The sequence below is a fragment of the Talpa europaea genome, assembly GCF_964194135.1.
Source record: "Talpa europaea genome assembly, chromosome: 7".
Taxonomy (NCBI): Eukaryota; Metazoa; Chordata; class Mammalia; order Eulipotyphla; family Talpidae; genus Talpa; species Talpa europaea.
In genome coordinates, this window is record NC_140074.1 from 117,780,827 (window position 1) to 118,046,775 (window position 265,949).

The following is a 265,949-nucleotide window of genomic DNA, read 5'->3' on the forward strand; positions in this document are numbered from 1 at the left end:
GAGTTAACGACCAAGCAGCAACAGGGTAGGGGTTGGGCAGGGGGGAATGAAGGGACCGTGAAGGGGAGGTAGAGAGGTGGAGGAGAGAGGAAATAAAGCTTCCCCTCCATCTTCCACCTTCGTTTGGTCATCCTAAGCCCTGTCTTCTTCCTTTCTTCTGAAAATGGTGCCCTTGCTCAAGTTTTCTTACCCTTTACATCCTTCCCTCAACTGGGCACAATAAAGGGGAAAAGACACAGAATTTTCAGAGTCAGGGGCAGCCTCCTGGGACCTGTGGGTGTGAATTCTCACATGTAGACATAAAACAGAGCCTCTCCATGCCCTCCTGCCCTCTCCCATCACTTTTTCATCACTGACATGCTATCCACACCCGCCCGGTTATCTGGCCCCACATGAGCGTGGTCCTTGGTTTCTCCCCTCTCACTCTGCACCACCCACATCTTAGAAACCTTCCATGTCCCAGATCATGAGTGTGTAGAAAGGGGTGTGTGGTTCTGCTAAAAACTTCCCTTGCTTTACAGGTGGCCTCTGCAAACAACTCTGCTTTGGAACCCTAAGCGGGACTATAAGGGGGTGGGGGGGGAGATCTCCAGCACAATCCCTGTGCTGTCAGAACCTGAACAGCCTGCAGTCCAGTCCTTCTCCAACAGAGAAGGAAACTAAAACTAAACCATTCAAATGTCAGCAAAATGACTTTTTCAAGGCCACAAAGCCAGCAAATGGTCACTGGGGTCAGACCCGTACGGCTTATCATGGCTCTCTCTGAGGCATCTCTGATTCCGTGTGCTAACAGAGCAAGGATGGAGGGAGTTTGATGAGGCTGTGTAGGGGACGAGGGGGAGCAAGAGACCCATCCCGCATTCTTGGTTTTACTGGTTAATGAAGATTAAGCACACCTGGTGAAGACATACTAGTAAGTTGCTCCCCCCCCCCGCCACCAAAGTTCTTATAATACTAACAGCTGACATCCACATAGTGTTTTAGCATTTACTTACGTATAAAGCACTTTGACACGTCAGTTTTCATTTAATCCCCACAGCAGTCTCCTCAAGGGGATTATTCATGACCCATTTTTACAAATGAAACGCAGGTTCAAAGATATTTAGCTATCTGCTCTTGGTCATACATCCAGGAAATGGCATGACTTGAACTCAAACTAGAAGGCAAGCTCCAGGGGGCAGGGGCTACGCCAGTCTCACGCCTCACTGTGCCCCAGAGCCTATGACGAGCCCATTGCCGTATGACTAAGTGACCTAGGGACTGGTTTACACTGAATTGTTCTTCAAAAACCTTTTAAAATAGGGCCCTATCTCTGCAGGGACCACTTCTACAGCCCTCAGTGAAAGAGGGATGTGTAGACATAAAATCCACTCAACAAACACAAATGCATCATACAAAGGAATGCTTCCTTTGTGTGGAGCTTAATTTTCAATGTTTTTTTTTTTACCCTAAAACCAGGGATACAGGCCTGGACATTTAAGGAAATGGGAAAAGCAGCATTTCTTGCCCTGCCTTAGAAATTGCATGACTGGGTTCCCCTGTGCCTCTGTGTTCTGGGCAGATGGGATAACCCCAGGTGGCAGACACAGTCAGCCTCCCTCCAGAGCAAAGAAAATAACTGAACAGCAGAGGGCGCTGCAGAGCTGCAGAACTTGCATTCTTGGAGTAATGTGTCCTGAGGCCAGAGTTCTCAGAAATAGCCAGGGATCATGTGTGGTCTTCTTAGGCCTTTGCAGGTGGGTGGGGATGGGAATGGGGATGGGAATGGGGGTGGGAGTGGGGTGGTGGTGGTGAGATATGACCTTATAGCAATCTCTCTTTTTTTTCTCCAGTAACCAGAGTGACACCTGAGAGGTAGCTGAGGAAGAGAGGGTAGTCTTTGGAGAATTTCAGTGGACCTTTTTGAATCTGTGTGACCTTAGCAAGTAACTCTGGGCTTCACTATTTTCACAGGACATGAATTCTGTTGTGCATAATTACAGATGAATTTGCATTGGGAAGCTCTTACAAGACCTGAGGTTGAACAACGATGCAATATACCATGAGCCTACTCGGTGGCAGGCACTGGAGAACCCATGAGAGATAAAAATCAAATATTATAGCTTACTAAATTGAATTTGATTAAATAATCCAACAGATAGATGACAAATTACACCTATGCAATAAAGTTCAACAGAGGAGTGGCCTTGGAGCTTGGTGATGAGGAATTACCCAGGTAGGAAGATTTCCCTGAGGTAGTGAGGATTGGGTTCAATCTGAAGGATGAGTAGGAGCTTACTAAGCAAAAAGAGAGAGTGAAAGCTTATGCAACGGCCATATGTGTAGAAGCCTGATGCAAGGGTAGCAGAACTGCAGGGGAACAAAACAAAGGGGAGCATGGTAGGAGATGTGGTCTGAGAGAGGCAGGGGTCAGATCACACAGAGCCCTATAACCTCCTGAAGAAGGTTAAACCTCTTTAAGAAGTTTTGTCTCGGGCCTCCCTGGTGGCGCAAGGGGTTACAGCACGAATTCGATCTCTGGCCGGGCAAGGGGGAAACTCACATGGAGAGGTAGATCTCTCCTGTCTCGCCCGCTGCTCCCCTCAGCAGTGTATTTCAGTCAGTCTGCCTGTTCTGTTCCCCACTCTGTCTCTGGTGGATCCTCTCACCCCCCGCATCTCTGGCCTGTGCACTAGCTCTTGTATGCATAAATAAATAAATCTTTAAAAAAATAAGTTTTGTCTATAACATAAGAATAATGGGAAATCATGAGTGATTCTAATCATAAGCCATGTACAAATTTTCATTTTAAAAAAGTTCTCTGACTACAGTGCTGGTTCTCAGATCCTCTTCCTCCCAATGCACTCTCAGGTAATAAAGTTGTTTAGTTCTGCTGGCAGGTGCTTCCTCCTTCTCCCTTGCATCCCTGGGCATCTCTCATGGATGACTACAATGACTTCCTAACTGGTCCCTGTTCCTGCCCCACCCCCTCAAAACAACAAGCTTGATCTTATTTGATCTTTGCAAGTGACAGCAAGTAAGCAAAGCGGCAATTCTTATTCATATTTTACAGATGAGGAAACAGTTCTTGTGGTGCTGTGGAGCTGGCTCAAACGGGCTTGTGAATGCCAATTGTTAACATTTTCAGTGATTTTTGCAAATCAGTTGTAACACACAGCCACTATTAAAAATTAAATTATTCAAAATTATAATTAAGTATTAAAACATGATAAATCATCATTTTAAAATAATTTTTCTATTATTTACGCTCTTGGGGTTGTTACTGTATGTGCATTATGAAACCACTACATTGTGGAACACTACAGCTCATCTCTTCCTAATTCTGCTGGTGGATCTAAATCAACCACAGGGGGAGTATTTGCCGCAGGGAAATGGGCAAATGCTGCAAATACGGGCCGATTTATTATCTAGATTTATAGAAAGTGATAGAAAATATGTAAATCATTCAAAGTTATGTCAGCAGCTCTTATATCATGAATATCAGCACAAAATGGAGGAAATATCTGTTCAGTTTTTGAAAACTGTTTTCCAATTCAGCAACGTCTCTCTCATCATTGATAGTTAAGACTGTCTTTGTCTTTTCAGTTTCCCCTTGCATTCACATACAGGAAAGTATCAACAAATGCTCATGTCACGGTCATGGGTTGGCTATACATACAAGAGTTTGACAGGGGGCCCTCCCTGGTGGCGCAAGGGGTTAAACACCGCACTATGAAGCAATCTGCAGCCTCTGCAGCTGGCCAGGGAGCTACCCACATGGCGAGGCAGACCTCTCCTGACTCGCCCGCTGCTCCCCTCAGCAGTGTATTTTAGTCAGTCTGCCCATTCTGCTCCCCACTCTGTCTCTGGGGAATCCTCTCAACCCCCCCCCCACCTCTGGCCTGTACCCCAGTTCTTGTATGCATAAATAAATCAATCTTTTAAAAAGGTTTCGCAAACATCAATTAAAGCATTCTGTGAGCATCAATTAGCTTTGTGGGAATTTGCTATTGTATATTGCTATTTGTAAATTGCGTGCTATGCATCCTCAGTAAAATTTACGAGGAACTGTGTAACTATATATAGGTGCATACATTTCCTCCTTGTCCCCACAGCCTGTCCCCTGTCCCCTCGCGGTCCCAGAGCCGAGTCAACATTTATCAGCACCCCACTGGGTCAAAACCACTTTATTCATGTGTCATTCACTCCATAAACATTCACTGGACGCCAGGGAAGCAGCGATGTCGATGAAGAAATGACTGGGCCAAGGCGACACACCAAAAGCGGCACGGAAGGGAAAACAGCCAGCGGAACTCCCGCGGCTCTGGGCCAGGAGCCGCCCAGGCGTCGCAGGGCCGCTGCCCTTTACCGGGAGGGGCGGCCTGGGTCTGCGCGCCCGGGAAGTGAAAAGCAGGGGTCGAGGGCAGGGGCCCACGACCCGCGGAGGAGCCGCTCCCGGCCAATAGCGGTCCCGGCCGCGCGCAACGTCACGCGCCGAGCAGCCGACGCCCGCAGGCCCTGGGGAAAGGGGCGTGGCGTCCGCCTCCCGGAAGTGACGCCATCCGGGGGCGGCCCTCGGCGGCGGCGGCGCGCGACCTGGGCTCGCGCAGGGCTCCGCGCGCCCCCCCGCCCCTCTCTATGAGGCTGAGGCCGCGGCGGCCGTTAGCGCTGTCGCTCCGGGGGCCGCGGCGGGCGGGGCTCCGGCGGGGCCCGGCCTAGTCCCCACCCCAGCCCGGCTCCCAGCCGCCCGCCCTCCCTCCCTCTCTCCGATGCAGGGGGCCGAGCTCCGGGATGGCGAGGCGGCGGCGGCGGCCGCTTCGTACCGCGTCCTGAGCCGCCTGCTCGGCTATGGAGAGGCGGCCCCCGAACCAGGCCCGCCGCCGCCGCCGCCCCCGGGCCATGGCCCCCCGCCGCCACCCTTCCTCGCGCGGCCCGGCCCGCGGGGCTCCCGGCCGCCGCAGCTGATGGTGTTCCGCAACGTGGGCCGGCCGCCCGAGGAGGAGGACGCGGAGGCGGCCCCGGAGCCCGGACCCTCGGAACTGCTGTGTCCCCGGCACCGTTGTGCCCTGGACCCCAAGGCCCTGCCGCCGGGGCTGGCGCTGGAGCGGACCTGGGGCCCGGCGGCTGGACTGGAGGCGCAGTTGGCGGCTTTGGGGCTCAGGCAGCCGGCGGGGCCAGGGATCAAGACGGTCGGTGGGGGTTGCTGCCCGTGCCCGTGCCCGTGCCCCCCTCAGCCACCCCCTCCGCAGCCCCAGCCGCCTGCTGCCGCCCGGCAGGCCGGCGAGGACCCCACGGAAACGAGCGACGCACTGCTGGTTTTGGAGGGCTTGGAGTCGGAGGCCGAGAGCCTGGAGACTAACAGCTGCTCGGAAGAGGAGCTCAGCAGCCCGGGCCGCGGAGGAGGAGTGGGTGGCCGGCTCCTGCTGCAGCCCCCAGGCCCTGAATTACCCCCGGTGCCCTTCCCGCTGCAGGACTTGGTTCCCCCAGGGCGCTTGAGTAGAGCCGAGCAGCAGCAGCAGCAGCAACCGCCCCCGCCCCCGCCTCCTCCCGCGCCCCTCCGGCCTCTGGCGGGCCCTTCTCGGAAGGGCTCCCTCAAAATCCGCCTCAGTCGCCTCTTTCGCACGAAGAGCTGCAACGGTGGCTCCTCCGGCGGTGTGGATGGGGCCGGCAAGAGGCCTTCTGGAGAGCTGGCTGCTTCAGCTGCGAGCCTGACGGATATGGGAGGCTCTGCGGGCCGGGAGCTGGACGCGGGGAGGTGAGACCGGCTAGGGGCCTGACCAAAAAACTTCTTGTACATTTCTCATTTATTCCTCTGCTAACAAGATCCCGACAATTCTTGTGTGGGCTTCATGAAGAGAAAGAGACTTGGGGCTAAAGGTGGTGACATGGCTCATTGGGTCAGAGCTTATTGGGGGAACAGCTTTCTCTAAAGGTTCACTCCCCTTCTTATTTCTCCGCTGGTTAACAGCTTTCTAGTTGGGTAATGGTTTTAAATTAGCCCCTCCTCCACCTTGGCCCAGCTTTTAAAGTTTTTCCAAGGTGTCAGCCTGCCATTATCCTTGGCAGGGAGGTTGTTGGAAATGTTTGGCCTTTGGGGCAAGCAAAAAGTTGGTGTTACATCTTGACCATCATGCTTATAATTTTTTTCTGTATATCAGCACCCCACTTCCTTAACAATTGTGCATATAAGTGATGTGACAGACTTGTGCAGTTGTAGGCCCACAGTCAGTTGAGCATCTCTGTTCTGAGTTTTAATGCTTTCCTGATGATTTGGTGCTTAGATATACTTATCTCAGTTCTGCGTGCTGATCACTGCCTGTGAGAATGGAAACTAGCTTTGCTTTCAGTCAAACCCATGTGAGAATGCTTAGTATGAGCTATAGACTTTGGTGCATGAACTCTAGGCCTACTGATGAAAATTTCCAAACCTAGACATTGACATTTTCCTGCATTTCTAGGGGTGAAGGGGGGGGTGGGGTATGCTCTCTGACATCCAGTGTTAGATCTGTAATACTGGTTTACAAAGCTCTTGATTTTTGTGTCAGTGGTTTTCCTGTGGGAACTGCCATTGTGCTTTGTACCATCGAATGGGTAGAAAATTTGGAATTGATTTTGATGTGGCACAAGTGATGGATCCTTGAGATACTGACAGCCCTAACCCAAGGCTGAAGAGCAGGTGGACAAATAAATTGAAAACTTCAGTGCGTACCAGAATCATGTGGGAGCTTTTGGAAAAAAAAAAAGTGATTCTGAGGGTCCAAGAATTTGAAGTTTTAAAAAGCTCCCCAGTAAATTCTGAAGTATGACCTGGATGGGGAGCCACCCATCCATAGAATTCTGTTTTGGTTACTCCAAGAGGAAAGTGTGGGGTCAGTTTGACTTTGTGGCCTTTCTGAACAGCTGTACCGGGGACTCACCTTGAAGATCAGCCTAAAAACCCAAACTCACTAAGAAACCAGTGGGTTGATGCCTGTTACTTCTGCAGGTAGGCCTGTTTTTGCATTTGCCTCCCAATGAATGAAACTGGGAGTTTAGGTCTTAGAAAGCGTGTGACTGCTGAAACAGCTTTTTTTGTTAGTAGGCTCTGCATTCGATGCTCCACTTACCATTACAGATGAAATTTTCATCAGATGAGGAAGGGCAGGACTGAAACTGTGGGTAATGACATAGGATAGATTGCTAATTTTCTTGTGGTCTGTCTCGCCTTTGTTTGTATTGACCAGGACTTGGTCTCGGATTCCAGAGACGCCAAATATGAGGTGTGGCGTGAAATTAGCTGCTACGTCTAATAGATTAGGAAGAGGAAAAGGCATATAACATTATACGGTTTTTTGCCTTTGGAAGCAGAATTTAATGGTCATTGGCTGCTCTGTCACCAGCCCTCACACTAAGCACAATACAGATTTCTGCTGCAGAGCAAACTGGGCTGTAGCTCTGCAAAGAAGCTTAGTTCAGGGCACTGGAGAATTACATTTTTTGGTCCAAGGGCTTTTTCTGATGAATTAGAGAAGAGCTTGGTATTTGTATATGAACGTTTGGTTGACTGCAGTTAGCAGGGAGCATGTTGTACAGAGAATGTGAAAATCTAGGTTCCATTTAGAACACCAACATCAGCCATGGGACACAGGCCAAATTTGTCATCTTCTTGCCCCCCCTCCTTTTTTTCATCTGTAAAATGGGAGTGGTTCCTGTCATGTTCCTGTCCTTGTGGGAATAGAGTGAAGTCAAGTGAAATTGAAATGGAATATTTTGTGCTTTGGGAGAAGTAATAAGACTGAACTGGTATTTTTGTGCTTAGGATTTGTGCTGTTAGATTTGCTTGTTAGCTTTTCCACAGCTTACTATGTGCCAGTCTTGTTGGCAGCCTTGCAATTGTGAGAAACTTGGTAAGTCTGGCCAGGGTAGTTGTGATTTCTGTAGATCTATACCTTCTAAGTAAGTTAGGAGGAAGGATGAGTTTGGATTTTTAGCTTGTTCTCTTGTTTTGATGGAGTGGACTCAAGGCTTCTAGCCGTGAGAAATGCCAGTCTTTTGCTAGAAGGTATATGTCTTCCTCCTCGTTGTTGGAATTAATTATGGGTCTCTGCAGTATTTGCTGTATAATTGGGGGCTTTTATAGGAACCTCTGGGCATGATTCTCTTACTCTTCTCAACATCTACCTTTCCCACAGCTATGCTAGAAATTACTTCCTACAGTCATTTTATAAGACTTAACAGTTCCCACATTTTAACATTATGCAAAACTTCAAATGCTTTAGAGTCTGCCAAGTGGACCTGACTGGATATATATGGAGTCTCTAGTCTACTTGAATTAGCTTAGAGAACTCTTCAAGTTAAAGAAGAAATGGGCCCACCAACTAGTCAGATTTCTGTTCTGGAGAACTGGGCTAGGCTTTGTAACACATATGTTGGAATTTAAAGAGCTGGGCTTGATGCCTTTGGGCCTCATGTAATGTAGGATTGCTATTTCAGGAAAACTAGTGACATTCCCTTGTCTGTTTCATGTATGTTGAGCTGATTGTCTTCCTTTGTATTTGGTGAGATATAGCATTTGATGTGATTGTTTTGAATTATCAGGAAATTGCATACTTGGTTGGGAGTACTTTGTTCATTATTCAAGGTGTGTTTCTTTCAGGTTAACTGTTTAGGGCCATTACTGGCTGTATTCATAGTGTGAAGTGGAAAAATGGAAAACAGTTCTGTAGTGGTTTCCTATCTATTTGGGAAAAAAGGATATAGTTCTGGAAAGAGGCAGGCTGCTTTGGCGTGGTTTTGGAACCCTGCTGTTGTGGACAGACCTGGCAGATATGAGAAACCCTTTCTTTGTTTCCTTGGGTCTTCAGGTCTAAGGGGGTCTTTTTGAGAAATAGGATAACACACTGAGAACATTTTATGGTATGGTGAGGAAGTTCTGACTTTATGTTTGGGTTTTGGGTCTATACTGTGTTGATCTTTTTAACTATTTTCCACAAAGTGGTTGTGGTTGGCAGCTCTCTTTTGGAATGAGCAACCTGGCTTCAGCAATCTCTGTCTGTCCATTTGGGTCTTGTGTCTTTCCCTTCTTTACATTTCCCCCTAGTAACATCATTCCTAAAGTTTTAGACCTTGGATTATACTTCTTGGCTTTTCCCTGGAAGTTCCCTCTATAGATTCTTTAGTTGGTTTATGATGGAGTTTTGGATCTGACCTTGCTGCACAGATGTCTGTGTATTGGAACTAAAAACGAACACATGGTTTTTGTGCCTGTAGCACATGAACAGACACTGGCTTATGACGTGTTGGAAATGGCACAGGCTGGCTGAATTGGCACTGTGTGCTTTAGTAGGGGCAGAGGTACATTAGGGCTGCAAAACCTGATATTTGGACATCCTAAATTTGAGGTTATTTTAGAAAAGGACACGTGTAAGCCTATAGGACGTCAGTAATGAGATTTATGGACAAGAGATGGATGACATTACTATTTCATTGTTTATATTTTAGGTTTCAAGGAGTTTGAAAAATGGCCAGTGGTTATTCCATGTCTTATTGGCCTGTCTAATCTAATGTTTTTAACTTCTTAATCCCATAGATCTGTTGCCAGATGAGTAATTTGCAGAGTGGCAATGGACAGAGGCATTATGTCTTTTTATTAACCTGCAGCACAAGCAATGCGTAACTGACACAAAGGACTGCTAACTTCAAGGAAGACATTTGCTCAAGGCCTTTTGCTGTCCCTATCCTCTTTTGTGACCTGAGGCATAGCCCACCAAATCCTATACCACCCCTTCTCTCATGTCTCTCTGCTGCTGAGATGCAAGTGGCCCATTGGCAAAGTTATAGTGGCATAACTTTACACCCTATTTACACCCTAATGTAAAGATGGTCTGGGGAGGAATAAAATAACACAGGAATGTAGTATGGAAGTGTTTTCTGCTCTACAAAAAACAATACACCCAGCTTAGAATGGACTTTTGTCATTTTAAATATTCATGTATACAAAAGGAGATATATAATGTGTATATAGTATAATAATGAAATGCATACCTAGGAACCCGTCTCTAAGCTTAACAAATAGACTGCTCTTGGTACCTTTGGAGACCCCTGTGTGTTGCTTCCTGATTATATTGCCTCCCTCTCCCAGTAACCACCATCCTCAATTTTATGTTAGTCATTCCCTTGCTTTTTCTTTTTTATAGTTGTCTAGATTGGTCTTTCCATGAATGACTGCCATTAGAATGCTCTCGGGATCCTTGAGACAGAAACTGCTTTGGATTTTCAGTTAGACAGTATCTCCCTAAAGAGAGAAGGAAGAACTCATATTTATTATTAGCCTTCAGCCTCTTAGACCTTCTACCTCTCCAAGCTCCTAGCTCTTAGGCCTCACTTATTTGCTGGAAGAAATCATCCCAGGTTTCTCAAATGGCTCTGCCTGGGTTTAGAGTCCAATGTATTTCTTTTTCTAGATCCTAGAAACTATGATTTTCTTCTTCAAAATGCCGGGGGCGGGGGAGAAGATGAGCTGGAGCGAGAAGGCCTCCGCAAGATGTGTGCATTTGGGAACTGCCGTTCTTCAGTGCTTGGCACTGAAGAGACTCGTCCCTAGCTTGGGCAGATGGCAGAGTAATGCAGCTTCCTTTGAAAAGAGGCAAACGGCCAAATGGCTGAGGTATAAACCTTTTGAAAGGCCAGTGCTTTAGGTTTCTACTTGCTGAGTTTTAATGTTATATCCACAATTAATCAAATAAAAATCAGCTTGGAAACTTTTCGGTCTTAAAGTTCATGTCCAGTGGAATATACGTTCCATTCCAGCACTTGGAAGTGATAGAACAAAGCTGCAGACTGTCATGAGAAACTTTTATAAATGGGACTTGTGTTTTTGTGTTTTGTTTTGATGCAATCACCTCTCCTGTGTGTGCTGGGGCAGAGCATTCACAGTCATCACCCTCATCAGACTTCCCGACTCTCAGCACAGAGGGGTTGCAGCGGGCATGTGAGAGGCAACCCAGTGACTCAGCCATTTCTGAGTAAGGTCTTCAGGGCATGGTTTTGAAATTTTCTTTGCAGTAAATCCTGAGAATCAAACTTCTATATTAAAACATAAATGCATAAAAATCTTCCTAAGTCAAATATTTTTATATAGGATTTTATTTTGGATTTTCTTGACTCTCCCCCTCTCCATTGGTACAGCTGATAGTTGAAAAGAGTTTCAATTTTATTTAAAGTCTGGTTTATTGAGGTGTAATTTATATACTGTCTATAATTCAGAATCTTTTTGGTGTCTAGTTCTATTTTGACAAATGTATAAAGTCATCACAACCTCTTCCACAATCAAGATACAGCATGTTTTCACCTACACAAATTCTTTTCCTTGCAGTTACTTCCATCTTCATGAGGTGAGTTTTTTGAGCCTAGCACATTTCTATCCAGAAGTCTTTGTCCAAATCTTTTGTATTTCTTGCATTTTTCAATGAAAAGCAAGTTGAAATTGTTACACAGTGAAGTTGCCTTTAGTGTATCTGGTACATGTCTCCACTAGATCCAGGTTTTCAAGATGGTTCCCTAGAGCAGCATCAAGAATATGTCACAGGCTCTATGACTGGCAGCTCAGAGGAGGGAAGGGACAATCTTTTTTGGTTTTTAGGCAGAGCCTCTAAATTGAGGAGAGTCCTCTCTTAGCTCATGTCCTTGACCCAGCTGTGCAGAGGTCTTAGTGGTTGAAGATTGCTGATGCATCCTGTAGGGCCGTTCTCAAGTCCGAATACATCCCCTGGTTCACTGTCAGGTGTCCTGCTCCTCGGGGGCAGGCCCAATGGGAGAGCTGTTGCTCTGAGATGGCACCTGTTCAGGTCAAGAGTCTTTTTCTTGGCTCCCATACAAAAATCAACTCTGCATCTGACTTCCTTCCTCTAGAAATGGACTTGCTAATTACCACCCAAGGTATTTTACTCTTTTAATGTGCTGAATATAGAACGATCCAAAGGGATTTCTCATTACTTTGTAGGCTGGTGAATTCTGTAGCCAAATCTATTTAAGGAATTGCCTAATTATTTCATTCTCCCCCTTTAAATTTTAGGCTTTATTACAAAAGTGTTGCTGACAATAACAAGGGTTTTTTCCCCAGTGTATCTGAAACTGAGTGTTACAGTGATTTAATGCATGTGTTCATCCCCCACCCTTCCCTTAATCTGTGTGTTTTCTCACCCCTTAGGAAACCCAGGTTGACAAGAACTCAAAGTGCCTTTTCTCCGGTCTCCTTCAGCCCCCTGTTCACAGGTAAGGGTGATCTCTTTCTTTTTCTTCTGACATCTGAAAGCTGGAGTGTTCCGAGACCTGTCAGGAAACACTTGCAGATGCACCACAGAGAGAGCTTCAGCATGCCTGCAGTTACTTTCTTCATTCCATGCCTGTTGGATTTGGGGAGAGGCTATTTTTATGGTGTGGAATGTGTTCTTGCCTTTGGATGCTTTATACTTTGAAGTGGAGATGACTTGCTGGTAATTAGGTGGCCCTAACAGTAATGCAGTGCTTTAGTTCAGGGTCATCACATATAAATCAAAAGTAGGAATTACAAATTTATAGGCTCACAGTTCATAAGGAACTCTCTAGATGTCCTACTATTCCTGTCCCTACTTCCAAGGGAGTTCATGGATTATCTAATAAACATTCATGATTATCTGTTCTATTTTTAAAGACATTGGGTTAAGGGGATTACATGAACTCTCGTCTTACCCATTTTAGGGGTTAGCAGTTCTTGCAGCTGTTAGTTTTTCATGGTGTCTAATTTAAGTCTCTTGTAGTGGGGAACACAGTTGCTAAAGCAGGAAAAGCCGTTGACTATCCTTTGGGCAACTGCCTTCTCCTTTAATGGGAAACTTTGTTTCAGAGAATGAGACCTTTTGTTATGTCAGTCATATGTGAGACTCTTGCCTGTAGATGTAGAAAAGAAGGTCTTTACAACGCTAGCTCCAGTGTCAGAAACTGAATACACATTGGTTGTGCTGAAAAGCCTTAAAAAAATTACTGATTTCAAACTAGGATATTATGTCCCCTTTAAAAAAAAAAAAATGATTGGAGGAGGGGCCTCCCTGGTGGCCAAAAAAATGATTGGAAGAATCGTGATTTGGGAATGGACATTTCTAGGAAGATGTTGAGCATGCCGTTGTAACCCCCTCTCTCCCCATTACTACGTACACTGCCATGAGCTGTTAGAACCAGTATAATAGGCATAAGTAGAGAAGGGAGAGGGGTGTTTCTGTTCTTTTTTTTTTAGATTTATTTTATTTGTTTATGCACACAAGAGCAGGCTTATAGGCCAGGGGGTGTGAGATAATTCACCAGAGACAGAGTGGGGGAACAGAACAGGTAGATCTACTGAAATACACTGCTGAGGGGAGCAGCGGGTGAGACAGCGGGTGCACCATGTGGGTCAGCTCCTGGCCTGGGATCAAACTCATGCTGCAGTGGCTGCTGATAGCTTAACAGTGCTGAGACTTAACCCCTTGTGCCACCAGGGAGGCCATGTGTCTCTATTCTTAACCCCAAGCCCAGAATTAAGGAATCTTACCAGGTAGCAGCATGTCTTTCTAGTTAGTACTTGTTTCCTTTTTAAAAATAAGTAACATCCACTTTGTAGTTTCAGGTTCAGTATTAGACCTTCAATCGAGACCCTTGTGGCTTTTGAGGAAACACTGGCTGGTCTCATTGCATTGCTCTGGGTTTAGTCACCAAGTTGTATGATGTGATGAGTCTGGCACCAGCTTCCTAGAACTTCACTGATGACTTTTAGAAGCTAGTGTTCAAGACCTTTGTACAAAACTGTATTAGAGGGCCTCCCTGGTGCAGGGGGTTAAGATGCAACCTGTGAAGCTGTCCGCAGCCTCTGCAGCATGAGTTTGATTCCCTGCCGGCCAGCGAGCAACCCACATGGCATAGCAGACCTCCCCTGACTTACCTGCTGCTCCCTTCAGCAGTGTACTTTGGTCAGCCTGCCTGTTCTGTTCCCCACTCTGTTCTGTTCCCCTCTCACCTCCCACAATTCTGGCCTGTACTCCAGCTCTCATATGCATAAATAAATAAATCTTTAAAAAAAATGTATTAGATTCTGAAAGCCTAATTCCTAGCATTTTGGAGATATTGGTTACTTTATTTTCTTACCTGAAAATGTGAAAATTCTTAACATGGAAAGTAAGAAAATGGTGTTGGAAGTAACACTGTAGTGGCCCAAATAGAGAAATCCTAAGTCCTGACCTGTAGATCAGGCCTACCCAAACAAACCTATTTTTGGCTGTCAACCTTTATTAATAATACACCCTTCATCTGCTTGAGAGTTAATGGGGTTGGGTGGCAAGGAGTATATATGTGACAGAGAAAAGAGCTGCATGGCATATTGGAAAGTATGCCATCCCCCACTGAGTTGCTACTGAGAAGTTTCTTCTAAGCTTACCTGACTTTTAACTGACTGTGGAAGTACCAATTATTAGACTTGTAAATGTGCTTTTCAACCTTTGTAGCCTCAGCTAATAGGAATTAATTGATATCTAAAATGATTGGGTTTTTTTATGAGTGAATAATTTGGAAAAATCTAGATGTGGAAATCATTTAGGAAGAAGTTGGGACTGACATTGGGACCTTTATCTGCATGCGGCTAAACATGCAGTTCTTACATTTCTCTGACACTTACTTTCCTTGTCCATTTGGGCTTGTAATAGGCTACTTTCCTTGCTCCCTGAGACGGAAATTGGTATATAAGCCTGTAAAATGAAATGGTGTGGGTTCCATTTGGTAAAAGAAGACCCCTTTGATGTAATGTACAGGATGGTGACTAGTTAATAATACTTTATTGCATATTTGAAAGTTGCTAAAGAGAGTTGATCCTAAAAGTTCTCATCACAAAAAAATTTTTTCTCTGGTGGTGAATATTAACTAGACTTACAGAGGTGACTGATCATTTTGCTGTATATACAAGTATCAAATCTTCAATTAAAAAATAACCAAAAAAAGACTGCTTGTTCAAGATTATATTATCAGTGACAGAAGTACAATTAGTTGGCTCTTCCATTGTCAATCCCAGACAATAAATGGGGCAAAGAAATGAAAAAATTTAAAATTGACTTCCCTGGTTTTCAGGGGTGAATCCATTCCTAGGGAGCGTTGGATTTTGAGCTTTTTGAAAACCATGGGCTTCTAGTCTCTTGCTTGCTCTTTGCTCTGGCCTTAGTTTTGGACAAGGTGCTTCTATAATGTGCTTGCTCTGTGAATCCCCCAGGTGAAACAGTGTCGCTTGTGGATGTGGACATCTCTCAGCGGGGCTTGACCTCTCCACACCCTCCAACTCCCCCTCCTCCTCCGAGAAGAAGCCTCAGCCTCCTAGGTACAATCCTCTTCCTTCTCTGCTTTGTTGCCATACTGGGAGGGTGAACTCTAGGGACCTGTTATTCTTTGCCAGGAGCCAGATAAGCTCCAGAGCTTCTAGTGATTGTTTCTAATGTACGATTATTTCCTGTCCCTTTCTCAGCACCCCTGTTACCTCCCTAAGTGGTTACATGGGTCTCTTACCTGCATGCTATAGTATTTACTGTCCATATGTTCATTAGATCTATACTGATCTGACCCTGAATCCGCTGCTAGTCGGCTGTTCCAGGAGTATCCTTACTTTCCTACTTCCAAGCAAAACAAAACAGATTAAGATGATTGTTGCCCACTATGTGAAAAAACAGGGTGAAGGTCAGGCCATCTTGCCCCCGAGGGCAGCCTGATGATCTTTTCCCTCTCTACTGCCTTACCTTGTGCATTCTGTGCTCATATTTCTGAACCTCTTGCCTTTGTTCTCTCTTCTAGATGATATCAGTGGGACGCTGCCTACATCTGTCCTTGTGGCTCCGATGGGGTCTTCCCTGCAGTCTTTCCCCCTACCTCCGCCTCCTCCACCCCATGCCCCAGGTTAGCTTAGCTTAGAGGCAAGACTTGGGAGTACAAGTGGCAAACTTTTGAAGGATGGGAGAAATCTATTTATGTAAATAACAGAATTTATGAGAAACATTAAATCTTATCCCCTTGGCTAAATCAGAACTTCTTGGAAATAAAACCAAGAACTGTTTTTTCTAACCTGTTTTCTTTCTGGAGGTAAATGTGATAAAGAGACATGAATTAAATCTGATGAAGAGCTGTATTTTTCATATATTTTCTATGAAACTGTTTTTGCCACCCTTGAGTAGATGTCACTTAAGGAAATTGCCTCAATTTCAGGATAGTAAGGAGGTTTAATATGTTGCTGGTTTTCAAAGTTCTGTGGTTTTTCTAAGCTTTTAGTATTTACTGCAGCCTTGTAAATAAGTACCAAGAATTTAGTAGCCCATACCTGCTTTGCCAGCCTCCAGTACCCAAGGAATAAAATGAATGAAATCGGCATTCTTTTCTACTTGCCTGGCAAAATCGTTACTCTTCCTGGGCAAGTAAACGAGTCACTATTTCCAAGGCTGCTTTACCGGCACTTCACCTCGAGGTGGGAGAAGTTGGCATCGCTCTAGGCTGGTGAAGCCCCTGAAGTAGTCACCTTAGTCAGGTTAGTGAGCAGCCCCCCTACCCCCTTCCTGGGGTTAAATGCCCCCACCCATCCTTCACAGCTTACACGAGCCCACACAGCTTTTTGTTCTAGCCCATCAAGCTCTTTCCCACTGCTTTGGCTTCCACCCTTTCCAGCTTAGCTTCTAATGCCTTGCCCCTCTTCAGTTAGCATCTCTGTTTTTGGGGAGGGTCTATTTGCAGTTGGGAACAATGAAGGTAAGCAGGTGACCACCACTCTCTTGCCCTACAGATGCATTTCCCCGGATTACTCCTATCCGAGCAGCTGAATCCCTGCACAGCCAGCCCCCACAGCACCTGCAGTGTCCCCTCTACCGGCCCGACTCAAGCAGCTTTGCAGCCAGCCTTCGAGAGTTGGAGAAGGTAGGTCTTCCTGAAGACTGGCACTGGCCTTCTCTTCCACTCTCCTAATTCCATACTGGGCTTTTCTTTTATTTACAGAGGAAGTTCCATGCCTCTGTGTTTACAGAGCCAAAACAGTATGCTACTATTATTAATTCCTCAAGGGATATCTTAAAACTCAAATGTTGGGGGGAAAATCTGAATGTGATGAAGGTTGTAGAGAAATGTTTACATCATCTAAGCTGAAACTGATAAACAACTTGACTCAGTTCCCTCGTCTCTTCTTTGGAGGGTCTTGCTAATGAAATTGTATTATTGGTCTGTTAACTTTGGAGAGCTAGAAAGTGTAATAAACCTGATGTTCACTGATAACAGTTGAGACACTCTTAGCAGCTTTTAACCTATTGAAATGTTTTGGAGAATGGGGAAGGAAGGGTGTTCTTTTGTGGTAAGATAGATTATGTTAAAAACATTGATATTTCTCTATTCTGTTAACTGTTTGAACACTACTTGTCGTTGATAGTGTGGTTGGTATTGGGGGCCAATGAATTGGGAAGATGCAGAGATGAAGTTAAAAGGGAAGCCAGATGGCTCTTTCCTGGTACGGGACAGCTCTGATCCTCGTTACATCCTGAGCCTCAGTTTCCGATCACAGGGTATTACCCACCACACTAGAATGGAACACTACAGAGGTAAGAGGTGCTGTATTGGAAGAAAACCCAACCTCCCACTGCCTTTCTCTAGCTTTGCTGTCTGACTTTGTGAGGAAGGATTGATAGAGATGGAATTTAAAATAGGGGGAAAGATCTCATAGAGTCAGTTGAGTGTTGGGCATTGGTTTCAGTCACTAGAAGAAATATCGAAGAACAGAGCAAAGCCAGTAAAACTCTCTTGGTAGGAAGAAGAATTAACCTAGAACCACTCCCATGCTTTATTCATAATTAGACTTACTATCTAAAGATATTTTCTGTTAAGTGATACACACAAATTGGAGAATCTAGTGTGGTCCTGTGATGCTTCTATTCTGAATTTTTCTTTTTTTTTTTTTTAACGTTTTAATTAATTTCTTTTAAAGATTTATTTTTTATCTATTTATGCATACAAGAACTGTGGTGCAGGCCAGAGGTGCAGGGGGTAAAAGGATTCACCAGAGTGGGGAGCAGAACAGGTGGATCTACTGATGTACACTGCTGAGGGGTGCAGCCAGCGAGGCAGGAGAGGTCTGTTGCACCATGTGGGCTAGCTCTCTGGCCGGGGATGGAATTGATGTCACAGTGGCTGGCTAAAGCTTAGTGGTGCTGAGACTTAATCCCTGCGCTACCAGGGAGGCCCTATTTTTTATTTTTAAAAAGATTTATGTTCGCATAGAAGAGCTGGGGTATAGGCCAGAGGTGCAGGGGTAAGAGGACTCACCAGAGACAGAGTGGATTTACTGAAATCCACTGCTAAGGGGAGCAGCGGGTGAGATAGTAGAGGTCTGCTGCGCCATGTGGAATAGCTCCCTGGCCGGGGATTGAACTCAGGCATTTGCTGTGGGCCATCGCAGTGATAGCATTGAGACTTAACCCCTACGCTACCAGAGGTCCTCTATTCTGAATTTCTTTGCCTGACAGTCACAGCAGCTCTTACTGCCAGACAACATGGTAATATTTTCTTCTTTTAGTCAGCTGGTCTCTTAGGAAATATTCATCAGAACTCTGAGAGATTATGGAATTAACATACTTTAGACTCTCTGCCTGCCTTCCTGGTGGTACCTCCTCTGTTATGGTTAGGTTGTGCTTAATGTTCCACTCCTGTCTAGCAGCTGACTTGTTAAACTCTGCTGTTGGGACTGACTTTGCATTGGGACATTCTGTGTTTGACGTGGGCCAGAAGCTTATGATGGTCATTGGCGGTAGGGCTGGATAATACATCCTTTGTCAAAACATCTGCATATACTGCAAGTAAAAAAGGTGTCGGGAACTTTTTGGAGTTTCAGGGACTTAACCTTCCCACCCCTTACACTCTCCCTACTTGTGTTCAAGTGTAAATGAACTACATTAGACATATCATCTCAAGAGTCTCTTACATGCTTTTCTCAGACACCGCCATTTATTTTCTATTCTTAACCATGGTCTGCTGGATTTATTTGGTTTGCTTTTATTGTGAAGCAGATGGTAGCTGTTCAGGTCAGCAGAGCTTTGTCCATAGTTTCTCTGCGCTTACCGCTGTCTTAGAGATGCATGAAAAGAAAGGAGCTTCAGTTCAAAGACTTGAGAATTTATTAGATAAATCTCAGATAGACTGTTGTCTATTTCCCTCCTATTCCTAAAAGCAAAAATCAAACAAATACAAAACAAATCATTTTAGGGTGAAGTATTTTTATAAACCTATTAAGATGATAAATGACTAGGCCCTGGGAATGATGAATAAATGCTTGACCTCTGAGTTCCTGATAGGTGAGATGCCAGGAATGAAAGAGCTTTTTCAAATGGTTCTCTGATTACTTTTTGTTCAAAGGGACTTTTCTTCCTTGGATAAGTGGAATTTTTAATAGAAGTCTTGCAGCTCTTTCAGTTACCAGTTTGTAATGGAACATTTGTCTTCATCTTTATAAGTGATACTGTAAGAGTAGCTAGAGAGATTCAGATCTGCAGTTCTCTTGACTGATTAGTATCTTTTTTGTGGTTGATTCCTTTGGAGTTTTGAGTTTGTTTGTTTTTTTTTAAGTCATGGAAGTTAAGATTACTTTTTGCCTGTGGTATTCTAGGTTTGGGTTGGGATCTTTGTATTATGTTGGGGCATGGGATTTAGGATTAGATTTTTTTTGTGTGCCTAACATACATGTGACTGATTGAGACCACAGAACTGCATTCTGTTTTCCTCCATTATTCCACAAACACTAGCAGACTTTGATCTTCCTGAGGGGATGTCATTTAAACTTGCTTTTGTTATGATCAGACTTATGGTCTATGATTTAAGGGTCAGTGTTCATACTTGATAAAATCTTTTCATATCTTTTCTGACTTGATTTATTATTAACAAAAGCCTAATAAGACCTAGTTTATGTCTTATTAAAAACAACATCTTTTTTTTTTTTTTCATTAATTGTGGAACAAGCAGGAACAGGTAGCTTCAGAGACCTTTGTCTGACTCAGCTTGTCCACAAACCACCCTCCCCAAAGTAAGAACCATTAAAATGTTCAAACCAGCTTCCCAGATATAAATTTTATATTTTTACCTCTCCTTAATTTTCACGGCAGGAACCTTCAGTCTGTGGTGTCATCCTAAGTTTGAGGATCGTTGTCAGTCAGTGGTGGAATTCATTAAGAGAGCCATCATGCACTCCAAGAATGGGAAGTTTCTCTATTTCTTGAGATCCAGGGTTCCAGGTAAGGCTGTAATTCTGGTTATATTAATTAACTTACTTGGGTATATCCAGTATAGTATCAAAATGCATTCTCCCTATACTCTCCAACCCCAAAAGCCACATTTACTTGAGGCTGTTTCTTCCTGACTCTGTATTCCTAGAATATAATGGTTAGTCCCCTACCCTTGTACATAAATCTCTCACTTTACTGAGAAGTAATCTTTTCTTTGACCACATGAATGAAAAAATTGATCTTGCCTTTGATGTCTAGGCATCATGTGAATATTTAATGTTCAGAGTGGCTTCTTTTTCCTAATCCATGTATCACTTGCTTACATTGAAACAGAGAGGTTAGTGCTCTCAGTAGTAGGGAAGATTACAGTGCTCACTAGGAGGGCAATGGTGAGTGTCAAGGATGTTGAATTCAACAGCAGTCTACATGGATTTTCATTTCATACTAACCTTTTTATAAACAATTAAATACTTTTTGTTATATCTTGTATCCCTGTCAGTGTTGACTACAAAACCTTCTTTCAGTTGGGGAGCAACTCTTTCTTGTGGTTACATAATTTTCCTGCCCACTAACTAGGGATATACCTATACATTGTCTGTTAAGGGGACCAAAAGGGATGGTGTGGAGAAATCAACATTTAGTGTTGGCAAAGGCAAAATGATAAGCACATTAATTGAAGAATTTGTAAGATACAAACAGAACTTAAAATGAGAACTTCATGCTTTCCCATTGAATCAAATGAAGATTCTTAAACAAGATGCTATCCGCCTACTCTAAAAATGAAGTTGCAGGGAAGCCTCAGGCAGAACATCAGTAACAGAGTTGAGCCAGGTTACCGGAATGTGTTTTATAATCTTGGTGATTTAAATAAGGCATGACAGGGTGCAAACTGTATTAATTCTCACTTCATTTAGTATTTGCCTCAGTGCTGTCAACACAGTTGGGTCTCATGCAGTTGACTTGGGTAAAGGGGAAAGTTAAAATCTCACAGGATTGATTCAGCTTAGCAATTTTTAAAGTTCATGACTTTTTTTGACAGCTATTTTTTTTTTTAAAGATTTATTTATACAAGAACTGGGGTACAGACCAGAGGTGTGGGAGGGTGAGAGAATTCACCAGAGACAGAGCGGGGAACAAAACGCAGACGGACCGAAGACACTGCTGAGGGGAGCAGTGGGCGAGGCAGGAGAGGTCTGCCATGCCATGTGGCAATCTCCCTGGCCAGCTGGGAATCGAACCCGCGCTGCAGAAGCTGCAGACAACTTCACAGTGCGGCGCTCAACCCGCTGCACCACCGGGGAGGCCCCAGCTATTTATTTAACAAACAGTTTTCAAAAATAAACCACATCTCTGCCCTCAGTATGCTCATAGCCTCAAAGAGGGGACATGTTGAAAAATAAAGGCAAGAGCTATAGACATGGCAGAGGTCAGCAAGGGCAGGGTAATCAGCTCTGAGAGTGAAACAGGGAAATCTCAGAGGAGTCTGGAGTATTTATTCCAGTATTTATTCTGTAGTAGAGTTTTTATTACAGTATTTATTCTGTAGTAGAGTTTAGAGAGAATCTCGGGCTTTTTAGGTATAGCTGATTCATTCCACAAGTATGCCCTGTCTGCAAAAATGTTAACTAAGGGTCTTAGTATTAAGGCCTAGAACTGGTAGTAATTGCTACTATTTGTTGAGTGCCTGTCATTTGCCAGATTCTTTGTCAGGTTCTTTATTTAAATATCTCTGATTTCTTACTGCAACCCCAAAGTTATACATTAGATAGACCTATTTAAAAAAATAGATAAAAGACTGTTTTCATTTTGCCAGTGAGGAGACTGAAGCTGAGACTCAAAAGTGAAGTTACTTACTCAATAAAGGACACTCAGTTGATGACTACTGAAATGAGGATTCAAACCAAGACCCCTAGTAACTCTAAATCTTGTCCTTTATTTACCACCAATCTGTTATTGGAAATTGAGTTTTCTGGGATTTGTGAATCTATATAAAGAAGAAAAATTGTGTTTATTAGAGGAGGGTATCTTTCTTGTGGATCTACCTAAAGAAGAAAAATTGTGTTTATTAGTGGGGGGTATCTTTCTGAGAACTTTGATGAATGTGACAGGTGTAGATAGGATACGTATTTGCACTTAAAATTTGTAATCAAGTTGAAAAAGCAAAGCAGAGTTAGTATTTGCCCTAGACCATAAGTAAACTCTCTTTGAAGGATTGGGACAAAGATGGCAAAGCCAGTGTTCTTCTTTACCTTTGTTGCCCTCTTTGTTTATCATAACGGCCTAGGTATTATATGAGGTTGACTTTATCAGAGAAGATTGGCATGAGGAAGGAGGTAGTCATTAGCATTTAGATGGCACTTTATCAGCCTACATCACCCAGGTATTCTAACTCAGTAAATTCTCAAAGAACCTGTTTGTTCAGACTTTAGGATGGTGATACTTTAATGCCCATAAGGAGCCAAGTGTTACTTCATTAACACTTACAAAATCCTTTGAAGGGGTATTACAATCTCTCTTTTCTTTTAAACACAGACTAGAAACTGAGGTACAGTGAGCTGCAGAGCCAGGAATGCAGTCAGGTTTTTTCACTCAAATCTAGAGCTTGATGTACTAGCAGACCATTCAGAGTGATGATAAAGGGATTCCAGTGATCATAGGAACCATAAAGCTCTGACTAATGGGAAAGTTCTGAATGGTGGCAAATCAGAAGCAGAAGGAAATTAATTAGAATAAATGGGTTAATTAGCATCTAGAGTAGGGACTCTTGGTAAAAATGATGGCACCTGAGTTTGGTTCTCCCCTTATCTCTTACAGTGTCGGAGCATGGTCATCATAAATCTGAGGTCACTGATTATATCTCACTCTGGTCCATTTCACAGTTATAAATCAAATCCCTAACACCAGCCAGCAGTCATAAAGAGAATATGATTGGCTTAACACAAAACACTGTCAGAGCCAGAATTCAAAGTGAACATGTCCTTCTTAGTCAGGAAAATCCCCATTATCTGTGAAGTGTATGAAGAAAAAATAGCCTTTTTTTTTCCAGTCTTACTTTGGACAACTCTAAGGAAATTGGCCACTTCCTCTGTTATAACTACCGTTAAGCTTGTTACTTTTTCAGTGACATGGCTTTCCCTTACCCCAGGGTTTCTCAATCCAGCAGTATTGACATTTTGAGCTGGTAATTCTGGTCTGCAGGTAATAGTTTGGTGTATCACAAAGAACTGTGTGCTCAGATCCTCAGACTTGGGAGATTTGTCACCTCTAACCTGGTCCATGTTGGGGGAAGAGAAAATAGTTGCTGGAAACTGAATTTTTTTTTAAAGATTTATTTATGCATACAAGAACTGGGGTACAGGCCAGAGGTGTGGGGGGTGAGGATTCACCAGAAACAGAGTTGGGAAACAGAACAGGCAGATCTACTGAAATACACTGCTGAAGGGAGCAGCGGATGCGACAGGAGAGGTCTGCTGTGCCATGTGGGTTAGCTCCCTGGCCGGCCAGGGATCGAATTTCTGCTGCAGTGGCTGGTAATAGCTTGATAGCGCTGTCTTTAACCCCTGCGCCACCAGGGAGGTCCTGGAAACTGAATTTGTGCCCAGGACCCCTGGCACGAGGACCAGAGTAAAGTTAGTGATGATCATTATTCTACCTTGCTCTTTCCCATCTTGGATTTATTTGCATTTCTAACCCTTTTCTGTTAAAATGGTCTGGATGTGAGAACTCCTCACTTGCTGTGTTTGGGGCAAACAGTATATGGTCAGGTTTCAAATAGCTATTTGCAAATCTAAGGGTAAAAGTAACCCACTTAAATAGGCAAGATTCAAGAAGGCAAACAATTGGATAATTGTCTGCTGCCTATTATCCTGATTTCTTTTAAACACAAGTCCTGTAGTACTATGTCTTTAGGAATAAAAAATTATTAGATACATAAATTACTTTTGTCTCTGAAACATCATGTTGAATTTAGCAATATTACAACCAACTTCCAAAAAACTTTGTTTGCCATAGTTTAACTTACTAAAGAAAAATTAAAAACAAATGAAAGGGTAAGTTCAAAGAGTCATTTGAACCTCAAATTTTATATATATATATATATATATATTTTTTTTTTTTTTTTTTTTTTTTTTTTTTTTTGTGGGACCCTCGCCAGTGGTTGAGGATTGAACCGGTGCTGTAGAGGCTGCAGGCAGCCTCGCAACCCAGTGCTCAACCGCTGCGCCACCAGGGGAGGCCCCCTGAACCTCAAATTATTTTAAAAACGACTTAAGTTTAAATAAATTGAAGAGCCGCGAAACTGCCTGCAGCCTCTGCTGCGCCGGTTCGATCCCCGGCTGCTCCCCAGCCACTGGAGGAGGGTCCCACATGGCGCGCAGACCTCTCCTGCCGTCCGCTGCTCCCCTCAGCAGTGTACTTCGGTCCTTCTGCCTGCTCTGCTCCCCGCTCTGGCTCTGGTGAATTCTCTCACCCTCCCGCGCTTCTGACTGTACCCAGTGCTTGTACAAAAAAATAAATAAATAAATAAATAAATAAATTTTTAAATAAATAAATAAATAGATTGAAGAGGGAAATCATGTGTGAATACATTTTCTTTCTTTCTTTTTTTTTTTTAAATGATATTGAGGAAGGAACCAACCATGTGGCTGAGAAGGACTACAGTACTTCAACAAATAAGCCTTAGGCTTGAAGGGGTGGGAGTGAGGAGAGGCTGCGCACAAATCAAGGTGCTGTGATTGCCCGAGACACCCCCTCTGTCACACTGCAGAGGGGTGGTGCTCTGGGGACAACCCTGGAGAATCCCCCGGAGAGAGCTCTGGGGCTAAGCTCTTCTTTAGAGCAGGTGTCCCAGGCAGACCAACTTTGTTGGCTCTGTGCCCAAGTCCCCAAAACCATATAGGCCTCAGCTTTTTCATATGTGTAATAGGGATAATGTATCTAAGAGTGTAGTTTTGAACTGAATGAGTTAATTATTTTTAAGTTTTAGTTTAGTAACAATATAATTTGTATGTTGACTTTTTTCCCCCAGAAACTTAGTTGTCAATAATCCTGAAAAGTCTTTGGGAGGCAATTTGTTGTAAGCTTAAACTTTTCTTCTCATACTTTCAAACACAACTTAGAAACTGAAATTAAACTCCAAAAAATAGTGGAGACTTCATTTTCCAACAAGTTTTGTGTACAGAATTTCTTTCCATATGACATTGAGAAAATAATTCTTTCAAAGATTTTGCAACTTAGGGCCTCCCCTGGTGGCGCAGCGGTTGAGCGCTGGGCTGCGAGGCTGCCCACAGCCTCTGCAGCGCCGGTTCGTTTCCCCGGCTGCCAACAAGGGTCACACCAAAGATTTTGCAACTTGGATTCTTTCTGTGAGCAATTTGCTTGTTTTTCTTTTATAGCCCCTTTGCTTACTGAAGCTTATTGTTCCCTTGAACACTATCCTGGTGTCTCCATTCTGTGGCACCAGTCTTGGGAGTTAGGGGGTGGAATTTCCCAGCACAGAGCCTGCTGATATTGATGAAACCTGAAGGGCTGGGGCTCTCATCGGGCCTGGCTGTTATCAGCTACTAGGTGGTACTAATGCCAGCTTGCCCAAGCAATATATGGCTTTTCTTTTAAGAGCATCATGCTATTTTTTTTTTTTTTTATATTCCTGTACCCAGCCTAAAATTTGAAGGGTAGTGGTAGGAGGAGGGAGATAAGAGGTGACTTATCTAATTTTTCTGATTTGAAGTAAATGACAGAAGAGATAGGCTTGTAAAGTTTGAGCCCAGCTATTGCCTTCTACTTACCAGCCTCTCAGTTGGAATTTGATCAGGATCCCTCTGAATATCCATTCAGATATTCAGAGTATCCTCACCCTCAGGATACTGCCTAGATGTGCTGAGAAAGTCATTCCTGTTCCCCATAGGGATGCTTTTTGTTCTTGCCCTTTGCCAAGTGCCTGAGGCCTAGACTCCAAGCAAAGTCTCCAGTGTGGCATTTTTCCCTGGGTGCTTCTGAAGAGCAAGACTCTCAGCTGTTAAGAGTAATATTAGGAGGGCCCGCTGCAAGGGAGAATAGATTCCCTTCAGTGTGAAATGTGGTAGAGGTGCTTCTGCAAATGGAAATCAGCAGTCCTTTGTAGAAGGGAACTTTTGCAGAACACACCATTTGAGCTAGAAAGGAGCCCTTCTTTATTTCTTTCCCCTCCCTGAATTCTTTTCATAAGAGAAATTGTAGTTAACTGCATTGTTCCCTCTGAATATTTCTCTTGGTTTTCTTGAAGGACTGCCACCAACTCCAGTCCAGCTACTCTATCCAGTGTCCAGATTCAGCAATGTCAAATCTCTCCAGCACCTCTGCAGATTCCGAATCCGACAGCTTGTCCGGATAGATCACATCCCAGATCTCCCACTGCCTAAGTACAATGGAGTCAATAGGGTTGGGGCAGGTGGGAGGTTAGTTACAAATGTTAGTGAGGCCTGTGAGCTGAGTACACAGGCAGAATCTGGCTATATCCACTGGCATCATCCTTTACTTTCTCCTTTGTCTTGGCACCTAATTCTAGAACTGTCACATTGAAGCCAGAAAGGAAGGGGGAGGTGTGTCTGTGTGTTAGCCTCTCTTCTGCAGTTTCTGTGAAGGGTGGAGTGGAGGTGGTGAGAGGGAGGGAGACCGAACTATAGTCAGTGAGAAAATGGGGATTTTATTTTGTTGGTAGATAGTGGTGTAGTCTTAACATATAGAAATGGAAGAGAGAAGGTTGAATAAAGGGGATCTTTCTTTTAAAATTTATATAAATAACACTGTATGTATCCCTCTTGTGCTTTTCACAGACCTCTGATCTCTTATATCCGAAAGTTCTACTACTATGACCCTCAGGAAGAGGTATACCTGTCTCTAAAGGAAGCTCAGCTCATTTCCAAACAGAAGCAAGAGATAGAACCCTCCACGTAGCAAGGGGCCCCCTGCTGGTCACCACCAAGGGTATGAACTCTACCTCACTGTTCAGCCAGTTGTCTTCCTGGTAGTTATCATCCAGTGGGCCTGGTTCCCCTCCCCCAACCCAAATGTATACCCTTGATCTAGTTACCATAGATCCGATCATGGAGTCCCCAAAGGGGGGAAAGGAATGAAGAAATCAAGAAATACAACTTTGGGAGGCTACAGTGTTTTAACTTTGAGGATCCTGGACTGCATGTATAATCTCTTATCATATCTTTAATTTTATGCAAATTGTCTGCCCTGGGAAGTGACTTCTAAAACATGTAAATGCCTAATGTCTAGGAGGATTTCTGTGCTTGGTGGCTTTGCATTTGCTATTAGGGTGGGATGGTTGAAGGAACTGGGGAGGTCCATCTGTGCCACCACACCCTTGAGGAGTAATTGGGACCCTACAGTTAGAGCACGCTGCTGTGGGTGCCTTATCCTATGAGGAACCCATGTTAATAGGAACATGTCCTGACAAAGGCTCAGGATGATGATGGGGGGCTCCAAACTATCGTGTAGAGAACACTTGATTAATATTGAGCAGAGAGGTTTTTGGATGAGAGGGACTTGACAGCCAGAGGAAATATATTTGATTTATTTTCTTAAGAGTGGTTAAACTTAACTGTGTGTGGTTCTAGCGAGTAGCACAGGACCTTGATGGATGAAAGTATGAGAACTTAGAATTCAGTCCACCTTTAGGAGGCCCTTTTTAGCAGAGAGATCCCAAAATGGAATGGTTTCCATTTGTTTATTTGAAGTGCCATGTTTGTTTATTCAACAAACTATACACTTGTTACATACCCAGTGTGAATTGGGAATAGAATTCTGAGCAAACAGTCAAAGGCTCTTTTCACTGAGCTGTATAATTCTTTTTTTTTTTTTCAATTTTATATATTTTTTACATCATTTTTCATTTTTGTGCAATGTGTGCATTTTCATCTTGGTTATAGTCTCCATACAATTCCCACCCCCCTTGTTTTGATCCTGCTCCCTTCTCCCCTTCCACTCCTCTCCTCCCCCACCCCAGTGTGTCTCTGGTTTATAGTTGCTTGTTGATTTTGATTTTTACTTTATTATAATTAGTCTTTTTCCTGGTCCCTTATTTAGGTTTTCTAAATTCCTGCTATGAGTGAGGCCATCCGGTATTTTTCTTTCGAGCTGTAATTCTCATGGGGAGAGACAGTCAACAAACATGTAAATAAATGAGTAGACTAACTTCAGTTGACAGTACACATTATGAGAAAAAGTAGATGAAGTTTAGTGATTAGTGGTGGGATACTAAAGTTTGAATGATCAAGGAAAGATCCTGTGAGGAGGTGAAATTTTAGCTGAGATATGAATATCAAGGAGTCAAGAACAAGAGAACATTCTGGGCAAGAGATCCTATAAGTATAAAGACCTTGAGATGGGAAGGGACCTGATATGCTCAGGCATAGGGTTGGGGTAGCCATTTGTCATGAGTGTGGGGCTGTCATGTATTGGCAGTGAGTTAAACTGAGTTCCCAGGGTCTCTGCTGTGACATGGGATGATTGCCTAAAGCAGAGAATAAACATCATGCTGTACCTACTTCTGATGGAGATGTAGGGCCCCTTGAAAAGGGGGGAACAGTACTTCCAAAGGGAACAATCTTAAAGGTGTGAAATGACTTCTTGGTCAGACTGCCTTTATTTTGGACCGCTTAGTCTGGGCGTGCTGTTACCTGGTGTCTTCATGTAGGGTTACTCTGTACAGAGTAGCAGAACAGAGATATCTCTAATCAGAAGGTAGTGCTGCACTGGCCTTTGTGATTACCTATTAACCTTCTCTAATAGCCAGAAGCTGTAGACACAATTATTTGTGGCCAGGCTCACCAGGGATAACTCCTGAGACTCCGTTCCTTTTTTATTCTTTAGAGCAGGTAGGTCTCAGGAGGGGGAAAAAGTGGGTGGAAAATTAAGGGGTATGAGAAAGGGAAAGAGAAGTTAGAAAATGTGGTGGGATACATTTGTCAATTATTTTAGGACCTTTTTATGACATCCAAATCATAGGCTAGTCAGGCCACTGCTGCATCCCTAGTTGGGCCAGTGTTTGTGGAGGCATTTGATTAGCCCTCCTCTTTCTGAGCTGTACTTCTTGCAGAGACTAGGCTGTTCTCCACTCCATTTTGGTTCTGCTCTGTTGAACTACTCTTTTTTTTCCTTTCTTACCTAGGCATTTGGTTGCCAAGCTCCAGTTTGAAGAACCAAGTAAAGCTACCGTGAAAAGAGGAGTGAGGAAAAACCAGAGGAAATAGGAATGGTTGGGATCCTCTCTGCAAGGACTTTGGTTCCCCTCACAACCCTGGGGCTTGGAAGAAGCACACAACCATACACTCTGAGTGGGGCTCCACCTTTCACATCCAGCCCTGTGCTATCCTGGGACTGGATGAGCTCCTTAGAAAACTGGAAGAAGTCTCAACACTGTTCCTTTTTCAGAAATTTTGTTTTGGAGATTTAGATTTTTTTGGTATGGAAAACTCACCTTAAAGGCAGCTGGGGTTTGGCCCCATCATGTTGAAAGTGGTGCAATGGGTGAGCAGGTCCAAGGGGGAGGAGGGGGGAGGAGAGGCGATTGCCAATGACAGTCGTTTGTCTGGTGCCAAAGGCAGTGTGCTAGTCTTTACCATTGACCTTGAAGAAGGAAAGAGAAGGAATTAGAAGTGCATGTCAGTTGGGTAGCTTCAATAGGAGCAGAAAAGTAAGGAGGGTCTGTGGTCTCAAATAGAAGATTATTGGACAAAAATTGGCAAATGGCCTCTGCTGGGGAAAGTAGTGACTCTTGTCCTTTCCTTCTAGGGTTTTAGGGATCTGATTGCAGAATCACCTCTCATGATTAATTTTACTGAATTCCTAAGCTCTGTGACCTCAAGTTAGCCCCATTCCTCCTCCACCCTCTACCCTTTCCTTGAGATAACTGTACATTTCACTCTAGTCATGGTAACATCATTCCTATTGCTTCCGCCAGCTGTCAGGCAGTAGTTTTTCTCATCACCTGAGCAGCTCCAATCATGGGCTGCTAAAGTTAATGGAGCATGCTTCCAGATTCTTAGTGGCAAACTGTACCCGTGACTTAGGAGTCAGTGTTACTTACCTCCATATGTCTGTCAGCTAGTGAGAGGGAATGTGGAGGAATGTGAGAAACCAAGCGATTATAGTTTGCTCTTCCCAGAGAAGGCCTCCTAGTGTCTCAGCCATCATGGAGTCTCCTGAGATGAGAGGAGGAGGACCGCATCACATCTCATCTCCAGGTCTATTACTGTCGTCCCACTTCTGGGATGGGAGGTAGCAAGGGCTTCTTTCCTTTCTGTGTTCTTTCTAGCAACCCAAACATTTTCCTGAGGCAGACACTGTTTGCCCTCCTTTCATTGCAAAGTCTGTCATAGGCTGATTTGAGAGTTGCCTGTCTTCCACGTGAAAGTAAAGAAGAGAGAAAAATCTGAGTGCTTTTCAACAGTCTAATTTTTTCTGAAGCTAGCCACTGTCAAGTAGTGTAATGCTATCGAGTTTGCCTTTCTATAGAGTTACTCTGGGAAGAGGGTTTACAAATAGGATGTGAAAATTGAACTATTTGGTCTTTATTATTATTTTGCATTAAGTACTCTATGAGGCTGCCTCTTTTGGTTCCCTTATGTTTATGTCTGCCTCATCTCATGAGATAAAATATCAGATTGGTGGTTTCCTGCTGCTTTGGGTGAAGCCCCGGTGTCTCGGTAATTTATAGGAGCACGCCTTCTGGAAACATTGGCCTTCTGCCTATGTCGCACATTGAATGGCCAGTCTTCCTCCTCATAACTGAATAGGGAGGAAACTTGCATTGCTACTTGGCTATAAAGGACTGGCCCACAAAATGAGCTTTGTGTCATAAACGTAAGCCACCACTGATTTGTCGTGAGGTACCTCTTCTCTCCTTGGCTCCTAGTAGTATTGGTAGCTAGTTAAGATTGTGACCCAGGAATTTGACTTAACCTATGAATCTTGCCTTCTGAGGCAGGAAGTTCCACTCCACTGTAGAACCTGCTGTCTGGAATCCACCGGTAGCTTCAGGTGGCTGATGTACAGTTGACTGGGATTTTTTTTTTTTTTGAACCATTTTTAACCATCAGCCACCCATAATTTTAAAATTATTTTTTAGCATGTGATTGCCTGGCTCTGGGCTCCGTATTGTGGAAAATACAAGAGGTGTAAGACATGATATTTGGTGTAAGGGAGCTTCTAGGTGAGTGCCACAGATGAAGCAATTGGAGAATGGCTCTGTGTGCCAGAGAGAATCAAGGGATGTCTTTGAAGATATTCAGAGTGGATATGGTCTCAGGATAGACCACAGCTGGTCTCTATGGTGTGAAGCTTCAGATCATAGGTGGGGGCTGGACTGAGGTGAGAAGCACTCATAAAAGCATGGGAGCCATAATCTGCATGCCATGTTCTGGACAGTGCGCAGTCCCACATTAGAGCAGCAGCATCAAAGAGTCCTTTTCAGTGTAGTGGTTTAGCCCACAACTTCCTGTTATCAGGCAAGTTTGAATGCTGAGGGGTAGTAGTGGTGAAATGGAGCCCAAAGCCAGCCAGGTTACTGCCCATGGCCATGGCCCTCACTGCTCTCCACGTAGCCTGTGTGAGGACAGCAGAACCTCTGTACCCACTATGGCATTCTTCATTTGGAGAAATGTCATCCAAGTACAAAACAAAACTAGCTAAGGAGATGTGACTGGTCTCACCACTGTCCTTCATTCTCCTCTGGGAAGGGTAGTGGTTACCTGTGTCCATAATCTGTGTTTTAGTCACAGCCCACACTGTGACCTAGTCCTTCCTCAGTAGAGTGGGTTGGAAGGCACGAGTTGGGTATGCGGAGCCAGGCTCCATGAGGAGAGGTGGAGGGTGGGACAGTTGCCTGAGAGGCCAGCCTGGCTGGAGTAAACAGGGAGGGAGCAGGAACAGCTAACTGGCCATTGTCTGCACTGCCCTCATCTCTCCTGGTGGCGCCCACCCCCTCTTCTGCAGTCTGTGCAGTGCTAAGTGAAGTGCACTCATTGGAGGGATTCCGTCCTTGTTGTATTTTAACTGTCACAAACTGGAGAATATTCTAACTTCTAGCACCCCATCATCAATTTCTAAGTAGTGGGTGAGTGATGTCAGTACCTGCACACTTGTTGATGATTGATCTACTGAAACCTTCCTCAGGACAGGCGTAACCACTGTGAGCTGGTGATAACTACTGCTACAACTTGCTATAAGTGGAAATGGGTGAGCTGTCACAGGAACACAGGATTAGTGGACAAGTGGGTAACAGCTGGGAGTTCGGGCCACTGGTGGTGGCCTGCCTGTGCCTAGAGAGTGAATATAACACCCTGGGAGGGGAGCTGTGGACTGGAGCACCAGCCTCCTGAAAGCTTGTCAGGGAGCTCACCTCCGTGGTTTCTTCTCTCTCACTTCTCACTTGGGCTGATGGTGTCAGGCCTTTGTTAGGTTGGGAGTGATGTGAGATAGCTGCAAGCACCCCTTCAATGCACATCCAGGAAGAACTAGGGAGTTGGAGGGGGGGGGGCCTAGTTGTCTCAGATCCTTAGATCTGAGACAGGAGTAGAGCCAGATGCCCTGGAGAGCCATCAGAAAGTGGGCATAGGAGGAACTTTTCCCTTAGGTTAGGTCCTTCCCTGCCCGGCTGCCTCTGCCTTGACATTGAGCCCCAAGGCTGGAGGAGTAGGCACTGGGATAGAGCCCTGTGGCTGCTGAAAGGGGGGCTGAAAGTCTGTGTGCGTGTGTGTGTGCGTGTATGCGTCTTCACTTGCAGAAGTCTTGCCACCACTGGGGTGTTGAGAGCATCTCCACTGGGGGGAGACCTGACATTTGTTTTCCACTTTTGAGAGGATGCCATGCCCCCTGTTCCTAAGGGAGGAGCTTTTGCATTAGACATTTTCCCTATGGGAATCCTCTTGGTTTGGTTTGTGGGAAAGGGGGGAGTGGATAAATGACTTTTATCTCTAATTGTCAACACAGCTGTTCTTACACTGAATTTGTGCTATTGCATACATGTAGCCATCTTTCTTTTCACTGCAGCAGTGTTTATCAGTAGTTCAAAATGATTTATTTGCTCCTGGGGAGTAAAACCTTTTTTATTAAAAAAGAAAAAGAAAAAAAAAAGTGTGAACGCCCCCCCCCACACACACCATGATAGCTGTAGGCTTATTGGGCCACAGAGCTGAAGAAGGCAAAGTCAAGTCTGCCAGGCCCCGTGACCCTGTCCTGTGTTGACATGGGAGCCTTTGTGCTCAGCATGGAGTGACAGGAGGCCTTGAGAAGACGGACAATGGAGTCCTGGGAGGCGTGAGGCGGGGGCGCACCACAGAGAGGCACTGGGGACTCAGGGCTGCAGTTAGAAACAGAGTAATGAGCTGTATTTCAAATACTGAGACTGATCTGCCAGGGGAAGGCCTTTCTTTATGTGCAGATTCCATATTGTCTTTGTCCTTTTCATTGCTTCTTGACCTTCCTGGTAGGTGCCTCTCAGTTTCTTCCTGTTCCCCTTCCGGTCCCCTGCGCCCCTTCTCCCCTCCCCATCCATTCCCATCTGCCTCCCAGGAAGCCAGTCCTGCATGCTGAGTCTGTGACATGACTTCACGCCCATCTCATCTCATTTAGGGGGAACTGCTCCCTCACCTCTGCCATCCCTCCCTCCGCCATGCCAAGAGGCATCAAGGGGCAGGCAAAGAGCAACCAGCCACAGCAGGAAGACATGATTCTGGTTGCAGCTGGACTGCGATCATAGTTGCTCCTGGAGCTAGAGTGTAAGGAAAACGTAGGACACTCTGGTCAGAACCCAGGATGATCACAGACTGCACAGCCCCGCTCTGAGCTGCGGCCTAAACTGCCTGAGCCCCAGTTCAGCTGGGAGGGGAAGACTGGTCTGACCACTCCATCCCTGGTGCTCCCTTGAATAGGGACCTGCCCCTCTCTGCTAGGCCCAGAACCTTTTCCAAGGGACAAGCATAACCCAGGCACCGCTCTGTGGGCAGCCGGCTTTTGGGACGCCCAAACTGGTGCTGCCTGTGGCACAGCCACTGCTGTACATTTTTTGGTTGTTTTTTAAGAAACTCAACAAAGAGGGGTGGTGTTCTGGGCTCCGGTGGTGGCTAATTCTTTACCAGAAGGGGAGCCACACACCCCTGCAGCCACTGCTGTCCCCTAGCCACCCTGGCGCTCCTCCAAGCCAAAGCGTGGCCTGGCTTTTGTCTTCCCATTTAGTTTTTCTCCTCAACTCTCCCTTTTTGTGCTTAATTTATTAAAATAGTTGCTGTATAATTTATTTTCATAAACTATAAAAAATTACTAAATGGTTAAAATAGACTTGCAGGCCAATCTTAAATGGGGTGGGAGGGTTTGAGGGTGGGGTGGGAAAAGGAAAAGATGTTTTGATATAAACAAAACAAATGCACTTTGGGTGTGTTTTGGTATTTTTCTGGGGCAAGAGGGCGGGTGTTGGGATGTCCCTGTAGATTAGTTCCAGAATGGGGTGTCTGTATATACTGTATTAATAGGCATGTTTGACTTGTAAAGGGACGTTAGTAGCTGCTGCAGGTCCTGTTGGGAAACCCCATGTACAATTCCCGGTTTTTTGTAAGTGTCAGTGCGGGAGATTTTGACTCTTGTGTTTGTATCTCCTTTTTATGATTGCTGTACTGACCCATGTCTTTTTGGGGAGGGTTGAAGAGATTTGAAATAAAAATGTTTAGAAATTATTTCATGTTACTTGGATTTGTGCTTTTGAATCCCTTTTCCAACTCATGACTGCTCCCCCCCCCCCCGCCCCCCATCAGACCAGATGATCTGTGGGAACCCCTGTAATGTCAGCTAAACAGGGCACATCCAGACTTGATCTTGTCAGATTTGGAGATGTTGAAAAATTCCTGAGATTGATGGTTTGTTCCGAACTGCCTTCTCCTTCCCAGGAAGTGCAGGAGAGCTTTGTGGGGACACTATGAGCCTCTCTGCCTTGGCGAGCAGTGGTGCAGTGCTCTTCCCAGAGAGGCTGGCTGGCAAGGTATGTTTCACCTAATCCCTTCTGTCTTTCTAGTTCATTCCCTTTTTTTTTTTCTCAAATATTTATTTTATATATGTATACAAGAGCTGGGGTGCAGGGCAGAGATGGGGGGCAGGTGAGAGGATTCACCAGAGACAGACACTGCAGCACAATTTCTATCCCCGGCCAGGAGCTGACCCACATGGCACAGCAGACCTCTCCTGTCCCACCCGCTGCTCCCCTCAGCAGTGTATTTCAGTCAGTCTGCCTGTTCTGCTCCCCACCCTGTCTCTAGTTCATTCCCTTTTGAGCTGTGCTCTTCGGAGAGAAAGGCCAGGGATGTTCCTCTATGATGACTATGCACTTGGAGCCCCTCAAATCTCCCTTTTTACTTTCCCACCCAGTCCTCCAAATTCCACACTCAAGATGTGAGTCACTTTGGCACATTGTGGGGTTTTTGTGCGATTTCTTTCCACAAATAGGAAGCAACTGAGGCATGGAACCCTGGTTTTCATGACATTTTCAAGGGCAGAAGTCCCTCAAAGAGGGAGCCTTGGAACCCAGCTTGCCCCTGGCAGCTCTTTCACAAATCACAGGTCCTCTGCAGGTGAAACAGGATAATGCCAATTCTGATAGTCATTTTGTGATAGCACTAACTTCTGGCTGAAGTTTTCTTCGATTTTGGAAGAAAAGGTACACTCACTAAGCTATGAAGAATGAATATTACAAGGGAAAATAGGGCCCTCCCTGGTGACGTTAAGTCTCAGTGCTACCACTGTGATGGTCCACCACGGTGGCCTGAGTTCAGTCCTGGGCCAGGGAGCTGAACAATACGGCGCAGCTGACCGCTCCTGTCTCGCCCGCTGCTCCCTCAGCAGTGTATTTCAGTAGATCTGGCCTGTTCTGCTCCCCACTCTATCTCTGGTGAATCCTCTCACCCCCCCACCCCTGCCTCTGGCCTACACCCCAATTTTTCTATGCCAAAATAAATATTTAAAAAAAAAAAAAGAAAATGTTTAACTCGGCATTAGTTCTTCAAATGCTCTGCTGACCATTGTTTGGACACTGTCAATCAAAAGGAAAACTGCAAACGCCAGTCGAGTGTGGCGTGCACCTCTTAAAAGTAGAGACAGTTTTAATCATTTCAAGTAACATCGTTCATATTATCGAGGGCTAGGAAAGATAGGTGCTGGTTCCCTCTGACTTGGGTGAAAAAGCCCAGAGAAAGAATGGCATTCTTTTTGGGAACAGCCCCCAAATAAAATTACCCCTCCTACCCTCTTCACCCCCAAACCTGAAATGACCTGGCTTCATTCACCCTGTACATTGTATTCCATCACACAGTCTCCTCCAGCCCACTTCTCAGCACCATCTCCTCGTGCACGTAGCTAGCTTGCTTGATTATATGAAGCAACTGCAAGCTCATGGCAAATAACTACAGTGCAGGAAAGTGCCCCCTCCATTCCAGGTGTATCCCCTGGTGGAGAATGAGATGGATTTGCTGTCTGTCTTGGCTCCCCCAGCCTCTCGGAGTGTGGGCATCTGGGTCGTGCCTGTTTCATCTGGCGCTCAGCCAAAGGCACAAGCGCTGCTTCCAACTCTGAGGCGCTGGCTGGGTTATCATGGTCTCTAATGGAGTAACTGCCCTCCACTGATTTTCAAGAGGAATTTTAGCTACAATGTTACCCTAATCTCCCATCCCTATTTAAGCTGTGATTTCACTACACACCTCTCCCCAGTCACCATGTCCTAGTTCAGGTGCCCCCCCGCCTTTTTTCATTCACACAACTGGTAATTTCCCAACTGGTTTTTCTGCTCCTTATTTTCCCCACTCTAGTCCTTCTAAAATTCCTTCCAAAGTCAAAATGTACTCATGTCACTTCCTTAGTTAATTTTGTCGATGACTCTCAACCTGGAGAAGGAAATCTTAGCTCCTCAGGTGGATGTTCAGGGCTTTCTCCTCCCCTGCCACGCAGGCTCTGGTTGTGATGCGTGACTCCAGCCCCCAGATCATGGCATCCCATCTGTCAAGCCACCTTCCCTAGTGCTGTCCCCTTTGCCTGGAGGACACTTGACTGTCACCCATTTTGTCACGCAAGGTTCTGCTCCAGGATCACTTCTGGAATTTTCTCCAGCCGCTCCAGGTCAAACAAATTCTTCTTCTGCTATTTGTTCATATATCTGCTTGTTCAACTGTGACCTCTGCTCTGAGGGTCAGAGCCCGTGTCCTGTTCAGCTTTCTCCCTGCCCCCAGGCCTGGCACAGTTGAGCAGGTATGCCAAGGTGTTGGAGGAGGAAGAGTGAGATCAGCTTCCAGGTGAGAAAGCCATAACTGAAGATCCTGGATGGCCCCTGCTTGGTGCCAAAGGCATCACATGACAGAACTTTCACTGCCCTTTGGGCGGAGGATGCTGCCAATGTAGGGTCAGCAAGCTTTGTCCAGTGACTAGAGGTTGCACCAAACCATCCACTGGCCCTGCTGAATTCTCACTTAGCAGAAACCACGAAATTAAAGAAATCTCAGCTCCCTGCTCTCTTGCTCTCCTATGCCTCTCATCTCATCCTGTGGGGTGGCAGGACCCTTACCCCTTCCTGGGAAACTTGACTGTGTTTTGTTTTTCTGAAGATCCCAGGATGATGGGACAGGTGGGAGAAGAGGCAAGGCTAGCCAGGTTTATACTGGGAGAAAAGGGGAAGTATGGGGAGGTAACAACTGAGCTTGGACCGAGTTTGGAAGGGCCCAGTAGGAAGGCGCAGTCTGGCAGGCACTCTCCTGTATGAGAGAGTGAAAGACCAAGGCCTACTCTGCTGCTGCTGTACCCTAGTGTTGGTGAAGACAACTGCAGTAGAAATAGATGCCCTTTTTCTTCTGGATACGGTACTGTTTCTCTGAATGAGACACAACTTAGAGAAGTGATTGTAGGTCTAATTTTAGACATGCCAAACTCTTATTGCATGCAGAAGGGGGGGGTGTCTTGTCTTGTTCATCTTCTGCTCTGACCCACCCCCACAACTAGTCCTGCTCTGGCATACCAAGGGATGCCCCTGGGTTGCTGAAAATAATGGAGTGGATCAAAGACAGTCAGGCCAAGAGGGGGAGGTGGCCAGCGGGGGATGGAGTCTGGGCTGCGTGGAAATTCACTGGAAGCAAGGCTAGAGAGGGGAGAACCTGGTGTGAGTACAAAGGGGAGGCAGAAGGGCAGAGGCAGTAGATCTCCGCCAGGGCAGGGTTTTTTCTTTTTTTAAAGATTTATTTATTTATTTATACAAGCACTGGGTACAGTCAGAAGTGCGGGAGGGTGAGAGAATTCACCAGAGCCAGAGCGGGGAGCAGAGCAGGCAGAAGGACCGAAGTACACTGCTGAGGGGAGCAGCGGGCGGCAGGAGAGGTCTGCGCGCCATGTGGGACCCTCCTGCGGTGGCCGGGGAGCAGCCAGGGATCGAACCGGCGCTGCAGAGGCTGCGGGCAGCTTTGCAACCCAGCGCTCAACCACTGTGCCACCGGGGAGGCCCCCAGGGCAGGGGTTTTGAATCTCACACTCACCTCAGGGCTAAGACACCTTCCTAGAATATGGTGAGGATGGTGGACAAAACTCAGATGCCTTGATGGGGCCTGTGCCTCCTCCCCACGACTACACCCACTGGCTGACACCCCTGTGAGCACCCCCCAGCATTTGAGACCTGCTAGTCGTGTGATCTTGGCCAATCTGTTTATGCTTTCTCAGTCTGTCTCCTCTTGAAACCTAGGGAGAGTATTTTTACTTAACTTGTGTGCAAATAAATGAGATAATGCACGAGCAAGCCTGGTGCCTTGGTAGCACTCAATAAACAGCCACCGGCAATAATTATTACCATCTTGTGGAGGAGAAGCCTGAAAGTCTTTTGTTGTCCCGAAGGCAGAAGGAAGAATGAAGAGACTTCAGGAGCCTGGTCAACAGAGGCCAGAGGCCGCGGTGTGGAGTGGGGCGGGCAGGCGGGCAGGCAGGCAGGCAGGCAGGTGGAGGGGAAGCTGCTGGAGGGTAGGGCTGCAGCAGTGCTGGAAACAGGTGGAGCTGGGTGAGTTGTGGGCCTTTCCTGCCACCTAGTGGCCTATCTGGGCGAGGCCACCCAGCCGCCTCAGGTCTGGGCTGCAGCAGGGTGAAACTAGGCTTAAATATTCCTGATCGCAGTCTCTCCAGGCCTCTTCTGCTGGCCCCATGTAATGCCCTGTCCCCTGCTGGGACTCTGGCCCTTGACACCTCCTCTAGGCCCAGCTGTGGCACCTTTCTCCAGGTAGGGGACAGCCTTTGTTCTCTTGGCTCCCAGCAGAGTTGGGAGCTGAGGCAGGCAGCCCATAGGCTGGTGGAGGCCATCCTCACGGCCCTTCCCCTCCCCTGCTGGTACATGACCACTAATGGTATTCTGGTCCCAAGGGGATGCCAGGACCTCCTAGTACCGGGGCCCAGACCCATCTCAGTGTTTGTCACACAGATTTATTTCATTCTGTACATATGTACTATTTTAGCAGGCCCTGGTAGGGGGTCTGGCTAAGCCTTCTCTTGCTCCCTTCTCCTGAGGATTTCACTTCTTGTCTCCAGGATGATAGAAAGCAGGACAGACACAGAGGCCTGCTGGTGAAGGGCCCAACGATGAGGGGTGGGGTTGGAATCAGCGGGTGTTTGGGTCTCTCATGTTCTCATCATCTGCCCCCAGCCCCGCCCCATGGGCAGGCGCCCTGCCCTCTGAGGACACCGCCTGGAATGATGTCCTGGTTGCATCATGTCTGACTCCGGCTTCAAAAGCATCTGTGACTGTTTGGGGAGGGGTCTGACCCAGGGTAAGGGGTTTCTGCAGGAGGCCGGGAGTCACAGAGGGACACTCATGGAGTGGAGAATTCAGGGTCAGGCATCCACAAGCCCCCTGCGTCTGCCCTGCTGCCCCCTGCCTGCCCCGCCCCTGTGCCCACTTTCCCTCTCAGGGCCCTGCAGCCTCAGCTGCACCAGGCTGGATTGCATCATTCTTGGCTTTGTTCTCAGAGCAGCAGGTGGAGAAGTGGGGCCCATGGCCGCCACCCCCTCTCCCTCTCATCTTCGGTTCCCTCCTGAGTAATCCTCCTCCTTCCTCCCCTCTCAGGCCCAGGACACCCCTGCCTTACCCCAGGTTCTTGGTTCCCCAGGGAGCCCTGAAGCTGCAGAAGCAGGGGAAGCAGGCTGGAGACAGGGGCAGCACGAGGCTGGAAATAGCCCTTCACCACTTCTCTTCCCCACTCAGCTGACGGGGTGCCAGCCCCAAAGGTATAGCCCAGGTATGGTCCCCCAGAATTTGGAGACAAGGTCAGAAATGACCACCTGCCAAATTACAATAATAGTCAACGTAAGATGAACGAGTTTTATAGATCATTTATATGCCTGCCAGTGGGCTAAGCATTTTATTTATTTTTTAAAGATTTATTTATTTATGCATTCAAGAACTGAGGTACAGGCCAGAGGTGTGGGGGGTGAGAGGATTCACCAGAGACAGAGTGGGGAGCAGAACAGGCAGGTCGACTGAAATACACTGTCTAGGGGAGCAGCGGGCAAGTCAGGAGAGGTCTGCTGCACCATGTGGGTATCTCCCTGGCCGGGGATCGAACTCGTGCTACAGTGGCTGTGGAATCTTCAAAGGTTGCATCTTAACCCCTTGCTCCACCAGGGAGGCCCAGGTTAAGCATTTTATACTCACCTCTCACTTCATCTTTCACTCTCGGAGAGGTGAGAACACCGGCGCATGACCCCCACACCGCTGCTAAATGGCAGGGCCAGGATTTGAAACTTGGTCTCTCTCTAGCGTGAGTTGAAGTCTCTCATACAGATGCCTGGAAAATGTGGCACTGACTGACCTTTTTTTTTTTTTTTTTGCCCCTAAAAAGGAGGTTTTTGTCCAAGATGCATCCAGGGAGAAGAGAGTCTTCAAATGACCTGGGCTGGGGCCTGCCCCCAAGCCCACTGCTCCCATCTGAGGCAATGCTGTTTGAAGGTTCTGGTCCATTTAGGGTGTAGAAATAGCAAACAAAGAGCCGGAGCTTGTTGGGGATCCAGCAGGCTGGGAAGGAGAGAGGGCTGAGGGGCTGCCCACGTGGACCCCACAGGCTTGGCAGAGATAGTGGGCAGTGTCTTGGCTTCCTTCACACATACTCTGCCTGTAAAGCTTCCCATGGTGCTCAGGTATGCTGATAAAACAGCTTTGGGACTCAACAATCTAGACAATGTGACTCTGGCTTGTAGGAGTCTGCTCCTCAGGGCGAAATCAGTGTCTTTGGGTATAAGCAGAATTTGACCTCAGAAAACACAACCCCAGGCCTTAGGCCAGGCCTAGCAAGACACGGGTGGCTGCTGACATGTCCTCCTTCTTGTTTTCACTCCTAAGTGGCTGCTTCAGCACTGAAAGAGAACCAGAGGAAACCAAACCGACTGAGAAGAACAGAGACCTCCACAGGCCAGGGGCTAGCTCCACCACGGCCTGGGAGAGGCTGGGGCAGGGTCTGTGAGACGAGCTTGCTGGCTGGCACTCTCCTCTGCCTCCTGTCTCTTTAGCAGAGGATGGAATCTGTCTGAAGGGACAAAGGGCTCCATTGACCCCACAGCCTTGAAACCCCACCCAAGTCTATCCCTCCCCTACCCAGCAGAGTACTCTGGCAGCAGACTGGGGCCATGAGGCCGCTGAGAGGGCATGGCAGGGGAACCAAGGGAGGCTGCACCCAGCTGGGTGAGGCAGACGGAGTGTGTGGGCCCACCAGATCTCTGCAAGGCGGGGTGGCCAGGGATGAGGGGCTCCCTAGACTCCTGGCTGCAGTCCCAGGAGCAAAGCAGCAAGTGCCCCCCACAGGGCTATAACTATGAGGACAAGGGGAGTCCAACCTCTGCCCCAAACTGGGCAGCCTGGGAGCTCATGGCCATCCTGGCCTGCATTCCTGCCTCCTTCCTGCCCACCCCCCTCATGCCCCCCACTCTCAGTCTATAAAGCCCCCTTTGTCTGGGTCCACTAAGGATCTTAACTCCCCATCTCAGCTTCCCACCCCCTGCTCCTTCACCCTCTGGTGCCTAACAAAGAGACCAGGGCACAATGAGAAGTGGTGAAGCCCTTCATGCCTGCCGGGGCACTGGCTCAGGGAGTTTGGGCAGCCGGCCCCTGCACACCAACACCTCCATCCAGGCAGGTTAATTCCCACGCTGACCATTCCAGGACTCCACATCCTGGCCTGGGCAGCACGCCTGCTTCTCGCATGCCTGCTCATGTGATACCCCTCCACTTGGCGTGCCCTGGCAGGAGCACAACGGAGGGGCAGTAGGCAGTCAGGGGCCACCCCTGATGGGGGCATCAGTGGGGGATGCAGCCTTTTTGCCACCTCCTGGTCTTCACCAGAGTGGGCAGCACCACTGCCCACCAGGTTCCCAGCTGGTATCTGCAGCTTCAGAAGACTCTTCTCTGCCAGTGGACACACAATTCAGTCCTTTTTCTTGCCTGCACACGCCTGGGACATGGTACACGATGGGCGACAGGGATTTTTATCCCTGCTCCCTCCACCCAGACAGGGTCTCAGAAAGTGGGAGCAGAGGCTGGACCCTGGCAACAGGGGTGCCCCTCCCCAGCAGCTCCTGTTCTCATAGGGTCACAGGGTCCCCTGCTCCCCGTGGGTGTACCGGGCTCTGGCCTCCTCTCAGGCAACTCCTGAGAGGGGGTGTGTGGGGGTGGGGTGGGGTGGGGGCGGTGGGGGGGCGCGGGGCGGAGGGGGGTGCATGGAGTGAAAACTGCGGTCTGGGCCTTGGGGTCATCTCTGTCACCAAGGTGCCGGCGGCCTTGGGCAAGACACGGCCTGGCCCTTGTGAAATGAGGGGTGGGGCTCTTGGGACGCCAAACCTGGGGATGAGGAGGGCTTCCCTTGGAAGGGGGTCTTCTCTGGCGGAACGGGGTGGCGACGGGGGAGCTGCATGGATGAGGTATGCGGAGTGTGGGTGCGTGTGCTTTGTGCGTGTGTGAGGCTGGGAGATGTGCGAGTGTGCGCGCGCGTGCGAGCGCCGGCCTCCTCGGCGGGTGGGGAGGGGGCGGGAGGGGGCGGGAGGGGGTGGGAGGGGGCGGGGGGCGGAGGGGTGGGAGGGTGGGGGCGGGGCCTGCGGCGGGGCGGGGCGGGGCGGGGGTCCGGGCGGCTGGCACCCGGCGCTCCCGGCGGCGTTCGGCGGCCGCCCAGGGTGCCGCGGCGGCGACGGGCATGGAGGGGCCGCCGCCCCCTGCGCCCCCCGAGGCGGGCGCGGCGAGGACCGCGTAGCGGGCGGCAGCATGGAGCAGGTCGGCGGGCGCGGGGCGCGGGCGTGTCCGGAGGGGAGGCGGGGGGCGGAAGGGCCGGAGGCGGGTGGGCGCGCCGAGAGGAGGGGGCCGTCGCCGCGGGAGGGGCTGGGGTGCGGAGCGCCGGGCGGGCCCGGGCTCCGGGCGCAGAGGGCTGGTGTGACACGGCGGGGTGCACGCACACGGGCGCTCAGAGGACTCCCCGCCACGGACTCGGCGCGCGGGGGAGCGCCCGCTGTCTCCCCGCGGTCCCCACCGCGGAAGGAGAGCGCCCGCGCTGAGAAGCCCCCTCCTCACTCGGCGAGGGCCCAGCCCCCGCTAGGATTCTAGGCCTCAGGGGCTGCAGGCTCTGCAGAATGGGGTGACAGGAGGCTGGGGTGACTCTGAGTGATCCTATCCCTGACCCCAGACGACCCTGGTAGGAAGGACCTCAAGATACAATCGACCCCACCCCCTCCACATCTAGGGGCTTCTCCCAACCCGGCTCCCCCTCCTCTCCCAGTTACAACAGCTGCAGCAGCTGCTGCCACCATTTCGTGGCAGTGAAAAGATGGGGTGGGCTGGGCAGGCTCTCCATATGCCCCCCAAACAGACCTATGCCCCAGCCTGGCCCCAGGGGGTGTCTTTCTTTTACAAAGACTTGTCAAAAGGGAGCAGGGGCCCCCTCAGGTCAGAGCTCCTCAGCACATCTGAACAAGTGGGCCAGTCCCCTTTAGTGAGCCAGGGAGAGGGGCCTCTATCCTGACTTGCAAGCCCCCTTATAAGAGGGACAGGGAACCCCAAGTGGGGCGGAGTGAGGGAGCTACTCCTGGGGCTGCATTGCCTCCTTTCTGATCCCAACTTGGTTTGAGGGTGCGGGGTGGGGTCTAGAGTGGGTGCTGCTGTTCCTGGGCTTGCCTTAGTGGGCTGATCTTGTCCACACTCCAGGCTGGGGGGAGGGGGTGGGGGGGGCCCTGCTATGCCTAAAGTAATGACTCTAGCAGGGCCCCTGGGGTCTTGGGCCCTGAGACCCCACCCCTGTAGATTGAACTCAGGCCTCCTACCTCCAGGCAGAGGGGTTGAAGGGTTGCCTGTGATGCGAGGAGGAGGGGTGAAGTATGAAGAGTCAGGGTGAGGTAGATGAAGGGGATCAGGTGGTTTGGGGGTTTGGAGAAGGGTTCTGGAGCTGTGGACACCTTCCCTGGGCTGGATGTGATGTTTGGGGTGGCGCTGTGGGCTGGGCTGGTCTCCAGACCTGTTTGGCATCTTGGTTGTTAATTTAAATGGCCAGTGGCAGCTCCCTGGAGCACCAGCCCAGGCAGGGGGTGGGGGCTCAACTAACCATCATTATTTTTTGTCATTACTGACTCTACGGTCAATTTCATTGAGTGAAAAAAAAACATGGAGGTGGGGGACAGTACTAAATGTCATCGAATTTCTCACTTTCAAATAGCTTTTTTTTTTTTTTTAAAGAGGCATGCATTTTTATTTATTTATTTATTTGTTTGTTCGTACATGCACTGGGTATAGTCAGAAGCGCGGGAGGGTGAGAGAATTCACCAGAGCCAGAGCGGGGAGCAGAGCAGGCAGAAGGACCGAAGTACACTGCTGAGGGGAGCAGCGGGCGGCAGGAGAGGTCTGCGCGCCATGTGGGACCCTCCTGCGGTGGCCGGGGAGCAGCCGGGGATCGAACCGGCGCCGCAGAGGCCGCGGGCAGCTTCGCAACCCAGCGCTCAACCGCTGCACCACTGGGGAGGCCCTCAAATAGCTAATTTTATGTTACATAAATTTCATCTCAAAAAAGAAAGAAAAAGGGCATGGCTAGGGGCCATCACGTTCTGCCAGAGGATCCTAAATACATCTCATGGGGCCTGCAGCTCAGCTTGAATTGCTCCTCACAGCAGCTTGGCTGCTCCTGGTCACCTTCACCAGCCTTTCAAACTTCTTCTGGGGGGAGATCAACTGCTCCTCCTTTCCCAGAGGACAGAGCCACTGTGCTGTGGTTTCAGCATTGTGGAAGGGAGGAGCGAGCGTGGAGGAGATTCAGGTCCTTGGGACCCTGCCGTGGCCCATCAGAGACGCTGGGAGGCCTTGGGTGGCTGTCCTTTCCTTGGCACTCTGTGAAGTCCTGGCCAACTGTGGTGGCTTTTCAGGTCCTTTCAAGGTGTCCTAGGATACCTCTGCCAAGGAGCACAGTAGCCAGCCTTCCCCTGGACAGTGAGACTCTGTTCCCCCCACCCCCATGCACACAGGTGTGGTCTCTGATGATCGGGACAACTTTGGAGGTTCCCAAACTGATGCCAATGTCTTAAGGCCGTCCTAGTCCTGCCAGCCCCATGGGTGTCGCCAGCTTTCTGGATGTGCCGGCAGCGTGGTGTGTACGGGGCACTTCTGAAATCAGAGCTTCTTTCATGGTACCAGGGGAAGCTCCTATTTTAAGTTTCCCATGTGCTGAGCCCTCTTGTAAAGCAAAGAATCCTTTTATAGTGCAAGAACCGCCCTGATGTGTCTGTTTGGTATGTGTGGATTTTGGCATGTAGGGTTTCCTTAAAGGGGAGCATGCCTGGAATCTCTCCCAGGGGCTGGAATGGCAGGGTGGGGTGGGTGCTAGGATGGAGGGACTTGTCCCCCTGTGGTCAGTGCTCTGCGACTCTTTTCTCCCTATCTAACTTATCTAAGTGCCCTCGCTCCCACCCAGGCTGGCTCGAAGCCAGGCTGAGGAGAGGGGAGCAGCTGCTGGGGATTTCCAGACCTTCCAGGGGGAGGTGGGAGTCACCCTTCCCCTCTGTTCCTCCCCCTTCTAGTTTTTCTTCCCTTCCTCTGTGTTCCCCCCTTTCCTCTTTTTTCCTCTTCCTCCCTTCCAGATGGGTAAAATGGAGACCAGGAGGATAGCAGAGCAGCCCCTCTGTCATACAGAGTGTGCAGGTGGGGCTAGGCAGGACTGGGGGCCTGTGGCAGAAGCAGGGGTTGCAGGTCAGTAGCAGGAAGAATTAAAGAAACTTAGATTTTAGCATCCTGGAGCTGGAAGGGGCTACCTGGTCAACCCCTCCCAGAAGGATCATGCTTCATAGAAAGTGCAAGGGTTTAGCATCAGACTCTGAGCCTGTGTGTAGAGAAGGGCTAGTCATACCTACCTTATGGCGTTGGCATGAGGAGTAAATGAAATAATGCTTGTAAAGAGCTTGGCACACAGTAGGTTTTCAACACATTGTAATTACTTTGCTCTTCCTCTTGGTGTTTTCAGGACCCTGCTAGGTCCTTATAAGTCATCTGCTAACCTGCACACCCACAGTCCATGCCACTGGGTCTTCAGTGATTCAGAGTCACACAGTTGAGAGCCTGCAGGGCTGGACCACAGCCCAAGGCCTCCTCTCCCAACCACATAATTTCCCTCAAACGTGGCTCCCCTGAGGGGCAGCCAGTTAAGAGTGGCAGGGGTGGGGCATCTTTCATCCTTCCCCTACCCCCAACACCAGGGCTTCTCTGGGTGTGGCTCACCCTGCGGCCAGCCCAGGGAAGCTGCAGCCTCTTGCTCCCACTCCAGGCTGACTGACCAGAGGTTGCTGGGTAGGGGCCCCAGCTGTTTGGCAGGTTACCAATGCCCCTGGGCTCCAGCCAGGCCAGGGACTTGTAGCAACCTGCTCCCAGGGATTCCTCTTACCCAGGATTCCTCTGGGACCCAGCCAGCAGCAGGGATAAGGGTGGGGGTTGGTGTCATCTTGAGTAGACTGTTGCCCCACCCTAGACCATTAAAGATGCACAGCAAGGTCTACCTTTTGGAATGCTTGGAGCTTTTTCCAGAGCCTGAGCCCTCTCTGCAGCTCTCAGCCTTCAGGTCTCTTTCTCTGTCACTTGCTAGCTGAGTACCTCAAGGTCTGGGTCAGACACTGCCTTGCACCCCATTATTGAAGGCTGCCTCTTGTTTCAGTCTGCTCAGCAGCTTCCCAGCCATCCTTTGCTGTGTCACTGAGGGCAGGCATATCACCAGATTCATTGAACTGTGCCCACAGCTGCACACAACAGCTTATATGTAGTGGGCACTCAGTAAGTGTTTCTTGACTTGACTGAACCTGCAAATTTAGATGGTTGGTGTTGCTTTGGGGGACTAGCAGAGGACCTGGGGCTGAAAGCCAGAGAAGGTGGCAGGTCTATTTTACAGATAATGCATGTGCTCAGAACTGAATGCTTGTGTCCCACCTCCTCATAAGTTGGAGCCCTAATCCCAAATTAATGGTATTTGGAGGTGGGGTCTTTTGGAAATAATTAGGTCATGAGGGTGGCATCTTGGGTGGGATTAGTGCCCTTATAATAGAGACACAAGAGAGATGCTCTCTCTCTGCCTTGTGAGAACAGTGAGGAGGCATTTGTAGGCAAACTAAAAAGAGGGCTTTCACCAGGAAATGAATCATGCAGCACCTTGATCTTGGGTTTTCCATCCTCTGTAACTGATGTTAAAACAAAACAAAACAAAACAAAACAAAACAAAACAAAACAGGCCAGTCCTCTGTTTGACCCTCCTGCACTTCTCCACCAGGGGGTGCTCTTTCCCCTCCGGTGGAAGGGCCAGCATAGACCTGAGAAGCCACCCAATGTTTTTCCTCTTCAACTCACAGAATGTTTTGAATTCATGATCAAAAATGAACTCCAAATCCGAGGCACACTGAGGTCTTATAGTTTTCATCTTATGGAGAAACTGAGGTTCAGAGATGTGCCTTTCCTTCCAGGTGGGCAGTATGGGAACCGAAACCCAAGTCTTTGGACTCTTGGTTGAGTGCTCCTTGATGACTCCACACCCCTTTCAGGCTCGTGGGCCAGGGCTGATTCTGACCCTGGATGGCTCTGGACTGGGGACTCCCTCACCAGTCACGTCCTATGCTTTCTTCCTAGCCCCTCATGACCCCAGGGAAATAGGTGTCTTCCTCTTGTACCCAGACTGGTATCTTTTCTCTCCCCTACACAGTCACCTCCATCTGGTGTCCCTCCAGGCTCTCTACCCCTTGGTAGCTGCTCTTCAGCCGAAAAATCTGCTCAAGTTTCCCCCACCCAAATGGAAACGTGCCTTGCCCTTGGTTCACCTGTTCTATCCAACCAGCCTTTCTTGCCAACTCTTTTAAGGGCTTAGTCCTACTCCTCACCCCTGATGCTCTTCCTTGCTGGGCAGTCTGGCCTCTGCCCCTATGTGTCCCCTGGAAATGTCTTGTCTGCCTGACACATTCCTTCCAAACACCTGCTTCCTCTGAATCTTCCTTACCAACTCTTCTCCTTCACCTGCCCCCTACAGGTGGGTGTTGCTGGGGTCTTGTCCCATGTCTGGTCTCCTCTCACTTGGCATTGTCCTTGGAGAACCACACTCCTGGTCCCCTGATGACTTCCAAAGCCATGTCCCTAGCTTAGGCCTCTCTTCCAGGAGATGGACCCAGGACTTAAGTGGCTTCTGATGTTTGTGCTTCTGCCCATCTCCTTGCTGTACCCCTTTCTTTTCCTGCTTCTGGGTCTGGGCACACCTTCGCTTAAATTCCCTGCCCCAAGCCAGGCTAGAATCTAAGAGCCTCAGGCCCACCCCATTTCCTTCCTCATCCCTCCATGCTTCCTGCCCACTGTCCCTCTGCTTGGATTCAGCCACATCATCACTGGAGTCTGCTTTCCAGCCTCCCTACCTTAGCCCACCAGACAGGCCTTCTCCCGGGAGTGCTCTCCCCCTTCCTTCTCCCCTACTTCCCCTCACCCACCCATAAAGCCCCAGACAGCTCAAGGCCACCTCCTTCTGGAAGCCTTCCTCTGCTTCCTCAGTCTTCCATTGCTCCTTTTCTGGAATCTCACTTTAGAGTCCTAAGACTGGGGTCCCTCAAGGGAAGGAGCTGGGCCTTATCTCTGTCTCCCCAGGGTCAAACTACCTGGCTACACCTCATGCTCTCCCATCTTCTCCTGCATGGAGACTCCCAATAAGCGTTTGTGAGTGTCCATAGGCGATAGGGCTGGGGGATGAGTTTAGAAAGAGGGGGTATATAAGGAGATTGAGTCCACCCCATGTTGGCCTCAGAGAAAGGATGCCAGGAATAGAATGGCTTTTGGGGGTGATGGTGGGATGCAGGGAATGAGAATGGGGAGTCAGAGGGAATGGGAATCCAGGACAAAATAGGGAGGATGGGAGGAAGGGGGGCTGGCAAAGATGATGGAGGAGGGCCTGGACAGGATGGGGGTTCAGGTCAAGGTGCAGGAAGAGGTGGGGAGGGCTGGAGGGTGGGGGAAGAGCACACTTTCTGGGAAGTGGGAGAGGTGGGGGAGGGGAGTGCCTGCATTGTGGAGGGAGGAATTCGCCTGCCGGCCAGTGTGAGCTCATTTCCTCTCACCGCCTCCTGCTGTGTCTGAGGGCATCAGGCTCTGGAAAAAGTGAACCGGGGACCCCAGGGGCCACCACCCTCCTCCCCTCCCCTATGGCCTCCGTTTGGTCTGGAACTCAGACGCTGCTGCTTTCCCCTTATACATGTGGCCAGCTGTTCTGATAGGACCCCTGAACTGGGGAGGCAGCCAGCCTGGGGCCCCTGGAGCTACAGGGTTGAAAGGGACCCGGTTGAAGATGAAGCACGAAATCCCAGACAGCATAATGGGCCACAATGAGGTGGCAGGAAGGGCTTCTCAGAAGTGGGTGACAACTCTGGCTGTGCGTGACCTTGATGAAGTGAGGTGGGGAAGGCAGAGGAGTCATGACCAGACCGTCATCATTATAAAGGCATCTCTTTCCGTTGACTTCTACAGGATTTGAAAAATAAATAAAACATAAGATTTCAAAACAAGTCACTATCTCCCTGATTCCTCAGGCTCTCAGGAGGAGGATGGCCTCGCTGGTGTCTGGGCCACCCCATCGCTGCCAGGACCTGAGTCCCTGATACTGAGTAGGGGTAGTGGGGTGGGGGCTTGGGCTGGTCTGTTACAGGGCAGGGAGAGGGACAGCCCAGACCCCACAAACCTGCCTGCTCTAAATAGGTTCTGCCATCCGCCGCATCGACACAAAACATATGAGACTTTAATGGGAAGGAACTTTAATACAATTAGTGAACAATATAGGAAAGGCAAAGAATATAGTTTCTAAATCAAGCACCCAAAGTTACCCGTCCCCTCATGGGTAAAACTCTATCTAAATGGGATTGGCCCAGAGTAAGTCCTGAAAGCCTGCCACAAGTCTAAAGCATCCTCCAGTGGGGATCCACAGAAAAGGATCAGAAACAACCAGACAAGTCTGGAGGGAAAAGAGCAAAATCAAAATCAAGACAAAAACTGCCATTGTCACCTCCCCACAGGTCCCTCACCCACATCTGTGTCACCCAGTCCACGACCAAAAGGCAAGTGCAGTTTCTTCACGTGTCTCTCTGTTCCATGCGCCTCCTCCAGGTCTCCTTCTGGCTCTTCATCCTGCTTCCTTCCTTCCTCAGTCTCCTCTGCAGTTTCTTCTCTCCTGCTCAGCTCCACCTTCCTTTTGGGTGGGGCAGGAAACCTGGAACCTCCCGCTTTCCTGGGGACCACCCTGTTACAGATCCACTTTCGGAAGCCAGGATGGTGGTGGTTGGCCGGGAAGCAAATAGGTCTCGTGAGGTCTCCTTGGCCCAGAGAAGGTGGCTGATTCCAGTAGCCAGAGACCAGAGTCAGCCTTCTGCTTTCCTTGCCTGCTTTATCCAGACCATATTCCTGTCTATCTGTGACCTCTCCCCTCTTTTCCTCATAGTCTGGGCGAGGGAATACAGTCATAAAACTATGAGAGGCCTAGAAAAGAGGTAAACATGGGCCATGGGAAACAGGTGGAAAGGATGTCAGTTACACAGCAGAGAGAACTTCCTAGCAGAAGTGAAGGATCTTCCGGGGGACGGGCTGGAGGGCTCCTACTTGGGGGTATGGAAATAGGGACTGTTTTTAGGATCTTGGTGGCTTTTTGGAACCAGCTGAGTGAAACCCTGGGGAGCTAGTGACGGGAGACCTGGTAGGGGGGATGCTTAGTGGTGTCCATGCACAGAGGCTCTGTGGGCTGGCCCAGAGACTGTGGACACAGGCTGGCTGAGTGGGGGTCTGAAGGACCAGGCAGCTGCCAGTCTCCATTCCCCTGCTTCTGCAGGGTCATGGGCTGGACTGCCTGGGAGGGGGCCCTAGATCAAGAGGTGTGGCGCTCCTGAAGACTCCATGTCTCTCCTCCCTGCATCGGCATCACCACTTTTTTTTTTTTAGATTTATTTATTTATGCACACAAGAATTGGGGTGCAGGCCAGAGGTGTGGAGGGTGAGAGGATTCACCAGAGACAGAGTGGGGAGCAGAACAGATGGACTGACTGAAATATACTGCTGAGGCAAGACAGGAGAGGTCTGCTGCGCCATGTGGCCTGGATCAAACTCCTGCTGCAGCGGCTGCGATAGCTTCATAGTGCTGAGCCTTAGCCCCTTGCATCACCGCTTTTTACCCTCGTCTCACCTCCCATGACTGGAAGAGTAATGCCGCCTTCATCCTTTCCTCTCGCGGTCCTGGGGGTCCCTCTTCGTCTTGGACTTTCTCTGCCTCTCTGCTCCCTCCATGGTCCCAGCCCCTCATCCTTCCCGCGTCTCTGTTTCTGACCATCTCTGTCTGGCTGTGATTCTCTGTCCTTCGTTTCCTCCTTCCTTCCTTTTCCCTGTGCTAGTTCAGGGTTGGCTGCTCCGGTCCTCTTTCCTGGGCTGGCTGATCCCGACTATCTGGGCCGGTCCCCGGAGGCCCGTCCAAACTGTCTCCCCGAGACCCCTTCTTCCCCCGGGCTGTGTTTCGCCCTCTAGCTCCGCGGGCAGCAACACCCCGGCCCCAGCGCCTTTCCCGGCTCGCTACCTAGGGAGAGGCGGCGGGTGTGCCCCGTCGAGGGAGGAGGAGCGAAGGGGCGGCCCGGGGAGGGCGCCCCTGCCGCGCGCCCGGCCCCGCCCCCGCCCCGCCCCGCCCCCCGGGGCCCTGCCCGAGCCCCCAGCCGTGCCCGGGCCGCAGAGCCGCCGCTGCCGCCCGATGAATGGAGTCGCCTTCTGCCTGGTCGGGATCCCGCCCCGCCCGGAGCCCCGGCCCCCCCAGGTGAGGGCGCCGGGCCAGGGGAGGGGGATCCAGGCGCTGCGGGGGAGCTGGCGGCAGGGCTGGGGTCGCGGTGCCCCCGCCGGCCTGGGACAGCTTGGGGCGCGAGGCGCGGGCACCGCGGGCTCGGCTGTGGGGCACTCGGCGGGTGGCAGGCTCGGGAGGGGCCAGGAGTGACGTTGCCCTGGGCAGGGGGGCGGGAAGGGGGCAGGTAGGCCGGGGCCGGGCGCTCCTGGGGCTGCCAGGCCCCCCGCCCGGGCAGCGGGGGCAGGAGGCCCGCGCCTTTTGTCCGGGTTTTTCAGGCGGGGCGCCTGTTGCTGTTTCCTCTGCCCGAGTTTTCGTTTTCCGTTGGCGAGGCCCCGGCACAGCTGGAGGGGGAGCGAGTGGGGGAGGGGGTTCCCCGGGCGGGATGTCCTTGGCCTCGGCAGCGGGACACCCCGATCCCCCCACCCCGTATGCGGCTGGACCTCAAGACGACCCGCCAGGAGCCGATCCTGCCACCTTCCCCACCTCCCTGGGTCCTGGGTGAAAGCAGCCGGCCCGGGACCCCGGGATCTGCAAGCGTGGCCGCCCTCCCCTCTGCCCCCTCAGCTGGCTGTGGGTGGGTCTGGGCGCGTGGTGCCAGGGGCATTACTCAGCGCTGCCTGCTTTGCTTGGGTTCTTTCATCTGCCAGCTGCTGAGGCTGGGGAGGGGCCAGCAGGGGCCTCTGGGCCCCAGCCCCTACCCCTACCTCTGAGCCTGGCTGCCCAGTCTCTCTGGAACACCCAAACTGGGGCTCCCCGCTTCCCAAGATGAAGGGTTGATAGCCATGGTCCAGTGTTTTCTAAGCTTGAGTTCCCTGGGGTCCAGGTTGGGGTCAAGGCAGGGATTGAGGCCTTTTCTTATTAGGGCAGGAGGACTGGAGGACTCTAAGCTGGAGGATTTAGTAACTCTTCTTCCCAGGCTTGCAGCTGGGGACTGATGATTTCAAGCTCTGGGAGAGAAGCTCCTTTCTCAGGAGCTGATGTATGCTTAGTTCTCCCTCAGTCTGCATCTCGCTCCTGGCTCCCCTTCCACCTTTCAGCTAAAGTGTTTCCTAATTACAAACTTGAAATTCAGGATGGACAGGGGCTGGAGGTGGAGGTCATTAAGCATGAGTCCCTTGGGTTCCCCTCACCAACACATCCTTCATCTCCACCCCCTACCATTTCCACTCCTACCCCCACCCTGTGGCCCAACTGGGGGTGGATATTGTTTGATCTCATGTGATTCTTCCCTCTGCCAGCACAACAGTCCATTCCCAAAAGTGGCCAGCTCTCATGGAGATGTGCTCTTTGGCATACAATTCCAACCTCAATTATATAACCAGTCATTTCAGCCCCAAACATAGCCCAAAGGCCCCCAACCCCAGCCTCTTCTTCCACTTGCTCATTAGGTGGTTGGGTCCATCCCTAGGTGGCTGGGAACTGCAGCTATATCCCAGGCCTTACCTCTCCCTTGGGAACCATGAGAGCAGTACATCCCGTACTGCTGGTTAGAGGCCCTCAAAACCCTGGGAGTTGGCAGGGTGTTCTAGGTCTGTGAATTCCCAGCGATGCAGCCAGGGCTAGCCTCCTGTCTTCTGCTGAGGTCAGGGTTCAGGGCGAAGTTTTGAAGAAGGGAGTGTTACTAGGCAGGTGGCTTTGTGACCTCATGGGCATGGGCCAGCCTCAAGCACTATGAGACTGGACACAGGGAATAGGCCTTGTGTTTAGGCAGCCTGGGTGGGGGTCTCTGAGCCCCCCACATCAGGCTAACCCTGAACTCATGGGGAAGTGGAAAAGGTACAGACCTGTGCGGCCTCCCAGGGCCGCATCATTTTGGCAATGATGGGAGTGGAGGTGAGGGAGTGGGCAGAGGTGTTTATTGTCTCATGTGCATTGGAGGGATGCTGAGAAGGGCTCCATGATGTACATGTGAGGTCCCAGAAGGAGAATGGCCTAAGTTACGGGGTGAATGGGTTGTAGTTAGGGGACTTCTAGGAGAAGCTTGTGCGCGAAGCATCCCAGCCCAGCTGGACAAGCACTGTAGTGACTAGGTAGGTGGAGTCCTGTCATGTTGGAGTCTAAGTCTAGAAATCAGGGAGATTCGTAGGGGATGCAAATGAGCATAGATATTAGTACTTGAAAAAAATGTGTTTTTAAGAAGGGGGAGTAGCTTTAATAGTCTAGCTAAGACATAGGTAGCAGTTGCTCTGGGCCAGGATTTATATAAAATGCCTCATTTAATTCTCACAACACCACCATGATGAGGATACTGTTATCCCCCAACTTTGCAGTTGGGGAACAGTGAGCAAATAGCCAAAATCTCGTTGCCAACAGGTGGCAGATCCACAGTAGGGACCTGACAATCCAGCTGCCAGGTTCATGCTCTCGCGCTGCTATCCTGTTTCTCAGGACCTCCTTTGTCTTGCTGTCCCTCATATCCCAAATCTGGGTCCATCCTGGACACAGCCCAAGGTCAATGTCAAGCTCTTGATTGGAACTTGGTTGCACGTCTTTTGGCTGGGATGGGGATGGGAACCAGAGGCCTCAGGATGCCAAAGCCTCGGGTAGTGGTGAGGGGCAATCAACGTATTTCCCCAACCTCCATCTCACCCAGTGCCAGCCCATAGCCCTTGGGCTATGGTTCGCCTCATTGGTTTTTCCTTCCAAAAGGGTGTCAGTCCTGCTCTGTTGGCTGCAGGGGTTCAGAGGTAAGATACTGGCTTGGACAGGGATTTGGACAAAGCTGGATTTTAATTATCTTGCTCTCTTTCCCTCCCTAGAGAGGGCCATGAATAGCGCCTGTGGGAGCTGGCTCTGCCTTTCCCCAGCACCCCACCCCCTTCAACAACCCGCCTTTAGATCCAGGCCCCCCTGTTTCATGTGAAATTGTGCCAGCTCATCAGCAGGGCAGTGTCAGTCAGTACCAGCTGGGCATCTCCCCACTGCCTCAGTGGGGCAGCAGGCTGAGATGGCCTGGGGCTATACTGTGGGGCAAGTTTAAAGCTCTGTGGGGTGGGGTGTATTATTTACCTGTTAGATTGTGTCAGGACCAGAGGGGTCACCTTGTCCACCTCCCTTATGCTACAGTGGGGAAACTGAGGCCAGATAGTGCCAAAGTCAAGCAGCCTGCGAGTGGGAGACATGAACCTAGGTGTTCTGGCTCCTGGGCTCCCAGGCCGTGCCTCTGCCCACACTGTTCTCCCCTCTGGGCCCACTTGCAGCACAGGGTTCTGGACTGGGCCCTGAGGAGGAGAGCAGAGGGAGGAACAGGGATGCATGGACAATGTGTCCCGTTCATCTCTGTGTCCCCAGTGGCCAGCACAGTGCCTGGCACAGAGCAGCTTTCCATAAATGTTTGTGAAATGCAGGCCAGGGAGCAGCTCCCCCTCTGGCATCCCAGGGTGCCTGGTGCCCAGCTCTACCCTTGGCATTGGGAAGGTCAGTCTACACTTAAGACTCCCCGACCCTACCCCGACCCTACTGGCTATTCCCTTCAATTTGAAGGGAAGAAAAAGAATAATGGCAACTACTGCTATCATAGTACTCACCACTAGGTAGGGAGGTACGTTATCATCATCCCCTTTGACAGAGGAAGGAACTGAGATTCCTTGACTTGCTAAGGTCACTTATAGCTATTAAGTGGCAGAGCTGGGGCGTTACCCGTGCTCTTAAACTCATTCCAGCTGCCGCAGAGGTGTTCTGTTTGTCTTGGTATCCTGGGGGCCTGGCACACAGCCAGTTCTCAGAGAATATTTGTTGACTAGCTCTAAATTCATGAGTGATAGATGGCATATGGAAAAACCACAGGATCCTGTACGCTAAGCCTTCGGAAGTAGACCTCTGGGGTTAGGGTCTTGGGAAGGCAAACTGGAGGTACACCCCTTGTTGTCTGTGCCATTTTGCCTGGGCCAAACCTAGAGAGGGAAGAAAACTCCACACCTTATCATGACTGCCCCCCAAGGTTTGATGGGGCCCCTGGGGTACCTGCAATCTCTGGCTTCTCCCCAGAGTTCCAAGGGAACCATGCTGCGCAATGGGCATGTGGGAAAAGACTATACAGCGTGGATTAAAGAGGCCTGTTCCTTTTTAATTTCTCTGAGTCTGAGATATTAAGCTCAATGTGCCTCCTTGGTGGAAAAATCTGGAGGTTTGGGGCAGGGCCTGTCATGTCAATCAACCCTCCATCTCTCAGAGTAGGGGGTATTGATCTCCAACCACCTCCAGTCCTAAACCTTAGGCCCTGGTTCATCTCCTTCAACCTCCTCAAAAGCATGTGCCCTAGACAGGTGACCCTTTCACCTGCTCCCCATTTGCTGGCTTGAATGCACTATCTCGAGGTTACACTTCATCTGCTGCCAAAGGTTGGTGGGGAGAGGGCTGGGGGGAAAAAGAAGATATTGTAGGGACTGTGATTCCTTCCAATCTTGACAGATGACCCTGAGGGAGGAGAGGCCTGGGCCTGAGTGTCTCAGAGGCAGGCTGGGTGTCTGGACCTTCAGCCTGCTAAGGTCCAAGTTTCAGCGCTAGCCCTATTCACTGTGTGATTTGGACCAGTTAATTATTTTTTAACCTCAGTTTTCTTATCCCTGAAATAATCCCTTAAATTGTTGAGAGGATTAGTGAGATAATATAGGTAAAGTGGCTGATGTTTGGTAATCTCAATTATTAATAATAATTGTTATTAAACAAGCAATAATCAGGGATGGAAATGAGGACAGCACACTTTTGACTCAAGAAAGAGAGCCCTTTGTGGTTGGTGTGATCTGAGAGGAAGTGAGCTGCCCCTGGAAATAACGAGGCCCCATCAGTAGAGGTGAGCAAGCACAGGCTGGACTAGAGAGAATTCAGGGACTGACACAGAGACCCTAAGATCCACCCCTGCTTTGTGATCGGAACATGCTTTGTGATGGGAACACGGATCCCCCGTGTAGTAGGAAATTAGAGAAGCAGGTGAGACCTGGTTCCTGCAATGGGGGAATGAGTAGTAGGGGTAGACATCCCAGCCTACTGGGTACCTGAGAAGCTGGCTGCTGTGGCTTGGATTTATTTTTTATAATTTTATTTTTTTAAAGATTTATTTATTATTATTTATGCATACAGGAGCTGGGGTACAGGCCAGAGGTGTGGGGGGTGAGAGGATTCACCAGAGACAGAGTGGGGCACAGAACAGGTGGATTGACTACTGAGGGGAGCAGTGGGAGAGACAGGAGAGGTCTGCTGTGCCATGTGGGTTGCTCCCTGGCCGCCTGGGGGATCGAACTTGTGCTGCAGGGGCTGCGGACAGCTTCATAGGACAGCTTCATAGGTTGCGTCTTAACCCCTTGCGCCACCAGGGAGGCCCGCTGCGGTTTGGATTATGGGCTCAGCGGGAGTCCAGAGAGGCTGTCTGGAGGAAGCCTGGAAGGATGGGAATGGTTCTGACAAGTGAGAGAAGGTGAGAGGCTGTTGCAGGCCTGAGAAGGGCTTGGTGGTTGAGGGGTAGTGAGGCACCTGGATCCCTAGTCCTGAAATTGGGCCTCAGGCTACCTCCCCATCCTGACTGCCCCCTTGGGGTATGGTGGTGATAGTGGTAAGGAACTGGTAGCTCCCTGTTCCCCGCTTTCCAGCCTTTCCCCATGGCAAAAAGCTGGGGCCTGTGAGGAACGGAACTGGGGAAAGAAAGACTTCTTATGCCCAGTGCATTTGGGGGCGTCCGGGGGTCGGGGGAACAGTGGGGCCTTTGTCCCCAGTTGCCGGGAATCTGGCCGAGGAGCCGGCCCTGGTCTGGCTGGGCCCTGGGCAGGCAGGTCCTCTTTGAAGTGACCCTTTCAAAGTTCAGCCTGAATCCTTGGGAGGAGAGACAGCTTGGGGCGGGGTATGGGGATGACTGAGACCCACAAGCCAAGGATGGAAATAGACCCAGTGCCAGCTGGGCGGGCAGGCTGGCAGGAGATGTGTGGGCTGGAGGAATGTGGCCAGGCTGGGGGTACATGTGGTAGCCACGTGGGAGGACCCCAATCCAGGGGTCTTGGCGCCCAAGTGGGATCAATACAGGGAAGGGGAGCGTTCATTTTGGCCCCCTGCCTGGTTTCTATCAGATCCCAGCTTGATTTCTGTCTGACTCTGGGCTCCTAAATCTGCAGCTTTTTCTTTTTAATTTCCTCAAAAAGCTAAGGGCTCCTTGGGGAGAATCAGATGTGGACAAAGGACTCAGAGCCCTTGGTAGGAGGGAGGAGTGAAGATCTGGGTTGGCTGAGCCTTTCCTGCTCCTGAGAGCCCCCAAAAGCCTGGAAGGGGAGGCTGGAATGGAGCCTCCTACCCTCCACTAAGGTTCCTCGCATTCTCCATGTGGAGGAAACTATATTCTCCAAAAGAGCGCGTGAGGGAGGCGAGAAGCCTACCAGAGAGGGGACATCTTGAGACGTTTCAGCTGGAGGGCTACTAGAGGCCCCGCTCCCACTTAACCCATGGGGAAACTGAGGCCTAGAGAAAAACTCCACTAAGATTTTATAACATGGCCTCTGATATTTGCATCGGCAATATCTGCCAGTACGGAACACACCTTTCTACTCCCTGCCAAAAATATCATAAAAATGAAATAGACAGAACAGAGGGGAAGGGACAGGCGAGAGCAGAAGGAAGAGGGAGAATGGAGGTTCAGGCGGGTGGGCATAGCCCAGGGGCAGAGAAGTGCCCATAGTCTCCTCCACTCCCGCCCACTGGGACTCCGTGAAAGGAGGGGAAGAAGGAGTGGACTGAGCAGTGGACAGTGGAGCCTTCGGCAACCCAGGTGAGGCCCCTACCCCACCCTGATGCTGTTTTCTAGTTCATGGCTCCGCACAGCAATCTCTTCTTAGCAATGTCCTTTTCTCTACTTGGGAAGATTCTTCTAAATCTCCCTTTCCTTCCCAGGGTGGCCCCTGGTTCCTTCCTAAGAGAAGGGTGCCAGAGGGAGTTGAGGACCCGACAAGATGATGGGGTGCTGCGGGCAGTCTGGTACTCTCCCATATCTTGTACTGGCATCTGTAGAGATGAGCCCTCATTAGCTCTGATGAAGCCTTGGCACCATGCCCTCCCTCTGCCCTGCAGCACCTGGAGAGGGTGAGGGGAGGAGGGGCAGCTGAGGTTAGGCCAGGTCCAGGAGAGGGGTGGGATGTCTGCAAGGGAAGAGTCAGGAAATGGGACCATCAGTAAGATTAAGGCTGCTATGGGCCAGAGAAGCTGGTCCCCTTGGGAACTTTTCCTTCTTCAGTGGCTCTCTGAAGGTCCCCACAATGCTCAGGACAGTGTTATCTGAGAGACTGGGTGTGGCCCGGGTCACCGAGGACATTCCCAAGACTGGTGTGCATAGTGTCCTCCTGCCCACTCCTTCATTTCAGCCTGGGGCAGGAGAAGGACCTGGCTCCAAAAATGGGAGGCTCAGTGCTTGGGAAAATCAGGCAGTGGCCAGATTTTTTTTTTAAGATTTATTTATACATACAAGAACTGGGGTACAGGCCAGAGGTGCAGGGGGTGAGAGGATTCACCAGAGAAAGTAGGGAGCAGAACAGACAGATCTACTGAAATACACTGCTGAGGGGAGCAGCGGACGAGACAGGAGAGGTCTGCTGCACCATGTGGGTCACCTCCCTAGCCGGGACTCGAACTCATGCTGCAGTGGCTGCCCATAGCTTCATAGTGCTGCAACTTAACCCCCTGGGCCACCGGGGAGGCCCAGTGGCCAGATCTTAATGCAAACTAGCCTTTGTTCTTTTGGTGACCATTTCCTGTGTGCCTCTCATTTCCTGGCTTCCAGGCTTTCTCTGTGGGTCTAGGGACCTGGATGAATGAGACATAGCCTCGTTCTCAAGAGGTTCCCTGTTTGCTTTCCCAACCTCCCAAAAGCTGTGCTAGGATTTTATGACTATGGGTTCTGTGATTTGCATTACACTGTCTGCCAGTCCAGGACAATCCTTGCTGTCCTCTGCCCAAAATTTTAACATAAAAATGACCTGACCTGGCCCTCCCTGGTGGCACAGGAGTTAAAGACAGCCTCTACAGCACAGGTTTGATCCCTAGCCGGCCAGGGAGCAACCCACATGGTGCAGCAGACCTCTCCTGTCTCATCCGCTGCTCCCCTCAGCAGTGTATTTCAGTAGATCTGCCTGTTCTGCTCCCCACTGTCTCTGGTGAATCTTCTCACCCCCCATACCTTTCGCCTATATCCCAGTTCTTGTGTGCATAAATAATTTTTTTTTTTTTTAAAAAAAGAAGAACTGAGATCCAGAGAGGGTAAAGAACACCACAAAAGGTGACCCAGCCCCTGAATTTAAATCTTAGGGCTTTCTGAATCCTAAGCCTGTCCTGTGATTTCCTTGTTCCCTGCCAAGGAAGACTCTGGGAAGGCAGACTGTCCCCTGACCCCTAGCTGGTGGTTGAAAGCCAAGTTGGGGTTGGCATAATAAAGGACATGGGAGGGCAGACAATCCCTCACCACAATCAGGTGGTGGAGGTAGGTAGCTTGGTTATAATCTACTTCAACTTGACTCTGTGCCCACAGTTTTCCCTTTGCCTGCCTGAAGTCTGGGTTTGCTCTTGAATGGTATGGGGGCAGCGCAGGGCTCCATCAATAAACATGGGCCAAGTCTCTGCTTTCTCTAAAGATGCTTTCAGCTTTGGTGGGAGGAGGCTTCCCCAAGGCTTGAAAGATGTCTGCTGGGACAAGAGATGGGTGGTGGAGGAGAGAGAGAAGGGTATTCCTGGCCTTTTGCCAGCCTGGGAACAGCCTGGCCTCTTACAGGATCAGTGAATGAAAGACAGAGTCAAGAGAGATCAGATTGTCAAGGTCAAGCTTGAGCTCGGGATCCTGCCCCTCCCATCTACCATCATGGCTCGCCCTTCACACCATAGTGAGGAACTTGATTTGCTCCCGTAGATACTGTGGAGCCATGGAAGGCAGCGGAGGCTAGAGATGTGGTGAGAGAGGCTGAGGGCAGGAGATGGAGAGGACAGGAGAGAAGGGGGATGTATCTTCTCTTCTCCTTTCCAGAAACTTCTCACACCACCTTTTTCCCTTTGATGTGGCTTTCTCTGCCTTCTCCATTTCTCAAATTCCTATTTATCTTCCAGTGCCCAGTTCAAATGTCCTTTGTAAAGCTCTCCCCCACCTCCAAACTTCCTCAAAGCCCACAAGGGTAGGGGCTTCGTCTTGATTGCTGCCTCCTGCTTCTACACTGTTGACTGAATATTGTTGACTGATGAACTGGACATTTCCACAGCACTTGGCATTGCATTGTGAGACCACGTAATAATAACCATGGGAATGTTGGCTACCACTAATGCTAATTGAACATTTCGATGCCAGGCACTGAATATCTGGGAGACACTTTACATGCCCTCTCTCTTTATTCTGCACAACAACCCTATGAGGAATAGATTACCTCTGTTTTATAAATGCGGAGAGGTGAGTAGCTAATGCAAGGACTCAGAGCTAGGAAGTGGGGCCAAGTTAGGATTCTTGGGTCCTCTGAATCCTGTTAGAAACTTTTGAACGGTATATTCTGAAGCCTCTTTAGTTGTTGCATGCCTGTCTTTTCATAAAGCCAAGCACTGTTTTATTAATTTGAAAAAACATCTATTGTGGACTTCTGAACTAAGATTTGTTGAGCCACTCCCATGCCTCGGGCACTTAACACGATCTTCTTGAGGAACCCCATTTACAGTAGAGACTGAAGCTGGGGACGGAAGACACTTGCCTGGGGTCCTACAGCCAGGACCTGCACTCCGGTGTCTTTCACTCTCCTTTCTCCCGCGTCGCTGGTCCCTGTAGTGCCAGGCCCTAAGAGCCCCCAGTTCATAATTCCAGAATGAAAGCAAGAGGAGTTGACTGACTTGCGTGTGGGCACTCAAAAAGGACTGATAGCAGACGGAACGCCCCTAGCCCCATGTGCTTCCACTGCCATCAATGATCAGGACAGGTGGTCCAGAAACAAGGGCAGGGTTCTTGTAATTTCCCAAGTGTTTTCCACCTGTCAGGCCTGTGAGCTGCAAGGAGATGAGGCTGATGTGGTGCTAGGGTGGACAGGAACCTGAAGATGACAGTCTTATCAGAGTCTTGACAGGAGACAGCGAGAGAACTCTAGGGGCTGCACAACACAGAATTTCAGCCAGGGGGTGACTCGACAAGCTTGGGACCTGCAGCTGCCACGTAGAAGCGGGTGTGGCCACGATCCTGAGCTAGCGGTGTGGAGCGCTGGGCACTGCCTCTGTGGAGTGTCCCCTAGGCTCAATTCCCAGACCCCCAATCAGATATTCTTGTAGGTCTCGGTTTGCATTCGTTTGCATGGCCACACCCTCACCCGCGCGCAGTCTGCGCCCTCCCAGCTTGCCCCCGCGGCTCCGCCGCCTTCCAGCCCCCCAGGGCGGAGGAGGTCGCGTGGTGGGGCCCGAGGTGGGGGCTGAGGGCCGACCTGGGCTGGCAGCGGAGCCGCACTATTCATAGCTCAGGGGATGGCGTAGTTCGCATACTTGGCGTTTCTCACGTCTGGCTGGCGCGAGGCTGTCGCCCCTCCTGTGTGCTCCCCTCCCCCCTCGGCCTCTTCTCCCACCTTCGTCCGCTTTCTTTGCAGAAAGCCAGGCTTTCTGCATCCAGCCCTCAGGAGGAAACTGAGGCCCACAGAGTGGGCGTGTCTTTCTGCCAAGCCCAAAGGAAGAAACTGGCGGTAATGAGGCGTGTAATGAGGTGGCTGCGGGCCTGAGCTGTGCGGGCAGACAGACCTGGGCTTGAATGGAGCTGCCACTCGCTGTGGGACCCTGGCAAGTTCCTTAGCTTGGGACCAGGGAGGTGTTTGAGAAACACTCACGCTGAGAGGAGGAAGGGACCGGCAGGGAAACAGGTGGAAAGGAGTGATAAGTTCTATTCCAGGGCGAGGGAACTGGATGTAGTGAGTGCACAGAAGCTTGACCAGGGCCAGTGACATAACAGAGGACCTTGCAAAGGTGATAAAAGCAGCTACCCTTTTCTCCCCACCCCTTGCTCCTTTATTCCAGGCACCCTCACTTTTGGGATCTGGTTCTCACAGAGAAGGTGGTGGGGGTGCACAAAGATGGACCCTCCCTGTCGCAGCTGGACTGCTCCTGGGCACGGGAGTCTGGCCACTGTGAACTCAGGAGTGTGCATTCATTCCTCAACATTCAGAAGCTGCGCTGAGGCCCAGCCTGGGCAGGTGCAGTGCCAGGAGCTGGGGGTTTGATTGCCAGCAAAGTAGTCATGACCCTGCCTTCCAGAACTCACAGCAGTGCCCTGTGAACTCATCTCACAGGGGTGCGAGGGGGTAGTAAAAATAACCTGAAAAATACAGACACTGTCATGAGAGGGTGCTCAGGGACCTGACCTGATCTGAGGGCCAGAGGAGGTGACTCTGGGAAAGTGACATTTTTGCTGAGAACTGCAGGATAGTAGGAGTTAATTAGGGTATGGATTGGTAAGGCTGGGAGGGAGCTGGGGAAGAGAGAACAGCATTCCAGAAACAGCATGTGCAAAGGACCTGGAGCTAGGAGAGTGTCTGGTCTTTAAGGGAACTGGAAGGAGGCCAGGGTAGCCAGAGTACAGAGGAAGGGGGTGCAATGGGCGTGGAGTCTAGAGGCAGATCCCACAGGACATGGCAGTCATAATAGTAAAACCATGATCTGTTAGGTATCAAGGCATGATGGTGGCTTGGAGCAGAGTGGTGGACGTTGCAAAGTGGGAGGACTCAGGGTACATTTGGAAAGCAGAGTCCACTCTGATGGTTGAGATGAAGTCTGGGGCCACAATGCCTCCTATTTATTGATTCTCAGAATGTTTTCCCAGCCACTTCATCAACTTCATCGCTAGCTTCATTTTGTAGCTAAAGAAATAAGAAAACCTATGTGACCTTGAGGTCATACAACCAGAATAGGTCCAAAGCCAGTACCATGTGGCATGTGTGACCTTCTCTCCATATCAGCTTCCTCTATGTGGGAACAGTGGTTTCTCTCTCAGACTACCCCATGATGCCTCTGCGGGTTAGCTGAGCATTCCTTACCTAGCACGAGATTGGGTGGAGGTGGCCTAGGGGCCAAAGTTGTGGGTGGGTTCACCTGAAGATGATGCTCTGCTGTTAAAAGAAGTAGTGCACATGCAGTGTGCCTGGCATACAGCACTCAACAAATAGTTACTGCTGTGCCTATTATGATGTCCCCAAAGATGGGGACAAGCAAACTGATGATGGGTAGGAAGGTGAGGCCACCTGTCTTCTTTTGACCACAAAGCCCAACCCAGAAACCAATCCAGCTCCTGAGCCAGTGGAGGTTGTTTGTCCCTGAAGAGCCACCATCCCCTCCACCCTTCCATCTGCCTCTGGGGCATCATGGGCTGGACTAGGGAGAGGTTCAGCTCATAGGCTGGGCCACAGGTGAAGGGGAAGGTAGGGGTGACCTGGGAGCAGTTGGGCAGGACCTGGGGTGTGGGGGTGGGTGGTTTCAGGGGTGGGGCTGAGAGCCACTCCTTGCAGAGAGCCCCATGAGCCCTGGGGGAGACTTTCAGAATCTGCTGAGACCTGCCCTGGGAGTGGATGTGGTCTCAGCTTGACTGGGACTGAGCACTCCCCTAAAGAAACCAATGGGTACACCTGTTGTCTCTGCCCAGGTGGGCAGACAACAGAATGAACTTCCAGAGGGAGTTGGGACTAAAAGGAGAGGCTTGCCCAGTGTTCACCCCCAGTCTCCTCTGAAATGAGCTGTTCGGTGTGGCGTTGGAGAATGGATATGATGATTTGCAAGAGGAGTCATTGCAGGCATTCTCCTGCCTCGGGAATGACTGACCCTGAAGTGATGTAGTCTGAAAAAGGACTCTGGCCTCTCTTCAGTACCCCTTCATGGAAGAGAGGCCCTTCCTACAATTCCATAGTTACTCTGTCCTCTGTAGAAGGGGAGGGATAATCCTGGGGGTGCTTAGGGTCCCAAGGGCCTGGAAAATGCAGTTGGGTGGAAGAAATAAGGGTTTGCCTGCCTGCTCTGTGCTGAGTTAGATAGGCGTGACAGACCTGGGCCAGCAGGGGGCTCTGCCGCACACGGTCCTGCCTGCATCTCTGACAAGACTCCACCCTGAGTGTATAAGCATGTTTTTCTTGGAGTGTGTGCAGGGGAGCATGCGCAGCAGGGATTTGCTTCTGTGTGCACACCCTTTGTGTGTGTGTGTATGTTAGGGTGGTGTGTGAGCATGTGGAGCTTGGAATTGACTTTGCTGAATGGGCTCTGGCCTCAGGGGGCAGAAACCCCACACTAAGCCTGGCTTTTTGTTAGGAAAACTCTTCCAAGATCCCATGCCTTGGGATGTGGCAGGACCTTGGGAGAGTTTGTGCATCCATCACTCCAGCCTCCAATGGATGGCAGATCCTCATAAATGCCAAAGACTTACTGTGTGCAAGGGTCAGACCCCTTCTCCCCCTACCACGGCAGACTGACAGTTCTTGTCCCGCGATGACTGGAATTCCAAAGATGATAACAGGGCCTCTTGTGAGGTGCAATGCAGAGGGGTGGGAGGGAAAGGTCCTCCAGTAGGAGATGCCCAGCTATCCTGAGCCACCTCTGTGGGAAAGTTCTGCCCCTTGGTGCTAATAGGAGACCTATCCATTTATTCCATCTTCTTTCAATACTTTTTTAAAATGGAATTCTAATATTGCCTTGTTTTGGTGATGAAACATATACAACATAAAATTGATCATTTTTAATTGTGCAGGTCAGTGACATTAAGTGCATTCACACTGTTATCCATCCACCATCACATAACCGTCCGTCCTTCTCCTGAACTACTTCATCTTCCCAAACTCAAATTCTGTCCCCATCAAACAACAATTTACCATTCCCCACACCCCAGGTCCTGGCAGCCACCATTCCCACTTTCTGTGTCTAAGAGTCTGGGTATCTCGTATAAGTGGAATGTAAGTGGAATCATGCACTATTTATCCGTTGTGACTGCCTTATTTCACTTAGCATAATGTCTTCAATGTTCATGCATGTTATAGCATATGTCAAAATTTCCTTCCTTTTAAAGGCTGTATAATATTCCATTTTAGGTATAGACCATATTCATCTGCTGGTGGACGTTTGAGTTGTTTTCACCTTTTGACTATTGTGACTAGTTGCTGTGAACACAGGTGTACAAGTATCTGTGCACCTTGTACACTTTGGGAGTATATTCCCATAGGTGGAATTGCTGAATCATATGGTAATTCTATGTTTAATTTTTTAAGGAGCTACCATATTGTTTTCCACAGCCATGGCCCATCTTGCATTCATCTGCAATGTGCAAGTGCTCAATTTCTCCATATCCTTGTCATCAACAATAATTTTTGAGAGCTTGTTATATATAAAACACTCTAGAAGCACAAATTCTTTTCCAACAATTCACTAACTGCTGTCCTTAGGAAGTTCCCAGTCTAATGGGGGAGATTCAGAACATGCCCTTGGGCAGTCTCCAGTCTGAGGCGAAAGGCACATGACCTCTGGGGACCCTAGATAGATACGGGGCAAACAAAACCAAACCCAGCTCTCAGGGACCTCCCAGTCTGATGGAGGAGACACAGCCTCTTCCCTTTCGGGAGCCCCCAGACAGGCCCAGACATCAGAATGGATACCTGGAGAGCACGCACTGGGATAGCCAAGGGGCAGCTGGGTAGAATAAACGGGTGGAGAGAATTGCAGTGGGCCCTGGCCCACGCTGCCCCATGGTTGCCCAGGCCGTGGCCCTGGTGTTTACTTTGTGGCTCACTCCAAACTCACCCTTTTCTGTAAGTGCTCATTTCCCACTGCAAGGAAAGATGCTCTTCCTCCCTTCCCTCTGGTGTCCCTGAGGAGGGAACAGGCTCTCCTGTGGGTGGGGGAGGCCCTGCCAACCTGGCACCTTTGCCATGTTCCTTGCTTGTTGGGAGCAGCTTCCCTCCTGGGGGCTCAAGTCGTCCATCCTTTCCCCACTCCCAAAGCACCTCTTAAAGCAAGGCTCTGGGCCTGTCACTGTTCTGCTATGGAACACCCTCCCTGTCTGGGAAGAATTGGGGCACATGGGAGTCCACAGGGGCTGGCGGTGGAGTGGTGCGGTGCTCACCTGGATGACATCTCCGTGCAGACTTCCGCGAGTGTCTGAATGTGTCACTGTGTCTTTGTCCGGAGGGGCAGCGTCTGTGTGTCTGGATGTCAATGTGTGAATATACAAAAGACAATCAAAACAGCCTGCATTTATTGGACCCCAACTATGTGCTTGGGGCCTGGGCTAAGGACTTTCTTTAATTTACTTAATTCTTTCAACAACATATGAGGTTTGAAATTAGTGTCATTCCCATTTTATTGGTGAAGAACAAAGGCTCAAAGAGGTTAAATAACTTGCCCAAGGTCTCACAGTCAGAAAGAGGTATAGATGGGACTCAGATCCAGAAGTCCTGGATTCCAGAGCACCCCGGGGCCTCAGAGGGTGCTGCCTTTGGAAGAACTAGGGGAAGCTGCGCGGCTTGGGATTATCTCTGTCCCTCCTTGAGCTGGTGAGGTGGCGGTGGGGTGTCTGGCACCTTTTCTGTTCTCCTCTCCCTCAGCCTTTCTTGGCTCTGACCCAGTTTGAGGATGGGAGATGTGTGTCACAGCACCCCAACTCCGGAGGGGAAGAGCACGAGGTCTGGAGAGACCCTCAGAGACCCTCAATCACCCTGCTGGCAGGTCAGACCAAGTGCGAAGTCCCCAGGCACCCAATGATTGGGGTTATCTGCACACTGAGTGTGTTGGGGAGACACAGGCTTGCTTGGCCGGCTCTTCAGCTTGGCCTGTTGGGGCATGTCAGGACTGCACAGAAGTGGTGCTGGGAACCAGGCATCTGAATGGGGCAGAAGGGTGGAGGAGGGCTGAGGGGGCGGCCGCCCTTGAGCGAGGAGACTGGGGCAGGGGTCAGAGGCCCCAGCGTGGGCGGGGTGGGCATGCCTTGGGTATCGCATTGCCCGCATGCCTGGGATAGACTGGACTGGCGGTGCTTGTGCTCTGCGTCAGTGTGTGAGGTGGTGGGTGTCTGTGGGTCTAAGTTTGGTGGCGTGTGATGCCTGTATGGGATTAGAAAGAGCTTCTCAAATGCCAGAGGATTCTCTTGGGGCAGGGGCATTGTTTGTCACTCCGTGCTGTGAGGCCTGTACTCTGGCAGAAGGCGTTCAATCTGGAGGAAGGAAAAGCAGGCCAGTGACCCTGAGCCCCTCTCGTCACTTCCTGGACCACACGCCCTTCAGCGGTATCAGTTTCCCTCCCCATAGCCCCTGACCCTTGGGCCCTAGGATGCTCTCCTTCTCTTGCTCAGTTTCTGCTGGCCAGTTTGGTTCCTATCATCTGCCCTTATGTTATAGGACAGGGAGAGGGGCAACCCAAAACCCCGCAAACCTGCCTGTTCTAAATGGGTTCTGCCATCCGCCGCATCAACACAAAACATAGGAGACTTTAATGGGAAGGAACTTTAATACAACTAGGAAACAATACAGGTAAGGCAAAGAGTCTAGTTTCTAAGTGAAGCACCCAAAGTTACCCGTCCCCTCGTGGGTAAAAGTCCATCCAAATGGGATTGGCCCAGAGCAAGGCCCCAAAGCCTGCCACAAGTCTAAAGCATCTTCCAGTGGGGACCCACAGAAAAGGGTCAGAAACTACCAGACAAGGCCGGATGGAAAAGAGCAAAATCAACATCAAAATAAAAGCTGCCATTGTCACCTCCCCACGGGTCTCACCCACATCTGTGTCACCCAGTCCACGACCAAAAGACAAGCGCAGTTTCTTCACGTGTCTCTAGGCTCCATGTGCCTCCTCCAGGTCTCCTGGCTCCATCCTGCTTCTCCTTCCCTCAGTCTCTTCTGCAGCTTCTCCTCTCCCTGCTCAGCTCCACCTTCCCTTGGGTGGGGCAGGGAACCTCCCCCTTACCTCAGGACCACCCTGTTACACTTCCAGTCCAGGCCACCTTCTTGCTCCAGGGCTAACCTGGGGGTTGCCCTGACCCCACTCTCAAACAATCTGTCCTCTCCTGAAGAGAAGGTCCTGATCCCCTGACACAAGTCTCCCCTGGTATGGGGCAGATCTCCCTTAGTAGGGGTGAAGGTAGCTGGCTTGGACCTGAGTCTGGAACTTGGGGACCCCCAAAGGTTTCCAAAGCTGGGATGCCAGTAGAACTTTAAGCACCCTGAGGGCAAGGTCTGCACTTGACTTATCCTCCAAGGTGTCCCAGCCCCTGGCACAGCTCCTGGCTCATTGCAAGCACTGGGATTGGCTTGTTGAATGGATAAACAAGAGGGCAATGGAAAGAGATCTGAGTTGTGGGTTACAACCCTGTGATCTGGCTCTCAGCTTGGTTAAAGTGATACCTTAAGCAGTCGTTTGTTCCTGAACCTCAGTTTCTACATCTGAAAAATGGGTGTAAAATAGTCCCATTATACTAAACACATTGTAGGGAAAGGGTTAAATGAGATCCAGTGAAAGTGTTTTCAAAGGGTAAAGAATGATGGTCTCCTTTGGAGAGAGGAAGACTGGGTGTTCTCCCCTTGGGGGTGCAGGCCCCAGCCCAGCCCCAGGGACCCTCAGGAAGATCTGGTTGAATGGATTTTGCAAGCTGGCCAAACTAGAGGCTGACGGGAGGGACTGTTCAGCGGGGTAATTCCTGATTTGGGGGGAGGAAGCTGGGGAGGGTGTAAGGGAGGAGGACTCACACCAGGCAGGAAGGCTTGGAATAGAATCTCAGCAACGCCTGGTATTTCCCAGCCTTGGCCCCCTCCCCCACCGGCCTCTGGGGCCCACCCCACATTCCTTTCCCAGAGGAAATGGGGGAGGGGATGAGAGTCTCCCCAGGCCTACGGGATCATTTATTCAAACTGTACAGCGTCACAGCCCTACTGTGTGCACCCACTGCTGATGTCTTGACAAGGTAGCTGGGGGGGGGGGGATTTACAGCGGGGCAGGTTCAGGTTGTGTTACTGGAGGGTGTTACACCTTTGCTAGGACTTGCTGGGGTATAGGCAGGAGGTGTGTTGGGGGGGAGGGGGGAGGTGAGAGGATCCACCAGAGACAGAGTGGGGAGCAGAACAGGCAGATCTACTGAAATACACTGCTGAGGGGAGCAGCGGGCAAGACAGGAGAGGTCTTTCCCCGCCATGTGGGTTTCTCCCTGGCCAGCCAGGAATCGAACTCGTGCTGCAGTGGCTGCGGATAGCTTGATAGTGCTGAGACTTAACCCCTTGGACCACCAGGGAGACCCAAAGATTGGAGATTCTTGATCCAGACATAAGCAGCACCTACTGGTGCATGAGAGAGGATAGTGACTCCATTTTCCCAGAACCAGGACCGGACTTGCAGTAAGAGGAAAGGAAGTTAGGCAGCTGGGAGGACTGACTGGCTACTGGCTGAGAGAGAAGGCCAGACTCTGAGCCAGGACATTCCCACGGTCATGGCCCCCTCTTGAGCCCACATGCCTGAGGACGTCTTGGTGGTCCTTCCGGCTGGTCTATGAATGCCTGGCCTTTGGGGAACTTGACAGAGAGGTGCCGAGAAAGCAAGGGCAGGAGTGGCCCTTACCCAGAATGCTTGGCTTCCTAATGGTTGAAGGGGTGGGGAGCACTGCTGATGGAGATGCCTTGCTTCCTGCTCCCCTGACTGGGGTCCTTTCCAGCTCTGCCCCCAAGCCCTCCTGACTCAGCGCTGGTGGCAGCCTCGCTTTTCCCGTCTGGCTTCCGCCAGGGTGGGGGTGGGGGTCCAGCTTCTGCACTGGGGGCCCAGCAAGCGGCAAACAGGAAACTGGAGAACAAAACCACTCCCAGGCCCCACTTGCCTCACCCGCACCCTTCCTCCTCCCTTCCTTCTCCCTCCCTCACTCCTGCCTACCCCCCGCTGTCCTCTTGTTCTCCTCCCTTGGCCCTCGCACCCCCTTTCCTCTCTGCGCCCCTCTTTCCCCTCGCCAGCCATCATCGTGATTCTCCCGCAGGGCTGCGCCTGCTGGGGACCGTGGGTGGTGGGACATGGGAGGGGAGGGACTGGCAGTGACCCTTCTGCTCCCGTCTCCCTCCGGGTGGTCACTCTGCCAGGGCCAGCCCAACACTCTTTCTCCCTGCAGTCCTGGATTTGGTAGCAGGTTGGAATGGAGCTGCTCCCCACCTCTCCAGCCTCCCTTCCCAGGCTGCTTGCTGCCTCAAATTTAAGTATAAGATCCACAGCTGGAGTGAGGGGTTCTGGGCTTGGAGGCCCAGTGCTGCCATAACAAGCTGGGTGCTCCTAGGCCTGTTTCCTTCTCTGAAAATCGGGTGATGGCAGTGGCCCTGGCCACGCCGAGTGACGGGGGTGAGAGGCACACTGTGAACAGTGGGATCGAAGTGGCGGTGGCCGTTCCACACCTAGTGGCCAAGGCCTCTGCTGGCCCCACCCGGGAAGGGGCCTGGGAAGAGAGAGAGCCAGGAAGGGGAGGAGGGCAGGGTCTACCATCAACACGGGCTTCCTGTCTGACTCACATGCTGGGGGTGGGGAGTGGGGGCCAGCTTGGAGCCCATGGTCAGCTTGGTGGTGCCCCCTGTGGTAGCACTCATGGCAGGGGGCGCAGGGGAGAGGGTGGTCATACTTGCCCACGGGCGCAAGTGGGGACTCCACCTGCAGCCTTGGGTATAGCATAACGCGGGGATGGGGTGTCCTCAGAGAGGGTGCTGTTCCCTCTGTCTGGCAGTGTGTGTGTGTGTATGTGCATCCGAGGGGCACGGCATCAACTCATGGAGCTCATGCTCCCAGCAGTGTGTGCATGTCCGTTACATGCTTTGTGGGGTTTGTGGGTGGCTCTGTGGGGTATGGGTGGAGTAGCTGGGTGGGGATGAGGGCCCTGGTGTGCTCTAGGGGCTCAGTATGCAAATACGTTTCTGTGGGATGTGCAGACAGAGGAAGGGTGAGTGTGTGTGGATGGTGAGGTAGTACCATCCCGGGTGTCCGGATGTGACTGTAGTACCCGGTGGGGAGGGTGTGTGTGCAGCTAAGGGTGGGACGTGTGTGCACGTGTGAATGTGTTTCTCTGGAGCACACCAGTCTGGGTGCACGTGTGCCCTGGAGTGCGCTGTGTGTGGGCAGGGTACAGTGAGTTTTTGTGGAAGCGGGAGGCAAGGGTGTGTGTGTGTGCACGCCGGCACATGGTGTGCAGAGTGTGACTGTGTGGGGGCGCTGTGTGGTGCCTCTCAAGCGTGTGTGTGGGAGGGGGTGGTAGTGGGTGTGTGTAGGATCAGGCGGCCTCGGACAGGGGCCGCCCCGGAGGGGGAGGTGTCTGCCCTGCAAGACTCTGGCGTGTCCGGGCTCGGGCGCCCTAACCCGGAGGCGCGGGAGGCGCGGAACGCTCCAGCCGTCCTGCCGTCGTCCGCGCGGGTCGTCCGTCCCTTCGGGGCCCCTGGGCCCCTGGCCCGCGGCTCCGGGGGGCGGGCGGGGACCTCCGGGGTCCGCCTGCCTCCTCGGGGACCCAGGACGCCGCCCGCCGGGCGCCGAGGAGCGGCTGCGGTCCCCCGCGCAGCGCGCCCCGCTCCGGAAGCCGGGCTCCCGGCGCTCTGGGGCCGGGGCGGTGGCCGGGCCCGGGGACCCCGTCCGGCCGCGGCGCTCGTGGGCAGCGCGGTGTGGCGAGTGGAGCGCGCGGGGGCCGGAGGCTGGCGCTGGGAGCGCGCCGTCGGCGTGGACTGCAGCGCCCCGGAGCCGCGCTGCCTCTGGCTGCCCTACCTCGGCCACAGCGACCGCCGCGCACCCGGGCCGCGCCGGGCCAGGGTGAGCGCCTGGGCTGGTGGGGCCGGGGAACAGGGCCCCGGGGCAGCGGTCCGGGCAGGCCTCTGGGGCTGGGGCTGGCTACCAAGGCCGGGATCTTTGAGCTCTGCGCACTCTGCATTCCCACCCCATGCCCAGGATTGCAGAGTGAGCGGGTAGCTGAGAGAGGTGGGAGAGGGTGGCAGGATTGTGGCTGGGAGCCTTTCCAGGGCTGCTGGAAGACAACCCCCAGTCTGGGTGGTAGTTCCAGGGGCGCCAGCCCCAGGTTCAGGGGGTCACAGGCAGGAGAAGGATGGTAGGGAACTGGGTCCTTTGAAGAGATGCTGGAGCATTGGTGTCCTGGAGAGTTGGGGCAGGCAGGGGCCTGAGCCAGAGGCAGGTGGACGCGGCCACCATTTGGAACAATGGGCGTTGGCCTGAGAGGAGGCCCGGGACACAGGGGCACACAAGAAAACACAAGGGTTTTCTAGTGGGCAGGGAAGGCTGAGGTGGCAGAATGGGCCCCAGCAGGTAGTGATCTCAGGGTGAGGACTGGTGACTGGAGAGGGGGTGGGGACCGTTTCTGATGTCCGGGATCGACCCGGTTGGGAGGGCGTGAGTCACAGTGGGCACCATGCCCAGTATGAATGCTGTGCTCCCTGCAATGACCTCTTTATGCTCCTGGGGGTGGGGGGAGGAGCAGGACTCCTGGGTTCCTGGCGATGCCAACCCACTACGTGTCCACTTCTGTTTAATTTGTGGCCCTGGGGCCATCTCCCTCCATCACTTGGTATTTCTGGATGTCTCTTTCTTTCCTGACACGAGGGTATGAGTGAGTGGATACAGAAGAGCTTTAATCAGTCATGCCCCTTTGTCCCCTGAGCCCCTCCCACTCCATCCCCTTGTCTCTGTGCCCGCCTCAGAGGGGCAGAGTTGGGGATGTGTGTGAGCTGTACCCTTTCCTAATCTAATCAACTTTCTAATTCTCATTGCCCATTCTGTGTTTCTGCATCCATCACTACCCCACCCCCAAGATGACAATAAGGCCCAGTGTTGCCCCAGCTCTGGGAGGTGGGGTGCTGAGGGGAGGGGAAACGTGCATGTGTAATAGCATGAAGGACTGAGGTTAAACCTAAGGAAGAACTTCCCACAGGGGAGATGCCAGATCTGGCCCTTGATGGGGGCTTTGATGTCTACTCTCCAGGCTGGGTGTGGTAGCTGTGGGGGGATTACCACCGACATTCTCAGGAGTCTGGTTGGAAGGGATGGGGGAAGGGAGATTGAAAGGAAGGAAAACCAGAAAGGGAGAGGCAGAGATAAGGGAGGGGGCAGTGGTGCCTGGGTGAGGATGGGACCTGAAAGAAGACAAGCCCATTGCCTTGGATTACAGGCAGGCCCCCCCAGGGAGTGGCACCCCCAGGCAGCTGGCAGCTCCAGGCAGGATGTGAGCTGGGGGAGGAATGGGGGGCGTGCGGGGACCTGTCCCAGCTACTTCTCTCACGGGGCAGTTAGTGGCTTAAACCTTAATCCAGGACACCAGCAAAACAATAGGCCCTGCAAACAGCCTCAGCGCTGAGCTGGGGTGGAGGGCAACCGGGAGGCTGTCAACACTGGGGCCAGCGGGGCCTTCGGGAAGGAGGGCACAGCGAAGAGTCCCCTAAGGCCCTCTTCTCTCCCCCATGAGTTAGTTCCTTGCCATGTCAGGGGATTTCAAACCTCAGCAGAATTCCCAGAGAATGTTCTCTGGGCTCCTCAGACTCCCACAGAAGTGGAAGGGGCCACGGGGCTCTCACTGGACCTCCACCTGATGCTGGAATCCCAGTTGGGGGTGACCCAACTTTTGCTAGGACCCCTCTGGGATGTCTAGGATTCACATGGTCTTCCTCGCCCGGAGTCTTCCTCAGTCTCCTTGTGTCTTCTGCCTGGCTGTGTCTTTTGTGTGGGACTGTATGAAGCAAGCTTGTTGCCTCTGTCACATTAAAAAAATAACCTCCTGAGGCTTGCAGGTATTTCCCCTCCACCAAGCCTGTTCCACTAGAGCCCAGCCTCCCCCACCTCCCTGCAGAACCCCCTCGCCCACGGCTGGTTACAGTGCTGGCAGGCTCCCTCCTGATGGGGTGGATGGAGATGAGAACCTACTTCTTAGTACTAGTACGTTTGAGTGGCAAGTTTGAGCTGTCTCCAGCTACTAGGTGGCAAGCAAAGGAGAAGCAGGAGGTCCTCACTCTGAACCAGTGGCCTTCTTGCCTCTGCATCCAGCCTCTTTCTTCCTGCAGCTGAAGGATCCCCAAGGAGTAGTGAGGGGCAAGAGCACCGTCGAGTGGAAATGGAGGGGCTTTGCGCACTTTGAATTAGGGGTAGGTGAGGCTGCCCTTTATTGGGGGCGGAAAGCCGATTGGCTTTCAGTTGACAGCATCCCCGCACAGCTGCCTCCCTGCGCACCCCTCTGGCACCCACTTTCCCTTTGAGCAGGGAAACCCATTTTCTATCCTCTTCTCCCTTTTGCTCCAGAAACAAAACTTCACCCCCCAACTCTTGTCTTCACACACCCTTTGCCATGTCATCCTGGGGAATCCCAGATATTCCAGCAAGTTGGTCAGAGGGCTTGTCTCCCTGCCCACCCAGTTTCCTACTCAGTTCCGGTGAACCAGAGCCAGCCGCTGGGCTGGGCTCCCGGCCTCAGGAAGTTGCTTTAGTTCTGGTGTCCAGTCTGCTCCCTTGTGGCTCTCGGTTCCCCACCTGTCCCTGCTACTGCTCCTGAAGGACGTATGTGCCAGCCTGTGTGCAGGTGCATGTGTGACTCTGATTAGGCACAACTGTGTGTGCACATCTATGTACCTAAGTGAGCAGCATGTACTCATCTGTGTGTGTGCACTTTTGCACATGTGTGCTTGTCTGGGTGTTTGTGGTGTGATCTGTCTGCATGAATGTGTGTGAATGTCTGTGTGCATGTGCAGCTGTGCAGCAGGCGGGAGTGAGCTCAGATCACAGTAGGCACTTCCCAGGCAGCAAGGCTCTGTGTCCAGTGCTTGGCACATAGTAGGTGCTCAGAGAATGCTGAATTGAACTGGACGGACGCTTGGCTCCATGTAGTGAATTATTTCCCTGGCACGAAGGGATTGACAGGGGAAAGGAAGAAGCTACTGCGCCACTGACGGTGGGAGAGGAAGGAAGGGGCAAGGAGGAGTCAGGCCCCTGGACCCTGTCCAGTCCGCCGCAGGTCCTCTGGGCTGCAGGAGGCAGCATGCGCAGTGGGGAGGGCGGCCACATGGCCACTCAGCACTGTCTTCCTGTGGTCCCACAGCTGCCCCTGGGCCCAAGAGATGGGTGCTCTCCCGGGCGCCCCCTCCCCTGGCCGGGGCCGCGCACGCTGCTGCTGCACAAGAGTCAGAAGGATGGTTTTGGCTTCACCCTGCGCCACTTCCTCGTGTACCCACCAGAGTCAGCGGTGCACAGCAGCCGGAAGGTATGCCCGTGGGCCGGGGCTGGGCCGGGGATTCCTTCGCACTGTCCTTCCATGGTCCTCCTGTGGCCTGGGAGGGGCTCACACAGAGCAGCCCTGGCTGGATTCTGTGGGTTCTCTGGCTCGCTCTTTTCAGATGGGGCCAGATGGTTGGTCAGGCAAGAGACCTAAAGGATGCCCCCGGTGCCCCAGACACTTGGCCTCTGGAGGCTGAGCAGTCTGCTTGGAGAGGTGAAATTGCTGGCACCCCTTGCCGCTGGCCATGCCCAGTTGGGTTCATTGCTCTGTCCCCAGTCTGAACTCCTGGGGAGTTTGTCCTAACACCCCTCTGGGCCCCCTGCAGAGAGCTGGTCACAGCTCTGTATGGGCTGGGAGGAAGGAGGCCTGGCTTCTAGCCCCCAAGTCACTGGGGGTCTCGAGGTGGTCTAACCCCTCTCTTGGGGCTCTATTTCTCCTACCGTAACCTGGGCACAGTCAGCTACTTGACCCTGAGGGGTCCTTCCAGCCCTAATATAAATGTCAAACTCTGAGTCCAGGAACCAGGGCTGCTTAGTCCAACCCAAGGGTGTGGACTGTGGGTACCCAAGGGGTGTCTGACAGTGAAGCAGTCATGGGGGAAGACATGAGGGGGTCTCAGGCAGGAACCAGAGCTCCCCCAGGAGTGCCCTGTGCTCTTCCTCCACCTCTCCCAGCAGCAGGGGAGAAGACAGATTTATTTTGGAGTCAATGAACCCCTTTCACCCCTTTCCCCAGGGCTGGAAACAGCCTGCACAGCTGCCACTCTGTGTGTGTACAGCATTTGGGTGTACACATGCATGTGTACACGTCTAGACATGTACGTGTACTGTCTGTAAGTGCATGTCATGACCGCCACTGCAGCCCTCAAGCCATGTCTGAATCTGGAGTCACCTGTATAAACTGTTCTCATTGGCTGCAGCCAGGCTTCAGAGCCAGGCTGGTGGTGTGTGCCCCACCCCTTGATGCCGAAGGACACAGCCCCCAATTCCCTGGAACCCCCAGTCCTTCCTTCCCTCCTCCAAAACCTGTCCTTCCTGACCCCTGCCACCTTCTCTCAGGGTCCCAGGAGCAGGTGACAGGAGCAGAAGCCGCCTGAGTGGCCAGGGTTGGGCGGGGCACCTCTGTCAGAGAGACCTCAGAGATGCGGGGCGCTGTAAGACCCTGGGGCAGGGCAAGCCAGGGGTGGACTCCAGCCCTTTTCCAGAACCTTCATAGGCTGAGAGCCTGCGGGGAGCTCAGCTGTCTAAATGCATCCATCTGCCTTTGCCACCCGCTGGTCATACTGTCAGCTCACATCAGTGGGCACACACCCCACACCGGAGGCCAGGGGCAGAGGACCAGATCTCTGGCAGTGCCCAGTGGCTTTCCTGTGGCCCACCCCTATACTGGCTGGCTGCCAGAGTCCTGGGTTCCATCCCTGGCTCTGCCACTGAATCTCTGGGTGACCCTGAGATGTCTCAGCCTGCATCTGTAAGTTGGTGATGTGTGGAGAGGACTAGGCAAGGTGACAGCAAAGGTCGGGTCTAGCTGCCCAGAGCCAGGCCCTGCCTGCTTGCACTGTCTCTGACCTCTCCTTGCCCTCCTTCCTATCTCCTCCCCAGCAGGGTGCCTTTCCCTGCTCTGTCTACGTGATGACCCCTGGGAGTCACCTGACTCCACTTAGCCCTGCACCTAGATGCCCAGATCCTCTTTCCTAATTGGTATTTTCACATTTACTCTGTCCCACTCAAGAACCTTCATCGGCTCCCTCTTTCTTTGCTTTCAAGCCTGCGTGTGCTAGTCTGACTTCTGTCGCTTACTGGTGCTGACTTTCTCCTCCAGCTCAGCCAATCCAGTCCTGCCACCAAGCACATGCTCACCCACTCCCCTCACCCAAGTGCCTTCTCCCAGCCACCCTCCAACATGGTCTCCCCTCCCCCCAGAGGTACCCTAATCAGGCTTCCCTTCCCGCTCTCTAAGAGCTGATAGCCACTGTTTGCACTGGTCACGCCTGCTTATCTGTGTCTGCCGGGTCTTCTCTGTGTCAGTGTGCTTGGTACTCCTCCATCTGGCTGTGAGCACCCCAAGGGAAGGGGTCCAGGGCTCCCCATGGGGCTGGGGGGCTTTCAGACACTGTCATGGTGGAATCAGCAGGCACGAGAGTGTTCATGTTACTGGGAATTGTCCCCAGGACACCCCTCCCACCCTGTCCCCTGTAGCTGGGCTAGTTGGAAGGAGATAAGAGGGGAGGCCTTTGGGTGGGGGAGCCTGAAGGGGTCCACCCAGTGGAGCTGCTGAGGGCCACACCCACCTCTCTGTCCCCAGCAGGAGGAAGAGAATGGAGGCCGAGGAGGAGGTAAGGAGCCGTGGGTTGGGCTGGGCTGGACTCACCTCCAGCTTGCCTCTCTCCCTCTCCCCCAAGTCAGCCTGTATTTTGCTGTGCCCCCACCCTTGGCGGATCTTCTCTGCGTGTCTGCTCTGGACATCTCACTCACTCTTCTCCTCCCACCTTTACTCACGCTTGTCTCCCTTTGGGTCTGTCCATTCCACATTGTGGGGGGCTTTCGGGGGGCAGATGAATTTCTGAGGCCTGCCCCCTGCCCTGAAGCTACTCCCAGTCTAGAGGAGCACAGGGTGTAGGGAGTGCTGCAGGGCTGGGAAGCTGGTGGTAGGGTGCGGCTGAGCAAGGGCTGTCTCTGGGGATAGAAGACAGTGGGGGTGGTTGGGCATAAGGGGGACCGTGAAGGCTTTCCCTTTCCAGAAAAAGCAGCAACCATGCTATCCCAGCAGGCCCCTTCCTGGCACCCAGGCTCCCTGGACGTTAAATTCAGAACCCTAAAGCAGACAGCCTTCCCGTCGGCCACTGGGGCTCCTCTGGGCAGCACTGGGGGCACTGCCTTCCTGAGTCCCTAAGCCAGAGGCCTAGGACAGCCCCAGTTCTCTGAAGGAGACAGCAGCTCCCAGAGCGATATTTTTGGGGCAAAATGTTATGTCTTGAGTACCCATCCCAGGGTCCTCAGGCCTCTGCTTGGAGCCCCCAAGCCTAGGAAGGGAGTGGGTGGAAGGTATGTGTGGAGGGTGTCTGGGCTTTGGACCTTCCTGCGGCTCTGCCTAGGTCTCTGGGTGTGGATATTCTGGCGGAGGGTGGAGGGGTCTGTCTTTCCCTGCCTTGGTTCCCTTTCCTTTGTCTTATAGACTGTTACAAGAGTCTGTCTGCCGATGAACTCGGAAAGGGCAGGACCACACCTAGGCATCCCTTTTAGGCTGCTTTCTAGCACAGAGCTGAGACACTAGACTTTAAGGAGCGAGTCCGTGTGTTCCTGTAGGTTTTTGTTCATGGAGGTTTTCATTCTCCCAGCATGGTGTCCTTGTGTCTGAGACATTCTGTGCATCCAGGTCCCCATGGATGTGTGGGTCTGTGTCTCTGTGCGTGTGCCTGTGATCATTCTCTGAGTGTGTGTCCCCTGTGTGTGTAGCTGTGCTTGGGTGTGACGTTCAGCAGCCACCCCCAGCTAACCTGGCTGATGCCCACCAGGACCCTCCCCCCGACACCGTCTGGAGCCCATGGATACCATCTTTGTGAAGAATGTGAAGGATGATGGTCCTGCTCACAGGGCGGGGCTGCGCACAGGTGAGCTGGCCCTGTTACCTGGCTTGGCTCCCTGCAACCCCCGCCCCATCTCTTCTCCCCTCCCATGGGTTAGGATGGGACTCTTAGATCCAGGTTTTGGGGAAGCCCCTGTCCCTGCACTGTCATCCACATCTGGTAAAAAGGTTGGTTCTCAGGTGGGACCACTGACACCCCGTGGCTCACTCTCACGTGGACCTGCCTTTCAGGAGACCGGCTGGTGAAGGTGAATGGGGAGAACGTCATTGGGAAGACCTATTCCCAGGTCATAGCTCTGATCCAGAACAGGTGAGTGCCCCCTGCCTCCCTTCTCCCAGAGTAGCTCCCAGCCCACTTGCCAAGTCCCTGCACAACCTGCCCCCAGGCCCTGGGGGTGCCCTGGCCACCAAGTTCTATGTTCTCCCAGGCCCTGTTGCCCAGCCTGGCCTGACCCCCTGCCCTGTCTCCACAGTGATGACACTCTGGAGCTCTCCATCATGCCCAAGGACGAGGACATCCTTCAGCTGGTGAGTCCTGCTGCTGTCAGAGGTGGGGGCCCCCTGGGGCCGGGCACAGGGTCCAGCCCTTCCCCTGGGGCAGTAGGGAGTGAAGGGGCAGCACCAGCCCACATTGCCCAACTAGGGATGCCAGCCCATCCCTGGGTCACAACTGATGGTTGCTTCATTTAGGGCTGCCTTGTGCTGGGCAAGGGGGAGGCGCTGGCCTTGGCAGGCAGGATTCCTGCCAGGGTATCTGGAAGGAGGGTGGCCCAGCGGGCCCTGCCAGACGGGCTCGTTCTTGTCAGCTCCTATGAGACGCCTATTCCCTGCACGCCCTCCCTGCCTAGCGCGGAGGCAGTGTTGCCTTAGACGTGCCCCCCACACAGGGCACACCCCACTGTTCACACACCCCACCACATACCACTCAACACACCAGCTGGACATGCCAGCTACACAAGCACGCGACATAGTCCGCAGTGCCACCCTTGACTCTGCACACGCACAGCCACGTGCCAGGGAGCACACAGGCACCCTCACATACCCCCACAAACCAAAACATCACAGCATATACCCCAGCTTCTTGGGGCCCTACAACACAACACCCGTGTCTCCCAGTAGGAACGGCCCCTGATCCCCCAGGCGCTGGCCGTCCTCACCGCATGCGTGCCGCCCGCTTGGCGCCTGCGCACCAGCATCACGGGACCACAGCCGAGAAGTGCAGTCGGGAGCCCCCCCACCCAGGCATTTGGCACCTAGAGCTCAGCATTCCTCCACTCACACGCGCACCCACTTACTACACACACACTCACATACACACACACACTCTGTCTCCTCCTCTGTGTCCAACCCCCAACTGACCCAGAGCCCAGGGCAGTCCTCCTGCCCAGCGCCCAGTCCTTGCCAGATGCCAACTTCCTTACGCCCAAGGTCACTGCCCCCCATGGGAGGGCTGAAGGCCAAGCCTGGGAGGCCCCGGGAGCCGCCGAGCTGGCTTCTACCCTGGACGTGCTCTCATAATCACTGTAATCACAGTGCCATGCTTGGCACCATGCCCCTCTGGGAACCTCCACCCCCTGACCTCGATTGTCCCCTTGCCCTTCCTGAGGAGGGGGAAATAGGAATGGGCACCTAAAGGTGGGTGGCTCTCCGCAGTCTCAAGGGCTCTGTCCATATAGCTCCCCACAGACTGAGGGGAGGCAAACAGGCTATAGAGGGTGGTGAAGATGGGGGCGGGGTGGGGTCCGACCTTGGGCACACCCGCCCCCCCCCCCAAGCAAGGGGGGCAAGGAGGAGGGTTCCGCTACCCAGGCTTGGTGAGCAAGCAGCCAGATGTCAGCAACTGGGGGCCTCTGCTGGCTCTCCCATCCCTGACCAGCCAGAGGGTGGGGCCCAGGCATTCCTGTGGTTGGGAGCCAAGGCTGGAGGCCAATGGGGCCGCGGCAGCTGCTGACGCCACCGCCGACGCGGCGAGGCCCCTCCACACCCATTCTCCCCTCCCTCCTCCTCCCAGGCAGCTAGAGCGAGAGCCGAGGGGGCTGAGGGCCGCCTTGCTTCGGGGAGGGCACAGAGCGTGGGGTGTGGGGGCCAGAGACCTGGGCCATTGCAGCGGTCAGTGGGGGGGTGTCTGGGGGTGGGAGGGAGGGCGGAGGCTGGCCGGGATGCTGCTGCCGCTGCCACCGCTGTGATGCCGGGAGCTGGGGAGGCCAGCAGGATGGCAGGAGGGAGAGGTATGTGGGTGTCTGGCCCCGGGGTGTGGGTCCGAAGGGGGCTGAGTGTGCTGGGTGTGGTTTAGCTTGTCCTGGTCATATGATGTGTGTGCCTGGAACTGGAGGTGTAGTTGTGTGTGCGTGTCTCATTGTGTTTCACTGTGTGAGTATCTCTGGGTGTGTATTTTCCTGTCTCCTTGTAGTGTGTGTGTGTGTGTGTGTGTGTGTGTGTGTGTGTTTTGTTTCATCCTCCTACCCTTTGATACTTCGTCCTGAGACAGGACCCCGGGCATCTCATCAAGGGCCAGGCTAGGCCAGGGCCACAAGGCCGCTGTCCCTGGGGGCCGCCTCCTTTTTTGGCTGGGCCTGGGCGCCGGCCCTGTCACTCCTCAGCAATGCAGCGTCAGCCTCAGCTCCCAGTGCCAAATTCCAGGCCTGGGGAGGCAGAAGGTGGCCATGGCCCCTCAGCCAGTCTGGCATCTCCCCCAAGCCTTGCCCAGATGGAGTAGGAGGTGGACAAGTTCCTCATCACCCCAGTGGCCCAAGAGCCAGGCTCCCAGCTCCCTGTCCAGGAGGTGGAGGGCTAACTGGACTCTCTCATCCTCTGCCTACTCCTAGCCTCTGCCCGCCCACAGCCCACCCCACCCCGGACACATCCCTTCCCTGTCATCTGCTACTGTGACTGGTCTCTGTGAGGTTTCCCAGCTCTGCCCAGGGGGCTGCGGGCATCTCTGGACATAAAGAAGCAGGGAGGTGGCTGAGGCCAGCATGGGGGGAGGACCCTAGAAAACATGTCAGAGTGTTTGTGGGTGAAGGCTGTCCTTGTCATAAGTCTTCGAGAAATCCTGGCTCTTCCTCGAGTGTAAGCGTGTGTGAGTATGTGTCAAGGCCTCTTATTTTCCCTTTGTCCTCCGTGGGCTGTTTGGAGCACACCCTCCCACCCTTCCCTCTAAGGACTCCCCTGCTCGGTCCTCTCCCTTCAGCCCTCTTCCTTCTCTGAGGTGCTGATCTCCCAGGCTGCCAGGGCCCTGCCCGTGGGACCTGTCCCGCACTGCTCACCTGCCTCCGTGTCCCCGGACAGGCCTATTCCCAGGACGCCTACCTGAAGGGGAACGAGCCGTATTCTGGAGAAGCGCGGAGCATCCCAGAGCCACCCCCAATCTGCTACCCTCGCAAGACCTACGCCCCGCCAGCCCGGGTCTCCGCCTGGGCCACTATGGTGCCTGAGCCCCTCTCAGCACTGCCCAGCGACCCGCGCAGTCCTGCTGCCTGGAGTGACCCGGGGCCCCGGGGCCCGTCCACCGCTCGCTCCCGTCCAGACAACTCTTCCTTGGGGATGAGCCAGCCCCGCCCCAGCCCTGGTGCCTTCCCCCGTCTCCCCTCGGAGCCCAGGACGCCCCGTGCCTTCCCGGAGCCTGGCAGCCGGGTGCCCCCCAGCAGACTGGAGTGTCAGCAGGCCTTGTCACAGTGGCTGTCGAACCAGGTCCCCCGCAGGGCGGGGGAGAGACGGTGCCCTGCTATGCCCCCCCGGGCCCGCAGTGCCTCCCAGGATCGCTTGGAGGATATGACTGCCCACCGCCCGTGGCCCTGCTCCACCTCTCAGGGTGCCTTGAGCCAGCTGGGCCAGGAGGGCTGGCACCGAGCTCGCTCAGATGACTACCTGAGCCGGGCCACCCGCTCAGCTGAGGCCCTGGGACCAGGGGCACTGGTGTCACCCCGCTTCGAACGCTGTGGTTGGGCTTCCCAGCATCCGTCTGCCCGCACTTCTGCTTGCCCACCCAGGGACCTGCCCGGGCCACAGGCCCCACCCCAGCCTGGCCTGCAGGGCCTGGATGACATCGGCTACATTGGGTACAGGAGCTATAGCCCCTCATTCCAGCGCCGGACTGGTCTTCTGCATGCACTCTCCTTCCGGGACTCGCCCTTCGGGGGGCTGCCCACCTTCAGCTTGGCCCAGTCCTCTGCACCGTTTCCACCAGAGGCCTCTGAGCCACCCAGGGTTGTCCGACCAGAACCCAGCACCCGGGCCCTAGAGCCCCCCACTGAGGATCGCCGAGATGAGGTGGTCCTGAGGCAGAAGCCTCCGACGGGCCGCAAGGTCCAGCTGCCCCCTGCAAGACAGATGAACCTTGGGTTTGGTGACGAGTCCCCAGAGCCAGAGGCCAGCGGGCGAGGGGATCGCCCGGGCAAGAAGGTGGCTCCTTTGGCCACAACTGAAGACTCTCTGGCGTCCATCCCTTTTATCGGTGAGTGATGATGTAGGTGGTGTCTTGGGGACTTCGTGCCCTGTTGTACCCACCCACCTCCCTACCATGGGAAAAACTCTGGGGTGTGTGCTGACAGGATTAGCCTGTTTCTCTGTGTGTCCATCTGTCAGTCTATCCATCTGTCCGTTCTTCTGTGGTCTCCTCCATCCTTCCTCCACTCATCCTCCCGTCGTCTTTTCTCCCTCCCTTGTCCCCTCCTTCCACCCATCCATTCTTCCTTCCATTCTTTCTTCTTTTCTCTTTGTTCCTTCCATCCATTCTCGATGCCTCCATCATCCAACAAATACTTGTGCCAGGCACTGTGCTAGACCCATGTTTTCCTGGTATCAGGTCCAACCAGGTCAGGGAGATGATCAGATAAGAACAACCCTGCAGGATGGGTGTGGTGGGAGCAAAGAGAGACTGAAGACGTAGTCTGGATCAGAGCACAGTAGCCAAGAGGAGAATCCTGGAGAAAGGACATTGTAGCTAAGACTTGAAGGATGAAAAGGAGGTAGAAGAAGAATGTTTAGGGTGAAAGAGGCAAGATGCACTTTGGGGTCACTGGAAGGGTCAGAGGGGACCTTGTTGGTCTCCAGGGATTTTAGACTTTATCCTGAAAGCAGAGGGAATACTGAAGACCTGCCACATTTAGGGCAGATGTTGGGCAAGAGGTGGAGAGGGTTGTGGCTGCCAGGTCTCTGGTCTAGGTGGAGCCAGGTGACTAGAGCCTCACCGCCATATTGGGAATGAGAAGGAGTGGGGTAGGAAAAGGTTTAGGGTTTGTTGTATCTGAGGCACCCGTGAGGGAGCAGGATCGCTGGGCTGGGGTCCAGGGGCTTGGAAGAAATACAGCAATGTGAGGTCATAGGACTGGGAATCAGGAGCCAAGAGGTGGTAACTGGAGCTGAGTGGTGAGCTCACCCTAGGCAGCTATGGCGGAGGGGAGAAGAGGGCTGGGCCAGGAGAGGAGACACAGCCCCTGCGCACCCCAACCAGGCTTCAGTCTGAGGGGCAGACACAGCCTCTTGTCTTAGCAAGCTCCCAGTCTGAGGGGGGAAGTAGTCTTTAGTTTCAGAGTATCCCCACTCTGATGGGGAAGACATAGCACCCCCCTTCAAGGAGCAAGCCCTCAACTGAGAGAGATGGTCCTTATCCTCAAGAGGCTGCCAGTCTGGGGGGAAAGACACCTGCCCTCAGGAGCCCATGTCTGAGGGGGAGGGAGACACAGCCCCTGCCCTCAGGAGCCAGGACTAAGGAGGGTGACTCAGTGTGATGGGGGGGGGGGCAGGCGTTGAGCCTCCATGCCCACAGTCTGGTGTGTTGGTCACCCCTGGCAGAGGGCATGTGGTCTGAGCACTTGAGGAACCTTGGAGGTGCCGTCACGGGCTGGAGATGAGGGGCACTGGGGCCGGCAAGTCTGGGCTGGGGGCAGCAGGCTCAACTCTCTGCCACCTTCACCCACCACTCCCTCCGCTTGTGCAGACGAACCCACCAGCCCCAGCATTGACCTCCAAGCCAAGCACGTCCCCGCCTCTGCTGTGGTCTCCAGCGCCATGAACTCGGCCCCCGTCCTGGGCACCAGCCCGTCCTCCCCAACCTTCACCTTTGCGCTTGGCCGCCATTATTCCCAGGACTGCAGTGAGTGCTCCCGGCACCCTAGCCCTCTCTCCTCCCCGCTGCCTGGTTCCTAGGGGTCTCTATGGGTCTGCTGCTTGATGCCTGGTTTCTGCTCTTCCTGGGGACAGTCACCTCCTGGCCCTGCCCAGATTTGAGGGCTTTGGGAAAACCCCTGGCCTGATGCCTCACTGACCCCAGTGCCCATGCTGGGTGGCTTTGCAGGCAGCATCAAGGCCGGCCGCCGCTCCTCCTATCTGCTGGCCATCACCACGGAACGCTCCAAGTCCTGCGATGACGGACTCAACACCTTCCGGGACGAGGGCAGGGCTCTGCGGTGAGGCCTTGTCTGGAGTGGGGGGCGCTCACGGCCACCCTGGCTGATGCTCACTGGGCTCCCTGGTGGGGCTCTGGGCCCTCGGGTCCTCTGCACACCAGGCAGTGTGCTTCCCCCTTAGTAGCCTCTGAGCCTGGGGAAGTGAGGTGGGAGACAGAGGATGAGGGGTGAGGTCCAAGCGCTGTTTCCCACATTCTCACCCTGGCCCTTGAATCCCCAGGCGCCTGCCAAACCGCGTGCCCAGCCTGCGGATGCTTCGCAGCTTCTTCACAGATGGGGTGAGTGGTAATGTTGCAGGCAGGGGTCATGGCGTCGATGTTTTTCCATGCCCCTATCCCCCATGTTTTTCCATGCCCCCGCCACCTGATCCACTTTTTAACTTTCTTTGGGTTTTTTAGACCTTCCCTGAAATTTCAGCCTCGCCCCTGACAGTTCATGTCTCCTTTTGCCATTTTATATTTTCCTTCTCGGCGTTTGCCATGGCAGTGCCAGGCCTCCCCTGCCTGTCTCCCCTGCTAGAATGTAAGCACCAGGAGGGCAGGGCCTTCCTTTGCTTTGTTCATGGTTTGACCTCTGGCCTGCTCTCAGTGTTTTCATGGCGTCTTCAGGAGATAAGAGGCAGGTTGGAAAGGGGGGCACCCAGGGTTGAGGGTGATGGAGAAGAAGGGGTGTCAGGCCTGGGGAGTCACAGAGTCAGTTCTGAGATGGCCTTAACTCTTTCTGATGGGGAGCGAACTGGAAAAGCCGTCTCAATTTCTAACCCTCCAGATCTCTGGCTCATTTAACACCTGGATGACTTTGTCACCTGCCTCATTCCTTATCATTTCCTCTGCTTACTTAACTCTCCCTTGACCTGTCACCACTCCTGCTGGAGTCCTGTTGACACTGTCGCTTCCTCTGTTTAACTCCTTGTGGACATGACTACCTGCTCCACTAACTCAGTCCTGTTGACATTCCCACTTCCCCTGTTTATTTAACTCCATGTTGACACGATCACTTCCTCTGTTTCCTTAATTCCTGCAAGTCTATAAAGTTAAGGGAGGTTCCAGATTGGCTTTTCTAGCGTGGTAAGACATGTGGGGAGTAGGTCACTACCTTTCCTCCTTTCTGGCTTCCCAATCACGGATGTCTCATGACCTCGACACCAGTGGTTCAGAGAGGGCAAGCGGGGCCCATGAGGCCACACAGCACGGTGGAGTGTAGCGCAGGCACACATCAGGCAGCAAGCGGTCCATGGGGCTCCTGAGATGCTGGTGCTTTGGCAGCCACCCTAAATTTCCCGTTGTTGTCTCGCTGCAGTCCTTGGATAGCTGGGGCACTTCTGAAGATGCAGACGCTCCTTCTAAGCGACACTCAACCTCTGACCTGTCAGATGCCACCTTCAGTGATATCAGGAGAGAAGGCTGGTTGTATTATAAGCAGGTCCTCACCAAGAAGGGGAAGGTAAGATGGCCGGAGGAATGAGGTGGAGGTGGATGGAAGCTGGCTCCGGCAGAACTCTCCGGCTTCTCCTACACCCACTCCGTAGCCTCTGGAGCCAGAGAGAGCCCGCTGACGCTTAGGCATGAGGGGTAGAGGTTGGATGCAAGGACGAACTTCCTGGGGGACCTGAAGCATTCATGGGAAAGAGGTTTACTTGGGGGAGGGGTGTTTTACTGTGGGGTGAATCTGATCAAGTTGCACTTGGAATTCTGATAAAACCACAGTGATCCTTGGTTAGCAGATGACCTCCCCAAGTGATCACTGAGACTCATAGAAAATGAGGCAGCATGGCCAGGGCGATGCTCTTAGGGGAGCTAAGGACCACACAGAAAGCAGAAGTCAGCCTTTTCAGGGCCTTGCAGAGTCAGCAAAGCTTCTAGTCTCTATCCTAAGGGCACCTGAAGGTCCCAGGGGCTGGCCTCTTTCATGTGGCTTCCTGGGGAGTGAACTAGAGGGGACTGAATTGGAGGCAAGAAGACCAGGTAAGAGCCAGCTCAGAGATGGTGAGAAATGAAGGCAGCTGGGGTCTGGGGGGAGTAGCCAGAGTGGGGAGACTAGCAGGATCCTGAAGGGGGAAGGTGGGGCCCCCTGGGTCCATGGAGTACAGACTTCCAGTTCCCAACTGGCATCATGGCCCAAGGGAGGGGAGCACCCACTGCCGTCCCTCCAGGCAGCCGGCTGAGCAGAGTAGAGCTGTCTACAGACTGGGCTTGGTTCTTGACTGCGCCACCTTTACTTGCTGGTGGAGCTGGGTGACTCACCTGCCCATGACTCAGTTTCCTCGTCTGTAACTGAAGCTAATAACGATTCTTAGCTCATATGCCTGTTGCCGAAGATTAAATGAGATGATCTAAGTAAAGGGTTTTCCCAGGACCTGACATGGGGGCTGCCATTCTTCTGCTTACTGCTATTATTTGAGTTTCCCCTTCCTTTTAGGGGTCTTGTACCCGGAAAGAATGTAACTTCTCAGTCAGATAGACTTGGAGTTGCTGTCCAGTGACTTTTAAGCTTCAGGCTTTGGGCAACCCCCTTATCTTCAGAGCCTCACTGTTCTGATCTGTGAGATGGGGACATGATCCTCGCCCCACAGCCAGTGCGAGGGTGAGGTGTGATCCAGGCAGGGCCAGCAAATGTCTTGCCTTCGCCCAGTGCAGGGAGAAAGACCCAGGACCTGCCTGCTCTGAGCGCTTCTAGATTCTGGGCTGAAATTCTGGGTAATGCCAGGCCAGCCCTGCCCTGCCCTGTTCCCATGAGCAGAGTAACCACATTGCATAACAGTTACGAGAGCATGACTCTGCCACGGGGGAGTTGAGGGGAGCCACATGTGGTATAGGTGACTCTAACTTAGCAGAGGGGCTGGGAGGTTGGAAGCCAGGACAAGAGGTGGGGGCTGAGGTGGGCGCCTGCCCCTGCATGCGGGGCCTCATCAATTGGGGCAAGCCTTTGCAAGGTCTTAAATAAGATGGGGTCTGTGAGCCCAGGAGGAAGGGTCGCTTCTGTGACAGGAGGAGACAGCACCATTGCTGTTGTCCAGGTGAGTGAGGATGGGGACCCTAACCCAAGTCGTGGCATGGGGCCAAGGAGAGGGGCAATTTAGAGAAATTCAAGGGGAAGGAAGGGCTGGCCTGGGAGGTGAGGGCAGTTGGAAGCGGCGCACTGGTTCCCAGGCTCACAGCTTGGCCTGCAGTGGTGGGGTGGGGGACCTTCCTGTGATCCACAGGGCACTGGAGGAGGAGGTTTGGGGAAAGAAAACCAGGTGTGGACAAACTCTTCCAACCCAACCTTTGAGCCCCTGGGAGGCCCTGGTGAGACCTGCAGACCCCTGACACCCAGGTGGCCTGTCCTCCAGCTCTGGGGACCTCTGCAGCCCAGGCTGAGCAATTCCTATGCAGGAAGATGAGCTGGCCCCTCCTGCTCACTGGCCACTCCTGTGGGGATAAACCTGATCCCACTCGTACCCTCAATGCTGTGGTCTTGGAGTTAGGAGAACGGTCAAGCCAGCTCCAGGCCCTTGGTTTGTCTGTCGTCCTGAGTTCCTGAGTGCCCACCTATCAGCAGGGACGCTGGTGCCCAGGGGTGGCATGGCCTCCTAGCTGGCTTGTCTCAGAGGGGCACCCCTGGCACCACCTCTCTCAGAGGGTAACATTCCCCCAAGGGGCCCTGGTGTCTCCTGCTCAGAACATCCTTCCCAGTCCAGCAGGTCTTGGGGAAGGCGGAGCTCATGGCAGATGTGGGCAGGCCCACCCTGTGCCTGGCTCTCCTCATCTGGCTTGTGCTGAGGGCGAGTCTCACGCTGGGTGTGGCGCAGGGAGCCCTCCTCTGATGGGGCGGCGGACCCCTGGCCTCAAGGTGCCCCGGACTTCCAGTCAGTTATTCAGTAACTAGTGACTAGCGCTTCCCCTGCCTGTGAGGTGCTGAGCTTCAGTGAGCACTTGGGGAAATGAACAGGGTGATGATTGTCCATCAGTAGAAAGGAATTGGGACCTGCCTTTAGAAGAAAAATATAGTCAGAGAGGCCTTGCTGAGGAGGTGATTGATGTGGGTGACCTTTGAAGGAGAAGGAGGTAAGAGACGGGGCTCTGGGCTGAGGGGACGACCAGGGCAAAGGCCCGAGGAAGGTAGGGTTTGCCCCTTCACTGAAAGACCTATGGGTGGCATAGTGAGAAATAAGGAGGGCGCAGAGAGAGGGTTTGGAGAGAGGCAGCAGCCAGGTGACAGAAGACCCTTAATTTGATTCCCAGGGCAGTGGGAGCCCATGAAAGGGTGCCAAGGGAGAGGCCCAGTCTCATTCATGTGTGCAAGGGCTGGCTGCAGTTGCTGGGTACAGGATGCAAAGGAGACTGGAGAGGTTTGTGCAGTTGTCCAGGCGAAAATTGCCGATGGCTTGGACAGGGTGGGAGCAGGAGAGGTGGAGACAGGTGATACTTAGGAAGCAGAGCAGCTGTGACTTCCTGATGGGTTGAATTGTCAAGGGTGGAGGAAAAGGGAGGAGTGAGCCGCAACTCCCAGGTTTCTGAGCAACTCTCAGATTTACTGCTGGAAAAGATGGGGTTGGGGAACGGAGAACAGGTTTGACGGTGAAAATCAAGTGCCCGTGGTGAGCAAGCAGCCTGTGAAGTGCCCGTGTACACGTGAAGGAGAAGCCAAGCAGGCAGTGGGAGGGACAGGCCCGCATTGGGAAGGGGAGGGCCGGGGACACTGCTGGGAATCACCACTAGCAGGTGGACAGGACCAAGGGCCCAGTGTGGATGATGTCATGAGGGAGGGAGGCGGGCGGAGAGGGGAGCCCTGCACAAAGGCCTGGACTCCGGCTCCTTGAGGGCACAGGCCCAACCTCAGCTCTGCCGGCGTATGAGGTCAGATGAATCTGTCGTGGGGACTGTCCTGAGTTCTCGGCCTCTGTCCACCAGATGCCATAGCACTTCCTCCCGTGTGAAAACCGAAAACGCCTCCAGATAAATGTCCCTGGGGGTGATTTGTTCCAGATGAGAACTGGTGTGGAGAATGTCAGGGGAGGGAATCTAGAGGAGGAGGCCGGGAAGGAGCTGGTGGAGTTAGGAGGTAAACCAGGGACCTTGGTGTCCCGGATGCCAAGAGGGTTTGGAGAGGGAAAGTCTCGCTGGTGGAATCAGATGCCTCTGGAGGTCAAGGAAAGGGTCAGGAGCAGCCTCTGGTTTTAGCAACTTCAGGCCTGGGTGACCTTGAGAGCATCTGCCGGTCAAGGGAGATGCTGAGTGGAGAGTTGAGTGGGAGGCAAAGAAGTGGGGGGAGCAGGTGTGACAACTCTTGGCCAGCTTTGCTGCGAAGCGGTACGGTGTGAGGGGCAGCAGGAATGGCTTTACAGGGTCCTTTGTAAGGTGGGTCTTGCTGGGGGGACTTGATTGCCCTCCTAGCCCCCCGCTGGTCTCTGGGGCGTGCCAGCGCCCGATGAGTGTGGGTGCTGGTGTTGACAGAGTGGGAGACGTTGGAGACTTCCTAGGGGAGCGGAGAGTGATGGGCAGGATGTCCAGGCTGCGGGACTGGGCGGCCGGGCAGGGTGCAGCAGGGGCCCGGGGAGCGGCGGGCAGGGCGCCCCGGCGTCCGGTGTCTGCAGCTTCTACAGCCCCTTGGCCTGTGCCCGCGGGGCGGGCAGGCCTGGCCTCTCACATGCCCCCCTTCCGTCTCTTCCTCTCCGTGTCTCCCTGCAGAAAGCGGGCGGCGGCCTGCGCCAGTGGAAGCGGGTGTACGCCGCGCTGCGGGCGCGCTCGCTCTCCCTGAGCAAGGAGCGGCGGGAGCCCGGGCCGGCGGCGGCGGGGGCTGCGGCGGCCGGCGCAGGTGAGGACGAGGCGGCGCCCGTCTGCATCGGCTCCTGCCTGGTGGACATCTCCTACAGCGAGACCAAGAGGAGGCACGTGTTCCGGCTGACCACCGCTGACTTCTGTGAATATCTCTTTCAGGCTGAGGACCGGGATGACATGCTGGGCTGGATCAGAGCGATCCGGGAGAACAGCAGGGCCGAGGGCGAGGTGAGGGCCTGAGGGCCGGGCCGGGCCCAGCCCCGCCGAGCCAGGGAGCCAGAGCTGACCAGGGCCGGCCCCTCACCGCAGTGACCCGCCCGCGCCCTCCGAGCCTCAGCGTCCTCTCCCCACAGGGCCTGACAGCCGTGCTCTTGCCACTGCCTCCCAGGGCCTGTGTGGAGAAAGTGCAGACAGTGGGCACGGAGCACCCGGTGTCCGTGGTGCCCTGTGACTGGCAGTGGCAGTAGTGCCTGTAGGGACAACAGTCGTTCTTACTGTTAGAGCGATGACTGCCTTGGGCAGGTCTGGCACAGATAGGTCGGCTCCAGCTGACCTCAGCTTCTCGCTGGAGGTGTGGGGGGCGGGTCCCCTGTGGACTGTATTACAGAATGAGGTGCCCCTGTGCCAGAACTGCGCCTGACCCTCTGACAGGGCTGGCCTGTCCACAGGGGCACCAACATGTTGACCTTGGGAGGAGGCCAAGAGGCTTGGCCTTTGGCAGCAGGCAGCAGGGGTTGAGCCAAGGCCTTGGCAAGGACTTTGGGAGAATTTTTAAATGGCGTGCCCTCCTGGGCAGCTACTGCCATAGCTCTGCGCTGGAGTTTGCATCTCTGCTGGTGTCGCCTGCGTGAAGTTATATGGGGAGGCCCAGGCTCGGGGACTGGTCTCTGCCAAGAGGACAGTGGGTGGGGCCCTACCAGGCCTGTTCCTGCTCTGGCTGTGGGAAGAGGGGTGCATAGCCTCTGGGCCACTGGGTGTTCTTCCTGAGCACCCAGTCTCTCACTGAACCAGGCACTGGCCTCCCCAGGACATTGTCTTTCCTGGTGATAGGAAGGAAAGTGCCTAGAATCTGGGACTCCTGCTCTGAGAGGCCTGGCTGTCCCCAACACGCAGTGGCCAGGGGCTCCTAAGTCACCTCCATTATTGCAATTGCTGTGCCTTGCCAGGACTGTGCTGAGTGCATTATTCTGCACCCCAACCCTGAGGTTGCCATGTTATCTCCCCACATTACTGCCAAGGAGACTGAGGCTCAGAGAGGCTAAGTGGATTACCCAAGGTCACACAGCTGGTGAGGGGGGCTCAGGAATCCAGCTCTGGTCTTTCTCGCTCCAGGGTCTGTGCCCTCCAGGTGGCAGATGGAGGAGAGGGGGCAGGGCCGAAGCCAGGGATGAGCCCTGGGCAGGCGAGCTGTGGTCACTGACTGGTCTGCTCTCTCTTCCCTTCCTGCTCCAGGACCCCGGCTGTGCCAACCAAGCTCTGATCAGCAAGAAGCTTAATGATTATCGAAAAGTGAGGTGAGGTTGGGTCCTCATGGAGCAGTCCTGGCCATGGTGGGGGCGGGGGCACTCCAGGCAGATGCTCCCACAGAGTCATCCTCTGCCGAGGGAGGCAGGGAAGGCCGGCAGGGGCCCTGAGGCCTCCGGTCACTGGTCACCGGTCACCGGAAGAGCATGGAGGGATTGCCTCAGGGATGGAGGGGTTGAAAGTGGTGGAAGGGTAGGGGCATGCTGGGTCACGTCAGAGGTTGACCTGTCCTCTCCCCCTTATTCTATGCAGCCATAGCTCTGGGCCCAAAGCCGATTCTTCCCCCAAAGGCTCTCGTGGCCTAGGGGGCCTCAAGTCTGAGTTCCTCAAGCAGAGTGCAGCCCGTGGCCTCAGGACTCAGGACCAGCCTGCAGGGAGCAAAGGTAGGAATGTGGCTGCTACGGGGGTGACTCTCGAGCATGTGTGTGCCTGTGTGGTGTGTGTACACACGCGGTCAGCCCTGTGGGTCTTCGCACGTGCAGGGAGGGCATGTGTGTGTGCAACATGCGCACATGTTTGTGTGTGTGTGCCTGTGAGTGAGCCAGTATTATCTCAGTGTGTCTGTCCATATGTGTTTGCCTGTGAGCAGTGGCCGCTCTCAGGGTCTCAAGGTTGGGAGGACCTGGGACATGCCCTCTGGGACGTGCCAGCTGCATAGTCCTCCCATCCCTGGGGAAGGCACATCCTTCCAGGGCAGACTTTTCCACCTTCACACACTTTTGGCTCTTAGAAGTTTCTCCCTTGATTGTACTAGAACCTGTGGCCCCCCACCTCATTATGTTAGCCTGGAGCCCACATAGAAGTTCTTACGTAACGCTGAGGCTCTCGCCTTTGAGATAAACATGCTCATCCCATCAGTCTTCTCTCTTGGGATGTCAGTTCTCATCAGCCGTTGGCACCCCGGTTGCCTCTCTGATGGAGTCCCCATATGTCCAGACACGTGTGAGCGGGCGTGTAGGTGTGTGTGACCAAGGGTGGCTGCTGCTTCCCCTCCTCCCAGGCCCAGCTCATTCTGACTCTTTCGCCTCCCCCACCCCAGATGACAGTGCTTCTGCCTCCAGAACTCCCTGGGGCATCAACATCATCAAGAAGAACAAGAAGGCCACCCCCAGGGCCTTTGGGGTCAGGCTGGAGGAGTGCCAGCCAGCCACAGAGAACCAGGTGTGTCCCTGCCATAGTCCAGAGCAAGCAGGGAAACGGGTGGCCAAGGCACAGAGGGTCAGAGAACCAAGGAGTTTGGGAACCAGCTCCCCACCTTGTCTGACAGCCCAAATGAGGTAGCCCCCCACTCCTAAGTCTGCCGGGATGTACAGAGCTGAGGCAGATCTCACACCGCTGCCCCCCAGCCAGTGTTCCTTTTCAGACCATGTCGAAGCTTTGGTATTATTTCCACCCCCTGAGCTGGGGGCAGCTAAGACCTTTTGTCCCCCTGAGAGGCTCCTGGGGGTAGCTGGGCTTCTCAGCCCCCTCCTCTGGCCCACTAGTGGAGATGCTTCCCTTGCCCTCCCTGACATGCCTGCCCTGTGTGTCCCCAGCGGGTCCCCTTGATTGTGGCTGCCTGCTGCCGCATCGTGGAAGCGCGGGGGTTGGAGTCCACGGGCATTTACCGAGTGCCAGGCAACAACGCAGTAGTGTCCAGTCTGCAGGAGCAGCTCAACCGTGGGCCCGGTGACATCAACCTGCAGGATGAGGTGGGTTCGCCTTGGGGGAGCTGTGGAGGGAAGGCTGAGGTGGCATGGGGGTGCTTTGCTACATGTTGTGTTGTGACAACCCTTCATCGTGCCTGGCAAACTGCCCAGCCCTGGGCCAGGGCCCCAAGATGGGCAAGACGGGACCTGCCTTGCAGGCTAGCTGCGGGCACGGACAGCCACTGAGGCCTTGAAGATAGAGGCATCACAGCCCCGGGCACTGAAGCTGAGGCAAGAAGGCAGCAACTTTGGGGGCCTTGAGGATGAGTAGAAGTCATTAAAGGTCAGGCGAGGGCATTCCAGGCGGAGGGAAATGCTTGGGCAAAGACGCAGACACCCAAGGTTTGCCAGCGACAAGGCGTCTTTTCTGTAAAAGGGCCAGGTAGTAAATATTTAGGCTTTGGTTACATAGAGCTTCTGCTGCCTCTCTGCCCCCTGTCCCTCCCTCCACTTCCTCTTCCTCCTTTTTCTTCACAACCCTTTAAAATGTAAAGACCAATCTCAGCTCAAAAGCCTTGCAAACATAGGCTGCCTCTTGCTTTGCAGACTCCCCTTGCTTTGCAGACTCCAGGCTCAGAAGGGGAATGTTTTCTGGAGCAGTTTGCCTTAGGGGAAAAAGCAGCTGATCTGGGGAGACAAGCCTGGCTGGGGAAGGGATCTGACTGCCTCACTTGGGAGCTCAGAGCACAGCCTGAGGTTCTCCATCCTAGGGGGGACCCCAGAGGTGCTGAAGGAGGGCAGGTCAGGGACCCCAGCCTTGTTTGGATGAGAGCAACCCGTCTAGCTCTCTGTCGTGTTGGGTTTTCATGTATGATTCTGTTTGACAAAAGGGTCTCTGCTGGAGAGATGTCTTGGGAAGGGCAAATGTGGGCAGTGACGTCCCACGGTGACATGCCGTGAGCCCTGTTGTGACACACGAATCAGTCTTCCCTTCCTGGGAAAATGGGGAGACAAGATGACCTAGACTTGAGAAAGGGCGGATCTGCCGTCGCCAGACAGGGTGGAGGGGAGAGGAGAGGGTGCCTCGGGCCGGAGCAGCGGTGGCCTTGAGCGTTGGACTCTTTGAAGAAAGAACAGGAGCGGGTAGGAAGGTTGTCCAGGCAGGTGGTGGTGGCATTTTCCAAAATCCCAGAGGAAGATCTGTGTGTGGGGACAGAGAACGGACCCACCTCCTGGGCTGGGGGCAGGAGGGACGCCCCGGCAGGGCATGGAGCCTGGCATGATCCAGTGGAAGCCTTCAAGGGCTCAGCAGTTGGGGGCCCTAAATAAGAGTGGGGTTTGTGAAGGACCACTACAGGACATAGTGAGGGAGGCCCAGCGCAGCGGGCCTCAGGAGGACTTGGTGTTCCTGAGGAGTGCTGAGGAGGGGGCAGCCTGAGGAGCTGGCTGTGTGGAGGCAGCGAAGAGTCAAAAGTCTGAGCCGGTCTGTCCTTGGCAGAAACTGGGGAGTAGGTCAGTGAGGGAGGATGTGTCAGGTAGTGGCCGCACTGGATTTGGGATGATGTTAAGCCTCCCACATGGGGTGATGGCATAATCAGGCACTGGACCGAGAGTAGACTGGAGAGTGGGTGTGGGGTCAGGCTGGGCCATGGAGGTGAGACAGCTGTGGGGCAGCTGTTTGAGGAGAGAGGGATCACCAGAAGAGCAAGGGCCAGGCCCTGGGGGGCAGGAGAGGAGGTCACAGGAGAGACCAGGGGGCACATATTTGCACACAGGAGGGGTCAAGGCAGCTGGGAGATGAGAAGGGCCCACACCTTGGGGCCTGGGGTAGGGTGAGGAGTGTGCTGGGTAGGGTTGGGGATGCACCAGACCTCAGCCTGGAGTTGGGGCTTGCTTAGGTGTGTGGTTTTGTCTCAGTCCTGCCATTTGTCAGGTGCGCTGGCAGTGTTGTGTGCCAGTGAATCTAACTCCCGATAAGCCTGTGGGGAAGGTATGTTTTGGGGATTCTCTGGCATTAAGCAGTGAGCTGCTTAATGTACTGAGCCTGTATATTGTAGGCTCTGGTGTCTCTGTTGAGGATACTAAGTTGCTCTCTGGGCCTGAGTGATCCTGGGCAGTTCCTAGCATGTGTGTCCTGGACTTTGAGCAGGGCGATGGCGCCCCCTGATGGACAGGATGGATAATGACCCTCTGTATTCGACACCCATTTATTTAGACCAAGTTTCTCACCCTTGACATTTTGGGCAGGATGATTCTTTGTTGTGGGAGGTTGTCTCTGGAGCAACACCCCTGGTCTCTATCTGCCAGATGCAAGTGTCCCCCACCCCACCCCCCACCACCTCACCTGTGAAAACCAAAGTGGCTCCAGACATTGCTAAATGGCCCTGGGGCAGGGGCGGGACCCCAGGTGAGAACTACTGATTTAGATCTTTTAAGTGCCAGGCTTACAGCTAGGCAGGTGAGAAGAGCCTGGGGGAGGAATAAGACAGACAGGATCCCTGCCCCTCAGGGAGATAGGCAGGCACCAGGAAACAAAGCCCTGTGATAATGACAGTGTAGAGGGTGCTATGAAGAAACAGTCAGGCTGTGAGACAGGTGACTGGGCAGTGGCAGCTCCTTTAGCTGTGCAGAGGGGATGTTTAGACTGGAAGAGAGGCCAGTCAGTCACATGAAGGGGTGGAGGGTGGGGGTGCCAAATTGAGGAAACAGGCAAGTGCAAAGGGCCTGAGGCAGGAAGGTACCAGTGAGAAGCTGCTATGTCTTGGATACTTAAGGGGAGGGAGAAGGAGAAGGAGACAGAGAATGACCTCCACTAAATGGGCATCACTGGGAGGCAGGAACTGCACTAGGAGGCTGGGTTCCCTCACCACTGTCCCCCCAGTTCCCTCTGCAGGGATAGCATGCCTGGTGCTTTCTGTGAAGGTGCAAATGTTGGGGCCCAATAGATTAACTGGGGCAGGGAGGGACCAGGTAGTCAGGGGGAAGGGTCTAGCTGGGGACTCTGTTCTGCGGCCATCCCCGAGGCCCCTGGTCTGGGCAGAGAGTGCTGTGAGTGCATCCCAGGGAGGGCACCTGGGCTGGGGTGGCTGCCATGGTCCTGAGAGAAGGGTCTAGGTCCCTGGGTTGGGTCAGCCTATGTCCTGACACGTGTGCTCCCTCCCCAGCGCTGGCAAGACCTCAATGTGATCAGCAGCCTGCTCAAGTCCTTCTTCCGAAAGCTGCCCGAGCCTCTTTTCACCGATGGTGAGTCAGAGGTGGATGTGGGGAATGGGAGGAGGAGGGGCTCCTTCCTATGATGCACCTACTCCTCTTAGAATTTGGTTTGTTGATTTTACTTTTTTTTTTCATGTTAAGACAAAAGGAACCCATGCATTTAATAAACCTAGTACAGAAAAGAAAGCAGTAAACACAAGGGTTTCTCCCACTCCTGTCCCCAGAGGTTATAATGATACTTTCTGAGCATTTACTATGTGCCAAGCACCACACCTTGTAGCAACTCCCCAAGGTAGGTACTATTATCAGTACCTACAGATGAGGAAGCTGAGGTACAGAGAGGTTATATGACTTCCCCAAATGACTTCACACAGGTTATAGGTGTCAGAGCCAAGACTTGGCCCCAGACATTGTAACTATTTGCTGAGCTGCTTATTAACAATCTGCTGTTTTCTTCTAGACCTTCTTACTTGCATAACAAAGTCACCCCAGGCATACGGGATTTGGAGCCTGGAGAGTTCCGTGGTTTTCCAGCAAATGTTTAACATCTGGCTCTCCAGGAAAAAAGCCTTGATCTGTAGCATTTTCCCCGTTTCCATGGTGTAAATATTCCCACCATGGCTTGTTTCAAGCGACAGATGAGCTGTCACCAGTGGCTCGGGAAGAGACGCTCACAATGGCCTCTCAGCCAGTGTGAGCCTCTGGCACAGCCCTGGCTCAGTTGCTCTTAACCAAACCAGGCTTGTCACTCTTTTTTTTTTTTTTTAAGGTTTATTTATTTATGCATACCAGAACTGGGGTACAGGCCAGAGATGCAGAGGAGTGAGAGGATTCACCAGAGACAGAATGGGGAGCAGAACAGGCAGACTGGCTGAAATACACTGCTGAGTCAGGAGAGGTCTGCTGTGCCATGTGGTGGCTCCCTGGCCAGGGATGGAATTTGTGCTGCAGAGGCTGTGGATTGCTTCATAGTTCAGTGCTTAACCCCTTGTGCCACCAGGGAGACCCAGGCTTGTCAGTCTTGAGGTTCATGGCTGTCAGCACTGCCCAGGTGCTAGAGCCCAGTTTCTCTAATGGCTCCCCTAGGGATGGATATTTAGGTGGCTTTCAGATTTTTACTAGTAATAATAAAGAAGTGTGCAGGAACGTTTCTTGGCTCTGCCCTGCACCCCTGGACCCCTGTTCTCCAGGGGAATTGCCACGTCAAGTCCTGGTGAACACTTTTGAAGGCCAATGTCAAGTTGCACTCTGAGATGGAGGCCCTAGCTCACACCCCGCCCACACTGTAGAGTGTTTGTCTGCATCGCCCTAACCCTGGGTGTTATTACTGTTCTAAACTTTTGCTATTCATCGCTTCTCGGCCTTTTGGCTAAGATCAAGTGTAAACTTTTGCTATTCAGGTCAGGGAAATGGTCTCTTGCCGTGGTTTTTGGGTTCATTTCCCACGTCGCTGGGAGACTCACTGTCCCGACACTAGTGTGTGGGCCTCTTCTATTTCCTGCCGCTGCCTGTTCTGACCAGGTGCCATTTCTGACCAGGCGCCATTTCTCGGTTGGGTGGTTTGTTTTTTCTCATATGTGTTTATGAGCAACGAGCTCTTGTATATCATGGGCGTGACCCCTTTGTTAGTGTTTGCAGATATTTGCTCATGGTCTGGCGTTTGCCTTTGAACTTTTCAGCGTAGAAATGGAAAGCAATTACTTAACTTGTGAGAGCTCTTAATGTAGCTTTAGTGGATTCCACATCTCAGGTTTTGTTTTTTGTTTTTTAAAGATTTATTTATTTATACAAGAACCGGGGTGCAGACCAGATGCGCGGGAGGGTAAGAGGATTCACCAGAGACAGAGTGGGGAGCAGAACAGGCAGACTGATGAAGTACACTGCTGAGGGGAGCAGCGGGAGAGACAGGAGAGGTGCTGTGCCATGTGGGAATCTCCCCGGTTGGCCGGGATTGAACCCGCGCTGCAGAGGCCGTAGACAGCTTCACAGCGCAGCGTTCAACCCCCTGCACCACCAGGGACGCCCTCCGCATCTCATGCTTATGATGGTCTCATGATTATAAAAGCACTTTCTCCTTTCCCCCCAAGATTTTTTTTTTAATTTTTTTTTTATAGAGGCATGTTTTATTTATTTGTTTGTTTGTTTGTTTGTTTTGTTTATACATGCACTGGGTACAGTCAGAAGCGCGGGAGGGTGAGAGAATTCACCAGAGCCAGAGCGGGGAGCAGAGCAGGCAGAAGGACCGAAGTACACTGCTGAGGGGAGCAGCGGGCGGCAGGAGAGATCTGCGCGCCATGCGGGACCCTCCTCCGGTGGCCGGGGAGCAGCCTGGGATCGAACAGGCGCCGCAGAGGCCGCGGGCAGCTTCGCAACCCAGCGCTCAACCACTGCGCCACCGGGGAGGCCCTCCCCCCAACATTTTAATAACATTTCTCCTTGACTCTGTCATGCAGTTAAGTACTGCGTGAACTTGGATTTGTGGATTTGTTCCCCCCAAGCTAGAGTTGCCTGGGGGACAGTTAACTTCCCTCCCTCTGGCCTCCTGTTTAAGTGCTGCCTTTCTCAGGTAGCAGAGCTCTGCAGGGCCTGTTTCTCTCCTTCCTTTGGTCAGTGCCCCACCACCTCAGCTGTGTTATCTTTTACTAAAAGATGTTTATGTTTTTTGTTGTTGTTGTTGTTGTTTTTAAGATTTATTTATTTATTTATACAAGCACTGGGTATAGTCAAAAGCGCGGGAGGGTGAGAAAATTCACCAGAGCCAGAGCGGGGAGCAGAGCAGGCAGAAGGACCGAAGTACACTGCTGAGGGCAGCAGTGAGCAGCAGGAGAGGTCTGCGCGCCATGTGGGACCCGCACCCGGTGGCCGGGGAGCAGCCGGGGATTGAACTGGCGATGCAGAGGCTGTGGGCAGCTTCGCAACCCAGTGCTCAATCGCTGCGCCACCAGGGAGGCCCAAAGATGTTTATGTTTTGATGACGGGTAGGTCATGTCCTCCCTCCTCATTCTTCCTTAAAAAAAATTCTTGGCTAAAAATTCTTTACTCATCTAGTGGATTTTAGAATAAACTTATCACATCCGCATGGACTCTAGAAGGAGTCGGGGGATCCTGACACAAATGAGGAGGGGTGTCTACAGGCTCAAAACCCTTCCCTCTTTCTGAGTAACCTTGGATGACCTTGTGGTGTCCTTGTCCTGGAGACTGGGCCAGGTCCCCTTTCTCAAGATCAGCTTGCTGCTCTGGTGTTACTTCTTCCCAAATGAACACACCTACCTCCCCAGATCAGGTGCATCCCAGTGGTGGGTTCCATCACACAAACACAAGCCCCCAGAAACTGGAATGGCATGGACACAAAACACAGACCGCCTGCCCCCCCTACCCCCGTTGGGCCTCTCAGCCCGCAAGCCCCCACCCTCAGAGTGGGAGAAGGGGTTGCCTCCCACCTCTCTAAAGAGCCATCGCTGTGTTCTAGACAAATACAACGACTTCATCGAAGCCAATCGCATCGAAGACTCGAGGGAGCGGATGAAGACGCTGCGGAAGCTGGTAAGGAAGGACAGAGGCAAAAGGAGAGCAGCTGGGAAGGGCACAGGTACCAATGCCCTCTGTGACCTTGTAGAGGTCCACTCTGGGCCTCACTTTCTCCACCTACAAAAGAGGAGACCTTAGGCGGTAGATTCAGGCCCCGGTGGGGGAGTCTCTTGGGGTGTGGTAGGAGGGGGCACTGTCACAGCCCTGTCCCTTCTCTCTCCCACCCAGATCCGGGATCTCCCTGGACACTACTATGAGACGCTCAAGTTCCTCGTGGGCCATCTGAAGACCATTGCCAATCACTCCGAGAAAAACAAAGTAGGTGGCCGCCCATGAGGGTGTGCGGGAGGGAAGCATAGGCTGAAGGCTCCTCGGCATGTTCCAAACCCTTCCAGATAATCTCTATCCCACTCCACCTGACATGCCCGCCAGCACCTCTCCCCTGAGGATCTCCAGACGCAGAGAGCCACAGTCCCCTATGTCTAATGGAAATCTGTCCTCTGATCTAGCTCAAATCCCGTGTATTTAGTTTTCCTAGTAACCCTCTCATATCTTCTGGTTCTGCAGTAGGGAAAATGGGGGGCCGTAGGATTTCTCCTGGTGCTAAAATACCCTTGGAGCCCCCTATGGATCCCCACTGTGGGCTCTCCCTCCGCTGGCACAGTATGGGTATACAATATAGCTGCAAAGGCCTGGGGTAAGCGGGGCTGAAATCTGGCCTGTGCTCCATAGACCAGGCCCTTCTACATCCACACAAGGGGGCCTGACCCCTAAGCCTGGGGGTCCTGGGGTGAGGGAGCAGAACGGGCAGATCTACTGGGGACTGGAGGTCGGTGCTCACAGGGATGTTGACACTGACCTGCTTTCCTCCCTGGCCAGATGGAGCCCCGGAACCTGGCCCTGGTTTTTGGGCCAACACTGGTGAGGACGTCTGAGGACAACATGGCGGACATGGTGACGCACATGCCCGACCGCTACAAGATCGTGGAGACGCTGATCCAGCACGTAAGAGCTGTCCCCGCCATATCACACGCGTCCTCCTGTGCGCCACCTCCCGCTGGCTGGGGGTGTGCTCCAGGAAGGGGTGGTGGCCCTGAAAAATGCCCGGAGGAGGGTGAATGCCTCTCAGAAGCAACAGGAATGGCTCTAAGACTCCCTGTGTTTCTGGGAAGTTGAGTCTCCAGCAGGAGGAGGAGGCCTTAGGGCTCTGTGGGGACAGAGGGAGGAGGGTCAGGGAAGGTGCTGCTGTTGGAGAGCAGAAGGGGTGGAAGCAGGGGTGGGCGCCTTCAGAAGGAGGTCCCCAGGAAAGATGGCCAGAGAAGTGCAGGGTGGGGGCACAGCTCTGCCCTGGCAGGCCCAAGGCTTGGGGAAGAAGTGGTGATGCCCCAGTTAGGAGAGGCTGCCTGGAGGGGTGAAAGTCCAGTGTGTCTGAGGATTCTTGTTATTGTCCTTGAAGGGGTGACAGCCCAGAACCCAGAGCGGGCAGCAGAGGGCGCAGGAGGTCTTGGTCTTCCAGAGCCCAAGCAGGGCAGCACCACCCCCTTCTGGAGTGCTTGGGGAATTTTTATGACTCCTCAGATTTTCATTTCCAAATTTTTTTTTTTAAGTTACTTATTTATTTGTGCATACAAGAACTGGGGTGTAGGCCAGATGTGTGGGACGGTGAGAGGATTCACTAGAGACAGAGTGGGGAACAGAACAGGCGGATCTACTGAAATACACTGCTGAGGAGAGCAGTGGGCACGACTGGAGAGGTCTGCACCATGTGGGTCAACTCCCTGAACGGGGATCGAACTCATGCCACAGTGGCTGGCGATAGCTTGATAGCACTGAAACTTTAACTTCTGTGCCACTGGGGAGTCCCCCATTTTTAAATCTATAGTGGTTCAGCCCACAAAGGACAGAACCAGACCTTCCTCTGCCAGGAGAAATATATTGGCAGCTGGTCAGCCTCCCCCACCTCATAGACGCTTTAGACATGAAAGCCAGGTCATGTTGCCCCTATTTTACAGCTGAGGAAATTGGGGATCAGGCAAAGTGATTTGCTCAGCATCACACACCTAATAAATGGCAGCCCCAGGAATTTAAGCCAGGTCTTTCTGATCAAAATCTGTGTTTTACTGCTTACCTAGTGGGAGGCCGACTCCTCGGTATGCCCTAGTGCTGACTCAGAGTCCAGGAGGCTGACCAGGGCCAATGAGGCGATGCAGTGGGGTAGACCTGTCATCTGACTGGCCTTGCCTGCCTGTTCCCTCCCTGCGGTGCGCAGTCGGGGCTCTGAGCCGAGGAGGGGGCACTGTGCCCCCTTCTCTTCCTAACATTGGGACTGCCAGCCCCCATACCTTGAGCGGTCAGCTAGGCCAGTGCCGCTGGGCAGTGTAAGGGATCCTGAGGAGGCTTTCCTCCCTTGGAGACGTTCAGCTCCCAAACCCACCAGGAGCCCCTGGCGCCCCCATGAATGTGCTTTGGCCGAGGAGCGGGGGAGGGCAGTAGGGAAGACAGGGAAGCTGGCCCTGTGGCTCTTGGAGTAGTCTCTGGAAGCTGGAGGCCTGTGGTCAGCTGTGGTGTCAGGAATAGCAGCCTTCAGGGAAAAGGGAGGCCAGACTGTCTACTTACTCTCCCCCAGAGCCCCGGTGGGGAGCCCCCAGCCAAGAACAGTAGCCCCTCCTCTGGGCGGGGGAGAGGAGCACACCTGTCTCCTTCATGGTATGTTCCCAGCATCAAACCTTGTGCCCGTGCGAGGGAACGCTCAATGTTTGCGAGCGAATGAATGAATGAATTGCTGTTGAGGTCTGGGCTTTCCCACTCAGGCATTCATCCTAGGAACCAGCTGAGCTGGCACCTCTCCTTTCTTTACCTCCTTAGAAAAAGCAGGGTGACTTGAGCCAGCATGAATTCTTCCAGAAAACTATGGGGGGACACTGGAAGTTGCCTGTAGACTTCTGGAGCACTTTTGTGTACTCTCAAATCTGAATTGAACACTGGTTTCCGAGGGCCCATCCTCAGGCTACCTCTGATCAGGCTGTCTCTGAGTTGGCACCTTCGAATAATGATAGCTGACACATTATGCACCAGCAGTGTGTTGTGCTAAAGGTCTTACACGTAGTACTTCACTTTAATCCTCTCCACAATTCCAGTAGACACGTGTATTACACCCATTTTACAGATCAGTAAATAGAACCTGAGACAACTACCTCCAGATCTTGCATTTCTAGCATCTCTCTTGATCTCCTTTCTGTTTCTCTTATGTGTTTGCTTCTCTTCCTGTGCCCCTTATTTGAATGAATCATAATGGCTGATTATGATGGATAATAATTGAGGTTCAAGGCACAAGGTCGTAATCAGCTCTGCAAATCTCATTTCCCTCCTTCCCTCCACCCCTCCTTGCCCATCCCCTCCATGCATACCCGCCCTAATAGGCTAGTGTGGCCTTCAGTCCAATGCTATATCCTTATTGTAAATAGATAGAGATCTGTAAATGCATGTCCTAGTCTCTGTGTGTCTTAAAGCTGCGTAAGTGGGCTTGTGAGTTGCCAGTTCCCATTCTTTTAAAAGAGGTGGAGGGGGATGAGCTTAATTTTAAAACTATTTTTTAGAGTTCCTTTTATACAGACTACTACTTAATAGCCTTTATTTAAAATATTTTTCTCCTGTCTGTTATTTTTGTCTAGAGTATTGTTCCCCATGATTTCATGAGAGATCCTTGGGCCACTGCTGAGGGGAGCAGCGGGCGAGACAGCGGTCTGCTGCGCCATGTGGGTCAACTCCCTGGCTGGGATTGAACTCATGCCTCAGTGGCTGGCGTTAGCTTGATAGCACTGAGACTTAACCCCTAAGCCACCAGGGAGGCCCTTTTTTTTTCTTTTAATCATTTTTTATGTCTTTTTACTTTCTACTTTCTTGGATTTTTGTCTTATTTACATTTTTTTCTTCTGTTTCTTTGGGTTTCTCTGTTGTTTCCCACCCCCATTCCCTTAACTTCATAAGCTGAATGTTTAATTTGGTTGGTTTCTGTTCTAGTTTTCTGATATATTTATTTAAAGGTCTCTTTGTGTTCACTTTACTTATATCCTGCAGATTTTTACATGTAGTGCTTTTATTCTCATTTAGCTGTAGGTATTTTATAATTATTTTATGATTTATAGTTTCCAAACTTGTGAAAATAGGGGCCGGAGAGCAGAGGATTAGATCTTTGTTATTGTGATTTCTAGTTTTATCCATCGTGAACAGAGAACATAATCTGTCTGATGTCGATTCCTAAGGCTCTAATGAGCATTTCACTGTGGCCTAGGAAATATATTTGGTTTTGGAATGATTTATGTGTATTCTAAAAGAATAAATTTCTCTACTGTTGACTGTAGTGTTCTAGGTATTTCCATTAAATCAAACTTGTCAATTGTGTTGTTCAGATGGTCTATATATTTTCTTAATTTTACCTGTTTGATCAGCTATAGATTTATTTTTTCCAGTCTCCCTGTAGTTCTATCAGTTATTGCTTAATATATCTTAAGACATGTTAGGTACATATATTGTATACTGTGATTTATCACATCGTGTTCTGTTGCTCCTTTTAGCAATATATATCCCTTTTCATGACTTTTTATACTTTCTATGTTCTTTTTTTAAATATCTCTTGCAGACCACTTATTTTTTTAAGGATTTATTTATTTATGCATATAAGAACTGGGGTACAGGCCATAGGTGTGGGGGGTGAGAAGATCCACCGGAGACAGAGTGGGGAACAGAACAGGCAGACTGATTGAAATATACTGCTAGGGGCAGCGGGCGAGTCAGGAGAGGTCTGCTGCGCCATGTGGGTAACTCCCTGGGCGGGGATCGAACTCGTGCTGCAGTGGCTGTGGATAGCTTCATAGGTTGCATCTTAACCCCTTGCGCCACCATAATTTTTAATTAAAAAATATAATCTGAGTCTCTTGATCAGTGAGTTTAGCTCACTTTATTGTAATTGATGTACAATTAGAACTTATTCTGCCATTCTACATATAATTTTCTATTCACCACATTTTCATTTTCTTTTTTCTTTTTCTTTTTTTGGTTTATTTGTCCCACCTTGCTTTAGGTGGATCAATTTTTATTTTCCTGATATGGAAATTGTACATTCTATTTTTGTTCTCCTAGAAGTTACCACCTACTAGTAAGACCCATATTTATGCTAAATTTTCTTTTTTTTTTAAAGATTTATTTTATTTATACAAGAACTGGGATACAGGCCAGAGCATGGGAGGGTGAGAGAATTCACCAGAGACAGAGTGGGGAACAGAACAGGCGGACTGACTGAAATACAACTGCTGAGGGGAGCAGCAGGCGAGACAAGAGAGGTCTGCTGCGCCATGTGGGTTTCTCCCTGGCTGGCCGGGGATTGAACTCGTGCTGCAGAGGCTATGGACAGCTTCACACCGCTGCGCTCAACCCGCTGCGCCACTGGGGATGCCCTAAATTTTCACTATCAATTTCTAAAGCTTATCAGTTTCCTTGTCTTCCCACCACATCTAAAAACCAAGTATCTTAGTGTGTTTTGACTTGTCACTGGTTTCTGCCTCTGAATTTGAGTTCTAGATTTCCATGGATATACCATGTGTGCGTGCGCATATGTGTATCATTGCTTAATTTGCTAACCCTGTTACAGTACTTCCACACTATTACCCACCCTTACTTCTGAGAGCCTGTTGCTCCTTTCTGGATTCATTTCTTTACTTGCTTTTATTCTCAATTAGAGATTCTTTGTGTAGTAAACTTTTTTGGGGGAGGTGGAGAATCGGGGTATAGACCAAAGGGTGAAAGAATTCACCAAATACAGAGTAGAGGACAGAAAAGGCAGATTTATTGAAATCCACTGCTCAGGGAAGCAGCAGGTGAGACAGGAGAGGTCGGTGTGCCTTTGGGTAGTAAACTTTCTGATGTCTTAAAGTAGCTTAATTTCACACTTAAAATTAAATGAGAATGTGGCAGGGTATAAAATTCTAGGTTCAAAATTCTATTCCTTCATCACATTGAAACTATTACTTCCTGATCTTCTTGTATGTATTGCTGTTGAACGTTCTAATTATACCAGGTATTTATTCTTTTGTAAGTAATATGTTTTTGTTTTTTGGAAAACTCTTAAGAGTTTTATTTTCAAGATTCTCAAATTCACAAAACATGCTTGAGTAGGATTTTTATTTTTTATCCTGTCGGGCATTTATGAGAAAGTTCCTGCATGCCTGCCCTTCAGGGAACCTTCTAACACCTCTGTCTGAACTTTACATTTTTTCTGGGTGGGGGTGTGCCCTCCCAGCTGTCACAGTGAGGCAGGGGGCTGGTGGGGTGTACAGCCCTCTGCAGTAAGCCTGGCCTGCACTAGATGGCGCTGCCATCTGGTGGGCTTGGTTTCCTTAGGGCAGGGCCTCCTCAGCAGGGAGAGGGGTGTAGTGATATGTATGGGAGAAATGTATTAGTGAGAATCCGGAAAGAGCAGCTCTGAGCTGACCATCCTTATGCACTCAGGCTTGTGTTTCCCTGCCACGCTGGGGTCCTGTGGGTTCTCAAAATCTGTGGAGTCGGATTCCAGGATCTTTCCACCTCCCTCTGAGATCTCTCTTGTTGAGAAGAGGGGCCCTCTCACCTCTTGCAGCCCTGCCTGACCTGCTCCATCCACGCCTGGGCGGGGCCTCTAGACTGTGTCTCCCTGTCTTCCCTCAGCCCCTTCCCACGCTAATTTCATTATTTCCCTTTGTCTCCTCTGCAGTCGGACTGGTTCTTCAGTGACGAGGAAGACAAGGGGGAGAGAGTAAGTGATGAAGGGGTCTGGTGGGTGGGTCTGGTCTGAGTGGGCCTCATGCTGGTATGTGTTAGCAGGAGCAGCAGCAAGACTCAGCAGGGGAATGTTCTTGTCCATGGGCATCTCCAGCGTGACAGAGGAAATACTGTCCTTGTCCTCAGGAGTCTCCACTCTGAGGGAGATACAAGCCTGAGTCTGAGGGGGCAAATATAGGCCCTCCCCTAAGGAAACCAAGCCCAGTAGCAAATGTAGTCCCCGCCTTTCTGCATTATGTGGAGGGTCTGGGGCTCAGGAAGGTTGGGTCTGATGGTGGAGACATGGCTGAAGGAATGGCCTTGGGTTAATCAAGGTGTTGGTGGGAAAGCATAGTCTAAGGGGAGGGGGGCATATGGGACAGGTGAGTGCGCCTGACAGACAGTCCCTGCCCTGGTGAGCCCGTCTGCTGTCTGCCGCGGCTCCACAGTCCAGTGGTTTGGGGCATGCTGGCTGACCCTGTTCCTGTTTGTAGACCCCTGTGGATGACAAGGAGCCTCAGTCAGTACCCAACATCGAGTACCTCCTGCCCAACATTGGCAGGACAGTGCCCCCTGCTGACCCAGGTTCAGGTGAGTGCAGGGCCAGGGAGGGGGTGGGGGTGTGGAGGTCTGCATTCCTGAGGGTCCCAGAGGCCTGGCCTGATGCCCAGCTTCCCTGCCCCACACTGAGATTGGGCTGTGGCAGGGCCCGCCCCCCTCTCTAAGGAGGGCCTGCTTGCCTCTGCGCCCCTCCCCAGGGCTGGGCAGAAACTTTGTTCTCCCTCCTCACTGGTTTCTTTCCTGAGCTTTTTATTTCTCACAGGCTCCGTTCTTCCGGGCATATTCTTCTTTTTAATTTTTCTTCCTTTTCTTCTTGCACCCCTCTGCCCCTCCTCCCTCTCCCCCTGTGCATTCCTCCGCCCCTGGTCCCTGGATCCTGCCCCTTCCCCTCTCCTCCCTTCCCTCCTCCAGCGGACCTCTTGGAGATTTAAAGGGTACAGTGCGGTGTCGCGGCCTTGGTCACTAACAGTGGCGGGTGATTATAAGAAGGCTGGGCAGGCACCAGGGGCTGTGAGGACCTCACCTGACACGCCAGCTACCCACGCTGGTCAGGCACTTACCCGGCAGCTTGCCCCTCCATTTGACCACAGCCCCAATTAGGAGGAAGGAGGCACTGGCTGGAGCCAGATCCTCTGTCCATTGCCAGGAAGTCTGGGTGCTGCATGGCTGCCCCCCGAGTCCCACAAATGCAGCACCCTTTTCTGTTCTTGACTCGGTCACTGCTTCTCCAGGCTGTGGGGGGCTTGGCTGGTAGCAGGACCCAGACTCTCCAGACACCAGTGATGTCACCCCCAGATGCCTCTCTATCTATAACTCCTTCCTCAGTTGCCTCAAGGGGCTGGGTCTTCCTGCTTCTAAAACCAGAGCCCCTGGTTGCTCAGTCCCTAAGTCCTGTCTCCCAGGCTCTGACCCTGGCATAGCCAAGCACCCAACCACAAGGAAAGACTGATCCCTGTTGCCTTAGACCACTAGCTCCTCCCACCCCTCAGGTGAGCACCCTTTAGTATTTTGACCTTTCTGCCTCTGACAGAGGCATACCACAGCACCCCTAGTTGCAGGAGGAAGTCTGGGGTAGGGGCCAGGAGATGTGGGGTTGACAGAGAAGAGCCCCCTGTCTCTTCTAATCACCTGCTGCCGCTTCCCTGACCTGTGTGTGTCCTGTGTGGTCGGCCCATCTGCTCTTCTCACCTTGTGGGGGTGGGGGGTAGTTGGGAGGAGGCATCTAACTTGCTTGCCAGAGAGTGTGGATTAACCGCACCTGCCTGATGCCCCAATGGATCCCAGGAGGTCTTTGGATCAGCCTGTTCCCTCCCCAGTCCTATACAGGATACTGCCAGGACTTGTTTCTGGTTCCTTCTCCTCCCTCAATAATACTAAAGGAGCGGGACCCAAGGCCCATAGATGTCATGACTTTAACCATAATTCTGGTGATAAACAGGGACCTGGCCCCATAAGGGCAGACTGACCTTAGGTCTGGAGGGGACACCTATCCAATCATTAGGGCACCCCCCTCCTGTGTGCACCCACTCACGTCTACCCCAATGCTCCGCGGTCCCTCCTCCTCATGACCTGGAAGTTGGGGGGTGGGGGTGTAGGGCACCCACCTCTGTGCACTGTGTGGTCTCCATTTCTCCAGAGCATCTGTGATTTGCTGTGTTTCACTGTTGTGGTTTTCGTGGGCTGCATCTGATCTTTGGCATTTTCTCTCCAGTGCTTCAGAGTAACAGGGACAATAAAGGAGGGGATGGACTAGGCCCAAAGGAAAAACAAACCAAAAAAACCCTTGCCCATACCTGGGCAAAGGAGGGTCTAGTGGCTGATAGTCTGATGTCACTTCCTGCCTCAAAAGGTAGTGATAATTGACATCATTCTCTGCTCCATCCTAAGAATGATGGAAATGACATTAGAGGCCCATCACACTCCCAGGGCCTGCAGAAAGCTCGGGTTTCTCAACTCCCTGTGTCTGAAGCCTTTGAGGAGAGGGAATTGTGTTCACAAGACACAGCCTTCTCTTGCCCTGATCTTTTTTCTTTTCTTTTCTTTTTTTTTTTTCTGTTTCTCACCAACAGATTCTACTACCTGTAGTTCAGCCAAGTCCAAGGTAAGTGCCAAGGCAATTCTGTAGACTTTATCTCTATACAAGGCAACCAGCTTTTTGGTCAGGAGAATTGGGAGTATTACAGTTGGGCCATGATGAAAGTTGATGGTCACCAGGAAGGGTCGTGGGAAATATAGAGTGTCTGAGGTGAGCTGAGAAGTCGAGGGCCTTGGCAGTGCTTGGTGAGGCATTTGGTGTAGAGGTATCTGGCCTGGGGTCAGGGTCATCCTGTGGTTAGAAGTGCAGATGGTCTGGGTTTGAGTTCCGGCTCTACCACTTAGTACCTTTGGGACATTGGGCAAGTTACTTAACCTCTTTCTATCCTCAGCTTCCTTGTCTATAAGTGATAGATAAATGATAGATTTCTTCCCATAAAGAGGTCTAACAACACATAATTACTCTTTAAGATATAATGATTACTCTCTAAGATCTTGGGGACCCCAAAGCAAACAGAAGGAAAGAAATGATAAAAAGCAGAAATCAATGAAATTGGGAAACTCAGTGAAACAAAAACTGGTTTTTTGAAAAGAATCAGTAAACTTGATAAACTTTTAGCCAGACTGAGAGAAGTAGAAAGGGAGATGGCAACAAGGACCAGTGTCAGGGAGAGAGAGGGCCATCCCTACAGATGCCACAGGCATTCAGAGGCTCATCCAAGATTCTAGTTAGCAACTCCGTGCCCATAAATCCAACAACTTAGACAATGTTCTTTGAAAGAGTCAGACTACCAAAACTCAGTCAAGACATCGAGCACCTGAATAATCCAATACCAACTAAAGAAATTGAATTAAAAGCCTTCCAACAAAGAAAACTCCAGGTCCAGGCGCTTTCACTGGTGAATGCCGCCACCCATTTCAGGAAGAAGTAAAGCCAGTTCCAAAATCTCTCCCAGAAAATTGAAGGGACAGTTTCCAAACCATTTTCCAAGACCAGTATTACCTAATACCAAAATCCGACAAGGTCTCTGTGTAGGAGCTTTAAGCCACTCTTGGCAGCTAAGTTGGTTGGACTGATCTAGGCCTGGGGATTGTCAGGGGGGTGAGGCGCTGGCAGGGAGCTGAACTGCTTTGGTGGGGGTGGGTGGGAGAGGGAGGTGAATCGGGCTGGGTGTCCTGGAGAGGCCAGAACACCGTTGAGAGGCAGGATTGCTGGTGAGGGGAGCAGCGGGCGCGTAGAGGCTTGTGGTCAAAAAAAGGTCCCTGTCTTGGTGACTAAGCCCCGTGGTGTGTCACCCGTGCTTCCCCGCTGGGGCCTGTTATCCCCAGAGCTGTGTCTTGGGTGGATATGGGGAATGGAGAGAAAGTTGTCGTTGGCGGGGTTTGTGGAGACCAGCCGCCCCCCCACCCCCCACTGGCTCCAAGCCTCCCTCCCCGGGCTCACAGGAAAGAGCTGAGTGTGGATTCAGCCCGGAGGGGGTGCCAAGGAGGCTTCAGATTCTGGGGAGAGGGCGCAGAAGTAGTCTCCGGAGTGGGTGGTGACGCTGCCGGGCGCGGGTCCAGGAGGAACGTCCTGCGGCGGCGGGAGTGCCGGCCTGGCTGGGCCCTGTGGCGCCTGGGGGCGCTGGGGGGAGCTGGGGGCCGCTGGGGGGCGCTGCGGGCGGGGGTGTGAGCGGTGGGGACGCCCCTCTGACGGGGCTGGGAGGGGCGGCACGGGCGCGCTAGCCGGGTCCGGAGCCTCACGCCCTGGCCCTGTCCCCCCGCAGGGCTCGTGGGCGCCCCGGAAGGAGCCCTACGGCCGGGAGATGCTGGCGATCTCCTTCATCTCGGCGGTCAACCGCAAGCGCAAGAAGCGGCGGGAGGCGCGGGGCCTGGGCAGCAGCACCGACGACGACTCGGAGCAGGAGGCGCACAAGCCGGGGGCGGGGGCGCCGGCGCTGGGGGCGCAGGACCCTCCCGCCGGGCCGCCGCCGGGCGCCGCCGTCCCCGAGGCTCCCGGGCGCCTGAGCCCCCTGGCGGCGCGGGAGGAGCGGCCGGCCGCGGACACGCGCTCCATCGTCTCGGGCTACTCCACGCTCTCCACCATGGACCGCAGCGAGTGCTCGGGCGCCGGGGGCCGGCGGGCGGGCGCGGGGGACGAGGCGGACGACGAGCGCAGCGAGCTGAGCCACGTGGAGACGGACACGGAGGGCGGCGCGGGGCCCGGGGGGCGCCTGGCGCGCCGCCCCTCCTTCAGCTCGCACCACCTGATGCCCTGCGACACCCTGGCGCGGCGCCGCCTGTCCCGGAGCCGCGCGGACGCCGAGGGCGCGGGCGCGGGCGCGGGCGCGGGCCGGGGCGGGCCCCGCGCGGCGGAGGCGCCCGGCTCGGCCTCGTCCAGCAGCCAGGAGTCGCTGCGGCCGCCGGTGGCCGCGGCCGTGGCGGCGCTGGGCGCGCGGCCCTCGCGGATCGAGGCGCTGCGGCTGCGGCTCCGCGGCACCGCCGACGACATGCTGGCCGTGCGGCTGCGGCGCCCGCTGTCGCCCGAGACGCGGCGGCGCCGGAGCAGCTGGCGGCGCCACACGGTGGTGGTGCAGAGCCCGCTCACCGACCTCAACTTCAACGAGTGGAAGGAGCTGGGCGGAGGGGGCGCCCCGGAGCCCGCGGGCGCCCGGGCGCACAGCGACAACAAGGACTCGGGCCTCAGCAGCCTGGAGTCCACCAAGGCGCGGGCCCCGTCGTCGGCCGCCTCGCTGCCGCCCGCGCCGGGGGACCCCGGGGCCCCGCAGAGCCAGCCCCCGCGCCGCCCGGCCGCCGCCCGCCTCCACCAGTGTCTGTGACAGCCCCCCCGCCCCCCAGCGCCGCAGGGCCCTGCCCCGAGCCCCTCGGGAGACACGTCTCCGCCGGCCTGCACCCCCCTGCTGTCGCCCCCCACCCCCACCGCGGGCGTAGCGCGGCCGCGTCTCTGGGCTGCGAGCCCCGGGGAGGGAGAGTCTGATGGGAAGGAGGCGGCTGGGGGGGAATGTGGGGGGACGGATGGAAGGGGCTGCTGGGGGTCTCAGTCCCCCAGATAAACGACGGGGTGGCCTTCCGGGCCCGCTGTGTCTGCACTTAGGGACCCTTGTTGGTCGTGCGCTGTGGAAAGGGACCCCCCAGTCTCAGACCAAGAGACGCTGGCTTTTTGTTTCTTTCCTCTCCTCCCGCCCCACCAGAGCTCCCAGCTAAGGGCGGGCGCGTGTGTCCACAGAGCGCGGGGTTGTGTGTGTGTGTCTGTGTGTGTGTGTGTGCGGTCCCAGTGTGTGTGTGGTTCCTGAGCACCTCCTGCCACCACCGCCCACCTCACCCCCTTCCCTCTTCCCTTTTGGTGCCCTCTGCCAGCCTGCTGCTTTGCAGAGCCAGAGAAGGGGGTCAGGCAGCTCCCCAGAGGTAGGACTGAGACTCATACCAGGGTCTCCCCCTCCACCCTTTGCCAGTCTCTAAACCCCCACCCCAAATGCTTTGACCACGGGGAGCTGCCGGTTTCCCAATTTTGGGAGTGTCTAGGGTCCCCCCTGCAAGGCTTCCCCTGCCCGTCTCTTTGTTCTTCCAGCTGTGCCTGCTCTTTCCACAACTCAGGCACACAGACCCACCTCCCTCTCCTTAGGATGGGGCCTAGGAAACATCCGTGTGCGCGCTCTCGCCCCCCACCCCACGCACACGCAGGCACGCACCCTGACTTAAGGGGTCTGAGCTGGGCTGTTCCTTTAGCATGGGCGGGACCCAGCCCCCTATTCTCCCCACTTGTAAATAGACCCCAGAGCACCAGGCCTCCCCACACATGCGCTCACTCATTCCAGGGAAGCCCAGGTGGGGTTGGGAACCCCACTGCCACGTCTATCAGTCGTTTTATGCAAAGATTTGCTGTAAAGTAGATTTCCCCCCCTTCCCTCCCCCATCCTCTTACTGTAAATATTGTCTCTAAATGTGTAACATATTATAAAGAATTTATAAGGATTTTTAAAGATGTTTTGCTCATTTAAAAAAAGTGTTGTAACAGTGTTGGATAAGCCTCCCGGCCCCACGTCCGCATGTCTCCTTTCACTGTGTCCTTGACACACCTTTCTAGGCAACGACTAAGATTTCCTGCTTCTGAAAAGCCCTGTCTGAAAAGTATGGTCTATATCTTGGAAATAAACGGCCTTCCTTGAGGCGCTGGTCAGCTGTGTCACTTGGTGGGGAGGGCGGAGAGGGCCAGAGCCGGGCTGGGAGGGGCACGAGTAAAGTACCTGATCACCGAGGGCAGTGGGAGCCTGCCCAGCACCGGCAGCCCAGGGGCGAACCTCTGGCTCCTGGCAGTTCTGTAGGAGCTGGGAGACCCACCCACGCCAGACACCAGCGCGGGATACAAGACGGGAGGGCAGGTAGCCCTCAGTGCCGCAGGAATTTCCATGAACCCCATCTCTGCATGCCTTCTCAGGCTTGCCTGGACCTCCAGAATGTAGTGGGTGGTGCTGCCCAGCCATGGCAGGCGTGGGCGAGGCCCAGGCCACTGATGGGGCCTGTTCCTGCCAGCCATCATCAGTGCTCAGAGGGAAATTTATAGCTATAAATGCCTGTATTGGAAAAGAAGATTTCAAATGAATAACCTAACCTTTCACATTAAGAAACTAAGAAAAAGAAGAGAAACTAAACCTAAAATGTGCTAAAGGAAGGAAAAATGGAGTGAAAATAAATTGAAAATAAAGAAAATTAAAAGTTGGTTTTCAAAAACATCAACAAAATTGACAGATATTTAGCTAGACTGTCCAAAAAAAGGTAAGTATTTGTTCATTTTGTTGATCTTTTTAAGAACTGACTTTTAGTTCTACTAATTTTATTTTTAAATGAATTTTCTCTATTTTCATTGTCATTAAGAAATGCAAATCATAACCATAACAAGTCAGCACTCCATACATTCTAGGATGGTTCAAATCAAGAAAATAGAAAGTAACAGTTGTGAGGAGATGGGGAAGTAGGTGCATTGCGGGCGAGAATGTAAAGTGGGGCAGTCATGGTGAAAAGCAATCTGGTGGTCCCTTAAAAACTTAAACACAATTACCATATGCCCCCACGATTCTACTCCTAGGTACATAGCCAAGAAACAAATGTCCATAAAGAAACTTGTACGAGAATGTTCATAGCAGCATTATTCATAATAGCCAAAAGGTGGGACCAGCAGATGACCACAGATGGATCAGCCATCGTTGTATATATATAATAAAATATTATTGGGGTCTCCCTGGTAGCTTGGGGGTTGAGTCTCAGCACTGCCAGCACCGAGACGGCCCACCTCAATGGCCTGGGTTTGATCCCTGGCCAGGGAACTGACCCACATGGCGCAGCGGACCTCTCCTGTCACACCCCCTGCTTTCCTCAGCAGTATATTTCAGTGGGTCTGCCTGTTCTGCTCCCCACTCTGTCTCTGGTGAATCTTCTCACCCCCCCACACCTCTGGCCTACATCCCAGTTCTTCTACATAAAATAAATAAAAATTTTACAACAAAGGGAAAAGTATTATTTTGCCATAATAAGAAACAAAATACTGATACATATTACAATTTGGGGGGCTTCTCTGGTGGCACAAGGGGTTAATTTGGATGAAACTTGAAAAATTGTGCTAAGTGAGAGACTCCAGATGCAAACATCACATATTGTGTGATTCCTTTTGTATGATTTATATCCAGCGTGGGCAGTCTACAGGTTACCAGAGAGTGGGGTGGGTAGGGCTAGGAGAAGATTGCTTAAGATATGGGGTGTTTTTAGGGGGTGATGAAAAAGTTTGAAACTAGAAGAAAGCTAGTGATTCCACAGCATTGTGAATACACTATCACTGAATTGCATGCTTTCAAATGGTCAATTTACTAAAAGTATGTAAATTTAATGTCAATAAAAATTGACATCTCAATAAATGTAGGTTACATTAGAAACTGAGATAAATTTGAAATAATTTTAGATGATTTTTAAAAAAGAAAATCTTGACAGGGATGTAAATTGGTGCAGTCACTATGGAAAACAGTATGGAGGTTCCTCAGAAAATTAGAGTTACTGCATGATCCAGCAATTCCACCTCTGCACTTCCCTGAAGAAAACAAAAACTCCTAACTAGGGCCTCCCCGGTGGCACAGCGGTTGAGCGCTGGGTTGCGAAGCTGCCCGCAGCCTCTGCAGCGCCGGTTCGATCCCCAGCTGCTCCGGAGGAGGGTCCCACATGGTCTCCTGCCGCCCGCTGCTCCCCCCAGCAGTGTACTTCGGTCCCTCTGTCTGCTCTGCTCCCCGCTCTGGCTCTGGTGGGTTCTCTCACCCTCCCGCGCTTCTCAATGTACCCAGTGCTTGTATAAATAAATCTTAAAAAAAAAAAAAAAATAGTACTTAAAAAAAAAAAAAAAAAAAAAACCTCCTAACTAGACGCACAGCTAAGTTCACGGCAGCGTTGTTTATAATAGCCCAGGTCTGAAAACAACCTAAGGGTCCTTCAACAAATGAATCAAGAAATGTTGCCTATAAAAGCATATGTTTAATATAGACAAACACAAAATGGATATTATTCGGCTATAAACATAATGAAAGTTTTGGTCATTGGTGATAACAAAGATGGCATGTTAGTTCTGAGAGCATTATATGAAGGTCTTATATTATAGGTCACACAGAAAAATATGGTGTGATCATGCTAAATATGTAGAGTCTAAAAAATAACAAAAATCCAACCTCAAAGATAGAAAGAACAGACTGTATTACACACACACACACACACACAGATACATACATGCATATATTTCACAGGAAACATTTCTTGGGAGAAATGCCAAAGCTATTTGGAATAAGGTTTTTTTGCTGCTACTCTGGCTTGGGCATTGTAGGGTAAAAGGAATTAATCAGGTGTTTTACACCCTTAGCCTCTATGGCTATCACCTGTGGCTTTGATTGTGTTGCTGCAGAAGGTGCTTGGGAGTGTGTGTTGGGGCACGCATGCCTGATTGTGGACACCTGGGGTGTGGTGTGGGCATGCCTAAGTGGGCACACCTGAGCCTAGAGGCCAGGGCTAAAAGGGTGGGGTTACTCGGAGATGGAAGATGGCAGAGAGGATGAGTGACTACAGAGGAGAGACCACAAGAGAATGCCAGAGACAGCCCTGAGGAAAAGTGTAAAGATTCATGGAACCCTGGGAGGCTCAGTTGCCTGCCTGCCTTCCAGCCCCCCCTGCCGGGCCCGTGCCTGCCTTCTTACATGCCAGCCTCCCTCCCTGGTGTGCCTGTGAGCCTGGTTCCCAAGAGAGCATTAAAGCCTGAAAAACCCAGTGAGGGCTCCAGGACTCTCCTTTTTTCTGTCTGCCCAAATCCACGGTGCCCCTGCCCTCTGCTGGCTAGCACTCGAGGCATGTAGGAGTGCCTGCGCCGTGGCCTGAGCCAAAGCAGAGTCTGGGGTTTTGACTGATGTTTCAGGGTCAGTAATAAGGGGTGTGGGGTGGAGCTTCCTCGTAGCTTCCAGACTTCATTATTCCAGGATGACAACTGGCCAGCACCGCGCATCAAGGGAACCTGTTACCAGGGTATGGGCATGGTAGCTGTGGGTTGAGGGCTCCAGCTCTGGATTGCCCTCAGTGGCCTATGAGCTATGGCGTCCCTTAGGCTGCTCAGAGAACAAAATGGAAGAAAATTCCCAAGGGACTCAGTGGATACTGAGGGGAGAAGAGGAGGGCCTCCCAGGTTTCTATCTCTGAGGCTGTCCCTCATCTCCTATCAGGATCTGACTCCAGCCTAATGTCCTCAGATCGTTGCTTTGTTCCTCAGTCAACCCCATTAGAAAAATGGAGGTAATAATACCGACAGAACAAAATGGTGAGGATTAAGTGAACACTTAATAACTGGTAACAGGAGCCTCCCTGGTGGCACAGGGGTTAAAGCCTCAGGGCTATCAAGCTATTGCCAACCATTGTGGCAGGAGTTCAATCCCTGGCCAGTGGCCAGCTAGGTGACCCACATGGCCCAGCAGACCTCTCCTGTCTCCCTGCTGCTCCCCTCAACAGTGTATTTCAGTAGATCTACCTGTTCTGCTCCCTGCTTTGTCTCTGGTGAATCCTCTTACCTCCCCCCTCATCTATGGCCTACATGCCACCTCTTATATGTATAAATATAAATCTTTAAAAAAATAAAAAATAAAAATAAATCTTGAGCCTCCCCGGTGGCACAGCAAGTTGAGCGCAGCGCTGCGAAGCTCTCTGCAGCCTCTGCAGCGCCGGTTCAATTCCCGGCCAGCCAGGGAGAAACCCACATGCAGGACAGACCACTCCTGTCTCGCCCGCTGCTCCCCTCAGCAGTGTACTTCAGTCAGTCAGTCTGTTCTGTTCCCCACTCTGTCTCTGGTGAATTCTCTCACCCTCCTGCTTTCTCTGGCCTGTACCCCAGTTCCTGTATAAAAATAAATAAATCTTTAAAAAAATAATAAAAAATAAATCTTAAAAAAATAACTGGCAGCAGTGACTAGCATTAAAAAGGAAAATGCCACGCTCCTGCCTGCCTGTGACTACGCAGGTGTTTCTTCTCACAAACCTTTCCCCTTTGCAAAGCAGTAGCAGCAGCAGCTCTCCCGCCCACCGTGGATATGCAGGTGTCCCTCATTTTTTCTTTCTCCTTTCCTTAACAAACCTGTCCTTTCAAAATGTTAAAAAAAAAAAAAAATGTGTGGCTATTGGGAGGGCTCTATTCTGGCGGCCCCATCACTTCATGGCTACAAAGTCCTGAGACTCAGTTTCCCTTCCCGCAGCCCTGCGTGTGTCAGCTGGAGAGCCTGACCCGAGGCTCTGCACTAGATCCCGCCCCTGCCCCACCTCTACCCCCAGCAGAGGTGACTTCTGAGCTGGTGTCACACCTTGTCACTTTCTTCCTTTGAACCCCCCACTTGGCCTCCACGGCTCAGACGCCTTCCCTGTGACATCCCTCCTGTGCCGGCCTCTGTCCCATGTCCCGAGGGCCGCCCCCTCCCCGCTGTGGGGTAAATGGAAACGCCACTAGCACCCGTGATGGACACCTGCGGCCCGACGCGCGTGCCTGGTGGCGGCCCCTGGAGGGTGGCGCGGGCGCGCGTGGGTGGGTGCAAGGGAGCCCAGGGACTGGGCCTATAAGGGAGGGGGCGCAGAGGACCACGGGGCGGGGTGCGGGGGGAGCTGCGGAGAGCGTCAGAGAACCGCTAAGAAAAGAGCGAGCCGAGATGGCTGTCTCCCTGCAGCTGGCTTCCCCCGGGCCCGTGGGCATGGTGCCAAGAGCGCCAGGGTTCTCCTTCAAGCTGCCTGGGCCGACTGTGAGCTGCCCAGCCAGCGCGGATGGTCGCGGAGCACCCCCCCACTCTTCTTGGGTTCCATGCACTTTCTATAACCCGCAGGCGACTCCCCACTTCAGGGACTTCTTGCTGCGGCCCCGACCTCACAGTCTTTCTTTGGAAAAGTCTCCGCCAGGGACCGGGGGATGCTGGGCAGCCGGGTGCGAGGGGCTGATAGGTTGGGGGAGCCCGCCCGGCTCGGGCACCCCGTCTCCAGGCTTGATTTCCCCGGCCTGAGAGTCCCGCCTCTGCTGACGCCACCCGCGCTGCCCGCCCCTGGCCAGACGTCTTGTCCCCCAGGGCGCCTCCCCCACCTGGGCGGGTCGCTCTGTGGCCACCTGCCAGCAGGGGGAAGAGATGCAGGGGGAAGAGCTGCAGCCGCTGCTCTGGCCATGTCCTGCCGCGGTCGAAACTGCAGAAAGTCGGCTTGTTTTTCTGCTCCACTTCTGCCCTCTCTTTGGTTCTGAAGGTCTCCGCTCGGATATGACCTCAGGGCCACCTCTCTGAGGTGGTCCCTCGCTCACCACTGCACAGCTACAGGCTTGCTTCCCTGTGGCCCTGCTCACCTGTGGTGATTTTGCTGGGGTGCCGGGCCACCCCCTGCTGGACAGTGAGTTTTATGATCCCAGCAGGCAGAGCAGCCTGCTCAGCCCCGAGCAGACTGGCCGGCATGTGGAGGGTGAACAAGGGCCTGGTGTAGCTCTTGGTGTGCTGGTGATGGTCCCATTTGTTACTGGATCTTGAACTGTCAAGGAATAGGGTGGTTCTGGGAGACAGGGGTGGGGTAGGGCTGGCTGTGCTCTGGCTTTCTGGGAATCGGATGACACAGGGACAGCTCCATCTGCTCCCATTGTTTAAAGAACACGGGGATGCGGTCTGGCTGCCGAGGGTCTGAAGGGCTGCTTGGCCAGCAGGTGACCCGGAAGCGGGCAGTCCCTGCAGACCCTCTACCTCTGTCTTCAAAGAGGCTACTGGCCACTAAGATAAGAAAGTGTGGCGGGAGTTCCTGGGAGGGCTGGAGTTGTGGCTCCAGGAAGGAGTCATTACTCCATGGGATGGAAGGGACAGGGATGGAAGACAAAGACCCAAGAGTACCCCAGGTGTCCCCAGCTAAGCAGGAGAATGCCTAGAAGGGCAGCCTCCAGGATCCTCAGAACATGCTGGAACAGTGGCACAGCCTTCAAAATTCCAGGAAAACCTGAAAAACCCAGGGGCATGCTGGACTCTGACCTTTTAACTGGGGAGTCGGTCAGCTCTCTGGCGCCAGGGCCAGGGGCCACCCAATCGACAGGATCAAGGGCATCCCTCCTCTCAGGGTCTTCCAATTTCAGAGGAGATCATGGGGCAAGTGGGGGCAGCTGCAACATGCTCAGGACTGAATCTAGGTCTTCAGAACAAGTATTTTTCAAAGTCCCAATGTTTAGAATATAACAGAAAATACCAGAGTGCACTGACTATTCTGCTGTGTCACCAACTACATGTGTTGGAGTGTACGTGCACATGTCTAAATTGTTGAGCTGTAAAATGCACTTTATGAGTTACATTTCTTAAAAAGGTTTGAAGCTTCTCTTGAAAGGCTGGACAGACACTCTGAAGTCACCCCTTCCAAAGAGCAGGAGGCCAGCCTGATGCAGGGGAATGCTGGGGGCCATCCCTGCTGGAGGCCATGGCCTGGAGTTGGTCTGGTGGGGAAGGCACTGGGTTTGGGGTGAGGCACAGCTGGATTCAAATCCTGATTGTGGATCTTACAAATTGCATGGTGCTGGCTGAGACACAATGACTCAGGTTTTACCACTCATGGCTGCTGCCTCGCTGATGGAGGTGAAATGCCAACTGGTGCCCGGCAGTAGGTGGGAGTTGGTGGGAGCCCAGCAGGAGCTGGTGCCCAGCAGGAGTTAGTGACATTCTTCCATGTCCCTGACAGTGTTGGTTCTGGGGACTCCTGGGGCTCCTGTCACTGCCCCTCCCCCTCCTGCTGCATGCCCCGCCTGCTAAGCTGCAGGGCTGGTCTCTGCTAGGGGTCCCCACCCTCCATCCCATGCATCCCAGCACCTTCCAGAGTAAAGACAGAAAATAACGAGACAGTAGCCTGTAGGAAGGAGATCCAGGAGAGGAAAAAGAAACAAGTTTTATTTAAGCCCCAAACACTTGGCTAGAAAAACCGAAAAGGGAAGAGAGCAGGGAAGTGGGGAGAAGAAAAAGGACATTAGAAAAGAGAGAGACAGAAAACACAGCAACCCTTTCCATTTAGAAATTGTCAAGTTACACTGACAGAGGTCACAGAATATCCACAGAAGCCGTCACTGCTACACCAACAAGGGCCCTACGGGGTGGACGGGGCAGGGTGTGGAGCCAGGCTTGCCCTGGGGGGCCCCACCAGGGACCCCTCTCAGCGTCTCAGGCCTGAGGCTCCTGGGGAAACAGCATATTGTGACCAGGCGGGAGCGGAAACCCCCCATGCGAGTAACACAGCACAGTGAGCAGGGGCTGGGGGTCCGGGTACAGGGGTCCCCCCAGACATCTGAGTTTTCTCTCGGTCAAGCACACACTGATGGACAGAGCAGCGAGGCGCATGCAGCTGGGGGGGCATTGACGTGCTGCGAGCTTTGAGAGGGTCATGGGGCTGGGGCTTGGGAAGGAAGCCGAGAGCGGTGCAGGGACGATGGATAGGCACTCCCACACGCCTCGACACACCCATGCACACGCACGCACCGTTCACACAGGTCACACGCACCGCCACGTACACTCTCTGCCCACACGTGATCCACATACACATGCGGCTCTTGCAGTTACACGCATCGGCACACGCACTATACACCTTCTCACATGCAAGGCTGCTCCACACCAGGTGCGACGCCCAGGCAGGCTACACGCACCTCCACGCACCTCCACGCACACGCCTCCTCCACACACCTCCACGCACACACCTCCCTGCGCACCAGGGCAGGTTGGGCCTATGCACGCGCACGCTTCCGGCCATCCACAGTGGACTTGCGCACGCGCGCGAGCGCGCACACACACGCACACACGGGCTGCGGCAACCCCGTGCAAGCAAGTGCCTCTCAGCCCGTGAAGTTGCAGAAGCCGAAGTGAAAGCAAGTTGCAAACCCCACCGGGCTGGCGCTCCAGGGCCCGGGCGGGGGCGACCCGCCCCCCTCCCCCTGCGGACTGACACCTCCTCCCGCCTCTCCTCTCCCCACAGAGGGACGCTCAACTCAGGACAAGGACGGCGGGGCACACATTGGGGTCACAGGGCTGGGGGCGCGCTGGGGGCAAGCAAAAAGTAGCAAGCAGAGTAATGGAGTGGAGGGCGGAGGGGCACCGTGCCCCCTCTCCCTCCCGAGTCAGGGGGTCTCTGTACAGCCAAATCAAACCGAACCGTTTCACTGGACCACAGAAGTCAGACGGATGCGCTCGCCCCAGCCCCCCTCCCCCGCCAAAACAGTGGCCAGGGAGAGAGCGCCGTGGTTTCTTTTTTTTTCTTTTTTAAATATTTATATATATTTATATTACGTATATTATATATATATAATATGTAAATATATTTTTAAAACAATATAAAATGTTAAGACACTTCACTTAAATGTAAAGAGTTGCCTGCAATTAAAAGTAATTGCATCATTTATGAGGTCCTTTTTTTTTTCTCTGTTTTCCAGGGTTTTTTTTTTTTTGAGGGATTTTTTTCCTCTTTTGTTATTTTTCAAAAAGGCTTGCTTGCCTTTGTACAAAAATGATCCAAAGCTAGAAAACAAGGATGAACCAACAAAAATAAAAAAAAAAAAAGAGAGAGAAAGAAATGAAAAAACACAACCCAATCTCCCCTCCCTCCCCAACCCTCAACAGCTCCCTCTGGCTCTCCCCAAGCACCCACCTTCCCGCCAGGCCCCAAGGTCTAGAAAGTTCTGCCCCTTCAATGGCTCCTCCTTTCTGTGCTTACTAGAGGAGACTAATTCCAAGCCCCCTCCCCTGTGCTTCCCTTACTTTGTGCTCAATAGGAATCCTGCCCCTTGGGGTTCCCACTCCAGCCTCTTCCTCCCCTACTAGCCCCCCACTGTGCCCTCAGGGAGGCTGGGGCTAAGAACCAAAATTGGTCTCTCCCTCCCACCTCAGATCAGGCCAAAGCCTTACAACCAACAGTCTCTGCAAGGCAGGCAGCCATGGCTTGGGGGTGCTGGCTAACTGGTCAGGCCTCAGGGACCCTCAAGGATATTACCAGGGGTGACCAACTCTCCATTTAAAACCATGCCTCACCCCTTCCCTGCAAACGCTCAAAGACAAGGGTTGAAGGTCAAGTCACCCCTGTGGGGTCAGAGCTGTCCTTTGTGCCCTTTCAACCCTCTCAGTTCCCTCCATTTCCCTCACAACCAGACCCTCCCCACCCTCCAGGCCTCAAAATCTAATTTTCTAGCCCCTTCATTCTCGCCCACCCCACCCCATTAAATAAGTTAATGTCATTTAAAGTGCTAAATTAGGAAACTAAAAGTACCAAATGCCCCTCACGGGGCTGCCCTCTCCCAAGGCAGTGTCCCCAGTGTCAAGCTTTCTGCTCAACCATCACCCACAGCCAGCAGTCCCAAAGGCCCCTGCCCGGGTGGGCCCTGCCTGGGTGGCTCCTCACCACAGGAAGGCGGGCCCAGGAAGCCAGCTCCTCTCCCAGGACACACAGACCGAGCGGCCTCACAGCCACCCCACGGCCCCCCACGGCCCCGGCCCCGACTCTGGCTTCCCTCTCCAGTCCATCCGAGCCGGCTCCAGGCTGAGCAGAGTTAGCTCATGTCCTCAGGTCAAAGGGGTGGGGAACCTCCAGGGCTGGCATCTCCCTGCACCCCGTTTTCCAGCCTGATACTGGAGTTGGTTCAATGTCCAGATTTTCCTCCAGGAAGGTGTCTGAGGAAGGGGAGAGGGTCTCTCCGCGGCTCCAAGTCTCCGTGGCTCAGAGTTTGTTTGGAGAGCTCCTCAGAAGTCGTGGGAAGACAGGAAGGGAGGGGAGGAACTTCAGGATGGACATGGGGGGCAGGGCGGGGCGAGAGAAAAGGGAGGGACATGACAGAAAGTGGGCCATTCTGGAGCAGGAAGCAAGGGAAGGTGGTGTGTTTTGGTTTTTAATGTTACTGTCTTGCTTTTTTTGTTTTGTTTTGTTAAAAAAAAGATAATTAAAAGCAAATCACTTTTTAAACCAAAGACACCCACAGGGGATGGCAGATAGCTGAGGAGGGCCGCACTGTGGCAAACCCTGGGGGGGATCTGGAGAATGGGGTGGCAGGGGTTGCAGATGAGGGGAAGAGCAGGGGAGAAATGGTAGGGATAAGGGAGGGACAGGCTGGGGTGGAGGTGTGAGGGGGCTTCTAGAAGGAGATGGAAGAATTCCTTGCCCCAAAGGAAGTCAATACAGGGATGGAGGTTCTGGAAGCCGAGGGCTTTTCTGAGACGGGGCTCGAGGTCTCATTTGACCCGCTCATCTCTTTAGATGGTTTAGTGGCCTGGAACAAAAACAGGGGTCGGGGTCAGAGAGAGGAAGGGAGAGGCTTCATGCCCCCAGTTGAAGTTTTTAAAAATGAAAAACCTCCACAAATCCAAGAGAAAACCAACTGCAAAAGGAAGAAACCAGGGGCTCATCAGGAGGGGGTCCCCTGAGACAGGGAGGTGGAGAGGGCACAGAGGGGGCAGAAAGGAGGGGGCATAGGGTTGGACCAAAGGACCCGGGAACTGGGGGGGACGAGTAGGTCCAAGGTTACTGAGAGGAAGAGAGGAGGCGGAGACCAGAGAAGCACACAGGAGACCACGCCCAGGACAGGCAGACAGGGAGGGGGCGGAGGGCAGGGGAGGGGAGGGGAGGAAGAAGAAGTACAAGGTTAGCTGCCACAGGGGTGCGGTGCCCTGGGTGTCCTCAGCGCAGGGAGGGAGAAGGGAGCAGCCCAGGCAATGAGCAGGTGGACTCTTAGCCCCTCCGACCTCAGCCGGGGGCTGCTTCTACATAGAAGGATTTGTGGTACCTAGAAGGCCTTGTGGTACCGCTAAGGGATGGTAAGAAGGCCCCACCCCCGGGAAGCTGGGGGACAGGGCATTCACTGCGTCCGATCTCCTACCCCAGGCAGGACCCCCACCACACCTTCTACAAGGAAGGAGTCCTCCAGCTTTGAGCTGTGCCTCGTGGGGCCCGACAAGCCGACAATCACTGGTCAGCAAGCAGCCATGCTGTCCCCACCTCCAGCAGACTCCCTGCCTCTATGTGGAGATGGGCAAGGCTGGAGACACCTACATCCCTGGGAGGGGATGTGAGGCAAATGCAGATTCCTGAGCCCTCATCCCAACTCTCTGGCATGGGGTCAGGAATCTGCATTTTAGGCAGGCACCCAGGTGCCCAGGGGACCCTGCTGCAGTGAGCACTGACAGCCACTAGGTTTTGCCCTGAAGCTGCAGCCACCGCACTTCCTGGCCTTGCTCAGCTGCTAGTGCCACAGCTGACGGCCTTGGTGAGAAAACACAGCACACACTTGCAGGGAGGGCTGGGCTGGCCACTGCACTGCTCACACCGTGACTGTCCCCTGGCTGCTGGGCTGGCGCAAAGATGCCTCCTTGCTGGGGTGTCAGCTGTGCCTCCAGCCCCAGAAGCTGAGCGTGGTCGGCTGCTGTGATCACAGTTTCCTCTTCCACCTGTGCACAGGGACTGAACACCCCACACTGTCGTCTAGTTTCCCGCTCTCTGAAAAGCAAGGCCTTTCTGCTTGGGGCTTCCACACTCACTTCCAAACTGCTGTTGCTTGTTCCTAACTCAGGTTCCAGGGCCTCCACCACAAGGACCCTCCATTCTCTCCGTCCCTTCTGAGAGCCACACGCTGGGGCCCCAGGGCCTGGGCCCAGAGACAAGCTCATTCAGAGGTAACCGGGCCCTTGACGCCCCAATCTCTTACCCTGGGCTGCACCTGCCCCTCCCCTCCCGCCCCTTCTCATTGAAAACGCTGGCTGGCAGCTGGAGGGGGCCCTCCTCACATCGCTCCAGGCTCCAGGCAGCCGGGATTCGCTCCTGGCTGTGTTCTTTGTTCCCGGCCCATCTCTTTAGTTAAAAGCCTTTTCTGTTCCTTCCCTTCGGCATTTGTCAGGAGCCTCGGTCTATTCTGAGCTTCTGTCTTTGGAAAACCTGCCTTCCGCCCTGCTACCACCTGACCTCTCTATTCCTCAGGCGGGGAGTCTCAGCTGGTGCTCTGCCCTTCTCCCACAGCCTCACAAGGCCTTGGAAATTGATGTGCGCCACTCACAGGCACCAATGTGGGTGTCCCCCGCCCCCCCACGGAGACCTCCTGTGGTTGCTCTGAGTCTCCCGCAGGCCATCTCCCCTCCCAAGTCGTCCACTTTCCCCAAGGCAGAGGGAAACTGGCATGTCCAGCTGTGCAGGGGACCTGGCCTATGTGCTCAGAGCACTCAAGTGACACAGCTGCTGTCTCTGATCCTGTCCTTTCACTTCACCAGCCAGGCTGCCCCTATCACATCCAAAGAAGAAGAGCTTTGTCACTTGTGTGTCAAGCATCAATTTTCACCTCTCAACTGGGGGAGAGGGAATCCATAGGGGCCCCACGGGCTGACCCTGCACCCTCGGCTTCATGTCGGTCAGATCCAGCACCCACTCCACGCCCTGAGCTTGCTGGCCTGCCCTTCCATGCTACGAGGCACGGGTTTCCCTACTGGTATAAGCAACTGGATGCAGCTCACCTGCTGGCACCTCCTCCAGGGCCATTCCCAGAGACACCCCCCACCCCTGCCCGCATGCCCTTCTTCCTTGCGATTTGCCCAAACCAAGCCCTGGACTGCCAGAAGAGGTGGGCCTTCCCCAGTGGGTCCTGACAAATCCGAATTCAAGCAATTCCTTCTCCCTTGCCAGTGGTTCATTTTGGAACGAGCCGCAAGAAGACAGGGAGTTCTGTTGGGGGTTTCTGGGAAAGGTTCTGCTCCTAAAAAGACCCGCATGCCTGAGACCCTTGCATGAAGACAGCCATGGGCGGAGACCGGACGATGGGCTCATAAGACCAAATACATAAGGAACCCCGATCCTGATGTCCATGGGCTGCTGAATCCCCCAGCCTTGGAGACTCCCTGCTTCCAGACTTGTTTTTGTTAGAAAACACCTTTCTTTATTGTTCGGTCATGTGGAATTGGAGTTTCTGATATTCGCAGCTAAAAGCATTCTGGCTGACAGACGTGTGGCCCAGTATTGCTCCCCAAATGCTCTAGTCAACAGTATTCCTGTCGCCAGTGCTAGCTCCCCAGAGCTGGGTGGTCCCCACAAGGTGAAGCCCCTGGCAGAGCAGCAGATCCAGCATCCAAGCAGTAGAGCCTGACGTGGCTTTAAGTCCCAGCTGTGCCACTTGCTCCCTGCAGGACCCTAGGCCCCTCCCTCCAGTGTCCTGCTCTCACGAGTCCCTGGGCGCCTCAACATCCCTGTTTGTTCCTTCCACCCTCTGGGGTGGTCCCTTCATCAAAGTACCTTCCCTGGAGCCCCCTGAAGAGAACACGAGGTCAGATTTCCTAGCCTGAGTGAAAGAGGGGGATCCTTGCTTCAACGCCTGCACGCAGACCTGGGTATCTGGCTCCTGCCTCCCCTGCCTCTGGAGCACATCCAAGGGCTTTTCCACAATCACTTCCTCTGATTTCTCTGTAGTATCAGTCACTGCTGTACCCCCATTACTGATCTTAGCATTTTTACTCCCCTCCTCCCATCACTGCCAAAGGCAGCTCCAGCCCCGTGTTAGAGCCTCCTGCTGTTGAGGGAGAAGCCTCTGCCTGGCCCTGTGCCAACCTACAGTCCTACCGAGGACAGAGGTGATGCCTCCTCCCCTTTGGGGAGCACCTCATGGCTTTCAAAGCTCCTCCCCACAGCTGGTGCTGTGTCCTCAGAACCCTGTTGCCTGGTTTGTGTCCCTGCTGCATATACAAGGCAAGGGCCTGGGGAAGACAGAGGCTTTGACAGCCAAGGTCACAGCCAGTGGGCCTCGGTTTTAAGCTGGGGAGCTGGTGGTGTTGATAGAATCAAAGCTGCATTTTACAAAATCCCTCTCTGCCCCTCAAGTCTGGGAAGAGTTGAGAGGTGACCGAAATCCCAGGGAGATCTTAGAAGGACATGCATTTAGCAGTGAGGCGTAAGATGATTTCCTCCTGTCTTTTTATATTTTTACTTATTTTAAAGTAATTTCTTCTCACAGGGAACATGTATTATTTTATCAAGTAGAAGATGATTTTCTAGAGAAAGGCTTCTAGAAGAGCAGAAGTGAGAGAGACCGCCCGCCCAGGGGCTGCCGGGCGGAGAGAGAACAATTCTGCCTGTTGAGGTGAGGGAGAAGCAGGCCCCGTGGAGACCCCCACCCACGTGGGAGGGTGCCTGGGGGCGGGTGACATTTCCTGAGGGGAAAGCAGCTGGGACAGGCTTGAGCTCAGAACGGAGACCTGGGCGGGGACAGATGGCGCCTGTGGGCAAGGAGGAGGGCGCACTGTGAGGAGAAAAGAGGCCCTGGGGAACCAGGCAGAGTGAAGTGAAGAGGTGGGCAGAGGAGGGGGTGGGGGGCACAGGCTGACAAGGGAGAAGATGGTGGCAAGGAATGGAGGGGCCACGCAGACCCTGAAGTGTGTGGGCCGGGGGGGCACGGGTAAAAGGCACCCGCTGCAGAGGCGGAAGGCCTGGTGGGGAGAAGGGACCCTTCGGAGGTGTGAGGCTGGAAGGACATGAGGACGGGCGGGAGGCGATGGGGTTGATGAGGTAAGGGGCAGCGGACAGGGCAGGGCAACAAGGAAGGAGCTGGGGTGGTCGGGAGCCGTGGGGGATGTGGTCTCAGCAGAAGGAGGCACAGTTAAAGTCAGTGTGGCAAAAGCGTGTGCGCATGGAAGGGTGTCAGGCCACTGAATTTGAACCCAGCACCTTCACTTGCCGGCTGTGTGACCTTGGGCAAAGCCGGTTTCCCCATCTATCACGCGGGGAAAGTAACCCCTCTCCTGAGATCACGTGTGTCTGGTGAAGACCCCACAAACAGCTGCTCTTCAAGACCAGCCTGGAGAGCACCGGGGGAACTCACCCACCAGGCCACGGCAGGAAAAAGGGGGATTGGGGTTAGTTTCTGGGGACCCACAGGGAAGATGATGAGCCGGGGGAGCTGGTGAGGCTGGGCAGGGGATGGGAGGGGCTGCATGGCCCTTTGACACTGGATTCCAGCGAACCAGCAGGCAGGTGGGGTCTGTGTGCCGGGCCGCAGGGCCGGGTGGTGGGGAGGGCTTCGGGACTCCTGGACCCCACACCTGGCTGTGATGCACCCATCTCTAGTCTCCTGCCTCTGAGAAATTTCTGGGCCTAGAAATTTCTTCAAGTCATAGCATCTGGATGTTTCACAGCTCCCTCACTCCCATCCCAGCACCCAGATGGGCCTGGCATACAGGAGCTGCTCAGAAACAGTTACCCAAGCAAATGAGTGTGCCAAAGGGCCCCCTCAACAGCGAGGCCCAGGGCCCTCCCTGCACCTTTGCCCAGACTGTGGCCATAGCCAGAAACATCCACTGGAGGGGCCGCAAACTCTACACACCGTCCCCAGCCTGCTAGTTCAATCTGAAAGAGGGTGCAGTGCCCCTGCCACTCACACCCCACCTGGGGACCAAAGTGTCTCTTCCTCCCCTCCCCGCAAGTGTCAACAGGGAACCCACTGAAATCCAAGCACAAGACAGAAAAACATGCAAAATTGGCTTCTCCTATTGCTGGGAGATGGTCTAGGAGCTAAGAAGGAAGCTGAGGTGAGGGTGGGGCCTCAAGGAGCAGGTGGGATCTGGAGCAGAGAGAGGAGGCAGGAGAGGAGCTAAGCAGGAAGTCGAGGGGGCACGAAAGGCCCCTGGAACACCCAGGGCAGACGGGACTTCAGAAGGGACCCTGGCGTTGGGGTTGGTGGGGACAAGTCCACTCGCTCCCCCTCCTCCAGGAGCAGCTAGAGAGAGGGTCCTCTCTAAATCTGAGTGGGGGGCATCCTGAGAGGGGCGGGGGTCTGTTCTAAACCACACCCAGGCACTGGGATGGCGGGGAGGACAGAGGGTATGTGTGAGGGGAGGGGGCCAGTGGAGTGGGTGGTGCTGGCAAGGGGTCTCTCTGGGCAGCTGCAGAGAAGGCGGTCACAGGAGCACTGGCAGGACGTGGGGCGGGGCCGGGCCCGGGTGGAGGAGGCCCATGCTTACCTGCTGCTGGGCCTGGATCCTCATGTACTCCGCCCTCTGCTTGCCATGCTTGCCTTTGTCCGGACTGCCCACCTGGCCCTGGGCCGCCTTCAACCGAGAGGCCCCCGGAGTCACCACTTTCATGGGTGGCACGCTGCCACCGCCGCTCTGCAGGGAGAGGAGAGGGTCAGGCTGGAGGGCCCCACAGGAGGCGGAATCACATGGGACCCAAGGCACTGGGTGGGATCCCTGGGTCGAGACCTCTCAGTGGACTTGTCCCTGGCTCCACATCTGGGCCTGGGACTCGGGTCCACTTTCAGGGGCCAGATCGAAGGCCTCCCTGCAGGCCGGGGAGCAGGGGCTCCTAGCCAGGCTCCCGGCAGCTCTTCACTGAGAACTTGGGTGGTTTCCTTGGAAACAAGCAGCTGGTACCCTCCTGGGGTGGGGGGTTCATTTCTAACATGAGGGTCCCTCAAACCACCCCCGCTCCCAGTAATGGCAGCAGCATCCAAGCCTGGGAGCGCATGTCTGAGGCGGGTGGGGAGAGGGGGTTGTACACGCAGACAGAACGGAATGGCAGCCCCGGCCCGCAGCCTTCTCCGCACGGGAGGATGAGGGTGAAGTCCTAGAGATGGGCGAGTCTGGCCTCCGATCCACCCCAGGTGCCAGGCCTGCCCAGAAGGCTCTTGAGATGCAGAGGCGCAGGCAGGAACGGACAGAGACAGAAAGAGGCAGGCAGGAGGGGGAGAGGAGCGTGGGATGGAGAAGAGGGAGAGAACTTTATTTGTTGGTTTACAGATACAGAGCAGCGGGGAGAGGCCCTGGTCCCTGTCGGGGTGGGCTGAGCGGACCCCTGGGAAGGCCAGCTTCCCAGCCTCCCCAGGGCTCTGCCTGCGAGCCCCGCCCCGGGGCAGGCTCCCAGGAGGGCAGGAGGATGTGAGCGGAGGTGGGTGGGAGTGGGGGCTGGGACGTTGCTCCTGCAGCCCCCCACTCCCTCCAGCTCTGCAGATGGAGAGACGAGTGCGAAGGCAGGAGGGGAGGCCAGGGGAGGAGGTAGCCACCTGGGGACTGGGGGGCAAGGGTGGAGGGCTGCCAGGAGACCCTGTGGGGAGGGCCGTGCCCATTTGGCTCAGGGTTGCCTCCAGTTCCCGAAGCGTCTCCTCCAGGCTGTCCATCCGCTGGGTGGCGGCGCCCCTCACTGTGCCCCCTTGGCCAACAGCAGGCTGGCCCTTGTGTCCCCCACTGTTGGGTTGGGCATCTTGTCCAGAATCCTTGGGGGTCTCCGCTGGCTGGATGTCAGCTGTTGAGGGTTCCTGAGTTTTCTCTGGGGTTGGTGCCCGAGAACAGATGGCCCTGGCTCCTCCCTCCTCTGGGCTGCAGCCCCCGCTCCCCAGTCTCTTCAGAGCCGCCCCTTCCTTCTCAGGCATCAGACTGTTCCTGGGCCAGGAAGCCTCAGCCACAAGCCCTGGCGGAGCCCGGGGGCCATCCCAGCCCCTCCCACTGCCAACCAGGGTCCTGGGCCTCGGGGTGGGGGTTATCCTGGAGCTAGATTCCTCAAGCCTGGCCTCTGGTGGGGAGGGAGGGTTGGGGACACACTCCGTCAAGATGATCCGGGGGACACAGAAGGCCCTGGGGCCCATGGCAGCCTGCGGGGAGAAGAAAGATGAGGGAGAGTGTGATTCCTGTAAACCCAAGGACCTGAGCCAGGATAGGGGTTTGACATGGGGAGCCCAGCCCCTTCCTTTCATAGAGGGGGTAACTGAGTCAGGGGAGGGCCCTGAAGGTTTTACCCACCAAGTTAGAGGCAAAGCAGGTACCAGGGGTCTCTCACCGCACCCTGTGGTTTCCCACTTTCTGGTCAAGATACATTAAACTCAGTGACAGGTCACAGGGGGACTCCCTGAGTCTGCCCATCTGTGCAACGGTTCTGAGGCTGCGCCCCAAGAACCCAGGGAACGCACATGGGCACGTGCGGAGAGGGTGCCTGCCACGCTGTAAGTGCTTGGGGAAACTATTCATTGAACCGAACTGATTCATTCTCCACCAGCAGGCGCAGGTGGAAACCAGACACTGGCCTCTGAGGGAAGGCTGTCCCCACTTCTACTTCTGAGCTCTCTGCAAGGGCCTCGCAGCCACGAGAGGGGAGGAGAGGCCCATCCCTCTGCTGTTCACAGCATCTGCTTCCACGTGAGCACGGTCAACTCTGACCTCAGTGGGGCCACAGAGAGAGGCCCCCAATCGCCCCCTCCAACTTAAGCAAATCCTGGCCTAATTCTGAGCCTCAGTCTTATGGTGGGCTTGGCCTCAGGTGTCTTCATCTTTAAGCCTTACAAAATGGCTCCGACTGTCATTTCCCCGCTTTACAACACACCCCGGGTGTGAGGTCACGTGCTCACTCAGGGTCCTTTACACAGCTAGTTAGGAGCAGAGCCAGGATTTGAATCCAGGCAATCTGACTCCAAATCCTGTGCTTTCCCTCCTCCCCCCAAAAGAAGCCATGGGGAGATTTTTCGGGGGGACATCAGGGATCCCAAGCCCTCCTCCCAAGGCAACCCACCAGCCCTGCCACCTGCTTACCTGGAGGTGGGGGGTGCAGACTGGGAAGGCAGAGAGGGCACCCCATGCCTGCCCGGCTTCACCACCTGACAGCGCCTCAGGATACAGAGGGTGAGCGAGGCCCAAGAGGCCAGCAGAGGGGCTCTGCCACTGGGCCCCTTCAGGATTGGCTTCCAGAGCCAGAAAGGGGCAGAGGCTAGGAGCAGTGGGACAAGTGCTGAGGGCACAGACGGCCTGGAGGGCACCCCTTCCACACTGCTCATCCCCCAGCAATGCCTTGGGTAGCTCTGCCCATCGCTGCCCAGCAGGCAGCACTGCCCACCTGTCTGGTGTCTGTCTGCCCCCCGGTCAGGGAGACAAAGCACCACCAGGCCTCCAGCAGGTGAGAAGTAACTGGCAGCCAGCATGGAGCCCACGTGGGCCCAGAGAACCGATGAGGCAAGGCGCATAAGGGTGCACTAGAGGCTACCCAGCCCAGAGGAGAGGCCCTCTGTCCTGACCTGCCTGGTCAGAGGGAGATTCCCAGACCAGACCCACCCAGCTGCCCTCCCTGAGCACAGTGCCCTGGTGGCGCAGACAGTGGGTCCAGCCCCAAATTCCCAAGAAAGAGCAAGGAGGAGATAAACGCAGCAGGAGAGCAGCAAGGCTGACGTAAGAAGGAAGCCTTCCCGATGCTGAGATGTGGAGCCAGCAGCCAAGGGAGGGGATGAGTTTCCTCCATTCCAAGCTTCCTGACCAGAGGGGGCAGGATGGGGCCTCAGGGTGGAGGAGGTTGTAAATGAGCCTCGCCCTTGTCCCCAGTGCGAGGTCTCGGTCTCGACTCCAATGGGAGAAAGAGAGCCCCCAGCTGGCACAGGCAGCAGAGCAGGGGGAGGGGTGGGCACTAGGCAAGGGCTCAGGACAAAGGCAGGTTGTGAGTTGGGCCTTAAGTCATCTAGCAAGCAAGATCCAAATCCAATCTTGAACCAAGACAAACCCAGGCTTTGGTCAGACCTAGACTTCGGCAGCAGATCGGAACAAAAGACCCAGGCCACAACGGGCCACTGAAGCCTAGAGGGCCATTCAGGCCCCAGACAACGGGCTGCTGGCTTCTCCTCTCCCAGAGGGGCTTAGAGTGGGGGAGGGGTGAGTTCACATGGGTGAGGAGGTGGCTGTGGGGGACCTGGGGATGTGACTAGTGTTTTAGCAGGTTAGCGTGACAGGTGCGGAGAGGAAGCTGTGGAGGCACAGGCAGAGAGAGAGCCGTGAAAGTTGGGGGGCAGCCCGTTACCTTCCATGTGGGGCCCAGGGCTGAGCCCCCAGGGGGCCCCGTGTCCTGGGGGGACAGCAAGGTGGGGATCGGCTGGCGGCGGGGCGTGGGGGGGAGGGAAGACACTGAGCTTCTCTCAAATACCTGGGGAGCAGAAGGTGGGGGAAAGTTTGGAGAATGGGGCACAGGAAGGAAAACAGGGGTCAACACCTGTGTACGGCTCAGGCCTCCAAGGGGAGGAATGGGCTGGGCTGGCACTGGGACTCCAGTCTCGCTCCTTGGTCCCTCACCATGGCCACTGGCCACTCTGCCCTCCAGTTTGTCTCCTGCTGTAGAGACCCCGGGAGTCAAGGGTCTCCAGTCACAGGCAGAGGAGGGCTGAGATCCCCTGAGTCTGGGTGACTTTAAGCATTTGGGGGGCTCAAAGCATTGGGAATGAGGGCGTTAAAACACCGTTCCCATAACAGACAAACCTGCAAAGAGGGACTTTAGATGCCCCCCCCCCCCCATTTAACAGTGGAGAAGAAATGGAGGGAAGGAGGAGGGGTCCTGAACAGGCCAGCACTCAGCGGGGAGCAGGAGTCCATCCCGTCCTAATCCAACCGCCGTGCCCAGATCAGCGCGGCCGGGAGAGGGAGCGGGCCTGGCTGGTGACTTGCTTGGACCCAGGTGCTCGGGCCCCTGACCTACCTCCAGCTCTGCGATGATGCGGTCCTCGTCGTCCTCATCCTTGATGGCCGAGGCCATGATGGGTGGCGTGGAGGCCGGGCGGGCCACCTCCGACACGGTCCGACGCAGCTTCACCTGTGGCTTCTGCACCTCCAGCTCCTCGGACTCAGCCTTCTGCAAGGCCCCGGCCCCAGTCAGGACCAGGCCCTCCCCAGGCGCTCTCTCCAGCACCAACTCCTGGCACCAACCCTGTCAGCTGCAGACCACCCCCACTTGCCCCTGCTCCTCCTCTGCCACTTCTGCTGCCCTGCCAGGATGGGCCCCTTCCCAGGATGAAGCCCAAGCCGGGGGTAGAGTCACCATTGCCAGCCCCCCTCTTCCACTTCCGAGGAGAGGGCATGCCCTGAGGGTCTCCAGAGGTCATGTCAAGCATCCCCCAACTTCCCCCTCTCGTCTCCTGTCCAATGGCGTTAGTACCTTGATGAAGGCCGAGTCCTTCTTGCTGGTGACTACCACCTCTCCAGTGCGCGTGGTGGTCAGGCCGTGGGAGGAGGGGAAGCTCCGGCGAGGAGGGGGTGGCGGGGGCGACTTAGAAGGCTTCTCCGTGCGGTATCGGGGCACTGTCAGCTCATCTGTGGGCAGCCCAGGGACTGGGGATCAGGGGACCCGTAACCCTGGAGCTCGTTGGCCACATCTGACTCCAAGGAAATAACCTTGCTTCTTCTTCCAGGGAGAGGAAAGGACCCTGCACCCCGCTCTTAACTTCCCAGGCTCTGGTCCCAAACTCAGCTACTCCTCCTCTTATAGCACTCACCCCCTGTGAGTGTGGTCCCTGGACCCGCAGCTTTGGCTGTACTAGGGAGTGAGTTGGAAATGCAGAAGCTCAGTTCCGCTGGGGGGTGGAGGGCTCTACATCAGAATCCACATTTTAAGGGACCCCAGGGTGATCTCACAAGCACACTCAAGCTCGAGAAGCATGGCTCTAGGCTCTAACCTGTCTCTCCCCCACAGGCCCCTCAGCCCCTGCCCTGGCACAGATAGTCCATGGTTATTACTGCTAGTGTGGACTCCGCCCACCAAGCTCTCCCTTCCCCCAATTCTTCTGGGGGAGCAGGAGATGTTTCCAAGGCAACCTGCAGAAAGGTCACTGGAAGCTGACCCTTCTCTGCCTTTGATCCCCCAGTGGCCCCAATTACCCCAAACAAGGTCCAAGCTCCCTGGCCCAGCTACCGCCAAGCCTGCCAATCTTTCAGCCTCAGCTCTCTGGCTGCAGCCCGGCTAGGGCCAGCCTGGCAATTGCAAACACACGCCTCCAAGCATTTGCAAATGGCATGCCTCTCCTTGGAATGCCCTCTCTCACCAGCCAGGGAAACACCTACTCCAGATATGGTTCCCACCTCTGGGGAGCCCATCCCTCCCTCCCAGGGTCTCCTGGGAGCTCACCCCCCCCAACACCCCCCCGAACACCACCCCCTGATACCCCCCCCCACTGCATCTAGCACCTGCATTCTATTTCTTTGTAACATACCGGATAGGGCCTGGGCCAGATTACTGAACTACTCTGAGCCTAGTGACCTTATCTATAAATGGGAATGATTACTGTGTCCACCTCCTGGGGTTGTTGAGAAGTTATAAGGATTAATACACAGAAAGCATCTGGAATTCTTGTCACATGTTAACTACTTGGTAAACATAAAGATTAGTATTATCCCCCCACTACATTTTAAGATCCTTGAAAGTAAGCAGTGTCTTATTTCCCTATTTTTTTGTTTCTCTATTGCTAGCACCACACAGTAGGTGCTTAACAGACACGGAAGGAATGAATGAATGAATGACTGCCATTTCTGGTTTGGATTTCTGTCTCCCCTACAAGCTCACAGACTCGGGGAGAACAGGAACCAAGCCTGTATGGACAGGGGCAGTGCTGTGCCCCGTCTCAGTGCCGCCTGGCTCCAGGCTCGCCTCGGTCAGGCTGTGCAGACAGTGGTGCTGGACACACTCCTTGACCCTGCGGCATCCCCTGGGCAGCAATCAGCAGCGGGAAAAGCCCTGGACAGGGCAGCTCTTCCCCATCCAGTCTCCCTCTCGCGGATGGGTGCTGGGTTGCTGACCCTGGCACCTGACCACAAAGATTCTTACTCCAATGTGCCTCCCCCATCAACCCGGGAGCTCCTGGGGATGGGGTTCCCCTTCTCTAGGCTCTACCCCACCCCCCTAGCTGCCCCCTACCTGAGCCTCTCCTCCCGCTGGGCTCTGTTCGGGGAGCTGCCTTCTGCCCGTGGGGAAGCTTGGGGGGCTTGTGATCAGGGGTGGGGGCCACACCGGGGTGGGCCTTGCTTGCACAGTCCAGGTCAGGGATGGCCTTCAGCAGCTCTGCCTGTGTCTCCTCCAGCAGCCGATTGATGTCCTTGGCGCTATACTGGGTCAGGGCTGCCCGCTTCTCCTCCCAGTCTCGCTCAGCGGCCTTGAGAGGAATGGGGAGAATCAGGACTAAAGCACCTGGCATGCTCTTGGGGCTTTGGGGCCTTGATCCCTTCCCCTCACCGCACATGCAAAGCAATGTAATAGGAAGCCTCACTTTGGGTACCCACTCCCACCGGGACCCTTGGACACCTTCTTGAGTATCCCATGCTTTCCCCAGGAGCCTGGAAAGCCACTGTCAGTACACACTATTCTCTTGATATGTTTAGACCTGCTTTGGGGACATTCTATTCTGTTTCATTGAACATAGTCTATTCTTATGCTACCATCACACTGCTTTAATTATTACAGCTTTATATATGCTTTTCTTTCTAGCAGGACTAATATACCCTCGATATACTTCTCAGACTTCCATGAGAGAAATGATGCTCCTCCCCCAGAAAAAAAGTGGCTCTTCCCACCCTCGGAAGGTGGTAAAATGTGTGAGCCTAGCTCATGCCTCCCTCCTGGGTCCAGTACCTCAACAGACACAGCCTTGTCCACATTTCTCTTGCCAGGAGCATCCAGGCCTTTGGTAGGGTTGCCCCCCTTGGGAAGAGGAGGGGCCCCCTCAGCTGACCCACTCAGCTCATGGAGGTTCATCGGAGGGCTGGGGGGTGGGATCTCGAAGTCCAAGGTCTTGTTGAAGTCAGTCTCAGCTGTCACCTTCTTGGGGGATTGACTCAGAAGGTTGTTGGGGGGTGGCCACACGCCCTCATCCACTTGCCTGGGGTTTGGAGAGTTAGGAGCATCTGTGAGGATGGCAGGGGGTGGCCCGATGGAGAGAAGTCTAGCCTGGGGAGGAGTGGCTGACCCAGCATAAGGAACAGCCGAGCCTCTGATATGTGAGGGGTCACAGGTCAGAACTAGGCGCAGGCCCAGGCTGCACATTGGACATTTGCGGGAGTGAGGATAGGGGTTAGGTGGAGCTACAGATCTGAGCCCAGTGAATGACCCATAAGAAATCAGAGATCAGAAATAAGAGATCAGGGGCAGAGTGACCTTCGGATCTGGGCCAGTGTGTCCGTGACCCCACGGCAGCGCTTGAGTAGCCCATCCAGGCGCTGGGGCTCCTCCTTTAGAAACTTCACGGCCTCCACCTCCACACGTAGCACAACCCGCATCTTGCTCTGCAGGCCTGGGAAGTGAGCTGAGGGGACAGGAAAGAGGGTGCTAGGGAGGAGCAGCTCTGGGAACCAGGAGAAGGGGCAGCAGGCAGGGCAGGGCCTGGGAGAGGGGTGGGCATCTCACTCCAGACCACTGGCCATGCTCACCAGCCTCCAGGCTCACCTTTGAGATCAGTCAAGGTCTCCCCGAGCTGCTTCAGCACCAGCGCCTTCTCCTCCAGCTCAGGCCCGGGCACCAGCCGGTGGTTGTGGGACACGTCCCTCTGGATCTTCTCCACAGACTTCTCCAGGTCACTGCAGCCACAGAGAGACCCTCTCAGCCCCTCTGGCCCCAGCCCAGCCCCCTGAAATTGGGCAGTTGGAAAGAAATTAGACCACCAGTCAGATCAAAATTAAAAGTCATCTACCAGGCCACATGCCCAAGTGAAACCAGAAATGCCAACCTCAGAGGTGAAACTTCAGAGGTGCTCCCTACCAGGTGCCCTTGGGCACTCCTCTTTGAAGTTCTGATCTTTAGCAACATCAGTCCAAATCTCCCTCCCTATAACTTGCACCCTCTGATTCTCACTCTGCCAAGGAAGCAGCAGAGAACCTGGCAGCCCTTCTGAGAAGCAGAGGCAGCTGCACAGGCCCCTAGGGGGTCCTTTCTCTTGCTGGGTGGCACTGCCATGTCCACCTATCTTCTCTCAACTGATCGAGACACTCAGCCTCTTTCCTTGAGGACAGAACTGCTTTCAATCGTCACCTGTTTTATACCCAGCTTGTGCCATTTAAACCCGTATTTCTAAAATGTAAATCAGTCCCAGTCACCACCGCAGTGTTGAACTGTAAATGGGTCCCACATTCTGACACTAACACGCAAACTCTTCAATCAGCAGGGACATGAGGGCAGCATCTGAAAACTTGGCTCTAGCATCAGTCAGATCCATGTCCCAATCCCAGTTCTACCCATCCGGGTGGCAAGAGCTTGGGTAAGATCACCTACTTTCCCGGCTGTCACTTCCTCAGCTATAAAACAGGGGTGGTAAGAGCTCCTCCCCCAGAGGCCACTATGAGCATGAAATGAGCTAATGCTGCTGGGAAAGCAGGTGGCAGAGGTCAGCAGCCTCGGGTCAATCTTATTTTCCGCCAGCTGCATCCCTATTCCTCATATGGTTGCTTCTGTTGAGAACTGTCCAGAATGATGATCTGAGGTCCGTGAACATACAATCCTCTCTGAGTCTTTATAACATCGTTTCTCCTGCCTGGAACACTCCATACTCTTACACACATGCACATACACACATGCAGGAGTAATTTTCATTCGTCCTCAGTCTTAATGGGAACTTCCCTCCTCCCACTCTCCCTACATGTGGTGTTGGGGTGAACTTCCTGCCCTCCCGAGCCCTGGAGTTGCTGTTGGCTGGGCTGTGCAGCCTCCTGGACCACCAGGTCTAGGCAGGAACCATATCTTCTGGATTCATGTCTGTTTCAAGCACCTGGCACAGTGCCTGGAGCAGAGATACCTGGTAAATAATTGTGGGATAAATGAGTAAGTGAAAGAAGGAACTGCTGCCCAGGTAGGTCATCTCGATTCTTTACTTGAGTCGCTGACATTGCTAACCTGCGGGTGGGGCTTTACACACGTTCCTGTCAAATCCCATCTGTTAGATTTCAGTTCAACAATCCAGGTGGGAACAACTTTTAAAGCTCAATTCTACCATAGAAGAGATTCACTCCTCCTCAGTGCTCTGTGTCATCAGCCAATCTTAGCAGCATGCCTAAATCTAGCTGGTGAGCAGACAGACTACAGTGGAGCTGAGGACAAAATCCTGTGACTCAGCCCTACCCATTAAAGAGCTACCTTGTGTTAAGTACTCAGTGTATGCCAGTGCCACGTTCAACCCTTCACTTTCCTTACCTTATTTAATCCTCATAACAAATCCTGTGAGTGGGAACCATTATACCTCCAGTTCACATACAGACAAACAGATCAGACACTAGCCTACATTTCCAAGCTTTCTCTGCAGTTGGAAGTGGGCATTTCATTGAGGTAGAACCAATGGTGTATGAATGGAAGGGGTACCTGCTGCTTCTAGGTCTGACCCATAAAACCCTCCCATGGAAGCTCCTCCATGCTCTTTCCCCCTTCCTGCTGGCTGAGAGGCAATGCCCCTCTGGGTGAATCGAGGAGGCACATACTGCAGATGGCAAATCTTCATCAGCCTGGGTCCCTGAAAGACTGCAAGGAGGGGAGCCACTCAGCTACCCAATGTCCATGAGCAAGAAAAACATGTCTGTTACTTTTGAACCATTATACAAGTTTTATGGCAACCATCCTAACTAATAAGCTGCCCCAACTAATACAGCAAGCTTCAACATTAAAAAAGAAAACAAAACAGTGGTTCAGGGAGATTAAGTAACTTGCCCAAGGTCACACAACTATTTCGTGGCAAAGCAGGATCTATTCATGTCTGACTTCTATAGAACAGAACCCCGGATTCTATTGCACTCCACTCCCACACTGGACTAACATCATCCCACACTCACCCTCTGTCCTGCCCAGCCCTCACTCTGCCACATGGGAAAGAACAACTCTCTGCTGTGTGTGACACCTGACTGGCTCAGGGTGGGCCTGGTTTGTGCAATGCTCATTTCCAAACATGACTCTAAGGGGGAAGACCCTCAATTAAATTAAAGGGTAAGCCATCAGGAGACAGTATGGCAACTGTCTGGTGGAAGGAACTAGGCTCCCCCTGGACTCAATCAGCACCTCAATTTTCTGGTCATCCAATCTGCTAAAGTTTGGGGACCAGCTATGTACATGAGTCCCACTCCAGCTCAAGTCTAAACACCAGGATCAGAAAGTGGTTGGGCTTGCCAGACCCAGATCTAGTCCTGGAGGGGTCAAGAAGGACAAGGTAGGACAGAACTAGTTATATAATTTGTGGGGCCCAATGTAAAATGACTATTGTCCCCAGTTCAAAAATTGTTAAGGATTTCAAGACAGGGATAGCAGAGCATTAAACAGAGCAAGGGGCCCTTCTGAGCAGGAGACCCTGTGTGACTGCAGGTCAATACCTACAAAACTGGACCTGGGCTAGGAGAGGAAGGCTCCAGAGGCCAAAAGGTCCCAATCAGGAGAGGCTGCCTGAATGGGCACTGTTTAGGCAGAGCTCAATAGACGGAGCCAAGCTGAATAGGCACAGAATGGGCCTTAACTTTCAGCAAGATGCCAGGGCAGAGCAAAACACAGCATGAGCAATAGTACAGTCTGCAGGCAGAGCAGGGGTAGGGATGGGCCTGCTTTTCCACCCAGTGCCTGGGGGCGCTATGAGAACCGGGCAGGGAGGACCTTGTGGCGGCCACATCAGAGCCACCACAGGGCTGTATGCACCTCAGCTCAGGCCCCACTTAAAAAAGGCATAAGCACCCTTCCAAGAGGATGGAGAATCCTGCCAGAAGCAACATTTCAGCCCCCAAGTTCTCTCAAGTAGCAGGCTGAGTAATGGGTTTTACAAGAGGGTAGAGTGTGGGTGTGGGGAGTCTCTGCGTTCCCGGAGAACTGAGGCCCCCAGGAAGCTGAGGACCAGACACTCAGATGAGAGGAGCATAAATCCATCCTTTCATCTCTCCTGCCTCTGTGATTTTATATTTCCTTTCATTTCCTTTAATGTCTCAGTAAAGTTCCTTTTGAAAGCTCCAACCTGGCTCCTCTGTGCTGAGTGAAAAGGGGCAAGGAGAGGACAAGAAAGTTAGGGAAATGGAATTTCCTGGGTGAAGGGGGATGGCAGCTGCCAGTCTACTTGTACATCTGACAGGTGTCGTCACTAAACTTTCCAACCTGGAGAGAGGGGGTGGCCTGGTTTCATCTCAGCCATGGCATCATGGGAACTTTCGCCGTGAGCCGTGTGAAATGCACACGTAGTGCCAGGCTGCCTAGGCCCACAGCTGAGGAGCAAGGTTCCTTCCCAAGAGGCCCTTTGCAAGAGGTATAGCCAAACATGACTTGTCTGTATGTTGTGCACCTGCTGAAGCACTCACTCCGGCCTTCCTGGGTCCCTCTCTGGAAAGACCTGCAAACACCTTAATGCTGGTCACAGACGAGGAAGGTGAAATGCAGGGAAGGGCAAAACTGGCTCCTCGGTGCTGGAGCTAGACCTCAGGTGTCCTTGTGCCCTGTGCCACCAAGAGGAAGGCCTGAGGAAGGAGGGGGGGCCTCTGTCTCGCATGCCAGTGCTAACAAGGGACGGCGGGGTGGGGCTGCTCACTCAGTGGATGGACAGTGAAAGGCAGCGTCTCCCTTCAGTGGTGCCAGACAATCGAATCTTGGCCAGACAGCCGTTTGCTAAATTTGGATCAGAAGACTGTCTCCTGTTAACCCTTCCATGTCTGAGCACTTGAGGGCCAGGTGTTCCCTATTCCTCACTCTTTCTGAAGAAGCTGAAGGCCCATTTAAGCTGCACTGGCCGGGAGGAGCATTTTCCTTGACTATGCCTGGCCTCAGAGGTCAGGGAATTGCAGTGGCGGCCACTGTGGCTGGTCAGCATGGCACTGACCAAGCTGGTAACACTTGAAGCTCCACCTAAACGTTCCACCCCGGGGCTGACTGGCACAGGCCACAGGCCAGAATGAAAGTGGGCAGAGGGCAGGGCAAAACCAGATGGCTGGCCCCAGAAGAGCAAGGCTACAGCCTTTCTAGGAGCCACTAAGGCCACCAGGAGGTCAGGCTGTGGACCATCAGGTAGCAAGACCATAGCAAAAGTAGGCATCAAAAAGAAAAAGAAACATCGGAATTGTGCCAGGTGGTCAAAGGTCTGTGAGTCACAGAGAACCCAGGCTGCAGAGGAGAAGGCTTCGGAACAGACCCACGTCCCCCGCGATTCAGAAGACAGGGAGCGGCGCCTCCCAGTGCAACCAGCTGGCGGGCCCCGGGCACACCCCCAGCCCCCCTCCAGCACCAGGCCCAGCCTCACTTGAGCTGCTGGGTGATGAGCTCCTCGTCGTTGAGGTAGCGCAGCCGCTCCTCCTCCACCAGGGTGCGCTGCCGCTGCAGCGGGTCCTCCTGGCGCCGCGCAGCCTCGGACACGCGCATGCTCAGCTCCGCCTCCGTGCCCTTCAGCAGCGCGCGCAGCGCCTCCTGGTTCTGGAGCTGCGGGACGCAGAGGGAGGAGGGATGGATGGACGGACGGACAGGGTGGGAGGGAAGGGAGACACGCAGCAGGGCGAGGCTCGGGAGGCGGCAGGCAGAGGACGGCCCGACGCCGGGCGGGCCCCACGGAAGAGCAGACTGCCCGGCTGTGGCCGCGAGCAGCCGCGAAGGGGTGGGGTGGAGGGGGAGAAACCGACGGCTAAATCCCGGTGAAGAGCAGGGACAGGGGGAGAGTGGAGGGAGGGGGGCGAAGTTGGATCCTGAGGAAGTGGCGGGCACAGCAAAGGGATGGGATGGTGGGGGCCGAAGGACAAGGTTGTGTTCTGGGCAAACGGAATAGGACTATGGGGTGGGGAGGGGGGGCGGCAAGGGTGGCCTGTGCAGGGCCCTGTGCGGCGTCCCTGTGCGGTTGCTTGGCTGTGGCTCTGAAGAAAGACTGAGTTGGATAGAGTTTCCGTGGCTTGGGCTGGAAGACTTAACGCTTGAGCCCCGTTCTAAGGTCGAGCTGGCGCAATGGTGAGGGTGGGCGAGATCTTACTCGTTGCCCAGATGGCGCTCTGCCCCCTCTCCAGCCTGTCTTTGCTCATTATTCTCACCTGACGGGCCTGGGCCCTCTCGAGGAGCGGGCACAGCGATGCCAGGCTCCTGACTGGTGGGACCATCTGCCAGGTGGGACGGGGTATAGAAGACCCGGCGCGCTCAGGAAGGGGGAGCAGAGGGAATCTGGGGGAAGGGCTTCGGCCCAAGGAAGTGGAAGGGGAAAGGAATGTGGGCCCGTGAGGGACTGGGGCCGCCCTGAGAAATACTCACTGGGGCAGGATTCAGTGGGGTGTGCAGGGGCTACAGGAGAGCAGTGAAGATTCAGGACAAGGGAAGCATGTCTCAGGAAAAGGGACAGTGGCAAGAGGTAGGGACTCGGTGAGAGCAGAAATTGAGCGATGGGGCGGGAACTCCAGGAAGAGTTGGGGGTGGGGTGTAACCCAGTGAGCAGCGCTGGACTCTGAAGGGGGACTGGGGTTGGGTCTGACTTCTGGCTAGGTTTAGCAGGGGAGGGTTGGGGCAATGCCTGAAGGGCGGGGCTGAGCCCCGGAGGGGCGGTACCTGGAGCTTTCGCAATTGCTGAAGCTGGTTGCGCAGGTCACTGGTGCTGTTCTGTAAGCCACGCAGGTACAGCTGCATCTGCAAACGGCTGATGGCAGTGGGCTGCCCCGCAGGGGTGCTACCGGCAGAGGGAGGGGGAGGGCCGGACACTGGGGTGGCCCCACTGCTCCGGCCGCCTGACCCGCAGGCTGCAGAGAGGAACCACGAAGATGGGGGAAAGGGAACAAATCGTGAGTTTGGGAGGAGCCTTGGCAAGATTCTCCCCACTCCCGACCCCATCATAGCCAGAAAGGCACGAGGCTGACTCCCTGCCCCAACTGGTGGTCAGCCTTTCTGTAGGGAGCAAAGTCCCAGGGCAAAGACATCTTGGGCTAAGATGACTCTTCATTTATCCATCGAAGCCCTGTGGTGGTAGCTATTGCTTCATCCTCTCTTAGGGATTGGGAATCTGAGGCTCAGAGAGAGCAAGGACTTGTGGAGGAGGGGTGAAGGGTCACTCACGTGCTGAGGGGGTGGCTGCTCCATTGGAGCCTTCAATCTTCTCACTGTGGCACAGGGAAAAGATGGCCCCAGACAGTCAAAGCTGGGCAAGACCATACCCTAATCCCCCCTAGCACCAGACCTGTGTTCTGATCACAGGATGGCGCCAGAGAGAAGGAACTCACCCACAGTCACGCCACAAAACTCTGGCAGAGCGGAGCCCAGGACGCTTACTGACTGTCCACTTCCCCTTCCTTTTGCTCCAACCACAGACCCTAGCAATGGTGTTGGGAGAAGAGCCTCACCTGGGGGTCTCCGGCTCCGAGCCTCGAAGTAGGGCACTCTGCACCAGGCCTGTGAGGCTGGCGATTTGCTTCTCCATGGCCTCCATGCGCTCCCTAGGGAGGATAGTGGCACTGAACAGCCCCTTCACTGGACATGGGCTTTCCCCTGCCCACCCCATTCCTAAAATTAATAGAGGAAATACCATTCCCTCCCCTGTCTCTAGCACAGACTATTCCAAGGGTCCAATGCCCAACCCCCTAATATCAGAATAAAGCTCTTCTCCATCTGGCAGTCACACTAGCCATTTCTCACCACTGGCTCCCTAATAGGCCCTGCCTCGGCCTCTCTGTGCATCTGCAGGTTTCCCCTGCCTGCCATGCCTTCCTCTCCACTTCCTCTCTGAACCCATCCCAGAGCCCCCAGCAGCCTGAGTCCCTCCTCCCACACCACCTGCACCCCCCCCCCAAAGAAAGGGTGAGTAGTTTTTAATGTGTTTCCCCCACTAGACAGGGGAGTAACTTGGTTTGCCCAGTTTGGCATCAATAGTGCCCAGTACAGTGCCTGACTGTACAGGCACAAGAGAAACAGAATTGCTTCTTATTGCTCAGCAGAACTGCCTGAGGGCACAGGAGGACAAGTCTATGCCTCCTCTGGCCCTGAACCCTTAGGAGGGAGCTGCATGATGGGCAAGAGCTCCTAGCTGGGGGTGGGGAAGGGCTCCCTGGTGGTGTAGGGGTTAATTCTCAGCACTATCACCGAGAGAATGCAAAGGCCTGACTGAGTTTGATCAGACCTCTCCTGTCTCGCCCTCTGTTCTTGGCTTGGAGACTACCTAACAGAGTGTGTACCTCTCTCCCCATCCCTATTTCTCACCAGCACCCCTGCTAGTGGACTTCAGCTGACCCTGTGCTGGACAGCTCTCGTGGATGCAAATTCCCTGGGTAGGAAAGGCACTAAACAGAGTGGGTACAGCCTCAATTTTAGTTGGGGAAACTGAGGCTCAGGGAACCGTTGCAAACCCAGATCTCCAGAATCCTTGCCTGAGACCCTCTGGTCCACCCCTGAGATCTTGCAGAGCGAAGCAAAATGGCCTCTCTCCAATGTCTTCCTTCCACATCCAAGATACTCTCTGGCTTCCCCTCAAGACGACTCAGGGTCTCTACAAAGGACTCTGGGGTCTGAGCCCAGGACAAAATTCTACCATGGTCTTCCCTGTGCCACGTTTCCTCACCCTACCCCACAGCCTGAGGCCTGGCAAGCTTTGCTTACCTGGTCTCCGTGTCCTTGGCCGGCACAGGTGGCCCGAACCCAACCAGAGGGCGCTCCCCAGGCCCAGGGAAGAGCTCGGGAGGCGGGGCTCCTGCGGTCGAGGAGCCCCCGGTGCTGCGGGTCTTGCCTCCGGGACTCTCGGCAAAGACTGAGGAGGAGCCCGAGTCTTTGCGGAAGGACTGGCGCACGGGCGAGCCGCGGCTGGGCGGCCCCGAGTAGGGGCTGTGCGGCGGCGGGGGTCCTCCGGGGGGCGCCGCCACGTCAGCCAACTTCTGCGGCGAGGAGGGCGGCAGGCGGAAGCCGTAGCCGTCGCCGTAGAGCGGGCCGCCGCCCGCCGCCTTGTACAGGGAGTCCTCCAGGTCGGACTGCAGCGCGGCGGCCGAGTACGTGCTGAGCGAGCGCACCGAGCCGCGCTTGTACAGGCCCCCGGCGCCCGGGTAGGCGAACGGGTCGCCGGCGGCCGCGGCCAGGCTCAGGCGGCCCTCGTGGAGCAGTCCATAGGGGTCGGCATAGAGGCCCTCGCCCTTCACCAGCACCATGCCCCCCGCCTTGCCCGCCAGGTCCTCGTCTGGCTTCACGTCGCGCCGCTCCAGGATGGCGCTGGGGCTGGGGCTGACGCCCTGGGAGGCGGGGGCGCCTCCCAGCCGCTCTGCCGCGTGGTGCACAGGGCTGCCGGCATAGGAAGGAGGGCGCCCTCCAGCATAGGAAAGGCGCGAGCGCGACGGCGAGCCCGACGGGAGTCCTGACGGGAGTCCTGACGGGAGTCCCGATGGCAGCCCCGACGGCAGCCCCGACGGCAGCCCCGACGGCAGCCCTGGCGGCGGCGAGCTGGATGCCAGGTGAGGCGCTGGCGACAGGTTGTTGAGGCGCCGTGTGGGCGACGACTCCCGTGATGCATATACCATCTCTCTCTGTGTAAAAGACAGTTCCCGAACCCCACAGGGCTGGTCACCAAGGGGACGCCTTGCCCTTGCCTGAGGAGCTAGCATCTCCCCCTCGACTCTTGGGAAGTTCCTTCTGTGGTCTGCCTCTTTCCCTCCTGCTGCATCTTGGACCCCGTTCCCATCTGGGCTCCCAACATAGATGAAAACATGGCAGATGGAAAGTACCAGAAGGGCAACCCACAGATCACCTTATGGTGAGGGGTGGGGATGCAAAAGGGTATTTCCTGGGAGAGGCCTCCTAGAATATCTAGAGTCCCGTTAGAGAGATCCTTAGCTGACAGGAGCGGACAGGGGCAGACGAGAGGAGAGAAGACAGGACCCCACAACTAATGAAGGACACCCTCTGCTTCAGCCCCTACCTTCCTTGTCCAAAGCTGGCTCTGGCTCCTGATGACAAGTGACCAGGCAGCTCTTGGACCCCATCTTCCCACCCCCCTCCACAAAGTCATGGGCATCCCCAGCCATACCCGGAGGTCCCCGTTGGTGAGGTGTGAGCCAGGGAAAGCAGCGTAGAGTGGTTCCTTCCTATAGATCTTGATAATACTGCGGTCCTGGATGTCCCTGGGAGGGAGGGGGATGGGAGAGGGTCACTATCCCCCCTCCCCGCAACTCAGCCAGGAGGAGAGGTAGCAGCTACTCCAGGCAGAGGGAAGGGGGTGAAAAGAGGCTGCTGGTGACCCAACCCCTTCTTAACTCCACCTCAGTGGATCTCATCTGGGACCCTCAGGCTACTGCCACAGCCACACTCAGGCTAACAACACACACACCCAGCAGCCGTCACCCGGCCCACTTCTCGGTCTCACTGTAGCTTTCAGGTAAGCTCAAGCCAAAGCGAAGCAGCCAGGGTGGACAATCTCCAGGGGAGGGTGGGGTGGTGGAGCGAGGGGGCGCTACGGCTCAGGCGGCCAGGGGGAGGGCTGGGTTGGGTCTGGAGCAGGTGGGAAATTGTGGGTGGAGTCGAGTCCCCTCTGGGAAGGAGTCTGGGGGAGCCCACCCGATCCCCCCCGGGGCCACGCCCACCGGACGTCCTCCAGCTCGTAGAAGACGTTGCGAGCCTCGTCTTTGATGAGGATGGCGGTGTTGGGCGACTTAAGCATGCCCATGGTGAGCTTCTGCGGGAACATGTGCGCGATGAGTGCGTGCAGCGTGTCGAGGCTGCTGACCTCGTGCGTGATGTGCACGCGCCGCGTCTCCTCCCCGAACTGCAGGAACAGCACCCCTGCAAAGGACACGCCACCCTCGCCGTCAGTGGCACCCCCGCCGCGCCGCCGGCCCGGGGAGCGAGCCCGGCCCGCGGGAGCCGCGCTGGTCCCGCAGAGGCAGGGTCGGAGGCTGGACGCCGCCCCCGAGTGCAGGTGCACCCAGGCGCTCATGCCGCCCCTCCCCGCGCTAGCCAGCCCGGGCAGGGGCGCGGCTGGAGGAGGAAATGGAATGGGGGGCAGGACCAGGTGAGGCAGAAACTGAGGGAGCCCAGAAGGAGAGTTGCTGCGGGTGGGGGTGGAAGAAAGGCGAGAAGGGCTGAAGGAAAAGGGGGGGGGGGTGCCGCTGAAGGGGGTGAGAGGGCTGAGGAGGAGAGGACGTTTGCAGGGAGAGGGATAGAGCAGCGGAAGCTGAGGAAGCGGTGAGGAGAGAGAGGTGGAGGGGAGCTGGGCAGAGAAGCTGAGGAGCGGAGGAGCTGGCAGGGTGGAGGGGGTAGGTGGGGAAGGAGCCAGAGGACTGGCCGAGAGGCAGTGAAGGCAATGAAAAGGGTTCCACGACCCAAGAGCAGAGGGAGGAGCCAGCGCCCAGGGGGGAGGGCAGATGGGCGGGCAGTACCTGGCGAGCGCAGCTTGGTCTGGCTTGCTGACCGGGAGAGGGGCAGGCTCTGCCGGAAGCGGTTCATCCTACTGAAGCCCAGGGGCAGCTCAGCCTCAGACATGGTCTCCAGCGACTCAGCCGAAGCGTAGGACAGCTTGGCTGCCTGGTCTGCCAGCCCCGGCTGGGCTCCCTGAGTGTGGCGTGAGCTGCGGGTCTGCAGGGCAGGGTGGGGCCGGAGGAACCAAGCGTGAGCCCCTTGGCTCTGCCCGCTGCCCCCATCCAGGTCGGGGAGCCCCCTGAGCCAGCGGCACACCCAGACAGGATGGGCCCCTGGATTCCAGACTCGCTGTGTGGCTTCAGGAGAGTCCCCCAACCTCTTGGGGCCTTGGCCTCCCTGGGACACCCAGCGGGCAAGGAACGGGCAAAGGACTCAGGCATCCTGGGAAGCCAGACGAGAAGCCATCTGAGCAGAAGCCACGGGCACGCCTGCTATTTTAAGTTCCCACAGAACAACAACACAAATTTGTCACCGAGGTGAGCAGCAGAATCATTGAGCAAATTGGGGCATTAGTTCCAGACATTAATTAAGCGGCGGGTTTGTGAGCGCGAGTTGATTCTTCCTGGAGTTGGGGGAGGACGGAGGAGCAGGCAGGGAAGCAGGGTCCACGGGAGAAAGAAACAGAGCTGGGGCGCCCAGGATCCGGCTCTGGAGGAATGGGCCCTCACAGGGCTGGGCTCGGCGTCCTTGACTTGGGGTGAGTGGGAGCACCATCCCAAACCCCTCCAAAGTCAGCCGGACCCCATTTCTGACTACCTGCTTAGCACATGCAATGCACATGCTAGGCCCCCCCGTGAGCCACATGAGCACACGGCACACGTGCCAGGTTCAGCCTTCCTGCAGGGCATGTCGCCTCCCGGCTGACCTGCCTGGGCAGCCCCCTGAAAGGCCCCCACCGGTACCCAAGGCAGCCCCCTGCTCTGAAGCCACAGCCGAGGGTCTGTCTAGCTGGGGAGCTGAGGTGGGGGTGGGGAAGGGGGACGCAGAGTGACCTTTCCCTGCCCCAGGGACAGCTGGCCTGCTGCTTCTTGTAGGGCAGGGGGAGGGGCCGCCATTTTTCAATTGCACTTTAAGAGCCTCTTTTGGCTGCAGGCAGGGGCTGTCGCTCAGGGCCACAGCTCCTGCCCTCCTGCCCCAGGCCCTCCCCTCAAACAAATGAGTACAGACACTCATTTACTTAAGGGGAAAAGCTAATAAATCAGATCTATAGAATTCCATGTCACATACATTACAGACATATATGATTCCTATGTACAGACATATTATCAAGAAATCATGTTGCTTAACTGTATTTTTCTTTTAAAAATGGCCTATTTTAACAAATTACTCAAACCATGAACGTTGGTTAGCTCATGGAGGAGACAGCTCTCTACGTTATGCATTTCTCTGCTGGGTCACTTTTGCACAACCAAAATATATTATTTTTATAGTAATAAAAAAACTGTGTAAGTATCTCTAAAAAGGAATCACTTATTCTCCCCCCTCAGCTCCCTCCTTCCTCAATTCCTGATTAGCCCCTAATTAATCTCTATCTTCGTATTAACTCAATTGAATCTTCCAACTGGATTAGCACTCTCAGAGAGAGAAAGCGTCTTCCTCCGGCGCACAGCGTGCCCAGCTGTCTCCAAGGTGGCTTGGGGGTTTGAGGACACGGAAGGTCAGATGTGGGGCCTTCAGGGGACATCCAGTCTCAAGCAGGGGGTGGGCGTGCATATGGGGAGGAGGGAGGCAGCATCGGAGTGAGCCCACTTGGGGGATGCTCGTGGCCAGATTTTGGACCCTGTGACTCAGCTGTAAGGTGCCAGCTTGTGCCCCTCTCTGTCACCCCAGCCTCAAGGCTGTGTGGGGTACCAGGTCTGACCCTGTTGGTCAGGGGTTGCCAAGCAACTGGAAGTCGGTGGTTGTCAGGCTGGTATGGACGAGGGACTACAGAATGAGGCAGAATGAGGCAGTTGGCTGGGATGAAGAGCAGGGGACCGCCGCAGGGTCTGGGGGGCACAAGTGAGGTACCAGTAAAAAGATGGGGTGGGGGCAAGGATCCTCAGGACCCCTAAGAAGAGAAGACAGGACCCTGCCCAGGGAACCCTGGGAGAAGAGATGCCCACATTCCCTGCCCTGCAGTTCCTGCCTCCGTCCTGCCCCTTGCTCAGGGCACCTTCCCATGTCACAACCTTTGGAGAAAACCCTCTTGGAAGAGAGAAGCCTTGCTGGCATTTCTCTCCCTGGACGGAGACAACGAGACAGAGGAAAGTGAGACATTCGGAAGGACTTTCAGACTAACAAGGGAGATGACAAGAGAACAAAAACAGTAGCTCAAGCAGAGCTCCCAAAGATAGGAGAGGGGCTGCGTGCATGGGGGGCAGTGAGCACCTGTTGCTGCAGGTGTTCCGGGAGGCACTGATGGCTCCCGTCTAAGATCAGGCAGCGGGGAACCTTGAGGGGTGGGGCAGACTAGGGTCTGAGCTTCTCAAAGGCTGTCTATAGACTGCAACAGAATCATTTGGGATCTTTAAAAACACTTTCCAGGACCCCATATTCACTGAACGAGCATCTCTGGAGGATGGGGCCTGGGGTTCAAGAGTTTTGACAAATTCCCAAAGTGACTGTGACCTCCAGGTTCGGGAATCCAGTCAGCATCTAATAGTTACTGAGCTGCTGTGTGGGGCTTGCTCTGAGCCACTGAGTTTAAGACACTCAGTATCTCATTTTTTCTATCTTTACAATAACTCCAGATGAAGACATTGCTGTTCCATTTTACAGACGAAAAACAAGAGGCCCAAGGGAGAGTTAAGGAATCTTCCCCCAGGGCACCAAGCAACTTAGTAGCCGACTGGAATTCCCCACCAGGCAGCCAGGCTCTGGGGCCTACTACTGAACCCCCACACCTCCAAAAAGGCTGCGCTGCCTGGCACCATGATTCCCTGAACCATGCCTCTCTGATTCAAGGATTTTTCTCTGAGAGAAAGCAGGCAGACGCTTGGAGCAAAAGGACACGCACAGAGTCCGGGGGTTGTTCCCCCACCCCGTCATGATGTCTAGGACTGGAGGGGCCGAGACTCAGGATGCTGGCAGCAGGCTCACTTGTTCTATCTTGGGCCTAGGTGCCAAGGGAAGACGGGAGAGGTGCCTGAGGTTGCCTCCTGGGGTCAGCAGGATGTCCTGGTGGAGGACAACCCTCCAAAGGGCTGGAGGATTCTGAGCCGAGCCCTTTTACTTGGGCAACAGGTTTGGGAGTGCAGGGCTGTGAGTCTTCGGCCTGGCGCTGACCAGAGTGGAGAATGAGAAAGGGATGAGGAACACTCATAACCACAGGGCCTCCCTGGATGGTGAACTCTGAGTTCAGAGAACAGGGCCCCCAATAAGATCATGGGGTTCAAGTCCGCACTCAGAGCCAGCAGCCTCTCCGGGCTGGGGGAAGTATCAGTCATTCCTCTCATCTCCAAATGCCCCTTGCAGCCTGGGAAAACCTGGGGACTGAGAATCCCCAGCCCGGAGCCCCAGCGGGGGTGGCCCAAACACACACACCGGATCCACAAGCCCCTGGCAGATGAACCCAGACACTGTCAAAGCAGCAGCCGCAGCCCGAGGCCCCCGCCCGCACCAGACGCACACCCCTGTGCCAAGCATGTGCAGGGAGGGCAGGGCGGGGGGAGCACATGCAGTCGCCACGGAAGCAGAAGCACCACTCACTGACCTTGAAACTCCAGTAGTTTGGCTGCTGATGGAAATAAGAGAAGAGAGATGGTTACGCCAGGGCTGCAAGGGGAGAGCAGAGGTAGGGGCAGGTTCCAGACCCTTGGAACTCAGCGCTCAGTCCAGGGATGTGGGCCCTCCACCCTCCCAGGAGCAGGAGGAAGAAGGAGCCTGGTATTTCCCATTCCCTACTGAGTCCCAGGAGGTGCCTGAGGGGGTTATTCCAGATGCTTACAAGCCACATTCTAGTCCCAGTGACTGCCCTCAGAGAGATAAAGGTAGGAAAGGGGCAGATGGCCGTGGTGCAGGGAGCCATGAGACACATCGGAGTTCAGTCAGCACTGATGGGTCCGAGAAATGGCATCTGGTTGTGGTGGGCCAGGGCAAACTTCCTGCAGGGGTGGCCTTTGAGCTGGGTCATGAAAAATGAGCAGCTGAGATAGAAGGAAGGGCACACGGAGCAGAGGGGACGGCGTGGCAAGTGCCCGGGGCAAGCAGGCCAGTGTTGAGAGCACAGTGGATAGTCCAGTGTGCTCGGGCGCGGAGCCGGGGAATGGAACAGACTGGGCTGCGAAGAGAGGGCTGGGGCCAGAGCAATGCCCTGCAATACTAGCGGAAGTATTTAGACTCCACCGGGTGGACGAGCAGAAAGCGTCTGAGTGGAGCAGAACAGAATCGGAACTAGGGCTCAGGAGTTTGATGAAGCAGGAATGGAAGAGGAAAGCTGGGGGCGCAGGTGAGGCCAGGGAGGCCTGTGTATCACGGAGGACCTAGATAACAGAGAAAAGTGGAGAGATGCCAGTGGCCCCACAGCACTGGGCCACGAATCAGGAGCTGGGGCACCAAAGGGAAGTGGAGTTTGGGAGAATGGGCATTGCCGCTTGGCTGGAGAGATGAGAGTGGAGGCCTCTCTGCATCCCTAGAACGAGGGGGCCTCAGATTTCTCCTCATTCTCAATAACCTGGGGTCACCCTGCCTTCCCTGGAGACCAGAAGGCCCTTCCAGATGGCTAAGGACAAGATAGGAGTGGCCCGGAAGCTAGATTGGTTTTTGGCAAAGCTGAGGGCACCCTGCCGACCGGTGCGAGCCTCAGCAGGAAGATGGAGGCTGCAGATGGCCTGGCCCTGGGGTGCCTGGCACCAGCAAACAAGATTCTCCAGGCCTCAGAGTCACTGGTAGAGGAAAGAGACGTTGGTGTTCCCTGGTGGGGGAAGGACATCACGTAAGGTTGTCCTGTGCCACCTGAATGCCTTAATGACAGCGAGGAATCAGACAGGAGCTGACTGCAAGGGCACTGCTGGGAGGGAGGCTTTCCCCAAGTTAGACCCTTAGGGTGCGGGTGATACCCGGAGAGGGCTGGGATGAGGAGGTCCACTCACCAGGACCACCCACCTGGGCCCCCATCCCCACCTCTCCCTACCCCCCCCCCCATATTGACTCCAAGAAACACAAAAATAATCACATGTCACGTGGGGGAAGTGGACAGCAAACTCTATTCCCTAGCCAATGCCTGGAACAATCTATGGACGCATGCCACCCCCACGGGTACCAGGGGACAGATGAGAAGGAACGGCCTCCAGCCACAGCTGCCTGTGGCCTTGGGAAGGGGAGGGGCAGCAGAGGGAGTGGACACATGGGGGCAGGCAGAGGGCACAGAAAGGTTTATGATGAGCGTGTCTGCAGCCCTGGCGGTGATGGACGGCTCTGCAGAGAAGGCTGCCATCCCTCATCCAGCACCACTGCCCGAGCCCGGGAGCCGCCCACAGTGCCTGCAACACGCAGGCCCCACGCCGCACTGAGCCACGTGCAGACTCTCAGACATCCTCCGATAAGGACACCACCACAAACACACCCTGAGCAACAAAAACATGCCCACAAAAGGGCACAAGCACTTGGAGAGGAGCCTTCCACCAACCTTCAGCAGCAACCCCCAGAAACAAACAGAAACTCAGAGACAGATCACCCCATGTGTCCACAAACATGCCCCGCCAGGGTACCCGCCTTGCTCACACTCCCACAGCATCACAGAACACAGAGGCACTGGCGGCAGTCACACCCCGCTCAGCATCCCGCCGGAGTCACAGAACAGAGACGCAGATACCCAATCACACGTGTGTACACGCACGCGCACACACAGCGCACACCCTTCAGCTGCAGAAACACACACAGTACGCACACAAACACATCCTGCCTGCCCACCAGTCAGGTTACGGTGCCTCTGGCCACCTGCGCCACCCGGGCTGCGATGTCCCGGACACCACGTGTAAGGCAGCTGCGCTCCTGATCTAAAGAGGCAGAAGATGCCCCCAACCCAGTCAACACATCGGGGTCGGCATGTGCAGGCGGCTGGGGCCCACCTCAGGCCTCCGGGAGGGCAACAGGGACAGGACTGGCCACAGCGCAGTGGCAGTGGCCATGGTCTTGACATGGGTTCCAGGCCGGGGCACATGCATGGGGCAGCCAGACCTGGAAGGGAGGGGTCACTAGCTGGGGTCAGAGGAGAGGCATCAGTGCCACAGGAAATGCCAACCATGCGCTTCTAGAAAGTGAAGGTGAAGGAGCTGCTGCATCTCTTGTGCTTGGTGAGCTGGGGCTGAGATCAGAGCGCTGGGAACTTGGGCTCTGGGAACTTGGGTAGGGCACACAGAGCCCAGCCCCTCCAGCTTCACTCTGCAAAGAACCAGCCTCTTCCATGTTGGCCCCACCAGGAATGAGACTCTTAGTGTCCTTGGCAGGGGAGCCATACTAGGGAGAGATCCTTGGGGAGAGAGTCCATGCCCTGTCTCTGTCTCTTTCCAGGGACGGTCCTGGGGGACTGAGAGCACTGACTGTAGTATGATTCTCCCCTCCAACCCTGCACCCCTTACTGCCTCACCATTTTTGAGGTGGTCTGTTCCTATGCAGTGCCCAACACAGCGCCTGGTATACGTAAGCCCTCAATAACTCTTTGACGGTGAATAAATGCTAGAGGACCAGCCCTTGGAGGAGGGGAGGACTCGCCTGGCACTGCTTGCTGGACCCTGGACCCAGCGCTGCTCAGCCTCCCCAGCCTTTTCTCTTGGAATTTCCCAGTATCAGAAACCCCCTGGAAGGAGGGCAGAGGCAGGGAGGGGCTGGAGCGGGGGGGCTCCCCACCCGAAGAAAAAGTCTCTGTCTCCCCCCAGGCCACCCGAGGGAGGTGCTCCCCTTCCCAGAGCACAGAGAAAGAGCAAAATAAAGGATGGCGTGGGGGAGACTCTGCCAGGGGTGATCACTTGCAGGGAAGAGTGTGACCCAAGGGAGCAGAGGGAGATGCTCTGAAATCAGGGATGACAGGAAACAACCCTCCAAGGAGGAGACCAGCGCTCAGCGATGGTGGAGGGGCCCGGGAGGCCAGGCCTGGGAGTCCGGGAACTCCCAGGTGAGAAGAGGAAACAGCTTCTCCCCTCTGGGGCGGAGGGGAGAAGGCCCTCCCTCCCCCAACCTAGGCCCCCTTAGTGGGGTTCTTCCCTCCCCCTGAAGCTGGGCCTCCCCACCCCCGCCCCCGGCAGTGTCCTGGGGGGGCCAGGAGTGCCCCTGGGGGCCTGAGCCCAGCCGGCTGAGGTCTCTAGCCCCCCCAGGGCAGGCGTCCCCAGCACACTAAGTGGGTGCGTGACCCCTCTTTGACCCCGAGCCCAGAAGACTCTACCTTCAGGGAGGTGGGACAGCCAATCGGTCCCACCCTGCCCCTCAATTCCCCTGCGCGCACCGGAGCAAACACCCACCTCTCAACTCCTGGGAACACGCGTCCACGTAAACACCCGCGCCCCAGGCGGGGTACCTCACGCACCCCCGAGCGCCCGCCTCCACTGCGGCGCGCAGGCACGACCCTCCCCAGGAGTGCCCTGGGGCACCTCACCTCCCAGGCACGACCCTCCCCAGGAGTGCCCTGGGGCACCTCACCTCCCGCCCCTCCCGAGGCAGCGCGAGTGGGGGGCGGGGTGCGGCCGGCGCTGCGCCGCGCGGAGGGCGCACCCCGGGAAGGTCGTGACTTTACGAGGCTGGGCGAGGGTACGGCAGCCGCATTTCGGGGGTGGGCGCGCGGCGCTCGCGGGAGGCGGCGAACGCGGTGGGGGAGGGGAGGGGGCGTTTCTCCCGGATCAGGAGCCGCGATCGCCCGCGAGCCCCCCACGCGCGGACGCCGCTTCCGAGGCGAGGGCTGGCCCCCGTCTCCGTGCCCCGCCCCCACGCCCCCGAGGCGGCGACCCCGGCCCCGCGGCCGCTGCGCCTTACCTGCCGCCACAGGTGTGGGCGCGGGGCCCCCGGCCCCGAGTCCCGCGTCGGGCGGGGCGGGAGGGCGACCCCTACTCCCCCCCGCCCGGGCTCTCCCCTCCCCCGGCCGCCTGCGCAGCCGCCGCCGCCGCCGGTGCCCTTTGCTGCAATGCGAGAGCCGCCGCCGCCGAGCCGGCCCGGGCCCCGGTCGCCCCGGTAACCGCGACTCCACCTGGCGCGGCGCGGCGCGCCGCCGAGCGCAGCCTCTCCGGCCCCCTCCCCCGGCGCGGCCCCGCGGGCGCAGCCCCGCCGAGCAGCGGCCGAGCCTGGTGGCTGCGTCGCCGCGGTCACCGGATACGCCGGCCCGCCGCCCGGGACTCGGGTTGCGGCGGGCGGGAGGCGCGGCGGGGAGGGGCGGCGGCCGGGCGGCCGGCCGGTCCCTCCAGGGCCCTCCCCAGGCCACCCCCCCCCCCGCAGGGCTGGCCCGGGGCGAGAGGGACGAGGGCGTCCCGCCTCCGAACTCGCGGCCCGAGCCCGCGGCCCTCCCCGCCATGCCCCGCCGCGCACGCGGCCCCCTGAGCTCTCCCGCGCCTCGACCCCCGGCCCAGTGTGGGAGCCTAGCCTGCCCCAGTCTCCGTAATGGCCGTCGATGCTGCTCTGCTGTGTGACGCTGGCATTTGCTGAACATCTCTGATCCCACACTTTACAAACAGGAGCCTCCGCTCAGCCGTGAGGAACGGAAAGTGCCAGGACAGGATCCTGTGGCCAGCCCCGGTCATTGCAAAGCCCCGGGATGAGGGTCCCTTCAAGTTGTCCCCCTTCCTCGCTAGAGCAGATTCCAGCTGTGACAGACCTTAAAACCCGCGGCCTGGGACAACTCACCAAGTGCGGCCTGCCTCCACCCCCCCCCCCCCAGCCCTGAGACCTTGCACCTGGGGAGGGCCTCTGCCCATCACCATGCCTGTCCCCGCCCCCCTGGGCCTCCACTGCACCTGGCCCCCAGGGCAAGGCCATCCCACTTGCCACCCAGCTTTGGGGGCAGACACATCTCTGTTCCTCGAAGTTCAGTCAAGATGGGGCAGAGAGCCGGGAAAGGAAGTGGGCTGAATGCCCCACGAGCGATGCCAAGTGTGCCAATCTGTCGCTAGACTTGAGTTACACTTGGCTAAAACATCCGTGCTCTGGAGCCCTGTCCTTTCCCAGGCTGCCGCCCTTTTCCTTCCAACTCTCCTTGAAAAGTCAAGCTTTGCTGCCCTCCCCCGGGGCACAGGGCATGTGCGGAGGTGAAGCTGGCGCGCGTGCTACACACCGGCTTCCCTGCCTCTACCCCTGCTCTGCCTCCTGCAGCTCAGCTCCCTCAACCAAGGTGCCCTGCCCATTGAGACGCCGGCCCCTCCACCCCATTTGGACCTCGGCATCTGTTTCTCTCCCATGGCAACGTCTGACCTGAACTAGGAGCCCAGACCCTGTCTAAGCTGAGTTCCCCCTTCCGTTAGGGAAACTGAGGCTTGATGGGTATCAGGGAATAAGTTCAGAACAAACGACTAGACGCCAAAGTCCTCTTCAAAAATTAAAACTAAGCCTGACCGTTGCAAGAAGGGTGGGAGAAGACACTGAAGAACCTTCTGGTAGTAAGACATGGGGAAAGCGGGGTCTGCTGGGAGACGGAACGGGAGGGCGAAGAGGGGGGCGTGAGATGGCTGGCAGTGGGGGGGGGCGGGGTTTTGAGAACAGGGCATAAGAAACTCCTGAAAACCAACGATGTGCTGGCCAGGGGTGGGGAGAGGGTGCTCCCGTGTAAAGAAGGAAAGAATACAATTTTTTTTTTTCAAAACTTGAGTGTTCACCCTCAAAAAATTCCTTCCCCAGAGCCAAACTGCCACAGCTTTGGGGAGGTGGTGAGTGGAGGGATTAGACAATGAGGGTGGTTATAGGACACAGGAGCCTCCTGAAATGGGGGCAGAGGGCTCCTACGTAAGAGAAAGGGATGCAAAATAAAAATCCTGTTTATTCCCCCCTCTGAGAGAAAAAAAATCCTCCCCAAAGCCATGGCCTTGGGGGGGCGGGGTGGAGGTGGGTGACTCACCTGGGCCGGCTGGCCAGCCCCGGAGGGGGCGGAGTCGCCATGGAGGTGGGAGCAGAGGGAGCTGAGGAGGCACACGGGGTCCACGGTCCAGCCGCCAACCTGTGTGTGCGAAGCGAGGGGGGGGGACACCCCATTAGGGGGAGCGGGCAGGAGCCGCTGGGGGACTGGGACGGGGCAGGGAGGGACATTCCAGGGGCGAACTTTTGCACAGAGGGAGACTGTGGCATTGGCAAGTCTCTTACCAAGGCTGGTCTCTAACTAGAGCCCTAGGTCTCTTTCTGGATGTTTCTCTATCAGACTAGGGGCTTCCTGGGCTTCCTGAGCCCCCTTCCGCATCAGATTCTCCAAGGTTCTTTTTTTTACCACTCTTGACCACCTCCTTGTGCACTGTGCCAGGGAGCTGATCCCCACCTCCTACCCCACACAGGGGGTCATCCCCAGGGGCTTCACCCCAGGGCACCTCTATCCCCACAGCACTCTGTGTTCCCTGACTTTCTTCTCCCACCCCAAGGCCTCACCACACCCAGGCTGGAATCTCGTCCCACTCCTGATCCCTCCAGGAGCTCCTTCTTCCCCACGGCCCTCTTCCCCTGCAGCATCCTCAGACCCATCTTCATTTATTCCACAAGCGTTTCCTGAACTCAGGCACCGAACATCCCATGGCAAGCGTGGGAGCTACCCGCTTGCACTCTGGGGGAGGGAGCGGATGGGTGAATGAATAAAGGATGGATGTGAGTGGCTGTGCTCCTGATCCTCAGCTAAGTTTTTCCAAGGGCCTGCTCTGAGAACATGTGAACGTGCCAGGCCATGTGAACGTGCCACATCCCTTCTTCCCTCACAGGCCTGCTGCCCCTTGAGGCCACTACCCTGGCTGTCTTCGCCTTTTCCTGGTCAAGCCACTCCAGACAGGTCTGTGGCCAAGGATCTTTTCCCCTCACCACGCCCTGAAACTGGTCGCAGCTCACAACACCACAGACCTCAGTCAGCCCCAACTCTCTCCCCCCATCCTCCCTGCCTTTGAAGTGCAGGGGCGCCTCCTGCTGGGCCTTCTCCACTTGCTTTGTCTTCCCTCCCAGACCCTACTCTGCCTGGGGCAGAGCTTGTACACCTCCTGTCCCCACCTCAGTTTCTGCCCAGATCAGACCCAACCCTCCCCCTGAAGCTGGGTCGCCTCCCAGCCATCAGCTGCACAGTCGGGCCTAGGGGCACCCCAGTGAAAGCCCCACCCGCTCTGTGATCACCTTCCCTCTTCCTCCTCCTCCCACCGTGCCCACCCTCAGGCATGCCCACCCTCAGGCGTCCTCCCAGTGCTCCTACTTCTCCCGGGGCACCCCGTCTTCCTGACCCAGGGTTTTTGTTCCCGCAGCAAACAAGCCTTCTTCCGTCCAACCCTCCATCCCTTTCCCTCGGTCCCCTCATACTCTTCCTTCCCTCCCCCGGCCTCAGGTTCCCCGTTAAGGCCCCTCCAGTTTGCTATCCAAAAACCACTACTGCCCTACCAGCCACCGCCACTTTTCCCGTCTGCCCCCAACACCTCCCCCTGCTCCCACCCTGACCCTTTGGCACCAGCCAGGTGGGCCTCTGTGCCAGTGCGAGCCAGGGCCATGCTTGTCTCCATCTTCCACTATTCCCTTCTCTGATGTTCATTCTGACACTTTTCATCCTTCCAAGTCTATGTACAGCCCCCTCCAGGAAGCCTTCTCTGACCAGCCAGCCCATCTGATCTCTGTTCCTCTAAACCCTCTTCCTACTGACTGTGCCCCTCCTATTTATGCTTAATGGTCCTTTTATCCATTTAGTTCACAAATGCTCCTGTCCCCTCCTCCCAAGTCAGAGCACCCCGAGAGGGGCTCTCTGGGGGTGAGGACCATTTCTTCTTCATCTGCAATCCTCACTTATCCCAATTGGAACTTTGCTCCTGGAACTAGAGCCAGGTAAAGACAGAACTGGGGGTGACATCAAGGGGCAGGTAAGGTACCAGAAATGCACCAATGTGTCCGTGTTCCCTGCAGTGAGGGTGAGAGTGGGGACACTCTTCCCCTTTCCCAGCCACCCCCAGCAGTACCTGAAAAGGGGGACAGTGCAAGACCAGTGTGGGAACAGGCACTGACACCCCAAGACTCAATGGAAATGATGCTGATGGGCTATGCCGCCCTCCCTTAGTCCCTTCTCCCAGAGTGGACAATGCCTGAGTCTCAGTAGCCATCACAGCATCGTGCTGATGCGAGGCTAGACGCGGAAGTTGGTCCCAAGAAAGAACTTTACTACAGACAAGGTCATACTTGGATGAAGAGGTGCATCGGGGAACCCAAGGATCTGGGAGGGGTTCCCAAGGGAAGCATCCAACCCCACACAGGAGAGACAGGTCCTAGCCCCGAGGCAGGAGCACTGCCTCTTCTCTAAGCCTTACTGATGGCGGGACTGAGATCCAGGCACAGAGAGGGTGGCCTCTAGCTCAAAGTCACACAGCATGTCTTGGGGGAAGGAGGTAGAAGGTCCCAGGAGTTCTGGACTCTGTCCTCTGGGGGCACATCAGATCCAGCCAACTGAGGCCCCAGGCCGTATCAGAGGTGCTGACTCCACTTCCCCGTGGACCCTCAGACTCAGAAAGGTCAGTTCCCAAGACTGTCCCTGCATTCTCCCCTTGACCTCACACACCTGCCCGCCCCTCTGCCCAGTCCCACGGCCTGAATGGCCCGAATTAGAGGTGGGCAGAGCCCACCACCGTGCTCCGAATTCAGGACTGCAGGCCGAGGTCTGGAGGCTGAGCTCCACCCCCTTCCTCCCAGGCTCCAGAAAAAACAAGCAGGGCAACTGCCACACCTCCTGCCCCCCCCACCCCCGCCCCTGGCGCCTCTTGGAACCGGAGTGAGCCTGGGGGCAGGAGCACGAGGTCAGACCACCCCCGCCCGGCCCGCCCTGAGCCCCACTCACCTGCTCTCGCATCCTGTCCTGCTGGCCACGGAGGGCCAGGGCGTGCTGGGGGTACTTGCTCTTCAGGTGGTCCATGAAGGCGTCGCGCTTGCGGTCGGCATCCGCCTTCTGGAGTCCGCTGAGGGCCTCCAGGCTCTGGGCGGCGATCACCGTGTGCCGCCGCTCGGACGTGTGCACCAGCCCCACGTTGGAGAAGCGCCGGCCCCCGCCGCTCCCGCCGCCCCCGCCCCCCAGGGTCCGGTACTCCCGCGGGTACTCGGCATCGTCGGCAGACAGCATGGGGGGGCTGCTCCGCTCGGGATCTGCGAGAGGGGAGAGGGGGCACGCGGGGTCAAGGCGCGCCGGACCTCGGGGCGGCCCTCTCCCCGCCTGGGGTCCCTGGGCGGGCGGGGGCGGGCGGGGGCGGGCGGGGGCAGCGCCTGCGGCGAGGCGAGGACTGCCCGTGCCCACTAGGGGGCGCCGGGGGCGCAAAGGGGGCTGAAAAGGACATGGCCCAGGCCCCTCTGGGCCACCGTGAGGGGCGAGGGCAGCTCCTTGCTCTTCCGCCGGAGAGTGTGGAGGCCTGATGCCTGCAGATGAGGCAGCGGGGAGGTTGGAAGAAGGGGCTCTGGACACCCTCTAACCACACACTCCGCCCCCTTCCTAACGCTGGTGTGAGCAGGTGAAGGACGGGGAGCCTCCCTTAAGGAGTTTCCTGAAAGAGGCAGGAAGGAGCCTGCACTGTCTTCCGTTGAAAGCATCCTTTAAGGAAAAGTGAGGGCGTGACTCAGACGAGCATGTCCAGGACACTGCCCCAGAGGCCGGCGGTGGCCAGGGAAGGGGTCAGGACTGGGATACGTGGGGGGCTTCCCAGGGAGGTGGAGGCCCAGGGTCTGGGGCGTGGGGCTCCTTTCTCTTCCCTCCCCAGAGACAGACAGATGGACAGACAGGAGAGGCTGGGCACAGAGAGGACAGTGAGAGGCGGATTTGGGACAAACTCAAAGGAGAAAGAAGCAGACAGAACAGCGCAAGCCTCCCTGGGGACCCTCCCCTCCCTTTTACCAGCCTCCCTCCCCCACACACACAAGCTAAGACCTATAAGGGACGCACAGGGGACAAAGGACAGTACAAAAGCGAACAAAAGAGAAGGCCGGGGGGTTGAGGTGCCCATGCAGAACTCTGAATCCCCTCCCCACACGCTCACCAGCCCTGAGTTCCAGACCAGTCCTGAGTTCCAGGCCCCCCCAACCCAGCTCCCACCTTCCAGCCTAAATGACCTTCTCACAGCCCAGCCAGGGAGAGTGGTTCCTGAGGGTCACCCATGCCCCCGGCGTGGGAGTGCTGGTCATAAACAGATGTGCCCCTGCTTGTCTCTAGAAGTCTCGTCAGCACATCCCCTGCCTCATGATCCACCAGCCTCAAAGCAGCGCCCCCAACCCCCAGGCACACCCCAGGTTTGGGGCATCAGGCACTACAGCACACCCCCACTCGGGCCCCAAAGGGCCGGCAGGAGCAAAGGGAAAAGGAGGCTGTGGATCTGGGAACCCGGCCAGGTTCCAACCACCGAGCCCCTCGCCAGCCCCCCTCTGCTCACACATCCACTGTTGATCAGACCCACCGCCAGGCCTCGGGAACCTCTTGCCCTAACCACAGGGGAAAAAAAGGAGACTCAGCGGTTTTCAACACGCATGAATTCAAATGTACATGTGACAACACACGTGTGCGCGCACACACACACCTCCCTGGGTGTGACTGAGGCATGTGCACCTGGGGGACAGAGCCCAAGAGGACCCAGCATCTCCCACCAAGACCAAAGGAAGAACTGCTCCCGTGGGCAGTCCCACAGCCTCCGAGGCATGAACCCCTCATCACGGTCACCAGCCTCCCCGACGCCCCACCAGATGGGTGTTACCGGGGCCCCATTTCAGAGCTGGGACTGCTGGGGTGAGAGAAGCCCAGTAACACGTCTAAAACCACAGTGAGTGCTGGGGTCCAGATTTGAGCCCCAAATCTCTAAAGTTCACCCTCCTCCTCTTCCCTCTACCCCATTTATCACACTGCATGCCCCCCTTTTTTATCCAGTTTCTCCCACCATGGCACTGGGTCTGGGTCCCTTGGTGGTGGTCCTCAAAGTGAGGCCCAGACGCAAGAGATGACTTTGGGAGGGCCGCTTCTTGTATTTTAAGATTTATACCTTTATTTTCATAAAGACGGGGGGTAGGGCAACTAGGCGTTTCAACCACTGATTTCATGGATGTAGCCCCTTGGGATGGAAAAGATAAGGTTTCCTTCTATGAAATTAGAAAGTTCAAAGTGAGTTAATGAAAAACGTTGGGTCAACACAGTGCAGACTGCTGACATGGAGGGAGTTCCTGAAGATGCCCCCGAGAGAGAGGCTAGAAACCTTGGGAACATCTTATGAGGGCTCAGCCCTGCCCTTTGGGAGCTGGTAGAAATTCAGGGTGGCCAGTGAATATGGCTGAAAAGGGGTGACCTGATAACCCTGGAGGAGGAGGGCCAATGGGGGTACTGCAGGGGCTGGAGAGGCAGCCCCAACCTGAGTCAGGGGCTGCCTCCTGTGACCTTGACCTCCTCCCTTCTCCTCTCATCCTCACCACCTGCAGGGGATTTGCAGAGAACCCTCTGCCCAACGGGCTGGGTGGAGTTGGTTGGGGGGAGCAGTGTCCCCCTTGGCAGGCATGGTGGGGAGCGGGCTGCCCCTGAGCAGGCTGAGCAGAGAGCGGGCAAGGACTAAGCCCACCCTGTTCCTGGAAGTCAGCGCTCACCCCTCAGGTGCGCAGGCATCAGCCAAAGGCAGGGTATTGGGTGAGGCAGGAGCTGGACAAGCTCTATCTCTGCGGGGCCGTGGGAAGGAGGTTTTGACTCAAAAGGCCTCCGAGTCTGCTTAAGAACCTTCCACAACTTTGACTCTGTTTACCAAGAAGGAAACTGGGGGCGAGGGGCCTGCGTATCCCAGGGGCCCAGCCCCTGCTCTGTGTGACTGCTCTCCTTTCTGCAGGGCCCCACTGGGCTGGGAGGACTGGCCTGAGACTCTCGGCTGGGGGCCACCTGTTGCCTTTGGAGGAAGGCATGCCAGGCGCCTCCGAGGGCTCAAGTATGAATTTCTCCCTGAGCCAGCTGGGCACTTGAGGTCAGAGCATTGGGAGGGAAACCCCGGCTACAGCCAGTCTGGGTTACTCACCGCCTTCCCGAGGGACGCAGGCCAGTCATTCACTTACTTATCCATTCATTTCACTTTTCTCTGCCCTCTGGGAGCCTGAGGCCACTAATCTGTAAAATGGGGGAGTTAACCTCTAAACCCTGCACTGGGCACTGCATGAGAAGCCGAGACAATGGAGAAGCAAGAACATTGTTTTGAATCACAGAGGCTCCTGGCAGATGAGCATGTGGGGTCGGGGCAGAGCGCTCTCCCTCTGCCCACATCAGCTCAGCCCCACCAAGCCCTGGAGGCAGCGCCCTGCCCTCCACCCGGAGCCGTCCAGGGACAAGCCCAGGAGAGCGATCCCTGCCCCAAGCAGCAGGCGTGGGTGCCCCGGTCCCTGAGCAAATCGATGCTTCCTGCTCAGCATCCATCCAGGCAGGGGTCTGCAAGGGAGAAGGGGGACAGAGGGGCCCGGGTGAGCTTGAGGGGGTAAACAGGGCCAGGTGCTACTGGGGCCAGGACATGGGGATTGAAGGACTCTGGGGTGGTGGGGGAGAGGCCAGATGTCTTGGGAAGGCACGTTAGGGCCTGGACGGTGGAGCAGGCTGGGGTACCCTGGGAAGGGGTGTTGGGACCGAACACCCCTGAGAGGTAGGTTGGGGCCAAGAATTTGCCATCTTTCCGAAGCCCCTCAGCGTGCAAGGTCCACCATAATTGTTGAGTCAGAGCTTCAAGCTATAGGGAAGATTCCCAGGACTAGTGAAATAGAGCTCAGGATAAGGGAGGCTGGGGGAGGCGAGGGCAGAAGGGGTCCTCTGGTCACCCTCAGCTCAGCCTTCCAGCCTGGGCAATGAGGAAGGTGAGGGCCAGAGGCAGGGGTGACCGGGAGGCCGTGGGCGCCCCCCAGTGGTCGGCTGCAGAGAAAAGCGCAGGTGCTTGGGAAGAGAGCAAAATTGTTATTTGTTCCACCAATTCCTAATTCCGCATTTATTTATGAGCCTGATTTATTTTTATCCTCACTGCATTCTTTTCCATGAGATCACTGTAACCCATGAGGAGAATTAAGATCTCCGTTTTAGTGACACTGTCTCATAAGCCATCAAGCCCATCCCCACCTGGCGTCTTTACCCCAGATGTCACCATCCACCCTGTCCTCTGGCTGCTGCTGGGCGGCATTCACACATGACATCATCGTCAGAGGAAGAGAGTGTGGAGAAGAAGAGGGGGAGGGAGAAGACAGAGGAAGGGGAGAAAGCAGAGGGAAGAGCGAAGTTACCAGCTACAGAAAAAAGGATTCTCTCTGGGACCCTGGCTGTGAGGACCTCCCCCAACCCAGAATCTGGAGTTCAGCTCCCTGTCTCTTCTCCCCAAAGACCAGGAGCCTGGACAAGGTGCCTCCCAGGTGTGCCTCAGCCATTGCCTAGGCAGAGGTGGGGGCTGGGTACCAGCTCAGGGAACCCATAAGGCACTCTGGTTAGATCCCAGCGAGGTCTGCAGGTGGGGCACAAGAGGGGTGCATGGAGACTGCTGGAAGGCTGGAGGGCCTGGCTCACATCCCAGAGGGCCTACACACAATTCTCATGCAGCGCAAGGCTCCCCTGGCCCCATGTCTTCAGCCAAAACCAGAGGCGCCCATCACCCAGGAGGAGCCCCAAGGCAACTGCCACCATCAATTGTGCCTGACATCTCCAACCCGCTGGGTACCTGCTGCAGTCAGGAAGCGCACAGTGCTGGGAGGTCGGAGGACAGAGGACAAAGGTCACCAAGGAACCAGGTACATCTTTTTCTTAAGGTTGGCAGAGGCTCCAGAAACCTGGATCAGGTGAGAGGATCGTCCCTTGCTCTCCACCCCCTCACTCCATGAAGGAACTGGCCTCTGTGTCTGTGGGAGCCCCTGGCTCTGTGCTCCTTGTGTTTCCATGCCCCCCGGTCCCTGCTGTCCATCTGTGGGTCCTTGGAGCAGAAGCCCATCTGTGTCTGTTTTCTAAAACCATCTTTTCCGCCCCATACCACAGCAACCAAAGTCATTTTCCGGGCAATTGCCTTTCTGTAAACATCCCTGTGTAATATCCCCCCAAATTGCTAATGCCCAGCGCCCTGTTGAGTCTCCCTGTCACTCCAGCCAGAGCCTCAGAGATGGGGGTGGGAGAAGGGAGGAGGGATAATAGGAGGGGAGGAGGCAGCTGGACTGAGGACAAGGGACAGGACTTCCTGTCCAGCTCCTGGCCCAGAACCCCACACCTGCCTCCATGCTTCCCCATTCCCTGATAAGCCAGCGCCCCCCACTCAATGCCAGGCCCCCACCCAATGCCTCAGGAGAGAAGACAGAGAGCAAGGAGCGGGAACCCATGGGAAGAAGCCTTGGAGGAGCTGGCCTGAAAGCACGTTGATGGTTAGGCACGAAGGTGACCTGGTGACCGGGAGCAGACACTAAGTGGACAGGCCAGGGGCAAGTCACCTGTCAGCACATCTCAGGGTGCCCACAGAAGGCCAGCTCCCCTCCCCCGAGGCATGAGAGGGAGGACAGAGGTAGAAGAGGCTAGGTGGAGCCCACCCCCAAGAGGGCCCACGGATGGGCCCTGCAGCAATAGGGCGAGGCCAGAGGGTCTCAGGGCCCTAGCTGGTGACACCGGCGCCCCCTCCCCAGCCCGCAGCACTGATTCACACAGCCACCTTGGAGAGCAGCCTGGAGCAGACGACCCCCCTCACAGCACACAAGGGAAAGCAGAGCCAGGGACAGGGGCTGGCGGCTGAGCGGAGAATGGGAATAGAGTTGTGTTCTGAGAGCCCCATTCTCTTCCACCCCCATGTCCAGAGAATATTGCTGCCCCCCCCCCGCCCCAGCCCTCAGAGCAGCTGGGCATCTAGATGGGATGGGGGAGAACAAGCCCCAGGGGGAAGCCGGGAGGCAGGGGAGGGTACTGGGCCCTGCCAGTCATAGATCCTGCAGGCAGAAAAACACAAGCCAATTTGCACAGATTTAAAACCCACCAAAGGCCATTTAGTTGGTAAACGAGTCAGAATCTAATTAAAGGCCCTTGTCAGGCTGGGGAGGGAGGCTCACCTGCCTAGGAGGAGCTAAGGGAGGGGGAGCTAGAGCCTGAGTCTCCCACTCCCAGTGGAGGGTCTCCCCAGGGAGGGAGTATTTAAGAGAGAGAGGGTGCTGGGCTCTTCAGGGCAAGGCTGCTCTCCCCCCTCCCCCACCTACACCAACTCTGTCCTGCTGGTTCTGTCCACCTGCCCAGGCTGGGCACACACCCAGCAGGGCCTCTGCTCCACACCGTCACATTCTAGGGCTGGGCCCATGTCTCCCCCCTCAGACTGGGCACACCCCCCAGGGGAGGGCCTCATCGCCCCTCAGATTGGGTAGATGCCCAAGGATGGGGGGGCTTTGTCTCCTTCCTCAGATTGGGCGTACCCCAGGGCAGGGCCCATCTTTGTCCCCTCAGACTAGTGGCTCCTCTAGGAAGAGCATGGTCTCCTCCTCCCGACTGGGCTCTTCCCGAGGCAGGGCCTGGTTCTCCTTCCTGAGGGGCCCTAGTGTAGCGTCCGTTTACCTCAGCAGACTGGAAGTGCCCTTAGACCTAGGGCCTCACCTCCTCCCTCAGACTGGGGCCTCCCTGATAGCAAAGGCACCATCGACCCAGACTGCAGGACAGAATCGGGTGGGTGAGGAGGAATGGGGAGGAGGGCCAGGACAGTCAGAGGGGCCTGTCAACCTCAGTGCCTCTTCTGCCAGCTTCAGAGAGAGTGGCTCTGAAGCCGCTCACTCCTGGCTGGCTCTGCACGCTGGATCATTGCTTCCTGCCGCCTGCCACCTGCCCCCATTGCTGGATCCACAGACCACACAGCTCAACGGGCCTTGAACCCAGGCAGGTGAAGCCTCACTCCCCTCAGCTCTCATCCCTCAGGCAGGGAGGGCTGCTGACCTTCACATCCTGCTTGTTCCTGCCTGTTCTGTATCTCCAGACAAAAACATTCACGGGGAAGAAACTGAGGCCCAGAGAGTGACCCTGACTGGGTCGCGCGAGAGCTGGAGACAGCCAGAAATGGAACCCAGGTGTCCTGGCCCTCAGGGACAAGGATTTTTCCACTGCACTATGCCACTTCCCAGAAAGCAATGCCAGGCTGCAGGCCCCAGGAGGGCAGACTAACAACCTGCTTAGGAGGAGTCAGCACATGGTGGAAAACATGCCACAGCACCGTGAGCCTCAAAGACACAGAGTCACAGGCCCTGGCTCAATCATGCTGCAGTGTGGGGCCCCCATGGTCCACACCCCACCCCAGTCCCCACATGGTGTTGCGGCCACACCCCTCAGACAACACCACCATGCCTTGCAAAGGGCCAACAAGCCAGCCACTTGCCCAGAATTTCAGATCCACCACCCTCCCTCTTCTCCTTGTCTACCCCCAGCAAGCAAAGTTCTGGAATTACCCCCAAATCACTGGATTTGGGAGTGAGAAAGCTCTGTTCAAACCTAGCTCTGCTAATGACTAGTGCGCCCTGCACTCTGACAATCAGTCCTCCCATTTGTTTCAAAAAAAAAAAAAAAAAGGCTAACAACACCCAGACAGGTGTGCAGGTTGTGCACTGAACAAGGCACCAGCCTAGGGAGCGAGCAGGAGACTAGGCCCTTCCCGATTCGCCTGGTCATCCGATTTCCTTTCACTCCACTGACAGTTTTATCAGCCCCAGGACTGTGTGGGTTTGAATTTTAGCTACTAATGAAGATCCCACTAATTGGCTTCCCCAGTGAAAGGAGGGGGCGGAGATGTGGAGGGAAGCATGTCACCCCTAGTCTAAAGCTGTTGCTGGAAAAGCTGGGAACAACCCTGGCGTGTGCCCATCCGGAGCCGCATTCACAAGCTGACTCCTGTATGGCATCGCCACCTCCACCACGTGCCCAGGGAAGGTGTCCTGTCAGCTCCGCATCTCCTTGGTACGGCAGCGGAGAGGAACACGGGGGCAGAGAAGGAGCCAGCCCTGGAGGTGAGGAGGGAAGGAGCCAGGCACCTGTCTTCCCAGCTTTGCCACCACTCAGCAGAAGCCCCCGCCCCCAAGAGGCACCCCAGTCACAAGGACAAGCAGCGGGCATGGATAAAGGGACCTTTACCAGCCCCTAAAACTACCCCACCCAGGAGCATGCCCAGAGAGGGCATTCTGTTTCCAGGAGGCGATACGGTATGGGTCACCCCAACCTGCTGGAAGTGAGGCAGGAGCGCCATCCGCCACCCCCTCTCACCACAGGGAAGTGTTGGCAACACCCAGTGATCACCCAGGGCCTTGAAAATGCCCAGCAGATGCCTCGGCTTTGCTCAACGCTCCACAGCCTCTATGAGGTCAGACCCTCTCCGGAGGCCCTCGTACCCAGACAGCTCCCCAGGCCGCCAGTGTGATCACGAGCACACCCTTCTGCTCACGCACATGTCTAGGGTCACCTGCGCATGTCAGGGCACGTGCACGGCCCACACATGCTCACCACCACACACCCGTCACACATGGCCCCACCTGCTGCCCCCACCGGCATCCACACCCAGAGGGGCACGCCTGCCCTGCAGGACAGGGGTCACTGCACAGACGCCGCCCTTACCCCCCACTGCGTCTTTGCTGCTACACGCAGACGCGGTGCTGTGCCCACGCAACGCACACACCTCCCTGCACGGTCAAGACCCCCGAGGCATCACAGTGCATCTGGGGATGCCCTGAGTACCAGGTCAGCGCCTCTCCAGCTTGGGGTGCAAGGTAGTGGGGATTCCATTTGCCCAGCCTGACTCCTGTTCTGCCTTCTCATGGGGGCAGCTTCTTCTGCCCTCTCCTACATGACCAAGTTCAGGGTGTCCTTGCTCAAGTGTTTACATTCTGTCTGGAAATATGGGCATGGGCCCAGTGACCTCAAGGCCGCTGGGCTGTGACCCATGTGGAGCTCACAAAGCAATGCCAAGGGCTTACTCTCCTCTCAGATCGGGGCCTCTCCAGTCCTGCCACTGCAGGTGTTCTGCCAAGTCCACTGGGGCAAGGGCTGGCGGCCTTTGACCCACCTCCACCTGCGGCTGAGGAGCGAAGGACAGGTCTGCGGGGCCCCAAGGCTCAGCCCTCACTGGTTAATTACTCTCTGCCCTGCCTGGCAGCTGAGCACCAGCAGCCAAATCTGCGTGCCATTATTTTCTTTCCCTGGGGATGCCAAGGTTAGTGCCATGAGACACTCGAGGGTGGGGGAGGAGGGAGCCTGGAGCTGGGAGCGGGCAAGATGAGACTCAGCGAATTTCCTCCCTGACTGCTGGTTCCAGGCTGACTTGGGAAACCCGATCAGCTAGCACTAGCAGGGGCATCGCTAGGCCGGTCCTCTGAGCTCTAACCTGGACTTTCCCCCCGGAGCAGGATCCTGGCACCAGAGCACAGCCTGGAAGGCAGGGGAGAAATAGCGGTCAGATGCCCGTCTTCCCCACAAACTGCACCCGCATCAGGAGCAATGCGAGGGCTCGAGCCGGCGCCAGGCTTGCTGGGTGCCTTGGGACAGGGACCAGGCATGGACGAGACCACTCTGGAGGCCCCCCCAACCCCGAGCACGCCACACGCAGGGCTCCTCCGGCCATTACCCACTCAGTCCTCAGTCACCTCGCGAGGTGGCTCTCCCCACGTCCAGAGGGGAAGCGGCGGCTCCGGAAGGGGTGACATGTCAAGGTGAGAGCTGACCATGAAGGAGCCTGACCTCAGCTGCAGACACTCGCAGCCCAGATCCACCCGCGTCCTCTACACCGCGCTGCTCCCGAGGAAGACACTGATTCTGCTGCCCGCGTATCCTGAGTCTTGGCCCACGCCCCTGGGCCAGGATCCCTCCCCTTCCCTCAGTCTGTTCCAGTCCCTGAGGAGGGAGCACTTGTCCTCCTCCCGCCCCGCCCAGACTCAAAGCCCCTCAACCCCATGCTCTTTGGGGGACTTCACACAGGGTTGCTGCCCAGGCTGAGCGGGGGCAGGGCGCAGAGCCACCTCCAGCCACAAAGCACAGGCTGGGAAAGGCCCCAGACTGCAGACACGTCCGGGGCACCTTCCTTTCCCCAGCCCGCTTCTCACACCTTAACTGCGTACAGGGTCCCCAACACGGGCCACAGGCTGTCCCCAGATGGGGAAACTCCAAGTCCTCTCTTTCAGGAACGCCATCCAGCCAAGGCTCAGATGCCTCCAGGCGCCGGGAATGCTTTACATCCAAGACACCCATCATCTTACAGGGCTCTCCTTCCCTAAAAAACGAGCCAGATTCTGGGCCCATGGTCCTCAGAGGGGCCCAGGGGCAGGTCATGACCTCTCCCTTGGCAGCAGGATGGAGGCTCCTGGACCTGAGTCTTCTCTCCTGAGCCCGACACCTCGGGTCCTTGTGTGGTGGCCGGCTTCAGTCCCCCACCTGCACTGCCCTCTGTGCCCTCTGTTGGGTAAGCCACGTGCCGTCATCACCCCTCTGAGTCGGTGACCTTTAAAACTGCTCCAATGATCCAGATGAGGCCTGAGTAGCCCAGATGACCCCTCTCTGCTTCTGCCCTGGCAGCCCTCCCCCAGCCTCTCAGCATGATGCCAGGGTAAACAGAAGCCAGGGCACCTGGACAGCGGGCTGTGGGACCAGAACCTAATATCCTGTCTCCTCATTCTCAGGCCTCCCCTGACCTCTGGCCTTGACTCCTCCGGCCTGTATTGGATGGCTCTTCTGGCAAGGTCGGCTGAGCCTGCCTGCTCCTTCCAAACACTTCCTCTGCCCTCTGGAGCCTGGTCTTGTGTTTGAGGAGTCAGCTCTGAGTCTCTTACCAGCAGCTATGCCCCTCACAGCCCCAGCAGGGCAGATCCACGCTCCAGGCACCAAAGGGTGTGCCCAGGAGTCTGAGTGGGCTGCCTGGTCTGCCTGTAATTCTCTGGGTAGTGGCCTGAGGGCCCTGGCTGCCCTGTCCAGCAGCCAGCCATCTCAGGGGTAGGGTGAGTCACTTTGAGGACTGGAAAACCACAGCCCACATGATAATATGGGATGCACATTAACCACACAGTGCTTCCTACTTGTTAACCTACTTCCTCCTCCCCAGTGCTAACCCCACCCTGCTGCCAAAGAGCCCAGGCTTGGAAGATGAGGCTCCCCTGCCCCCATCTGCTTCCCTGCACTGTGCCCCAAGTCTGCAGCCCATGCTTGCGCAGTGGCTAATTCCGGCATCTCATCAGACAGTAATTATGGGGGAATCAGCAGCGCTGTCATCACCACAGCTCGGCACCTGTCACCACACCGCCATCCCCAGGCTGCCAGGATAGGACCGGAAGTGGAGCAGGCAGGGAACATTGGGGTGAGGGGTACCTGTTCCCTCCCTGCCTCTGCTGCCCTGGCCTCTCCAACCCTGGCTCCCACAAGATGCATAATACATGTCAAGTAGGTGGCCACTAACCACACAGTGCTCCCTGTCACCCAGAGCAGGTCCTGCATGCATATGCCACATGTCACATTTATGCATATCTATGACCAAACAGAGCAGGAAGGACATAGCAAATCAAGGCTCAGATCTTGCCTTAGCCACTTCCCATATGTGTGACCTTGAACAAGTCATTTTACTTCTCTGGACATCAGTTCCTCCAATGGCAAACTGGGGAAAATAGTGCCTACCTTGAAATGATGGAAAGAGATGTGTAAAATATGCCTGGCCCATGTGTGATCGTGTATTCACTCAACAAACAATATACACACCCACTTTATTCTGGGCGATGAGGGGATGCCAAGATAAGTGAATCACAGTTTAGCAAGGATCACATTGGGGCCACACTGAAGTGCAGGCATTTTGTTGGCTGGTATTTTGTTTTCTTTGAAGCGAATGCCTGTAAGGAGCACGGGTGCTCTTCTCCTCACACAGTCCTCACCACTCCCTTTTATTCTCATTCACTGCTTCACTCAAGTCCTGTCCCTGAAGACATTTTTGCTGCCCTCAAGAGCAGCATGCCACATGTAGAACCAGTGGAAAGATTTGATGGTGCTATGGATAAAAGTGGTGGCCAGGGAAGGGCACTGCAGGGAGGAGCTGGCTAAGGGAGGAACAGAAATGGAAGGTGACTAGAAGGGAGGGTGTCCCTGGAAGAGTCACAGAAGCCAAGCCCACAGGGAACTGCTACCACAAAGCTGTGCCCCTCAGGGTCAGGCTCCAGGCCCCAGCCCACAGTGCCTCCCACACCTGCAGAGGTTTCGTGCTGGGTCCTGTTGGTGGAGCCACCACATAAGACGACCTCCCCTCCTCTCACAGCCAAGCAGTCTCTGCTGTCACAACCAAGGTCTGAAAATGAGAACTTTCTAACCCCAGCCCTCTTCCCTACACTGCTACTCCAGGGCCCGGGAGTCCCTGAGACTCCTGGCAGGCGTAGAACCAGGAATGGGAATTTGGGAGGAACAGGGAGTTGAACCTCCAAGTCAATTTTCAGTGGCATGAGCCAGAGAGGAACCCTGTTTGCAGGGGGTGAAGAAAGTGAGGCCACAGTCCACCATTCCACAAATGGCCAAGCAGCAGAAGCTGGACTTAAGGAAGGCTTCAGGCTGAATGGAAGGAGGCAAGGTGGGGAGGAGTCTGCCATGATGGAGACTGGATTATCTGTGTGACCCTGGGCGGGCCAGTAAAACAGAGACAACAGCATGGAGCTCACGGGACAGTTGTGAGGATGTAACACCTGTACAGAGCTTCCCAGCATCTGCTCCTATATTATTGCCTAAACATTCAATAAATGTTGGTCGTTCATATTTTCATTACTACCAGGAATGATTTTTTTCCCCAAAATCCAGCACAGACTATGAGTCTCCTATACCTTGCCAGCCCTCCATTCCCTTCTCTCTCAGAGCCCAGAGGGAGCACTGAGGTCTCTTCCAACCGAAACTAGGAAGAGCTGACCCCACTGTGCCCACCTCCCTGGCCACCTCCGCACCCCTGTGCACACCAGCCACTCTAGCAACCCTCTGTGCCACCTTCTAACCCCACTGACGACAGAAGCAGGACAGGGGTGGCTGGCTTGGAAGGTACTGACTCCCTGCCTCTGGCAGTGTCCCCGAAAGGTGGATGAAAGAGAACACTCAGGCCCTCTCTCTGGTTCCCTGGCTCTAGCCCAGCCCTGGGTCTTCCCTCTGCTGTTTGGGGGAGATGGGGGGAGGCAGGTGGTGGCTTGGACAGGTCGGAGGGGGCGGGCTGCAGTCTCAGTCACTCCTGCCTCCTGGCAGCAGCAGCAGATGAGGGAGGGAGGGGAGTAGCATCGTTGCTCTTTTAGGAAAACGGTAATTTTAATTAAGAGGCAGACAAATGAGCGCTCTGCAGATTGTCTCCGAGCAAAGTTATTAAAAAGCCATCAAGGCGTCGGCAGCCACAGTGGCAAGGAGGGCTGCTTCCCCCAGCTGCCCGCCTGGATTGGGGCTGAAGCATCCTTCAGAGAGCTGGAGCAGGGCCGGAGGATGCGGGGCCTGCAGACAGCCATGGTAGGAAATGCGCAACCCTTCTCAAGAGGGGGTCAGCACCCAAACAACCCGGAGAGCGGGGGCAGAAAGGAACCAGCAATTGGGCAGCACAACACTGAGGTTCAGAGCGGGAAAGTGGCTCGTCCAAGGCCACACAGCTAGGAAATGGCAGGCCCATTCAAGTCTAATGCTGCAGGCAGCTGGTCTTGGGCACAAAAGCAGGGAGGGGGAGGCCCCGGGCTGGGGTACCTGAGGCCCTCTGATGTGGTCTCAACATTCACCCAACAATATGGCTCAGTCCCCAGAGGGCCTTGGTCTCTGCTTACTGGGCACAGACACACTAAGAGGGGTGCCCTACGATGAGAGGGGTACCATCAGGTCAGGTGACGCACTACAGGGGCAGAGCAGTTGCCAGCAGGGGGAGCAGGGGCGGATAGAGACATTCATGGACATGGAGTCACAGGCCTGTCTGTGGGCCAGAGGCACAGGTACTCTACATTCAGCTGGCCAGACCTCGCCCCAGGCCCCACAGCAGGTGAATTGAGGCAACCCATTAACCTCTATTGGCTCACAGCTTAAGCAAAGAGAGAACCTTATCTGTCTTGGTCACTGTAGGACTCTGAGCCTAGTCCAGCACCTGGCACCGAGAAGGTGTTCAATAAATCCTTATTAAATAAATGAATGCACGAGTAAATGATGGAATAAGTGGACGGGATCATTGTTTGCAAGCACCTATAAACTAAACAAAGCTGTACTGAGATGGGGTGTGATCCCATTTTTCTCCCATTTCCCATCCTCTGGCCATTGAGGGAACATGGGTTTCCCCCCACAAGAAGGATCCCATGCTCCTGACCCCTCTCCCCAGGCCTCTGGTCCCCTCAGTAGTGTGCGCCTGTCTCCCCGCTGCCTTCCCAGCCCCAATTCCATGGAGGTTTTGCAGCCAGCACACACATGTACATGCACACGTGCTTGCACACACACACTAACTCACATGCACACACGTGCGCACACAGACACATTCTCTGCCAGGCAAGGTGCCCTCCCCAGAGTCAGGTCTCTGCTGTCCCCTGCCCTGGCAAAGGCCTGGGCCCACCAGGGGTAGCCCCCGCCCACCCCCCCATTTCTGGCTCTCCAGGCTGGAGATGGGCATCTGGCTAAGGAACCATGGGAGGCCGGACGATGGGGGGAGGCCTCCCTCCTGGCTTACTAACCTGGAGACTTTAAACAGAGGGAACAGAGTCCTGGAGCCTTCCCTCCCGCTGCACGCTGGAGCCCTGGGTGAGGGACAGGAAAGGAGGAAAGTCGTGAATGAGCGCCTGGACAGGCCCAGAGAGGAGAGGAGCCGAGAGAGGAAGGGGCTGGGGGGGGCTCCCACAGTGGGCTGGGCTGGGGGGCGGGGGGGTCATTGGGGGGAGAAGGGAGCAAGGACAGCACAAGGCAGAACCTTAGCAGTTGTCCTTTTAAGGGTCCCTGGGAGCTCAGGGGCAGGCAGTATAGACACTGGACGTTGGAGAAGCCAGGACTGGGGATGGAGGGTAGGGCACAGACACCAGTGAGACAAAACGAAGACAGACAGCAAGACAAGACAGAAAACACGAGGTCCCCAGAGTGGGGTCCCCAGGACAAACAGCCAATAAGCCAGGCCTGGTTCTCCTCCCAGAAAGGGGGCAGACTCGACCGGGGTACCCCAACAAGAGCCCAAATGATAGCACCTTGGAGGACCCTCCTTTGGTAAAGCCACCCCATTCCAGAAGGTTCGTGGACTCCATGGTGCTATCATTGTTCTCCTAACCCAAAACCCCCATCTGCTCCACTAACCCCCTAACCCTGCCTCCCCCTTGCCTGCAACAGAGGAAACAGGCATCACATACCTCACAAGAACGTACACACTGGCACTGAGTCAGGAGCTGTGCCAAACTGCCCGAATCCCTGTACCCAAGGCCTGCCTCCAGGCCCACCCCACCCTCAGACCGCCAGGGCAGGACGCCCTCAGCTGTCCATCAAGGCTTCCCTCTCGCCTGGCAGGGAAGTCCTAACTATGAGCTCTCCTCACATGGCCACGCCTGGCCAGCAGGACATGCGGCAGCGAAGCCCTCCCCGCCAGAGACACTGTGGCCCCGACACCCTCTCAGTCCAGCCGCACTCAGCTGGCTCAGACCCATCCATACCCACATCACGTCTGCTGCAAGCGTTCTCAGAGCCCCCTGCCAATCTCATGGTTCCAATTTTCCCACCGATTACCCAAGACGCAGACATCCCAGAGAGAAGCAGCTGTTGTACCCAGATGTTGGGACATTGACAAGGGGAAGAAATCAAGAATATTCACTAAGGTGCCTAACCCCGGGGTGGGGGGTGAGGGGGGTACTTCCTGGACCAGGCAGTGGGGGCTGGGGGGGTCGGGCGGGGAAGGAACAGATAAGAGGGGCACAGAGTGGCAGGAGTGAAGATTCAGGGGACCTGGTTTCCTTCTCACCACCAGCTCTGAAAGGCAGTCCCAGGGTCCCAGCCCCGGAAAAGCTGAGGTGAGGACCTGAGTTTTAGAAAAACTCTAAAGAGGTTTTCTCAGGTATGCGCCTTCCTCCAGGGACAGCAGAGCCCGTTCTCATTCAACTGGACAATGAGGAAGAGGAAGACAAAGAAATTACTATTTACCAAAGGTTTAGAATTTGCCAGCAACTCTATCTGAATGGCCTCATTTAACACTGGCTATCAATCCCAATTTACAGATGTGGAACCTGAGCTCAGAGAGCTGAGCAATTTACCTAAAACCAGTGAGTGAGGGTCAGGGCTGGGAGATGCTGGCCCTGGTCTGTCTGACCCCAGAGCCTGAGCTGTCTCCCCACTCTCCCTGAGCTAACCTGACTCCCAACCACCCTCCCCAGTCTTCACTGTCCCCCCTTCAGTGGCCTCTGGGAAGTTCTACTTAAAGTCTAACCTTTCCATCCCACGCTCCAGCAGAAGCATTTCCTAAGGACAATATACGGGAGAGCATTTAAGTCTTTTTCTGCCTCATCCTAGGGGTGGGAAGCAGATCAGTCTGACCTTGAGCTGCAGAAGGACCAGGGACTGGGGGAGGGGGGTGAGGGGAGGTTCAGGAAAGGGGGGTTCAGTATTCCCTGAGCTTCATCTTTAGGTAACTCTCTGGAAGGCCCTTTCTTACTCTCCCACCTCCATCACAGAAAAGACTTCAGGAAGCCCCTCAAAGGCCCTTGCAGAAATTCTCAAAGTAACCAGACTAGGGAGAGGCTAAAAAGCTGTTGGGGGCAAGGGAGTGTTATGGAGAGGTTGGCGGGCACCAATGTGAGAGTCCTAAGGGCCCTTACTTTTCCTCAGAGACTTATCTTTCTACTTAGGAGGCTGGACCAAGAAGGGTGCCTGGTCAGGGAGGAGGAGGCAGGCACTGAGGGAAGGCCCAGGAGGGCAGCAGAGGCAGGGCTATGTCTGCAAAGGCTTCAGTGAGCCATGAAACGCCTTCCCAATGAGCTGGGATCCTTAATTCTTTCCCAATGAGGCAGATGCTGGTGCCTGGGGTGACACCACAGAGGCTCACTGTGTCTGCAATTACCACACACACACACACACACACACACACATACACACACACACACATACATTCTCCACTCCTATGCTCTGCACGAACATCTCTAGCTACGGCCTCTCCCAGGTTGTCTGGGTCTGGGGTTCCACTGTGGGGTGTCCGGGCCTGGGGGTAGCCCTGTGAGGCTCTGGGTGTGCTGGCTTGAGGATGGTTGCAGAGGTGAGGAAGGCAGCCCAGTGAAAACCAAACTCCTGCCCGGTCTTTGGAAATCCATGCCAGGACATGCAGGCAACTGGGCCAGGTGGCTGAGGATTGGGATCCAGGAAAAAGGTTGGGGGGGTGGGGAGGAAGGGGAGCACCAGCTGGAAGTGCCTCGGCAGTGGAAAACACAGACTGGATTAATCTCTGGCTGGAATGGAGTGTGGCAAAGCCAGTTCTGCTCAGGTGGAAGGCAAACTGTGAGTTTATGATTCAGATCGTAGCTGAATCGTCTTGCCTCTCCTGCAGCCATCAGTGGGGCCGAGAGGACAGCTTTAGGAAAGGTGTGTCTTTGGAGCAGGAGGGACTTGCATACATGCACGTATCCATGCGCTCTTTGAGCCAAATCTCCATTTTTCCTGGTTTAGCTGGAGCTGGGAAATAGTCTTGCCACCCATTCGCCATACATGCCATGGAGAAGAATGTAGATCTCAGGAGGGGAGGTAGGCAGAACCTGTGACAGCTGGGAGGGACCTTAGAGATTCTCTAATTCCACTTTCTTTTCATACCAGGGACATCAAAGGCCAGAGTGGGCAACTAACTGGCCCAAGGTCACACAGCAGTGGAGGAGGCAGGCATCCCGATACCAGTCTAGTGCTTGCTCTTTTCACTTGTCCACCCTGGGGATCAGTGTGACGTCCCTGTCCCCTTCTCCTCAGCAGTTCTGGACTCTCCACCACCGTCCCCTGCACTGGGCCAACCACAACATCCAGGCTGAACCAGACCGCCTCTGGCTAGCTTCAAATTATCACAAAGGTCATGCCAGCCAGTCCCTGCCCCTAGATACATTAATCTCTCATGCTCACCCCACTCACCCCAGAACTCCCCACCTTGGAGCGGCCACCCGTCACAGAAGAGGCTCTCCCTCCTATCTAACCTCCACTCCTCCCCCCACCGCGTGGGCCTGTTTCCTCTCAAGCTGTCCTGTGCAAAGATAGGGGGAGGGGGAGAACAGGTTTCCCAGCCTCCAAACCCTTCTGTTTGCCTACCCGCAGTGGGGGAGGATGAGGGCAGGGTGTCCCGGGGCAGCTGGGCCCTGAGCCCAGTGCGTGTGTGGGACCTAAGGGATGGGGTGGGGAGCAGGAGCCTGAGTTCTGGGAATTATCCTTCCAACTCATCCCCACTGAAATCCCAAATCACAGAGTTAGGAGAGGCTTTTCTCTGGCTTCAAAGACCTCCGCTTCCTCCCCAAACCTTTCTTCAGTGTTTTTAATGTCTCAGGCACCAGACTGGACATTTTCATCTATTATTTCATTTAATCTTCGTAACAATTCCATGATCAGACGTGAATCTGGCCCCTGGGACAGTCTCTCCCTAGGACGGTCACTCACCGTGATCCCTCTTACTGCACGTCCCCTGGCCTAGCCCTCCTTGGCAGTAGAGGGCAGTTTTGCTCCTATCTTTGGAAATTTGCACTCAGTGGCCCCACATTATCATCTCCAAGCTACCGACCTTCCCCCCCACCCCTGCCTCATGTGATGGGCATTATGGATGGGGACAAAGGAACAGAGGCAGGACTGGAGGCAGGGATCCAGAGCACTGGCCTGTGCACATGCCAGGAGGCAGGGGAGGAGGCCCTGGGGCAGTCCCTGTGAGCTCAGGCTGGGCTGGCCAAAGAGGGGCAGAACCAAGGGCAACCAGACCTCTCCCCCTCTCTAAAAATGTTGCGAACCCTCTCAGGGGCCTTAGAGCCTCACCTTTGGTGTGGTGACAAGGCAAGACCCAGACATGCAATCATCTAGATCTTTCTCAGTGACAATCACTGAGGTCCAAGTTCCAACCCACAGAGACCCAGAGTCCAGGAGGCTGAGCAGAAACGGGCAGGACACAGGTCAACAGGACTTACTCCAGGCTGTGGCTGGCAGGTCAAATCAGAGGTAGAATTCTTGCACCTAGCTAATCTCCTGGCATCTAGAGGGTGCCCAGGCTCTGGGAAGGGAGGAGGGAAACCCCTAACCCCCCCCTGCTACTCTCAGAGGGGCTTCACGCCCCCCCATGGTAGCCACAGGGCAAATTTAGTGAATTCACATTCTATTTCGCTTCCCTATTTGGACCTTTTTGAGGGGGAGTGACAGGTCCCCTCCACTTAGGCTATCCCCCCCCCCCCCAATTCTGGCCCAGCAAAGCCTGAACACAAGGGCCAGACCTCCGGGCCTCAGCTTCCACTGAGAAATTCAAGCAGCAAAAGCATGGGCCAATGGGCAAGGGGAGCCGGAATGGTGGGTGGGACTCTGGTCCCGGTGGGTGGCACTCTCCCCCTTCAAGCAGGCACCATTAATATATGCAAAGCATATGCAAATCACCCAGAAGAGAGACACAACATGGTCGGAATGTCAGAAGAGACCTTGGAGATGATCCAGCACATGCCCCTCATTTCACAGGTGAGGAGAGAGGCCCGCACTGGGAAGGGACTCGCTCAAGGTCATGTGGATATCTGGGAACTGAGGAAGTGTCGGAAAGAGGTTTCTTTACCCAGTCCCGTGCTCTGTCCATGACAGTTCTGTCTTTCATAGGGGGGTATACAAGATGGCAAAGGGGGCACGGGGCTCGCATGGGGCTCCAAGAAGGTCTATCAGAAATGGGGGAGGCAGCAGGGGGGGGTGATGGTGTCAAGAGGCTCCTTGGAACCCTTCCCTCCTGCCTCTGAGCCTGGAGACAGTGTGGTGGGCGCGAGGGGACAGTGGGCAAGGATGGCGGTGAGGCCTGGGGAGTGGGAGACCAGAGCGGAGGGGCCAAGAGGCTGGAGGGCTTTGGTTTCCGGTTTCCGGCAGTCAAGCAGCAGTAAAAGGCAGCAGGGTAATAGCATGTCTGAAGCCCAATGTCAGGGCAAGGTGCCCACTGTGCTGCGGGGGAGGGGGTGGCGCCCTCACCACACACATGCACGTCCCTAAGTGCTCAGCAGCCCCTCCACCCAGACTCGGATAACTGTGGCAACTGACAGACCATAATAGTGAACCTAGGCCCATCCCTTCCATGCTGTGGCTGCCTCCGCCCGCCCCCCCTCGCCACCCCCCCACCCCAACTTGGCTTCTCAACCTTCCAGACAGTCCTAGAAAGCAGGACCAGTACTGCGGAAAGGATGACAGACAGTTGGGGGTGGGGGCATTAGACAGAAAGGGGGAGACTAAGAGCAGAGGGCGGCGACAGGGGATGAGAAAGCACGTGAAGGGTGGAGCAGGAGATGGGGCAGAGAAGGGGGAGACCAGGAGGGGAAAGTCGGGGAAACTGAGGGACAGGGACTGTGGAGCACTGGAGCAGAGGGAAGAGCTCCCAGTCTCCAAAACAGAAGGACAAGCTGAGCCTGGATACAGGGGAACAGGGGACAGGAGCCCCGATATCGAGGCCCAAGGTTGCCTAGCAGAAGTTGGGGACCATGCTCTTGTCCCTCTGTCCCCTCTCCGTCCCCTCCACTGGGAAATCAGTCCTCCCTCCTCTGCCTGCCTCCTCCCTCTCTCGCCTCCCTCCCTCCCTCCCTGGGGCAGGCAAGGCAGGCAAGCGCAGCTTCCCAGCCAAATCCAAAGCCTTCATCTCAGCTTTTCAGAGCTAGGAATGAAAGAAGGGGAAGCGAGTACAGCCCTCAAACCCGCTGACGGCCAGATTTTTATTATCTTTGCTCCAATGGGCCCTAGGAAGCCAAAAAGGAATTCTTCAAAGAGCATCTGAGTGGCTCATTGAAGCCTGCACCTGCACCAGCCCACCCATGGCAGGCAGACAGGGTTTGGGGGACCCGAGCTGTCCCCCACCTTCCACCAAGCCCAAAGATCAGATATGAGGCTGCCAAGAGCCTGATCCTCAGCTCCCTGTGCCTAGGCAGGGGCCTCTCTGTCAGGAGCCAGGCACAAGGGCCAGACCCAAGCCTGCTGGGCCTCTGAGGCAGTTTTTGTCCCTCTCTGGGCCTCGAGGACACAAGCAAGGAAGAAACCAGATCTTAGCCAGGGCTTCGAGAAGATAAGTGCTTGCTTGGGATTCCTCGAAAGAGAACTCTGTCTCTATTGCAAGGCCTAGATCCTCCCCAGATCTCGCTGCCTGCCCACACCCTCAGTGCACTCAACTGTCTCCCCACTCTCCCTCTCAGGACCCCTCCCAGCCGAGCTGGCCTCCATTCCTGAGCCTCAAGGACCACTACTGGGAACGTGAGACACCACAAACTGCTCTTTCTGGACCCCCAAATGGGCTCCCTTGCTTCAACTCCTCAGCCCCATCTCCCTCTTTTCCCCAAGACCTAATCTGGGGTGAGGGTAGGGCCAAAGCAGAACTGGTGCTTCAAAGAGCCCAGCCCCCTCTCTCCTAAGCTTGGGTATTGTCAGAGAATGCCAAGGTTGGCACAGGACAGACAGCAGCCAAGCCCCCCCCACCCCCCATCACACCCCAGCTCTGACCACACAGTTGAGATCAATGCCCGCAGCCAAAGGAGGAATCAATGGTTCTAATTAAACCCTTTTTCCAGGGTGGGGGCCTGGCCAGAGTGAGAGAACGCACGCCGCAGGCTCAGCATCCCAGGACACAGCCCTGTACCTGGACATCTTTAGGGAACCTGGAGCCCCACAGGAATCAAGCCTTGAAGACCCTTGGACCGCTACAGGAGACAGAGGCAGGCAGAGGGCCGAGGCGGAAGCCTGGGGAAGATCTAGGCCTCCAGAGGGCTCGTTCCCAGGGCCCCTTCCACTAGGAGGGGCCCCCCAGCCTCCCCCAGCGCTGCCTGAGGACCAGGGTTGCTTCTTCCAGATTCCCAGAGTCCGACGGTGAGAAGAACATGGGGACCAGCATCTCCATCCCAGCCCTGAGGGTCATCGCAAAGAACCAGCCATCATGGTAGGGGAGGAAGGAACAGGAAGGGCTGGGGGGGGGGGTTCCCTGGACAAAGACCCTCTTGTGCCCAAGGCAGGGTGGCAGGAAGCCAGGGCAAAGCCTTTGCACTCGCTGCCAATGGTGCCTGGGTGCCAGGCAGTCTGGGTGGAGGGGGGTTCTCAATCTTGGAACCCACTCCCCTGTGTCCAGGGCGCCCATCTCTAGCCCTTGCTTTTCCACGCACCACCCACTGGCTAAGTCTCTGCCTGGCCACTCGCAGCTTGCCTGAGTCTTCCTTCCTGTGTGAATGCCAGGTCCTGACTCCCACCCACAGTGGCTCCAGCACCAACCAGAACCCGCAAAAGCCTGCACTGAAACCATAACTGACCCCACATACATACACACAACCATGCCAGAAATCGCCACCATCACAGCTGCCACCAACTGATGACAAACCTCACGTTTTCCCAGTGGCAGTCCCCATCAAATGCATCATCATATTTGCAAGACCAGCAGAAGAGAATGGGAAGAGAATGAGAGAAACTGAGGCACAGAGTTAGACAGCAAAGCAGTTGGCTCAAGGTCACCCAGACTCTGAAATCCAGTAGGAAAGAAGGTACCCTGCTCCCCGCAAGATGCTCGGATCCTAACCTAAGTCCAGGAACACTCAGACCCCGAAACCTGGAAGTCTGCTTAGCTACCCCCCATTCCTAGCCCTCATCCATTGCCCCTTCCCCCAAACAACAGCAGCCCCAACATCTTCTGAAAGGTTTCAGCTCAAGGGGGGACCCTCTTCCTTTAAAGTTGGGGGTTGCAGGACCTCCTGGTCCCACAGTATCTGGGAGAGGGAATGACAGCCCAGGATTCCCTCCGGTTCCAGCTCACCTGGCTCCCCTCGGCCCCCAGGATCCCTCGGTCCAGCCTCCTCCCTGGGAGATCGGGCGCGGCCCTCCGCGGTCCTCTCCCACCAGGCCAGGGCAAAGCGCCGGAGGCACTGCCAGGGCTGCATGGGGAGGCGTGGGGCGGGGGGGCTCGCACTAGCAGCGGCACACGCCCCGCCGGGCCCTGCCAGCCGAGCTTCGGAGGCACCCGGCCGGCCCCCTCTGCTTCCACCAGCATCCTGCTGCCCCCACCGACAGGACTAGGAGCTGGCCCGGGAGCTTCTGACGTAGCAGGGGGGTGCGTGGGAGGGGAGGGGGGGCCAAGCCGCGTCCCCTCCCCGGCCCCGCCCTCTGAACCTCGGTCGCCGGCGGCCCCTACCTCCTCACACACCCTGGATGCTCTCCCCAGCCGGGGGCGCCCTCCTTGCCCTCTGGCCTCAGCAGGAGGAGGGCTTAAGATCAAATAGCCCCTCCCCCAGCCCCTCCTTCTCCGGGGCCCCTCGCTACCCACCCGCAAAGCGGGGAGCAGGTCCCCAGTTTCTAAACTGCTGCCTAGGCTCCAAGGTCTCCTGGGCTGGGGCCTCGAGGGGAAGCAAGACTGGGGGTGGGGGGGTGAAGCCGAGAATACAGGCTTGTATCCTGGCAACACAGCCAACCCCAGATGCGCTCACCCCCTGCCTTCCCAGGGGGGCTGGTGCAAAGGGCCTACCGCCACCCCCCGAGTGCATGCACCCCATTCTGGGACCCGGGGGAGAGAGAGGACTTTGACGCGCCTCCCCCAACACACACTTCTCCATTCCCTCCTGCTCCCCTGCGTCCTCTTCCTCCACCTCGCATGGACCACTCCCCTCCCCCCCCAGCATCCATCCCCGGCCTCTTCTCCGCCCCCCTCCCCCTCGCACCGACCCCTTTAAATGGGAACCCCTCGGGCCCCTTCCCCCGCGCGTCGCGAGGGTCTCCCCACCCGGTCTCCAGCCGCGCCCCCCCAGACCCCTCTCCGGCGCCAGCACTCCTGCCGCCCGGGCCCCTCCCCCGGCCCGGCGCCCCGCGGCCGCGGCCCCCCGCACACCTGCGCCGGGCGCATCCCTCGCCCGCCGGCCGCCGCCTCCCGGCCCGGCCGCCGCCCCCGCCCCCGGCCGAGGGGAAAACACACAAAGAAAACAGAAATACCTTCCACTTAAGCATGGAGGCACATTAGGGAGGAGAGAGACAGGGACATGCCTTGGGACGGAGCGTTCCCCATCGGGCGGGGGCGCGGGGGGCGGGGGCCCCGGGCCGGCCTGCCTGGCGCTCGCCCTCTCGCCGCCTCGCGGGCTCCTCGCTCGGCCCCAGCCCCGGGGCGCGGTGCCAGGCGGGCGGGCCGGGGGCGCGGGCCCCGCCGGGTGGACCAGCTGGGAGGGCGCCGGCGGCCGGGCGTGTGGGTGCGCGCGCGCGCGGGCGTGTCACCGAGTGTGCGAGAGCGAGAGTGAGTGTGTATGTGTGAGTGTGTCTGAGCGCGCGCGCGGGCCGGCGCGGGTGTGTCACTGCGGGCGGGAGCGCGCGCGGCGCGGGCACGCGCGTGTGGCCGAACGTACAAAGGGCCGCCCGGGGTGGCGGGGAGCGGGGGAGGGGGGCCCTGCGCCTCCTCGCGCCCTCCGGCAGCCTGGCGGGGGCCCGCGGCGCGCGGCCGGGCCGGGGTACGGGCGCGCTCGGCTCCCTCGCCGCTCCACCTGCTACTCCCACCCGAGCAAGCCCCGCGCCGCGCAGGAGGAAAACACACAAGGCCCGCCACCGGCCTTGGAGAGGGGGTGCGCCGCGAGGGTGGGGGGCTTCTGGAGCCCAGGGCTGGAACAGCATTCGGGGAGGGGCGCGGGCGGGAGGCTAGGCGGGGCGGCGAGACTCGGGAGCCCCTCCTCAGCCAAGGTGACCTCCGAAAGTCGCAGCCGCCGGTGGCCGGAGAGAGCGGACCCTCCTCTGTCTCAGCCCAAGGCGCCCTCCCCCCTCTCTTTGTAAAGGCCTCAACTGCGGGGACCCAGTCCCCCGGAGCCCCCTGCCGGGCTGTCTCCTTGCCCCCGGCTCGGGGTGCGGCCCCTCCTGCAGGAGACTGCTGGAACTGCAGCGACCCGAGCTAGGCTGCTCATCAGCTAAGTGGGACCCCAAAAGAGGGTGCTCCAACTACTCCTTCTCGCTCCTCGCTTGGGGACGCCATCCTCACTGCACAGCAGCGTGCGGAGCGCCGGCTCTGCCCAGCCCACCCCGGCCTTACTCCCACCTCCTCCAAGTCCCACCTTGACCTACCTGTTGGTTCCACAGACTTCTCCAGCTTGGAGGAGCTGGAGCAAGGAGCACCTTGCCTCCTCCTGTTCTGGTTGTTCCCTACCCATCTCCATCGAGCCCTCTGTCCTGTTCCTTCTTTGCCAAGCTCCTCTTGGGGAGGAGAAGGTGGGCTGAGTCGCTTGCCCCTTTTCTTTACTCCTAGCATTCTCAGAGCCAGCTTAAATGAGCAAGAAAGTGGCACAGGACATCTCTTCACTATAGGCCACCAGGCAGAGTGGCAGGCAGACTGAGAGGCGAGGCAGGAGAGAAGACCCCACCCCAACTGGCCCAAATGACAAACCGGTTTCCCCACTTCCTGGTCTACCCAGTTGCAGCCTTAATCTAGGCTCTCCCACTTACCTGCCCGCCCCCAGGCCAGCCCCTGAACCAGCCACATGCCTGGCTAGGGGCAAGGTCCCAGATGCCCTCTTGGTGACTAATCTCCAGTTGCTGTAGTTTGGATGGCAAGGTCAGGGCAAGAAGAGGAGGGGGCCCTTCCCTGCTGTAGCTGGACAGCCAAGGAGGGCAGCCAAGAGCCGAGCATCAGACACACCGTCTGGGCACACGATCCCAGCAGTCGGCACCCTGACTTCTCCCCTCCTGGGCCAGCTGCCTCTCCCGCTGCCAGCTGGACAGTGCCCATCTTTTGGCCTCTGAGCGTGCAGTTGGCTCTCATCCAGCTCCCTGCCTGGCCGCCTGCCCAAGATGGGCCTGGGAGGCATCAGGCCTTGTGTAGGGGAGGGGCCAGCGACAGGAGGGGTGACTTCCCCCCCAGATGCACGGACACCACCTCCCAAGCCCCAAGGTTGGTAACACAACTCCTATTGCTCTTCCTCTTGACCCCCTCAACTAGCTAGGACTCTACCCCTCACCTCCCCATCCGCACCCCTACTCCATCCCCTGTGAGTCAAGGTCTTGCCTCCCCCAGCGAGCTCACCTAAGGAGAAGGGACTCAGCAAGCTCCTTGCCCAGCTTCTCTCCTTTAGCCAGCTCCACCGCCCTACAGCAGTGGGCATTTTCAGCTCCATTTCAGATAAAGGAGTGGGGCTTGGGAGGTGCAGCACTTTCCCGACCTAAAAGTAGCAATTCCAACCCAGATCCGCCTGACACCATGGCCCCCACCTCTTCCATCACCACCACTCTCCCCTAACCCTCTGCTGCACACGGGGACCAACCGCTGCACGACCTCATGACCGCAGCGGATGGAGGAGAGGAATGTGGCTGAGGGTTAAGAGACAGCTCTGAAGTTTAAGGGACTGGGCATTACCCCTGGATGGAAATTGGAAAGATGTTTGTCTTGTCACGTGGAGGTTTGTCTGTCCTTGACTAGATGCCAAGAAGCACATTGGCTCAGAGATTGGGGTGGGGGTGGGTCCAGGGGGTCCGTGACTCAGCTCCCAGAGATCAGGAATGGCTCCAAAGGTGTCAGCAGGACACTGCATGGCTCTTTCCCCACGCTGATGTGACCGACGGTGTCATGTGAGACTCCTGCGAAGGGTTTAAATTAGTTTTGGGTAATAATTTCCCTCAACACTTCTGAGCCTCTTCAGAGCTATAAGCTCCTTTGACCTCCTCCTCCCCTCAACTACTCCATCCAGACCTACCCAACCCAGGACAGCTGTGCCCCTCCCTCCCCCACCACCCCCACCCTTCCTGGGGTGAGAAGGGCCTGGCTTCTGAGCAAGAACAGGCTCTAAGGCCCCAAGTTGAGCCAGAGGCAGATGGCCTGGCACCACTGCCCCTCATTGACCCCACCTGATCCTCTGCCCCACCCCTGGGGAAGGTAGGTGCCCCTCCCATCAGATCTCTAAGGCAGAGGCTCCTGGAATAGGGAGGAAGCTGGGCAAGGCATCTGCACAGATCCAGGCGAGAGCAGCACAGGTATTTCTCCAGATGAGAGAGGAGAATTATGCCTGTAAACTGGCCCAGTGCCCGGGCACAACCAGAGTGCCAGCTGCTTCTACCTGAGATGCCTCAGGAGCCACCCCACCCCCACTCTCATTCCTCAACAGGTAACTTCCCTCTGGCCCTCCTCCCCTGCATCTCTCAGTGCTCTAGGTTGGGAAGGGGCAGCCGGCCCGTGTGAGGGATTGCAACAGCAGATTGAATCACCCGCCTTGCCCTTCTCAAACACTGTCCCCCCAGACCTGTTCCTGGCACCCTGCAAGAGGGGGTCTTCGGGGAGCACCCTAGAGGTGAGACTCCTCAACCTCACTTCTCCTTCCCTAGTGTGGGACAAACATCTGGGCAGGAAGGTGGAGGGGCTGGGAGGGGAACTGGGCCTCCAGGGAAGGCACAGGAAAGGGTAATGTGGAAGTCAAAGCAAACGCGCTCAACTGCTCACTCTGCCACCTTGGGGCCTCCCACCCCAGAACCTTGAGAAACATCCTACCGGCAAGGTTACAGTCTGGCCAGAGTACCCTTAGGACCATCCAAAGTCTAAGGGTGACCCGAAGTCTGCAATAAGGCGCTGGGATCTGGCCCTGTCATGGGACCAGAGTCTCTAGACACAGTGGCCGGTATTTGGGGCAGAAGTGGACATGGGTGGGGGTGTCCTCTCCAGGGCCTGCATCTTCTGACCACAGCTGAGTCGCCAAGCACCCCTACAAGTCTCTTTAGAGCCTCTTCTCCATTGCCCCTCCCGCCTTGTGGGAGAGAAGTGGAAGGTATTAAGTTTCAAAAGACCCTCCCTGTCTCCCAGCAGACTCCCCCCCACCTTGTTATTGTAATGAATGCTAAGGCTGCTTAATAATTGATGCCTCATTAGCACATCAAACCCACTTTCTGAAGAACGGGAGGGGCTGTGAAGGCGGGGTTCTCTGGGGTCCTGACTTGTAGCCAGCTCCTTCCAAAGAAACTCAAAAACTAGAAGGCCCCGGTGGCGGGTGGCCAGGCATGCATTTCCCTGTCAGATGCCAAGCTGGGGTTCCACTAGACTGGGAGCTCCATTAGGTAGGCTTTGAGTTGCCCCTTTAACTAGCCCCTCCCCACCCCCCCACCCCGCCCCTCATGGCAGGGCAATGGTTCTTTTTTTTTTTTTAAAAAGATTTATTTATTTATTTATACAAGCACTGGGTACAGTCAGAAACATGGGAGGGTGAGAGAATTCACCAGAGCCAGAGCGGAGAGCAGAGCAGGCAGAAGGACTGAAGTACACTGCTGAGGGGAGCAGCGGGCGGCAGGAGACGTCTGTGTGCCATGTGGGGCCCACGCCCGGGGCCGGGGATCGAACCTGCGCTGCAGAGGCTGCCGGCAGCTTCAACCCAGCGCCACCGGGGAGGCCCTGCCTCCCCAGAATTGACCACCTCAACCCATTCCTCCCACCACCCAGAGCAGTAATTTTTAAACTAAACAATCAGAATCCCCTTTTAGGGCTTGTTAAAACAGGGATTGCCGGGCCCCAATCTCAAAATTTCTGATTCAATAAATTGGCCCAGGGGCCTGAGAATTTGCATTTCTAATAAGTTTCCAAGTGAGGCTGAGCTGCTCAGGGCAGCTGAGCAGTGGGGTAAGGACTGTCTTCCCTTCCCTCTCTCAGCTTGGGCACTAAGGTGGCTCAGCTAGCAGGTTGCTGCTGGCCTGGCACCCAGGGAGTGTCCAGGAGAACTCTGCGGCATGGATGAACGTGCCTCTCCTTAACTTTCTTCAAATTGCCACAGGCCAGATCCTGCCACCACAGTGCCCTGGTGCCTCTCTTCTCCCCAGACCTTGAGCTTTGTTACTAGGGTCAGATGAAAGCAGAAAGAGATCTCCTTACCCTCCACAGTGAACTGTGCCATGCTCTGTGCTGCTGATGCTAGTCTGTGTCCTCTCCTGGGACACAGGAGAGGAGAGTCCTTGTCCAGCCATCTACCTCACTGTAGGGTGACCTCCCAGGGGCTAAGCAGGGAGAGGAGCTTGTGAGTACAGTCCATGAAGGTGCAGGCAGCTCCCTATCTCCTTCCTGCCCGCTCATTCCCCAGAATTGTCTGGGTGAGTGAGCTGTAGCCAGTGGTCTAGAGGAAGGCACTGGAGGGTGGGGGCACAGAGAGAGGTGCAGGTGGGAGAGAGTGGGGCCAGAATGAAGAGACAGAGAGGAGGGAAGACAGAAGTGGGCCAAAGAGAAGATAACAGGTAGAGAAAAAAAAAATCAAAATCAGCAAGCAACTATAAACCAGAGACACATTACAGGGGGCGGGGGAGGGAGTCGGATCAAAACAAGAGGGGGTGGGAATTGTCTGGGGACTATAACCAAGATGAAAATGCCTACATTGTGCAAAAAATGATGTAAAATTGTGCAAAAAATGATGTAAAAATACATATAAAATTTAAAAATAATAATAGTATAATAATAATAAACAACAGAAGAGGAGAGCGGGGATGTGGGAGGGATGAAAGGAGGTGAGAGGCCCAGGAAAGGAAAAAGAAAGAGAGAAGAAAGGTGAGGACAGCAACCAAAGCAGGAAGGGAAGGAAAATGATCTGGGTCTATTTTTTGAGAGGACATATTGTCAGTCTCTGGGACCCAGGTGGACCACAAGCTCAAACTCCTGCAGAACCACATGCAGCTTGGCTTTGAGGCTCTGGATTCTACCAGCTGATCCATATGCCTTGGTGGAAAAGGGAAAGACACCCCCTCCAGCCAGGAGCCTTCCTGGGCCTGCCAACCAGCCATCTAAGCCAGTGGTGGGCAGTGGGGGAATGGAGCAGGCATCACTCTCATCTATTTACCCATGCTAGCCCCTGGTAACCATCTCCAGCCTCCCAAGCTCACAGCACTCACCTGTTTAGTAGTGAAAGTGTGCAGAACCCTCATGCATTGCTGGTGGGAATGTAAAATGTAAACTGGTTCGGCAGCTATGGAAAAAATTTAGCAATCCCTCAGAAAGTTAAAGATAGAGTTACCATAAAACCTAAGAGTCCAAATGTCCTCCAGTGAATGAATGACAAACAATTTGTGATACATCCATACAGTGGAATACTATTCACCCATTAAAAAAGAATAAAATACTAATCCATGCTTCAACATGGCTGAACCATGACAAAATGCTAAATAAAAGAAATTAGACAAGAGTTCACATATATTATGATTCCATCAAAATGAAATATTCAGAATAGACAAACCCACAGAGATTTCTCTGCGGGAGAGGAAAGGGGAAGCAATGCTTATGGGGTTGAAATGTTTTGGAACTAGACAGAGGTGGTACTTGCACAACATGGTAAATATACCGAATACCTCTGAGTTATTCACTTTATGATGGTTAAGTTGCTATGGGAATTTCACCTCAAAAAACAAAAGTAGTAATGAAAGTAAGGGTTCCCAGGGAGTTCATTAAGTTGACCCATTTCAAAGTCTACCTTCTTTGGAAATGGAAACTTGTGCCCACATGAGTCACGGCCTTTGCAATACCCTGGGGCAACTAGTATCCACTCCAAGGACTCAGAAGATGCTCAAAGGACCCCAAGATGCTGTTTGCTGAACCCAAGCTACATCCCCATGGCCTCCTCCTCTTCCTCCCAAGGGAGCCCCCCACCCCAAGGGAGCCTCCCTTGCAGGTTCCTGATGCCTGAGATCAGTATCCCCTCAGTGAGCATAGAGCATCTTGCCATCTGCCCCAGCAGCAGGCTCACCCTCCCTGATCCTCTTGCTCCAAATATGGCTTGTAAAAATCCTCTGGTTTTCTTTACCACAGTTTATTTTAATTTTAATCACCCCTTAAGTGGGCCCCCTGCTCTTTGGAATCTCACACTACCTGTGCCCCCCCCCTCCTCCACCCCAATTCTCTCTCCATTTGCTGGGCCCAGCTGACTTCTCTGGGTACAGGCAGGGAAAGGAGGAGCCCCAGAATGAATAAAGCACATTTGCTGTCCCCCCTTCTCTAAAGCCCCACTAGATCCTTCTACTCAAAAACCCTCAGTGACTACTCCCTATGGCAGGGGAATGTGTGTTTGTGTGTTTTGGGGACCCTAAACCCTTTGCAGTTCTGACAAAAGCTTTGAACTTCTCCCTAGACAGATGAATCTAAATTCCCATCCACAAGAAATCTGTAAGCCTCCCTGACTTCCAGAACCCATCCAAGAACCCCTAGGGCAGGGTTACTCAAAGTGTGGTCCATGGACCAGTGCTGTTCCCAACAAGATGAGTACAGAAATGTAAAGTAAGCATTGAGAAACCTTGATGGCACTTGGACATTGCCACAACATCCAAGTGCATGATCACTTGCCATATTTTACTAAAATAACACGGAGGGCCTCCCCTGGTGGCGCAGTGGTTGAGCGCTGGGCTGCGAAGCTGCCCGCAGCCTCTGCAGCACCGGTTCAATACCTGGCCACTGGCGAGGGTCCCACATGGCGCGCAGATCTCTTCTGTCGCATCTGCTGCTCCCCTCAGTAGTGTATTTCGTCAGTCTGCCTGTTCTGTTCCCTGCCCTGACTCTGGTGAATTCTTTCACCCTCCCATGCTTCTGACTATACCCAGTGCTTGTATAAATAAATAAATAAATCTTTTTAAAAAATAAAAAAATAAAATAACATGGATTCACAAAAACTGGAAAGTTAAAAAAAAAAAAAAGCGGAGGAGGGTCTTTCACCAGAGAGTTTGAGAAGCACTGCCCTAAGAAGCCATTCACCACAAGGGAGAAAGACGACCTATTTAATTAATGTCTTGGCCTGTCATTCAAGATCCTCCATGGTCCTGTCTGCCAATCTTGCCAGCCTTATTTCTGGCTCCCTCCTGAAACCCCAAACACACACACACACACACACACACACACACACACACACCATGTACCTATTTGATGTCTTTGCTCATACTGTTCCCCACCAGAGTGGTGTCCTTTCCTTCTTGTGCACCTGTGGACACATGACACCCACTTCCAGGACCAGCTCAAATTCCACTTCCTCAAAAAAGCCTTCCCTAACCCCACCCCTGCCCTCCTTGCACTCATGAACACACACACACACAAGCACTTCTAGCTGAAATGCCTTCTCCCCTGGGCTTTCATAACACCCGCTTAACTTAATTTGTGGCCATTCGTCTCCTGGGAGGCAGAACTTCCATCCTCGTGGTCCCCTCTGCACCCTCCAACTGATCAGGGTCTCTACACCATTCCCTGCCCCTGCCCTGGCTTTACCCTTCTAGGAAGGTATTTGCAGGACTGAAAAAAAAAATAAGTTATTGTATTTTTCAATAGAAAAATTTATTTGCATGTGACATGAAATCAAAAAGGTACAAAAGGGAATATACTGAAAAAGCTATTACCCCACCTGTGCCTCCACTCCCAGACCCCCAGGTCCAACCCCAGAAGTAAACACCATCACCAGGTTCTTTGGGTTTTGTTTTTGTTTTTAAAGATTTGTTTATCTATGCACACAAGAGCTGGGATGCAGGCCAGAGGTGCGGGGGAGGGGGGGGGTGAGAGGATTCACCAGAGACAGAGTGGGGAGCAGAACAGGCAGACTGACTGAAATACACTGTTGAGGGGAGCAGCAGGCGAGTCAACAGAGGTCCTCTGCGCCATGTGGGTAGCTCCCTGGCTGGCCTGGGAATTGAACTCGTGCTGCAGTGGCTGGTAATAGCTTGATAGCATTGTCTTTAACCCCTGAGCTACCAGAGAAGCCCCAGTTTCTTTGGTTTTTCAGGTCTTACCTGTGTGCTCATTTCCTCTATGTTCTCTTAGGCAAACCATAGCATACGAGACACACTCAGCAATATAAACCAGAGCCCACACTGCATCAGTGGGCAGCAAAGTGTCCTGCCAAAGGGTTTGGGGCGTGTCCGGCACAGGAGCTATGCTGATGGTTACTTTATTTGACACAGGAGCATCTCTGTGGAGTTAAGGGTATGCACATTATAGGTGTTTTAAATATGAACCATTATTTCTGGTTTTACCTTCATTCGTAGATCCATTGCAAACAATATTTTCCAATTTGGTCACATTTTTCTAGTTGAGTGTCACCTGGAGAAACTGAGGCAGAGACAGGCCTCTGTAGAACCAGAAGTTGGGCAAGGAAGCTGAAAGCAGGAGAAAGCCCAGCTATATCAGAGTTAAAAAAATGCCCCACAGACCCTGCCCACCTTGTGAAGCAGAGGAAAGATGAAAGGCAGGAAGGTTTAGACTGAAAAGAAAAAACTAAAATAACCATCGCCTGGTGTGTGAACAAGAAGACAAGTCAGTGAACACCCAAGAAGCACCCTGCCAGCAAGAGAAATGGAGGTTAGCTCCGGGTGTGAACTTCCTGCCAGTGCCAGAGGGATAATGACAGCCTGGCACCAGGGCAGGACTGGGGTGACTCCCGGCTCAGGGATCATTAAGCCAGGATTAAGGGTGGCGGCCTAGCCAGACCTGCTGGGAGGCAGAGGGCTGGAGCAGATGACCGCATAAGCCGCTGCTGGGGGCCCACCCTACCGCAGTGGAAGCCTGGGCACTGGATTAAGAAGGCAGAGCAATCCCACGATCAAGCCTTCGAGGAGGACCAGCAATGATTATGAGTGTCCATTTTGCTGACAAGTAATCTGAAACCTAGAGAAGTTAACAAACTTGCCCTCAGCCTCACCCATGAACCAGGATTTGACCCCAGGGCTACAACCTCAAATCCAAGGAGATGGCCTCCTCCACCCAGCCTTCTGGGAGAGGAAATTCCCAGGATAGGACCCAGGTCTCCCTCCTTGGTTCCTCCAACTTCCCCAGTCCTGGGCATCTCCCTCTTCCAGGCTCCCTCCTCACCAGCAGCCCAAGCACACTGCCCAGGACAGGGTAAGAATGGCTGGGAGGGGCTGCAAATCCACTTCTGCCTAAGAACTGAGCTGAGGGAGGAAGAAGAAGGTGGGAACAGGTCCCAAACTCGCATCTCACTTGTCCTCACCCGTCTCTGTCTCAGACTCTCTCGTGATAGGAAAGTAGGCCAATTTGGAATATGTCACGGATATTTTCAACATCCCCATCTGTACTATAGCTTCACTCGTGGCCAAGTGGGGAGGAGCCAGAGTCTTCCTGCTGGATGAGGGGTACACCTGCTACCTCTAGGGCTCAGATCCCAGATAGGGGCTGCGAACATGCCAGGGGACGCTGGAGGGGAGTGGGCAAGTATCCAGCTGGCTGGACAGAGCAGGACAGGCAACCAGCTGTGCCTGCCATCCTCCCAGAAGAGCAGGAGCTACAGCCTTGACCTGTGGACACTGTGCCACTGCCCCCCAGGGACAGTGTGTCCGGCTAGCCTGGGGAAAACTAAAGAAGGAGCAATTACTCTTGCAGCCAAAGGAGTCTGGAAAAGCTTTTTTGGGGAGGTGACAGATATTTGAGTAAGGCCTTGACAGGGGAGCTGGATTTTGCTGGGTGAAGAAGGTGGGGGATGGTATTCTTGATCAAGGGGTGTGCTTGGGGTGTGCTGCAGTCATGGAGGTGGGGGGGAAGAGCACTGCCCAGGGAGCGGCAGCTGAGAGCATAGGCAAGCTAACATTGCAGAAGGAGCTGGTAATACTGAATGCCCAGCTAAGAAGCTTGGGGTGCGTCCTGCAGGTGCCCAGGGAAGCTTTTAAGTGACATGATTCAGAAAGAACCTGTAGCTATGGGCAGGGAGGAGTCACTTGGGAGGGACAGGGGTACAGGGGTAAGTGAGAGTTCTTTTTAAGCCACCAGCCACCCCAACCATGTCATTCTCATTTTGGGTCAGGGGCCCCTCTCCTAACTGTGGGGGTGGGGATGCGCATGAGAAATTAAATTCCTTATAGCCAGCTGAGGGATGGAAAAGTTTAAAAGAGCCAAGGTCAAGGGGTCGTGCATTTCAAGAGAGTCTCTTAGAAAAGTTGGGAGAGGGGAGACCCAGACATTATGTTGATTAAGCACCTACTATGGGCACTCCGCAACAGGACCTCACTTTATCCTAACAAGTCCAAGAGGTAGGTAGACTTTCTCCTTTTTTTTTTTTTTTAAGATTTATTTTATTTATACAAGAACAGGGTTACAGGCCAGATGCATGGGAGGGTGAGAGGATTCACCAGAGACAGAGCAGGGAACAGAACAGGCAGACTGATGAAATACACTGCTGAGGGGAGCAGAGGGCGAGACAGGAGAGGTCTGCTCGCCACATGGGTTGCTCCGAGGCCGGCGGGGATCAAACCAGCACTGCGGAAGCTGCGGATGGATAGCTTCACAGTGCAGTGCTCAAGCCTGCGCCACCGGGGAGGCCCTACTTTCTCCTTTTTTATCAATGAGGAAACTGAAGTTAAAATTATAGCAATGAAGGGCCTCCCCGCTGGCGCAGCGGTTGAGCGCTGGGTTGCGAAGCTGCCCGCGGCCTCTGCGGCGCCGGTTCGATCCCGGCTGCTCCCCGGCCATCGGAGGAGGGTCCCACATGGCGCGCAGACCTCTCCTGCCGCCCGCTGCTCCCCTCAGCAGTGTACTTCGGTCCTTCTGCCTGCTCTGCTCCCCGCTCTGGCTCTGGTGAATTCTCTCACCCTCCCGCGCTTCTGACTGTACCCAGTGCTTGTATAAATTAATTAAGGGCCTCCCAGGTGGCGCAGCGGTTGAGCGCTGGGTTGCGAAGCTGCCCGCGGCCTCTGCGGCGCCGGTTCGATCCCGGCTGCTCCCCGGCCACCGGAGGAGGGTCCCACATGGCGCGCAGACCTCTCCTGCCGCCCGCTGCTCCCCTCAGCAGTGTACTTCGGTCCTTCTGCCTGTTCTGCTCCCCGCTCTGGCTCTGGTGAATTCTCTCACCTTCCCGGCTTCTGACTGTACCCAGTGCATGTATAAACCAAACAAACAAACAAATAGATAAATAAAATAAGACATGCCTCTAGAAAATTTAAAAAAAAAATAAAAAAAATAAATTAAGTAAGTAATTAATCTTAAAAAAAATATAAAAAAATTTAAAAAAAAAAAATTATAGCGGGCCTCCCCGGTGGCGCAGTGGTTGAGCGCTGGGTTGCGAAGCTGCCGGCGACCTCTGCGGTGCCGGTTCGATCCCCGGCTGCTCCCCGGCCACCTGAGGAGGGTCCCACATGGCGCGCAGACCTCTCCTGCCACCCGCTGCTCCCCTCAGCAGTGTACTTCGGTCCTTCTGCCTGCTCTGCTCCCCGCTCTGGCTCTGGTGAATTCTCTCACCCTCCCGCGCTTCTGACTGTACCCAGTGCTTGTATAAACAAACAAACAAACAAATAAATAAATAAAATGCCTCTATTAAAAAAAAAAATCCTCAAAAAAAAAAAAATTATAGCAATGAAGCGTGAAGAGAGTGTAAATCCCTTCCCAAGGTCCCATGTTTGTCAGTGGGTTAAGAATTTAGGTCTCTGGGCCTCCCCGGTGGCGCTGCGGTTGAGCGTGGGTTGCGAAGCTGCCCGCAGCCTCTGCGGTGCCGGTTCCATTCCCGGCTGCTCCCCGGCCACCGGAGGAGGGTCCCGCATGGCGCGCAGACCTCTCCTGCCGCCCGCTGCTCCCCTCAGCAGTGTACTTCGTCAGTCTGCCTGCTCTGCTCTCCGCTCTGACTCTGGTGAATTCTCTCACGTTCCCATGCTTCTGACTGTACCCAATGCTTGTATAAAATAAATAAATAAATCTTTAAAAAAAAAAAAAGAATTTAGGTCTCTGTCCCCAAAGCCCAACCCCTTAATTTGGCCCCTGACCATAAACTGGAGAAGGATACTGGACATTGAAGGATACTGAAATTGGGGGCTCCACAATTTCTCAATTCCTCCCTGATAAGAGATAAGAGTTTGCCTCGAAGAAATGACATGGCCCCTTAACCCTCCCCCATCTCTCTCTCAACCTGGACTAGGCCTCTAGGGTACCACAGCAACCCCATGAAAGGGTCAATCTCTGATAAGAAAACCAAGGCTCAGAGAAGTTAAGTGACTTGGCCAAGGACACAAAGCTCAGTGACAGAAGCAGGATTCAGACCCAGATCCCTTCTCTGACCTATTCATCAGCCCTTATTCCTTCCTAAGCACTTAGCTTCTTTGTTTCCCAGTTTCCTCAGTTGTAAAATGGGCCTGGGAGGGTTAATGGGAGAATGCACAGAGAAGTTACTTAGCACAGTGCCTGACCTTCACCCAACACTCAGCAAATATTTATTGAGCACCTACTAAGAGCAGGACCCTCTTCCAGACATTGGGAGGCAACAGGAAACAGAAACCAGTCCCTGCTCTCCTGGAGTGGATACTAAGGCAGATTGAGAAGAGCCCTGGCCACAGGCACAGAGAGTGCTCAGTCATTGCCCCACTAAGCCCCGCCTACTGGCTCAAGGAGTTTGAGCCAGTCACTCTGCTTCTGGATCTAGGAAACCTGAAAACTCAGAGGGAAGATGCTTCTTCCAAGCAGGCCAGCCATGTATGATGTCCTTGCCAGCTCCCAGGTGAGCAGCCCTGCTCCAGCCCCAAAGCCCTCTCCCCTGCATTCCCACCCATGCCTGGCCCAGGCCACACCAGAGAACACAGTGGCTAATGACAGGCACACTCTATTATCTCTCTTCTCCCCCCCCACCCCCCAAAAAACTCTCTCTGCTCCTTGTCCTTTGCAGACTGACAACTATCCAACCTCCCATCCAGGCCCAGCCCTAATTGTGATGTAAAAATCTTGGAGGTTGTAAAAGTGTGGGGTCTAGGGAACAACTTTGAGGCCCTAACACAGCCTGGGGAGTGGGTCCCCAGCTCTTTACATAGCAATTTTATTTGTAATAGCCAAAAAAATGGAAAATGAAATGTTCATTAAGTAATCAACTTGATACACACAATAACATACAAGAATCTCAAAACGACTGTTACTTGAAAGAAGACAGACAAAAGAGTCAACACTGTGTGATTCTGTATATACATATATAAACTCTAGAAAATGTAAAATAATAAACAATGGCCAATAACATACCAGTGGTTGCCTAGAGATGAAGGGAGGCAGGAGAGAGGAAGGGGTAAGAGATTAAAATTGAACATAAGGGGCCTCCCTGGTGGTGAGGGGTTAAAATGCAAATTATGAAGCTGTCTTCAGTCACTGCAGCAGGGGTTCAATCCCTGGCCAGGGAGCTATCCACATGGCACAGCAGACCTCTCCTGACTCGCCCGCCTCTCCCCTCAGTAGTATATTTCAGTTGATCTGCCTGTTCTGTTCCCCACTCCATCTCTGGTGGATCCTCTCACCTCCCCCACACACACCTCTGACCTGTTCTTGTATGTATAAATAAATAAATCTTTTTTTTTATAAGTTAAGGCCCATTTTTTTTTAAACATTTATTTATTTATTTATACAAGCACTGGGTACAGTCAGAAGCGCAGGAGGGTGAGAGAATTCATCAGAGCCAGAGTAGAACAGGCAGAGTGACAGAATACACTGCTGAGGGGAGCAGCGGGCGGCTGGAGAGGTCTGGGCGCCATGTGGGACTTTTGCCTGGTGGTTGGGTATCGAACTGGTGCTGCAAGGCTTGGGCAGCTTCGCAGCCCAGCGCTCAACTGCCGCGCCACCAGGGGAGGCCCTAAATAAATAAATCTTTTTAAAAAATTGAACAAAAGGAAACTTTTGGGGTGACAGATATGTTCATCACCTTGAGTTAACAGTGGTTTCACAGGTGTATTCATGTGAAACTTATGAAACTGTACATTTTAAATATGTACAGTTTATGGTATTGTCAAATGGTCTTCAATAAAGCCATAAAAGGTAAATAAAAAGAAGCAACAATCAAATAAAACAGAATGGTTAACCTGTTCTATAATGTAAAGTTATGAGATACAGATATTAGAAAAAAGAGCAAAACCAACATCCCATGCAAATTATATTATTATCTCCTTAGAAAAGTCAAAGAGGGGCCTCCCTGGTGGTGCAAGGGGTTAGGACACAACCTGTGAAACTATCCGCAGTCACTGCAAGCACAAGTTTGATCCCCGGACAGCCCTGACAGGGAGCAACTCACATGGTGCAGCAGACCTCTCCTGACTCGCCCGCTGTTCCCCTCAGCAGCGTGTTTCAGTAGATCCACCTGTTCTGCTCCCCACTCTGTCTCTGGTGAATCCTCTCACCCCCAACACCTCTGGCCTGTACCCCAGTTTGTGTATGCATAAATAAATAAAAATTTAAAAAAAGAAAGGTCCAAGATTCAACTGAATCCTTGTAGTTCCTGTCAAGTTCAGCAAAATGACTGGTTAAAAGAAAAATATAGAAAAATTAATAGTTTTCTTTTTACCAACAAAACCCAATTTTATAGTGTTAGAAAAGATGATCTAATTCATAACAGCAATTAAGGCTAGAAAGACACAGGAATAAATTTTACCAAGGACATATAAGACCTGAAGAATGGAGAGACACAAGCCGTTTTCTCACAATAGGAGAATACTTTGCTAGAGATGTCAATTCTCTCCAAATCACTCTATAAATCCAATGTGACTCCTGTTTAAAATACCAATGGAATGCTTTAACTGAAGCTAGAAAAGATTCATCTGGAAGAGTAAATGCATATCAAGAGGCAAAATATTTTTAAGAATAAGGATAATGGGCTGGGTAAGAATTACTTGCATTTACCACTAATCTAAATGCATCATCAAACAATTCATTTTACAAATAGGATTTATCTTCATGCATAGTAGGTACTTTGTAAATATGTGTAGAATGAGCACAATTAACAAATTTCCCTGCTGATATTTATATAATACTGTGAAAAACCAGAAGGAAACTGATAACCACTGAAGGTAGGTTTTTATTAAGTATCATTTTTCACATTCAAAACTGATCACATGCCAGGCCATAAAACAAGCCTTAGCAAATTTCAATTAAATTATGTAAAAAATAGTATGTTCTCTGGACTCAGGGAGTTAGAAATTGAGCTAGCAATCAGTAACTAAAAAGAACTAGAAAATCTCCCCAGATGTTTAGAAATTCATTAAGATGCCTCTAAATTACCCACAGGGCCAAAGAAGAAACCACAATGAAAATTATAAAATATTTTTAACTGAATGAGAATGGTATACAGCTAAAACCTTGATTAAAGAGAAATATATAGGGCCTCCCGGTGGCGCAGTGGTTGAGCGCTGGGTTGCAAAACTGCCCGCACGGTTCGATCCCCAGCTGCTCCCCGGCCACCGGAGGAGGGTCCCAGATGGTGCGCAGACCTCTCCTGCCGCCCGCTGCTCCCCTCAGCAGTGTACTTCGGTCCTTCTGCCTGCTCTGTTCCCCGCTCTGGCTCTGGTGAATTCTCTCACCCTCCCGCGCTTCTGACTGTACCCGAGTTCTTGTATAAATAAATCTTTAAAAAAAATTTAAAATAAATTAAATAAATAAAAAAAGAAATAAAATTAAAAAGAAAAAGAAAAGAAATAGAATTCTTAATTTAAGATCTTCCCACAGAGGAAACTTCAGGCCCAGATGGCTTTACTGGGGAATTCTCCCAAACATTAAGGAAGAAATAATACAATTTTATAGGAACTCAGAAAGCAGAATAAAAAAAGAACATTTCCCAACTAATTTTATGAGACTTGAAAAGCTTTTTTTTAAAAGATTTATTTATTTATGCATACAAGAACTGGAGTACAGGACAGAGGTATGGGAGGTGAGAGGATTCACCAGAGACAGAGTGGGGAACAGAATAGGCAGATTCACTGAAACACACTGCTGAGAGGAGCAGCAGGCGAGCCAGGAGAGGTCTGCTGTGCCATGTGGGTCACCTCCCTGGCTGAGGATGGAACTTGTGCTGCAATAGTTGTGGATAGCTTCACAGTACTGCATCTTGTGCCACCATGGAGGCCCTGAATCTGGTACTTTATTTAAAAAGATAATTCATAATAATGACCAAACGCAACTTTGTTCAGCAACGAAGGTAGATCTAATACTCCAAAATCAACCAGAGTAACTAATTGCATTAAGAAAATTAAGTAGATAAACTATTTGATCCTTTCAATGAAAAAGCACTTGATAATACCCTTTCATGATTTTTAAAACTCTCAGAAAACTAGAATAAAAGCAAATTTCCCTAATTTGATAAAGACTATCTTCAAAAACCCAACAGTTAAAATCACATTCAATGGTTCAATATGGAATATTTTCCCCCTACGTTGGGAACAAATAAGAATTTCTACTCTCATTTCTTCTATTCAATGTTATCCTGGCTGGTTTGATAAAGAAAGAAAACAACTTAAAGGCATAAAGATTGGAAAGGAAGAAGTAAGTCTCTATTTGTATACAATGATTGTGTACAAGTAAAGTCTTCTTTTTTTTTTTTTTTTTTGTGAGACCCTCACCGGTGGCGGTGGCCAGGGATCAAACTGGCGCTGCAGAGGCTGCAGGCAGCTGGCACTCAACCAATGCGCCACCAGGGGAGGCCTGTGTAGAAGTAAAGTCTTAAGGAACTACACAAACTATTAGAGCTAATGAGTGAACTAAGAAACAACATTGTCAACTTTACAAAAATCAATTGTCCTTTATATTTTCACAACAAACAATTGGAAAATTTAAACTTTTAAATACCATTCACAATACTGTAAAAAAAGTACTAATGAATCAATTTCATGGAAAATGTAAGACCTCTGTACCAAAAATACATACCATTGCTTAGAGAAAGAACAAACATCTTAAATAAGAAATGTCTCCCTGGTGGCGCAAGGGGTAAGACGCAGCACTATGAAGCTACCCGCAGCCACTGTGGCAGGATCTCGATCCCTGGCCAGGGAGGTGACCCACATGGCGCAGCAGACCTCTCCTGACTCACTGGCTGCTCCCCTCAGCAGTGTATTTCAGTAGATCTGCCTGTTCTGCTCCTCACTCTGTCTCTGGTGAATCCTCTCACCCTCCCCTCCCCCCACCTCTGGCCTGTACCTCAGCTCTTGTATGCATAAATAAATAAAAGAAATCTTTAAAGAAAAAAAAGAAAGTCAAACAATCCAACTTCAATAGGCAAAAGACTTGAAGAGACACTTCACGGGAGATATTGGAATAGCTAATAAGCAAATGACAAGAAGCTGAACAGCATTAGTCACCAGTGAAATTCAAACTAAAACCACCGCAGGATGGTCAGAATAAATAAAGTCTGAAAATACTCTGTATTGAGAAGACTTGGACAGCCAGCACCCTCCTACATGTAAAACAGTGCAACCACTTTGGAAAACAGCTTGTCCATGGGACATATATCTACTATACTGCCCAGCATGCCCAGGTCTTACCTAAAGGAATGAATACATGTCCACACAAAGACTGGTTCAAGAATGTTCACAGCACCTGAACTCACACTAGCTCCAAACTGGAAACCACCCAAATGTCCATCAGCAGGTGAATGAATAAATAACTTGTGATATATTCATATGATAGAAAACTACTCATCATTAAAAAGGAAATAATTATTGATGTATGCAAGAGCATGACAAATCTCAAAAATATTTAAGTACAAAAACACAGGAAGAGTACATATTGAATAATTCCATTTATATGATGTTCTAGAAGTGTCAAACTTTATTTTTTAAAGATTTATTTATTTATGAATATAAGAACTGGGGTACAGGCCAAAGTTGTGGGGGGTGGTGAGAGGATTCACCAGAGACAGAGTGGGGAGCAGAAAAGGGAGATGGACTGAAATATAATGCTGAGGGCAGCAGCAGGCAGAGGTCTGCTATGCCATGTGGGTTAGCTCCCTGGCCAGACATGGAACTTGTGCTGCAGTGGCTGCGGACAGCTTCATAGGTTGCGGCTTAACCAGGGAGGCCCCTCAAACTTTAATCTGTTCAGTGGTTGCCTTTGGTGATTAAATGGAAAGGAAGGAACACGATGGAACTTACTGGAGTGATAGCAATCTTATGTATTTGAATTGGAGGTGGTGACTATAGAAGGTATACTTTTATCAAAACTGAATACTTGAATATCCTGTGCATTTCATTGTAAATTACACTTCAGTGAAAAAAAATAATCATGTATAGGTGTATCAATTATATCCACTGAATATTTTAAGGAAGTAAAATAATTGTTTGGTTAAAATATGTAGTTATACTTAATGATAAAATATTAAATGTTCTTCTCTTAGTTTCAGAACATGATGAGAAATTTGACAGCCAGTGCAATTAAGCAAGAAATGAAGACTGGAAAAAAACAAAGCTAATTATTTGAAGGTGATGTGATTTTATATGTAGAAAATCCAACAGAATCCACAGATAAACTATCAGAATTAGTAAGTTAAATCAGTGAAGCCTCTGGATACAAGATCAATGTGCAGAATTTATTCTATTTCTATATGCAAGCAATAAATTGTTAGTAAATAAAGTTTAACAATAAGCACAATATACAAGAATGTAAAAACATCAGATACCTAAGAATAAACATAACAAAAGATATGCAAAACTTCTACACTGAAAACTTGAAACCAATCTGAGAGAAATTAAAGACCTAAATTTTTTTTTAAATGCATTTAAATAATTACCATCAGTCCCCACCTGACAATGGTTTGATTCGTGATTTTTCAGTTTTAAGATGATGTGAAAGCAATTCACATTCAGTAGGAACTGTACTTTTTGAGATTTGAATTTCAGTCTTTTTCTGGGCTCGGAATAAGCTGTGTGATACTGTCTTGGGAAGCTGGGTAGCAGCGAGCGACAGCCCCAGTCAGTCACACAATCGTGAGGTAAACTTCCAGCTAAGCGCCCCACTTCATGCTTCAAACCCTCCTCAAGCCCGCAGAGCTTTCAGCAGGGTGTGCTAACGGTGAGAACTCTTGCGGCTTTCTGTTTTTCACTTTCACTATAGCATTCAATAAATTACATGAGATATTCAACACTAATACAAAGCGGGCTCTGTGCTAAATGATTTTGTCCATCTGGAGGCTAATGTAAGTGTTCGGAGCACGTTTAAGGTACACTAGGCTAAGCGATGATGTTTGGTAGGTTGCCTGTATTAAATGCATTTTTTGACTTGATGACGTTTTCACTAAACAAAGAGTTTATCAAGAGGTAACCCCATTGTAAGATCTGTAAATAAAGAAGACTTACAATGGGAGCAATATCATGTTAATGAATTAGGAGACCCAATATTATTAAAATGTCAATTCTCCTAATATTTTATAAATTGAATGAAATACCAATCAAAATGCAGGAAGTTTTTTTTTTTAGAAATTGACAAACTGATTCTAAAATGTACATGGAAATGCAAAGGAGCTACACTACCCAAGACAATCTTTTTTTTTTCTTTTTATATTCCCCATACAATTGCAACCCCCTGATTTTGACCCCAATCCCTCCTTTCCCCACCCCCCACCCCCCAGAGTGTATCTGGTTCATAGTTGTTTGTTGATTTTGATTTTTTTCTTTCTTATAGTTATTCTTTTTCCTGGTCCCTTATTTAGGTTTTCTAGATTCCTGTTATGAGTGAGACCATCCGGTATTTTTCTTTTTCTTTCTGGCTTATTTCGCTGAGCATGATCCCTTCCAGCTCCATCCATGTTGCTGCAACCAACACAATCTTGAAGAAGGACAAAGTGGAAAGATTTATTATACCTGATAGCAAGACTTATGAACAAACGTGTATGTATATATAAAGCTACAGTAAAAGATTAGCATAAGGACAGGCAAATAAACCATTGGAATGAAATGAGTTCAGAAATACAGCTACACATATATCATCGTCTAATTTACAACAAAGATACAACTGCAATTCTGTGAAGAAATGGTGGTGCTATCAATAAGTGGTGCTAGAGTAGTTAGCTTTCCAAAAAAATGGAATCTTGGTTCCTATCTTAAATATACCCCAAAATTAATTTGAGTGGATTATTGACTTTTAATGTGCAAAATAAAACCAATAAAGTTTCCAGGAAAAAAAAAATGAGGATATTTCGTGGTCTGGGGGTGATCAGAGATATCTTAATCAGGCCATAGTAACACTAAAGATAAAGTAAAAGATTGATATATTTGACATTATTTAATTAAATATTTAATTAAAATAAAAAACCTGTGTTCATCAAAAGGCATCATAAAGAAAGTCAAAAAATCAAGCCATGGAATACACAAACAACTCTTACTGATTAATAAAAACTCAAGCATGCAATTTTTAAAAACAGGCAAAACACTTGAATACACTTCACAAAAGAGGTTATCTAAATATGCACCAATACACATGAAAAAGTACTGAAATCACTAGGCTTCAGGAAAATGCAAGTTACAATCACAAACTACCAATACATGATGTAAAATATATTTTTATAATTAATTAATTTTTAAAAAGATAGGTGACAAACAGAAAAAAAAAAAGATACCAGTACACATCTACATGGTATGGCTAAAATTTTAAAAACTGAAATTTTACTATAGCAGTGTGAATTGGTGTAATCACTATGGGAAACTATCTGACATTTTCTGTGAAAGATGAACACAGCCTATGTAATATCTAGCAAATCACTCCCAGGTACGTACACAAGAAATATAAATGCATATTTGCAGTAAAAAAAAAAGTACACAAAACCTAGAAAAACCAAATGTCCTTCAATCGTAGGATGGATACTGTTATAGTCACACAATGGTTTCTACACAACAATGAAAATTAAATACTACTACACGCACAGTGTAGATGATCTGACATATGTAATGTTGAGAGAAAGAAATCAGTTACAAAAGAATTTCAACCATCTAATGCTATCAATATGAAGTTTAATAATACACAAAAATAAAATCTATGATGGGAAGGAGAGTTGGATGTAAGGGGGTGTCTTCTAGGGATTGGAAATGTTTGTCTCTTGATCTGGGAGTGGTTTATTAATCATGATATATTAATAAATTAGCAAATTTAGAACTGGGAAATTCTTTCAAAATCACAACTTCCAAAACCAATCAAGGAGAGATAAAAAATCTGACTACCCTATATGCATTAAAGAAACTGAATCAATAGTTGAAAACTCCAGGCCCAGATGGTTTCACCAGTAAATTCTTTCAAAAATTTAAGGAAGAGCTATAAAACTTACAACAAAATCTTCCAAGAGTGGCCGCCCTGGTGGAGCAAGGGGTTAAGACGCAACCTATGAAGCTATTCGCAGCCACTGCAGCACGAGTTCAATCCCCGGCCAGGGAGATACCCACATGGTGCAGCAGACCTCTCCTGACTTGCCCTCTGCTCCCCTCAGCAGTGTATTTCAGTGGATCCACCTGTTCTGTTCCCCACTCTGTCTCTGGTGAATCCTCTCACCCCCCACACCTCTGGCCTGTACCCTGTTCTTGTATGCATAAACAAATAAATCTTTTTTTTTAAAGATTTATTTATTTTTATTCAAGAACTGGGGTACAGGCCGATGCGCAGGAGGGTGAGAGGATTCACCGGAGACAGAATGGGGAACAGAATAAGACTGAAGAAATACACTGCTGAGGGGAGCAGCGATGAGACAGGAGAGGTCTGCTTCACTATATGGGATTCTCGCTGGCCGGCTGGTATGGAACCCGCACTGCAGAGGCTGTGGACAGCTTCACAGTGCAGGGCTCAACCGCCTGTGCCACCAGGGAGGCCCAATAAATAAATCTTTAAAAAAAAAAAATCCTTCAAGATTAGAAAAAAAGAAACTCATTCCCAGTTCATTGTGTTAGACCATTATAACCTTTATAATGAAACATGAAGAAATATAAAGAAAAGAAAATGACAAGTGAATTTCTCTCATGGACATTAATGAAAAAAATATCTAAACAAAATATTAGCAAATTCAATACAACATACAAAAAGAATAATACATAGCATCCAGGGATGCAAGAATGATTTAGTGTTAGAAAATCATACAATTTTATTCATTTTTTTACCAGAATAGAGTATAAAACCTATATGATTAACTCAATAAATACAGAAGAATTTGATAACATTCAACACTGCTTTATGATTTTAAAAGATAAACTCTTAGGAAGGAAGACAATTTTTTAATCTAATAAATGCTAAAAATTGGAAGCTTAACTCTGAGATAGAATACTAGACAAAAATGTCTCTATCACCACTATGTAACTCTGTACTAAAAATCCTAGTCAATGCAATAAAACATGAAAAGTATTTAACAATGCAAGGATTAAAAAGAAGAAACAAACATCATTATTCACAGATAACATAACTGCATATATCAAAATATATAACATAAACATATATTACATATAGGCCAAATTAATTAATAGTATTGGCCAAAACTCTATATATTGTTATTTACTTTCAATTTGATTTTATCAGTTAGTGAGAGAGGACAGTTGTTTCTGTGAATATATCTATTTCTCCTTTCAATTCTATTGAATTTGGCTTTATTTTGAATCTTTTTTTATTAGATGAATAAACCTTTAGAATTATGTCCTTTTATTGAAATGACCTTTTTAACATTATGAAATGGCCCTCTTTATCCTTTGTAATAATCTTAGCTTTGAAATTTCTTTTCTCTGATATTAATAGACGCCATTTGATTAGTGTCAGCGTAACAAATCCTGTATTAACATGGCCATTCCAGCATTCTTCAGAATGGTATTAGCCTGATATATCTTTTTACTTTTTTGTCTACTTTTTTTTAAAGTGAGTTTATTGTAGATAATGTATAGTTGGACCTTCCTTTTTTATCTGGCACTTAATTGAGTTGTTTAGACCATGTACATTGAGTTTAACTATTGTAATGATTGACTTTAAATCTATCATCTTGTTGCACAACTGTATAAATTTACTAAAAATTTAACTGTTTTCTACAAATCTGCCATCTTGCTATTTTTCATTTGTCCCATCTGTTCCTTTGTTCCTCTTTTTCTGCCTTCTTTTAGATTAAGTATTCTTTTCAACTTTTTATTCCAAAATAATTTTAGGATTACAGAAAAATTGCAAATCAGTACAGAGAGTTCACATACAGCCTTCACTCATCTTCCCCTAAAACTAACAACTTGTATAATCACAATTACCACACCAGACAATTAATGTTGATACCATATTGTTAACAAAATTAAAGATCTTATTATGATTTCACCAGTTTTCCCCCATAGTGTCCTTTTCTGTTGCAAAATTTTACATTTTTACATTGTGGCAAAGAGCACATAACATAAAATTCACCTCCTTTACCACTTTTAAGTGTAGAGTTCTGTAGGGGCAGGAAGGACACAGAGCAGGTTATGATCTGTCAGATGGGCAAAGGAGAGTTTTGGAGCTCTCCGTGGCTTTCTCAGGCTTTTATTGAGCTTTACGTGCATTGCAGCAACCAGGTACATGGCAGGCAGGGGTGCCAGGGGCCCAGGAGGCTGGTAGGCCTCCAAGCCCCTGGCAAGTCTTCACTCTGGGCTTCTCTGGCCTCTTTCTCTCCTCTCTCTTGGGGCCTCGCTCCTGCTTTGTCTTCTCTTGGTGACTCTCTGCTCCTCTGCTGGCCCACAGTAGTTAAGATAGTTTGCAACAGGGCCTCCCCGGTAGCGCAGCGGTTGAGCGCTGGGTTGCGAAGCTGCCCGCAGCCTCTGCAGCGCCGGTTCAATCCCCGGCTGCTCCCCGGCCATCGGAGGAGGGTCCCGCATGGCGCGCAGACCTCTCCTGCCGCCCGCTGCTCCCCTCAGCAGTGTACTTCGGTCCTTCTGCCTGCTCTGCTCCCTGCTCTGGCTCTGGTGAATTCTCTCACCCTCTCGCGCTTCTGACTGTACCCAGTGCTTGTATAAACAAAACAAACAAACAAATAAATAAAACATGCCTCTATAAAAAAAAAAAAAAAGATAGTTTGCAACAATATAATGACCATAGGTACCCCATCAGGCAGGGCAATCCTAATTGGAGGGAGGACAGAAAAGCCTGAAAAACCATTTACCCTACAAGTACCAAAGTATGAACTCTATGCTTCTTGTGCAACAGATCTCTAGAATTTTTCATCTTGCAAAACTGAAACTCTATACCCATTTTCAATAACTCCCCACTTCCCCCACTTTTCCAGTCCCTCATAACCACATCCTACTTTCTGTTTCTGTATCTGTGACTATTTTTTTATTTTTTAAAGTAATCTTTTTTTAAGATTTATATATTTATTTATACAAGCACTGGGTACAGTCAGAAGCACGGGAGGGTGAGAGAATCCACCAGAACCAAAGCGGGGAACAGAACAGGCAGACTGACAAAATACACTGCTGAGGGGAGCAGCAGTCGCAGCAGGAGAGGTCTGCTTGGCCATGTGGGTTATCTCCCTGGCTGGGGATCGAACTTGTACTGCAAAGACTGCGGATAGCTTCATAGTGCTGACACTTAACCCCTTGTGTCACCAGGGGAGTCCCAAGTGTGTGACTACTTTAGATTATTCACAGAAATGAAATCATGAAGAACTTGTCCTTTTGCAACTGGCTTATTTCATTTATCATTAGTGCCCTCAATGTTCATCCATGTTCGTAGCATATGACAGGATTTCCTTCTTTTTTTTTTTTTTTTATAGAGGCATGTTTTATTTATTTATTTGTTTGTTTGTTTGTTTTGTTTATACATGCACTGGGTACAGTCAGAAGCACGGGAGGGTGAGAGAATTCACCAGAGCCAGAGCGGGGAGCAGAACAGGCAGAAGGACTGAAGTACACTGCTGAGGGGAGCAGCGGGTGGCAGGAGAGGTCTGCGCGCCATGTGGGACCCTCCTCCAGTGGCCGGGGAGCAGCCGGGGATCGAACCGGCGCTGCAGAGGCCGCGGGCAGCTTCGCAACCCAGCGCTCAACCGCTGCACCACTGGGGAGGCCCAGGATTTCCTTCTTTTTTAAGGCTGAATAATATTCCATTGTATGTATAAATCACATTTTCCTTATAGACCTCTTGACTATTGTGACTATTGCAGCAATAAACATGGTGTGTGTGATAGTTAACTTTATGTTTCTACTGGATTGGGCTAAGGGGTGCCCACATAACTGGTAACACATTATTTTTGGGGTGTGTCTACGAGAGTGTTTCTAGAAGAAATCAGTATCTGATTCAGTAGAATGAGTGAGTGAAAAGCCCTGGCCCATATGGACTGGCATCATCCAATCTGTTGGGGGTGGGATGGAACCAAAAAGCCAAGGAATAGGGTTGGCTCTCTCTGTGAGTAAGAATGTAGCAATGTGTCTTTTCCTGCCCTTGCACATTGAAATTTCCAGTTCCGGGACTTACACCAGGTACCCTTCTGTCTTTGGGCTTTCAGACTAGAATTGATATGTGTAACCATTGGTCCAGCTTCAGATGGCAGAGGGTGAGCATCTGTAACCATGACAGCCAATTATTCCTATGATCAATTTCCTCTTCTGTATATCTCTATGAATCCTATTTGTTTTACTTCTCTGGCAAACCTTGACTAATACAGTGTAGAAATATGCCCGAAAGATCCTGTTTTTAATTCTTTTAGATATAGACGGAGCAATGGGATTGCTGGATCACGTGGTAATATTATTTTTAATTTTTTGAGGAACCACCATAATTTTCCACAGCAGCTGCACCATTTTACATTTCCCACCAACAGTGCCCATCTTCTCATCCTCACCACCACTTACTATTTTTGTGGGTGGTGGTGGTTGTTGTTGTTGTTGTTGTTGTTTTTAGCAGCCATCCCAATGGTTGTGAGGTGCTGTTTCACTGTGGCTTTGATTTGTATTTCCCTGATAATTAGAGACGCTGAAACCCTTTTCATGTTTGTTGGCTATTTGTATATTTTCTTTGAATCTCCCACTTCAATGAAGAATTCGGTGTTTTTATTTTTTTTTTGTAAAGATTTATTTATTTGTTTATACAAGCACTGGGTACAGTCAGAAGCGTGGGAGGGTGAGAGAATTCACCAGAGTCAGAGCGGGGAGCAGAGCAGGCAGACTGACAAAATACACTGCTAAGGGGAGCTGCAGGCGTCAGGAGAGGTCTGTGCGCCATGTGGGACCCTCACCCAGCAGCCAGGGATCCAACTGGCGCTGCAGAGGCTGCGGGCAGCTTCGCAACCCAGTGCTCAAACGCTGCACCCCCGGGGAGGCCCAGAATTTGGTGTTTTTAGAGGAGTTTTAGGGTCACAGCAAAATTGAAGAAGATGCAAAGATTTCCCATACCCACCCTGGCCCCATGCACACAGAGCTCCTGAGTGCTGCATTTGGTACAATTGATAACTATACTGTGACACAGCAAAATCACTCAAAGTCTATGGCTTACATTATGACTCATGCCTGGTGAACAATCTATGGGTTTTGACAAACGTATAATAAATATATCCCTATGGTATCATGCAGCATATTTTCACTGCCCTAGAAATCTGTGCTTCACCTGTTCGTCCCTTCCTTCCTTCCCAACTTTGCCTATTTAAAAAATCATGTCATTTTGTTGTTGAACTGTAGGAATTCTTTATATATTTTGGATATTAAGCTCCTATCAGATGTGTGGTTTGAAAGTATTTTCTCCCATTAAATCACTTTTGCACTCCATTGATTATTTCCTGTGCTGTGCAAGGTTTTAAATTTAATGTAGTTTGGGCCTCCCTGGTGGCACAAGGGGTTAAGCACCGCACTATAAAGCAATCCGCAGCCTTTGCAACACAACTTCTATCCCCGGCCCTCCAGGGAGCAACCCACATGGCACAGCAGACCTCTCCTGTCTCGCCTGCTGCTCCCCTCAGCAGTGTATTTCAGTCAATCTGCCTGTTCTGCTCCCTGCTCTATCTGGTGAATCCTCTCACCCCCCTGCATCCCTGGCCTGGCCTGTACCCAGCTCTTGTATGTATAAATAAATAAATCTTTAAAAAATAAATAAATAAATTTAATGTAGTTTATTTTTTTGTTTTTTTAAAATAATTTTCCTTTTCTTTTTAAAGATTTATTTATTTATTTATACAAGCACTGGGTACAGTCAGAAGCACAGGAGGGTGAGAGAATTCACCAGAGACAGAGCGGGGAGCAGAACAGGCAGACTGACGAAGTACACTGCTGAGGGGAGCAGCAGGCATGGCAGGAGAGGTCTGCGTACCATGTGGGACCCTTGCCCGGCAGCCGGGGATCGAACCAGCCCTGCAGAGGCTGAGGGCAGCTTCGCAACCCAGCACTCAACAACTGCGCCACTGGGGAGGCCCTATTTTTTGTTTTTGTTGCCTGTGCTTTTGCTGTTATATCCAAGAAATCATTGCCAAGTTCAATGTCATAAATCTTTTCGATTATTTCTTCAAATATTTACATGCAGTTATAAAAGATACAGGAATCCATCCAATGTATATTTTATCTAAAACAATGTATTTTTCATTTTTAGAAGTTAATTTGGGCCATTGTTATATCTTCCATGTCTTTACCTAACATACCCAAACATTTTCTTTCATTATTTAATATATAGAATCCAGTTATAAAAACCATTTTCATTTCCTCGTCTTCTAAATCTACTATCCACATCCATCTGGATCTGGTCCTGTAAGTTAATTTTTCTCCTCATTTTGGGTCAGATTTTTCTGCTCCTTTTTATGGCTGTTATTTCTTTACTGAATGCCAAACATTGGGAATTTTAGATACTTGTTTTATATTCTAAGAATTATTTGTGAAATTTGTTCTGAGACAAAGTTAAGTTACTTCAAAATAGTTTAATCCAGGCCTCCCCTGGTGGCGCAGGTGGTTGAGCACAGTGCTGTGAAGCTGTTCACAGCCTCTGCAGTGCTGGTTCGATCCTGGCTGGCCTGGGAGATACCCACATGGAGCGGCAGACCTCTCCTGTCTCACCCCCTGGCCCCCTCAGCAGTATATTTCAGTCAGTCTGCCTGTTCTATTCCCCGCTCTGTCTCTGGTGAATCCTCCCACCCTCCCACACATCTGGCCTGTACCCCCGTTCCTGTATGCATGAATAAATCTAAAAAAAAAAAAAAATCCTAATATTTAAAAAAAATAGTTTAATCCCTTTGACGTTAACTTTATTTAAGCTTTATTAGACATGATCAGAGCAGACCTTCTTCACTACAGAGGTGATACCCTTCTGAGTACCAATAGATGCCTGTGAATTATGGTTTTGGTTTTTTTTTAAGATTTATTTATGCATACAAGAACTGGGGTGTAAGCCAGAGATGGGGGGGTGGGTTTGAGAGGATTCACCAGAGACAGAGCGGGGAATAGAACAGGTAGACTGACTGAAATATACTGCTGAGGCAAGCAGTGGGCTGAGGCAGAAGAGGTCTGCTGCGCCATGTGTGTAGCTCCCTGGCTGGGGGTCAAACTCCTGCTGCTGTGGCTGGAGATAGCTTGATAGCACTGTGTCTTTAACCCCTGCACCACCAGGGCGGTCCCCAGTAAATTATGTTTTTCATCTTTGCTAGTGGGAATGTAAACTTGCCCTGACCTTCTGTGAAGTCTGGGTTTCTTTCAGCTGGCTCTTTACTCAGTTGAAGATTCAAGGTGGCAGGGTCCTCTGCACAACAGGAGGGGTCTCACTCTGTGGAGTTCTCACCAGTACCCTCCTTGAGCTACTAGGTACTGGACCTCCACCTCCTGGATGCAGGTAAACCAGCAGGCTCTGCCTGAGCTACACCTCCTGGTGCTGTGGCCTAGAAACTCACTCCAGGCCATAGGCCAGGCAAGGCAGGACTCCTAGCTCTGTTTCTCTCCTCTCAGAGGTACTATCCTGCACAGCCTGGTTTCTACCATCTGAATTCCATTGTTCCATATTCTTTTTTTTTTTTTAATGTTCTCCTTTCTTTCATTTTTTTTTTTTAAGATTTATTTATTTATACAAGCACTGGGTACAGTCAGAAGCACGGGAGGGTGAGAGAATTCACCAGAGTCAGAGCAGGGAGCAGAGCAGGCAGAGGGGCCGAAGTACACTGCTGAGGGGAGCAGCAGGTGGCAGGAGAGTTCTGCGCACCGTGTGGGACCCTCCTCGGGTGGCTGGGGAGCAGCCAGGGATCGAACCGGCGCTGCAGAGTCTGTGGGCAGCTTTGCAACCCAGCACTCAACCGCTGTGCCACCGGGGAGGCCCCCATTGTTCCATATTCTGTGTCTGGTTTTTCAGTTGTTTCAGGTGGGAGCAGAAATCCATTCCCTGTACTCCATCTTGAACTGAAGCAGAACCTCAGGTCATTCACCTGGAGATCATGTCTCTCGATTCTGTGAAATTTTCTTCCCTTTTTCTGTTGTTAATAACTATTGGGTGGGCCCATCTAAGTATTCACCCTTTCATCTACATATTTCTCCTCTTGGGGGACTCTTAAGAATATGGGTTTTGTGAGTGTTGTCTGCTGCTTATCACCAGAGACCAGAACAACCCCTAGCAAATAACGGATGCTCAACATATGTCATCTTTTTATCTTTTTATGCTACTCTGAGTGACTTTTTTTTTACCTTTCCTACTATATGTTTTAACCTTTTCTCTTTTTTTTTTAGCATATTTTCTTTTTATTTTCTTTTTTTTTTTGTAGAGGCATGTTATTTATTTATTTGTTTGTTTGTTTGTTTGTTTGTTTATACATGCACTGGGTACAGTCAGAAGTGCGGGAGGGTGAGAGAACTCACCAGAGCCAGAGCGGGGAGCAGAGCAGGCAGAAGGACCAAAGTACACTGCTGAGGGGAGCAGCGGGCGGCAGGAGAGGTCTGCGCGCCATGTGGGACCCTCCTCTGGTGGCCGGGGAGCAGCCGGGGATCGAACCGGCTCTGCAGAGGCCGCGGGCAGCTTCGCAACCCAGCGCTCAACCGCTGCGCCACCGGGGAGGCCCTGTTTTAACCTTTTCTACTGTATATTTAATTTCGAAGAACTCTTATTCTTTCTTTATTGTAGTCTTTTTAAATATCATTCCATTCTTGTTTTACATAACCATTAAAGGAACTTAATAATTGTGATGGGTTGTTTATTGTTTGTTTCCTTAGCTTTTCTTTTTTTATCTAGTTATTTACTTATTTATTATCCATAGAAGAACTGAGGTAAAGGCCAGAGGTGCGGGCATGAGAGGATTCACCAGAGACAGAATGGGGAGCAGACCAGGCGGATCTACTGAAATACACTGCTGAGGGGAGCAGCAGGAGAGACAGGAGAGGTCTGCTGCACCATGTGGGTCAGCTCCCTGGCTGGGGATTAAACTCAGGCCGCAGCAGTGATAGCACTGAGGTAACCCCTACACCACCGAGGAGGTCCTCCTTAGCTTTTCTTTTTCCTTTTTCAGTTTGTTCTTCTTTTTCACACTGGGAGTGTAGACTGCAAGGAAAATGAACGGCCCAGATCTCACTTCAAGAGAGAATTTGCTGGGAGGAGTGATGTCAGCTGGCAAACATCAGCTGCAATACTTCCTGGATAAATTGCAGCATCTGACTGAGGACACACTTTCCTGGGGCCACTCCAGCCAATTACGAAGCATGCTGGGGGGTCCTGGAACTCAGCAAGTCTCCTAGTGGGCACTGGGGTTCTGAAGCTCTGTCTGAGGAGTTCTCAGCACTGCACCAGGGCCTGAACCTCTTCCTGCCCTCCCTTCCCGTCCCCCTGCTCTCACGTGTCAGTCCCGCATCATGATCTGAAAACTTCCCCTTTCCCTTTGCTGCTCCCTCTTCTATTTACTCTCACGCTTCTAACTTCATTCTATGTCTGTTTCCCAGAGAATCCAAGCTGACACAGGTTTCATCAGGTGATCCTTGCTCAGACAATTGCATTTCAGGCAAGAGCATTTAAAAAACAGACTGGATGTTCACAAGGCATGACTGAGACTTTTTCACTGGTGTATTTTGCTAGTGATTTGGGCAAAAGCCAATTGCTTCCCTGGAGACCCCCCCAATGATGCTATATGGGATTTTTCTTTGGAGTCCTTCTGTTTCTCCATATAAGAAGCTTCTGGTCTTCTGCTTGGAGGTAGCATAGCAACCCTGCTTCTGTCCTGTGCAGGGCAGTGGTGGACGGGAGGGGAGTCAACTGTTCCTCTACCCCAAACCTCACTTCAGCCCCTCCACTGGATCTGGTGCTTCCAAATCCCCTTTCCCCTCATTATCATGTGTCCTGTTCACAAAGTCTGTGACTCTTCCTTGATCCTCTTCCAAAACAGCACTGACATTCTTTATCTGCTGATATATCAGTTTCTCTGTCCCAGCAGATTTACGCCTTCATTCTTTACTGCCGTTTTAGTAGGATCTTTTTTTTTTTTTAAAGATTTATTTATTTATGCATTCAAGAGCTGGGGTACAGGCCAGAGACGAGAGGGTGAGAGGATTCACCAGAGACAGAGCGGGGAACAGAGCAGGCAGACTGACTGAAACACACTGCTGAGGGGAGCAGCGGGCAAGATAGGAGAGGTCTTCTACTCCATGTGGGTTGCTCCCTGGCTGGCCGGGGATCAAACTCGTGCCTCAGAGGCTGCGGTTTGCTTCATAGTGTGGTGCTTAACCCCTTGCGCCACCAGGGAGGCCCTTAGTAGGATCTTAAAAGGGAAAAAAGATGCAATTCATTGTCGTGACCTGGAAGCCCCACATCTGACTTACATTGTGCGAGTTCTTCCTGGCTGCCTTGTGGAGAATGGGTCACAGAGGCACGGAGTAGAAGAGAAAAAGTTGGCCCGGGGGCCGCTGCCATCGTAAGGTGAACAATAAGGGCAACCAGGACTGGTATAGTGTCAGTGGAGATGAAGAGAGATCTTTTGAGACAGTGAGACAATAGGTTCAAAATATAGTCACAAATTCCTTGCTATGTCTCCTTTCAGGAGAGGACATTAATTCTCCTACCCTTGAATATGGGCTGGTCTTGGTGATTCATTCCTGATGAACAGAATACAGCAGACATAACAGTGTGTGACTTTCCACACAAGATCAGAAAAGGCTTGCTCCATACTCTCTCAAATCACTCACTCTGGCAGGAACCAGCTGCCATGTCCCGAAGACACTCAGGCAGCTCTATGACGTTAACATGGCAAGGAATTTGGGCTTCCTGCCAACCATCAGCACTAACTTAGGTAGGTGAATGAGCACCCTTAGAAGCAGACCCTCCAGCCCCAACATGCCTTTGAATGAGTGCATCCATGCCAACATATATTTTTTAAAAGACTTTATTTTTATGTATGCATTCATGCATACAAGAACTGGGGTATACAGAGTTGCAGGGGGACGTGAGAGGATTCACCAGAGACAGAGGGGGGAACAGAACAGGTGGATTGACTGAAATACACTGCTGAGGGAACAGCAGGCAAGATAGGAGAGGTCTGCTGCGCCATGTGGGTCAGCTCCCTGGCTAGGCATAGAACTCATGCTGCAGTGGCTGGCGATAGCTTGACAACACTGAGACTTCAACCCCTGCACAATCAGGGAGGCCCATGCCAATGTCTTGAACTATCACCTCATGAGAGACCTTGAGTCCAGCTTAGTCACTTCTGGATTCCTGATCCAAAGAAGCATGTCTTATGTGACATAATAAATGTTAATTATTTTAAACCACTAAGTGTTGGGAGTGATGTGTTACTCAGCAATAGATAACTAATGCAGGGGTGAGGGAGAGAGGATCAAAGACTTATTGTGGATTTTTGGTCTTGACCAACTGGATAAATGACAGTTACTGAAATAGGAAAGCCTGGGGGAGAAAAAGAATTAGAAATCACAATACTGTTTCAGTCATGTTGATTTTAAGATGACTTTTAGACCTCCAAGTGGAGATATTAAGTTGGTGTTGGTAGGAGCCTCCAGGATGGAGAAATAATTGGGAGCCCCTGGTGTGGTGGTCAAAAGCTTGGACACCCAGGAAGAAAAGATGAGGGTTTCTGGAACCAAACCCTGGGGCTCTCCAAACTTTACAAGTAGAAGAGAGAAGGGGTGGCCAGCAAGGTGGGAGGAAATCCACCTTGGCAACTCAAAGCCAAGAGAAAAGAAGTGTGATTAGCTAAGGGATTGGCAGCAGAGCAAGGAGTTCAGAGGGACAGCTCCCCCTTGGTGACAGCTATGGCACTATCTATGCAGAGAAACAAGCTTATTGATAAGTACAACAGTTGCCATTTCTTGAGTGCCTCCTGAACGCCTGGCACTTGAGTAGATGAGGGTAATGAGCACCCTTAGAAGCAGACCCTCTAGCCCAGATTTTGAATGACTGCATCCCAACTTCAAGCAATGTGGGGAGTAAATATCATTCCCATTTCACAGATAAGGGGAACGAGGGACAAAGAGATTAAATAATTTGCTGGAGATCAGACAATTTGTGGAGTGGCAGAGGTCAGGTTGAAACTCAAGCATGCGGAACACCAAAGCAGATCTAGACTACAAGAGGGGAGAAGAATGCAAGTAGCCTGCCTTCTATTTTTCCACATCTCACCACAAATGTGTTTCCTGTTTTTTTTGTGCTAGCCCCTGGAGAACTTAAACAAACATGAGACCCATGGCGGATGTTCCCCAGAATGTGAGCAAAGAAAGAGTAGGGGCCTCCCTGCACAGGAGTTAAAGACAGTGCTATCAAGCTATCACCAGCCACTACAGCACGAGTTCAATCGATCGCCAGCCAGGGAGCAACCCACATGGCACAGCAGACCTCTCCTGTCTCACCCACTGCTCCCCTCAGCAGTGTATTTCAGTAGACCTGCCTATTCTGCTCCTCACCCTCTCTGGTGAATCTTCTCCCCCCATCCTTCTACCTGCACCTCGGGCTTATACCCCAGTTCTTGTATGCATAAAATAAATAAATCTTTTAAAAAAGGAAGAAAAAGAAAGAGTAAAGGTGCAGATAGAAGTCCTTGCAAAACTGGGAAAGGCAGGAGAGGGGCCTGGAGATCTGTGCCTTTTGACTTTAAAGGAGCAGCATGCAAATTATATTTGAAACATATGCAAATGATATGTAAATTACATTGCCAAAGCGCATCTGTTCTTTTTGCATCAACTGCTCAGGCACTTTTGGGTGAACCCTCCCCAGCTTTTTCCCAGAATTGCCAGGGGTCAAATCTCTTACAGGATCTATTAACTAAACTGGAGAAGTACACAAACCACCGCCAGCAAAGTAAACTGGGCTCCGGACAGGAAGGAGAGTGCTGTCTACCTCCTCCATGTAAGTAGTGTGTCCACCCATTCATCTGACAAATACTTGCAAAGTGCCCGCTCAGGGTGAGGCACAGAGGGAGATGTGGGAAACAAGCAGAAAACTGGTTATTTCTAACTTCTGGGAACATGCTCTCAAGTGGAGAAATAAATAGATACAGTAGGGACTCTGGTACCATCCAGAGTTTCCACCGAGGTTTCTCAACCTCAGTACCATTGACATCTGTGTTGAGAAAGCTTTGTCTAAGGGAGCTGTCCTGCATCGTGCTTAGCAGCATCCCTGGTCTCCCTATCCATTAGATGTCAGTAGCAGCCCCTGCTTGGTCTTGACAACCAAAAATGTCCCCAGACAGTGCCAAATGTTCTCTGGAGTATAGGGGATCTCCTTTTCCCCCCGCTGAAAACCACTTCCCCAGACCCTAAGGCTGCCAGCTCTCTGGATCAGTGGACATATTAAGAGAGCTAAGGTTTCACCTTCAAGGACCCTTGTTGTTCCAGGTTTTTCTATTTTAACCATTGTGGAGTGCAATCTTTCTCAATTTCTCATCTAATTCCTTTCCACTGAACATGACCTTCCCTTGATGTACTGTTACTGAGCCCAGCCCCCAGAGAGTCTTGAGAAGCAATCAAGGTCACCCTAAACTAAATGAGCCCAGCCTACACACCTTCAGGTTTGCACGTCTGCTCCTTAGCATCATTCTACATCTTCTTCCTTTGTCATCCAGTTGTCACCTATGGGACAGTCACCCCTATCTTTGCCAGCCCCCATTCCTTTTGATTGGCAGCTTCTAGAAGTACAAAAAGTAGATTTTGCAGATCAGTGTTTTCTCACTGTACTCTGCCAGCACTGGGGGTCCTGTAGGGTCTCTCAGAAGTCCCTGGGGGATGGTGGGACAGGGGAGAGGCTTCTGAAAGGCAGGAGGGGTAGAGAAGAAAGGGCCCCCACCCCTTGCCTTGCTCCACAGCAGCTGGACTGCGGACATGTGTGATATTCTTTGAGCAAAAAGTCTCAAGGTAAAAGGGTGTTTGCAGCCACTGACCTAGGTGGGGGGCACTGTGAGGAACAGAGGGCTCCCCCAAGTGTAAGATGTCTGTGCTGTGCTGCACATCTTGGTGGGCTCCACCATGGCTGTCTGGGAGCCCTTTAAGATTCTTTCCCAGCTCCCTGTTGCTAGATGCATGGTAGGCGTGCTGACCAGGGGATCTCACTTTATAGAAGCCAAGCCCTCTACATATGTGGGCAGGGGGATGGACCTGAGAGGCAGACCAGGTGTCCAGGCTTCCATCTCAGGCCACAATGCTTCTTCCTGGGTAGAGGAGGCAGCAAACCCCAGGACATAAGAGCCCTGGTCCGCTCAGATAGAAGAACAGAGAGTAACTGCCTTGAAGTACTAGCAGAAGAAATGAGGTTAGACACCAGGAAGAACTTCCCACTTGGCACCTGGCATCTTGGAAGCTGCTCTGGAACTGTCTGGGGCAGGAGGGCATCCCAATTGCAGGCTGAGGGATAATCACATATGCTCTTCCCTGTTTACCCCTTCTTAGCCCCCTCCCCCAACCAGAGCTGAGTCCTACACAGATAAACCTCCAGGCCTGGAAACTTGGCAAGGGGGTGTGGGGGAGCAGGATGGGGCCACGCCCCATTCTGCCATCTCTAAGAAGCCCTTTCTGTGGGAGCCTGGCCAGGCTGTAGCAGAATGTGTGGTGATCTTGTTCCCGAGGGCCTTGGAAGATGGAGAATCCTCTCCCCTCTCCCCCTTCTCACAGTCCCCCCCCCGCGCCCCCCCCCGACCTCCAGGCCCCACTGAACCCTCTGGACACAGGCACAATCAGGCATTTCATGCCTTGCAAGGGTCAGAATGAAAGGCCTGTGTCTGTCTGTTCTCCCCTCCCCCACTTCCATCTTCAGATTTTTCCATCTACCCTGGGGCCGGAACCTCATCTTCTCCCTCCATTCCCCCCCTCCCTGCTAAGAAAGATTCTCTGCAAATACCTGGGAACAGAAGGAATTGCTTTCAATATTCTGTCCTATTCACCACCAACTCAGTCTCTAAGATGCAGGGGGGAGGGAAAACGCTGATGGTCCATCCCTGTCACTCACAGGAACCTGGAGAACTCAATGACACTCCAAGGTCACACAGCAACTGCCAGATCCGCTATTCTCCTGCCATCTCCTCCTTCTTGTTCTGTCCTCCATGGTTTGCCCTGGTCTGAGGTGACTCACCATTTCCACCCATGGAGTCAAAGAGCTTCCTCTCGTTAAAAAAAAAACCTGACACTGAAGACCAAGGCCCGGAGCAGGCTCAGAAACTGAAAAGCAAGTTCATAGGAGGGCTTCCCTGGCAAGGGCGGTGTGCCCCAAGGAAGGGAGGGGCTCTGTGCAGGTGTGGGGGGAGGGGCTGCTGAGCATCACATGCTCTCCCCACCCCCACCCCAATGCTGGAGCCCAGACAAGCAGCCAGGAACTGGCGTCACCATCCCCTAGTCCCCCAGACGCCATCCTACCACCACCACCCGTGAGCAGCCATTCCGGGGCCTGACATTTTGTCGACTTCACACCACCTTCCAGGGCCCCAGCCAGGAGTGCTTCCTGGATAAAATATTAAACATGCAAATCTGAGACAGTGCCTTAACGAGCGACAGACTGCACGACCACAGCCTGGCAAACGAGATGCACGCGTCCGGGGGTGGGGGTGAGAAGTATATATAGATAGAGTCTGTGGATCTATCTGTGCAATGTGTGTATAAGGCAGAGAACAGCAGGGATGGAAAACTACCGCAGCAGCCTCCAGCTGGGGAGGCCTGAGGTTGACAGGAGGCTGATAGGGAGGGAGGGTCAGGAGGCTCCCCAAAGCCAAGCTCAGAGTGGGGAGTGACAAAAGCCCTTTGTGCTTAGATTCTGTGTGGCAGGGGCCAGAGACTCCGGGCTGGGGAAGAGGCCTTTGGTTTTGGAGAGGGGTATTGGTTAGGGACAAGGCTTCAGAGGAAGAAGAGGAAGGTGAGAGAAAAGAGGCAGAGGCCTGGGGACCCTCAGGGAGAACACAACTCACATGGACAACTGAGGGCTCTTACATAATGCCCAGTTGGCCCCAGCATCTTGGAACTCACTGGGTTGGTACAGTTAGCTTTGACTTGCATTTGACAGTGGGGCACCTCGAACTTTAATGTGTGTACAATTATGAGGGTCTCCTTAACAATGCAGCTTCTGATTCAGGAGGTCTCAGATGATGGCCCTGCAGCTGGCTCGTGGACCCCGATCCAGCAGCCATGGTCTACAAGGAATCAGAACAAGTTGCAGTTCCCCTTGACTCAGTTGGACTTGGAACGCACAGAAGGCCCAAGGAACCAAAAACTGATGAAGAAGAACCAGGGGTTAAGACTATACAGCACTTCGTTACCCAGGCCCCAGTTGACATGCAGCCCCCAGCCTGGAATGCCAAGAGCCCCCACTAAGGAGTCCAGACTGGCAGGAGCTCAAAGAGCTTGGAATGACATGGAGCCCAGGGGACATTGAACTAGCTAATATGGGGCCCACAGTGCTCAAAATATCACAGAGCCCACATGGAATTAGACTGAATGGAGCCCGTGGTGACCACAGGGGTCTAGACTGACTTGGAGCCCACCAAGGACCAAGGTGACACCCATATTGGCCCAGGAGACAAGGGCTTGGACAAGGGCTTGGACAGAAGTGATGCCTAAACCCACACTTCTGCCCTAAAAAGGCACTGCAGTGTGGGTCCCAGATATAGCAGGGGCCTTGCAAGTCCCCTGCAGGATACAGAAGACAGGAAGGGAGGGGCAGGAGGAGGCTGCAGAGGGGACAGGCTGCAGGCAAGGAGTGTGCCAGCTCAGGACTGCTGGGAGCCGGCTTGCCGTGGGCTGAGCGGGACTTGGCTGGGCCCTGGGTTGGAAGGTGTTAGGAGAGAAGGTGCTGTTGCTGCGGCTGCAACAGCGCAGATGGAGGAGGAAGTGGGAGGCTGGAGGCAGGGTGGGCACAGGAGAGATGTTCACCCCAGGGAGGCCTGGCACAGGGGAGGGCCCACAGCCCTCTCCAGGGTCCTGCCATTCAGACTCCATGCTCCCCTTTCTTCAGGGACCACGGGGTGAGGGGGTTAAGGCTTAGCCCTGAACTCTGGGTCCTGGAGTATCCAGCTTCAGGGGGGACAGACTCACAAGCCTGATCTTGGTGGGGAAGCTCTAGGCCCAGAGGAGTAAGGATTCTGGCTCCCTGTGATAGGAGGTCTGTCCCATGCTGCCAGGTTCTCGCCAGAGTGCCCTGAGCATGTTTATCCATCCCCAAGGGAAAGAAAAACGCAATGCAGATCCCCCGCCCCAAGTCCCAGGCAAAGGCACATCAGTGTCTGGAGACAGGTACCATCCATCGTTTTCTTAGCTAACCTAGCTCTCACTCCGGACCTGGCCAGACACCCCACAGTCCTCTTGCGCACCGAGGAGAGAGGCTACCCGGGATCTACCTGCAGCTTCCCTTCATGCCCAGGTGAAGGCAGCAGAGGGCAGGCTGGGGGAGAGCATGCCACTGTGGAATCTTGCTACAGCAGATCCGGTGGTACCAGGCAGGAGAGACCTCAGCCTTTTTCCAAGGGACAAAGAGACATTTTTTAGACCAAAGTCCTAACAGCTATTTCATGACACCCCCAGCATCTGTCTGCCTGTCTCCTCCACCCCATTCCTAGTCCCTGAGTGATAAGGTTCTCCCCACGCCCACTTCCTCCCCCCAGGGCAGGTGTCAGGAGAGACTAGGAGGCTCCCAGCTCCCTCCTCCACCCCGCCCCTGCCTTTTCTCCCCATTCATTCTGTTGATGCTGGAGCATCGATCCCTAACTCCACGCCCGCATGCTGACCTAGTTTCTGCCTCAATGCAGAGGGGACGTGTCCTTACACGCTCCTAGACACAGAGCCTGCATAGACGAGAGGTGGAGCTCAGGGTGTGCTTTCCAAACACACTCAGACTCACACACACGTCTGGAGACACCTCCCCAGCTCGTGAACATGCCAGGAACCCCCTGGTGCACACACGCACAGTTCTTTGCTCAAAGCACCAGCAGATACACATGAACAGACACATAGTCCCTGACAAGCCAGGGACTAAGTTCCCCTAGGGCCCCCCCTCCATGCCCAAGTCCCCATCCTCCTGGCCAGCACATGCCTCCCCACGCCATCCACACTGCCACGGCCCTAGGATCAGGGAGCACCTGGAACCTGGGACTGGAACCCCAGTATCCCCTCCTCCCCACACGGTGTCCACCAGAGACAGCGGCAGCTGCCTTGCTTCCCGGAGACAGGAACTTCCTGTACCTCCAAGGGCAGGACCAAGGGTGGGAACATGCTGTTTCATGGCAACAAGCTTAAGGTCATGTGACCTAAGTCTGTGTGTGAGCAGGAGGGGGGTAAGGTGACCCCCAACCCCCAACCGTGGGGCCTTACCATCTAATCCCTCTCAGCTGTTCCTCTGTTGAAACAAATACTGGACCGCTCAGGGAGGGAATATGAAAGCCTTTGTAAATGGTCAAGTACAACGCCATAGATGAACAAGATCACTGTTTATTCTGCCCATGGGTGTCAGCAGAGGGGACCGCCCGCCTCTGCCTTCAGCAGCCCACCCTGTGCTGCAGGAAGTCCCTCATCCTGGGAAGGAGGGGGTCGAGGCCCAAGGAGGACATACTAGGAGCACAAGGAGGCTCAGACCACCACTCTCTGGCTTTTTCTGGGTGATTACCCTGCCCACACCACCCCCACCTCGCCCATACTTCAAATCCTCTGCCTGAATTCTCAGAAAGCCTCCACCCAAGTTCTATTTGTCATCCTGGGCTGCCCTGGGGTCCCTGTAAGAACCTGAAGGTGGGAGCCTCCCTGGAGGCCTAGGGGTTTAGTCTCAGTGCTTCCACCTAAATGGCCCACAGATGGCCTGAGTTGGATCCCTGGCCAGGGAGCTACCCCATGGCACAGCAGACCACTTCTTTCTCCCCCCACTGCTCCCCTCAGCAGTATATTTCAGTAGATCTGCCTGTTCTGCTCCCCATTCTGTCTCCGGTGAATCCTCTCACCCCCCACCTCTGGCCTACACCCCAGCTCTTGTATGCATAAATAAATAAAAATAAGTCTTTAAAAGAATAAAAGAAGCCGAAGTGGGCAGCCTCCATTAACCAAACTCTCCTCCTTCCAGGCCTCTTCCCTGCCTTCTGTCACAACTGCTCTGTGCTCTCCCCAACACTTCCACATCCCCCCTAGTCTCAATTTTCTACCAAATTCTACTTAATACCAAGCCCAGACTTCAACTTCCCACCCTGTCCAGCCCCCTGGATGCCCGCTGCTTTCCAAGACCCCAGAATCTAAGTTCAAGTGGAAGGAGACCCCACCCCCAGGAAGCTGGTAAATTTCCATGCTCCCTCTGCATCTGTATTGCTCCAGAGTCCTCCTCTCAACTTCACACTTACTCCCAACGCCTGAGTCCTCCACCCAGCTTCCCCCTCCCCCACAGCACGCCTCAACTTCATCTCCCACTTCCCAGAGAAAATGGAAGCTCTCTAGAAACCATCCCTACCCCCCTGTCACCACAGCTGTCAACTTGCCTGGCTCCACACTCCTCCACTTTTCTGTGTGTGTGTGTGTGTGTGTGTGTGTGTGCTGGGGTGCCGGAGTCAGAGTGTGTTTGCTCACCTGGTGCGAGTCCCTGCCCCTCCACAGAGGCCAAATTCCACACCCATCCTTTTCCCAGTGTCTCCAACCCTTACTCTCCCCAACTCCACTGTAGTCATGCTTGGTTCTGGGTCTCCTTCTAGACCCTTCCTGTCTCTTTCCCTCACACTTAATTTCCTTGGAAGAGACGCCTGCATTTGTGGCACCTGCTTCTCTGCCTCCCATTTCCCCCACTCCTTGCTACTCCACAAAAGGATTGGCCAGAACTGCCACTAACCTTGTCTGCCAAAGCCAATCAAGCTTCTTCCCCCCTGTTCTTTTTTTAAGATTTATTTTATTTATTTATGCATACAAGAACTGGGGTCTAGGCCAGAGGTGCACGGCAGGGGGTAGGAGGTAGAAGGATTCACCAGAGACAGAGTGGGGAGCAGAACAGGCAGATCTACTGGAATAAACTGCTGAGGGGAGCAGTGGGGGAGACAGGAGAGGTCTGCTGTGCCATGTGGGTAGCTCCCTGGCTGGAGATCGAACTCATGCTACAATGGCTGCCAATAGCTTGATAGCGCTGAGACTTTAACCCCTGCACCATCAGGGAGGCCCTTCATCACCCCTGTTTTTTCTGATCTTGTATATTCAGGTTTCCCTCTTTCTCCATACACTGCCCTCCCTTGATTCTTATATTAGTGAGAATGTTTTAATAGTTGGGCTAATTGTTATTATATTGTATTTCAATTTTATACTGTCTTTGTTAGGTTAATTTTTTTATTAGGTTAATCCCTTATATTCATTGGGTTATGCTAAACTGTATTTCCTTGGTGAGGTTAAGTTACTTAGGCTAAACTACAACAAAGGGCCAATAAAGATAGTGACTTAAAGAATAAGAAGCTTCTTCCTATGTTCCAAGGAAACATTCCAGGTCAGTGGAGACCTCTGATGGAGCCTCACTCAGAGGCCCGGGTTCCTCCCTCCACCTTGCCCACAGCCCAGTAGCACATCCCTGGGTTCCAGCCACAGGGAGGGTAAAGGGGGTGCAGAGAGGATAGGCCCAGGGTCTTAAAGCCAAGGGTATGATGTCACGTGGCCACACCTGACTGTAAGAGAAGCTGGGAAATGAATCCAACCAGGCAGCCAGGGGAGCACATATTTAGGGGGACACCCAGCCGGCTTGTTGTCCCTCACTTCCCTCTTGGGGAAGCTTCTCAATGGACACACGTCCCCTGGTCATTCTCGTCCAGTCACAGGCTGATGACTCCAAACATTTCAGTCTCCACTCACCATTTTCCTTTTGAGTGGCAGACCCATCTCAACACCAGGGCCAAAATCTGGGACCCACGCCAGACCCCTCTCCCTCACCCCCACTCAATCCATCCCTATCACCTGGCTGTCCTACTTCAGGAAGGCCTCGCCCATGAAGCCTCTTGCTCTTCTGGCTGACTCCCCCATCATTTCTCAAAGTCTCCACGCTGGTCTCCCTGCCTCCACCCATCCCTAATACTTCATACCATTCTCCAGTGAAATTTGGGGACATATCAAGGCCTGGCACTAAGTCCTCTTCTCACTTTTAGTCTCCCTGGACCCCACATCAGCCTCCAGTCCCACAGACACCCAGGTGGCTCCCAAAGTAAGTGTAGCTCTGTTCTCACCTTTTTTTAAAAAAAAGATTTATTTATTTATGCATACAAAAGCTGGGGTGCAGGCCAGAGATGCTGGAGGTGAGAGAGGATTCACCAGAAACAAAGTGGGGAGCAGAACAGGCAGATCCACTGAAATACACTGCTGAGGGGAGCAGCGAGCGAGACAGGAGAGGTCTGCTGTGCCATGTGGGTCACCTGACCAGTTGTACCCCCATCCACTTCACTCCCACTCCTGTCCTCCAGGTTCAGGCCACCATCCTCTCTTGCCTATCTCCCCACATCTGCTTTTGTTGCCATTGTCCGCACAGATGCCATGGTGATACTCTCCAGACATAAATCTGATTGTCACAGCCCTGCTTAAAACCTATCTCTGGCTTCCTGGTACTCTCAGAACAAGCCAAAATCCTTCCCTTACCTGCAAGGCTCTCAGCATGTCTCTGCCTCTGCCCTGTCTCACCCCTACTCTGGGTTCCCCCCACCCCGGAGTTTCTCAACTCTGGTGCACCTTGCTCCCTCCACCCCAGGACTATTATCCACACTGTCCTCCCTGGGGTCCCTCTCCTCTTCCTGTCCTAATTCCTAGGCAAATCCAAGCGCAGCTCCAACATCATTTCCCCAAAGAAGCCTCTTCTATGCTCCTGATGAAAGCAACCCCTCCTGGCATAGCCAGAGACCCTCTCCACAGTGCCCATCTCAGCTGTGTGGTGGTTGATTATGATCAGTGCCCCACTCTGCAAGCTCGAGAGGGCCAGGACCCTGGCTGTTCTGCTTACCACTGTCTCTCAGCAGCTGGCACAATGCCTGGCCGAGAGTAGGGGCTCACAGCTTATTGAACAAAGAATAAGAGAATGAAAGTTTATGGCCAATACAATCTTGATTGAGTGATCCCTCAGGAGACTCCCCCATTGCCTTCGAAATAAACTCCTTACCCTGGCATTCAAGACCTTTTATGATGTGACCTCACCTCAGATCACATGCACCCTGTGATCGAAGCAATATGATCACTCCAGCTTCAGTGCCTTTGTTCTGCCTGCTTGTACTCTCTCCTTAGCACCTCCCAGGCCTTCTTTGTTTCCTGAATTCAAGCCTACCCTTCAAGACACAACTCAGCTCTCTGCTCCACAGGGAAGTCCTCCCTGGCCCTGCTGCCCCATTGTTGCCTCAGCTTCACTGATCTTCATCTCCACCCTCATCACCTCCATCCTTGCTGTACTGTGACTATTTGCTCACTTGTCCCTCTTCCCCACTAAGCTGTGAGCTTTGAGGAAAGAAATATGGAGTTTTAGTCATTTCTTATCTCCAGCCCTTAGCCCATTGTCAGGGAAGGTTAATGCTTGAGTAAATGTTAGCTCCCTCTCCCTCTCTCCCCGGCCCCCTCCCCAGTCCCTTAAAACTGTCACACCACTTTATACATAAAGCTAAAAACGGGAAACAACCCAGACATCCACCAGAAATGTATAAATTGTGGAATAGCCATACAAAAAAGTGTTACATGGCAATGACAAGAATAAACCACTGTTACATGCAACACATGGTGAATTGCATAGGCAAAGACTGAACAAGAGAAGTCAGACCCAAAAGAGATCCTTCCATTTCTATGAAGGTCAAAAACGGGCAAAATGAACCTGCCGTGACTGAAGCCAGCATGGTGGTTTCATCGGAGGTCAGCGAATTACCTGGTAGCTAGCCTGATGGTACCCCCGCTGCTGGAAGTGGCGTGACCACCAAGTATGTACATGTGCCAATGTTAATCAAGCTGGGCTTTTTGTGCACTTGAGAGTGGGTAATGTGACACCTATTTTTTAAGTACTATAATTTTGTAATAAATCATTGTGGATAACAACACCCCTGTGTCTGAGAAACACTTGCTGCTACACAGTGACATGATTTCAGGTGACAAGGCTGAAGCCCAGAGAGGGTAAAACATTTATCTGGAAACACCCAGCACCTCTGTGGAGCCCACACTGTAAGGAAGGGCCTGCATGTCCTACTTTCCCCATACAACTAGAGGTTCCACAGAGAGTAGGCTCTGTGTCTTTGTGTCTCTGGCATAGCATTCTGTGACCTCCAAATATCGGTGGGGCTGGGTGGGCCACCCCAGTCTGTAACTGTAGGAGTGGTCAAACCTGGCAGCAGCACAGTTATTAAGAGCACAAGCCCTAAGGCATAATCTGTTGCTGTGTGGGTTTAACCTCCTATACCTCAGTTTCTTCATCTGCAAAATGGGAATAATAACTTTACCCAGCTCATAGCGCTGATCTGAGGATTACATGAGTGACCAGGCATTCGGCACTTAGAACAGTGCTTGGCTCCAAGTAAGTACCATGTGAGTGTTGCTACAATAACCCCTACTACGGAAAAACTCATCAGCCAGCTCAGGATTAAATTGCTGCTCCACCAGCTGTGGGACTTCAAGCCAGTTACCCATTCTGAGCCTCCATCTCCTTATCTGTTATACAGATAATAATGGCTGTCTATCGTCATGAAAGCAAAATAATGCGTGTAAAGCACTGGACACCTATCCTAAATTCCTTGTGTGACATCTCTCTCCCCACCGCTCAGCACTGGGAGGCACTCAGCTGCTTGGGAGATTTAATCCCTTCCCCACCCACCAGTCCCCGGCTGGGCATCCTCCCTTTGGAGCTGGCAGACAGCAGCATCTAGTGGAAAATTTTGGAACTACACTCTGGTCAAGCGCCACTGGTCAAGTTTCCATGCAGTCGGTCCTTCAAGTCTTTCAAAAGGGGGCCTGGACTAGACAAGTATTCACCAGGTACCGTAGTGTACAGGACATGGATGCCGGGAGCTAAAGAAAATGAAATGAGAGGTACAAGGTGGCCAGAGAGGGGTCATCAGGGAAAAAAAATCACAATTATAACTTCATCTTCAATACCCAAACTTAAATGTTTTTATCTTAAATTAAAGAAAATATAAACACTCTGTAGGGGACTTAGCACACATAGCAGAACTCTTGGGGAAGCTCCTACAATTGCAGGAGTGATTTTGAAGTGGCCATTTCCTGTCAATGACTCAGTTAAGGCCAAAGCAATGAAAGGAAAGCTTGGGTCAGAAAGTGATTCCTGGGAGCTGACTTAGCTTCCCAGGTCCTTCATGGAGTTGGGGGAGCCAGAGTGCTGGACTCCAAAGGCCATATGTTCTACCCCAGGGTCTAGAAGTAGCACAGATCACATGCAACTGGGGGAATCAAAGATCACATGGAAGAGCTGTGATTTCAACTGAGGTTGGAGAATAAAGGTGGAGAAAGGGGTGGGTAGCCAGGGAAGGAAGGGAGTTTCAGGGCGATGACCATGCAGTGCACAAAGCAGCAGAGGGAGGCTGGACAGGAGAGTTAGGACCGAATCAGGAGACCCTAAATGACAGGTCAAGGAAGCTGCATTTAATAAAGTCAGGGAAGTCGCCAGAAAGAAGGTAACCCGATCCCAGAGGAATCCAAAAGGAAAAGAATAAAACAGCTCCAGAACCAAGCTAGGTGGCTACCATAGCAGTCCAGAGTAAAAGTCAAGTCTGGGGCACTGCACTCTAATGGGCGGATACAAGAGATGCTGGGGAGGTGATGAGAAGCAGGAGGAGGTTCAGAAATTGGTAGTAGTGGGGCAGGCAGGTGACAATTTAAGGTGCTGAGTCTTGGGGAGACGTAAAGGGGAGAAAGGAAGAGCATTACAAGAACAGGACTTGGACTTGACCACAGGCTGGGGGGGAGGGGTTCTCATGTGGCCAGGGGGTGGAGACAAGCTTGGTCATCAGCAACTAAGAGTTTAGGGTATCCACTTGGAGAGAGGGAGAAAAGGGGCCACAGCTCAGAAGAGGACTTGAGCTGGAGGGAGAGGAAGCAGGGACGGTCATTTGCAAGTCACGGACCAGTGAGGGGAGGAAGACAAAAGCAATCCTGGGAGGCTTGGGGAGTGGAGAGCAGACACCACCTGGACAGAATCAGGCTTCCTCTTTCTCCAGCTGCCTAAGGACAGAGGAGGAGGCACGGAAGTCAGAGGAGAGAACTTTGAGGGGAAGAATTAGAAGATCCTGGTAAGCATCCAGCAGTGTCAGAGGTCAGAGATCGGGTCAGAGTCGAAGAGAGGCAACCGTTGGATTTGTGGTTGGGGATTGTGATGGGGGACCCTGGAAAAAGCAGTTTCAGGGGACAGAAGTCAAGCCGCAAAGATTTAAGAGATAAGAGGCAGAAGTGGGGGGGCAGCTGAGGCTTCCAGGAGAAGGGAGGTGATGGCGAGCAGGGCTGGACTAGGATGAAGGCAGGCAAAGCACCTTGGAAACAAAACGTAAGGAGGTGCTGGCTCTTGGGGTGTTGCAGGTGGCCCTGATAATGAGAGTAGAAACCCAGTCCCAGTACTGCAGAAAGATAGAGGCCCACAGAGAGCAGCAACCCTCTGAGACTAAAGAGACACCGGCAGCCAACTTAGAGCCCCGGAGAGAAGCTCAGACCCTTCCGCCTCCACACCCAGGCCTCCACTTGGTGGCCAGTGGCAGAGCCTCGAAGGACAATGGAGGCTGGGGAGGGGACGATGAGAGGACACTGCCTGCATGCCCATGGAGGGGGTCCTCCCATCTGGGAACACTGAGAGGAACCAGGGTGGGAGGGTGGAAGCTTCCTCAGACCCTCCAGGAGAGATTGAGCTCCCGCCCCGCTCCTAGGGGGAGGAGGAGTCTCCGTATCCATGAGAAAAGCAAGGGAACATTTCCACCCTTTCCCCAGGCTGTTTCAATTCAAGGAGATTCCTGGTGCCCCCTAATGGGCCACACCCCACACTAACCTCCCCAACAATGCTTTCTTCCCCACCCCCCTCAGCCCCCAAGTCTGAACAAGTGTCTTCTTCTGGGGGGGGGGAGGGGCTCAGTTTCTGTCGTGGGCTAAACAGTGGCACCCAAAAGAAATACATTTCCTAACTCCTCCTCCAGACCTGTGACCCGATGTTATTTAGAAAATGGGTCTTTGCAAAAGAGATTAAACTAAAGTTGTCAAAATGAGATCATCCTAGATTAGCTGAGTGGTCCTCAATCCAGTGTCAAGTGTCCTTAAAAGAGGCTGGGTGGAGACAGAAGCCGAGGTAGGAGTGGTGCAGCCCGAGCCTGGGAGACAGAGCTACCAGAGGCCTGGAAAGCTTCTCTCCTAAAGCACTGGAGGGAGCCTGCCCCACTGAGCCCCTCGCTCAGACACTGGCCTCCAGAGCTTGTGAGAATAAATGTCTGGGGTTTAGACTTGTGGAAATTGGTTAGGGCCATCCTAGAAAACTAATATAGGCTGCTAGTCCGTAAAATGCCTAGAAGTTTCTAGGAATGCTTCCAGCCTTGAGGTCCTCAGAATTAAACCATGCAGCAAGGATGTGACCAAAAGGTGTGCTTTTTAACTCACCGCCCACCCCCTTCCAGGTTGAGGTTTAATACTTTACTTGAGGGGGAAGGAGGCAGCGGCCAAATTAAGGCATCACCTCCCACTCCGCAGGTCGAACCCGCCAAAGCAAGCAGTCTACGAGCAGTCTGCTCTTCTGTATTTCTCCTTGCAAACAGGATCCCCTCTTCACAGACCTTCTCCCCACCCCCTCCCATACTTCCTCAGCCTTCCCCATTCTTGGGGGGCTGGATAAGATGGATACCCCTGAAGCACAGGAATGGAAGTCACTCTCCCGCTCCCCTCCCTCCTCCCCACGACACAGCTGGAGGGGGGAGGGGAGGTCAGCAGGGTTCATAAAGGCCAGATGTTGAGGAGAAAGAGAGCAGTGCCCACCCCACGCCCACCCACCCCACCCCCACCATTCCCAGAGAAAGAAAAATTAAGAGCCGGCTTTTAAAACAAACAAAACTTTTTAGTCCAAAACAGTTTTTCTCAAGAATCTGCTCTATGCAAACAATAACAACTTTTTACAAAGCATTTTCACAGAAAAGGAGACAAGTCCTTCCCCAGTATCGTATGTGGGAATTGTTCCTCCCTTGCCCCATTTTGGGGGGAAAGGGTGCTATTCACTAGTATGGGCTGAAGGGTCCGTGACTTCCTCAGCTGTTGGGCAGATCCGAAACCCCAGGGTCCCCTCACACTCAGATTTTGGATCTCCCTAAGAGCGACCGTGCCCTGACCTCACCTGGGTGTTGGGGAAAGCAGTGCTGCCTCCCTGTGACTGGAGGGGATTGGAGGGCGTGGTCCAGGCCTCCCCTCCCCCCCAAAAAACAGAACCTCTGACCTCAAAACTAATCCCCTGGCCCTGCCCCCTTCGGATCCATCAGGTCCCTGACAACTCCCAAAGTGCCTCAAATTGGGGGTGGGAGGGGGGGAGCTGAAGGCACCTCAGCCCAGTTCCCATCCAAATCCAGACTTTCTCCTTTCAAATCCCACAGGCCCCTTGTGTGTAGGCCAAGAGCCCTTCATTTCCCCTCCACAAAAAGCAGCTTGTCCTGTCACTACTCTTTAAAGGGGCTTCTTTTGGGTGTCAAAAGAATGGACCCAGGCCTGCTCCCTGCCTCTACCCCCTCCCATCCATAGATCGTGGAGGACCACGAACGGCAACTCTTTGGGTCTGATTTTACTGATTTCGCCCACCTTACACTTCCATGACTTTCCCCGGGACAATCTCTGGCCCCTTCTCCAGGCAAAGTCTGCACTTTTGGAAGGGAAGAGATCCCGCAACCCTGGCCCTCCTGATGAGAGGCGTAGTGGCTGGTTTATCACAAGAAAAATCCTCTTTTACCCACCAGACCTTACAAGTTGAAAGCAACAGGGAACACCAAAGAGAGAAACTCCAAAACTGGACAAAAGGGAAAGGCTGGTGGGTGAGGCTGAAGATCTCACCAATTAGAGGTCACCTGACTTGGGGGCCCTAGGGAAAAAAGCAGGAAGGGGTGATCTTCCCCTTGCCCAAGCTGCCCACAGCCCCAGGGAGACTCCGATGGTGCCAGGAGCGCTGGGGGAAGGCCTGAGGGGAGTAAAGGGTTAAAGGCCTGGATGGTGGGGGTGGGGGGGTGGATGCCCCCAGGGAGCTGCCAATCACCTCCCCACCCCCACCGCAGCCCCCACATCCCCAGGCTTGCCCACAGAAACAACCGGTTTGTCCATCACCAAGGTCTCTCTCCCTCTTTTTTTTTTTTCTTTCTTTCTGTCTTTGAGCCGTAGCCTCCTTTGCTCCCCCTGGGGTGAAGGCCCTGCCCCCATAGATCCGAGATGGAAGAGCGGAGGGGTTGCCATCTATGTCATTAAGCCTTTTTCCGTTAAGTCTTCTCCTGACTCCAGCCCTGGGCTCATCTCCAAAGGATAAGGGGGAGAGGGTGTCACCCCAACTAGTTAGGTGCTTGAAGATCACTGTCATTTGAGCACCTTCTGATCACAGCCCATAAAACGTAAAGGGGACAGGCAGATGGAAGAAACGAGGCTCAATCCTGCCCGCAGTTTGGCTGTGGCTCCAGCTTGTTCCCCTGGGCAGAAGAGGTCTCGGGCTCAGGGTTCCTCCAAGTTGATCCCCCAGAATTTGAGGCCGGGGGGCTCAGGAACAGCGGGACCGCCGATCTGCCACCTCCACAGCGGGTGAGCAGGCGGAGGCTTAACATCTCCCTGGAGGCGAAGCGAGGATGCCGGCCCCAGGTCTCCGTCCTCCCCCACCACCAAGGCCGGGGGGCAGGGGAAGCAGTCGAGGAGGCTGAAGGTGCTCGCGGTGGGGAGCGTGGGTGCCGGGCGGCGGGGCTGCGCTCGGCGACGCGGGGATGTCGGCCGCCGGCGCTTCTTGGCGGCTCCCCGAGCAGGCCCTTTCGCTGGCGGCCGCTCGGACCCCCGGCGCAGACTGGGGGTGTCGAGGGCAAAGCCCTTCGCGTAACACCAAAGTTTCGACCGGCGGATCAGACGGTCGAAATGCTCCTGGCGGAGCTCGCCGGGGGCTGCCGGGGCTCCGCTGGCCGTCGAGGCGCTGCCGGCGGGTGCCTCGGGGGCGGCCTCCGGGGGGCTTCCATCGGCTGCGAGCGTCGGGCCCGGCAGGGCTGGCTCCGGCGCGGCCGCGGGCCCCGCGGGCTCGGCGCTGAGGTCCGCAGGTGGCGGCGGAGGCCGAGAACCGGGCTCTCCGCGCGGGCTGGCGGCGGGGCCGGCCCGGGCGTCCAGAGCCGGGGCTGGCCGAGGCGGAGCCGAGGCGGAGTTGGTCGGAGATTCCCGAGGGCGCCGGGGCGCCAGGCAGCGGCCGGGAGGTGCGCCGGAGCGGGCGCCGAAGTGCGGGAAGCCGCCTCCGCCCTCTTCCTCCTGGTCGCGGCCCCGGCACACGGCGGCGTCCGCATCCTGGCCGGCCGCGGCGTCCGGGCCGCTGGACCGCCCGGCCTGTCCCGCGAGGTGCTTCAGGCCATCCGCGGCCCAGGCGCCGGTGCACAGGGAGGCGCGGGGGCCGAGCAGCAGCGGGGCCCGCGACGCCGGCTCCCCGGGCCCCAGGCCGAGGGCGGACGCCCGGGGCTTGGCAAGGGCGCAGAAGGCGAGGGCGCGCAGGCACAGCGGAGAGAACTCCTGGGTCCCCCGACGCGGCTTCCGGGGTGCGGGGGCGCAGGGCGACCCTCGCGGGGACGCCGGCACTGCGAGGCGGGGTGCGGGGCACAGGGTCTCCATGGAGCCGCCCGCGGGGGTGCCCGCTGCGGGGGCCCGGGTCCCAGCGGCGGGATGCCTCGGCTGCCCGAAGAGCCCACGGGCGAGGGGAACATCGCCCCCCCTCGACGGGGAGGTCTCCGCTCACGGGCGCCCCCGGCCCGCGACCCGGCCCGCGGCGCTCGGGCCCCTCTCGATCTCGGCGCGCGGCCCTCCCGGCGGCCGGACTCCTGGGTCCCCGCGAGTCCCGGCGCGGCCGGCCGCCCTTCCTGCCGCCGCTCCCCGCGCTGCCCCCGCGAGCGCCCCTCTCGGGGGGCCCCGAGCGCAGAGGCTGGGGAAACAAAGCGGCCGTCGGCCGCGGGAGGCGGGAAGGACCCCGGCCCCGGCACCCGGTGCCGGGCCCAGGCGGCGGGGAGGGCGCCTTCCGCCCGCTCGGCTTCTTTCTTCCCCGCTGGCTCCGGAGACCGCGTTATAGAGAACTGCCCCCTGGCTGCCCCAATACCAGCGCCGGGGCCGCGAGCCCGCCGCCGATTGGCCAGCGCTGCCCGTGACGCGCGCCGGGCTCCGCCCCCGCGGCCCCGCCCCCGGCCCCATTCCGCGCACAGACCCACACACGTGGACCCGGCGCGGCGCGGCGCGGCGGCGGGGGGAGGGCGGGCGGCGCGGGGGGGCGGGCGCGGCGGGCGGGAGCGGGCGCGGGTGGCAGCGCCGCGGGCGAGGAGCGCCGCTCCACGTGGCCCCGCCGGCCCCGGGCCCAGCCGTCACAAAGCGACCCGGCTTTGCCCTTCGCAGTCCCGGTTTTCGTGTCTGTAAAATGGGAACCTTCAGATCCCCGCCCGCGGGGCTCCGAGCAAGGGGACGCACCGCCGTGGGCGGCTCTCAAGACAGTGTCGGGGAGAAGATGGGATGAAGCGATGGCTGTTGACACGCTTGGCGCAGCGGGGACCCAGGCCGGCGGAGCAGGCGCCCCGCCGCCCCTTTCGTCCCCTCCTGCGTTGGTCGAGTGAGGAGTTAGGGATTCAGGGTGTCCAGGACGAACAAAGGAAAAAATGCATGACGAGCGGCGTAGTATTAGTACGCCCGGGGAGGTCGATAAATAGGCTTTCTCGAGACCCGGTTCCTTTTCTCTGATGCGATTTCTAAAGGGCCTCCTGCCCACGTTCTCAGGTGCTGACTCTACAGCCCCCCCTCTCCAAACCCCAAGATTCTGCCCTCAGGTTTGAGTTGCCAAAATGGGCTGAGGAGCGGCCAAACCGACGCTCACTCTTATCTCCTCCACAGAGAGTGAAGCAAAGAAGTGAATTCCCAATAAAAAATCCTGATAATAGAGAACACACAGTTCTACCCCTTCCCTTCTTTAATTTCTGCAGTTACAGTTATAGGAAAGTCTGTGAATATACTTGTTCTCCACTGTCTCTCCATTAGCCTGAAAATGAGCTGGTGAGGATTTGTCTTACTCATTACTGCATCCCCACTGCCTAGAACAGTGCCCAGGCTTAATAGGTGCTCAGTAAATAGTGGTAAGTGAATGAAGGAATCCCTGGACTATTTCTCTCTTGATAAAGATCGGATTGTTGGAATATGGCTGCTTCCCATCCCCAGAAATACAAAGAGAGAGTAGCTTGCATACTGCCAGTGACAGGGGAAGCATTGTTTTCCAACTTGTCCTCAAATAACATTTGGGAGGAAAGGCTTAAGGAAGGTCTGCTTCTCCACCTCCCTTTTGCAGAGGCCAGAGTTGAAGGCCTGGGGATGGGGCTAGGTTTTGAGGGATGAGTGTGTGTGTGGTGTTCTGTTGCTCAAAACATTTACCCCCTGCAGAATTATCTGCAGAAGATTCAGGGCTATAGTCATGAGGGGAAATGCTAGGGTCTTGTGAGGTCTAGAGTCCAGATTTCCAGGGTGCCCCAAAGTCTGTACACAAATACACACTTGGGAAGAAGTTTCTAGAAGGATAACTATCTTCCTCTCTTTGTCTTCTAGGGGACAGTACTAGAAACTCTTACCCTGAGACAGCAGTGCCAGATTTCTTCTGCTTGGGGCATAGGGGGGCATCTGCTTCAATCGACTATCCCCCTAACCGCTTTGCTATGGAGAGCTTAGAAAGGGGGACTTAGACCCCACATGTAGGAGCCTGGACTGGGGAACTCCTTTTATGCCTGAATCTCTACCACATTTGCTTTCCTGTGCACAGCACAATGTTGACAAAGGAGAGAACATCGAGAAATTTTCCAGCATGAATAAATGAATCTTACATAATAGTGCAGATCAATGGTTTCCTCTTCCCATCCCAAAAGCCACCAGTCCCCCAAATCTGAATTTAAGGGCTTTATTAGAGTCATTACTATTGAGAATCCTTCTCTGGAGAAGGAATTCCCTTACTTCCATCCTCTCTTCTTCCCCTTCCTTGAATCAAGCACCTGGGAATATAGCCAGGATGGGAAATTCTTTCTTGGGCTCAGAAGCACCTTACAATCAGTAAGTGTTAATATGAGTAATACTCCAGCTGAAAGTATCTGAAGTCATCGATCCTCGTTTTTTCAGAAGACTTGGGCTGGGGGAGCAGACTGTGCACCCTCATATACACTATAAGTCTCAGTGTCCCTGTGCGTAAAAAGGGGCCAGTTGCTTTCTCACAACAAGAGGGTGGAACTGTAAGGTGAGTAGTTGGCCCATCTGTTGCAATATCCGTTGCCTGCAGCAGAGGGCACTGCACTCTGTCCTCAGCCTACCTCTCCTCCCAAAGGAGGAAAAAAAAGGCTGGAGGCTGGGTCCAACTGACACTCCAATGGGTGTCAGTTGGGAATGACCCCCAAGGATCTGGGAGTGAGCCCTTCCCCTTCTTTGGTCCATCCAGGTCTCACCCAAAGGCCTGTGATCACTGATCTGGGAGCAGAGCACCTGCCTGGTTGCCCTTCCCCAGAGGATGGCGCAGCAGAAACTGTGTCCTGCCTCATAGTATTCATTTCTATAGCATGGACGGTTTTGAGGTCTGTTCTAAGAACTTTGCTATTTAATTCCTATAAAAATTCAATGAGATAGATGCATTTAATTTAAAATTTTTTACATTCCATACATGACCCATTTAAAGTGTCCAACTGAATGATTTTTTAGTAAACTTGCAGTTATGTAACTATCACCACAATCCATTTTTGGACATTTCCTAAGAGATTCCCCATTTGTAGCAACTCCCCATTCCCACCTCTAGCCCTAGGTCACACATCTACTTTGTCTCTATAGATCTGCCTTTGCTGGACATTTCAGTGAATGAAACCATATATTAATTGTATGTGGTCTTTCGAATTTGACTTGTTTGACAAAAGCATAAATTTTCTAGATGTATCCATGTTATAGCAAGATTAGTATCCTGCTCTTTTTTATTGCTGAATAGTATCCCATGGTATGGATATATCACATTTTGTTTCACTCATCACACGGGTTGTTTCCACCTTTCATTATGTTATTATGAATAATTTATGTTATTAAGTTATATATCACATATATAATTATAATATTAAGTCATTATTAATACTGTTAAGAAGGGAACAATGGTTTACAAATCTTTGTGTGGATATGTTTTCATTTCTCCGAGTAAATAGTTAAGAATGAAATCTCCAGGGCTTATGGTAAATTTTTATTTAGCTTTTTAAGAATGGCCAAATTGTTTTCCAAACTAAGCCATTTTACCTTGCCTCCTATCCAGGCTTTAAATGAGAAAAGTGAGAGAAAGAAGCTTTAAGTGACTTTCCCAAAATCACACTGCTAGAAAGTGTGAGAGCTAGGTCTCAAACCTGGGCAGCTGTGCCCCACATCCAGGTTAAAGACAGTGAGTTCACCCCATGATGATGAATCAAAAAGGGAAGCCATTTCCCCTCCCACCACACGATGGCCTCCACCATGGTTGCAGGTCTTGCTCCTAGAATTCCAAGTCAGACTCTTGTTCCACCCATCAGGGTGTATTTTTGCCAAGAGCTATACTTTATCCCTCTAAAAATTTGCACCCTCGATTCATAGCTTAAGTTTTTGGACTTAAATGATTCTGTTCATATTCCAAACTCATTATTTTACCAGCTATGTGATTTGAGGGTAGTCACTTAACCTCCGCTTTAGATTCCTCATCTGTAAAATAGAAGTAGCATTTTCCTTCACGGAATTAAAACAATGCTTTATTATGGAAAATTGCAAAACTGTACAATAGGAAACAGGGGATATAAGCTTCAATGTCCCAATATCACACCTATATACAGCCTTAACAGCATCAACTCAAAGTTAATCTTGTTTCATCCTTCCCATCATCGACACCCCTCCATCCAATTTAATAAATCCATTTTATTGAAGTCTGATTTGCATACAATAAAATGTACATTTAAGTGCACAGTTCATGTAGTTTTCACAAATGAATACACCCATGTAAACACCACAATTAAGATATAAAACATACCCTATATTACCTCACGCACACTCCAGACATATAATTTTGTTCCTAAATATTTTAATACATATTTCTACAAGATAATGACCCTTTAAAAAGTAAGCACACTACCAACGTTATTATCAAACCTAAAATGATTTAACAACCATCTTTTAACATGTTCAAGTAGTCAATCAGTATTCAACTCTCTAATTATCTTGTGGTTGTTTTTCTGTATAATTTGTTCCATTTATTTGAATTAGGATCCAAAGAAGGATTTCAAGAAGTCCATATGTCTCTCTTTTTAATCTATAAATTCCTCTCTTCTCTCTTTTATTTTCTCCCTGCAAATTCTTCATTGACAATACCTGACTGTTATTAGATTTCCCACAGCCTAGAAATTACTGATTACATCCCCATGGTGTCATTGAATGAAGCAACAATTTCCAACAATATTTATTTATTTTAAGATAACCTTTCCTTTTTTTAAGATTCATTTATTTATTTATGCATAGAAGAACTGGGGTGTAGGCCAGAGGTGCAGGGAGTGAGAGGATTCATCAGAGACAGAGTGAGGAGCAGGACATGAGGATCTACTGAAATACACTGCTGAAGGGAGCAGCTGGTGAGACAGGAGAGGTCTGCTGCGCCATGTGGGTTAACTCCTTGGGCCGGGATCGAACTCAGGCAGCAGCAGTGACAGTGCTAAGACTCAACTAGACCACCAGGGAAGCTCTCCAACAATATTTATTAACCATCTACTATGTATAGGATTGCCAAATTTATCACAAAAAATATAAAACATACTTATAGTAAAAAATTATTTCTTTTTTCTTATTCAAATATAACTGTACATGCTGTGTTTCTTCCTGCAACCCTATCCACGTGCTTATCCAGTGTTAGAGGCACAGGGATGAGCACACAGACAATGCCCTACTGTTAATAAACTAGGGGAGCTACGTAATGTACAAGAAGACAGCATTCCTCCTGGGGGTGCTGGGAGATTTAACGAAAAACCTGGATATTTAGCGCCCAGACCACAGAAGCCCTTAATGAACGGGAGTGCTCCTGGCATTGGGTTGGCCTTCCCCCTCCTCCTGTTTCTTCCCTTTTCCCATTCCTGTTCTACAGCCCCCCCACAATGACTACATTCCTTCCATGTATCTACAGTTAGTCCATCCATCCAGTCCCCCTACTATCACTGAGCAGCCCCCTTGAATCAGGCCCCAGAGAAGGACCTGGGGATTCACAGACAATGGGGACAGCCTGGTGGGGGATCTGGACATCACAGGCTGTTCTTGGAAGCAATGGTGGCCCTTGGAACAGTAGAGGGAGGAGGTAAAGGTGGCTGAGGAAGTCTTTTCAGAGAAGGTAACCCTGCACTTAGACTCCAAAGGCAGAAAGAGTACACAGAGGAGATCCCAACTGAGGAAACTGTGGCCAAGAAACAGAGGCAAGTAAGAGCCTGTCCCGTGCATCACCAACTACCAGCCCTCCCTGTCTTTCCCTCCTATTGAGGCAGGCAGCGTCCTGGCCTTGGTCCTCCTCTGCCCCTCCACCCCACCCCTCTCTCAGAGTCACCCCTTGTTGATCCCATCAAAAAGCCAAATTTTCCCTTGACCCCGGAGTCTCTAGGCCCCACTCCTCTCTCCTCCCTTTTGCAGCCAAACTTCCCCCAAAAGCTGTCTACACACTGTCTTCCTTTTCTCACTTCCCACTTACTCCTCAGCCCACTCCCATCTGCTTCCACCCCCGCCTGCCACTGAAATAGCTCTTGCTGCGGACCCAGTGGCCTCCATCTTCTCAAAACAGGCAGGTCCTTGTCAGCCTCTAGTGTTAACCTCTTAACAGTATCCCACATGACTGACCACTTCCTCTATCTAGGAACTTTCTAGTCCCCAGCCTCCAGGGACTGTGGTTTTCCTGGTATCCTTCTGTCTCACTGGCTGTTTTTCCTGGTCTTTAGCCAGGTTCCTCAAGGTTCGGTCCAGAATGAGATCTCTTCTCACTCCAAACACTCTTCTGTGACTGCTCCACAATTACTGTCCATAGCCCAGGGTTTGGGCCACACCTCCCAGCTCTCAGGTATGTCAAAAGCACCACAAAGTGGGTCTCCCCGGTGGCACAGGGGTTAAAGTCTCAGCGCTATTGCCAGCCACTGCAACATGAATTCCATCCCCAGCCAGGGAATTAACCTACATGGGGCAGCAGACCTCTCCTGTCTCACCTGCTGCTCCCCTCAGTAGTGTATTTCAGTCAGTCTGCCTGTTCTGCTCCCCACTCTGTCTCTGATGAATCCTCTCACTGCCTACACCCCAGTTCTCATATGCATAAATAAATAAAAATAAATCTTAAAAAAAAAAGTGCCACAAACTCCACCTGTCCCAAACCTTCACTGCCTCTGCCACACGATCCACTTCCAGGAAAAGTTCTGGCTCCGCCATCCATCCACTTCCACAGCCAGAAACCCAGGAGTCATCTGGGCATCTCCCAGCTACTCATGCCATCATTCCACCCCACGTCAGCTTCTCCCCACCTCTGCAGTACCCCCACATCCTGCCGTGACCTCTATGAGCCACCAGAGTTCTCCCTCTAAGACACAAATTGAATTATGTTCCCTCCAGCTCAAAACCTCATAATGGCTTCCAGTTACTTACAGGATGAAGAGGGAAATCTTTCCCTTGGCGCACAGGTAGGGTTACCTAAGCTGACAACCCTGCACAGGTCCCCTCTCCCCCAGGCTGTTCCCTCTCCCTTCAGTATTTCCTGGCTCCCTCCTTTTGTGCTAGTCAAAACCTACTCCTTTTCAGAACTCTATCGAATCACTTCTTCCATTGCCCATCCCAGGAGAAAAATCTCTGCCCAACACTCCAGACTGACAAGGTCAGCTTCCATCAAATCCGCCATAAGAAATGTGTAACTTGGGGCCTCCCTGGTGGTGCAAGGGGTCAAGCACAGCACTATGAAGCAATCTGCAGCCACTGTAGCACAAGTTTGATCCCAGCCAGCCAGGCACATGGCGCAGACCTCTCTTGTCAGGCCCTCTGCAATGTTTTTCAGTAAATCTGCCTGTTCTGTTCCCCACTGTCTTCTGGTGAGTCCTCTCACCTCCTGCGCCTCTGGCCTGTACCCCAGCTCTTGTATGCATAAATAAATAAATCTTAAAAAAAAAAAAAAGAATTGTGTAACTTTCCTCCCAAATATTTTTACCTGCTTGTCAATCTTCATTTATTAGTGTGCCCTAGGAACAAGGACCATATTAGATTTTGCCTTAGCTCCTAGATAAACACATAGTTGGCTATCAAACACATTTTTTAAATATTTTTTATTATGTACATATCAAATCAAAGGAAAAGTCAAAATAGTGAAATTAATCCCCACATACCCATTACCTAGATAGGGGATTCTGTTAATTATTATTAACATCTAGTATATTTCTACTGAACTATTTTTTTTTAAGATTTATTTATTTATGCATACAAGAGCTCGGGTACAGGCCAGAGGTGCGGGGGGGTGAGAGGATTCACCCAGAGACAGAGTGGGGAACAGAAGAGGCAGATTGACTGAAATACACTGCTGAGGGGAGCAGTGGACGAGACAGGGGAGGTCTGCTGCGCCATGTGGGTTGCTCCCTGGCTGACCAGGGATCGAACTCATGCTGTGGAGGCTTTGGATTGCTTCATAGTGCTGTGTTAAACCCTTGCGCCACCAGGGAGGCCCACTACTGAGCTATTTTTAAGTGCATTGGAGTTTGTATGACAGTCTACTCCTAAATACTTCAGGAAATTGTGCCTCCCTGGTGCCGCAAGGGGTTAAGACGTAACCTATGAAGCAATCTGCAACCACTGCAGCACCAGTTCGATTCCTGGCCAGGGAACTACCCACATGGCACAGTAGACCTCTCCTGTCTCGCCCTCTGCTCCCCTCAGCAGTGTATTTCAGCCAATCTGCCTGTTCTGCTCCCCATTCTGTCTCTAGTGAGTCCTCTTGCCCCCCAACACCTCTGGCCTGTACCACAGTTCTTATATGAATAAATAAATAAATCTTTTAAAAAAATACTTAAGGCAATTTTCTTACTATAATATGATCATGGCTTTCACAGTTAAAAATTAATAATAATTCCTTAATGTCATCTAATACCCAGCCCACATACAAATTTTCCTTGTTGGCTCCCCAAAGTAGTTTACATGCATTTGATTTGTTCCAACCAGGATCCAGATAAGATCCAAGGGTTCATTTGATTATGTATCAGTATCCGATTTATGTCTCAAAGGCAGTTTTTGAATTGCTAAAGTATCTTAAGTAAATTGCAGACATAATGTCCCACCTTCTAGATTTCTCTGATTGCTTCCTCATGGTATTGTTGATAGTGGATTTCCTATAAACAGGAAATTAGATCTCCAGGCTTAATTAGATTTAGATTTCTGTTGACTCTACAGGCAAAAACACTTCTGGGGGGATGCTTCTACCCTCATACTGCACTCCACAGGGGCATCCTCAGTCCTGAGCTCCATGCTTAGTGATGGGGTGATGAGTAGGTGTCATTGACAACAGCCAACAGCTTTACTGAGAAGACACATCTTCTTCCTTTAGGGTTAGAAAATAATCATGGGGTGATACTTTGGAATCAATGTGTTTTTATTTATTTTTTATTTTTTTAATTATGTGATACCTATTCTTTTTAAAGATTTATTTATTTATGCATACAAGAGCTGGGGTACAGGCCAGAGGTGTGGGGGGTAAGTGGATTCATCAGAGACAGAGTAGGGAACAGAACAAGCGGATCTACTGAAATACACTGCTGAGGGGAGCAGTGGGCGAGACAGGAGAGGTCTGCTGTGCCATGTGAGTCAACTCCCTGGCTGGAGATTGAACTCATGCTGCAGTGGCGGCAGATAGCTTCATAGTGTTTCATCTTAACCCCTTGCGCCACAGGGGAAGCCCCCACTGTGGTTTTTTTGTTTTTTTGGGTTTTCGTTTTTTTGGGTTTTTTTTATAAATTCTTTTTTTTTTGCCGGGCGTGGTGGGGCGCGCCTGTAGTCCCAGCTACTCGGGAGGCAGAGGCAGGAGGATCGCTTGAGTCCAGGAGTTCTGGGCTGCAGTGCGCTATGCCGATCGGGTGTCCGCACTAAGTTCGGCATCAATATGGTGACCTCCCGGGAGCGGGGGACCACCAGGTTGCCTAAGGAGGGGTGAACAGGCCCAGGTCGGAAACGGAGCAGGTCAAAACTCCCGTGCTGATCAGTAGTGGGATCGCGCCTGTGAATAGCCACTGCACTCCAGCCTGGGCAACATAGCGAGACCCTGACTCGCAAAAAAAAAAAAGAAAAGAAAAAAAAATTCTTTTTTTTTTTTAAGATTTATTTTTATTTATTTATACAAGCACTGGGTATAGTCAGAAGCACGGGAGGGTGAGAGAATTCACCAGAGCCAGAGCGGGGAGCAGAGCAGGCAGAAGGACTGAAGTACACTGCTGAGGGGAGCAGCGGGCGGCAGGAGAGGTCTTTTGCCATGTGGGACCCTCTTCTGGTGGCCGGGAGCAGCCGGGGATGGAACCCGCGCTGCAGAGGCTGCGGGCAGCTTTGCGCAACCTCTGCAACCCAGCACTCAACCGCTGCGCCACCACCGGGGAGGCCCCCCACTGTGTTTTTAATACATGAATGATGTTAAGTCAGGGTGGCTGAACAGTGGTGAGGACAATGGCAGAATCCAGAACTCAAAGAGCTCAACCAGATAAGTAATTTGCAATTCATCCTGTGGGATGGGGGAAATTATAGGCCACAGTTTAGCAAAGGAAATTACATGATCACACTTGGGAAAGGGCAGGGGTGGGGAGGCAACAAGAGAACGGGAGCCAGGATTTCAGGATTAGTCAGCCCAAACCCAGCACCATGCCAGGCACTTGGCATACTCAGTTTCAGTGAAAACTTCACTGTGTTTAAAAGAAAAACCCTATTTTCCACGTGAGGAAAATGGAGGCTCTGATGGGTTCAGCCGTGCACCCAAGTTTTCAGCAAGAGATGGAGAAGACCTACAAGAAGGCAGTGACCATGAGTCTGGATCGGTATCTGCAGGAGAATCAGCAATGCTTGTACCAGCAGGCTGTGGGAAGGAGGGGGACCAGGGCCCTGGCTGAGGCCCAAGCTCCTGGCAGGTACAAGGCACAGTGGGCCTTATGAGGAGATGCAGGTCAGGCAGAGGGGAATATGAGCTTCCACTCCCTGCTCCCCAGATGTCTCCAAGTTGCTCTCTTGAGAAATGCTGTTTACAACATGACAATGTCTATAATTTGGCTTCCGGGATGACTTGATAATTAGCTTAAGTTATCCCTCATTGGCATTTCATGCAAAGCAAGGATACCCTTTCATTCATTCTGAGGAGTCCTGTTTTCTGAGTTTGTTTTTTTTTTAAGATTTATTTATTCATGCGTACAAGAACGGGGTACAGGCTGGATGCGCGGGAGTGTGAGAGGATTCACCAGAGACAGAGTGGGGAACAGAACAGGCAGACTGACTGAAATACACTGCTGAGGGGAGCAGCGGGCGAGACAGGAGAGGTCTGCCGCGCCGTTTCAGTATCTCCCCTGCCGGCCGGGATCGAACCCGCGTTGCAATGGCTGTGGACAGCTTCACAGCACTGTGCTCAACCAAGGGAGGCCCAAGTTTTCTGAGAGTGTTATGGGGTGAGCGTGTACCTGGAGCTGTAAGGTCTCTCTCGGTTGAAATGGGACATAGTCTGTAGCCAGGGGTTAAGCGGGCTGCCTATTCTCTCAGTCTGTCTGTGGCTGGGGGTTGGGGAGGCGGCTCCCCCTTGAGAGGGAGCTGCCTGAGGGTGGGGTCCTGGAACCTGACATTCAACTGCCCAGCAGGAGTGTGGTCCAGAGGGTTGAGCCATGTGCAGGATGCAGGCACCAGGGAGATGGGAGGTGAGTGGTCAGCGGGGAACAGTTGCCCAGCTCTGCTACAAGGATGCTTACGGCTGAAAAGGGCCGAGTTTACTGGTTTTTTTTAAAGATTTATTTATGCATACAGGAGCTGGGGATTATTTATGCTCCCTTGCTGGGGATCGAACTCCTACTGTAGTGGCTGAGGACAGCTTCATGGGTTGCATCCTTTTTTTTTTTTTTTTTAAAGGGGCATGTATTTTTATTTATTTATTTGTTTGTTTGTTTGTTTGTTTGTACATGCACTGGGTACAGTCAGAAGCGCGGGAGGGTGAGAGAATTCACCAGAGCCAGAGCGGGGAGCAGAGCAGGCAGAAGGACCGAAGTACACTGCTGAGGGGAGCAGCGGGCGGCAGGAAAGGTCTGCGCGCCATGTGGGACCCTCCTCTGGTGGCCGGGAGCAGCCGGGGATCGAACCGGCGTCACAGAGGCCGCGGGCAGCTTCGCAACCCAGCGCTCAACTGCTGCGCCACCCGGGAGGCCCTGGGTTGCATCCTAACCCCTTGCACCACCAGGGAAGCCCAAGAGGGCTGAGTTTAGGGCAAATGGGAACTTTTTGATTTAAGAGGTATTGACAGGGTAGATTTTATGAGACTTGGTGACCCGATTTAGAGAAGATACAAGGGAGCTAAAGAGTTGAGGAGGAGGCCTCCCTGGTGGCGCAGGCAGTTGAACGCCACACTGTGAAACTGTCTGCTGACTTTGCAGCGCGGGTTCCATCCTGGCCAGCCGGTGGGAATCCCACATGGCGAAGCAGATCTGCTGCCCTCAGCAGTGCATTTCGTCAGTCTGCCTGTTCTGTTCCCCACTTCGTCTATGGTGAATCCTCTCACCCCCTGCACCTCTGGCCTGTACCCCCGTTCTTGTATAAAAATAAATCTTAAAAAAAAAAAGTAAAGAGTTGAGGAGGAACCCTAGGTTTTTGTCTCAGGAGAGAGAAGAGGTTATTAACAGAGGATTAACCTACAAGAGGAAGGAATGGGGAGATGTCCTGTGTTGTTTTGGACTCACTGCACAGAACCAAACCTAAGGGGGCATGATCTAGGGGGCCTGGGGAAGGAGGTGTGGGGCCGGAGACCACTCAGGATAAAGCAACAGGCACGGTCAAAGTGGAAATTGCCTGCAAGGACAAGCTTGTCCAGGGAAAGTCGAGTGGCTCCAGAAGAGGCCCCAGGCAGGATGGGCAGGGAGAAAGGACCTCGGGGAAAGCAGCTGGGAAATGCGAGGGAGTAAGGCCTGCAGGCGGCGGGAACCGAGAGTCACGGGGTAGTTAAGTAGGACTTCACTGAGCAACTACCAACCTTAGAATTCTGCGTAAACCAGGTGGCTGGAGACTGGGAAACCTGACTTCTTCTTTTTTTTTAAGATTTATTTATTTTATTTATACAAGCACTGGATACAGTCGGAAGCGCTGGAGGGTGAGAGAATTCACCAAAGCCAGAGCCGGGAGCAGAACAGGCAGAAGCTCCCCGGCCACTGGAGGAGGGTCCCACATGGCGCGCAGACCTCTCCTGCCGCCCGCTGCTCCCCTCAGCAGTGTACTTCGGTCCTTCTGCCTGCTCTGCTCCCCGCTCTGGCTCTGGTGAATTCTCTCGCCCTCCCGCGCTTCTGACTGTACCCAGTGCATGTATAAACACAAACAAACAAATAAATCCAAGTTTGAGGCTTGAACAACTAGAAAGATCAGTTCCACCCACTGAGACAGAGAAGGCTGAAGGTGAAGCAGTTGGTATGACGGGAAAGGGGCGATGGGGTAGGTCACCTGGAATAGGAAGGTGGACACTGAACGGCCACAACCTCCAGAAAATGACCACAACAGACTGGGCAGGACTTCAGCAGGGCTGAGGGAGACAGAGAGGAAACCTAACCTACACAAAGTAGAGGCAGCCTTGGGGTCTCCTCATCCACAAAGCACAGCGGAGATGGGAGAGAGCAACCGAGAGACAAAGCCAAGGCAGGGGCTGTCGGGATGGAGGGGTCCTGGGGCCATATGGAGGCTGGCGGGGAGGAGGCCTGCGAGGGAGCGGTTGCAGATCAGGATAGAGAGCCCATGAGGAGGAGAAATGGGCCCCTCTACAAGGCTGGCCTAGAAAAGCAGAGATTCAAGTTCAAGGTGCTGAGGGTCAGGGACCAGTGGGAAGGATTCCTGAGATGTCTTGACAGAAGAGGTGGCCAAAGACAGCAGAGTGGGAGGATTTTGAATCCCGAACCCCCCTCAGTCCAGGCTTCCTCACAGTCACACCACTTCAGCCCCCAGGCCCCACCCCACCCCTGGCATGGATCAGGTCTGCTGCACCCCAGAATCCTTAACGCTCTGAGCACAGGCTCATACCTTCTGCCTCTGCCGATGGCTGGAGGACACTGCACCCCAGCCCGGAGTGGCTCCCTCACCTATTTTCCCCCCTGAGCCCCCATCTCAGCAATGGCTTTGCTTCCTGTTTCAGGGCTGACCAAGAGAATCCAAGCACAGGTGAGCACATTATATAAGATTCCACTTTTATGAAGTTCTAGAACCAGCTACACGAATCTATCGTCACCCATAGTGTAGAAATCACATCGGCGCTGCCCTGGGGCTGGAAGAATACTTGCAGTAGGGTCTGAAGGAACTTTCTGGGAAGATGGAAATGCTGTATATCTTTATTGGGATGGTGATTACGCAACTGTAGAAATCTGTCAAAAGTCATCACTTGTACACTTAAAACATGCATTTTACTATATGTAAATTACACCATAAAAAAGTTGATTAAAAAATACAGAAGTATGGGAGGTGGGGGGCGGGAGGGGAGGGATTGGGGTCAGAATGGGGGGGGGTTGCAAGTGTATGGGGAATATAAAAATAAAATTTATTATTTAAAAAAAAATACAGAAGTAGGCAGCACTCCGTCTGCCCTCCTGTGACTATGCAGGTGCTTCTTTTCACCCACTCTCTCCCTCTGCAGGGCAGCAGCCTTCCTGTCTGCCCGTGACCTATACCATGCCAGGACTTCTCTTTCCTGACCTCCCTCAGCAGAGGCCGCTGTCCTCAATGCCGCCTGCAGGCCTCTCTTAGCAAACCTGTTCCTTCCGGGCAGCTCTTCCTGCTCACTTGTGTCTATGCAAGTGTTCTCTATTCTTCTGTCCCTTTTCCTAATAAACCTGTTCTTTAAATATAAAAAAAAAATACAGAAGTAATTTTTAATATATGCTATCAAACAGAAAGCTCCCCCCCCACACACACACACCTACACATTCATCTATCCCCACCTTTTGCTTCCTCCTTTTCTCTGAGGAAGCAGAGTGCCCTCAGGCCCCCCCAAACTCTCAGACTCTCCCACTGGAACTGAGGCCCCGCCTCCCTGACCTTGCCTCTGCCTCCTCTGTTCCATGTCTCCCTCTAGCTCACAGCCCCGTCCCAGGGAAGGAAGTTTACACTCCATTGCCTCTCCTTCCTCACCACAATCTGCCTCCACTGCCTCTGCCTCGCTGGACCAGTCACCCCTCTCTGATACACTTGCCTCTTCCTTTCTTTCTCCTCCCTGGTTTCCATGACACCACTTTGTTGGGGGTTTCCCCTCCATCTCTGGACACTACTCATGCTCTGTACCTGATTTCTCTCCCTGTGCCCTCTCCCCCTTAAACGATGCTGTGCCCTGGGCTGCTGGCATAGCCTTCTGCTCTCTGCAGCTGCACGACCTCCCTGTACGAGCCAGGGTTTCCGTTACCATCTACTGCTGACAATGCTTAACGATATCTCTGGCAGAAGAGGTAGACAGAATATTACATATGCTTCAAAAGCATTTTATAATTTTTATTTATTTTTTTTTTTTAAATTTTTTTTTTTTTTTTTTTATAGAGGCATGCTTTATTTATTTGTTTGCTGGTTTGTTTGTTTGTTTTGTTTATACATGCACTGGGTACAGTCAGAAGCGCGGGAGGGTGAGAGAATCCACCAGAGCCAGAGCGGGGAGCAGAGCAGGCAGAAGGACCGAAGTACACTGCTGAGGGGAGCAGCGGGCGGCAGGAGAGGTCTGCACGCCATGTGGGACCCTCCTCTGGTGGCCGGGGAGCAGCCGGGGATCGAACCGGCGCCGCAGAGGCCGCGCGCAGCTTCGCAACCCAGCGCTCAACCGCTGCGCCACCGGGGAGGCCCCATTTTATAATTTTTAAAGAGCTATACAGATCCAACCTTCTTCTGAGATGGTCTACTAGACCATAAATTCATCAAGCCCCAACCTGAATTCATCAACTTTTTCCTCATTCTGCTTCACCTTCCTTCTGTGGGACTCCTGATATTTAAGACAGAAACCTGGGAGTCGCCCTCCCACTCCATGACTGCCAACTATCAATTACCCTTCTCTCAATTTCACCCCCTACACTGCCCCTCTGTCCATCCTCACCGATACTGTGGAGTTCAGTGTTCTTCCTCACTCCCAGAGATGGTCAAGGCTTCAACCATTCACTCATCCATCCATCCATCCATTCATTAACTGAGCATCTATTATGTGCCAGTCATTGATTCAGGTGCTTGAGGTACATCAGTGAAGACAACACACAAACCCACTGCCCTGTGGACCTTACATTCTAACTCTTGCCATCATTTCAGAAGTTACTCCATTTTCCACATAACCCCTGTGACCACCAACTCTGTTGTAGCCACAGTGAACTGTGTAACATGTGCATCTTCTCAGCCTCTGCCAGCAGACCCCAAGCTCCTGGGGTCAAAAGTCTAGGCCATTTGTGTGGCACCCTGATCCCTTCTCTCCTGTTACTCTCCCCCTGCTTTCTAGTCTTCATTCACCAAACATTTGTACCACCTGAACACAGCAGGGTGCTCTTGCTAGCATATGCACTTGCTGGTCCTCTACCTGTGATGCTCGGCCCCCCAGCTACTCAGCAAATGGCTGGTCACTTTCAAGTTGTAGTTCAGACCCCAGCTTCCCCAAGGATCCTTGGCCAACATTCCCAGGTAGACTCTGGGGTACCTCCAGGGCTCCCTCTGTACATGATCCCTCCCCTAGGGGAACACAGACACTGCATGCTTGGTGCAATTTGCCTGTCCTCCCGCTAGTGTTTCCTCTGCACCCTGAGCGCCTGCCAGGCTGCACCCTGCTTTAACCAACATCACCAGTGCCTGACCCAATATCTGGCATGTAGTAGGGGTGGCAGATTAAATAAATGACACTGAAATAATAGTAGCATCACAAATAGGCAGAGGCTTGGGAGGAAGGGGACAATGAGTTCTGAACTAGCTCCAGAATAGCCCCCTTATCAATAAATTGGATGAACCCCAAAGTTAAGAGCTGGGCTCAAATCCTGCTTCTGTACCACCTGGCTGGATACTCTTTGGATTCTCTGAGTTTGTTTCCTTTCCTGTCAAGACTAGAATCCACCGCTGTACAGGGCATGTGAGATGCCAGCGCGGTACCTGGCTCATGTGCTCTCATCAGAAGTGAACTGTCTCCACCTCCTAATTATTAAGTTCCTTTCACTTTCCTTTTTTTTTTTTAAAGATTTATTTATGCATACAAGAACTGGGGTACAGGCCAGAGGTGCGTGGAGGGGGTGAGAGGATTCACCAGATACAGTGGGGAACAGAACAGGCAGATCTACTGAAATACACTGCTGAGGGGAGCAGTGGACGAGACAGGAGAGGTCTGCTGCGCCATGTGGGTATCTCCCTGGCCAGGGATTGAACTTGTGCTGCAGTGGCTGCCTCGAGCTTCATAGGTTACATCTTAACTCCTTGTGCCACCAGAGAGGCCCTCCTTTCACTTTCATTTTGTTTCTGGTTTTCATTTTATTTAATTTATTTTTATTTTATTATTATTATTTTAAAGATTTATTTATTTATTCATACAAGCACTGGGTACAGTCAGAAGCGCGGGAGGGTGAGAGAATTCACCAGAGCCAGAGCGGGGAGCAGAGCAGGCAGAAGGGCCGAAGTACACTGCTGAGGGGAGCAGCGGGCGGCAGGAGAGGTCTGCGCGCCATGTGGGACCCTCCTCTGGTGGCCGGGGAGCAGCCGGGGATCGAACTAGCGCTGCAGAGGCCGCGGGCAGCTTCACAACCCAGTGCTCAATCGCTGCGCCACCGGGGAGGCCCTCCTTTCACTTTCTTTTTGTTTCTGGTTTTCATTTTATTTAATTTATTTTTATTTTATTATTATTATTTTAAAGATTTATTTATTTATTCATACAAGCACTGGGTACAGTCAGAAGCGCGGGAGGGTGAGAGAATTCACCAGAGCCAGAGCGGGGAACAGAGCAGGCAGAAGGACCGAAGTACACTGCTGAGGGGAGCAGCGGGCGGCAGGAGAGGTCTGCGCGCCATGTGGGACCCTCCTCTGGTGGCCGGGGAGCAGCCGGGGATCGAACTAGCGCTGCAGAGGCCGCGGGCAGCTTCACAACCCAGTGCTCAATCGCTGCGCCACCGGGGAGGCCCTCCTTTCACTTTCTGAACCACCATTTCCAAATGTGTAAAATTAGGTGCATACCTTGAATATGCCTATAAAAATGAAATAATACAGGCAATACATATGCTAAATATTTAATAACTGTGAACTATTGATATTTTCAACTGTGATCCAAGCCTCTTTTGTACAATCTCACCATAGATACCTCTTTTGGTTCTTATGTTTACTGGTATTCATTGGCCTTTCAGTATTAATTTTGAGAACTTTCATCTTCATTCTGATTTTTTTTTATTTTATTCCTTTATTGTAAGAATTTTATTTTATTTATTTTTGTGTAGAGGAACCGCGGTGCAGGCCAGAGGTGCAGGAGGTGAGAGGATTCACCAGAGACAGAGTGGGGAGCAGAACAGGTGGATTGACTGAAATATACTGCTGAGGGGAGCAGCAGGGAGACCGAAAGGTCTGCTGCGCCATGTGGGTCAGCTCCCTGGCCAGAGATGGAACTCAGGCGGCTTTGCTGCAGGAGGGCCTTTATGGTGGTAGTGCTGAGACTTAACTCTTGGACCACCAGGGAGACCCTTCTTTCTGATTTTAAAATGTAATATTAAATCACAAATGATTCAATATTTCATAATGACCTCTTTTTACAAATGTGTTCACTTCACTGCTATCTGATCTTCCCAGTAGATTCATATCTCCTTCTGGAAGTAAAAAATAAGTAAAAAGCTAAGGAGGAACATCAAGTAGTGCATCTTATTAAAGTGTGACCTTTGGAGCTCTAGAGTCCACCTATGAACATCTGTCTAGAAATATCCCTGCCTTAGAAGGGATTAAATAATTACATAGAACCATTAGAATCTAAGCAGAATGGGAAAAATAACTGTAAAATAGCCATTAGTGAACAATTTTCCCTCATTTACAGTCAACTGATTTCTCTCAGAATTTGAAATTTTTTTCAAGAGGTCGTGCAATATGGACAACTTCCAGTCCACATATATTGTATATATCGGGCATCATAAGGACTAGAAAGGAAAAACTGCATCTTGTTTGGGAGAATAGCACAGAATCTGCAACAGAGAAACTTTCTTCCTGTGGGGCTACAAAATCAACTCCTTAAATAACTGTCTCTGGCAGACTTTTTTAAAAAGATTTATTTATTTATGCATACAAAAGCTCAGGTATAGGCCATCGATGTGGGGAGAGGGAGTGGGTAACAGGATTCATCAGAGACAGAGTGGGGAGCAGGACAGGCAGATCCACAGAAACACACTGTTGAGGGCAGCAGCTGGTGAGATAGGAGAGGTCTGCTGTGCCATGTGAGTTAGCTCTGTGGCCACGGATCAAACTCATGCTGCAGATAGCTTCATGGTGCTGAGACTTAACCCTTTGCACCACCAGGGAGGCCCCCTGGAAGGTCAAAGCAAGACAGCAAAGAACATGTACTCTGGGCTATGTGTTGAGTCTAGAATCGAACACTATATTCAGAGGAGGGAGTCCCTAATGTATGCTGTCCCCTTAACCTGGAGAGGCTGGGAAAGAAATGTCCAGGCTTACCTAAAAATAAATTAAATGAGCTGCTGCTCTTTTCAGTGCTAGTGTCATCGTCATTGTCACCATCATCAGTACAGGTGTCCAACCTTGCCTCCTGTCCCTATAGTGCTATTCTCCACTATGGTGGTTTCAGTGCCTGAAACTTTCCAGGCTGAGGTCACGAGGGACCACCTGCTTGCAGGAACCCTCTCTCCCTTGACCTCTCAATGGTAGTGATCCTGGCATCACTTCCTCCCTCTTAAATGTCCTTCTCTGATTTTCATGCTGTGTGTTTTCCTGCTTCTTGGGTCAGCCTCTGGCAATTTCACTCTGGGCCTCTCCATTCCAGACTGTGCAAAGTCGACCCAGACAATCCACTGTCTCCTGAGCATCACCACCCCATGTGCGAAAGACACTAGACACTAGAGTCACCATGTCCACAGCAGTTCCTAACCAGCTCCACTACCCACCCCCACTAGTTGTGGACAGATGAGCCCCATCTACCAAATTCCCCAGGATGCACCCTGGGAGCATTTGCTCCATCTTGCCTTGGCAAGCAGTCCCACTTCTGGTCTTAACATCCCACCTTCTTAATATCCCCACACTCAGCTCTCCTTTCATTCCATTTCTGCCCACACTCAAGTCTTCATCTCTTCACCAGACCCTTGCACGTCTCCTCCCACCTGCCATTCAAGTGTGTGCTTTGGATCGGCCACTGGACATGACCTGGGAACTTGTTCAAAATGGTAGATCTTGGGGGGCCTCCTTGGTGGTGCAAGGGGTTAAGAGGCAGCCTATGAAGCAATCCACAGCCACTGCAGCACAAGTTCGATCCCTGTTCAGGGAGATACCCACATGGCACAGCAGACCTCTCCTGACTCGCCTGCTGCTCCCCCCAGCAGTGTATTTGAGTCAGTCTGCCTGTTCTGTTCCCCACTCTGTCTCTGGTGAGTCCTCTCACACCCCACACCTCTGGCCTGTACCCTAGTTCTTGTATGCATAAATAAATCAATCTTTAAAAAAAAAAAAGACATCCAAGTTCCCCTTAATCTGGGTTTGCCTTAAGGCTCTAACCACTGCCTACTGTTGTCCTACCACTCGCATCATCGCCGGTGTGTCTGCCACAGGGCACAACTTCAATAGGTTCTCCGCTGGTTCCTGCCTCTGTGCCTGCTGTTCCCAATGCTCTTCTGTTCCTTATCTGCCTGTAAACCTTCCTTCACCCACTTGGGCCTAGCTCAGGCCTTCCCTGACTTGGTAAACAAACACAGTTATTTCCTGCCTGACTGTGTCAGCACTGTTCTTAGCACTATCTCAGTCCTTATCATCTTGAATTGAAATTACTTCTCTTTATGTCACTCCCTCCAGCCCTAGAGCTATCTGTGTATTTCCTATAGCCCGCCCATGAGGGTTCAACGAAATGTTGGCTTGAAGACTGAGTAATACAACTTTTTTCAACTTCTGTGCAGAGAGCAACTCTGGACTCTGGAGAGAAAAAGAGGGATGTAGATGAGACTTCAGGAGGAACTGGTAGAAAAGAGGAACATGTCAGGGCAACTGTCAATTCTCAGCCTGTAGGAGCAGAATCATCAACCACAGACTGTTAACTCCAAGGGGGTTTTCAAGGTCCAGTCACCCAACCCAAATGACAGAGAGAGCAACTACTTTATCCAAGGTCACACCGCTACTTAGAGGAAGATCTGGGACTAATTCCAAGTAGTTCTGTTAGGGGGAAAGGATGTCCAACGCTGGAAAATTTTCATCTGAGACTGTATCCCAGCATCCATATATTTGATCTCCATCACCATGGAAATGGTGGCAAAAAGTGAAAGGGGGGAATTGTTAGGGGGAAAGGATGTCCTGAGCTAATTCCATGCAGGCTTTGTGGACTCCACCCCCACTCCAGACCAAAGCCATCAGGACATTGGGAAAGACAAATCCCATCACCACCAAAGGGAAGGTTGCTGGGACCTGAGGGTGGACTTAAGCAGCCAGGTTGGGTATAAAAACCAGACACGTGGGCCTTGGGGTCTCACTCGCCTCCTAGCTTCCCGGCTGGTGGCTCGTGGCCAGCTCTCAGAGTGCCATTTGGGAGTCCAGATCGGTGGATCGGGTAGGACGCATTTAAGACTTTATCTCCCACTTTTCTCCCTGAGCTGTACATTTCCTCATTTCCCCTTCCCTTGTAAATAAACCTTTTATTAACCTTTTGTGTGTGTGTGTCTGCAGTAGAGCATTGATAAATCCTTTTAAGCATGCGTGTGAAGACCCACAGTCAGGCAACCCGGTTTGTATTGGGGCTGCCCTGTTACAGTTCTGGGAAAAGGTTAGGCAGATGACTACTCTGCCCCATGATCCTCTTCCCCTTCCAACCCATTCTGACTCCCCAAAGGAAGTCCCTTCTATCCTACAGTCCAAGGGACTAGTTCGCACACTCAGAGCTCTTCAAGCACTACTGAGATCTTGATTGGCTGGAGCTGCCAAAGTCCCACAGATGGGAGGAGGCGATACAATTATTCCCGTTTTACAGACTGGCAAACTGAGGTGCAATACACTGTGTCACATTATTAGCTAATGCAGAGGCAGGATTTGTCACGGAGTAGTGAGTTCTTCCGGTAAAAATTCTGAAAAGCCAAAACTCCCACCCTGCAGAGTCACTGTTTACATTAATCATGACGCTGACCTAATGCCAGGGGAAGTCCCCACTCCCACCAGTTTCTCTTTAAATCGAGCGTCTATGCCCCTTGCACAGGATGTCTCACATAGGAAAGAACCAGCACACCCACCCTCACCCCAACCAGGTCTACCAGAGACACCACGGCAGAGTCATATAACCTTTGAAGGGGAAATCACCTTTCTCTGTGCCTGGCATTTGACAGTATCGCTGCTCACATCCACCCTGAGGTTGGTCCTAGTAATCCCATTCTGGGGTGATGAAACTGAGGGTCCCAGATGACCCATGGGCAATCAGTAAGTGGCAGCACCGGGAGTCGAACCCTGGTCATCCGATTCTAGATCCCTCCCCCCTATTTGGCCCTGTCTCTCTCTCCCACCCAGCAGGTAGACTACCTAAAGCCTCTCACTGGCTAGGTTACCTCAGGGATGCAACTTAACCTCTCTGAACATCCCCAAGGTCAGAAGCTTGGCTTTCCGGGGAGAAAGCGGTATGCAAAGAGAAGCAAACCCGCGGCGCGGCGCAGTTCTTTCTCGGCGCCCGGGGCTTTCTAATGACCCAGCGGGGCGGGCGAGCCCCCAACCCCGGAGAGGGGTGAAACCAAGCTCCCGGCCGGCTAGCAGAAGCGAAACCTCAATGCTCCTCAGCCTCCCCCGCTCGGTTCCGGGAACCGGCGAGCCTGGTTTCGTGGAAATGCGCCTGGCAGCTGCCGGCTCGGGCCCGGGGCTCGCGGGATCCCAGCCCGGAGCCCGCGGCCCGGAGGCGCGGGGGCCGGCGCGGTCGGGCCCGAGCAGCAGCGCGACGCGCGCTTCCGCCCGGCTCGGCTCCGGCAGCAGCCCCACAATCCCCTTCTGGCTCCGGGGACGGGCGGGGCGGGGCGGGGCGGGGCGGGCCGAGCGGGCGGAAATAATTTTCTGTTTGGTCCTCTCTGCCCCAGTCCTTTAACCGCGGGACGCTGGAGCCCGGCGCCGAGCCTGGAGGCGGGAAGCTGGGGCGAGAACGCGCCGCCCTGGCACGCTGGGAGAGGCCGCAGGGACAAAGCGCCTACTGTGTGCCTGAGCGCTTACTGCAGGGTCTTCGTTCAGGCTTCGCCAATGCCCTTGCCCGGAGTCGGCGCCCCATTCCAGAGCGACGGGCTGAGCCGGTGAGAGTGAAGTCACTCGCCGAACATTGCACAGCCAGGATCGGCGCACAACCCAGACCCGCGCTCAGTTCCCCCAGCAGAGCGGGCTGGACTCGAACCACTTGGCCTAGGTGTGTATGTGTGAACCAGCACATAGTAGGTGCTCAGGGAACCATCGGAAGATGGAGAATGAACGTGACAGCTCAGCCTGGGGGGTACCCGCCGCGAATCCAGCCGGTCGGCCGGGCACCGGGTTTCACCAGCCCGCAGAAGCCCACTCCGGCGGTGGGCGGGCTCCACTGACAGGGTGGTGGAGCCGCAGCCTCCCTTCGGGCGAGGTGGTTTTGGGCGTCACTTCATCCGCACCTCACTTGTTCCATCTATGAAATGGGACTAACACCCACCCAAAGGGCGGTCGGGAGGGCTCAGCGACACAGTGTCCCCCGACGCACTTACTAAACGCACAAGTATCCTCACCGGTTGTTTCCACAGCTTTAGGGCCGTGCCCCGCGCGGGGCGAGAACCCGGGACAAAGGGGGGGGGGTCCTCGGCCCCGGTCCCCAGGTCGCCCACTTCTGCACGCATGAGCCAAAGGGCCTTCGAGGGGCCCTGGTTCCGCGAAACCCAACTGCGGCCACCTCAGCCGCTCTCAGTTCCGAAAGCACAACTCAAATATTCCGACGCCGGTGCACAGTTAGCACTAACACGTTTGCATTTCATTTTCTTCAAGTTTTATTCTGGTGAGTAAAAGTAATTCGTGAGAAACTGCTAAGTGAGACCAAGCGTCTGTGTTCAACTTTTCGCACGAGCGAAGTTCACCCAGCTGACCGAGACGCCGGCGAGCGGCGGTCCTCGCGGGGATCCCGGCTCCCCAACGGGTCCGCGACCGGCCCCGGCTCTCGGCCCCTCCTCCGGGCGCGGAGGCGACAGAGACAGGCCTCCCTCCGCCCCGCCCACGGAAACCACCTCTGCGTCCTGGCAGCCCTCGGGGACCCGAACCCCCGCAGGAGCGCGGGGAGGTCGGGGGCTGTAGCCGGAGCTCGGCTCCCCCGACCTCCCCAAACTCCGGGATTAAGGGAGTAAATCCCTGACGCCACAGACCAGGTCAAGGACAAGTTCTCCCCCGCCCTACTCCCCCCTCCGGGGCGGGGATTCACCCCCCTTCCCGGATGAAAGGTACTAAATAGACCCGAGGGGAGGGGTGGCGGCGGGCCGAGGCCCCTTGATGTTCCGGTTGAACAGGTGCTGCTGAAAAGGAGGCGGTCCCGGCGGAAGAGTCGGCCAGGGGGGCTGTGCACCAAAGGCAGGGGCAGCCTCCTCCGGCTCGGGTCCCCCCGCCAGCCTTCCCGCTCCTCTCCGTCTGCCCCTCCCCCGCAGGAAGCGTTCCCAGCCGCGAGGCCTTTGAAGTGTGGCTGAAGCCCCCAGGGTTGCCTTCTCCCCTCAGCCACCCCACCTCCTGCGAGAGTGTGACCTTTAGTCTCTGAGGGCGTCCACCCCCCCTTTAGGAAGCAGGGGGTTCAGATTTCACCCCCCCCCCGTACCCACACCGGCCTTGGGGCTGACGCCCCGTCACTTCTTCCCCAGAACCCCGTCTCAGGGGCTTCGGTCCTTGAGGGGGCGACGTGAGCGCTCGCGCTGTGTCTGGTGCATGACCGCCCGGAGGTCAAGTGTAACCTGTAGCCCGCGCGCGTCTCTCTAGCCGTGGGTCGCTCACCCTCCTGTGGGGTCTAAGGCCTCCCGCAGGGCCGCACCTGGGGGCTGCGTGTCGGGAGGTGTGTCCGGGGAGTCCGGCTGGGTCTGTGGGTGCCTGGGGGGGGGTGAGTCCCGGCGTGAGCGCGCCGTTTGGGAGCCGGCCCGGCGCGCCCCGAGGGCAGGAATACCTGCTCTCGTCCCGCGGCTGCACATAGTATGCATTCAATAAATATTTGTGGCGTGAACAAACGTCTGCGCGCGTCTACCCTGCAGAGGGGCCTCGCGGACCGAGCGGCCATCCCAGGCGCCCTCCGGACACGGAGGGGCGAGCAGCCCACGGCGCTTCTGCTCCTTTTAGCACCCCTTCCCCTGCTCCCCTGCTCCCCGCCCTCCGGTTTCCTTGGGGTGAAGAACGGAGACTCGGGCTGCGGGGGGCTGGAGAATCGGAGACCCGGGGCCGAGACGGAAAGACGCGCGGGGAAGGTCTGGGGCGCCCGCCGAGAGCCGCCGCGAGCAAAAGAAAGGGGCGAGCGGCGCGGAGCAGGCGGGCGAAAAGCTCCCTACCCAGCCGGGCTTTGTTCCCTGAACCTAAGACTTTACCCGGCGGCGGGCGGCGGGCGGGCCGGGAGCGAGCAGGCGGAGGCGCGCGGCCATGGCTGCCGCGGCCGGGCAGGGGGGCCGGGGGGGCGGCGCGTGAGCGGGCGGCGCGGGGCGGGCGGGCGCCCGCGATGTGCCACTCGGCGCCTCCCCCGCCGGGCCCGGGCTGCGCGGGGCGCG

General features: G+C 53.2%; 4 protein-coding genes across 7 annotated transcripts; 2 read left to right on the top strand and 2 right to left on the bottom strand.

Moving 5' to 3' along the window:
* Positions 1-4,733: 4,733 nt before the first annotated feature.
* Positions 4,734-27,176, top strand: SOCS7 (suppressor of cytokine signaling 7; the record flags this gene model as incomplete). Its single annotated transcript, XM_084238530.1, has 9 exons — positions 4,734-5,734; positions 12,167-12,231; positions 15,224-15,328; positions 15,796-15,897; positions 16,772-16,902; positions 17,405-17,573; positions 20,124-20,252; positions 26,506-26,641; positions 27,056-27,176. Exons 1-9 carry the CDS (start codon positions 4,749-4,751, stop codon positions 27,174-27,176), a joined length of 1,944 nt encoding a protein of 647 aa, XP_084094656.1. The 5' UTR covers positions 4,734-4,748.
* A 25,349-nt stretch (positions 27,177-52,525) lies between these two features.
* Positions 52,526-114,655, top strand: ARHGAP23 (Rho GTPase activating protein 23; the record flags this gene model as incomplete). 3 transcript variants are annotated; one of them, XM_084236704.1, is made up of 24 exons in its annotated part: positions 52,526-52,588; positions 76,629-76,790; positions 79,110-79,140; positions 80,320-80,415; positions 80,622-80,700; positions 80,864-80,918; positions 83,679-84,843; positions 86,329-86,484; positions 86,686-86,797; positions 87,018-87,075; positions 88,097-88,240; positions 92,467-92,784; positions 94,009-94,070; positions 94,333-94,463; positions 95,120-95,241; positions 95,616-95,771; positions 98,873-98,951; positions 102,391-102,464; positions 102,678-102,767; positions 103,329-103,454; positions 109,195-109,236; positions 109,736-109,832; positions 111,872-111,903; positions 113,603-114,655. In XM_084236704.1, 24 exons carry the CDS (start codon positions 52,526-52,528, stop codon positions 114,653-114,655), a joined length of 4,503 nt encoding a protein of 1,500 aa, XP_084092830.1. The 3 variants fall into 3 exon arrangements, with proteins under 3 accessions (XP_084092830.1, XP_084092829.1, XP_084092831.1); XM_084236703.1 differs by having other exon boundaries at positions 79,113-79,140; positions 80,819-80,918; XM_084236705.1 differs by having other exon boundaries at positions 79,113-79,140.
* An 11,834-nt stretch (positions 114,656-126,489) lies between these two features.
* Positions 126,490-187,571, bottom strand: SRCIN1 (SRC kinase signaling inhibitor 1; the record flags this gene model as incomplete). 2 transcript variants are annotated; one of them, XM_084238401.1, is made up of 21 exons in its annotated part: positions 126,490-126,624; positions 132,341-132,487; positions 136,815-136,967; positions 137,271-137,425; positions 139,023-139,257; positions 139,734-139,980; positions 140,256-140,403; positions 140,544-140,674; positions 145,336-145,511; positions 146,613-146,800; positions 147,114-147,157; positions 147,398-147,490; positions 148,647-149,557; positions 150,058-150,151; positions 150,611-150,809; positions 151,406-151,601; positions 155,140-155,163; positions 161,455-161,553; positions 164,389-164,690; positions 179,190-179,252; positions 187,448-187,571. In XM_084238401.1, the coding sequence occupies 21 exons, from the start codon at positions 187,569-187,571 to the stop codon at positions 126,490-126,492; spliced, it is 3,864 nt and encodes a 1,287-aa protein (XP_084094527.1). The 2 variants fall into 2 exon arrangements, with proteins under 2 accessions (XP_084094527.1, XP_084094528.1); XM_084238402.1 differs by lacking the exon at positions 179,190-179,252.
* Positions 187,572-239,292: 51,721 nt separating this feature from the next.
* EPOP (elongin BC and polycomb repressive complex 2 associated protein) lies at positions 239,293-240,447 on the bottom strand (the record flags this gene model as incomplete). Its single annotated transcript, XM_084236883.1, has 1 exon — positions 239,293-240,447. Exon 1 carries the CDS (start codon positions 240,430-240,432, stop codon positions 239,293-239,295), a length of 1,140 nt encoding a protein of 379 aa, XP_084093009.1. The 5' UTR covers positions 240,433-240,447.
* Between the last annotated feature and the right edge of the window lie 25,502 nt (positions 240,448-265,949).